The sequence below is a fragment of the Triturus cristatus genome, chromosome 3_1 (assembly GCF_964204655.1).
Source record: "Triturus cristatus chromosome 3_1, aTriCri1.1, whole genome shotgun sequence".
Taxonomy (NCBI): Eukaryota; Metazoa; Chordata; class Amphibia; order Caudata; family Salamandridae; genus Triturus; species Triturus cristatus.
The window spans coordinates 349165325-349453682 of record NC_140583.1 but is presented as its reverse complement, the minus strand read 5'-3'; the positions used below and the strand labels follow the sequence as shown (position 1 = coordinate 349453682).

Here is a 288358-nt window from a genome sequence, read left to right as displayed (position 1 = left end):
AGCAAGAGGAGTGCAAAAAGAAGCAACAGAAGTGTAGAAAGAAGCAAAAGAGGTACAGAAAGAGGGAAGAGGGTGCAGAAACAGGTAAGAGAAGTGCAGAGAGAGGCAAGATAGATACAGAAAGGGGCAAGAGAGGTGTAGAAAGAAGCAAGAAAAGTACAGAATGAAGCAAGAGTGGTGCAGAAAGAGGCAGGAGGATGCAGAAAGAGGCAAATGGGGTGCAGAAAGAGGCAAAATATGTGTAGAAAGAGGGAACAGGGGTGTAGAAAGAAGCAGAAAGGTACAGGAAAATGGAAGTAGAGTGCACAAAGAAGCAGGAGATGTGCAGAAAGAGGCAAGAGGGGTGCACAAAGAGGGAAGAAGGGTGCACAAAGAGGCAGGAGGGGTGCAGAAAGAAGCAAGCGAGGTACAGAAAGAAGCAAGAGAAGTGCAGAATGAAGCAACAGGGGTGCAGAAAGAGGCAGGAGGATGCAGAAAGAAGCAAGAGAAAATGAGAAAGAGGTGTAGAAAGAGGGAACAGGGGTGTAGAAAGAGGCAAGAAAGGTGCAGGAAAAGGGAAGAAGGGTGCAGAAAGAAGCAAGAGAGGTGCAGAAAGAGGCAAGAGGGGTGCAGAAAGAAGCAAGAGAGGTGCACAAAGAGGGAAGAAGGGTGCAGAAAGAGGCAGGAGGGGTGCAGAAAGAGGGAAGAGAGGTACGGAAAGAAGCAAGAAAAGTGCAGAATGAAGCAAGAGGGGTGCATAAAGAGGCAAGAGGGGTGAAGAAAGAGGCAAGAGGGGTTAAGAGGCAACAGAGGAGCAGAAGGAGGTAAGAGAATTACTGAACAAAGAGTATTGCAGAAACAGGCAAAAAAGGTGCAGAAAGAGGGAACAGGGTGGAGGGAGATGCAAGAGAAGTGCAGAAAGAGGGAAGAGGGTGCAGAAATGTGCAAGAGAGGTGCAGCAAGAAGCAAGAGCAGTGCAGAAAGAACCAATGGAGGTGTAGAAAGAGGCAAGAGAGGTGCCAAAAGAGTCAAGAGAAGTGCAGAAAGAAGCAAAAGAGGTGCAGAAAGAGGCAAGAGGGGTGCAGAAAGAGGCAAGAGCAGTGCAGAAAGAACCAAGAGATGTACAGAAAGGGGCAAGAGAGGTGTAGCAAGAGGCAAGAAATATACAGAAAAAGGGAAGAAGACTGGAGAAAGAAGCAAGAGAGGTACAGAAAGAAGCAAGAGAAGTGCAGAAAGAGGCAAGAAAGTTACAGAAACAGGTAAAAGGGGTTCAGAAAGAGGAATGGTGTGCAGACAGAGGCAAGAGAGGTACAGAAAAGGGATGAAGTGTACAGAAAGAGGCAAGAAGGATGCAGAAATTTACAACAAAGGTGCAGAAAGAAGCACGCACAGTGCATAAAGAACCAACAGAGGTGCAGAAAGAGGCAGAAGGGGTCCAGAAATAGGCAAGAAAAGTGCAGAAAGAAGCAAAAGAGGGGCAGAAAGAGGGAAAGGAGATGCAGAAAAAGGTAAGAGGGATACATAAATTTACAAGACAGGTGCAGAAAGAAGCAAGAGCAGTGCAGAAAGAAGCAACAGAGGTGCAGAAAGAGGCAAGAGAGGGTCAGAAACAGGCATGAAAGGAGCAGAAAGAGGGACCATGGGTGCAGAAAGAGGTAAGAGGGATACAGAAATTAGCAAGAGAGGAGCAGAAAGAAGCAAGAGCAGTCCAAAAAGAGGCAAGAGAGGTGCAGAAGAGAAATGTAGAGTGAAGCGACAGGGGTGTAGAAAGAGGCAAGAGAGGTGCAGATCGAGGCAAGAGGGGTGAAGAAAGAGGCTACAGAGGAGCAGAAGGAGGCAAGAGAACTGCAGAAACAGGCAAGAGTGTTTCAGAAACAGGCAAAAGAGGTGCAGAAAGAGGGAACGGGGTGGAGACAAATGCAAGAGAAGAGGGGCAGAAATGTGCAAGAGAGGTGCAGAAAGAAGCAAGAGCAGTGCAGAAAGAACCAACAGAGGTACAGAAAGAAGCAAGAGGGGTGCAGAAAGAGGCGAGAGGGGTACAGAAAGAAGCAAAAGCAGTGCAGAAAGAACCAAGAGATGTGCAGAAAGAGGTTAGAGAGGTGTAGAAAGAGGCAAGAGATGTACAGAAAAAGGGAAGAAGGCTGCAGAAAGAAGCAAGAGAAGTGCAGAAAGAGGCAGGAGGGGTGCAGAAGGAGACAGGAAAGGTACAGAAAGAGGGAGCAGTGGTGCAGAAAGAGGCAAGAGATGTACAGAAAAAGGGAAGAAGGCTGCAGAAAGAAGCAAGAGAAGTGCAGAAAGAGGCAAGGAGGTGCAGAAGGAGGCAGGAAAGGTACTGAAAGAAGGAAGATGGGTGCAGAAAGAGTCATGAAAGTTGCAGAAATGGGCAAAAGGGGTGCAGAAAGAGGGAACAGGTGTGAAGACAGGTGTGAAGACAGAGGAAAGAGAGGTACAGAAAGAGGGAAAAGGAGTGCAGAAAGAGGCAAGAGGGCATTAGTTAAATTGTCTTCTGAATGTCATTTACTAAAAAAAAGAGCACAATAGAATCCGAAGATTGGCTAAGAAGCACCCAGGTAACCACATCTAAGGAGAGAAATTGAAGAAGATAAATGCAGATGTAAGCAAACTGACTTGGAAAGAAACAATACAAGCAAAACAAGCACTGTGGGCAAAAGCATTGCATACTAGTAAAAAGAATAATGCAAGAGAATTCTGGATGTTAATTAACAACATGAATAGATCTAGTAAAACACCCACATTTCCTGTAGTTTCTGAGTCAGAATGGGTCACATTCGAATTATAACCAAGGTATGGATTTGAACCCCGATATAGACAATACAAGTAGAACAGAGGATAATAAGAATACTGACCTATCTATTACCGAAAGTCAAGTATGCAAACTCATTAAGAAGCAGAGATATGATGATGCCCCTGGCCAAATGGGATTGCAGCCATCTTTCACAAGGAGAATGCACTAATTTGGTCTAGTTACCCAACACTAGACCAAAGCACTGCCCTGCCCTGCAGCTCTTTATTAAGATCTTTTTGCACCTGGCCTGAGATCAGTGTTTTTGTGAAAAGGGACCATTTTTCAATAGTGTTAGAAGAATCACCTTTAAAACAAGTTTAAACCTTTGCTTGTGCCATTGCTATGATTGATTCTTTGGAGGTTTCTGACCAATGAAATTTCTTGTCGTTTACCGTAGTTATGTCTCCTGGAAGTGTCATATATTTTCCATACCTTACCAAGGTTAAGTTTAATTCTATCATTTGTTGATTATGATCACTCACATTTGCTCCTCCAATCCGATAAGATGAAACCTTTTGAAATAAGTTTAACGATGCAATTGTGTCGTCTATTCGAGATTTGTTAACCAGTACTTGATAAGTCCAGGCGGGTGGCATGTCTTGCAGAAAAGGACCGGTTAGCACCCTTAGACCTAAGGATTTAAAGGGGCATATTCTCAAGGACCTATCACCGAGTTAGCTGCACTTTATTGCCGGCAAAGTGGCGATAAATTCATCGCACTATTCACAAGCTGGTGCTAACAGCCGATATCACCACTTTTCCTGTGATAGCTGCAGCAAAAAACATTGCCACAGATGACACCGGCAACTAACGCTAATGAGATGCAGAGTAGGCATTCCCGTGCAAAAAGCCGCAACAGCAACACTCCGCAACATTCTCAACGACCAGCCAAATCAGCGATAAGTTCACAAAACATGTGATAAGGCGTGTTAGCAGCAGGCATTTAACACCTGCTCTTACCTGGTGTAAAGTCGGACAACAACCTGCACCATGAAGAGTAGCCTAGCCCTGAGCCACACCTGCAGAACGACAGATGCCATGGAGCCACTGATCATTTAGAGATATCACATCAACTGTTCAAAATCTGGAATAAAACAATTCACCTGATGTCGCACAATCACAACAATCAATAATCATGTGTGGTCAGAAAAGGCGAATCAGTCATTCATCTTTTATTTTCACAACAAAACAATTTATCCAAATTAAACCAAATACAACTATGTGGAAGAGTCATAGCGGATCTTCTCTAGACAATCTGTAAGTCACAGCCTTCAAGACAAAATTTAAAGATAAGAAGGTGTGTCATGCGCTCATCCAAGGACAGAGAGAGAGAAAGAGAGAGAGCATGAAAGGGAGAGAGAGAGAGAGAGAGAAAGATAAAGAGCGAAAAAGAGAGCGAGAAAGAGAGAGAAAGAGAAGGAAAGAGAGAGAGAGAAAGAGCGAGAAAGAGCGAGACAGTGAAAGGGGGAGAGGGAGAGAGTGTGCCGACACTGCAGTGCCAGGCCTCACTGCTCACCTGCTGCCACCGGTGTGTCTCCAACCACATGTCGGTACACACTGCAGTCCACCTGGTTTCTCATCTGAAACAGATTATCTAATCATGAATGGCGGAGTCTACATCATTGCACACGCCATCAGCGCTTGCCCACACCTGCGCACACAGTCTGCTGCACACCAGCCCCTCCCTCTGCCCATCGGTGATTGACCGCCCCTGTGCAACCAGGCCTCACTGCTCACCTTCTGCCAATGGCGTGTCTCCAAGAGGGCACACCACGTGCGGGTGCACGCTCCAAGCCCGGGTCCCGCGACCTTGCCAGCCTCCACATCATGCAGCCCTGCACCACGTGCCACAAGGTCAAACACCTGATTCTGGGTCTTGATTAAACAATGGCAGAGATCACATCAGTGCAGAGGGCATCATCGCAGGCTGCATACCCTGCCAGCACTTTTGGTGCCACCAAATCTGTGAACTGCGAGGCAACGCCACATGGCGGTAGGCCTGTTATGCCCCCTTGCTCACGCCTACACTGCGGTCCAGCAGGGCTCACACAAATCCCTACCAGTCCGGACCGCCAGGACGGCACATCATCACAGGCTGCTGAGCACCTATGGTGACCCTACCTCAGTGCACTGTCCTGTGGCGGTAGGGCTGTGCCGGCCGCAGTGCATCCGGTGCAAGTCATGGACCCTCTATGAATGAGTCCCGTGATATGCCAGGCGTACGCAGCCATGTCACATCTGGCAGTGGGGAAGAACTTGGACACGAAGCGAAATCGTCCCCCCGTTATACGTAAGCCGAGTAAGGCTGTGTCAGCGTACGCCAGGTCAGCATAGGGGTGTGAATAATTATCCCTGGGCTCTGGGTGTAGTTCAATTCTAGGCTGGACAGGAAACCAACTGACGCGTGTGTCTCTGTTGCCGTGTCGGCACCACATGGCCCACAATCGACAATGTTGCAACTTAGCATGCACCCGGAGGGCGGCCGCGCACGAAGGGATTGTACAAGGAGTGCGAGACCGCTTGGGCTTCTGGATCATACATGCCAACTGTTGTGTGTGTTTCACCAGTGGTGCACCATAAGCCTAAGGCCTAGCCTCCTTTCCAGTGCAAAAGCAACATCACATTTCCAGAATGCATGCAGTTGTCGGACTAACATTAGGGGTGAAAGCACCTTTGTCTCAATACATAATGAGGAAAGACATCTGCACCTCTGACCTTGGTCTTGCATGCTGCCAGCACCCCCTGAGAGAGATACCATAGCAGATGATGTTGACTCCCACACTACGCACAGCACAAATGAAAGAGCAACGTATCCACAGACACAGAAGTCCTGGCTCGAGGTACTCTTGCATGGAATGTCCTTGACCATTACGTACACAACTAACTACCCATGCATCCAAACGTTGCACATACATACAACTCATTGCTCCCAGCTGTGGCATGTCATCCACATAACTGCCTCATGTCAGAAGAGTGCCGGGACTACGAGAGCCACCAACGCAATGGCAGGAAATTCAGGGCACATGCACAACGGCTGTCACGTGTAACTGTACCATGACCGAATGCTGCCTGTTAATGTCTGATGCATTCGTCTGCATGTTGTAGACCTTGTCCTGCCCGACACCCACTCGCAAAATAAGTCTACACAACTTCACTGGTGTCCAATTGTGATGTGTGTTGATTAGAATGACAAATCATGTGCCTCAATGAGCATTGTCCGTACACAGTCAGGGACTCACTGACACATTTCACTGAGGGATGAGTCCCTATTGACAGCTCCGCCTCTGTGAGCCAGACATTGTGGTTGGGATAGTTGCTGATAGACCTGTGCTCTTACGTTTCTTCAGCAATGTGAGCATGGTGTCCAACTTCTTGCCATGTGTATCAATGTGACCCATCACTACAGGCTGTGTCAACCCATTTGAGTGTGAGTAGGTTTGCAAAGAGATGGTCTGTTGTCAAATGTGATGGGGGACACTACTTTAGGCCTGCCAACAGCCCTATTCCTAACATTGCGTGGGGCCAAGTCGTAAAAGTGTGTGAGTGTTGTTTCTGTGCATTGAGGCCACAGCTAGTGCACACATTCCCAGTCATCTCACTGCCTATGTGTGTCATGGTCACACATGCACATTGCTTTCATTTCCCAGGGTGTCCCTTTTTGTTCAATCAATGTCCTTACATTTATCCATACTTTCAGACTTGATCGATTATGGACATGATGCATTTGTGTAATTTTGAATGTTTTATTCACATTTGTTGGAGTAGTCAGAGCTGGAGCAGTACATGGCCATGCAAACACCACATTACATTGAAGACCAGGGTTTGGCCAGTCAGAGTCATTTAGAGATTGACAGGTACATCGGAAGAGGTAGAGGACAGTCCACTGTGTGATTGCTGTGTCATTGTTGAGCAAACAGGATATGGCAGTCCATGTCGAGGACCAAGGTGAGTGTCGTGGAGTGTTTGGGTGGACAGTGGGAGGTGTTGTTACAGGACATGATGCGGAGGGCAGCAGCAAGATGAGACAGGGCATATGGAGGAGAGGATTGCTACTGTCTCCTTCTTACCACTACACAGGTGGAATTACCCGCATATTCGTCCTCTATATCATCTGTCTGACATATGGGTGCTGATGTTTGGTGATGTGTGTGTGGAAGTACCAGCATCATTCATCAGAGACTGCCTTAGTGGCAGCTATGCAATGATGAGGATCTGCAGGGCATGGAAGATCCCAACAACTTTTCGCTGGTGTGAATCCATGGCAACCACTCTTTCCGCATGCATATGCTTCATGTTCTCCATTATCCTCATCATCTGTGCCAACTCTCGGCTGACATCACTGAGGCATGGGTCCAGCGGTGTCGGGCATGGATTGTTGACATCATGGTGCGAACTGTGGGTGTCCGTTAGTGAGTGTAAGTGGTTCCTGATGTGACTCAGCCACCCAAGTATGTCATCCAGTTTGGCTGCCATGTTGGCGAAGCCCACCTGCACATATTTAGCTACCTCCTTCTGGTAGTCTCACACCTGGTCTTGGTATGCCATGTGTTCTTGGGTGAGGTGCTGGGAGCCAGCCGTGTTGGTGGGTGCTTCCTGCTGTGTGGTCTGTGCAGGGGTGGGGTCACCTCAATGCAGCTAGGCTGCACTGCTCCTGGGGTGGGGTGCGGAGGCTGTCCATGAGCTGTTGGAGGGTGTCGGGGCATATGTCCAGGGGGTCCGCTTCATCATCACAGAGGAGATATCTGATCTGCTCTGCAGGAGGTGTTGATTGTCCCTCTGTAATGTAAACGGGAGATGCTGGTTGACAGTGTGTTCCATGTATGTTGACGCATTGTACATGTTTACATACAGACTGCATGACAATATGCATTGTGACTGTTTGGGAGTAGCTGTCTATTTCATGTTGGACAGTGGATATGTTAACTACATCAGGGATGTGAGGTTGTACACGTACATTATCATCTCACAGTTTCCTGCTTTGCCAGATGTGATTGACCAGTTTCTATGCACATGCGGAGCCAGTTGTGTCCTCTGTTCTGCAGTGGAAGTGTTGCACTTCGTACCACATTGTCGTCAATGTTGATGTGCTGTTATTGCTATGTGTGTGTGCTGCATTGTGGGTGAGTCACCCCTGCAGCTGCGAATCTGCTGACCCTTACACCTTTGACTTCTGTGCTCCTACAGTGCTGAGCTGTTGCAGACTTGGCTGATTTGGGCTCTTGGGCATGGTTTATCCGCAGATGTGTTGTTGCTGTCAGGGGTTATGTGTGCATGTGGATGTGTCAGGGTGTGACCTGCTCCTTTCTGGATGTATTCCACACTCTGATACCTCAGTGTCATGGCGTGCAGCATGTCATGATAATTGGACTGCAGCCATGCTATTCGTCTTGCAGTGTCACTTGCATTGTCAGTGTGGCTCACAGACATGCAGATTTGCTGGTTTTCACACGTTTGCATGGGTTGCTTGTGGGATTGGTGGTGTGGGGGGGACACCTTAATGCCCTTAGTGGACATGGGCCTACTTGCTGTTTGTATATGTGCTGCACTGTGCCAAGGGTATCAGGGACATGCTTTAGAGTCATTGTGGGTGTGCAGTGTGCTTTACTTAATTATGCATGTGTGCCATTGTGCCTCTCTCCCCCCATCCCCAGTCCCTGTTCAGTGCTCACTCTGGTGCTGTTGTGTCAAGTCATGTTGAGCAGTGTCCGGACCTTCAAGTCCTGCCACCGTCTTTCCCACTGATGACTGTGGATTCCATTTCCTCCATCTCATCCAGCTCCTGGTGTTCCGCTGGGCTGCTACCTCCAGTCTGCATTGCTGCCTGATGGTTGTCAGCGAGTTTCTTCTTGGTTTTCCGCTTTGTATCATTCCAGCGCCTCTTGACCTCTCCAATTGTCCTCCTTCTCACTCCAACTGCATTCACCTTGTCCAGGATGTCCTTCCATATTGCATTTTTGTTTGCCAATGGCACGTTGGGGGTGACGAACAGTTGTTGGTGGTGTTCTATCACCTCAGTGATGATGATCCTCTTTTCCTGCGGACTGAACCTCGTCTTCTTCGTCTTCTTCTCCTTGCCCTTCCGTGATCCCGAGGTCCCAGGTGGGTCCTACTGGGGGCTTGTGGGTTCTGGTATTCCTCTGTACTTGCTTCTGCTTCCTCCATGATGCTACACAGTTTGTATTATTTTGTTTGTGTTTTTCTGTGTTTTAATAGTGCATTTTCCCGCATGACGCGAGGGAATTGCAGGCCTGTTGCTCGTTATCTCTGAGTTTTTGTAACGCGATTGGCTACATCGCAACTTTTTGTGTTTCGCATGTTTTTTGGCCTCACGTTCGTTTTAACGCCATCATTTGGTGCGTTATCATGAGACTATCGCAGGGTGCCACCGGGTTGAGAATACAACATTAACACAGCGTTATTTTCCAGCGATGGACTGCGATGTGTAAAGTTGCATTAGGAAAATTTTGCGATAATTATCACACGTTCTTGAGAATATCCCCCCAAGTCTTTTAAAAATTCATACCAATTTTCCCTTTTTTTCACCCTTAATATCCAATGTAGATGGAAAGCTGGGGATTGCCCATAGATAGTTCTGTTGTTGAATTTCGTCGTCTCTGACATAAGACCACAACATATTCATATTAAAATCACCTGTGATGATAACCCCAGGTTGGGTATCCTTTTTCAATTGCAGCAGTATTACAGTTGTCAAGCTACTAACCATTGCTCCTCTTGAAATAGAATCAGGGTGAATATATACATTTATTAGTAAGAGGGATTTAATTGCCTGTTTTTCTTTGTAGCGTATTTTGACAATCAGACAGTCACTTGTATTCTGTATTACCACCTCACTTTCCATTTTTAGTTCTACTGAGATAAAAGTAGCCAAACCACCACAAGATCTGCCGTATTTACTTGTTTTCATAGCAGGCGTATTGTAGCCCTTAAAACCCTTTTAATTAAAAGGATCAATTGCCCAGGTCTCTTGTAGGCAGATCATTTGAAAATGTTCCGACATAGAAGGCAGTTAATCATTTTGTATCTTTGATTGAATACCTTTTATATTCCAGGAGCATATTCGAATCCTACCACTTGGACTGGATATCCCCCTCCTGGGGACCATAATTTAGGATTCTTCAATCCTCCTTTACTCCGTTTAGTGCTGCAATTAGCCAACCAAAGTGTAGTTCATCCATTGGTTCACTTGTGTTCTCAACTAAGGATTTAGAGGTTTGTCCCTTTGTCTTACCTATTGGATTTTTCAGTATTGAGTATATCTGACTATTGTACTCCCCATTCCGCTGTTTATTTGATTTTTTGGGGGAAAGAAACAGGCTTGGGTAGGAGGGTAGGAGTGGCCTTATAATTTGTATTCCCCAGGCCAAAAATAGATTGTGTTCTTATATGATAAGGTCTACTGAGGTGGATGAAGTCCAGGTTACAAGTGTCGATTCTTGATTGATGTTTTTATTTGTTAGGAATTCGATTGATTCAATATCTGTACTTCTGATTTTTTCTAGCAATGGTATTGTTTTACACATTTTAAGATGTTTCCGCGATTCAGGATATCTTTATTACCCCAGGATTTATATTCAGGTTTAAAAATTAATTGTGTTCCTCCCTCTTTTTGACCTTGATTTTTTTGTATAGTCTTTTTGCGGGGCATTAAAATAATTCGGTAGCACCTGCTCTTGTGGTTCACCTATACGTTTTCCTAACTCCTGGTCTTGGGGTTCATCTATGCATTTTCCTAACTCCTGAGTCCCTGTAAGTTGTTTTAATGGTTGCTTGGCATAAATGGGCCCGTTCGACGTATTGGGGTTTTTACTTCCCTCTTTTTCACGATCTAGTTGTGTCTTGCATTCCTTCAGATTTTTTTGCGTTCCTATATTGTCTTGGGTCAGTATAGATCGCTCAATTTTTGGTCTTATCTTTTCTGGTTAAAATAGTTAATTTTTCACTTTCTTATTGGTTCCTTCAACACCTGGCATATCTATTTGTTGTTTTTTTCCAAGTTTGCATAGTTTTATATGTTCTGTTGTGTCTTTGATGGTTTTATGTATTACTACTAGGGGTGGGCGGAATTTGCGAAATCCACTTTCGCAAATTATCGCGAAAATTTTAAAAATGATCGCAAACACGCGGAAATATCGCGAAGATGCAGAAGTTTTTTTCCCGCATGTTCGCGAGATTTTCTGCATGGTTGCGGCTCGCCAACTTACCCATGTGGTTGCTCGCGGGCACGGCCATCTTGTTTTCAGTTGTCTCGCGGTGCATGATTGCGAGAAGAAAGACGTGATCGCGCGACGCATGACGTCACTGCGGGCGCGAGACAGCGCAAATGGCTTAAAACAATACAACATCTCATGGAGAACACGTCTGGATCACCTTGTCGGCGAACGCAGGGATTCAGGTAAGGCGATCGCGCGCGCACGAGAATGTATTATTTTACAGCGCGACCAAGAAACAAATTATCGCCAAGCTGTGGAATGCGGAAATTTTGGCATTTTCGCGCTTTCTGTGGAACGCGAAAATGTCAAATGATCGCAATTTCCGCGAACGGAACGAAATTTTAGCCCAGGCCTAATTACTACTGTACTCACATATGGTAATCTCTTAATAAACAGATGATAGAGTGGTTTTGGTACCTCTATAACTTTATCTGCTTGTTTCTAGATTAGGTTTCTGGTTTCTTTTAAGTTCTCAAACCTATTTCCTGTTTTTAACAATTCGAGTTCTGAAAAAGGTACTGTTTTTGTAGCTTTTGTAACTTTGTTCCTTGCTTTCCGCTGTTTCTTTCTCTGTCTGTTTGATAATTGGTTCAGGTGATGTTACTAGTGGACTTGTTTGTGAAAAGAGTGGGAATTCCTCTATTTGATATTCCTTTTTTTCATCTGTTGCTTCCTTACTACATTCCTCATTTAAGTTATTACTTGTCGTCATTTTTTCAGTTACGCACTCACTCTGATACTCTTTATTTCTGAAGGTGAGTAAATTTCCTCTTAGGTCTTCAATTATTGTATTTAGTACACCAGTTTGTTAATCAATGGGGCACAGTTGCAATCTGTATATCAAGATATTGGTTGTGCTTGTGCCCTTATTACCAGGTTGTTTAATGTGGCTATCTTCTGATCAAATCCTGCTACTGAAGATGCCATGGTGCTAAGAAGGTCTATTTGCAACTCCATTTTGTTTGACTGAAAAGTTAGGGCTTCTAGTATTAATTGAGAAGTCCTAAAGAATGGGTCCCAGATTGACCCCGAGTCCCAGTTTCCATAGACTTGTGCTCCCGGAATTTGGCCAATTACAGAAGAGTGTTGTTTATTAGAGCGACATGCAGTGCTTTGTTGTTCTTCCTCCATGTTGCCTCACCCAGTAAATTGCAACCTGTTGTTACGATATTCCTTTTGATAGGGTGTACTCCAATGCTGCAGGTTGTCCGATTTCATGATATAGTCATCTATATTATTTTGGGATCCGTTGATTTGCTTAGGATTCTCATAACCCAACTTTTGTTCCCTATCCTTTGGAGTCAAATTTATGTCATTTTGAAGGAGTTTGGGTAAATTCATAATGTCCCTTGGAGTTTTGGGCCAGTCTTCCACTTTTTTTGAGTTATCTTGTTCATACTGATTTATTTGCGGCAGACTCATTGGATCCCCTACTATGTTTAATTTTTTACATTTACTTGCACTTCAATTGGTAGTGGCACCCCCGTTACGAATAGTTGTTGATTATCGCCAGCCAATAGTCCCACTCGACTTAGGTCCTTTTGTTGCAAATGTGTCGTTAGGGGAATGGTTAACATCTCTAAGTCAGTTATTTGACCCCATTTGTTGTCTGGTTCCTTGATAGGTGTTGATGCTTGCTCCGTTTCATAATGATCAGTCTCTCTTAGTCCCTGGTTTTGAAATATTGCACTTGACTCCCTCAATGGCTTGATTGGAGTTTGTAATCTGCATGAATCAGATTGCAACGTCAGCATTGCTCCCGTTGGGTCTTTCATGAAATCAAACTTTGTTGGTGACTTTATTGGTTTCCCAAATATGCTTACCATAGATGATTTGAAAGACTGATTTTCCACTGCTTGTTTTATTTTCATTTTGTTTAAAATTGCTGATGATTGTAGTTTTTTCTTCCTCTTAGCTGGAGGGAAAGGTGGTCGCTCCATTCTCGACCTCATAATTCCCACATCACACAGGTAAGTGTCTTACTTTATACAAGCCAAGCAAGTAGGGGCAGCTCAGTTCTAAGGCACTATTACAGCGAAGCGTGGTGTGGCGAGGCGCAGTGATACAACAGTTCATACAAGTCCAGAGTGCCAAACGCCAAGTATGATAAGCAACACTCCCTGTTACACCCAGGACTAGACCTAGCCGGCCCCGCAGGCCTCCCTGTAGTAGGCGCTCAATAGACCCTAACAGATGGAGACTACATTCGCTGAAGACAGAACCGGTAAGCAAAAAACAGAAACGAGGGTAAGGCAGAGGGAAAGGCAAAGGTAGCCACTGCTGGTGCTTAGGTCTCTTGCCTCTTACCTTCCTCACCTCTCTGCCCAGTGGTTCCTCAAGGGCTGCTCAAAGGCTGATCCTGCACCAGAGACAGCAAGGGCAGGAGGCAAAACACTGGCCGCTGGTCTCCCACTTGTCTGTTTTATAAAATAGCAATAGTTTTGTGGCATTGCCAACAGTAGCCAGGCCCTCGACTCACGGCTCTTCTTATAGGTAGCAGGCAAGCAGGGAAGATGATGCGAGGTAATACAAGGTGCCGCGATGTGGAGGCGGGGCGCGGGGAGAATACCTCGCAGATAACCAACTCCTCCGCCTCCCTCACCTTGCTTCCCTCACCTCACTCCGCAATGGCTCTAGTCTCCCCAATGAATTCTCAATCTGTCAATGCTCCTTGTTCCTTGGCTCCTCAATAACAAGAACAGAGGGCAAATCACTGGCCACCCGGCCGCTTGGTGCACCCCGTTGCTTGTAGTCCACAGCAATGCTAGGGTAATGCTGGGGCTAGTGGCGAGGCCCCCCACACGCCACTCACCAATCGCCGCTTCCTCGCTGTACACAACCGCAGCTCACAGCTCTCCTCGCAGCTCACGTCTCTCCTCCCTTGCAGTCGCTCATTGCTCGGAGGCACCGGTGATACGGAAATGCTGCGTAAATGCTGCAGTTGGTGGCAGGATGACCCCACACACCTCTCGCGGCATTTGCGGCACGCGGCTCGCGGCTCACAGCTCGCAATTTCCAGCGAGTTCCAGCACTCGCACTGCGGTTACAACGAAAACACGGCACAGAATAGGCAACTCAGTTAACCAGCGCTTGAACACCCAGAAAGAGGCAAATCAGGTGCAGAAAGAGGCAGGAGAGGTGCAGAAAATGGCAAGAGATCTGCAGAAAGAGGCAATAGGGATGCAAAAAGGAAAGAATGGAGCAGAAAGAAGCAAGAGAGGTGCAGAAAAGCAAGAGAAGTGCAGGAAAAAGCAAGAGATGTGCAGAAAGAGACAAGAGAGGTGCATAAAGAGGGAAGACAAGTGCAGAAAGATGCAACAGGGGTGCAGAAAGAAGCAAGCCAGATGCAGAAAAAAGCACGAGAAGTGCAGAATGAAGCAACAGGGGTACAGAAAGAGGCAAAAGAAGTGCCGAAAGAAGTAACAGTGGTGCAGAAGGAAGCAAGAGACCTAGAGAAAGAGGCAAGAGAGTTGCAGAAAGAGGCAAGAGAGGTATAGAAAAAGGCAAGAGAGTTGCACAAAGAAGGAACAAGGATGCAGAAAGAGGCAAGAGGGGTACAGAAAGAAGCAACGGAGGTGCAGAAAGAAGCAAGAGAAGTGCAGAAAGAAGCAACAGAGGTGTAGAAGAGATAAGAGGGGTGCAGAAAGAGGCACAAGAAGTGCAGAAAGAAGCAGCAGAGGTGCAGAAAGAGGCAAGAGAAGTACAGAAAGAGGCAACAGAGGTGAAGAAACAGACAGGAGAGGTGCAGATAGAGGGAACAGGGGTGCAGAATGAGGCAAGAAGTGTGCAGAAAGCAAGAGGGGTACAGATAGAAGCAAGTGAGGTGCAGAAAGAGGCAACAGAGGTCTAGAAAGAGGCAAGAGAGGTGCAGAAAGTGGAAGAGATGAGCAGAAAGAGGCAAAAGAAGTGCAGCAAAAGAAAGGTGCAGAAAGAAGTAACAGATTTAGATTTATGAGTTTTATAAAGCGCATGACTACCCGCAGGCTTCCTAGTGCTACCAAGAGGAGCAAATGAAATGTGAGGTCTCAGAGGAACAGCCAAATTTTGAGTTTCTTTCTGAAGCACTGTACATTCTTGGTTAGTCTTAGTTCCAGATCCATGCTATTCCACAGTTTTGGGGCTAGGAAAACAACAGAAATGCAGAAAGAGGCAATAGAGGTGCAGAAAAAAACAAGAGTGGTTTGCACACCATTAGTACCAATTTAATACCCACATTTAGCAATAAGTAACAGGTGACCATTCTAGGTTTGCAAAGGGCCTTCCACCACGCTGTAACACCTGCCGCTGCATTTTTGGTAACGTTTCAGCCGCTTGAGCTAGAAACAAGTTTTTTTGTTCAAATCTACAGATTATGCAGCAGATGATGGATTATGTGGCAAATGCGGAAAATGTATAACTGTGCAAAAGTCGGTGCAGCTAAATAGTCGCATAATTCCAGTGGCCCTGCTCATACCTCTGACTAAGTCCGGAAGTGCTCCCCAGTGGTACTTTCTTTTTTTTGTCTCATTGAGTTTATAGTTTAGCTGTTATGGAAACGGGGAAGACTAAAACTGAGGTTACCACTCCACAACGGATTTACACCATTTAAAAAAAAGGTTGCGTTTTGAACCAAGAGCTACCTTTTTACCAAATTTGGTGTAGTTCCGTTCAGCAGTTTGGGCTGTAGCCCATTTCAAAAACGTGTTTTGGGACCCCCTTTTTTTCGGCCACCGCTTGACGAATCACCCCAAAACTTTCAAGACAGGTTCTGGCCGGAGCGACCCATTAGTTTTGAAAATTTTGCAAAGATTTTCAAACGGCGCCAAAGATATTGATAAATCAAAAAACACTTTTCCTATGGAAACTAGGTTCTAACTATATCTAGCCTACTGGAAACCGCCAGTAGGCTAGATATATATATAGCCGAAACACGTCTCTCCTGTTGCGGGGTCGAGGTAGACCTGAGAAAATAAAAATCCATATTCCTGCAGCCTTGAGTGCGTGCCTTCTTCTTTGTTGAAGCAGGATTGTATCTTTGATATGTACATATATATATATATTCACTGAAAAAACCATAGGTTTCATGCACGTTATAGTTAGGAATTGGCATTTAAAAAACCTTAGAAATTTACAAAAAAAAAACATAGGTTTCAGGGGCGTTATAGTTAGCTGGACATTTCCCTCATACAAAACCCTAGAAATTCCCCCGTTATAGTTAGTTTAGCTAACTATAACTCGCGCCCCCGCAATGCACTGCTGATGATGTCACATATTACATCACTCATGACATGGTCAGTGACATCACTCATGACATTACTGATGACATCTCAAATGGCATCACTGATGACATCACTAATGACGTCATCCATGTGATAAATTAGTGCATCTTCTCACACCCTAATATAACCTTTGATACACCGACGCAAAATGTCAGATGGCCATTTTGAAAACCATAGATACTCCAATAACTACATACCCACTCATTGACTCTTAGGTCTACATACACCTCCACTCACTCACCTGTACAGTCACTCATACTTACAGTCACTCAGTACAGATATGTCTAAGAGTGCTCTCCCGTGGCGATCCAGCAAAGAAGTACTCATGTGGTACAGTGAGCATGAAAAAACATGTCAAAACCATGCATCCAATAAACCTGGCACGTGAAGAGTGCTGAAGAATGAGAGTTATTCCTGGACCTTCACAGACATCAGAGCTAAGTACTTCTCGCGTGCATCCATCGGATCAACACCTGGACATCCGTCCTCAGTTTGCCACACTGAAAGTCCTCTACTTGAAGTGTAATGCAGTTCTATGCTACGGAGAGCAATCTATTGACTTAATTTGCAGGATCCAAGAAAGCCATCATTGTTAGTTTACTTTTTATTTTTTTCCCTGAAGTTCATTGTTTTGTTCCTCCAGTTCTGTTTTTTCCTTTTTTTCCAGAACCCCCCCCCCCCAAAAAATTTAAAATTCAGAAAACCAATTAAAAATAATATAAAAGAAAAAAGAACTAACTTTTCTGGTTTAAAAAAAAGAGCTATATTTGTATTTTAGCGTGTGAAAGTTTAGATGAATGTATGTGTAGTGCATAATTTACTGAACGACTGCATTAGTAGTCTATGGTGAATGTAAAAGTGCAGAACTATGAGGAAGTGCTGCTGCATCATACAGTAACCTCTTTAACTGCAGTATGCTGTAGTACTTCCGAAGCACAGGGATGCAACATTTGTACATAAATATGTTGCAAATCTATGCTTCTCTCTGCACGGCTGCTTAAATTGCAGCCATGTAGTGACACAGGCACCCTTGCACCATAGTGGAAGAATATCTGTGTCATGTGCCGTTTGTTTTTGTGCAGAAAGACACACCTTCCTGCACAAAAACTATCAGTAAACGCATTTTTCTCCTTCAATGTATGCTGAACATTTCAGCATGCATTGAAGATTTAAAAATGAGGAGAAAAGATAACAATTCTCCTTGTTGTGCTTTCGTACACCAATTAGAGAATGGTGCAGCATTCACACACATATCGAGATTTATGATAAATCTGGAGATGTGTCTTGTTCTATGAGTATTCAGTGCAATCATGCACAACAACACTTATAGACCAACCTTTCAACGCAAAGTGGTGTGTATGATGAGGTTGTATTTACATGGAGTAGAAAAAGTACATAGAGCGCCTTTTCCTCTCTTTGTAAATATGAAAGAGTGTCTTGTGCAATAACTATGTTACAAAAAGTGACATATTTCTGTTTTAAAATTGCTTCCAAATGATAGAAGGTAAGCACAGAGTTTGGTCTGCAAAGATGCTCAAACAAGAATGATACAATGGGAAATATTATGAACCACTCAAATCTGATTTTTTGGAGGTCACATAATATCCGATAACAGAGAGATTTCAAAACTACAAAGGTATAAACAGAGTGTATTTAAAAACGTATTCAATCTTTGTAGGTTCTTGCAGATCTGCCCATTCTGCATATTTATACTTAGTTAAACTTACCTTCACAATATTAGAAATTAAAAATGGAATACATTTTTTTCAGATTTTTTTTGCAATGTAAATTGATGTAAACTGCTTATTTTAGAATTAGGATCTGTAAAGAAAAGAAAAAATAGTTATAACATGTAATAATAAATTTTTTACAACACAGCATAATTTCAACAAAGTAATTTGTTTGCCTTTTTTGCTGTTCTCAGAATATATTGAATTTCACTAGAAATAGTGATTTCAATCGTACTTATCACTTAACAGCGGGCAAAAGAAAAACAATAAAAAAAAAACCCAACATGCTATTCTCAGTAAAATACCACAAGATACAAATCACACATATATGAAATGCTTATGGCTAACAAAATTTTATAACTTTAACTTATAAAAACTGTAAATGTTGTCGCTTAAAAATATTAAATGAGCACAAAAAAAGTCCATAATTTAAACATATACCTTTCCTTGAGGCCAAATAGTATTTGTGCACTCCTTTTTATGTAAATTGTCCAATGGTAGTCCTATTAAATTATAATAATAAATTCCTCAGAGAATGAATTATCTTAAAAATATTAGGTAGGAATTTGGTAATTCCCTAGGCAAACGTTGTTTGAAAACCAACTGGGAATCATTACAAAGTGTCCAGCCTTTGTCACATTTTAGATAGGCAGTGTAATGTCCAGGTGTGGTGGAAGGACCATCATGGAAAATTATTGCAATTGCTACAAAAGTCCTTCTTGATATTGATAGTTGTGTTGCTACAAACTGCTTTATTAAAGTATTTAATTTTCTTCCATCAGCTGTACAACGTTGCATCATTAAAATAATGTATTGTCCATATTTTGTTAAAAATAATGTGGATAACATTTCTGATTTACATTGGCTACACTCCATGTTTTGATCTGCACCTTTAACTAATTTATTGAAAGACACTGATTTACAGTCTGGTTATGTTAAATACAGAAATCTTTCAGTGTCTACATTAGTGGTACATGTATACATGCAATTTTTACAATGATGTTCCCATTTGTAAGAAAGGCCAAAAATATTTTCTATTTCTACACCTTCATTTTCAAAAATGGTAAATTTTTCATAAACAGAATGCAACAGAGAACAAAATCTTTTTTGCTGATTCTGAATAATTTGTTCTTGCAAACCTTCAAGATAAAAAACAACATTGACCACTACATTAGCATAGCAGTTGACACATGAACTATTTTCAAACTGATAACTAACAATCTCTTCAACAGTATCCAATTTCTTTTTACTTGCAATTACAACATTATCTTGTTCTTTTCCCTTCTCGACACCTTCAGAACAGATATTCTCAAACCTTCTTTTTCGACCAACCATACGTTTTTCAAATACAGGATATTGACCTAAATTTGGAGCATACACCCTGCTTAACCTATTATACTCTTTTACACAGTTTGCATCTGCAGTAACCTTCGTCTCATCAAAATCAATCAAAAACAAACCAGAAAATGTTCTGACTCGCGACAAAGCAACATATGCCATACCCTCTTTAAATACAGTAGATCCAATGTTCACCAATACACTTAATCCTTGAGATTTATGAATAGTCACTGCATATGCCAGAGAAAATGGAAATTGTTTCATACGGACATATAAATCTTTAACAAGCAAAAAACGAACTGAACAATGACCAATTTCTTTAAGTTCTTCAATCTGATCAAATTTAATTTTTATAAAATTCAATTCCTTCTCATTTCTGATAATTAACAAAATCTACCACTTTACCCATTGCGCCATTAACTAACCCTTTTTCTACATCCAAATTACGCCTTAAAATTACCCGACAGTTTACACACGCATATAGTGTCTTTTCTAAACCAGCTGTTTTAGATATTTGTTTTTCTAAAGAATCCAGTTTTGTTTTCAACTTTCCCGTCAAAATAATAGTGATTCCTTCATGTTCTTTTTTTTATTGATGGCTTCCATTTTTATAATTTCTTCATTTTCCAGTTCTTCGTTGAATATGAAACACTCGCGCAGTGTTGGCATTAAACAGATCACTGATTTATTTTCAGCCATTTTCATGTACACTTTTGCAGGAACTACATTTTCCTTTGGAAACACATTGCAAAGTAATTGACTTTCCAAAGCTTGTTTGCCATGTTTTGTAAGAATTCCAATTTTTATGTCTTGAAGAATCCTTCCATATTCAGCATCATTTGCCTGTCGCATATTTGTTGTCAGTTCTTTGTATTCAAAATTAGTCCAAATGTTCACATTACCAACACTACCAAGAGACTTTCTGGTATCTTCATGTGCAAGTGTTTTAAATACCGGATGTCTTTTTACCGGAGTCAGTTGCCATAGAACTCCAAAAACTATGACGTGTTTTCCTCCAAATAACACGTCATACTCTGTTTTATTTCTAAATGCACAAAGGCAAGCATCAAGTTTGAGACCATGCTCACCTCATCAATAATGAGAAGTTTCATTTTCTTCAAGACTCTTGAAACATCACAACAAGCTTCTCCAGAGAGCTTGTGGTATTCCAATTTGTTCTCATGCTCTACTGGTAGCATTAGTAAATGATGTAAAGTAATTCCTTTAATGTTATGTGCTGCCAACCCAGTTGGAGCAGTGACAACACAAGACGAATGCGACTCAGTTGTTTTCTGCAGATAACTTGTAATTACTTTAATTTGAAACTTTTTCCTGTTCCAGCTTGACCACTCACATACCTTTGGATAGGTTTAAATGATGTACATGAGCACCCTTTCTTTTCATGAAGTATACCATGGTCAATCTGCTCTTTCACTTGTTGATATATTTGTTTCTGTTCAACATTTAGTTGTTCTTCCAAGTTTCCTAACTGTATTACATCTTCTTGAGCTGGATACATTGCTGTTTCCACCTCATTCATGGCAGTTGCTGCTTCATTTTCAATAATTGGTTGTCCAAGTGGATCTTGACTCAGTGCAGCAGAACTTTGACTGTCTTGAGAACTGTCTCTAGCAATCTCAGCTGCAATTGTAGCTTCTTGATCAATTTCATCATTCAACATTTTCACATAATTTGCAAAAACACTGCATTGTATGCTATCTTTACAAGCATTAAATGAATCTTCATAGTGCTGAAAATCTCCAAGTAATTCCAGTTCTGAACGCCATGGTTTGAACATTTGCAAAAGGGCTAAATAGTAAAATTCCCTTTTGTCAGCAGTGTCGCAACTCAGTTTCCTGTGATTAATTAAATTTCCTTTCCTTTGTTTCACCAGACATCCTTCGGAACCAATCACTGCATATTTTCCATCATTGATGTTCTCTGTAGTGTTTCGTTTAAAAGTGTAGTTTTGCAGCACTTCATAGAGACACATGTTCTCAAGATGATGACTTCTGTTTGGGTAACATGTGTCCAGCATATTCGTTTTCAAAATATCTGTACTTTCTGGTTCTTTTTCTGCTAAATATTCAATTTCTTGAACAGATTTCAGTACCCGATTTCGCAATCCTGCAAGACCTAGACTCGCCCAAATGATTCTTCTACTTTTGGAATATAGACTTGCAGATGATAACCAATCTGAACATTCATATGCTCCAATTTCACGATGTGATAACATCTTCAAACTGAAACTGTATAATTTCCTACTTAGAGTCTTTTCGTGAGAAATCTCTTCCCACATTTCTTTCAATTCAATCTTTTCTGATTTAGTAATGTAGGACGTTACATATTGAGCAACAGCAATGGAATTGTCCGCAACATACTGAATATCCATGTTAGCATTCCACATGGATAAAATAAATGGATTGTAGTCATTTATGTATTTTGATCCTTTGCTTCTTTTTAAGTTGTAGGTATTTTTCGGAGACTTTCTTGTGATGGTATGTCATATAGCTGACATAAAACTGTTCACTCTTCCTTTGGATAATACAGGACGTGGAAATCCAAAACGACATTTGGTATAGAACTTATCCTTTGACTTGTACTTTCGTCGACAGTATTTTCCACATCTATGGCTTTGGAATCGTAAGACTTGTTGTTTTAAGTTTTTATGTTCTCTGCTATTGGGTACAGCACATGTGGCATAATCTTCAATGAAAGACAAAACAGGTTCATCTGAATCTGTTCCAAATTTGGGGGCGTCCTTGATCCATAACAACATATGTATATGAGGAGCACCTCTTGCTTGATACTCCTTTCTCCAAAATAAATCCACAACTTCTCCAAGAGGAGGATTCTTTTTTATTGCAGATGAAAGACATCGTAGCATCAAATCTATGATTGAAATATCTGCATACATTAACAGGATCCAAAGAGCAAAATTCTCCAGGTGGCTTGTATTCAATATTTTTTATATTGAATTTGCCTCTCGAAGAAATTCAAGTAAATCATCCCAAGCATACTCAGCACAGCTTAGTGTAACAAACCATGTAGGAGTTCCCAAGTTCCGTAGCATACATTTGAATTCTCCATGACGACGGTACCAATATTCATTAGTACCACGCTGACATGCCATCAGATTAATCAACTGAGATTCTAAATTATCATCTCTCTGATGCACTTTAGCCATAAAATCCTTTGCAGTTACATTTTGAAGATGCATTCCAGTTTTTAAAATGTGATTTACTGCATATGAAAGTCCAGACAAGTCACTTTCAAACAGAAGATGAAACATATAATCGTGTTGTCCGATATTCAGATGCAGGAATCTGCACAGGACGTTCATCATATTGTCCACCTTTTCCTGTTGGAAACAACTGCGGGAAACAACGAGCTTCCAAGTTCTCTTCTCATACACTCATGGGACTTCCTGTTGCTTTTTTCATTTGGAACAACTCAGTCGTATTCCCCATCACCTCTTTGAAATGAAGTGGATGTACACTGTAATGTTCATAGATTTCTTCACATCTGGACATGTCCACGTTTTCTATTTGTCCACTTAATGTTTCAGTATCTTCTGCTAAATCTATTTCTTCTTCTCCTACAAACATATTTCTATAGTACTCATTATTTTTTAACAGATACAATGATGCCTTTTGCACTTTTCTAACATCCACTAACTCTTGCCAGATTTTCTTATTCTTAGAAGGAACACCATTAACTAGAATGACTAGTGGCACTTTTTTTACTATATGCTTGTAAAAAAACAACATAATTTATCAATAGATTCCTGTTGTACACTACAAGTACTACTGCAATCCCAAGTGTACACAGGTTGTTTAGGACGTCTCCCTAGAACTTCATAAGCTATCACTTCTTCTGCATTTCTTTCAACCATTTTCTCTTTCTCAATTGGACAACCATCTCTAACCTCATAACCTCTACCACTGGTGTCAACTGCATACAGTAATTTTTTGCTCTGTAAATAACTCTCTTCATTAAAGAATGGCTCTGAACTGGAACTGTGTTCCATTCTCCCAAAAACAAATCACAATTCTTTTTTCTATTAATTACTCTTTTCCTCCTACTTTTGGCCTTCATTAAATGGATTGGTTTATCTAGTGATCGAATTCTGTTTAATACTAAAATGAATAGTTTCATTTTTACTTCAAAAGCCTTTTCAACAATGTTTTCAACATGCTTCTTCTTTTTATAAAATAGAGCTCTCTTTTTATATTTCTTCACATCTTTCAGCAAATTATGTACTACTCTCTTGTAAAATATTTTTTTGCGTAATTCCTTATACTGATTTTGCCTTCTTTTACCATACTTTGTCTCCTTTGACTGAACATTTGCTTTTTGCTTTTCCTCTTATTTTGAATTTTTTTTCTAGTTGAAGCATTCTCAGTGGTTTCAGCATTCTGTACATTCTGTTTGCTCCTACAAACATTTTTAATAAATTGCTTTGTGATCTTACCAGAAGATTTTTTCTTTTTAGCCACATTATCTTGTACATTCCATACTTGTGGTTGATGTTTCTTCAAGTAATTCTCCTGTCTCTGTTCTTTTCTTTTGCTTTTTTTTCTGGCATGATTTCTCTATTTTAACGTTGAAAAACAGTATCTGTGAAAAAGAATCACAAATAAAAGTATATTAATAACTTTCAAATTTATACTATTCTATTACTGTAGAAACACATTTTATATAAAAGCTGACTAAGAAACTATGGCCCTGAAGCACAAGTGTAACGATGGTTAAAACACTACATGCATAGTGCATACTACTTTGAAGCAGTTCATGCCCTAAAGCCTACCTCACTAAAAGACTACATGCTAACTGACTGAATGATTACAGTACTATAAGGAGACACACTGGGTGAGTGACAGGGTGTTTGCTAGAAGTGTATGAATACTGACATGGATATTGATGGTGTGAAAGACAAGTGTGTAGGTGATTAGAGACCTACATGCATGTGGAAACGTGTTTGAATCCATCCATATGATAAGGCCTGTCTCAGTCCAATAGTACTTGCATACTGACTGAATGTTTTGAGTATTTCAAGGAGAGTGCCAGGATGAATTTATAAGTATTTGTATTTTGGTGCAGTAAATACATTAGTACATGGTTCTGAATACGTCACTGGAGAAGTATAGACGGAGTAACAGAGTGTTTGCGGGAACTGTATAAATACTGTCTAAATTATTGAAGGTGTGAAAGACAAGTGTGTAGGTGGTTAGAGGACGCATACATAGTGAATAGGTGTTTGAAGTAGTCCATGTGATAAGGCCTGGCTCACTGCATGAGTACTTGGGTACAGACTGAATGATTAGAGTACTGCAAGGAAAGTGCCTGGGTGAATTTATAAGTGTTTGGGTGTTGGCACAGTGAATGGATTAGTCCATGGTGCTGAATGGGTCACTAGAGGACTGCAAGGGGAGTGACAGGGTGTTTGCTAGAAGTGTATGAATACTGACTGGGGAATTGAAGGTGTGAAAGACAAGTGTGTAGGTGGTTAGAGGACTGCATGCATACTGGATAGGCATTTGAAGCAATTCATGTACTAAGGCCTGGCTCACTGCATGAGTACTTGTGTACTGACTGAATGATTAGAGTACTTCAAGGAGAGAGCCTGGGTGAATTTATAAGTGGTTGGCTTTTGGCGCAGTGAATGGATTAGTACATGGTGCTGAATGGGTCACTGGAAAAGTACAAGGAGAGTGACAGAGTGTTTGCGGGAACTGTATGAATACTGTCTGGGATATTGAAGGTGTGAAAGACAAGTTTGTAGGTGGCTAGAGACCTACATGGATAGTGGATAGACATTTGAAACAGTCCATAGAGTAACACTTGGATCACTGCAAAACTGCCTGAGTACTGACTGAATCATTAGAGTACTGCAAAAAGAGTGACTGGGTGAATCTTTTTAAGATTTTGGATTCTAGTGCAGTGAATAGATTAGTACTTACTGCCAAATGAGTCACTGGAGGTGTGCAATTAAAGTGACAGAGTGTTTATTGGAGTTTATAGATACTGACAGAGAAATTGAAGGTCTGAAAGGCAATTGTGTTGGTAGTTAGAGGCCTCCAAGCATAGTGGAAACACGTTTGAATCAATCCATGTGTTAAGGCCTACCTCACTCAATTAGTACTTAGGTACTGACTGAATGATTAGACTATTGCAAGAAGCGTACCTGGGTGAATTTATAAGTGTTTCAGTTTTGGCGCAGTGAATGCATTGCTACATGGTGCTGAATAAGTCACTAGAGCAGTGCAAGGGGAGTGACAGGATGTTTGCTGGAAGTACATGGCTACTGACTGGGGAATTGAAGCTATTAAAGACTAATGTATAGTATGTTAGAAGACTGCATGCATACTGCATAGACATTTGAAGCAGTCTATGTGGTAATGCATGGTTCACTACATGAGTACCTGGGAACTGACTGAATCATTAGACTACTGCTAAAAGAGTGCCTGGGTAAAACTTTTAAGTTTTTCAGTTTTGGCGCAGTGAAGAGATTAGTACATGGTACTGGATCAGTCACTGGATGAGTGCAAGATGAGTGACAGGATGTTTATTGAAGTATATAGATACTGACTGAGTAGAATTAAAGAAAGTGAAAGACAAGTGTGTAGGTGACTAGAGGCCTGTATGCATACTGGATAGGGGTTTGAAGCAGTCCATGTTGTAAAGCCTGGCTCACTGCATGAGTAGTTGGATACTGTCTGAATGATTAGAGTACTGAAAACAGAGTGCCTGGGTGAATTTATAAGTTTTTGGGTTTTGGCGCAGTGAATGGATTAGTACATGGTGCTGAATGGGTCACTAGAGGACTGAAAGGGGAGTGACAGGGTGTTTGCTAGAAGAATATGAATACTGACTGGGGAATTGAAGGTGTGAAAGACAAGTGTGTAGGTGGTTAGAGGACTGCATGCATACTGGATAGGCATTTGAAGCAATTCGTGTACTAAGGCCTGGCTCACTCCATGAGTACTTGGGTACTGATTGAATGATTAGAGTACTGCAAGGAGAGAGCCTGGGTGGATTTATAAGTGGTTGGCTTTTGGCGCATTTTAATGGATTAGTACATGGTGCTGAATGGGTCACTGGAAAAGTATAAGGAGAGTGACAGAGTATTTGCGGGAACTGTATGAATACTTTCTGGGATATTGAAGGTTTGAAAGACAAGTATGTAGGTGGCTAGAGACCTACATGCTTAGAGAATAGACGTTTGAAACAGTCCATAGAGTAACACTTGGATCACTGCAAAACTGCCTGAGTGCTGACTGAATAATTAGAGTACTACAAAAAGAGTGACTGGGTGAATCTTTTTAAGATTTTGGATTCTAGTGCAGTGAATAGATTAGTACTTACTGCCAAATGAGTCAGTGGAGGTGTGCAATTAAAGTGACAGAGTGTTTATTGGAGTTTATAGATACTGGCAGAGAAATTGAAGGTCTGAAAGGCAATTGTGTTGGTAGTTAGAGGCCTCCATGCATAGTGGAAACACTTTTGAATCAATCCATGTGCTAAGGCCTGCCTCACTCCATTAGTACTTAGGTACTGACTGAATGATTAGACTATTGCAAGAAGCGTACCTGGGTGAATTTATAAGTGTTTCAGTTTTGGTGCAGTGAATGCATTACTACATGGTGCTGAATAAGTCAATAGAGCAGTGCAAGGGGAGTGACAGGATGTTTGCTGGATGTACATGGATACTGACTGAGGAATTGAAGCTGTTAAAGACAAGTGTATAGTATGTTAGAAGACTGCATGCATACTGCATAGACATTTGAAGCAGTCTATGTGGTAATGCATGGTTCACTACATGAGTACCTGGGAACTGACTGAATCATTAGACTACTGCTAAAAGAGTGCCTGGGTATAACTTTTACGTTTTTCAGTTTTGACGCAGTGAAGAGATTAGTACATGGTATTGGATCAGTCACTGGATGAGTGCAAGATGAGTGACAGGATGTTTATTGAAGTATTTAGATACTGACTAGTTAATTAAAGAAGTGAAAGACAAGTGTGTAGGTGACTAGAGGCCTGTATGCATACTGGATAGGGGTTTGAAGCAGTCCATGTTGTAAAGCTTGGCTCGCTGCATGAGTACTTGGATACTGTCTGAATGATTAGAGTACTGCAAACAGAGTGCCTGGGTGAATTTATACGTTTTTGGGTTTTGGCGCAGTGAATGGATTAGTACATGGTGCTGAACGGGTCACTAGAGGAGTACATGGGGAGTGATAGGGTGTTTGCTAGAAGTGTATGAATACTGACTGTGGAATTAAAGGTGTGAAAGAGAATTGTGTAGATGGTTAGAGGACTGCATGCATAGTGGATACGCCTTTGAATCAATGCATGTGCTAAGGCCTGCCTCACTCCGTTACTACTTGAATATTAGCTGAATGTTTACAGTATTGCAAGGACAGTTCCTGGGTGAATACATAAGCAATGACTGCCTTCTAATCCTACCAAAACTTGAGAACAGGAATGTTTTTAAGCAGTTATGCGTATTCAAAGATATGAAGTACCCAAATGCTTCTCTCACAGTGGTTCCCAAACGCACATAGACTCACAGTGTGATTATAGGCAAGCAACACTATCCTAGGAGTTTACCAAAACTCATTCACTAGTCTGGAAGGGGAAAGGGTACTGCACACAATCTACATATTTAAGTACTGCACTTTAGTGTCAAAGCATGACTCATTTTATCAATGTATAAGCAAAGACTGGCTTCTAATGCTACCAAAACTTGACAACATGACAGGTTATAAAACAGTTATCTGTCAGCAAATACACAATGTTACCAAATGCTTCTCTCACAGTGGTTCCCAAATGCACACAAACTCACAGTGTGATTCCAGACAAGCAACACTATCCCTAGGAGTTTACCAAAACTCATTCACTACTGTGGAAGGGGTAAGGGGACTGCACACAATCTACATATTTCTGGACTGCACTTTAGTGTCAAAGCCTGACTCATTTAATCAAAGCATAAGCAAAGACTGGCTTCTAATGCTACTAAAACTTGACAACATGACAGGTTTTAAAACAGTTATCTGTCAGCAAATACATGATGTTACCAAATGCTTCTCTCACAGTGGTTCCCAAATGCACACAGACTCACAGTGTGATTCTAGACAAGCAACACTATCACTAGGAGTTTACCGAAACTCATTCACTACTGTGGAAGAGGTAAGAGGACTGCACACATTCTACATATTTCAGTACTGCACTATACTGTAAATGCCTGACTCATTTTATCAATGCATAAGCAAAGACTGGCTTCTAATGCTACTAAAACTTGACAACATGACAGGTTTTAAAACAGTTATCTGTCAGCAAATACATGATGTTACCAAATGCTTCTCTCACAGTGGTTCCCAAATGCACACAGACTCACAGGGTGATTCTAGACAAGCAACACTATCCCTAGGAGTTTACCAAAACTCACTCACTACTCAGGAAGGGGGAAGGGGACTGCACACAATCTACATATTTCAGGACTGCACTTTAGTGTCAAAGTCTGACTCATTTAATCAAAGCATAAGCAAAGACTGGCATCTAATGCTACCAAAACTTGACAACATGACAGGTTATAAAACAGTTATCTGTCAGCAAATCCACGATGTTACCAAATGCTTCTCTCACAATACTTACCCAAATGCAGACAGACTCACAGTGTGATTTTAGACAAGCAACACTATCCTAGGAGTTTACCAAAACTCATTCACTACTGTGGAAGGGGTAAGGAGACGGCACACAATCTACATATTTCAGGACTGCACTTTAGTGTCAAAGCCTGACTCATTTAATCATAGCACAAGCAAAGACTGGCTTCTAACGCTACTAAAACTTGACAACAAGCCAGGTTTTAAAACAGTTATCTATCAGCAAATACACGATGTTACCAAATGCTTCTCTCACAGTGGTTCCCAAATGCACACAAACTCACAGTGTGATTCTAGCCAAGCAACACTATCCCTAGGAGTTTACCAAAACTCATTCACTACTGTGGAAGGGGTAAGGGGACTGCACACAATCTTCATATTTCTGGACTGCACTTTAGTGTCAAAGCCTGACTCATTTAATCAAAGCATAAGCAAAGACTGGCTTCTAATGCTACTAAAACTTGACAACAAGACAAGTTTTAAAACATTTATCTGTCAGCAAATACACGATGTTACCAAATGCGTCTCTCACAATCCTTACCCAAATGCACAAAGACTCACACTGTGATTTTAGACAAGCAACACTATCCTAGGAGTTTACCAAAACTCATTCACTAGTCTGGAAGGGGTAAAGGTACTGCACACAATCTACATATTAAAGTACTGCACTTTAGTGTCAAAGCCTGACTCATTTTATCAATGCATAAGCAAAGACTGGCTTCTAATGCTACTAAAACTTGACAACATGACAGGTTTTAAAACAGTTATCTGTCAGCAAATACATGATGTTACCAAATGCTTCTCTCACAGTGGTTCCCAAATGCACACAGACTCACAGTGTGATTCTAGACAAGCAACACTATCACTAGGAGTTTACCAAAACTCATTCACTACTGTGGAAGAGGTAAGAGGACTGCACACATTCTACATATTTCAGTACTGCACTATACTGTAAATGCCTGACTCATTTTATCAATGCATAAGCAAAGACTGGATTCTAATGCTGCTAAAACGTAACAACATGACAGGTTTTAAAATAGTTATCTGTCAGCAAATACATGATGTTACCAAATGCTTCTCTCACAGTGGTTCCCAAATGCACACTAACTCACAATGTGATTCTAGACAAGCAACACTATCTCTAGGAGTTTACCAAAACACATTCACTACTGTGGAAAGGGTAAAGGGACTGCACACAATCTACATATGTAAGTACTGCACTTTAGTTTCAAAGCCTGACTCATTTTATCAATGCATAAGCAAAGACTGGCTTCTAATGCTACTAAAACTTGACAACATGACAGGTTTTAAAACAGTTGTCTGTCAGCAAATATACGGTGTTACCAAATGCTTCTCTCACAATCCTTACCTAAATGCACACAGACTCACAGTGTGATTTTAGGCAAGCAACACTATCCTAGGAGTTTACCAAAACTCATTCACTAGTCTTGAAGGGGTAAGGGTACTGCACACAATCTACATATTTAAGTACTGCACTTTAGTGTCAAAGCCTGACTCATTTTATCAATGCATATGCAAAGACTGGCTTCTAATGCTACTAAAACTCGACAACATGACAGGTTTTAAAACAGTTATCTGTCACCAAATACACAATGTTACCAAATGCTTCTCTCACAATCCTTACCCAAATGCACACAGACTCAAAGTGTGATTTTAGACAAGCAACACTATCCTAAGAGTTTACCAAAACTCATTCACTACTGTGGAAGGGGTAAGGAGACTGCACACGATCTACATATTTCAGGACTACACTTTAGTGTCAAAGCCTGACTCATTTAATCAAAGCATAAGAAAAGGCTGGCTTCTAATGCTACTAAAGCTTGACAACATGACAGGTTTTAAAACAGTTATCTGTCAGCAAATACATGATGTTACCAAATGCTTCTATCACAATCCTTACCCAAATGCACACAGACTCACATTGTGATTTTAGACAAGCAACACTATCCTAGGAGTTTACCAAAACTCATTCACTAGTCTGGAAGGTGTAAGGGTACTGCACACAATCTACATATTAAAGTACTGCACTTTAGTGTCAAAGACTGACTCATTTTATCAATGCATAAGCAAAGACTGGCTTCTAATGCTACTAAAACTTGACAAAATGACAGGTTTTAAAATGGTTATCTGTCAGCAAATACATGATGTTACCAAATGCTTCTCTCACAGTGGTTCCCAAATGCACACAGACTCACAGTGTGATTCTAGACAAGCAACACTATCACTAGGAGTTTACCAAAACTCATTCACTACTGTGGAAAGGGTAAGGGGACTGCACACAATCTACATATTTCAGTACTGCACTATACTGTAAATGCCTGACTCATTTTTATCAATGCATAAGCAAAGACTGGCTTCTAATGCTACTAAAACTTGACAACATGACATGTTTTAAAATAGTTATCTGTCAGCAAATACATGATGTTACAAAATGCTTCCCTCACAGTGGTTCCCAAATGCACACAGACTCACAGTGTGATTCTAGACAAGCAACACTATCCCTAGGAGTTTACCAAAACTCATTCACTAGTCTGGAAGGGGTAGGGGTACTGCACACAATCTACATATTTCAGGACTGCACTTTAGTGTCAAAGCATGACTCATTTAATCAAAGCATAAGCAAAGACTGGCTTCTAATGCTACCAAAACTTGACAACATGACAGGTTATAAAACAGTTATCTGTCAGCAAATACACGATGTTACCAAATGCTTCTCTCACAATCCTTACCCAAATGCACACAGACTCACAGTGTGATTTTAGACAAGCAACACTATCCTAGGAGTTTACCAAAACTCATTCACTACTGTGGAAGGGGTAAGGAGCCTGCACACAATCTACATATTTCAGGACTGCACTTTAGTGTCACAGCCTGACTCATTTAATCATAGCACAAGCAAAGACTGGCTTCTAACGCTACTAAAACTTGACAACAAGCCAGGTTTTAAAACAGTTATCTATCAGCAAATACACAATGTTACCAAATGCTTCTCTCACAGTGGTTCCCAAATGCACACAAACTCACAGTGTGATTCTAGCCAAGCAACACTATCCCTAGGAGTTTACCAAAACTCATTCACTACTGTGGAAGGGGTAAGGGGACTGCACACAATCTACATATTTCTGGACTGCACTTTAGTGTCAAAGCCTGACTCATTTAATCAAAGCATAAGCAAAGACTGGCTTCTAATGCTACTAAAACTTGACAACAAGACAGGTTTTAAAACATTTATCTGTCAGCAAATATACGATGTTACCAAATGCTTCTCTCACAATCCTTACCCAAATGCACACAGACTCACACTGTGATTTTAGACAAGCAACACTATCCTAGGAGTTTACCAAAACTCATTCACTAGTCTGGAAGGGGTAAAGGTACTGCGCACAATCTACATATTAAAGTACTGCACTTTAGTGTCAAAGCCTGACTCATTTTATCAATCCATAAGCAAAGACTGGCTTCTAATTCTACTAAAACTTGACAACATGACAGGTTTTAAAACAGTTATCTGTCAGCAAATACATGATGTTACCAAATGCTTCTCTCACAGTGGTTCCCAAATGCACACAGACTCACAGTGTGATTCTAGACAAGCAACACTATCACTAGGAGTTTACCAAAACTCATTCACTACTGTGGAAGAGGTAAGGGGACTGCACACAATCTACATATTTCAGTACTGCACTATACTGTAAATGTCTGACTCATTTTTTTATCAATGCATAAGCAAAGACTGGCTTCTAATGCTACTAAAACTTAACAACATGACAGGTTTTAAAATAGTTATCTGTCAGCAAATACATGATGTTACCAAATGCTTCTCTCACAGTGGTTCCCAAATGCACACAGACTCACAGTGTGATTCCAGACAAGCAACACTATCCCTAGGAGTTTACCAAAACTCATTCACTACTGTGGAAGGGGTAAGGGGACTGCACACAATCTACATATTTAAGTACTGCACTTTAGTGTCAAAGCCTAACTCATTTTATCAATGCATACGCAAAGACTGGCTTTTAATACTACTAAAACTTGACAACATGACAGGTTTTAAAACAGTTGTCTGTCAGCAAATACACGGTGTTACCAAATGCTTCTCTCACAATCCTTACCCAAATGCACACAGACTCACAGTTTGATTTTAGGCAAGCAACACTATCCTAGGAGTTTACCAAAACTCATTCACTAGTCTGGAAGGGGTAAGGGTACTGCACACAATCTACATATTTAAGTACTGCACTTTAGTGTCAAAGCCTGACTCATTTTATCAATGCAGAGGCAAAGACTGGCTTCTAATGCTACTAAAAGTTGACAACATGACAGGTTTTAAAACAGTTATCTGTCACCAAATACACGATGTTACCAAATGCTTCTCTCACAATCCTTACCCAAATGCACACAGACTCACAGTGTGATTTTAGACAAGCAACACTATCCTAAGAGTTTACCAAAACTCATTCACTACTCTGGAAGGGGTAAGGAGACTGCACACAATCTACATATTTCAGGACTGCACTTTAGTGTCAAAGCCTGACTTATTTAATGAAAGCATAAGAAAAGGCTGACTTCTAATTCCACCAAAGCTTGACAACATGACAGGTTTTAAAACAGTTATCTGTCAGCAAATACATGTTGTTACCAAATGCTTCTCTCACAGTGGTTTCCAAATGCACACAAACTCACAGTGTGATTCTAGACAAGCAACACTATCACTAGCAGTTTACCAAAACTCATTCACTACTGTGGAAGGGGTAAGGGAACTGAACACAATCTACATATTTCAGTACTGCACTTTACTGTCAATGCCTGACTCATTTTATCAATGCATACGGAAAGACTGGCTTCTAATGCTACTAAAACTTGACAACATGGCAGGTTTTAAAACAGTTATCTGCCAGCCAATACATGATGTTACCAAATGCTTCTCTCACAGTGGTTCCCAATTGCACACACACTCACAGTGTGATTCTAGACAAGCAACACTTTCACTATGAGTTTACCAAAACTCATTCACTACTATGGAAGGGGGAAGGGGACTGCACACAATCTATATATTTAAGAACTGCACTTTAGTGTCAAAGTCTGACTCATTTTATCAATGCACAAGCAAAGACTGACTTTTAATGCTACTAAAACTTGACAACATGACAGGTTTTAAAACAGTTGTCTGTCAGCAAATACACAATTTTACCAAATGCTTCTCTCACAATGCTTACTCAAATACACACAGACTCACAGTGTGATTGTAGACAGACAACTATCCCTTGTACAAAATACATTTACTAGTCTACAAGATTTAAGGTGACTGCACACCTTGCACAATTCTACTACTACAGATTAGTTCCAAAATGTTTCTCCCAAAATGATTCCTAAATGCATACAGACTCACAGTGTGATCCTAGACAAACAACACTATCCCTTGCACTATACCAAAACACAGTTCTTAATCTACAAATACTACATTTTAGAGTAGAAACATGACTCATTTTGCAAATTCATAAAGAATGACCGATTTCTAATTGTACCAAAATATAAAAACAGCACAGCTATCTGTCTGCAAACACATGAAAAACACAAATGCTTATCACAGAATTATTTCTACATGCACACACACTGTCAATAAGATTGTAGACAAAAAAAAGTACTCCCTGCACTTTAGCAGGAGAAATACATTAGTCTGATTAAAATCAAAATAGACCACATACATCCCCTCACAATTAAATAACTCACCTTTCAAGTTGTTTTGTAGATTAAGAAGTATATCAGTCACACACCGGATTTTCTTATACAGAATCTCTGCACTGTGCACCTGTCAGCAAAACCAAAGAATGGCACAGTTTCCCTCTTATTTTGCACACATATACGTATAAACATTAAATCACATTCCTTCCCACAAAAATTCAAAAGCAAACACACATTTCTATTGGTTAAACATTTCAACCCTTTCCAAATGACATAAATTTGAACCCTACCCCCAATCTGCCTTCTGCCTGTCACCATAGAAACAGGTCATGGAACACTGAACTGAGCACACAGGTTACAAGTTCAGCACACAATGTTGCTAATCTAAACAGCAAGTGTGCTTGACTTTTCAACATATCAGCTTATCATATATAATGTTCCTTTCAATCACTTTTTGTTAACCAATAAGAATCATGCGTTTAAAAAACATAAACATGCACCCTACCTTTCAGTGTAGAAGGTTGTCAAACAACCAAGGATTTCTTGTCTTTTTTCAAAACTGCATCTTAGCCACCATTTTAGACAAATCTTACTTTTCAAACTGCCATTTCATTTACAGAGACCATCTGAGTGCATCCAGACCTCCCTTCAAGATGCTTAGAGTGTGGATTATGGGACACAGCTATATTTTCTGGAGCCAAAGGTATGCAGAAAACAAAGGCCTTCACAAAGACCTAGGTTTGCCAAATGTAGACGTTAAATGGATTGGACAGCGAGGGTTAAAGTGGCACCAATTGATGCCATTGGTAAAATCCTTTATGCATATCCAACACCCTGACCTCATAATAGTGCACTGTGGTGGCAATGACCTAGGCACTTTGACTGGGGTAGGTCTGGAAATGCTTATGAAGGACAGCTTTGCAGAATTTATTTCACTTTTTCCCAAAACTGCCTTTGTGTATTCTAACATATGCCAAAGGCAGAAATGGAACTGGTCCAATCATTTTTGTACATAAATTGAGAAAGCTAGGAAACATGTGAATAAATCTGTTTCTGCTTTTCTCTGAGACTATAGAATGGGTTCCATGTACAATACCAATCTGCGCTTTCATATGCAAGAGATGTATAGGAGTGATGGAGTACACTTTACTGATGAAGGAAACAGAGTTAGACTCTGTATAGGTACTTACTTATAAGTACCAAAAACTCTCAATGAACACAACGGCTCTTTTTAGAGCCACTCAAGAACAAAACACTTAAGCTTGATGGTTATCTCCCAAAAATTTCATTTTTTTCCCCTTGGATCCGCACACCCAACGCGCTAGGAATCGCGCACCCAACGCGAGAGAAAACGTGCACCCAACTCGTTAGGATGCGCGACTAATTTTACCATAAAAAAAAATTCGCCCCTATCACTAATTTTTATTATCCCCAGGGACCCCATTTCCCGGGGCTTATAAAAAAACATTCGAGACCGTGGGAGGAGCCCCAACGCCCCCACGGTCCCAGCCGGCTCCCCGCGTCCTTCGGGATCCGGCATTGCTTTTCCACATGGGGAGCTGCTGACATGCAGCTCCCCGTGTGGAAAAGCAATATTGTTTGGATTTTAAAAGAGAGAGCAGGTTTCCCTGCTCTCTCTTTCAAAATCCTAAAGAAGTTTGTTCTGGGAGGGCGGGAGACTCCCACCCTCTCATAGCAAACAACAGTGTCCTGGGGGTGGGCACCCCAGGACACTGTAGGAGACAAAATAAAATAAAATAATAATATGAAATTTATAATGCGCTCAGCTTACCCGGGGGCATCCCGGCGCAACAGACCAGAAGCAGAGACTCAGCTAATCACTACTGTGGAAACAAGTGGGTCTTAAGAAGTTTCCTGAATGGTAGGATCTTGGGCTCTGAGCGAATCTTGAGGGGCAGAGAGTTCCAAAGAGAGGCCACTTGCACAGAGAAACGCCTGCCCCCAGAACGAGCTCTTCTTACTCTCGCTAACTGCAAAAGGTGTTTTTGGTCCGAGCGCAGCAGACGTGGGGGTTTGTAAGGACGGGCCATGTTAGCAAGGATGGGGGGGCCTTTGCCATGTAAAATTTTGTGGGCTGTACATAGCGCTTTAAATTTCACCCGCTCCTTCACGGGGAGCCAGTGAAGCGCTTTGAGGGCCGGAGCAGCAGACTGCCTTCTGGGAACATCCATAAGGACTCTCGCCGCTGCGTTTTGCACCTGTTGGAGGGTTTTGAAGGTCGCTTCAGGAGCACCGAGAAACAGCGCATTCCCATAATCGAGCCTCGATAGAATCAGGCCACGTATCAACAGCTTCCTTGCTGGATCAGGAAGCAGAGGTAGCACCTTTCGGGCTGATCTCAGTAAACCAAAGCAAACCTGTTAGACGGACCGGGAGGGTCGGCCGAGGACAAGGGGAGAGGTCTCCGGGGAGAGCCGTCTCCAGCGATCGTACAGATGAATAACTTCCCCCCCACAGATATACACCACACAAGGATAGGATTAACGTTCTTTATAGGTGATTTCTTAAGGTACGATGAAATGGTACAAGGAGGTCTGGACTCAGGGGTCCCCTCGATTCTAGTCTCTTGGTTTGGGAAAAGGGGGTAGCGGGACAGTCTGGTTACCAATCTGGTAGCTGAGATGGTATGGTGGATAGCTCACAATCCTCGAGCTCGGTGGTCTAGCTTGGACGGGCCGCGGCAGCGCCAGCAGGTCCCGGTGAAGGTGGTCGTTACACGGTCCGCGGCAGCGCCAGCAGGTCCCGATGAAGGTGGTCGTTACACGGTCCGCGGCAGCGCCAGCAGGTCCCGATGAAGGTGGTCGTTACACGGTCCGCGGCAGCGCCAGCAGGTCCCGATGAAGGTGGTCGTTACAACGGTCCGCAGCAGCGCCAGCAGGTCCCGACGAGGATGGATGATGCAGAAGGCCGCTGCAGCGCCAGCAGGCAGGACGATATTTCACAAGGCAGGGCTACGGCAGCGCCAGTAGTCCGTCAAGGCTGAGTTCTTCTCGGTGTCTCTCGACTCCAGGATACAACTGCCTTCCTGCTCTGGAGCTGCCCTAGTTATAGGTCTGGCGCCCTTTGATGTCCAGACCCTCGCACTTGGAGGTCGGGGGGTCCGGGATGAGGGAGTCCAGACACCCAGCAGGGGGTGGAGCCAGCGCCTGGGGGAGCTGGAGGGCGATCGGCACCTGGCGGGGGAGAGCCATCGACACTTCTTTCTCCCATTGACCTGCCAAGTGGTCCGTTCACCTCCTGGGTGGATGGTGGTGCCGGGATGTCGGGGCCGGCCAGGCCCAGGGTTAGGGTCGAGCTGAGGCCACGCGGCCTCGTGGCGCAGTGTCCAAGATGGCGGCTGATCCGGCCGGGGGAGCCGGTAGTGGTTCGGCCCCATGATACATGGCTGTCCGGGGGCAGGAGTTCCGTTGGGAGACGGGGTGCGGGTTGCCCTTGTGGGTAACACCTGGGAGTCCGGGGCTTGGGCCTTGTCATGCGGGGAGGGAGCAAGCCCTTCATGTGGCCTGTCCAACATGCGTCCCCCCCAGCTGAAGGCGGGGAGAGTCACCCATCCTCTTGGGGACTCTCCTCGTCGAGGCGGAAAAAGCGTGACAGGCCATCTGCGTTGGCGTGGTCTTGGCCCGGTCGATGTTCCACAGTGAAGTCCATCCCCTGCAGGGAGATGGACCAGCGCAATAGTTTTGGGTTTCCCCCCCGCATCTGCATTAGCCACTGCAGGGGTCGATGATCGGTTTGCACCCGGAAGTGGGTACCGAAGAGATAGGGCCGGAGCTTTTTGAGGGCCCACACTACTGCGAAGGCCTCCCTCTCGATTGTGCTCCAGTGCTGTTCTCGGGCCAGGAGGCGTCTGCTGATGAAGGCCACCGGCTGGTCAAGACCTTCGGGGTTCAGCTGGGAGAGAACCGCCCCGATGCCGTGGTCGGAGGCGTCCGTTTGCACAATGAATTCCCGACTGTAATCGGGGGCCTGGAGCACAGGGGCGGTGCACAGTGCGGCTTTCAGTTTCTCGAAGGCCGCTTGACAGTCGGGGGTCCAGTTAATCTTCTTCGGGTGGTTTTTGGACGTGAGACCTGTGAGGGGCCCCACAATGCTGCCATAGTCCCTCACGAACCGCCGGTAGTAGCCGGTGAGTCCCAAGAAGGCTCGGACCTCGGTCTGCGTGACTGGGGGTTGCCAGGACTGAATGGCAGCAATTTTGAGTTGCAGAGGGGCCACCAGACCGCTTCCCACCTGGTGTCCGAGGTAGGTCACGGACCCTTGACCAATTTGGCACTTGCCGGCCTTGATCGTGAGGCCGGCCCGCTGGAGGGCTTGCAGGACCTCTCGGAGGTGGTGGAGGTGGTCGGACCAGTGGCGGCTGTATACAGCGATGTCGTCCAGGTAGGCGGCGCTGAACTCTTCAAGCCCCGCCAAGACCTGGTTCACTAGACGCTGAAAAGTAGCTGGGGCATTCTTCATGCCGAAGGGCATGACCTTGAAGTGGTAGTGGCCATCGGGGGTAGAAAAGGCGGACCGTTCTTGGGCCCGGGGTGTGAGACCGATCTGCCAGTAGCCCGCTGTCAGGTCGAAGATGTTGAGGTAGTGGGCAGCCCCCATGCGGTCGATAAATTCATCCGCTCGGGGGATGGGATGAGCGTCGGTCCTGGTGACAGCGTTCAAGCCCCGATAGTCGACGCAGAATCGGAGTTCAGGAGTGGTGCCGGGGGCAGCGGCTTTGGGGACCAGCACGACCGGGCTGGCCCAGGGGCTGTCCGAGGGCTCGATGACCCCGAGCGTGAGCATCTTGGACACTTCTTCTTGGATGCAGGCCCGCACCCGATCTGGTACGCGGTAGGCCCGGTGTCGGATAGGGGGACTGTCCCCAGTGTCCACGTCGTGCAAGCACCAGGGGGTGATCCCTGGGGTGAGGGAAAACAGAGTAGCAAACTGCAGCAGGAGGTCCCGGCAGCCCTGGCGTTGCTCTGGGGTGAGGGCATCGGAGAGCCGGACCCCGTCCACGGAACCGTCTTTCTCCTGAGTCTTCAGGAGATCAGGGAGAGGCTCGGAGTCTTCTTCCGCCCCACTGTCTGTAGCCATCAGGAGGCTGAGTTCCGAGCGCACAAAGTGGGGTTTGAGTCTGTTGGTGTGGAGGACCCGGAGGGGGTTCCGGGGGGACTCCATATCGATGAGATAGGTGACGGGGCTCTTGCGTTCGACCACTTTGAAGGGCCCCGTCCACTTGTCTTGCAAGGCACATGGTTCGGTGGGGGACATCACCCACACTTGTTGACCAGGTTCGAATTCGACGGAGGAGGCATTCTGATCGTACCATTTTTTCATGTCCTCCTGACTGGCCTCAAGATTCGCTTTTGCCATTTCCCTGAATCGCCGGGTCTGATTGCGTAGTGCCAGGAGGTACTTGAAGACGTCTGGAGGGGTCTTTAGGGGGGCCATCTCCCAACCTTCTTTGACTAGGCTGAGGGGCCCTCGCACAGGGTGCCCGTACAGGAGTTCGAAAGGGCTAAAACCGAGGGACTTCTGGGGAACTTCTCGATAGGCGAAGAGGAGGCACGGAAGTAGTACATCCCACTGGCGACGGAGGGGCTCTTCCAATCCCCCAATCATTCCCTTGAGTGTGCGGTTGAATCGCTCAACTAGTCCGTTCCCTTGAGGATGATAGGGGGTCGTGAATCGGTAGGTGACCCCGCACTGTTGCCAGAGGGACTTCATATATTTCGAGATAAAGTTTGTGCCTCGGTCGCTGACGACTTCTCGGGGGAAGCCCACCCGGGAGAAGATCCCCATTAGGGCCCGGCCGACCACCGGAGCTGTTACTGTTCGCAGGGGCACAGCCTCGGGGTAGCGGGTGGCGTGGTCCACCAGTACCAGGATGAACCGATGTCCTTGTGCTGTGCGGGGGTCCAGGGGCCCCACAATGTCTATTCCTACCCTCTCGAACGGGGTGGTGACCACTGGGAAGGGTTGCAGAGGTGCTTTGAGCTTGCGGCCGCTCTTCCCGCTGGCCTGGCACGTGGGGCAGGACCGGCAGTGGTTGAGGACGTCGTTTCGCATCCTCGGCCAGAAAAAGTGGGTCACCAGGCGACTGTAGGTTTTGTCCTGGCCCAGGTGTCCAGCCAGGGGGACATCGTGGGCCAAATTTAGCAGGAAGTCTCTGAAACGGAGGGGCACCACCAGCACTCGACTGGCCCCTAACTCCGCGATTCTTTGTTCACTGTATAACAGGTCGTTATCCCAATAGACCCAATGGGCTCCGGTGGAGTCCCCTGCGCTCTGGGCGATGGCTTGCTGGCGGAGTCCCTCGAGGGAGGGACAGGTCTTCTGCTCCTGGCGGAACTGTTCCTGGGTGGGCCCCCCTTCTTGACGCCACTGAGCCAGGCCGGGAAGGTCCTGGGGCTGGGCGACCCCTTCGGGGGTTGGCTCTGGGGGGTCGGTATAGTCGGTGTCCTCTACTGGAGCGATCGGGGGAGGAGGTGCAGGCCATTCTGGTTCTTCTGGTCGGGGGATGGCCCGGGCGGCCATGGACCGGGTGGTTACGCACGCCCAGTCCGGGAGGCCCAGCATCCCCAGGTGCTCTCTTCTTTCGACGGCGGCCCACGGGGAACTCTCAAGATCATTCCCCAGGAGACAGTCCACGGGGGCATCATCCCGGACCGTCACCTTCAACATGCCGGAGACCCCTCCCCATTCGAAGGGGACGCAGGCCATCCGACATAGACTCTCGGAATTGTCGGCTGAGCGGACAGGGCAGAGAATGTTCGGCAGGATCTGCTCTGGTTTTACCAGGTGACAGCGGACGGCCGTCACACTGGCCCCTGTGTCACGTAGGGCTTCGGCCCGGCGCCCATTAATGTTCACCCACTGGCTATATTTTCTGGTGTTGGCGGGTAGGGGAGCCCGCGGGACCATGTCTTTTCCCCCTAGGCACGCTAGAACCATGGCGGCCGGTTCCCACTCTTGTTGTGCCTGCTCATATTCTTCTTGTTCCTCGGAGATTTGTTCTCCCCCCAGGGCGGCGGCAGCTACCTGGCGGGGTTTTGGCGTTTGGTTCTGCGGGCAGTTCGGGTCATTGGCGTAGTGGCCGACTCGCTGGCATCGGTGACACGTGACGTTGGCTCGGAACCCCGGGCGCATCGGGGGGTTGCCCCGGCCGGCCGGGGGCGGGGTGCTGGCCGCGGGAGTGGCCGGGACGGTGTCTCTCCCTCGCCCCTGGCCTCCTCCTCCTCCTCGGGGACGGTGCTGACCTTGGTTGTTCCGGTTTTGCTCGTGTGGCCCTTTCCGGCCCACTCGGGTGCTTTCCCACCGGTCAGCTTCGGCGGCGAGTTGCCGTGGGTCAGTCAATTTACTGTCGAGGAGGTGCTGCCTGAGCTCGACGAAGCAGTTGTTAGACAGGTGCTCCCACACCCTGAGATTAAAGAGTTGCTCGTAGGTCGTTACGTGGCTTCCCTTGATCCAACCCTCGAAGGCTCGGCTGAAATAGTTGACATATTCCACCCAAGTTGTACCCGGGATCCGGGTGCAGTCTCGGAACCTCTGGCGGTACATTTCGGGTGTGAGCCCATATCGGGTGAGGAGGGCAGCCTTCATGTGGTCATAGGATGACATCTGATGGTCTGGGAGCTGCAGTAGGGCATCGCGGCCTTCGTTGACGAACCTCCCCCATAGGCCGGCTCCCCAGTCACTCCGCTCGATCCGGTGGGAGGTCATGGCGATCTCGTTGGTTTTGAACCACTGTTGTATGTCCTCCTCTCGGACATACTCTCGGACAACATCCTTGGGGATGTGGACTTTCTTTTCGGTTGCTCCCGGGGTGCGCGGTCGCTCAGGCACCTCCGGTTCTTTATTCTGCTTCCGTAGTTCTATTTCTGCCAGTTTGCGCTCGTGTTCGAATGTTAGTCTTTTTTCTTCGAGCTCTCTCTGCCTCTGTTTTTCTTCCCGTTCTTCTCGGAGCCGCAGATGTTCTAGGTTCAGTTTTTGCTCGGCTAATTTTAGTTCACCGTCCATTTTGAGTCGTGCCATTTCCAACTCATGTAATCTGTTTTTTTCTCTTTCTTGGATCTCTTCCTGCGAGAGGCCCGTTCCTCGCTCCTCGGGAGCCGTGGCGTTCCTCTCCGATGCTGCACCGTTTTGGTCTGGGGATCCGGCGACCCCGGTTTCCGCCCACGACTCAATGGCGTGCTTCAAATCGTCTTTGGTACTCAGGCCAGTGGTAGCAATGCCTAGTTCCATGCAGAATTGTTTCAGTTCACGATGGCTATACTCTTCCAATTTATCCATCTGGAATTTCTCGGTGGATCCGCTCTCTTTGGTTGACATCGTGGTTTTGTCGTGGGGTGAGCTACTCTCTGTACGATTACGCGTTGATTCGGATCGCGCCGCTGGCCACCAATGTTAGACGGACCGGGAGGGTCGGCCGAGGACAAGGGGAGAGGTCTCCGGGGAGAGCCGTCTCCAGCGATCGTACAGATGAATAACTTCCCCCCCCACAGATATACACCACACAAGGATAGGATTAACGTTCTTTATAGGTGATTTCTTAAGGTACGATGAAATGGTACAAGGAGGTCTGGACTCAGGGGTCCCCTCGATTCTAGTCTCTTGGTTTGGGAAAAGGGGGTAGCGGGACAGTCTGGTTACCAATCTGGTAGCTGAGATGGTATGGTGGATAGCTCACAATCCTCGAGCTCGGTGGTCTATCTTGGACGGGCCGCGGCAGCGCCAGCAGGTCCCGGTGAAGGTGGTCGATACACGGTCCGCGGCAGCGCCAGCAGGTCCCGATGAAGGTGGTCTTTACACGGTCCGCGGCAGCGCCAGCAGGTCCCGATGAAGGTGGTCGTTACACGGTCCGCGGCAGCGCCAGCAGGTCCCGATGAAGGTGGTCGTTACAACGGTCCGCGCCAGCGCCAGCAGGTCCCGACGAGGATGGATGATGCAGAAGGCCGCGGCAGCGCCAGCAGGCAGGACGATATTTCACAAGGCAGGGCTACGGCAGCGCCAGTAGTCCGTCAAGGCTGAGTTCTTCTCGGTGTCTCTCGACTCCAGGATACAACTGCCTTCCTGCTCTGGAGCTGCCCTAGTTATAGGTCTGGCGCCCTTTGATGTCCGGACCCTCGCACTTGGAGGTCGGGGGGTCCGGGATGAGGGAGTCCAGACACCCAGCAGGGGGTGGAGCCAGTGCCTGGGGGAGCTGGAGGGCGATCGGCACCTGGCGGGGGAGAGCCATCGACACTTCTTTCTCCCATTGACCTGCCAAGTGGTCCGTTCACCTCCTGGGTGGATGGTGGTGCCGGGATATCGGGGCCGGCCAGGCACAGGGTTAGGGTCGAGCTGAGGCCATGCGGCCTCGTGGCGCAGTGCACAAGATGGCGGCTGATCCGGCCGGGGGAGCCGGTAGTGGTTCGGCCCCATGATACATGGCTGTCCGGGGGCAGGAGTTCCGTTGGGAGACGGGGTGCGGGTTGCCCTTGTGGGTAACACCTGGGAGTCCGGGGCTTGGGCCTTGTCATGCGGGGAGGGAGCAAGCCCTTCATGTGGCCTGTCCAACAAAACCCCTGCGGACTTCCTGGCATGAGTCCTGAAGGACAGGTCTTCTTCCAACCATACTCCCAAGGACTTGATCTCCTTCTTGGGGGATGGTGGGTCACCAAGAGACTGGGGCCAGCAGCTCGCAATAATGGAGGGGCTGGAATTGCCCAGGAGCATCAGCTCGGTTTTACCTCCATTAAGCTTTAGGGCGGAGATAGACATCCAACGATAAACATTGGCAAGGCAGTCGTGTAACACCTCAGGTTGTTCCGCCAGCTGAGTGAGGCCCACCACCAGCTGAGTATCATCAGCGTAACTGACGATCTTCACCCCTGAAGGGGCGACCACTCTTTCAAGTGGAGTCATATATATATTAAATAGGGTAGGGCTCAGCGATGAGCCCTGCGGGACACCACATTGAAGAGGGATTAGGGCAGATTGCTCTGACCCTTCCCAGACTTGGTAGAAACGGTCAGAAAGAAAAGATCCCAACCATTTCAGGGCCGTCCCTGAGACACCTACCTCTGACAGACGTTGGAGGAGCACCTGATGACTCACGGTGTCAAAGGCAGCACTCAAGTCCAGGAGGATCACTGCCACTGACCCTCCTGTATCTAGAGTGCTCCTTGCCTCCTCCACTACTGCCAGCAAGGCAGTGTCTGTTCCATGGCCGGGGCGGAAACCAGTCTGGGAATCTCCTAGCAGGTGGTTAGACTCAAGATGGTGAGAGAGCTGACGGTTGACCAACTTCTCTGCAATTTTAGAAAATCCAGGCAGAAGTGAAATTGGCCTGAAGTTGGTCAAATTGGATGAATCCAGTCCTGGTTTTTTCAATAGGGCTTTCACCACAGCCTTTTTCCATCTCTGGGGCACTGTGCCCTGAGCGAGTGAAAGGTTCAAGAGATCAGTCAGAGGAGTTGACAAGGTGTTAGCCACGAGCTTAAGATGTTTTATGGGAACTGGGTCACTCGGGGAGCCACTCTTCATCTCCAACAGGACTTTTATCACCTCCTCTTCCGAGAAAGGGCCTAAAGATGCTAGCTCAATCGAGCGACTTGTGAGGCTAGTAACCGGTTCATGGCTTTGAGGAATAGTGGGTAAGGAGGATAAGATTTTCTCTATTTTTGAATGGAAGAAGCTGGCCAGTTCCTCACATTTTTCTTTGGGATTATCATGCAACACTGGAGGGACCGGGGCTTTCAGAAGTTCCTTGAAGATTTTAAACGATTCTCCAGAAGAATTGCTTGCTCTCTCAATCCTGTCGCTAAAGAAAATCTTTTTAGCGTCCTTCAGTGCGCTTTTATATTTCCTCAACTCCCTGGGGACCACCACCCCCCAAGCCCTGGGGGGTGGTGGTCCCCAGGGATCTCAAGGACTCCAGGACGGGGGCCACGCAGCCCCCCTCCCCCTGTTAATTTATAACAATTTGCCCCCGGGATTTGGCCCACCCGGGGATAATTATTAACGAAGCGCGGAAGCCCGTGCTTCGGGGGTTTTTCTTTTCCGGACGGATCTGCTCACCCTGCGCACATTTCGCTGTTAAAAAAAAAAAAAGGGGGCCCCAGGGGGTCCTTCTGGGACCCCCTAAGCAACACTAGAGGGTCAGAGTATTTCTAACCTGCCCACTTTACATCTTTCACACACTTATTTCCCTTACTTAATCAGCCTCGATTCTACCGAGGCACACAATGGCTGCCAACAGTTCCTTGTTTCGAATGTACACAGACACTTGGCAGCCAATTAGCATTCAGCGCGTGATCGGGAGGGTGCGTGCTCAGTTGGGGGAGGGTGCGCTTAGGGTGCGCATAGGGTGTGCGGATCCTCCGAGGCCATAGATATATCTATCTTTTGTACTCTAATTTTCTCAGGAACTACTGAACGGATTTACACCATTTATGCAAAAGGCACGAGTCTGAACTGAGGAGTACCTCTTTGCCAAATTTGGTGTAATTCCGTTCAGCAGTTCGGGCTGTAGCTGCGTCAACAGGTTCTATGGGAAAATACATGGGGAAAACGCATTTTGGGATCCCCCTTTTTCCTCGGTCCCTGCTTGACGAAGGACCACGAAACTTTCAGGATAGGAGCAGACCGGAGCTAGCCAAAAGTTTGGAAAATTTCGCGAAGATTCGTAAACCAGCACCAGACTTTTTGGGAATAGAATGTTGCGGATTTCCTATGGAAAATAGGTCCTAACTATAACTAGGTAATATATATATATATATATATATATATATATATATATATATATATATATATATATATATTACCTACTGGCGGTCGCCAGTAGGTAGTTATAGTTAGGACCACGTTTCCATAGGAAAACCTCAACATTCTATTTTGAATAACTTTGGCGCCGGTCGACGAATCCTCGCGAATTTCTCAAAATAGGTGGGGCGCTACGCTCCGCTCCTACCCTGAAAGTCTCGGGGGGATCCGTCAAGCGGGGGCTGAGATAAAAGGGGGGTCCCAAAACGCGTTTTTCCCATGCATTTTTCCATAGGACCTTTAGAACGAGCTACAGCCCGAACGGCTGAACAGAATTACTCAAAATTTGGCAGAGAGGTAGTCCCTAGGTCAAGGAAGTGCCTTTTGTAGGTTTGGTGTAAATCTGTTCAGTAGATTCTGAGAAAATAGCCTTTAAATCAATATATATATCTGAGCCCGCTTACGGTACGCTTACCGTACGCTTACGGTAAGCGTACGGTGGCGTGCGCGAGCGCGATTCTGATTGGCTCTTAGATCTTAGTAAACATTCGAATCGGTCGAAACCAGGAAGCGGCGGCCGCCATTTTGTGTATTTCACTCTGAAAAAAAAGAGTGAAAACAAGGAAAGGGGGCAATGAGGAGAGTTACAGACCCCCTAACATTTGTAAGGGGGTCAAAGAAGGACAGAAAAGTACAAAGAAAACATTTATTGATTTAAAAAAAAATCACGGGGTACGCGTACGGTAAGCTTACGGTAAGCGTACGGTAGAAAAAAAAAAAAAAAAAAATGAAAATCAGATTTAAGTGTTTAGATATTAGGGGGCTCTAAAAAGAGCCGTTGTGTTTATGAAATGATTTTTTAGTGGTACCTACAAGTAAGTACCGATGCAGAGTCTAAGGTTCAAGAGGAAGACTCTGTTCCCTTCATCATTGAAGTGCACACCATCTCCTCTATAAATGTCTTGCATGTCATAACGCAAGTTGTTGTGGTAAATGGCACCCATACCATAGTCACGGAGGAAAGCAGAAACAGATTTGTTGACGTGCTTTCTTGCTTTGTCATCGCACCGCGTGTCCACCGTGCGTGCACGGCACTAACTGCGTAAAGTGGGCGCGCGGTGCGCGAAGCGCACCGCGTGCTCACTGTGCGCGCATGGTGCGCAAAGCGCACCGTGCGCGCACGGAACGAACTGCGTTAAGTGGGCGCGCACGCCACGAATGGCGTAAAGTAACTTAGCATTTAAAAAACCGTACAAATTCACTGAAAAAACCATAGGTTTCACACACGTTATAGTTAGGAATTAGCATTTAAAAAACCTTGCAAATTCACTGAAAAAACCATAGGTTTCACACATGTTATAGTTAGCGGAAATTTTACTGATAAAAAACCAATGAAATTCCCCCGTTATAGTTAGTGCAGGCAACTATAACTCACGCGACCGCAATCTTCTGCTGATGACATATGTGTCTTTATGAAAAAAAAATATTTGTAATATATGTATAGCTAAAAATGTATGGAAGAAGACATGGGCAAATAAGTGACTAAATACAGTATTAGCATCAGCAGAGGATTGCGGTCGCGTGAGTTATAGTTGCCTGCACTAACTATAACGGGGGAATTTCATTGGTTTTTTATCAGTAAAATTTCCGCTAACTATAACATGTGTGAAACCTATGGTTTTTTCAGTGAATATATATATATATATATATATATATATATATATATATATATATATATATATATATATATCAAAAACCATAGGTTTCAGGAACATTATACTTAGTTGGACATTTCACTCGTACAAGACCATAGAAATTCCGGCGTTATAGTTAGTTCACCTAACTATAACTCGCACCCCCGCAAGGAACTGCTGATGACGTCACATATTACATCATTCATGACATGGTCAGTGACATCACTGATGACATCACTAATGACATTCAAATGACATCACTGATGACATCATCCAGTTGAAAATCTGATGCACCTCATCACACCCTAATATAACCCTTGATACACCCACTCTAAAAAACAAGACTATCCTTTTTGAAACTATAAACGCACCAATACCAGTTAGTACACAACCACTCACTAATTCCTACATCTACACACACATCCACTTATTCACCCATACAGTCACTCATACATGCAGTCTGCCATTCATACGGCATTTTCATATGCACTCACATATCTATACAGACATTCACACACCGCCACTCATTCATAGAGTTACTCACATACCTAGTCAGTCATGCAAAGAATCAATCACACTCCCACTTACTCACCTGTACCGTTTTGTACGGGTTAAATGTCCAACTTACTATAACGTTCCTGAAACCTATGGTTTTTGCAGTGAATTTCTAAGGTTTTTTAAATGCTAGTTTCTAACTATAACGTGCCTGAAACCTATGTTTTTTTAGTGAATTTCAAAGTTTTTTTAAGTGAAAATTTGTAAGTCTAATGTACCTCAATGCTATGTTTTTTAAAATGTTCTATATATATATTAGTTCTCTTCTGCCCTGTGAGGAATAAACTGCTTTGCTGACTAAGTGGGCTCGTGTGGATTCTTTTCGTGACCAGGAATCGACTTTTCAAAATATATATATACATATATATTCTTTGAAAGAAAATTGTGAACAATTTTTAGTTAGGAAAACTATATTCCTTCTTTTAAAAATTATTATATAGAAGTTGCGCACCCTACATGAAGTCTCCGTGCATTCCGGTAGCCATTTTGAAAAGTCGCGCTGGTGTCGCGACTTCGGTGTAATTTAATTGTAGATAAAAGTTTTCCTTTAAGTGTTTGTCTAAATTTATTAATAAAAGTATTTTTAAAGTATTATTTTCAATATAATTTTGACAAAAGTAAAGTTAGGAAATCCACGGTGTAGCCGCTTAAAGTGTGCGACATCTCCCCACCCATATTTCCGGGTTCGCGCCGAAATATTTTGGTCCTTTTTTACTATACCGGAGGGAGAAAAAAAGGTTAATGTAACAAAAGTAACTTGCATTATCTGTGAGAGAGTGCTGACTAGAGGCTCCAACAAAAAGTACTTTTATGTACAAGTAGCATGATAAATGAATATGGAGACCATCCACCCTGTACACCTTGCAAGAGAGGAAAGAAAGAGACAGTTGAATGCTGCTTATGAAGAAGACCCCAGTACACCATCAACTTCTGCACAGATTCCCTCGGCACCAAGGCCTCACATTATGCCTGAATTTGTAAATGCATCTGTTAGTCGTATTAAGTGTGCCACTGAGCTCTGTTTTGGCGAACAGTGCATTGATGTCATCTCAGCTCGTCCTAAAGCGCACAAATGTTAATTTTTTTTTTATAATGCGCTTTTGTTTTTGTTGAAGCGATCATTTCCTGATCTTCATTTTTCTCTGTAAAAAATGTTAAAAATATACCAAAAAAAATTTAAATTGTTCCAAAAAAAGAAAATAAACAGCTCTTACGGAACCACATCTACTGGTTAAAAAAAGAAAAATTACCTGAGTGATTGCATGAGAGTATGGACACTATGTGGGTGATCGGAGAAATGCAAGTATAGTGCATGGTTACTTTATGAATGTTTGAGAAGTGGCAATGTGATTGAATGATTTCATGGATAATAGCAGGGTAATTGGAAAAGTGCATGAGTAGTGTGTAAGTGATTAGATGAGTGCATGTGTAGTGCACAACTGATTGTAGTAGTGGATGGTTACTGCCTGGGTCATTCAATGAGTACATGGCTACTGAATGGATGATTAGAGTACTGTAATGAGAGTGCATGGTGAATTTATAAGTGCTTGGGTTGTGACAGAGGGATTGGATAAGGACAAGGGACTGGCTGGGTGATTGGAGGAGTGCATACGTAATAATGGAGATTACTTAACTGTATAGGTAGCACTCAAAGGATTGCAGCAGCGCATGTGTTTGTGACTGGGTCATTGCATGACTACATGGGTAGTGACTGAATGTTTAGAGTATTGCAAGGAGAGTGCAAGGTGAATTATAAGTGTTTGTATTTTGGTGGAGTGATTGGAAAAGGACATGGGACTGCCTGGGTGATTGGAGGCGTGCACGGGTAGAGACAGTGCGATTGCTGGACTGCATGGGGAGTACCTGGGAAAATGAAGGTGTCAATGAGCAGTGTGTAGGTGGTTAGAGGACTGCAAGGATATTCCACATGTGATTGTAGCACTGCATGTGTTAGTATCTGGGTCATTGTATGAGTACATGGGTAGTGACTGGATGAATATAGTACTGCAAGGAGAGTGCATGGTGAATTTATAAGTGCTTGGATTTTGGCAGAGTGATTGGAAAAGGACATGGGACTGCCTGGGTGATTGGAGGAGTGCCTACGCAGTAACAGGGAGATTACTAAACTGTATAGGTAGCACTGAAAGGATTTCAGCAGTGCTTGGGTATTGGCAGAATGAATGGATTAGTATATGGTACTGGCTGGGAAACTAGAGGAGAGGATGGGGAGTGACAGTGTGATTGCTGGACTGCATAGATAGTACCTGGGAAAATAAAGGTGTGAATGAGCAGCGTGTAGGTGGTTACAGGACTGCATGGATAGAGCACATGTAACTGTAGCAGTGCATGTGTTAATGTCTGGGTCATTGCAAGAGTACATGGATAGTGACTGGATACTTAGAGTGCTGCAAGGAGAGTGCATGGTGAATTTATAAGCGCTTGGATTTTGGTAGAGTGATTGGAAAAGGACATGGGACTGCCTGCATACGCAGTAACAGGAAGATTACTAAACTGCAGCCGCGGTCGGTAGTAGGAGTTCCTGCAGGGCGGTGACGTGGGGAGGGGGAGGGGCAGGGTGGGGGGTAGTAAACTATGGATTACGGAGGTTTACAGGTAAGTAAACATATAAATTAATAAAACGAATTTCGTTGCGTGCACTGCATCCCCAAATGCGATGCAGTGCACGCAACGAAATTTGTTTTAATAATTTATATGTTTACTTACCTGTAAACCCCCGTAATCCATAGTTTACTACCCCCACCCTGCCCCTCCCTCTCCCCACGTCACCGCCCTGCAGGAACTCCTACTACCGACCGCAGCTGCTAAACTGTATAGGTAGCACTCAAAGGATTGCATGGATAGTGTTTCGGTTACTTAATCTTACCTTTACAATAGTAGATATCAAAGTTTTTGAAATAATTTTTGCAGTTGTTTTTTATAATTTAAATTTTAAAAACGTTCAAACTTTAGAAAAAATACAGTTATAACAGATAATATTATAATTTTAAGAACACAACATAATTTTACCATTATATAACATTCAGTTTGCCTTTTTTGCTATTCTCAGAATGTATTGAATTTCACCATAGATAGTGATTTCAATGTTGCTCATCATATAACAGTGGGCAAAAAATACAATCAATAATATTGTTAAAAAAACAAGTGTATGTCCAAAATATTTACAACAAAGTGAACTATCTGTTAACATTTCCTAAAGTAAACATCCTCAATATCATTGCATATAATACAAATATCAAATATATAAAATGCTTCTTTCTAAGACAAATTTCTAAATACAATATCAAAGAACAGAAATTATAATTAAATCAGTAATTCTTCATAACTTCCCTATAATCTAAATGATGTTCTTTAAAACATTTGCAGTGAAAATATCCAAAATAAACTTCTTAATTCATATCGATATCTTCCCACTAGGTCGAATGATATTCCTGAAATCCTTTATATTTAAATTATCCAAAAGATATTAATTAATTCATATTGACATATTCCCAATAGGCCGAATTATGTTCTCAGAACTTTGGCATTAAGAATATTAGTTATCAATTTGGTAATTTGTTAGGCAAACGATATTTGAAAACCAAATGGGCATCATTACAATATGTCCATCCTTTATTGCACTTTAAATAGACAATATAGCGTCCAGATGTTGTAGAAGGTACATCATGGAAAATAATTGCTACTGCTACAAAAGTTCTTCGTGATATTGATAGTTGACTTGCTACAACATTTTTAATTAAAGTTTCCAATTTTCTTCCATCTGCTCTATAACGTCGTATCATTAAAATTATATATTCTCCAAATCTTTGTATATATAATGTTGATTACATTTCTGATTTGCAGTGGCTACACTTCATTGATTAGCTGATTTAACTAATTTGTTAAAAAAGACCCTTTTACAATCTGGTATTGTCAAACATGTGAATCTTTCAGTGTCTATTTTAGTGGTAGAAGTAAATGTATAATTTTCAAAATCATGTTTCCATGTATAACGAAGTCCAAACAGATTTTCAATTTGTATTCCTTTGTCTTCCAATACTGTAAGCATATACATAAGAAATTCCGGAGCATCTTGTTGCACATTCTGTGTAAATTGCGAAGAACCAGAACATATATCCGTAAGATTCCGAGTACCAGAAACACTTTGGATTTGACTTTTATCAGTTCTCAATTTTTCAAAAATAGAATGCAACAAGGAACAAAACCTTTTTTCTCGATTCTCCATAATTTGCTGTTGGAGATTTTCTAGAAAAAATATAACGTTCACCACTACATTAGCATAGCAGTTGATACCTGAACTAATTTCTAACTGATATCCTACAATCTCTTCAACAGTGTCCTTTTTCTTTTGTTTGGAATCTCAACATTGTCTTGATTTTTTTTCTTCTTTTCAACTTCACTACAGACATTCTCAAATCTTCATTTTCGACCTACTACACACTTTTCATATACAGGATATTCACCTAAATTGGGAGCATACAGTCTTCTTAACTGATTATACTCTCTTACAAAATTTGCATCTGCACTAATCTTCCTCTCATCAAAATCAATCAAATACAATCCAGATAAAGTTCTGACTCAGGACAATGCAACATATGCCATACCCTCTTTAAACACGGTACTTCCAATGTTTACCAAAGCACTGTCTACACTTAAACCTTGAGATTTATGAATGGTCACCGCATATGCTAAAGAAAGAGGAAACTGTTTTCTACGAACATACAAATCTTTAACAAGCAAAAAATGAACAGAACAACGAGCAATCTGTTTTACTTCTTCAATCTGATCAAATTTGACTTTAAAAAATTCAATTCCATCTCTATTTTGATAATTAACAAAATCAACAACTTTTCCCATTGCTCCATTTAATAAACCTTTTTCCACATCCAAGTTATGCCGTAAAATTACCCAACAGTTTTCACATACATATAAATTATTTTCAAAACCAGCAGTTTTAGATATACATGTTTCCAAAGAATCCAATTTTTTTTTAATTTTTCCGACAAAATAATAGTAAGTCCTTCATGCTGTATTTTATCAATGGCTTCCATTTTTATTATTTATTGTTTTTCCAGCTTTAAAAGTTCTTCATTGAATGTAGAACACACTTGCACTGTTGGCATTAGGCAGATTATAGATTTATTTTCTGCAATTTTGTGGTATATTTTTTCTGGAGCTACATTTTCATTTGAAACAAGTTTGTAAGTAGCCGACTTTGCAAAGCTTCTTTGCCATGTTCTGTCAATACTCCAATTCTTATATCTTGAAGAATGGTTCCATAATCTTCATCACTTGCCTGTCGCATTAAGTTCGAGACCATGCTCACCTCATCAGTAATCAGAAGTTTCATTTTCTTTAGCACTCTTGAAACTTCATAACAAGCTTCTCCTGATAGCTTGGGGTATTTCAATTTGTTTTTATGCTCAACAGGTGGCATTAGTAAGCGATGTAATATAATTCCTTTAATGTTGTGTGCTGGTAACCCAGTTGGAGCGGTTACAACACAAGATAAATGTGAGTCAATGGTTTTCTGTAGATAACTGATCAAAACTTTAATTAAGAAACTTTTTCCTGTACCAACTTGACCACTGACATACATTCGGATAGGTTGAAATGATGTGCATTTGCATTATTTTTTTCCCATGAAGAAAACCATGGTCAATCTGTTGTCTCACTTGCTGATATATTTCTTTTTGTTCAATATTTAGTTGTTCTTCCAAGTTTCCTAAGTCCATAATATCATGTTGAGCTTGATGCATTGCTGTTCCCACTTTACTTATTGCTGCTTCATTTTCCACAATTGGTTGTCCTAGTGGATCTTGACTCAGTGGAGCAGAGCTTTGACTATCTTGAGAACTGTCTCTAGCAATCTCAGCTGCAATAGTAGCTACTTGATCAATTTCTTCATTCAACATTTTGAGATAATTTGGAAAAACTGCATTCAATGCTATCTTTACATGCATTAAAAGAATCTTCATAGCACTGAAAATCTCCACGTAATTCCAGTTCCGTAAGCCAAGGCTTGAAGAGCTGCAGAAGTGCTAAATAGTAAAATTCCCTTTTATCAGGAGTATCGCAATTCAGTTTCCTGTGATTAATCAGATTTCCTTTGCTATGTTTCACCAAACATCCTTCTGAACCAATCACTGCATATTTTTCTTTATTTATTTCTCTGTGATATTTCTCTTAAAAGTATAATATTGAAGCACTTCATAGAGACAGTTGTTCTCAAGATGAGGACTTCTATTTGGATAGTATGTATCCAACATGTTTGTTTTAACAATATCTGTGCTTTCCGGTTAATTTAATGCTTAATATTCAATTTCTTGTACCGATTTAAGTACTCGATTTCGTGTTGCAGCAAGACCTAGACTAACCCAAATTATTCCTCTTGACTTTGATTATAAACTTGCAGAGGACAAGCGATCTGAACATTCGTAGGATACAATCTCTCAATGGGATAGCATCTTCAAACTAAAGCTGTACAATTTCATACTAAGACTCTTCTCGTGGGAAATTTCTTCCCACGTTTCTTTCAACTCCGTCTTTTCTGATTTTTTATGTATGATGTTACATACCGAGCAACAGCAATGGAATTATCCGCAACATACTGCATATCCATATTAGCATTCCACATCGACAAAATAACCAGATTCTAATCATAAATATATTTTTATTCTTCATTTCTTTTGAAATTATAAGTATTTTTGGGAGATTTTCTAGTGATGGTATGTCTCACTGCTGACATGAAACTGTTCACTCTTCCTTTAGATATTACTGGACGTGGAATTCCAAAATGACATTTGGTATAAAACTTTTCCTTCAACTTGTATTTCTGACGACAGTATTTCCCACATCGATGATTTTGAAACCGTAACACTTGTTGCCTTAAGTTGTTTTCTTCTCTTGTTTTTGATATACCACATGTAACATAGTTTTGAATAAAAGATAAAACAGTCTCATCTGAATCAGTTCCAAATTTGGGTGCATCCTTGATCCATAAAAGAATATGTATATGAAGAGCACCTTTAGCTTGATACTCCTTTCTCCAAACAAAATCAATAACTTCTCTAAGAGGAGGATTGTTTTTATTGCAGATAAAAGACATCATAACTTGAAACCTATGATTAAAATATCTGCACACATTTACAGGATCCAAGGAACACAGTTCTCCAGGTGAATTCAATGTTTTTAATATTTGAATTTGCTTCTTGAAGAAATTGAAGTAAATCGTCCCATGCGTATACAGCACAGCTTAGTTTAACAAACCACATAGGAGTTCCTAATTTCCTTAGCATGCATTTCAGTTCTCCATGACGACGATACCAATAGTCATTAGTACCACGCTGACATGCCATCAAATTAATCAATTGAGATTCTAAATGATCATCCCTCTCATGTACTTTGTCCGTGAATTCCTTTGCAGAAACATTTTGAAGATAAACTCTTGTTTTTAAAATGTGATTGACTGCATATGAAAGTCCAGACAAGTCACTTTTAAACAAAAGATTAAATATATTTGGGATACATTGTCAAAATCTTGAATCTTCTGCATGCAATCTTGTTGTCTGATATTCTGATGCGGGAATCTGTACTGGTCGTTTGTCATATCGTCCACCTTTTCCAGTGGGAAAGAGTTGTGGAAAACAACGAGCTTCCAAACTTTTTTCCCAAACACTCATGGGAGTTCCCGTCGCTTTCTTCATTTGGAATAATTCAATAGTATTTTTCCCCATCGCTTCTTTGGTATGTAAAGGATGTACACTATAATGTTCATAAATTTCTTCACTTTTGCACCTGTCCACTTTTTCAATTTGACCACTTGACATTTCACTATCATCTCCTAAAACTATTTCTTCTTCTTCCACATACACATGTTTGTAGTAATCATTGTGTTTTTTCTAAGATACAATGTTGCCTTTTTCACTTTGATGACATCTGCTAATTCTTGCCAGATTTTCTTACTCTTTGTAGGAACTCCATTAACTATAATAACTACTGGTTCAGTTTCCTCTTTCTCTACACCAATAGTTTTAATATTTTTCTTTAAATCTAGAGGTAAATATACAACTCTTCCTTTTAATCGTCTGTGTAAATCTGTGGGAGGCAACTTACCTGTGTTAGGCTCCATACGAACAATAGCCTGAAACGGGTGCACAGATTGAATCAGAATAGACTCATACATGTTTAAATCTACCAATTCTGGAGGAATAGCTACCAACTCTAGATTATTATGGACAGCTCTAGCTGGCATTTTATTGTCCTCTAATTTGTTAAAACAATATTTACCAATACGTTGATCAGTACCCAAATCAAAGCAATCCTCTACCAACAAATAAGTTGCAAATTTCTTGCACTTATCTTTATTTTCTTCTTTCACTTTTTAAATACAGATCAACATTCCTAGTCTGATTTTTATAGGGAGTTTGTCAACAACAAATACAAGCATAATTTGGTCTTTCACATGAAATTACCTTAAACTTTGTAATTACTTCTTCAAACTTCTCAGTACTACTATGTTCCACGTCTTCTTCAACACTTACTTCTGTCAATGTCTCACTTTGTCTACATTCTTCTTCAGGACCAAAGTAACAAAACTCTATTTCATCACAAACTTTTTTACATTTGATTCTGACCCATGCAAAAGAGCACTGTTTAAGTCATTTAAAGATATTGCTCGAGTTTTTGCGTAATGCAATCTTCTGACTAACTTCCACATTTGAGAGTGATGTACTGCTAACATTCTAAAATGATGAAAAACACTTTGTCACACTTTTCTAGAAAGACAAGCCAGAGAATGACCTTGTAAACCAGTATTTTTCTCACTTTGCAAGGATCTAGTCCTTGCACCATCTTAATCTTTTGTTTAACACTTTTTTTTACTATACTCTCGTAAGAAATTGCATAAAATATCAATAGACTCCTGTCATATACTACAAATACTACTATAATCCCAAGTATACACTGGGGTTTTACTACGTCTCCCTAGAACTTCATCAGCTATCACTTCTTCTACTTTTCTAGGAACCATCTTTTCTTTTTCAATTGGACAACCGTTCTTCACTTCATAAGCACGACCACTGGTTTCAACTGCGTACACTAATCTATTGGTTTAAAAATAACTCTCTTAATTAAAAAAAGGCTCTGAACTTGAACTGTGCTTCTGTTCACCCCAAAAAATCACAAAAGTTAGTCCTGTTAATTACTCTCTTCTTTTTACTTTTGGACTTCATAAAATGTATTAGCTTATCTAATGATCGAATCCTGTTTAAAATTATAATGAATAATTGTCTTTTTTTAATTGAAAAGCCTTTTCAACAATAGTTTCAATCCGTTTCTTCTTTATATAAAATACTGATTTTTTTAAATATTTCTTGGCATCTTTTAATAAATTAACTACCACTCTATTGTGAATTTTCTTTTCTCCTTCATTCATGAAATTGATTGTTTCTCCTTTTACCATAGAATGTTTTTTGAAAACATGATTTCCCATTAATTTCACCTTTTTTCTTTTCATTCTTCTTTGTTGTTGAGGTCTGCTTTATACTTTATACATTGTGAAAACTGTTTCTTGTCTTTGAAAGTCTTTTAATCAATTCTTTTGTTCTCTTACCGCAAGACTTTTTCTTTTTTCCCACATGTTGTACTTCTTCTAATTCTTGCTGTTGTCTTTTCTTCAAGTAATAATCTTTCTTTTGTTGTTTCCTCTTTGCTGTTTTTTTAGACATGATAAGTCTTTTTTAATGATGCTGCAGAATATTTGTTTAAAAAAAATGTATTTTATTAATATTAATCTATAAAATATACCAATCTATTACTTAAGAAACAGGTTCTATATATTAACCATTTAAATGCTTTGTTTTGATATCACAATACATTTACTGCAGCACACAGGTACTAACTGGATAATTGTAGTAGTGAATGACAAGGGTTTAGCTAGTTACAGGAGTGCATGGGCAGTCCATAGAGAATTGTAATAGAGCATGTATTAATACCTGGGTCATTGCATATGTACATGGGTAGTGACTGGTTGATTTAAAAACAGTAAGGAGACTGCATGGTAAATTTATAACTGCTTGTGTTTTGGTGGAGTGATTGGATTAGTACACAATATTGGCTGGGTGATTGGAGGAGTGCATGGGTAGTGACAAGGTGATTGCTGGATTGCATGAGTACTACCTGGATAATTGGAGGAGTGAATCAGTAGTGTATAGGTGGTTAGAGAACTGCATGCATAGTGCACATGTGATTGTAGCACTGCATGTGTTACTCCGTGGGTCATTGCATGAGTACATGGATAACGACAACATACCTAGAGTCCTGCAAGGAGACTGCATGCTAAATTTATAAGTGCTTGAGTTGTGGCAGAGTGATTGGATAAGGACATGGGACTGCCTGGGTAAATCGAGGAGTGCATAGGTAGTAACATGGAGATTACTAAACTGTATAGGTAGCACTCAAAGGATTGTAGAAGTGTATGAGTTAGTGCCTCAGTAATTGCATGAGTACATGGGTACTGACTGGATGATTGGAATACTGCAAAGAGAGTGCATGGTTATATTCTAAGTGATTGGGTTTTGGCGGAGTGATTAGATTAGTACATGGTACTGGCTGGGTGATTGGAGGAGTGCACGGGCAGTGACAGTGTGATTGCTGGACTGCATGGGTACTACCTGGGTAATAGGAGGAGTGAATCAATAGTTGGTAACAGGACTGCATGGATAGTGCACGTGTGATTGTAGCACTGCATGTGTTAGTCTCTCGGTCATTGCATGAGTACATACATAACAACAGAATACCTAGAGTGCTCAAAGGAGAGTGCATGGTGAATTTATAAGTGCTTGGGTTGTGACAGAGTGATTGATAAGGACATGGGACTGGCTGGATAATCGGAGGAGTGCATAGGTAGTATCAGGAGGATTAGTAAACTGTATAAGTAGCACTCAAAATATTGTAGAAGTGCATGAGTTAGTGCCTGGATAATTGCATTAGTACATGAGTACTGACTGCATGTTTAGAGTATTGCAAGGAGAGTGCAAGGTGAATTATAAGTGCTTGTATTTTGGCGGAATGATTGGGTTAGTACATGGTATTGGCTGGGTGATTGGAGGAGTGCACGGGGAGGGACAGTGTGATTGCTAGACTGCATGGGTACTACTTGGGTATTTGGAGGAGTGAATTAGTAATGTGTAGGTGATTAGAGGAGTACATTGATAGTTGCACATGTGATTGTAGAACTGCATGTGTTAGTCCCTGTGTCATTTCATGAGTACATGGATAATGACAGAATACCTAGAGTGCTGCAAGGAGAGTGCATGGTGAATCTATACGTGCTTGGGTTGTAGCAGAGTGATTGGATAAGGACATGGGACTGGCTGGGTAATTGGAAAAGTGCATAAGTAGTAACATGCAGATTACTAAACTGTATAGATAGCACTGAAAGGATTGTAAATGGGTAGTGACTGTATGATTGGAATACTGCAAGGCGAGTGCATGGTGAAATTCTAAGTGATTGGGTTTTTGGGGAGTGATTGGATTAGTACACCATAGTGGCTGGGGGATTGGTTGAGTGCACAGGAGTGACAGTGTGATTGCTGGACTGCATGTGTACTCTCTGGGTAATAGGAGGAGTGAATCAATAGTTGGTTACAGGACTGCATGGATAGTGCACATGTGATTGTAGCACTGCTTGTGATAGTCCCTGGGTCATTGCATGAGTGCATGAATAATGACAAAATACCTAGAGTGCTGCAAGGAGAGTGCATGGTGAATTTGTAAGTGCTTGGGTTGTAGCAGAATGATTGGATAAGGACATGGGACTGGCTGGGTAATTGGAAGAGTGCATAGGTTGTAACATGCAGATTACTAAACTGTATAGATAGCACTGAAAGGATTGTAAATGGGTACTGACTGGATGATTGGAATACTGCAGGGAGAGTGCATGATGAAACTCTAAGTTATTGGGTTTTGGTGGAGTGATTGGATCAGTACATGGTAGTGGTTGGGGGAATGGAAGAGTGCACAGGAATGACAGTGTGATTGCTGGACCGCATGTGTAACGGTGGTTACAGGACTATATTGATAGTGCACATGTGATAACACTGCATGTGTTACTCTCTGGGTCATTGCATGAGTACATAGATAGCAACAGAATACCTAGAGTGCTGCACGGAGAGTGCATGGTGAATTTATAAGTGCTTGGGTTGTAGCAGAGTGATTGCATAAGGACACAGGACTGGCTGGGTAATTGGAAAAGTGCATAGGTAGTAACATGCATATTACTAAACTGTATATATAGCACTGAAAGGATTGTAAATGGGTACGGAATAGATGATTGGAATACTGCAAGGAGAGCGCATGGTGAAATTCTAAGTGATTGGGTTTTGGCAGAGTGATTGGATTAGTACATGGTAGTGGCTGGGGGATTGGAAGAGTGCACAGGAGTGACAGTGTGATTGCTGGACTGCATGTTTACTCTCTGAGTAATAGGAGGAGCGAATCAATAGTTGGTTACAGGATTGCATGGATAGTGCACATGTGATTGTAACACTGCATGTGTTAGTCCCTCGGTCATTGCATGAGTACATACATAACAACAGAATACCTAGAGTGCTGAAAGGAGAGTGCATGGTAAATTTATAAGTGCTTGGCTTGTGGCAGAGTGATTGGATAAGGACATGGGACTAGCTGGGTAATTGGAGGAGTCCATAGGTAGTAATATGGAGATTACTAAACTGTATAGATAGCACTGAAAGGATTTTAAATGGGTACTAACTGGATTATTGGAGAACTGCAAGGAGAGTGCATGGTGAATTTCTACGGGCTTGTGTTTTAGCAAAGTGATTGGAATAGTACATTGTACTGACTCAGTGATTGGAAGAGTACACGGGGAGTGACAGTGTGATTGCTGGACTGCATGGGTACTTACCGGATAATTAGAGGGGTGAATCAGTAGTGTATTGGTGGTTACAGGACTATATTGATAGTGCACATATGATTATACCACTGCATGTGTTACTCCCTGGGTCATTGCATGAGTACATATGAATACATGAAGAGCAACAAAATACCTAGAGTGCTGCAAGGAGAGTTCATGGTGAATTTATAAGTGCTTGGTTTTTAGCAAAGTGATTGGAATAGTACATGGTACTGACTCGGAGAATGGAAGAGTACATGGGGAGTGACAGTGTGATTGCTGGACTGCATGGGTACTACCTGGGTAATTGAAGGAGTGAATCAGGAGTGTGGAGGTGGTTAGGGGACTGCATAGATAGTGCACATTTGATTGTAGCACTGCATGTCTTAATGCCTCAGTCATTGTACAAGTACATGGATAGTGACTGGATACTTAGAGTGCTGCAACTTGTCAGCATGGCAAATTTATAAGTGCTTGAGTTTTGGCGCAGTGATTAGATAAGGACATGGTACAGACTGGTTGATTGGAGGAGTGGATGAAGAGTGAGAGTGTGATTGCTGGACTGCATGGGTACTACCTGGGTAATTGGAGGAGTGAATCAGTAGTATGGAGCTGGTTAGGGGACTGTATAGATAGTCCACATTTGATTGTAGCACTCCATGTCTTAATGCCTGAGTCATTGTACAAGTACATGGATAGTGACTGGATAGTTTGAGTGCTGCAAGTTGACAGTTTGGTGAATTTATAAGTTCTTAGGTTTTGACACAGTGATTACATGAGGACATGGCAGGGTGATTAAAGGAGTTCACAGGGAGTGACAGGGGGATTGCTGGACTGCATGTGTAGTGCTTTGGAGATTTTACCACTGCATAAATTAGTGCATGAGTCATTGCATATTGACCCGTTGTGCACCAACTCTCCTCTCAATCCCCCCTCCACCACTCATTGCCTGGAGCTCTTCCTTCCGCTCCCCATAGAAACTCTCCTGACTCTAATGTCAACTGTTAAAAGTGGATCACCTAGAGATCCAGCCCCTATGAGCATTTTATTAAAGGCAGCATCCACCATTGGCGCCACAATCACCCAGGTTATCAACACTTCACTTAGCACAGGAATAGTCCCTCCTAGCTGGAAAAGAGCGATTGTCAAAACTCTACTCAAGAAGCCCCAGCTAGACCTTGCAGACCTTGGCAATTATCGCCCTATTTCCCTTCTGCCTGGGATTGCAAAAATCACGGAAAAATACGTCAATCACATTCTTTCAAATTTTCTCGAAACTTTTAATCTATTACACCCGTCCCAAACCGGCTTCCGCCCTCGGCAGAGCACGGAGAACGGCTTTGCTTGCGGTGGTAGAGGAAAGCAGAAAATGTTTGGACGTTGGAGGCTCAGCAGCTATTATACTTTTAGACCTGTGCGCAGCATTCGACACGGTGAATCACCAAATCCTGATTCACCCTCTCATCAACCTGGGAGTAGCTGGCACTGCTCTAAGTTGGCTGCGTTCTTTCCTAAAAGGACGATCATTTCAGGTTTTTGGGGAAGACGCGTGTTCCAAACCGCGGCCTCTCAGGTGTGGTGTTCCTCAGGGCTCATCCTTGAGCCCCACATTATTCAACACATACAGGGCCCCCCTAGCCTCGATTGTAGCTCCTTTTGGGATCCATATGGTCACCTATGCCGACGACACCCAAGTGGTCGTAGCTTTAAATCAGCCCACACATTACTCTACGACTCTAAAAGCATGCCTTACGGAAGTTGTAAAATGGATGGGTCTCTTCCATCTGAAATTGAATGGGGAAAAAACCGAGATCATGACCCTGGGCAACTTTGATAACACATCACATCACTTCACATTACTTGGAACCCTCTGGCCAGCATGTATGGGCCCGGCTCCCACGCCCAAGCCAGAAATAAAGAGCTTGGGCATGTGGCTAGACCATAATTTGACTTTCGAATCGCAAGCTAGAAAGACAATAGCAACCTGTTTCGGCCTGATCAGAATGGCTAGGAAAGTGCTTCCTCTGCTTCCCCCATTGCTAAGAAAACCATGGTGCAATCCCTTCTATTGTCAAAGTTAGACTAAGGCAATGAGCCCCCAGCTCTGTGATCAATAAATTACAGATGGCTCAGAACTGTGCAGCCAGATTGCTGACGGGAACTCCCAAATTTCAGTCCGCAAAACCAGCCCTCCGCCTACTTCACTGGCTCCCAGTGAAAGAACGAGTTATGTTTAAAGCTTTCTGTATAGTCCACAGATCCTTGAAGAGGACTGGTCCACCTCTTCTCTCAGCGATAATTCAGCCTTACAAAGCTAGGAGAGGACTTCGCTCGAATGATCTCCACCTGGTCAACATCCTTAGAATCAAACAAGCAAGAAGTGGTGGTCGACTCTTTTCTCTTTAATGCCGGCAGGCTTTGGAACGCTCTGCCCCTCCACCTCAGGAAAGAGACAACTCAAAACCCTCCTTTTCCCTGAACCCTGATGCTCCATCGGATTATGAGTGCTCGCCTAGCGCAGGGAGGCCTTCTGGTAGCCATGCGCTTTACAAATGTCCTTTTCATTTCATTCATTCAGTTCATTCATTGCATGAGTGCTTGGATACTAGGTGGGTGATTACACAATATAGAATCAGTAAATCCTTTCTCATGAACTGATAAAATCATATATTCACTACTTTTGCACTCCTGTAATCAGTCAAGCACCTCTCAATAATTCAGTAAATATACATACCACTATATAAATACCATCTGAACACATACATGAGTCATTACATACTATCTAGTTAAGTAGTTAACTACAACATACCAGAAAGAGTAAAATGTGGTGGTTTAGTTTTGAGCTAAATCTTGACCATTTAATCTAGGAATATGCAACATCATCAAACTATACCTCTCAACAGACTTAAGGAAGAAGACTAATAAACAACACCTTTTATGAGCATTTCTAAAACCACACTTTTATTATACATCTTCAGCATTATATCTAAAGTTATGTGGTATCATTCAACTATACCTTAGCTCAAACTACAAAAAGAAGCATAATTAACACCTTATTTCACCATTCTCTCTCAAAATATATAGCATCATTTAACTTTACCTTCTGTACAAACTAATAACAGAAACTTAATTATTAAAACCTTACATGACCATCTTTCAAACAGCACAGTTGTGCTATATTTTACCAAACAATCTATTATTATTATGCAGTATCATTAAACTATACCTTTGTAGAAAGAAGAAAAACTGATGCCTAATAAACTACACATTATATGAACACCTTTGAAAATACACATTTGTAGTGCATGTTCAACCAACTAACTAAACATAAGAAGCATCATTCATGTATACCTTTGAACAGACTTAAAATTATATATATTGCTGTACAGACTGTTTTTTAAACAAACTTCAAGTACAATAAACATAATCCCAATATACATTTCCACATTTAATAATATATTTCAAACAGCACAGTTTTACAATAATGTCAAATCTATTTTAAATAAACCTCAAATATATATAACTCACCTTTCAAATAAATCTGTTGAATGAAAAATCTCACACACTCAGACTGGATTTTCTTTTACACAGTCAATATCACAAGACTCGGCAAGATGAAACCAGTAATGGCAAGATTTCCCTCTATTTTGCCATACAAATACACATAACTAACAAATCACATTGCTTCCCAGAGATATTCAAATTGCTTCCCAGAGATTTTCAAATTGAAAAACACATTTCCATTAGTCATAGATAATAACACTTTTCAACTTACTTTTTCACCCCTTTTGCTTAATGCCAGTTTCCATAGCAACAGCTCATGCAACATTCAACTTAACTGTCAGGTCAAGAGTTCACCACAGAATGTTGCAAATAAGAACAGCAAGTGAGGTTGCTTTTGCAAAACATGCCCTTATCCTTTCTGCTGTACCTTTCAAACATTTTTTCTAACCAATAAGAAACATGCTTATTAAACAAAGTAAAATGCACCCTATTTTTGATTGTATAATCTTCGTAAACAGCCAAGCAATTCTCTACTTTCTTAAAAACAGCCTCTTCTCCACCATTTTAGATACCTCCCATTCTACCAACTGACTACCTCAGCTACAGACATCTTGGGCCCGATTCACAGAACTAACTTAAGACAAAATCTGTAACTTACTACCATTTTGGTATTCACAGAAGGCACTTACTCATTTCGGTATTCACAGAAGTTAGGAGTCCTAACTTTAGGACTCCTAAAGGCCTTCTGTGAATACCGAAAGTCTTAAAATTAGGATTTTTCTCAGTTTAGTAGTAGTATAGTTAGGACTCCTAACTTGAGGACTCCTAAATGCCTTCTGTGAATACCGAAAGTCTTAAAATTAGGATTTTTCTCAATTTAGTAGTCCTAAATCTAAATTTAGGACTACTAAATGGAGAAAACTCCTAATTTTAAGACTTTCGGTATTCACAGAAGGCATTTAGGAGTCCTAAAGTTAGGAGTCCTAACTATACTACTACTAAACTGAGAAAAATCCTAATTTTAAGACTTTCGGTATTCACAGAAGGCCTTTAGGAGTCCTAAAGTTAGGACTCCTAACTTCTGTGAATACCGAAATGAGTAAGTGCCTTCTGTGAATACCAAAATGAGTAAGTGCCTTCTGTGAATACCAAAATGGTAGTAAGTTTAGGATTTTGTCTTAAGTTAGTTCTGTGAATCGAGCCCCTTTTGATTACCTACAGAGATTCCTTCAAGATGCTTTCAGTGTGGATTGTTGGGCACAGCTATGTATTCTGGTGCAAAAGGTATGCTGAACGCAGAGCTATTCACAAAGACCTAGCTTTGCAAAATGTAGACATTAAGAGGATTAAAGTGGCACCAATTGATGCCTTTGGTTAAAACCTTTTTGCATCTCCAACCCCCTGACCTCATGATTGTGCACTGGGGTGGCAATGACCTAGGCACATTGACTGGGGTAGGTCTGGAAATGCTAATGAAGGACACCTTTGCAGAATTGATGCTGCTTTTCCCCCAAACTGCCTTTGTATACGCTAGCATATGCCAAAGACAGAAATGGAAGTGGTCCAATCAATTTTGTCCACAGATTGAAAAAGCTAGAAAAAATGTTAATAAAGCTGTTTCTGCTTACCCCAGAGACCATAGAATGGGCTCCATATATAACAACAGTCTACATTTCCATATGGAGGGCATCTACAGGAGTGACGGAGTACACTTCACTGATGAAGGGAACAGAGGGTTTCTCAACAACCTAAAGCTCTGCATCGGCACTTTCTTGTAGCTACAAGAAACTCATAATAAACACAAGGGCTCTTTTCTAGAGCCACCCAATAACCCAACATATAACCTAGGTTTATATAAAAAAAATCTTAATTATTTTTGCGCACCCAACATGATCTGAAGCCGCGCACCCATCGTGTTCACACTAGGCAGCTGCGCTGAGCTCCACACACCCCATGTGTTCACACCAGATGCCACGCTGGGAGCCGCGCATCGATCGCATTCACACTAGGGGGCCGGGCTGAGCGCCGCGCACTCCTCATGTTCACAAAATGGGGTCGCGACTCCAAATTAAAAATAAAAATAAACCGTCCACTTTCATTAATTTACTTGCTCCCCGGGGACCCTATCCCACGGAGCATACACTGCAGGAGCCGGCCCTGGGGGGTGACGGTCCCCAGGGCCATCGAGGGCTCCAGGAGGAGGGCCGTGCAGCCCCTCTCCCAACTAGTGCACATCGCCGGGGAGGTGGTGGTCCCCGGGGCATGAGGAGGGGCTCAAGCCCCACCACAGGTTTATTTATTTTAAAAAAGCCCTGGGGTGGCAGTCCACGGGGAAGCAGGGGGGCTTTGTGCCCCCCACACATTTTTCAGAAAAGCCCTGGGGAATGGCGGTCCCCGGGGCTAGGGGGGCCTTGGAGGCCCCCCCACAAATTAAATAATCCCGGGGGGTGGCAGATCCCAGGGCTGCAGGAGGGCCGCATGCCCTATCACATATTAGTAACATAGCCCCGGGGAGGTGGCTTTCAAGACAGGAGCTGACCGGAGCGCCCCTCTGGTTTTGAAAATTTTGCTATGATTCATCAAACGACGTCAAAGTTATTGAGAAAACAAAAAATGCTTTTCCTATGGAAAAAGAGGTCCTAACTATAACTACCTACTGGCAACCGTAGGTAATATAAAAAAAAATATATATATATATATATATATATATATATATATTACCTACTGGCAGTCGCCAGTAGGTAGTTATAGTTAGGACCTATTTTCCATAGGAAATCCGCAACATTCTATTTGAAATAACGTTGGTGCCGAATGACGAATCTTCGCAAAATTTTCCAAACTTTTGGCCAGCTCCGGTCCGCTCCTATCCTGAAAATTTCACTGTGATTCGTTAAGCGTGGGCTGAGAAAAAAGGGGGTCCCAAAACGCATTTTCCCCATGCATTTTCCCATAGGACCTGTTGACGCAGCTACAGCCCGAACTGCTGAAAGGAATTACACCAAATTTGGCAAAGAGGTAGTCCTCAGTTCAGACTCGTGCCTTTTGCTTAAATGGTGTAAATCTGTTCAGTAGTTCCTGAGAAAATCAAAATCAAAATCACATATATATCTGGGCGGAGCCTAACCTCACATCTCATCGTGAGATCTGATTGGCTGTCAGCACTTCATCCAAGAAGTGTTGGCAGCCATCTTGGGTCTAATATACATGATAGCACCTCATTAAAAAGCATTGCAGTTAATAGAAGGTTTTAAGACTTTAGTTACATTATAAATCATTTGTTGATGGTACCATACTCATTTTAGGAATTGTGGTGTGTTCTAAGGTGATTTTACCATGTGAAAAAGCATTTTTCTGTGATATCATGAATCATGTTTGAGAGAAAACCATTTTCTCATGCTTTTCCACAGAGGTTTGGAAAGTGATCTATAAGCTAAACTGAGAGCATATTTTCTGTAAATTCACATTATCTTTCTCAGTCATGTGAGAATGAAGTCTGACATTCTCCGTAAAACATGTACATCCAACAAGGGCAGAGACTGTCAGTTGATTCCTTTGTGTTCTACTGCAGCTTCCCAGAGTGTTCTAAAGAACAACTAGAGCGCTAACTGTCCTACTTATGACAAACGTATTGCACACCTGAAGCCATCTTGAATGGAATAAAGTGGTAACTCTTAAAATATTTAATTTAAAAAGGAACACAATGAGGGGGTTCATTTTGCCATAGAAAGTATGATTAGTGCTGCAGAAAGCAAAATTAGGGCACATTTTGAGTGACTTCTCAAATCCTCTTCTATTTCATTAAAAAATTCTGACATGCAGACTGAAACATGCACTTTCAATACCAGCAGCAGACTTCCCTGGTGGCCAGTAGCTTTACTACAGTGATCTAATAAGCAACTAGAGTGCTAACATTCTGAATTTATGGCAAATGTGTGACACATCTGAATGCCTTCTTGACGGAATCAAAGTAAAAAACTGAAAGTATTTCCTACTGAGGAGACTGTAGTAAACGAGGAAATTAGGAAACTTCATAACAAATAAGTCTCCAAAAATGGCCACCAGAGACAAAAGAGCCCAAATGTAGCCCAAATATCACCCAGATGTAGCCCAAGTATAGCACAATGACAGAATGTCCCAGAGTGTTCTAACGAACAACTAGAGCGCTAACAGTCTTACTTATGAAAAAAGTATGGCACATCTGAAGCCATCTTGATTGGAATAAAGTGGTAACACTTAAAACATTTAATTTACAAAGGAACAAATTGAGGGGGTTCATTTGGCCATAGAAATTATGATTAGTGCTGCAGAAAGAAAAATTAGGGCACATTTTGACTTCTCAAATCCTCTTCCATTTCATAAAAAAATTCTGACATGCAGACTGAAACATGCACTTTGAATACCAGCAGCAGACTTCCCTGGTGAGCAGTAGCTTTACTACAGTGATCTAATGAGCAACTAGAGTGCTAACATTCTGAATTTATGGCAAATGTGTGACACATCTGAATGCCTTCTTGATGGAACCAAAATAAAAAACTGAAAGTATTTCCTACTGAGGAGACTGCAGTAAATGAGGAAATTAGGATACTTCATAACAAATAAATCTCCCAAGATGGCCACCAGAGACAAAAGAGCCCAAATGTCGCCCAGATGTCACCCAGATGTAGCCCAAGTATAGCCCAATGACAGAATGTCCCAGAGTGTTCTAACGAACAACTAGAGCGCTAACAGTCTTACTTATGACAAAAGTATGGCACACCTGAACCCATCTTGATTGGAATAAAGTGGTAACACTTAAAACATTTAATTTACAAAGGAACAAAATGAGGGGGTTCATTTTGCCATAGAAATTATGATTAGTTCTGCAGAAAGAAAAATCAGGGCACATTTTGACTTCTCAAATCCTCTTCTATTTCATAAAAAAAATTCTGACATGCAGACTGAAACATGCACTTTGAATACCAGCAGCAGACTTCCCTGGTGAGCAGTAGTTTTACTACAGTGATCTAATGAGCAACTAGAGTGCTAACATTCAGAATTTATGGCAAATGTGTGACACATCTGAATGCCTTCTTGATGGAACCAAAATAAAAAAACTGAAAGTATTCCCACTGAGGAGACTGCAGTAAATGAGGAAATTAGGAAACTTCATAACAAATAAATCTCCCAAGATGGCCACCAGAGACAAAAGAGCCCAAATGTAGCCCAAATATCACCAAGATGTAGCCCAAGTATAGCCCAATGACAGAATGTCCCAGAGTGTTCTTAAGAATAACTAGAGCGCTTACTGTCTTACTTATGACAAAAGTATGGCACACCTGAAGCCATCTTGATTGGAATAAACTGGTAACACTTAAAACATTTTTAAAAAAGGAACACGAGGGGGTTCCTTTTGCCATAGAAATTATGATTAGTGCTGAAGAAAGAAAAATTAGGGCACATTTTGAGTGACTTCTCAAATCCTCTTCTATTTCATTAAAAAATTCTGATATGCAGACTGAAACATGCACTTTTAATAACAGCAGCAGACTTCCGTGGTGAGCAGTAGCTTTCTTACAGTGATCTAATGAGCAACTAGAGTGCTAACATTCAGAATTTATGGCAAATGTGTGACATATCGGAATAACTTCTTGATGGAATCAAAGTAAAAAACTGAAAGCATTTCCTACTGAGGAGACTGCAGTAAATGAGGAAATTAGGAAACTTCATAACAAATAAATCTCCCAAGATGGCCACCAGAGACAAAAGAGCCCAAATGCAGCACAAATATCACCCAGATGTAGCCCACATGTAGCCCAATGACAGAAGTGTGCAAAACACTTATTTGTTGTGTATTTGCAGTTTTATATAGTGCAGACTTGTCAGGTATTGGAGTGCTTTACATGAGCATTGGTTACATCACACATGATCAAATTCATTTTGGTTGTAGACATGGGGAGAGTAAGTGATTTGACCAGAATCACAGAATGTTGAGCTGAAGCAGAAACTCCAACCTGGTTCCCCAGTTGCAAAGTCTGCAGCTCTGGATGTAACACCACATCCTCTCCCCTAGGTGCAACATTTAATCAAGTGGTCAACTGGATAAAAAAACATAAAGATTACAAATCATATAAAAGTTCTTTGTCGCTATTTGAAAACCTCAGAAAATATGTCCTCATTTTAGTTTTTTAGAGCACTAACCATAATTTTGATGCAAATAAGACCCTCTCATATATGTAATTTCTAAAGGAAATACTCTAGGTATTACAGTTTTGATTAAATCAAGATGATGTCAGGCGTTCTACACTTTTGTAATAAATATAGAATGTTAGCAATCTAGTTGTTCATTGGGATACTGTTGAGAGGCAGAGGCCAGGGGCACGGACTCTGAAAATTGAAGGCAGGTAGGAGAGTGCAGATGCAACAATTTTACCACACTGGGCAGGCAGGAAGGGCAGTGGCAGCACAACAGACTATGGAGGGCAGTGGAAATGGGGGCAGGGGCAATAAACCAACAATACAGGACTGGCAAGAGAGGCTGTGGCAATATAAAAGTCCATTGTGGGCAGAAGGAAGAGGCAGTGGTAGTACAACCATACATGCCAACAGACCCGTTTCAGTCAGGAAATGTCCAATGTTTTTAAGCTCAAATGGGCTTTATTTGATCTGTCTCCTGTCTACAATCTCCTCTTTTTCAATGTAACTCAAAGGGGAAAATCAATACCCCTTTTTTTTTTCAAAATCTCCCTCTTACCAAGTTCAAAATGTTCGCAAGTATGGTAAATTGGATCATGGTAGGCAGGAGGAATTGGGGTAGGGACATGGACTGGGATAATAGAGGACAGGAGGGACATGGAGAGGTGCACCAAACTGACCCTACAGGGCAGGCATCAGGGTTTGCAGCAGCACAGTACACCACACAGCACATGCGGGACGGGAGTGAAGCACAACATTCCATAGAAAGCAATAGGGAGGGGACTGGACCATGCACATGGACAACAGAGAACAGAGGGGAAAGAGGCAATGGTAGCTAGCTGACCATAATGGACAGACTGGAGAGAAAGCTGCAGCATAACAGACCATAAAGGGCAGGAGGGACGGATCAGGGGCATTACAATGGAACAGACAAGCCAGGAGGGAGGGAATAGGGGTCTGCACATGGAAACAGAGGGCTGGGAGCAAGGGGGCAGGGCAGGAGCAGCAAGATGACCATGGAAGTCAGGCAGGATGGGCACTAGAAACAAGACACACCATGGAGAGCAACAATGAGACTATGATGGCATACACACAGACCATGGAGGGAAGGTGGGAGGGGGTCAGGGGCAGCTAGCTGACCACACAGGGAAGGTGAGAGGGGCCATCTCAGCACAGAAGACCATGCATGGCAAGCAGGAGGGTTAGTGGCAGCACAATGGCTATGATGGGCAAGAAGGAGGGTGCAGGGGCATGCACAAAGGACCATGGAGGATAGAAGGGAGGGTCAGGACCTGGGCACAGACAAGAGAGTTCAGGGGAAGGGGCCTCACAACAGACCGCGCGGGGCAGGCAGGAGGAGCAGTTGCAGCACAACAGACCAGGGAGGGCAGAAGGGTATGGCAGTAAAATGGACCATGGAGGACAGGAGGAAGGGGATAGGGGCATGGCATGTGGACAGGCAGGGTGGAGGTGGCAGGGACAGGTTACAGTCATCTGACAATGCTAGTTAGGTGGGAGGGGAGTGGCAGCTCAACAGAACACTCAGAGTAGATAGGAGTGGCAGGTCCATGGAACATGGTGGGCAAAAAGGATGGAGCAGGGGCATGCACAAAGACATCGGAGGGCAGGGGGAAGGAGAATAGGGGCAGCAAGCTAAGCACAGAGGCTAAGCAGGAGGTCAATGATGGGCCATAGAATTGGGCAGTGGAGGGCAGGAGGAGTGGACTGGTACATCATGCTAAATGGAGGGCAGTGGCAGCACATCAGACCATGCATGGCAGGAGGGAGGAGGCTAGTCCATGTATTCAGACAACAGAGGATAGGGAGGAGGTGGATGGGGCAGCAAGCTAACTGTTCAGAGAAGGTGGGTATTAGGAACTTTATTGTTTTTAAAATGTGTGTCTGTGCGAACTACTTAAAATATGAACAAGTATGCAGCATAATCTCACTTTTATTCAGGAAGAAGAGGACGTTTGTGACTGTGACTCTGCGCTCACTTGGCAGAAACACCCCCTGACCCTCCACCCCCCCATCGCAAAATGTAATGCCTGTGAAAAGGGTAGGTGGGCGCAGTGTTATATAGAGCATAGTCCTGAGAGCACGATTGAAAATGAAACTAGATATAGTATATGGTATAAACTATGCACCAAGAAGTGTGATATAAGATGAACCGGGGCATGAAATATAATATGCAATACATTGTGCGCAATGACAGATTCATTGGAGAGCGCGAGATAGCACAGGCACTAGCGCGTGCTATGCGATATGTGCCTTGGAGTGTAATATGCACAGAGCAGTGTTGTGTAACCTAACTAGTCTCTAAAGTTGTAATATAAAATATGTGCTGGGGAGTTTAACGTTGCATATGCACTGTGACAAAGATATGGATTCCAGATTGTAATATGTATGGCATAGCGCTGTGCGTTATAACATAGGCATCGAGGAAGGCACGTTAGATGGGGCAATATAACCCGTGCGAAGGCAAATGTGGCATGACATATTCAGGGGTGGTGTTACAGTGCACATGGGCTAGAGAGTGTCATAGCATACGCACTAGCTGATGGAATACAACACAGAGGAGTGAGGCACTCGGCGGGCACTGGTGGGTGTAACACAGCATTGGGCTCAGCCAGGAGCATGCTGTGACTCTCAAGTGAGGTTTGTCTCCTTTCCAGAGAGTAAAATAAAAAGTATTACACATCCGGCAGTGGATGTGTGTTTTATTAACTGTGAGGGGGGTTTCTTGCATAGTTTGGTTGAATTTTTGTCGAATCCCCTTTGAATGGCTTGGTGTGTGCGTATATTAAATGTGCTCGCCAATAGCTACCCATGTTAGTATAAATAAACGACAAGGGTGTCTACTTGGAGAGTACTCACCGCCGGGGGTGCCGGGATTAGGCATGGTAGGGCGTCAGACTCGTCAGGGCGGTGTAAATACATTCCATGTGGATTGATTCTATGCATAGTCGCCTTTTAATGAATATCACGCAAATCGTCATGGTGATAGGTACATACGGTTTGTCCAGCATGTCCTAGGTGTTTCTATAAATATATTTTTTTTTTAAATAATAAAAAACAAAGGCCGGCCCCGGGGGATGGGGTCCCCGGGGCCATAAGTGGCCTGAGGAAGGGGGCAACGCAGCCCCCTCCTAAAGAGTTTTTTTTAAAAAGCCATGACCTGGGGGTAGGGGTCCCCGGGGCCGATTAAGGCCCTGGGGGATGCGGTCCCCAGGGCCAGTAAATTAGATATAGAAGGGGGGCCACACAGCCCTCCTTCTTAAAAAAATAAAATAAATAAAAGACTGGCATAGCGCCGGAGGCCACGCCCCCTCCTTGCAGCACTTTGCAAATGCGCCCCCTGGCCAGTTGTAAGTTGGGGAATTAATTCCCCTTCAATACTGAGGGTCCCTGAGGGCGAACTAGCCCAACAGGTATCTCCAGTATGCGCCAGGAAGCTGCGTTGCAGACAGGTGTTCTGAGGCCACGCCCCTTTTTACACCTCTATGCAACGCAGCTCTGTGGCGCTCACTGGAGGTACCTAGTGGGCTAGTTCGCCCCTAGGGATCCTCAGGATTCAAGGGGACTTAATCTCCCAACTTAAAAAACGGCCACAGGGCGTGTTTACACAGTGGGGAAGGGAGGTGACGGGGCCTGAGGTGACGTGTGCAAACACGCTCTGTGGAGCATTTTAAGAGGTAGTTTTAATCCCCTGCCCTATTATATACTAGGGGCTTACAGAGGAGGTCATGCTGATCACAGGGGGACCCCAACGCATAGTGTTCCCTAGTGTTTGTAGGTGTTTTCACTGTATTCTGAGTGTCTTTTAACATAGCACTGGCTCTAGGACTGGTTAGTCAGACTCAGTTACCACCAGTATCCGTCTGAAAAAGTTCAGGGTACAGGATGATTTTGCAACAAGGCTTCTTTCTGCTCTTCTGTTTGTTCTTTCTGCACGTTATCCTTCTTCCTGCACTTTTCTTCGTCTTTGAGGACTTCTGTTGCTTCTTTCTGCATTTCTTTTTTTTTCTTTCTGTGCATTGTTTCTTCCTTCTTCACATGTCCTATCTCTGTAGGCATAGTTAGAAATTAGCATTTAAAAAACCTTTGAAATTCACTGAAAAAACCATAGGTTTCAGGCACGTTATAGTTAGGAATTAGCATTTAAAAAACCTTAGAAATTCATAGAAAAAACCATAGGTTTCGGGGCGTTATAGTTAGCTGGACTTTTCACTCGTACAAAACCATTGAAATTTCCCCGTTATAGTTAGGTCAGCTAACTATAACTCGCGTGCCCGCAATGCACTGCTGATGACGTCACATATTACATCACTCATGACATGGTCAGTGACATCACTCATGACATCACTGATGACATCTCAAATGACAGCACTGATGACATCATCCTTGTGATAGAGTGGCAGATCTCCTCTCCCCCTAATATAACCTTTGATACACACATTCAAAAATAAAAACTAAAATTTTCAAAACAATGCACATACCAATATCAGTTACAACAACCTATTCAGTAATTCTAAGATCCATATACACATCCACTCATTCACCAACAGTCCTATACAGTCACTCATACCTGTACTCACTCATCATATGTACTCATACACCTATATATCCTGTTACACAACACCACTCATCCATAGTTACTCACACACATAGTCACTCATGCTAATAAAGAATCAAACATCCATTTACTTGCATATACAGTTATACACACACCACCACACTTACTTCCACAGAAACTTACACATACTTAGTCTTTTAAACAATCACTTATAGAAACACATACTTATTCATACAGGAACTCTTTCAATCTCTCACTCTCACATATACTTACTCATATACACCAATAGTCACTATACTAGTTTAAAACATATGTAGTTACTCATAAAGACACTATTGAGACAGTCATTCACTCACTTACACACCCATGCACACACTCATCCACCCATACAGTCCTGCACACATGCTGTCTTCAACACATACAAACAGTGAGTCACTCATTCATGCACCTATGCACTACGTAATACCCCCCACCGAGCCATACAGACACTCAGACACTCATACTGATACTCAAAAAACCAACTAATAACCTATATAGACCCTCATGTAGCTACTCACCAACCCATGCAGCCACTTATACACAAAGTGAGAGACTGATACAGATATTTACATATTTAAACATTACTCACTAAGCCATGTATTCACTAAGATATACTTAATCAGTCAGTTATACAATCAATTTTTCAAAAACAAATCATCCATTTATATACCCATTTATTCTTCCATCGACCTTGAGATATACATATATAAAACATATGTAATTTTCAGAAAAACACACATTCACTGGATGATGTCATCAGTGATGTCATCAGTGATGTCATTTGAGATGTCATCAGTGATGTCATGAGTGATGTCACTGACCATGTCATGAGTGATGTAATATGTGACATCATCAGCAGTGCATTGCCGGCGCGCGAGTTATAGTTCGCTGAACTAACTATAACGGGGGAATTACAATGATTTTGTACGAGTGAAAAGTCCAGCTAACTATAACGCCCCTGAAACCTATGGTTTTTTCAGTGAATCTATATATATATATCTATATACAATCTTGATCAACATGTTCTTCACTGGTGGAGATTCATAGATGATGTTTGTCTAATTTGGAAGGGTTCTTTAGAAACTGCTGAAAACTTTGTTAAAGACCTTAATGAAAACACACTTAATTTGAAATTCACATCGGATATCAGTAAAGAAAAAGTGCAGTTTTTGGATGTGGAAATCTATATAAAAGAAAACAAAATTCAGACTAGATTACACAGAAAATTAACGGCTGGAAATTCCATACTTCACGCTAATAGTGCACATCCTAGACAGCTTCTACGAAGTATTCCCTATGGTGAATTTTTAAGAATTAAACGTATTTGTAGACATGATGATTACCTAAATGATTGCCAGACAGAAGCCTTCAAGAGATTTTTAAACAGGGGATTCAATGCTGGAGAGTTGACCAAAGCACTCGATAAAGCGAATAAAACTATTGAAACTGGTCACTCTTCGAGAATTTCTAAGATCCCAACTACTTTTGTGCAAATTGAGGTTGATGATGATACGACCTCTATTGAGCCAGTTGATAATATAAGATTAATAACTAATTTCTGCAGACAAGAGAGAAAAGTCCACAAAATCTTATACAAGAATTGGCCAATTGTTCGGTCAGTCGTTACAATGTCACGGATCTTGCCAGAACTTCCAAATCTTACTTTTAGAAGAGCGCCCTCAATGAGGGATGCACTAGTAATAAACAGCCCTGAGGTTATAACCTCCAATACCTGGCTATCAGCAAGATCTGGATTTTTTAAATGTAGTTCATGCCGTGCATGCAAATTTGGCAAACATACTTCAGAATATATCACAGCTTTTAGTTCAGAACCGGTTAAAATTCAAGGACATTACACCTGCAGAACAGATTATGCTATATATGTTTTAGAATGTACATGTCATTTACTATATGTAGGAAGCACTAAACTGCAGGCGTATAACCGGATTTTAAAACATCTTAGAGCGGTGGTCAATTCGGATCCCAACTATCCAGTAGCCAGACATCTGAAACTTGTTCACAATAATGAACTGAATGCTCTGAAGTATTTTGTTATTAGTTCAGTGCCCAAAAATTTCAGAGGAGGAAATAGAGAAAAAAGATTAAGGCAAGTAGAATCTGAATTTATTATGCTACTTGACTCAAAAATGCCAAATGGACTTAATAACAGCGATGATTTGCACAATTTTTTATAGAATGACTACAACTACTAATATGAATCTCTATTAGGCTTCTTAAATAGGTCTTATCTACGTTCTATGGCCGGTATTTTAGTCTCGTTTTATCTGGATTTTATCTGGTCATGGTTGGGGATATTGCCGATTTTTAATCTGGTGATTTTAGCTTTATTAAACATGTGTATTGGCACTATAATAATAATTGTTTTTAAGATCAATAGCTGCTATATTTATTCTGCTATTTATATGTTACATAAAAGAGATGATGGATTTTTCGGTGATGTTCTCGTTTTACTTAATTTTATCTTTTTTTAGATTTTATTGAGTTTTATGGGATTTGTTACCAGCAGATTTTATCTATGTTTTAGATTTACATCATATAAGATCTAATATGCAACTCAATTATTGTGCCAGTATAGACATTGGATAAGGGTTATTTTACCTTATCTTATAAAGTTATGTATTATTATTTCTTTTTTTCTCATCAGATACACCCAATAACTAATTCTTGAAAAAGGAACGTGACGCTATATGATTGCTAAAAATATTATGAGACTTGATACAAAGGAAAAATTCTGAAGGACGTCTTTATTTATGCTGTTACCTAATGTATTTTTATTTATCTTTGTGGGAACATCTGATTTTTTGCACTTGCACAATTGCACTTTTCTTGTAACTTTTTTGCACTTAATGATGTACTGACTAAACTGAAATATGAAAATATATTTATAAGTACCAGTGTTTAGATATCATAGAGGCCAAATATTGCAATTTCAAGTATTCTGTTTACGAATAGGAGATTTTAGTGAATGGAAACTAAAATCATAATACTATCTTTGCCAAGCAGTACTATGCTATCATTTTCTGTTCTATTGTGGATTAAGAATAGATTGTTTATGTGTTATTCGTTTTACTATAATTGTATTGGAGTAGATGGCCCTTTAATTAGATTTGCACGGTGTTTGTATTAACCAATTGAAGCATCAGTACCAAGTGCCATTCTAAGTTTTCACTATATATTTGCACTGATAGGTCCAGCGCGCCATGTGATCAAGACTGCCTTGGGGCAGTCGAAACCCGTTAGGCTGGGCACTTGCTTGTTAAGACTTTTTGCACAGGCACGTTTTTAATCTGCAACAATAAAAGAAAACCCTTTTTTTTTATTCTTGTGGTCCGTACCTGTTTTTGCGCCCGTGACTGGGATTGCCTCAGGATTGTGGCTTCATATGTATATATATGTTCCTCCAAAATTCCGACGACTGCTGCAAGTCGAAAAGCGGGACACTGACACCAAGTAAGTGCACATTTTTTTCTCTTTATTAGCTGATGCTCAGCACGGCACATGAAGAGTTTCGCCCATCCAGTGGGCTTGATCACATGACGAAACCACAGTCCATCATCGCTTTTAAACACCTTCCCCATGCACAACATCACGTGAATAGTGACAATGGAAAAAATACTAATATATATTTCATCGATACTTGGGTCAACTTAATTCCATATAATTTCATCATATAAATATGATGCAGCAAGGACAATTAAAATATACTGTATTTCATGGTTTAATACATTTTGAACTATAAAGTGCACAGTGCAATTTCACCTAGAGGGATACTATTAATTTCACGTTTGAATACATTTCCAAGAGTTCAAATCTATTGACATTGAAAATCTATGCTTTTACCCAGTAGATTGTACAAAAATGTCAGATGTATTCAGTCTAAGTGTCATATATACCAATTTATGAATATGTTCCTGACTGACAGCTAAGATATCAATTATTAAAATATATACATATATCTATATACTGGGAACAAGACCACAACAATATTTTATTGTTGCCATCTAAAATCACTTTTCAATAGTCTAACTCTGTGGGGTTTCCTCCTCTATTTTATTTAACCATGAATATGTTAACAGTTTGATCCTCAGTTTTTTTTAAACGAGTAGTCCCGTATTGGAATATACTCCTAGCTGTTGCTCATACTGCGACGACACCCAATGCGAATATATAAAAGTACTTCAAGTGCATTTAAAGTGAACTATAAATGTTAGGAGAGAGTGGATCGGTTAATTGCCTGGCCATTTGTTATTGTCTTTTGGCTTGTAATGGATACAGTTTGACAATAGTATCACTAACCTAAATTGTATTAAAGATCTGGACGGACATATACCTAAATTAGCAGTCCTGTTGTGATGTTCCTGGTATGGCCTCTCATGAGTGACTGCAAGGTACTGGAATCAAAAACTGATAAAATACATTGGAGTTTTGACACTTTTTATCTATAGGGGGTAGTTAAAAGAACATAAGACAATGTTAAATATGATGTTAAAAAATTGGTGTGTAAAACCATACTGTATTAATTCCATAAATACTCATAAATAATCATAAATATTTATAAAAGTATATTAAAAAATCATCATAAAAAGTTACACAGTTCTTCCCCATTATTTAATCCATTAGGTGTACGGGTGTCTAATTCCAATATATATTTGGCCTCCAGCTGTCTTAGACTTCTCTCTCTGTTCCCCCCCCTTCTCATTGGTGGGACCACATCTATGAAAAAGTATTTTAAATCTTCAAGTTTATTTTGATGTACTGCCTTAAAATGTCTGGCCACTGGGTAGGACATGTCAGAGTTGACAATGGCTCTGAGATGCTGCAGAATGCTCACATGAACCTGCAGTTTTGTGCTGTCTACGTATTGAAGCCCGCACATGCAGCTCAATACGTAGACAGCAAATTCAGTGCGACAGTTGTATCTGGCTCTCAGTTTGCTGGATGTGGGGCCAAACACAGCTGTGTATTGGGATGTGTTGGCCCCAAACTTGCACGCCCTGCAAGTACTGCACTTGATAAAACCATTGCGGGGTGCTAGCCACATGGAGCTCGGTTGGATAGTATTGATGATCAACTCTGGGCTGGGCTTGACAAGGGGATTTACATTGATTTAGACTTTCTAAAGGTCAATGCTGGAGGGGTTGGGAACAGTTGATTCAAAATCATGTCAGTTTGCACAATAGGCCAATGTTTATTAATTATTGTCCTAATTTTCTTGTGTTCACTGCTATATGTAGTTATAAATCTCATTTTGGTATTTTCTTCATCGGAATATTCGTGGATAGCATTCCTTCTATTAAAAGGGGTCTTGTTAGTGGTCAACAGATCCTTTTGGGATTTAGTTCTAACCTTGGCCAAGGCTAAATCTATGATCTTGTTATTATAACACCTTGCAAGAAATCTGAGTTTGCTCTCATTTATGTATTTCTCAAATGCAATTTCCGTACTACAGATTCTTTGTAGCCTTAAGAATTCCCCATAGGGGATACTTCTTATTAAATGAGTAGGATGGAAACTCGATGCATGAAGCGTTGAGTTCCCAGCTGTATTTTTCCTGTGCAAAGTTATCTCTATTTGATTATTGTCTATATACACATGCATATCCAGAAAAGGAATAGATGTCTTATCGACTACGGCAGTGAATTGGAGATTAAGATCATTGATGTTCAAAGTTTTGAGAAAAGTCTCAGACATTTCTTCAGTTCCCTTCCATATAATAAATATACCGTCGATGAAACGCATCCAACCAATGATGCGTTCATCCCATATATCCCTGAATTTGACCTTAAGAACTTGCTCCTCCCACCAGCCCACGTGCAAACACGTGTAGCTGGGGGAGAAGCAGGCTCCCATTGTGACTCCTAAGATTTGATAATATATATCTTTATCAAACAGAAAGTAATTATTGTGGAAACTTGAAATTTGTGCCACCTTTTCATCCTTTAATCGCTAAGCAAAGCCTTTTTACCTCTTCGATGACTATATCTTGTTAGATATCTATTGCATCTCGTGGCATGACAAGAACAGAGGTTGATTTTGGTTTAAAAGGGGATTCAGCCTTACTGTGTTGATCCAAGCACATCCTCCTGGTTGGTGCTGGATAAGTCACCCAATGTTTGCAATGTAGGAATATCCAATATTAGTAGGTTGGAAACTGGGTCAGAACTGGCAGTGTCGATGTTCGCTGGAGTTTCTGTAGATATTTTAGAATTTTTTATGGCAAAATACTTTTTTAACTTCATTTTGCGGATGAACTTGTAGATGTCCACTCTAGTTTGCACATAGTTCATACAACTTTCCGGACAGAAAGATAAACCCAATGCCAAAGTTTCTGCTTGGCCCAGTTGGACTGATGTTAAGTTCACCACTGTATTTGCCTGTGACTTTATTTCCTGTTCCATTTTTTTTTTCGTTGCTGCCCATTTCTTGCATTGCCGGGCTTTCCTTCTGGCTTTCCGTCTTTTTATTGTGTCTTGCTCTGAATTTGGTGCGGGCTTCCGTGGTCTTAGCGTCTGGCGCCGCGCCCGCTGCACAAAATCCAGTTCCTCCCCTGAGGTGAGGGCACCCATGCCTTCTCTTGCTTGATGTCTAATCATTCCGCTACCACCCAAGTCAATCTCGCTAACGGTTAAATTGGATTCTGAAATGGATTCAGAGTCCTGCTCTTGATTTGTAGTTCATTGTGCCCCACTTGATATACCTGGTGGTATCGGTTTCTTTTGAAAAAGATCGTACTTCTTTGCAAATGTAAAGATATGCCCGGTTTCATAGTCTTGTTTGTCCCTTGCGTACTTGAATGCTTTTCTTTTTAAACGTCTCAATTTCACTTTTAGTTTTTGTGATCAAATCCTTGAACTCGAGTTTTGCCAGTTCAATGATAATCTGTATTTCCTTCAATATGGTTTCCCGGTTAATTCTGGCATATTTGATCAGTATTTGAACCATACGCATGGATGCTTCCAAATTACTACTGGCCCATTCCTTCAACATTTCAGGATGAGGATTGTCGAAACTTGGGGCCAGTAATATCCGCAATACTCGTGGTACCCTATTTGCCACCACATATTTCTCAAGTGATTTCTGCTCCCACCACTTGGTCATTTCCGACTTCATTTGTTTTTCCAATTTTTCAAGTAATGTCTGAACTTCTCCTTCCGGTTGGTTAATGGTGGCCGTTCTGTTTTGGCCGTTATATTGGACTACCAGAAAATTGGTAAATAGTTGTGCGGCTGCCGCTTCCCGCTCTCTGATTATCCAATCAGCCATGCTAGGAGATAGATATAGCTATTTGATAAATCATCAGTCCGTAATTGCCCTGAGTTGGGAAAGGGAAATCCGTTGTCAGTTATCCGGAACCCCGGTAACTGACCTTGCTTTCGGCCCCCTGGCTGGTCAGATAATGGACTGTTTGCACACCTCCCCACCTGCAAAGACCATGTTTTGCGATGGCAACGACTTACCAGCTGGTTACTACCAAGAATTGTTGATCCTCCGATGAACGTCTCCAAGTTCCTCCAACTGGGTCTGCTCGCCGTTGTACTTCCGGATGCAGGGGGTCACCAGTGCGAATTCCTTCCGGAATGAAACACAACGAGATAGGCTGGAATCTGGAAAACCCACGAAGGGGGTCCGTGATTTCGGGCACAGCCTGTTCCCGAAGTAATTATGTGTTCCACCAAAATTGCCACAACTGCTGCAAGTCAAAAAGCGGGACACAGACACCAGGTAAGTGCACATTCTTTTCTCTTTATTAGCACAGCAGTTGAGGCGTTTCGCCCATCCAGTGGGCTTGATCACATGATGAAACCACAGTCCATCATCGCTTTTAAACTCCTTCCCGATGCACAACATCACGAGAATAGTGAAAATGGAAAAAATACTAATATATATTTCATCGATACTTGGGTCAACTTAATTCCATATAATTTCATCATATAAATACGAAGGGGCAAGGACTATTAAAATATACTGTAATATAAATATATACGTGCCTTGCTTGTGTCACCGGATCCATGGTGGACTAGGATTTCATATATATATATATATGCTGATGGAGTTGTGTTTTACAAGAGCTGAATAAAATCTGAGCTGCACAAAATTGTGGTCCGTACTCCATTTGTGCACAGAGGAGAAGTCGCTGCGAGAAGAAGTGTTCTGTATATATATATGTATATATATATATATATATATATATATATATATATATATATATATATACACTGAAAAAACCATAGGTTTCAGGGGTGTTATAGTTAGCTGGACTTTTCACTTGTACAAAACCATTGAAATTCCCCCGTTATAGTTAGTTCAGCTAACTATAACTCGCGCGCCCGCAATGCACTGCTGATGATGTCACATATTACATCACTCATGACATGGTCAGTGACATCACTCATCACATCACTGATGACATCTCAAATGACATCACTGATGACATCACTGATGACATCATCCAGTGAATGTGTGTTTTTCTGAAAATTAAATATGTTTTATATATGTATATATCAAGGTCGATGGAAGAATAAATGGGTATATAAGTGTCTAAATGGATGATTTGTTTTTGAAAAATTGATTGTGTAACTGACTGATTAAGTGTATCATAGTGAATACATGGCTTAGTGAGTAATGTTTAAATATGTAAATATCTGTATCAGTCTCTCACTTTGTGTATAAGTGGCTGCATGGGTTGGTGAGTAGCTACATGGGTGTCTATATAGGTTATTAGTTGTTTTTTTGAGTATCAGTCTGAGTGTCTGCATGGTTCGGTGGGGGGGTATTACGTAGTGCATAGTTGCATGAATGAGTGACTCACTGTTTGTATGTGTTGAAGACAGCATGTGTGCAGGACTGTATGGGTGGATGAATGTGTGTATGGGTGTGTTAGTGAGTGAATGACTGTCTCAATAGTGTCTTTATGAGTAACTACATATGTTTTAAACTAGTATATGTGACTATTGGTGTATATAAGTGAGTATATGTGAGAGTGAGAGATTGAAAGAGTTCCTGTATGAATAAGTATGTGTTTCTATAAGTGATTGTTTAAAAGACTAAGTATGTGTAAGTTTCCGTAGAAGTAAGTGTGGTGGTGTGTGTATAACTGTATATGCAAGTAAATGTATGTTTGATTCTTTATTAGCATGAGTGACTGTGTGTGAGTAACTCTATGGATGAGTGGCATTGTGTAACAGGATGTATAGGTGTATGAGTACATATGATGAGTGAGTACATGTATGAGTGACTGTATGAGACTGTTGGTGAATGAGTGGATGTGTATGTGGATCTTAGAATTACTGAAGAGGTTGTTGTAACTGGTATTGGTATGTCCATTGTTTTGAAAATTGTAGTCTCTATTTTTGAATGTGTGTATCAAAGGTTATATTAGGGTGAGAGGAGGTCTGCCACTCTATCTCAAGGATGATGTCATCAGTGATGTCATCAGTGATGTCATTTGAGATGTAATCAGTGATGTCATGAGTGATGTCACTGACCATGTCATGAGTGATGTAATATGTGACGTCATCAGCAGTGCATTGCGGGCGCGCGAGTTATAGTTAGCTGAACTAACTATAACAGGGGAATTTCAATGGTTTTGTAGAAGTGAAAAGTCCAGCCAACTATAACAGCCCTGAAACCTATGGTTTTTTCAGTGAATTTCTGAGGTTTTTTAAATGCTAATTCCTAACTATAACGTGCCTGAAACCTATGGTTTTTTCTGTGAATTTCAAAGGTTTTTTAAATGCTAATTTCTAACTATGCCTACAGAGATAGGACATGTGAAGAAAGAAGAAAAAATGCACAGAAAGAAAAAAAAGAAGTGCAGAAAGAAGCAACAGAAGTCCTCAAAGACGAAGAAAAGTGCAGGAAGAAGGATAACGTGCAGAAAGAACAAAAAGAAGAGCAGAAAGAAGCCTTGTTGCAAAATCATCCTGTACCCTCAACTTTTTCAGACGGATACTGGTGGTAACTGAGTCTGACTAACCAGTCCAAGAGCCAGTGCTATGTTAAAAGACACTTAGAATACAGTGAAAACACCTACATACACTAGGGAACATTACGCGTTGGGGTCCCCCTGTGATTAGCATGACCTCCTCTGTAAGCCCCTAGTATATAATAGGGCAGGGGGATTAAAACTACCTCTTAAAACAGGCCACAGGGCGTTTTTGCACACGTTAACTCAGGCCCCGTCCCCTCCCTTCACCACTGTGTAAACACGCCCTGTGTCCGTTTTTAGTTGGGAGATTAAGTTCATTAGAATCCTGAGGGTCCCTAGGGTCCAACTAGCCCACTAGGTACCTCCAGTAAGTGCCACAGAGCTGCGTTGCAGAGAGGTGTAAAAAGTGGCACGGCCTGAACCACCTCTCTGCAATGCAGCTCAGTGGCGCTTACTGGAAGCACTTGGTGGGCTAGTTAGCCCCCAGGGGCCCTCAGTATTGAAGGGAAATTATATCCCCAATTTAAAATGTGCCAGAGTGCGTGTTTGCACACGTCACCTCAGGGTCCGTCCCCTCCCTTCACCACTGTGTAAACGCGCCCTGTGGCTGTTCTAAGTTGAGCGATTAAGTCCCCTTGAATCCTAAGGGTCCCTAGGGTCAAACTAGACCACTAGGTACCTCCAGTAAGCGCCACAGTGCTGCGTTGCAGAGAGGTGTAAAAAGGGGCTTGGCCTCAGAACACCTGTCTGCAGCGCAGCTCCCTGGCGCATACTGGAGATGCCTGTTGGGCTAGTTGGCCCTCAGGGACCCTCAGTATTGAAGAGGAATTAATTCCCCAACTTACAACTCGCCAGGGGGCGCGTTTGCAGAGTGCTGCAAGGAGGGGGCGTCGCCTCGGCACGATGCCAGTCTTTTAATTTATTTTAATTTTTAAGAAGGGGGGCTGTGTGGTTCCCCTTCCTATTCTAATTTATTGGCCCTGATGACCCCATCCCCCAGGGCCTGTCTCCTAATTATATTTTTTTGACCCCAATCCCCAGGGCCGGCCACTGTTATTTATTATTTTAAAAATATATATATTTATAGACACACCTAGGACATGCTGGACAAACCGTATGTACCTATCACCATGAGGATTTGCGTGATATTCATTAAGCTCTGACATGTCTGATGCCCTACCGTGCCTAATCCCGGCAGACACCCTTGTCGTTTATTTATACAAACATGGGTAGCTATTGACGGGCACATTTAATACACATGCACACCAAGCCATTCAAAGGGGATTCGACAAAAATTCGACCAAAACTATGCAAGAAACCCCCTCACGATTAATAAAACACACATCCACTGCCGGATGTGTAATACTTTTTATTTTACTCTCTGGAAAGGGGACGAACATCACTTGAGAGTCAAAGCGCGCTCCTGGCAGAGCCCAATGCTGTGTTACACCCACCATTGCCTGCTGAGTGCGACACACCTCTGTGTTGTATTCCACTAGCTAGTGCATATGCTATGACACTCTCTAGCCCAGGTGCACTGTAACACCACCCCGTGAATATGTCATGCCACACTTGTCTTCGCACGGGTTATATTGCCCCATCTAACGTGCCTTCCTCGATGCCTATGTTATAACGCACAGTGCTGTGCCATACATATTACAATCTGGGATCCATATCTTTGTCACAGTGCATATGCAACGTTACACTCCCCAGCACATATTTTATATTACAACTTTAGAGACTAGTTAGGTTACACAACACTGCCCTGTGCATATTACACTCCAAGGCGCATATCGCATAGCACGCGCTAGTGCCTGTGCTATCTCGAGCTCTCCAATGAATCTGTCATTGCGCACAATGTATTGCATATTATATTTCACGCCCGATTCATCTTATATCACACTTTTTGGTGCATAGTTTATACCATACACTATATCTAGTTTTCATTTTCAATCGTGCTCTCAGGACTATGTTCTATATAACACTGTGTTCACCTACCCTTTTCACGGGCATTACATTTTGCGATAGGGGTGGAGGGTCAGGGGGTGTTTCTGCCAAGTGAGCCCGGAGTCACAGTCACAAACGTCATCTTCTTCCTGAATAAAAGTGATATTATGCTGCATACTTGTTCATATTTTAAGTAGTTCGCACAGACACACATTTTAAAAACAATAAAGTTCCTAATACCCGCCTTCTCTGAACAGTTAGCTTGCTGCCCCATCCCCCTCCTCCCTATCCTCTGTTGTGTGAATCCATGGACTAGCCTTCTCTCTCCTGCCATGCATGGTCTGATGTGCTGCCACTGCCCTCAATTTAGTATGATGTACCAGTCCACTCCTCCTGCCCTCCATTGCCCAATTCTATGTCCCATCATTGACCTCCTGCTTAAACTCTGTGCTTAGCTTGCTGCCCCTATTCTCCTTCCCCCTGCCCTCCGATGTCTTTGTGCATGCCCCTGCTCCATCCTTTTTGCCCACCATGTTCCATGGACCTGTCACTCCTATCTACTCTGAGTGTTCTGTTGAGCTGCCACTCCCCTCCCACCTGCCTAGCATTGTCAGATGACTGTAACCTGTCCCTGCCACCTCCACCCTGCCTGTCCACATGCCATGCCCCTATCCTCTTCCTCCTGTCCACATGGTCCATTGTACTGCCACACCCTTCTGCCCTCCCTGGTCTGTTGTGCTGCAACTGCTCCTCCTGTCTGCCCCGTGCGGTCTGTTGTGAGGACCCTTCCCCTGAACTTTCTTGTCTGTGCACAGGTCCTGACCCTCCCTTCTATCCTCCATCGTCCTTTGTGCATGCCCCTGAACCCTCCTTCTTGCCATGCATGTTCTTCTGTGCTGCCATGGCCCCTCCCACCTTCCCTGTGTGGTCAGTTAGCTGCCCCTGACCCCCTCCCACCTTCCCTCCATGGTCTGTGTGTATGCCATCACAGTCTCACTGTTGCTCTTCATGGTGTGTTTTACTTCTAGTGCCCATCCTGCCTGACCTCCATGGCTATCTTGCTGCTCCTGCCCTGCCCCCTTGCCCCCAGCCCTCTGTTTACATATGCAGACCCCTACTCCCTCCCTCCTGGCTTGTCTGTTCCATTGTAATGCCCCTGATCCGTCCCTCCTGCCCTTTATGGTCTGTTATGCTGCAGCTTTCTCTCCTCTCTGTCCATTATGGTCAGCTAGCTACCATTGCCTCTTGCCCCTCTGTTCTCTGTTGTCCATGTGCATGGTCCTGTCCCCTGCCTCTTGCTTTCTATGGATTGTTGTGCTGCACTCCCGTCCCGCATGCCCTGTGTGGTGTATTGTGCTGCTGCAAACCCTGATGCCTGCCCTGCAGGGTCAGTTTGGTGCACCTCTCCATGTCCCTCCTGTCCTCTGTTATTCAAGTCCATGTCCCTACCCCATTTCCTTCCATGATCCAATGTACCATACTTGCGAACATTTTGAACTTGGTAAGAGGGAACTTTTGAAAAAAAGCTGGGGTATTGATTTTCCCCTTTGAGTTACATTGAAAAAGAGGAGATTGTAGACAGGGGACAGATCAAATAAAGCCCATTTGAGCTTAAAAACAATGGACGTTTCCTGGCTGAATCGGGTCTGTTGGCATGTATGGTTGTACTACCATTGCCTCTTCCTTCTGCCCACAATGGTCTATTACATTGCCACAGCCTCTCTTGCAAGTCCTGTATTGTTGGTTTGTTGCCCCTGCCCCCCTTTCCACTGCCCTCCATAGTCTGTTGTGCTGCCACGGCCCTTCCTGCCTGCTCAGTGTGGTTAAATTGTTGCCTTTGCACCCTCCTACCTGCCTTCAATTTTCAGAGTCCGTGCCCCTGGCCTCTGCCTCTCAACAGTATCCTAATGAACAACTAGATTGCTAACATTCTATATTTATTACAAAAGTGTGGAACGCCTGACGTCATCTTGATGTAATCAAAACTGTAATACCTAGAGCATTTCCTTTAGAAATTACATATATGAGAGGGTCTTATTGGCATCAAAATTATGGTTAGTGCTCTAAAAGACTAAAATAAGGACATATTTTCTGAGTTTTCAAATAGCGACAAAGCACTTTTAAATTATTTGTTATCTTTATGTTTTTTTATCCAGTTGACCACTTGATTAAATGTTGCACTTAGGGGAGAGGATGTGGTGTTACTTCCAGAACTGCAGACTTTGCAACTGGGGACCAGGTTGGAGTTTCTGCTTCAGCTCGACATTCTGTGATTCTGGTCAAATCACTTAGTCTCCCCATGTCTACAACCAAAATGAATTTGTTCTTGTGTGATGTAACCAATGCTCATGTAAAGCACTCCAATACCTGACAAGTCTGCACTATATAACACTGCAAAAACACAAAATAATACGTGTTTTGCACACTTCTGTCATTGGGCTATATTTGGGCTACATCTGGGTGATTTTGGGCTACATTTGGGCTCTTTTGTCTCCGGTGGCCATTTTGGGAGATTTATTTGTTATGAAGTTTCCTAATTTCCTCATGTACTGCAGTCTCCTCAGTAGGAAATGCTTTCAGTTTTTTACTTTGATTCCATCATGAAGGTATTAAGATATGTCACACATTTGCCATAAATTCTGAATGTTAGCACTCTAGTTGCTCATTAGATCACTGTAGTAAAACTACTGTTCACCATGGAAGTCTGCTCCTGGTATTAAAAGTGCATGTTTCAGTCTGCATGTCAGAATTTTTTAATGAAATAGAAGAGGATTTGAGAAGTCACTCAAAATGTGCCCTCATTTTCTTTCTTCAGCATTAATCATAATTTCTATGGCAAAATGAACCCCCTCATTGTGTTCCTTTTTAAATTAAATGTTTTAAGTGTTACCAGTTTATTCCAATCAAGATGGCTGCAGGTGTGCCATACTTTTGTCATAATGAAGACAGTAAGCGCTCTAGTTGTTTTTAAGAACACTCTGGGACATTCTGTCATTGGGCTATACTTGGGCTACATCTGGGTGATATTTGGGCTACATTTGGGCTCTTTTGTCTCTGGTGGCCATCTTGGGAGACTTATTTGTTATGAAGTTTCCTAATTTCCTCATGTACTGCAGTCTCCTCAGTAGGAAATACTTTCAGTTTTTTACTTTGATTCCATCAAGAAGGCATTCAGATGTGTCACACATTTGCCACAAATTCAGAATGTTAGCACTCTTTTTGCTCATTAGATCACTGTAGTAAAGCTACTACTCACCAGGGAAAACTGCTGCTGGTATTGAAAGTGCATGTTTCAGTCTGCATGTCAGAATTGTTTAATGAAATAGAAGAGGATTTGAGAAGTCACTCAAAATGTGCCCTAATTTTTCTTTCTGCAGCACTAATCATACTTTTTATGGAAAAATGAACCCCCTCATTTTGTTCCTTTTTAAATTAAATGTTTTAAGAGTTACCACTTTAATCCAAGCAAGATGGCTTCAGGTGTGCCATACGTTTATCATAAGTAGGACTGTTAGCACTCTAGTTGTTCTTTGGAACACTCTGGGAAGCTGCAGTAGAACACAAAGGAATCAACTGACAGTCTCTGCCCTTGTTGGATGTACATGTTTTACTGAGAATGTCAGACTTCACTCTCACATGACTGAGAAAGATAATGTGAATTTACAGAAAATATGCTCTCAGTTTAGCTTATAGATCACCTTCCAAACCTCTGTGGGAAAAGCATGAGAAAATATTTTTCTCTCAATCATGATATCCCAGCAGAAGGCTTTTTCACATGGTGAAATCACCTTAGAACATACCACAATTCCTAAAATGAGTATGGTACCATCAACAAATGATTTATAATGTAACTAAAGTCTTAAAAGCTTCTATTAACTGCAATGCATTTTAATGAGGTGCTATGATGTATATTGGTCCCAAGGTGGCTGCCAACACTTCTTGGATGAAGTGCTGACAGCCAATCAGATCTCAGGATGAGATGTGTGGTTAGGCTCCGCCGACATATATATATGATTTTACTTTTGATTTTCTCAGGAGCTACTGAACAGATTGACACCAGATCTGCAAAAGGCACTTCCCTGACCTGAGGACTACCTCTCTGCCAAATTTCAAGTAATTCTGTTCAGCCGTTCGGGCTGTACCTTGGACTAAAGGTCCCTATGGAGAAATGCATGGGGAAAACGTGTTTTGGCACCCCCCTTTTTTCTCGGCCCCCGATTGACGAATCACCCCAAGACTTTCAGGGTAGGAGTGGAGCGGAGCGCCCCACCTATTTTGAAACTTTTGCGAGGATTCGTCAACCGGCGCCAAAGTTATTCCAAATAGAATGTTGCGGATTTCCTATGGAAACACGGTCCTAACTATAACTATCTACTGGCGACCGCCAGTAGATAATATATATATATAGATATATATCAAAGCAAAAATGAAGAATACTTTCTGGAATAGTCAACTCTTATTTATTGACTTTGAACTTCTCTCCTCCTACGCGTTTCGAGCTGAACGCAGCTCTTGATCACAGTAGTCATACAAGTCAGTTTTTTATTTCACCATATTTATACCATGTAGCCACAAGTGCCCATAATGAGGCATTGTGGACTAGGTAGTTTTTTTTACATGTTGTAAATCATTTGTCTCTCAAACCGGCATAGACTTTGTGGGTGATTATTGTTCTACATTAACGGGTGTCAGAATGTTTGCCTAAGTGGCCATATCAAATACAAGTGAGCCTTTATGGTTTGGTTGTTCATAAAAATGGCAGCGTGTAGCATTACTGCTAACATACGCACGTCCTTGGGCTCAATAGTACTAAATAGTACTGAGAATACTGATAAGTCTGTTACAGTGCCATACTTACATCCGGTGTCAATCACAAAGTCCAGCCAATTGACAGAGATTATTAAACATATGCTTTTCCGAAATCCTTACAAAATCAAATCTGCTTATCTAAAAAAGGGGGAGGGGAGCGAGGGCATTACTGAGTTACTATAATTTTAGTCCATATTTTAAATTGAATGTACATATATGAATTATAAACCACTTCATCAGTGATGTAATATGTGACGTCATCAGCAGTGCATTGCGGGGGCTCGAGTTAAAGTTAGCTCTACTAACTATAACGTCCGAATTTCGATGGGTTTGTACGAGTGAAATGTGCAACTAACTATAACGTCCCTGAAACCTATGGATTTTTCTGTGAATTTCAAAGGTTTTAGAAATGCTAATTTGTATTGTAACTATAACGTCCCTGAAACCTATGGTTTTTTCATTGAATATATATATATGTATATATATATATATATATATATATATATATATACATATATATATATTACCTACTGACGGTCGCCAGTAGGTAGTTATAGTCAGGACCTATTATCCATAGGAAATCCGCAACATTCTATTTGGAATAACTTTGGCGCCGGTAGAGGAATTTTTGCGAAATTGTCAAAACTCGTGGCCCGCTCCGGTCCGCTCCTATACTGAAAGCCTCGGGGTGATTCATTAAGCGGGGGCCGAGAAAAAAGGTGGTCCCAAAACGTGTTTTCCCCATGCAATTTTCCATGGGGACCTTTAGTCGCAGCTACAGCCTGAAATGCTGAACGGAATGACACCAAATTTGGCAGAAAGGTAGACCTTGGTTCAGAGTTGTGCCTTTTGCTTAAATGGTGTAAATCCGTTCAGTAGTTCCTGAGAAAATCAAAATCAAAATCACATATATCTATGGCCGCGCTGGATCCGCGCACCCTGCCGAGCACGAGCTGTATGCTAATTGGCTGTCAACACTTCAAACCAGGAAGTGTTGGAAGCCATCTTGTGCCTCGGTAGAACCGAGGCACAAGTAAGCAGAAAATCAAACGAGCAGTACACAAAAAGGGGGAAGGGTAGAAACACCCTGACCCCCTAGGCCTGCTCAGGGGGTCCCACAAGGACCCCAAGGGCCCAAAAAATATTTTTTTGTTTAAAAAACGGTGAACACCGAGCGCGAATGTCGGCCCATATATTTTTAAAAATAAACCCCGGTGGCAATACTTATTATGTAAAGGGGGGCCCAGAGGGGTCCCCAGCCCCGGGGACCGCCACCCCCGGGCTTCTTGGAATTAGGTGGGGGGGCTTTCAGGCCCCCAAGACCCAGGGACCGCCACCCCCCAGGGCTTCAATATAAGTGGGTTGGGGCTCTCAGGCCCCCCCAGCCCTGGGGACCGCTACCCCCTGGGGCTTTCAGAAAATAATGGCAGGGGGGCTCATGACCACCACCCCCGGGGCTCGATCTAATTTAGATTGCGGGGGCACACTGCCCCCCGTAGCCCCGGGGACCGCTACCCCCGGGGCTTTTAAAAAAAAAATACCCTGTGTGGGGGTTCAAGCCCCCCCAGCTCCGGGGACCACCACCCCCCGGGGCTTTGAAAATGTGAGGAGGGGGGCTACGTGGTCCCCCTACTGGAGCCATTGATGGCCCTGGGGACTACCACCCCCCAGGGCTGGCTCCTGCAGTGTCCCGGGGTGCCTACCCTAAGACACTGTAGTTTGCAATGACAGGGAGGGAGCCTCGCGGCTCCCACCCTATCATTGCAAACTGCTTTGCTTCATTGAAGCGAGAGCAGGGAAGCAATGAAGCAAAGCAGATTGCTTTTCCACATGGGGAGCAGCATGTTAGCTGCTCCCCATGTGGAAAAGCAATGCTGCTCCCGCAGGAGGCGGGGAGCCAGCTGGGACCGTGGGGGGATTGGGGACCCCACACAGCCCCCAACGGAGAGGGCCAGCCCCGGCGGATGGGGTCCCTGGGGCTAAAAGTGGCCCTCCTCCCCAAAAGTAAAAAAAAACAAAATGTGAAATGCCGGCTCGGGGGATGGGGTCCCTGGGGCCATAAGTGGCCTGGGAGGGGGGCCATGCGTCCCCCCTCCCAAACAGTTTAAAAAAGAAAAAACAAAAAGGCCATGCCCCGGGGCTGATTAAGGCCTCGGGAAGGGAGCCACGTGGCCCCCTTCCACATTTTGAAAATGTTTAAAAAAAAATTAGGGGGCAGGCCCTGGGGGATGGGGTCCCCAGGGCAAAAAAAATAGAATAAGAAGGGGGGCTACACAGCCCTCCTTCTTAAAAAAAAAAAAGACCGGTATCGCGCCGAAGGCCATGCCCCCTCCTTTCATCACTCTGCAAACGCGCCCCCTGGTGCGTTTGCAGATGGGGAACATATTCCCCTTAAATACTAGGGGTCCCTGGGGGCCAACTAACCCACCAGGAACCTCCAGTAGGCGCCAGGGGGCTGCGTTGCACAGAGGTGTTCTCAGGCCATGCCCCTTTTTACACCTCTCTGCAACGCAGATCTGTGGTGCTTAGTGGAGGTACCTGGTGGGCTGGTTGCACCTCAAGGACCCTCAGGATTCAAGGGGAGTTAATTCCCCAACTTAAAACGCGCCAGGGGGTGCGTTTGCACAGTGGTGAAGGGAGGGGCGGGGCCTGAGTTCACATGTGTGCAAACACACCCTGTGGAGCAGTTTAAGTTGGGGAATTAATTCCTTGTCAATCCTGAGGATTCCCGGGGGCCAACTAGCCCACCAGGTACCTCCAGTATGCGCCACGGAGCTGTGTTGCAGAGTGTTGTAAAAAGGGGCGTGGCCTATGAACACCTCTCTGCAACGCTGCCCCCTGGCGCATACTGGAGGTACCTGCTGGGCTAGTTGGCCCCCAGGGACCCACAGGATTGAGGAGGAATTAATTTGCTAAATTAAAACGTGCCACAGGGCGTGTTTGTAGACAAGTCATCTCAGGCCACGCCTCCTTCCTTCACCACAGTGCAAACACGCTTCGTGGCGCGTTTTAAGTTGGGGAATTAATTCTCTTTGAATACTGAGGGTCCCTGAGGGCCAACTAGCCCAACAGGCATCTGCAGTAGGCGCCAGGGAGCTGCAGACAGGTGTTCTGAGGCCACGCCCCTTTTTACACCTCTCTGGAATGCAGCTCTGTGGCACTTACTGGAGGTACCAAGTGGGCTAGTTTGACCCTAGGGACCCTTAAGATTCAAGGGGACTTAATCTCTCAACTTAGAACGGCCACAGAGCGCATTTACACAATGGTGAAGGGAGGGGACGGGGCCTGAGGTGACGTGTGCAAACACGCCCTGGGGTGCGTTTTAGGTTGGGAAAATAATTCCCCTTCAATCCTGTGGGACCCTGGGGGCCAACTAGCCCACCAGGTGCTTCCAGTAAGCACCACTGCACTGCGTTGAAGAGAGGTGGTGCAGGCTGTGCCCCTTTTTACACCTCTCTGCAATGGTGCTTACTGGACGTACCTAGTGGGCTAATTTGCCTCGAGTGAACCTCAGAATTCAAGCAGAGTTAATCTCCCAATTTAAAATGACCATAGGGCTTGTTTACACAGTGGGGAAGGCAGCGGACGGGGCCTGAGGTGACGTGTGTAAACACGCCCTATGGCGCGTTTTAAGTTGGGGAAATAATTCCCATTCAATAATGAGGGCCCATGTGGGCCAACTAGTCCACCAGGTGCTTCCAGTAAGCGCTACTGCAGGCCGTGCCCATTTTTTCTGCAACACAGCTCTGTGGTGCTAACTAAAGTTACCTTATGGGCTAGTTGTACCCAAGGGACATTCAGGATTCAAGGGGACGGTATCCTCCAAAATAAAACGGCCACAGGGCGTGTTTGCACACGTCAGCTCAGCTCCCCCCTCCCTTCACCAGTATGCAAACGCGCCCTGTGGCATGTTTTAAGAGGTGGTTTTAATCCCCCTGCCTTGTCATTTGAGATGTCATCAGTGATTTCATGAGTGCTGTCATTGACCATGTCATGAGTGATGTAATATGTGACGTCATCAGCAGTGCATTGCGGGCACGCGAGTTACAGTTAGCTGAACTAACTATAATGGGGGAATTTCAATGGTTTTGTATGAGTGAAATGTCCAGCTAACTATAACGCCCCTGAAACTATAGTTTTTTCAGTAATTATATATATATATTTATTAAAACACACAAAAATGGACAGTGGACCAAAAGAGCAACCAATAATGCACCAATCCAATAAAATCATCAATTGAAATTATATGAGAAAAATTAGGTTCTTGTGTGCAAATCTCCGAACGTGCCCCCTGTCCAAGAGCACTCCTCTATTACCAGGGGCCACCAAATGTAACGCAAAATCAGAGATGCACCACTTAATAACAATATTCAAAGAGGTCTTTAAATAGTAATTCTCTATGAAGCCACCAAGTTGTTGCGCACTGGTCGAGTTTATTATCCTTTTTCCTTTATTAGTTCTTTGTTTACATATACATATATGGATGTGGCACTTCTGGCTGTCTTCTGCATGGAATGAGCTCACCCACATCAGTGGACAATAGTGGAAATGTAGCATTCAGCTATGTGTAATGCATCTCATCCAGGTTCATCATACAAGAAGTATTAATATATGATAGAATGCAGTGATACATAAGTGAAGTAGACTGCCATGTACTGCTCACATATGCATTAATGTTTGATAACAATACTTTTGACCGTATCTTGGTTCATGTTAGTATGAACACTGTGACCTGTATTCATATGTGTCTCTACTCAACACATTGGTTCCTTGCCAGACGGAGGAGATGACAGCTCCCAGTATCTCAGCCATTCCCAGATCTCCTAACTATGTAAGAAAGAGACGTAATCTGGACATTTTGTCTTAATAAGCAGACAACACAAGATTTATGCGACCAATTTGAACCTCGTTTACGTCCTCGAAGATACTATCCCATGGCTTTGACACCAATGATGAAAGTTTTGGCAGCATTATATTTCTTTGCTCCAGGTTCCTTTCAGTACACTGTTCCAATTTCTGGAGGAATGTTGGAACCTATGTTCAGTGGTGTACTGCGTGATGTACATGCAGCAATGGTAAGACACATGGACAGCTATATTCAGTTTCACAGGTGTGAAGATTTGGCCAATGTTAAGAGAGACTTCTATGGGTTTGGTCACATCACACATCTGACAGGATCGATAGATGGCACACATATTGCCTTGGTGGCACCAAAAACCAATGAACAAGTATATATGAGCAGGAAGCACTTCCATTCTATCAACATACAAGTGGTTTGTTTAGCATATTTATGCATTTCACACGTCTGTACCAGATTCCCCATTTCTGCCCATGACTCCTTCGCACTGAGGAACAGCACCATAACCCAGCTCATTTCACAAGTACTACCGGAGAGGGCCTGGCTTGTTGGTGAGGATGATCTGTTCAACTTGTGTGTGTGTGATGTCAGGTAGCATGATCAGAAAGTATGTGAAAATTTTTATCACTTCTGTCTGTCTCACATCACTGACGAATCCAACAATGCCAGGGGATGTCTGCTTCAATGAGGCCCATGGAAGATCACAGCATCCAGTGGAGCGGGTTTTGGGCTTCTGAAGACTAGATTCAGATGTCTGGACCGGACTGGTAGAGCCCTCCTCTACTCACCTGGTAAGGTGTGTCACATCACCGTCACCTGCTGTATGCTCCACAACCTCACACTGCAGCGTAACATCCCTCTCCTAGCAGAGGATGGAGAATAGCAGGAGCCACCAGGTGAGGATCCTGAAATGGCAATTGATGATGATGATAGTGGTGAGGAGTTGACATGCGTCAAGTGTTCATCAACAACTTCTTTTCATGAGTGTAAGTATGATGCTGTCATTACTTGGCCTGTTACAGGGACTGAAGGTGTGATGTGAGGAGTTTATAGCTGGTTACCTGTTTGGTATGTACAGCTGATGAAAAAACTGTGCACATTAAGGGGTCGATTCCGATCCTGTATTTTTTTTTTCCGTACGACTCGTATCCGTAATTTTTCCCGCACGAATCGGACAAGTCCCGTCCCACCCATGAAGAACGATTCGTACAGGAAAAATACATACGGATCGGCCCGATCCGTACGAATTGGATCGGGGAAAATTTGTACGAGACGGACCCGGACACTTTTCCGTACGAATCCTAAAAATACAGTCCGACCGTACAAGTACGATCCGGACCGGCTTTCCGACTTAGGATTCGTACGGAAACGTCCCGTACACGGGGAATGACTTTACCCGCTACAAAGCAAACTTTGTACGACTCGTATACCCGGAAAAGTAGTTCCCAGGGTGCGAGTCGTACAGGGGTACGAGTCGTACAGGCCCCACCCATGCACATGTACGCACCTTACAACATCGTGCATGTACGGTGCGTACTCCAACATCGCGTATGTATGCACCTTACAACAACATCGCGTAAGTACGCACTTTACAACAACATCGCGCATCTACGGTGCTACACCAACATTGCGTAAGTACTGACCTTACAACAACATCGCGCATGTACGGTGCGTCTGCCAACATCACGTATGTATGGTGCGTACCCCAACATCGCATATGTACGGTTCGTACCCCAACATCGCGCATGTACGGTGCGTACGCCAACATAGCGTATGTACGCACCTTACAACAACATCGCGTATGTACGGTGCGTACCCCAACATCGCGTATGTATGGTGCGTACATCAACATCGCGTATGTACACACCTTACAACAACATTATCGTGTATGTACGGTGCATACCCCAACATCGGGTATGTACGCACCTCACAACAACATCGCGCATGTACACACCTTACAACAACATCATCGCGTATGTACGGTGTGTACGCCAACATCGCGTATGTACACACCTTACAACCACATCATCGCATATGTATGGTACGTAACCCAACATCGCGTTTGTACGCACCTCACAACAACATTGCGTATGTACGCACCGTACATAGGCAATGTAAAACAGCACAAGGAGGGTCTATTCGACTCGCACAACACCACAAAACACGTCTACAGTGCACAAAACATGGAAATGACTGACCTGGCCACATCCAAACAGGCAAACAGCGGGCCAAACTCACAACCACCCCTTATAACACACCCACCAAAAATTCAAACTGAGGCCCACCCACAAATGGACCAATAAAAAGGGACCACACACACAAACCATGAGCCTTTGTAACAGACTCACTGCAGCTAGAGAGCACACACCAACAACTGCACCCATCCACCTTAACATATACACCTTCACACAACCTCCTTCACACATACCCCCTCTTCACATTCAGACCCACAACTTCACATTCAGACCCACACACCCACAACCATCCACACCCTCACCCCACACCATGCCCACAGACTAGAATCCAAAGTTCACAAGGGAGGAGCTGGAGATCCTTGTCAATGAAGTCATCAGATTCGAGCCACAGCTGTTTGGAACATTGGTCAGACAGACCAGCATAGCCGAAAAATCATGCCTGTGGCAGAGGATCGTCGAGAGGGTGAATGCTGTTGCACCCATCAGAAGGACCAGGACTGAATGCCAAGCCAGGTGGTACTATCTGCAGAGGGCAGTCAAGCGAAAAATGAATGATGACTACGCCCAGAGCAACATCACTGGAGGTGGTGGGCCCCGCAGACCAGTACAGTTCCATCCCTGGGAGGAGAAGGTGATGGCCCTGCTTCCGCCGGTGGGAGTACATGGACTTCGAGAAGTTCCAGAGCCTGGTGAGTACACAAACAACTTATGTAACATGGGGGTAATGGCATCCACACCCCAACTACACAAAATGCACGCAGCTACCTCCAAACACTCACTGGCCAGAACCATAGTCAAAAACAACGCTAATGCCACTAACATGTGCATGCCCCATTGAGAAAGCAAGGCCATGCTATGTCCCATGCTACACGAAGCTATAACCCAAGAATGGATGTCCGGTATCCTGGGAGGGTGGGTGTCACAAAACGCATTCTTGAACTCCAAATCAGACACAATTGCCCTCATCCCATATGGCCCAGGTACATACCCATGCATCATGCTCAATGCACAGGGACTGTGAAAGTACTGACAAGATAGCTGACACTGGGCCCTGATGTAGGCAGCACAAGGCCCTCCTGTGACCAGTGCAAACACAAACACCAAGACAACAAGGTCAGATATCTAGGACAGGAACTCACACTCACTGTCATGGCAGCATGCTCCATGGGGGGACAGCTACATCACCTGGGAACCCCAGTGCCAAATCACACTACACCCACCAGCAGGCCCTGTCACACACACCCCTTACACAAGCAGACACCCCCGGGACAAGCAATGGATTTACCCACTGTCACAATGGACATGTAACAAAACAAGACCAATACATAGACGAAGAAGCATCCAAGCCAAAAACCTACATGTCAAAGACTCAGGAGAACATATCAATCTGTCCCCCGCAACATACCCATCCACAAGTGAACATTGAGGAGAATGTTAGGCACATACAACTACCTGGAGGAACAGTGCCAACTAGAATGTGTATGAAACATGGATGTTGCATGAAACAGCATTAACATTGTCTGTCTCTCAGACACAGGGCAACGTGAGGAATCTCCTCCCAACAATGGGGGTGAAGAATCACAGTCCCAGGCTCGGGAGGAACCTGATCCCACTGGCAGCGATGCCTCTCAACACTCCGCGGATGACCCCGACCGACCTGGACCCTCTGGTGTCCAAGCCCCTGCAGCACCTGGTTCAGGAACATCTGTGCCAACCACCACCCCCATTCCTGCCACATCCCAGGAGACACCGAGTAGCCCTGCCCGCAGTGAACAACTGAGCCAGTCTGACCAGGAGGGACAAGGTTCGCCAGGCAACCAGGAGGAGGCAGACAACACCACCACTGCCATCCCTCAGGGGTCCCGTAGACCCGATGTGCCCACAACGGCAGGCCAGGCTCGTGTGGGCAGGGGTGGTGGAAGTGGAGGCAGACGGAGGCGAGAGCCTGACCAGCCAGCTGAAGAGACCAGTATGTCACACATACACAACATCATGGAGGCATACCGGCGTGACACCAAGGAGATCAGCCAGGTAGTTGGGACACTCACAGAGATAAAGGGGACCATCACAGAGATTGTATTGTATTGTATTGTCATTTATATAGCGCGGTTGCTGCCCAAGGGCGTCCAAGCGCTGAAGCATAAGACAGAACTGAGTATGACGGATGGGTTTAAGGTTCGGTGGACCTCGCAAACAGGTAGGTTTTCAATTGTTTGTGGAAGGAGAGTAGGTTTGAATTAGTCTGGAGCTGTAGGGGGAGTGAGTTCCACATCTTAGAGGTGTTTAAGGAGAACATCCTGCCTCCGGACCTAGCTCTCCTGACTCTGGGTACCACAGCCAGGAAGGCCTCCGTAGATCTAAGGTTTCTGTTGGGGTGGTATTGCGTGACTAATTTGTCGGTGATAGCTGGGCCCGACTTCCAGAAAGCCCGGTGGGCAATACATAGTGCCTTGAATGCCACTCTTTGTCTCACTGGAAGCCAGTGTAGGCTGTTCATTACGGGTTTTGCTGACTGAGTCCGTGGGATCTGTAACAGGGTGCGGGCCGCACAGTTCTGCACCACCTGTAACTTTCGCAGGGTCATCTCTGGAGCTCCAACATACAGGGCATTGTTAGAGTCTAGCCGGGACAGAATCAGGCCCTGTATTGCCACTTGTTTGGCTTCCATTGGTAAGAGGGGGAGAACTTTCCTTAGTGTTCTTAGTAGGCCGAAACATGTGGCAGATAGTTTGGTGGCCTGAGTAGAGAAGGAGAGGTTTTTGTCAAGCCAAACTCCTAGACTTTTTACGCTGTCCTTGGGAGTTGGGGGGGGGGTACCCAAGCAGGGAGGCCAGTGGGGGGTGAGAGACACTGGGGATGCTGAGCCCAGGAGCATGAGCTCAGTTTTGTCTCCGTTAAGCTTTAAGGAGGAGCGTGTCATCCACTCCTTAACATCCTCAAGGCATTTCATCAGACCTGCTGACATATGTTTGGTACCCTCTTGAGCCAATGAGACCACTAGCTGGGTATCGTCGGCATACGATACAATTTTTATACCGTATGGTTCGACGATCCCAGCCAGTGGCCTCATATATACATTAAACAGCGCAGGGCTCAGTGAGGAGCCCTGCGGTACTCCACAGTTCAGATATTTACTGGCTGATACTGTATCCCCGTCAAAGATCTGGAAAGATCTGTTGTTAAGGAAAGATTCAAACCATCTCAGAGCATCGCCTGTGACGCCGATGTTGCATAGGCGGTTCAGCAAGGTGGCGTAGCTGACCGTGTCGAAGGCCGCGCTTAGATCAAGGAGGATCACTGCCACTGATCCTCCCTGATCTAATATCTTTCGCGACTCTTCGGTGATTGCAAGCAGGGCAGTTTCAGTGCCGTGCTTGGGCCTAAAACCTGTCTGGGTTGGGTCCAGGAGCAGATTGTTTTCCAGGAATTGTACTAGTTGGGTATTTATGTACTTCTCCAACACCTTACTTACCCAGGGAAGTAAAGAGATTGGGCGGTAGCTGGAGTAATCTTCTGGGTTGAGAGTGTTTTTTTTTAGCAATGCCCGAACCATGGCTCTCTTCCATCCAGTGGGTACAGTACAGGAGGCGATGGAAGAGTTGAGTAGGTCTAGTACCACGGGAAGTATAGATTGGCTTGCCTGAAGTAGTGTCTCCGGAGGAGCCGGGTCGCGGGGGGAGCCAGATTTAACTAGCCGTGCCAGTTTATGAAGGGTGTCCAGGTCTAGTAGAGGGAAGCGTTCCAGAGTAGACTGGTCTGAGGGGGGGGAAGTGCTCAATGGAGTATGATTGGATATTCCTGAGTTATTGGCTACTATCGGGAAAGAGGAGTATATTTGAGAGACTTTGTTATGAAAAAAATCTGCTAACTCTGTTTTTGTCAAGGGGGGGGCAGTATTCGCTTTGATGCAATTTTTTACTATGTGGAAAATCTCCTTGGGTTTTGAGTTGGCTGCTATAATTTTATCAGCAAAGTAGGAGGCCTGTGCCGTCCTGATCCCATTTCTATAGGTTTTGATTGCCTCTTTATATTGGGATTTTTTGTCAGGGTGGAAATCAAGTCGCCAGGCTCTCTCTTTTTTCCTGCAGAGGCGCTTTTGGTCTCTCAAAGTGTCTGAGAACCAAGGTGCAGTTTTGTGTGTTCTCTTTGGAATGGATTTCCGTAGAGGAAGGATAGTGTCTAGTGAGTCCCTGACCCAACTCTCGTAATTTTTATTTGCTTGGTTGGGGTCTATGCAGGGTGGTGGGCAGGAGCGCTCTAGGTTAGTTACCCATGGCTCTATAGGGAGTTTTTTCCAGTTGCGCTTGGTTACGGGTTGAGGGGTAGATAAGAAGGACTTATCGGTGAGCCAGGACAAAGGGACCAAGAAGTGGTCCGACCAGGGAAGACGAGTAGGTTGCCCCACTATTAGCTCAGTGCAGTTGCTAAATATTGGGTCTAGGAGATTACCCTTTTCATGGGTGGGGGCTGTAACCAGCTGGATCAACTGAAGGGCTGCAAGATCGTCGATTAATTCCCTGGCGATAAGATCTGTGGGAGAGTTAAAATGAAGGTTAAGATCTCCTAGAACCGTGTAGTTGGCGGAGGTTAAAATTCGGTTGGCTAAGATATCTGGTAGGGATTTTTGAAACAGCTTAGCTGGTTCTGGGGGCCGGTAAATCAGAGTACCAGTAAAGGAGATGTTCGCAGTAAAGTCTATGCTGAATGCTAGGCTTTCGCACTCAGGAATAGCTTCGGTAGTGATGCGACAACAGTACTTGTCTTTTAAAATGATAGCCAGGCCTCCACCTCTCCCCTTAATCCGGTCTAGTCTGTGAATTTGGAACCCGGGGGGTAAGGCGGAGACTATATCTGGTTCTGAATGAGACGTGAGCCATGTCTCCGTCAGGAAGATGGCATCTGGGTTGAACTCCTCTAGTAGTAAGGCAATTTGGGTGCTGTGCCGGGGTAAGGATCGGCAATTAAGCACGTACATATGATGTTCCTGTGCCGTGGCTGGCAACACAGTATTATCGAAAGAGTGTTTACAGCCGGGGCATCGAACGGGGAGATCAGCTGGGAAATAGGAGTGTGGGCATAGTGCAGCTGTGGTGTACCTCATATTCTGGATGGCCACCGAGCTGTAGGTATTGGCCTGGGGGGCGTTAGGGGCAGGGGTTGTGGCCCCTGGTCCCGTCTGGTCGCGGACGGGCGCAGACGGGCTTGCCTTTGGCGCGCCTTCGGCGCACCGCCGGCGCGCCCGCTGCGCACGTCCGCTGCGCTTCCGGAAGCTGCACATTCTTTTGTACCAGTGGGATGGGGCATGGCCTATTCGGTGAGCGGAGCCCGGGAGTTCCCGGCGGTTACCCTGCAGCCCGCTACAGCGCCTGACTCAGCTGTGCGGCGAGGCAATCCTCAAGTGAGCAAGGGTAAAACGTTTTAAAAATACACAGTATTTCACACAATAACAATTTTAAAAACCAATCTTTCAAGCTGTTGTTTCCTGGCTCTCGGCTTTCCGCCTCAAGAGCTCTGTCTGTAAGCAACGCTGGACGCTGAGCGCGCCTAATTATAAACAAGGGGGCGTGGCCTATTCGGTGGGCGGAGCCCGGGAGTTCCCAGCGGTTACCCTACAGCCCGCTACAGCGCCTGACTCAGCTGTGCGGCGAGGCAATCCTCAAGTGAACAAGGGTAAAACGTTTTAAAAATACACAGTATTTCACACAATAACAATTTTAAAAAACCAATCTTTCAAGCTGTTGTTTCCTGGCTCTCGGCTTTCCGCCTCAAGAGCTCTGTCTGTAAGCAACGCTGGACCCTGAGCGCGCCTAATTATAAACAAGGGGGGCGTGGCCTATTCGGTGGGCGGAGCCCGGGAGTTCCCGGCGGTTACCCTACAGCCCGCTACAGCGCCTGACTCAGCTGTGCGGCGAGGCAATCCTCAAGTGAGCAAGGGTAAAACGTTTTAAAAATACACAGTGTTTCACACAATAACAATTTTAAAAAACCAATCTTTCTAGCTGTTGTTTCCTGGCTCTCGGCTTTCCGCCTCAAGAGCTCTGACTGTAAGCTCAGGATGAAGAACCAGCAGGCCGAGCAACATGCCAGCCAACAAGAACACCAAGGACGGATGGAGGCAAGACTGGCTGAGCTCCTGGCGGTGCAAAGGGACATAAGCCATTCACTCTGCCGGATCGCAGACAACATGGGCAACCCTCCCTGTGCCACCAGGCGAAGACCACCACCAGCCACAGGGAGGGAGGAGGAGGAGGATTTGTCCGACGGAGCGTCCCAAGCATCGTCAAGGCCTGCATCTGAGGGTCCCCTGAGGAAGGTGGGTCGTCCACGGAAAGGACCGTGAGAGGCAGCAGCCCATCCACATCTCCTAGGTCACCTGGCCTGGCACATGGCCTTCATGTGCAACAGCATCACCTCATTGACTGACATTCTCTGCCACATGGACTTGCTGGTCACAGTCTGACCAATGATGCCAAACACTGTGGTCTGGACTCTGCTGCTTTCAAATGCCAAGGATCCCACCTCCCCCTGGGAACTTTGGATTCTATGGTCCCTGTATTGCACCTTTTTCTTGCACAAATCACGCCCCAGACCTATAATAAAAAACAAAAATTTAAATTTGATGTTACAATCATTTCGCATGAGTCCACAACATAAGTGTGGGGATAGGTCAAAGTGTGGAACTAACTCCAGCCATCCATACACTGGGATCTGAGTCCGGTCGAGGACACACATGGGTCACAATGTATCACCAAATAAATACATGGAGCCCAATACTCACCCGTGATGGCCTCAAGCTGCTGAGGGGGGGCTTTCAATACTGCTCGGACAGACCAATTTGGAAGAGTATCATGAAGGCGTAGAGGTCATGGGTCATGTGGAGGTGCCCGAGGAGGGAGTCCCAGGTCTGTTTGGTGAGGTGGGAGAACTATCTCCTGCATGCAGTCGTTCTGTCAATGTGATGAATGGTGGCCAGGGCAAGGTTGGCTGCACTGAGTTGGGCCAACGGGGTGTTGGATGACAGATGTCCAAGTTTGGTTTTGGGTCTGGGGTTGTGGACTGCCTCCTGAGTGTGGGTGAGGAGTCTGAAGGTGATCCTGCAGCAGACAGTGAGCCATTGTAGCTATCTCAGGTGGACAGTGATGTGGCTGGGGCGGGGGATGTTGAAGATGAGGTGTGCGAATGCACCCTGGATGGGGCAAGTTTTCCTGCAGTTTTGCTGTTGTCCCTCCATTGAGGGTGTTGCTGTAGTTGACCCGGCTGGTGTCGTCGACCTGCGGGACGGTCTGTCTTGCCTTGGAGTGGATCTATCTGTGGATCATTTGCAACATGCGGAGGGTGTTGCAGCATGACGTACAGATGGTGTTGAGTTGCATGGTAATTGTGAGCGATGAGTCCATGATGAACACCAGCTTGCGTGCATGGCCACTGGGTGCTGGTGCGGTGCCCAGGCCGGAGGGACACAAGGAGTTGACTCAGCCGTAAGGGGACAATCCTCAGATGATGACCTCAGTCCTGTCCAAGTCCAGCCTCAGGTGACTGATGGTCAGCCATTCGTCAACAGATCTCATGCCTTCTTGAAGGTTGGATCTGGCAATGGCTGGGTCTTTGGTGAGGGTGAGGAGCAGCTGGGTGCAATGGCATACGAGATGATGATGAGGACGTGTGCGCATGTGATGGTGGAGAGGGGGGTTATGGAGACATTGAAGATCATCACGCTGAGAGATGAGCCCTGGGGCATGGGCCAGATGACCCCAGTGTACCACATGCGGAAGGGTGGAGGCCGACTCCCTGGGCCTTGCTGGTGAGCTACTTGTTGATTTAATCCTGGGCCCTCCTCTGGATACCAGTGTTTGAGATGTGTGAGCTGACAGTGTGGTAGCACACGGTGTAGAATGATGTTGAGAGGTCAAGGGTGGTGGCCTCACCATTGTTGAGCATGGCAAAGTTGTCGTTGGTGGTGGCAATGCTGACGGTTGCAGTGGTGTGATTACTGTGGAAGATGGTCTGGTGCCGGTTGCCTGGAGCTGTTTGCGTGGAGGAAGTTTGTCAGTTGCTCGTCGAGTGTCTTCCTGATGACATTTTCTGGGTAGGGTAGCAGGGTGATGTTCCAGGAGTTCCTGTGGTACTGCCGTCCGTTGTTTAAGAAGGGCCTGGGTCTCTGCATGCCTCCAGCTCCCATGGAATGTGGCAAACTCAAAGGAGACATTCATGACGTGCTGGACGTGGGCTTCAAGGATGGAGAATGATGTGGTTGAGATGTTGTGTGGGAAGGGGCCTGATGGAGAGCCAAAGTGGATGGTGCACATGAGCCAGGTGGTGTATTTGCTGCTGACGGGAGTCCAGAACCTGAGGGGGGTTTGTCCCGCCGATAATAGTGCTGTCTGCCTCTGTGTGCCAAGGCTGTCGTGTATGTCCATGAGCTTGCAGTGGTAGAAAATTGCAAGGGATTTGATCTGCCTTGCAAGGGTGGGGTGTCTTTTGGATGGAGAGCTGCTGTCAGTCCACTCACAATGCTGATGAGCTCCTTTATGTCGTGTGTTTTGGTGCCTCGGCCCTATCTGAAGGATCTCCACTTGTCCTTGCTGATGATATGGTGATGGTTGTGTGTGGCGTTTTCCAGGGCTGTAAGGTAACTGATGGTTCTTTGTGTTGCAAGGTTTGCACAAGAGTCCGGCTGGATCTGTATGAGTTCAGTAGGTCTGCCTTGTCCCAGGTGGCTTAACTGTTGTTGTGCTTCACAGGAAAGTCTGTCAATGTGGCAAGATTGTTGGATCAGTTGCTGATCCAGTGTGTGAGGTTGCAGGGTGTGGCGGGGGTGTTGGTTCGAGTGCCCCACACAGCCTGTCTGTGGTGACTTGCATCAAGCATCTTTGGGGGATCGGTAGTGGGGTGTGGGGCAGTGTGTTGCTTGTCGGAGACATGGATGCAAATGTTGATGGACCAATGATGGATGGTGGTGTGGTTCTCCTCCAGCAAGAAGTTACTGGCCCCCAGCCACATGTAGCCTGTGGAGGTGAGGGCGTGCGTGCAGATGTACGTGTTGATGGCTTTGCGGATTTGTGGATGTAGGCCTGGATATCTGTAGATGAGTGTTACTCTGAGGGTTGCCAGGGGGTTGGTGCGAAACCGGATTTGTGACTCTGAGGGTGTACTTGTGAATAAATTGCAAGTCATCAACCAGGATTGTTGGTGCCGTCCCTGCGTGTGATCTTGTATCCGTCAGAGATGGCAATGAAGAAGTTGTGTGCTGAGGATGCTTTTATCCAGGTTACTGTCATGAAGGTGATGTGTGGGGCTGTTGTGTTGAGGAGGTAACAGAGTCCAATGGCGTGCTGGTGGACAGAGCAGGTGTGGAGTAGGAGGCACATGACCTGGTTGTTCTGACAGAGTCTGGTAGGCGGGGCAGCGCTGTGTAGGCAGTTGGAGTTGCACATTCAGCATGCAAAGGTGTCATGTGTGCGCTTAGGGGTTGCCTGATAGCAGGCAATTGCTTGTCTGGTGGACATTGCTTGGAGGATGGCTGCAGCATGAGCCTGTTGTGTGACGTGGGTCATGCAAGGACCAGAGGGTTGTGCACTGTGCACGTTACAGGCACAGACGGTCCTGCCTTTGGCACGGCGTTGGCGCAACACTGGCACAGACAAGCTGCTGGCTGCATTAAGAATGGGTGGAGGGGGGAAGGGAGGAGCATTTGTGAGGCGTGTGGGTTGCAGAATCAGGGCACTCGGTGGGGCAGTGCCACAGGTGAGGCTACAGCAGGCGGAAGGGGTGAGAAACTAGGCAAAAAGTAGCACACAAAGGCAAGGAGGTCAGAAAGGCACATTGCAACAGGTGTATGTAAAGTAAGGAGTGACAGATTACTCATGGGTCACTCCGAGAAAATGTATGAAGAATCAACAAAAATGACGGCCACAGGATCAGGCAACACAATGCGGAGCTGCGCACAGGAGATACACCGCCAGCAGGCCTTGACGTCCCGTTGTGGGGAGCAACCTGCACAAATACATACACAACCAGGTACTTCATGCACAATAGAGATTATTAGCCATGAAGAACTGCATGCATGTTGCCGAAGTACACATACACTCATATGCTCAATCTTGGACAATTATGCCATAGATGACACATGCAAACTGGCAAGAGATCTGCAGTGACAGAGATGAGGCACTTTGGATTGTGCTGAACACCTTTATTGCACAAACACACACAAAGGGAAATGCATCCATACGAACAGACTCACAGGTCAGTTGACAGAACATGTGGTACATACGCTGGACCCCCCTTCACAACACGGATGTTGTAAATCCCAATGAACTGGCACACAAGTTAAGGGGATGAGCAAACGCATCCTGCGGCACACGGAGAGGCTGCAGTTCACCATAGAGCCTGTTGTTGTGATGTCCCACACTATGTCCACCCGTAGCATCCGTAATGTTTCAGAGGCAAGGTTTACGCACATTGATGCCTTCATCAGACTCCACACTCCACTACAGATGACTGTCAAGAAGGGTGACTATCATGTCATGGGAGTGATGCTACATGTTATATGCTCCATGGTGAGAAGACATGTATGCATGGTACCACAACATGCAGAGAAGCAGTCCCCACACATTCCCAACCCGTACCACCACCAAAAAGCCTTGCTGCAATCCGTAAACAAACTGACATTTCCACATGTCCCTTCATGGAACGCTGATTCACCACACGTTGCAATCCTCATGAGGAATAGCAGGAGGACAAAGGTGACACGAGCAGACAACAGGCGCAAAAACCTGGGAATGACAGACACACAAGGAGTCACCTAAAACAAATCTCACCGCACACATGGTCAGTTACGAGACATGAACAATGTTGGACACATGCAAATTTCAAAGAAAGTCTCTCCGCAAAACTGTGTGGCATGACATCATCACTCGAGTGTCACATCAGTACACACATCAAAGTCACTTTGCATTCAGTCAGCTGGACACACACATTGCAACACATGCCACTCAATGCTACAAGCTTGCACACTCATACCCAGTAACTCACCATTATGAGAAGAAGTTGCGTATGAGCTGACTCCAGATATCATCCTCCTTCTCCACTTGCCTCGTGACCAAGCCCTGGATCCTCCATGGGTGGATGTTGCTGCTCATCAGGATCAAGGATGAGTGGCACTGCCTTCTCAACGGCCATGTTGTGCAGCATGCAGCACACAATGAAGATTTTGCAGACCTTCTCGGGTGCATATGGGAGGGACCCGCCTGTCTTGTCAAGGCACCGGAATCGGCTCTTCAGGAGGCCAAACGTCCTCTCAATCACTCGCCTGGTCTGCCCGTGTGCATTGTTGTACCGGTGATCTGCAGCTGTTCGTGGGTTGCGGAGAGGTGTCATTAGCCATGGCATGTTGGGATATCCAGAGTCCCCTACATGGAAACATCATGTAAATAAGTGGGTCAGGAGATGCCGTAAGAGCCAAAGATACCGCAACACACAGGACAAACAGACTATACCCACCAACAAGACATGCTCGTTCGTTGTGCAGCCGCAGCATCATTTGTGGCACCCTGCTACGCCTCATGATGTAGACATGGGAAATCAGCATGTTAGCAAGACACACCACAAGGGCATTTATTGAGTGGTAATGTTTACGGTTGCGATAGGCTTGCTCCTGTGCCTGTGGTGGTACCAAAGCCACATGTGTCCCATCAATGGACCCAATGACATGGGGCATCCCTCCCAGGGCATAGAAATAACCCTTAACATCTGTCAACACCTCAGGAGTAGGAAATTTGATGAATTCATCAAGGTGCTCCAACATGGCTGCCAAAACATCACACAGGACACGGCTGAACATTGTCTCTGACATCCCACCAACATCAGCTATAGTTAATTGAAACGTACCTGTGGCAAAAAAATGTAGGGCTGCCATCACCTTCATCTTGGGGTTCAGCACAGTAGGATACCTGTGTTGCGGTTGGAGGTGTGGTGCCAGCTTGTCGGTCAAGTGAATCTGTAACGTCGGATGCAGGCACGTTCCCTCATGGCAGCCAAGTCTGGCATTGGTCTTGGGACAGGCGGTGCCATGCAAGACATTGTTAGGAATAATGAAGATTGAGAGTCTGCCAACATCAATGTCAATGAACATAGCACATGCAAAACTGCTACTAAACATCAGGTAACTATGGAGTCTGGTGTGTGCAATACATCCAGGACACATATGCCAGCTTGCTGGCACTCTTACGAAAAGCCAGATACACCTGTTGATAGCCAAGTCTACATGACATGCCCTGAAATGAGCTGGGGGCAAGTCTGAGTGAACAGCCAGAGATATCACTGGAGTGACACACATCCACATAGCTGCATTGGAAGGATGTCATCTCATCCAGACAGTTGACTGCAAGGCACACGCACAGGTCACATGGAATGTCAAATGTACATATGAAACACATTGCGATGAAGGGGTACACGTGACAACAAAAAAACACAGCAGACATGTATGCCTGTGAAAAAATGATGTCCAATGCACACAGACACTACAGCCGTGGGAATCCACATGTGGCATGTTGTGCGTAGATGTGTGCCATGCCCATCTCCACACAGACCCAAGTGGGATGCACCAACAGCAGATGCAGTTGACGGAACACTAACAGCAAGCTCATGGGAACACATGACACACACCTGACATAGGGCGATATGTAAGTAATTTCTATTTACCGATTCCTAAATACCGAATTTTACCTATTCGGTATTTAAGAATTGGTAAATAGAATGTAGGTAAAAAATCGGTAAATTTTACTGATTTGGTAATATTCGTTATTACCAATTCGGTATTTACCGAATCGGTAATAAGGCATTCCTTCCCATTCATTCCTATGGGCCTGGAGGCCCATAGGAATGAATGGGAAGCCATTCACTATTACCGATTCGGTAAATACCAAATCGGTAATAGGGGGAGCATATTCAAGGGTGGCAGGGTGTCACATTGACACCCTGTTGCACCCCTGAATCGTGCATGTGTGCACATGTGGCGCACATACATGCCCTAAGGGCATGTATGTCTGCCACATGGCACTTTTAAAAAAGCACAAAATTGCTTTTGAAAAGGTATTTGGTGTTTACCATCAACTTGTAGTTGGTGGTAAATAACGAATCCTTAAACCAAAAATGCACTCACTTGAGTGCTCCCTACATAGGATTTAAGGATTCGGTAATTTACCAATTCGGGATTTTACCAATTTCTTAAAATACCGAATCGGTAAATTACCGAATCCTTCAATCCAGCCTCCTACATCTCAAAGGGCTAAATACCGGTCGGTAACTGTAAATGTACCGATTTTCGGCCGTTACCGACCGGTATTAGCCCACCTACCTATGGCCCATAGGGGCACGCTGATCGTGACATGTCAGTTGATAGAGTGTCCCTGTCCCTGGCATCAGGAGACAGGTGCGGGTGGTGATGACTGTGCCATCCCACTGCTGCTGTGCATGACACAGTTGGACTACTGACACACATGTGGCAAGTGTCAAGGGGATGTGTGCCACATAGTGCCCAATCACACATGACATGTGTCCACAGGTCATCACACATCAATTGTGCAACTAGATGAGATGACCTGTGCAATGTCACTGGCTGACACACCTAGGGCCTGCACATGAAAGTATGCAATGACAAGTACTTGATGGACATCCTTGTGCGACTCGTAGCCCTCCATTCCTAGCGTGTGTGTGCCTCGTATCACTATTGTATTGGTGCCGTTGGGGTACGTGTGAAACGCACCATACCCCCGCATTCATTGCGTGTGTACGGTCCTGTTAGAACCGGCGGTCTCTAGTTGGCAGAGGTATACACTTCTGACAAATAGGGACCAACCAACTCTAGTCAGGGCAAGGGGATTACACACTTAGATAACCCCTGCTACCCCCTTGGTAGCTTGGCAGAGCAGGCAGGCTTATCTCAGAGGCAGTGTGTTAAGCATTTATGACCACATACAGTAATAGAGTGAATACACTACAGATGGACACGACACAGAAGTTATTATAAAAATAGTATTTTTATATAAGGCTTAGCACAAGACCAAATAACGACAAAAATATACCACAGTCTTAATAAATACTCTTTGGAAGGAAAAATAATAGTTCAAGTAAGGTTTCTTCTTGGCAAATAGTTCTTTAGCAAAGTATTCTTCTGAGCACAGTTCCTTGGCAACAATGTAACCCCCACAGGAGTCACACGACGTCGAGTCTACAAGATTCCCAAGGTTCGGCGTCGACCGCGAGGAGCGCTACGTCGAGCCTGGAGTCGCAACAGACCCCACAAGTACAGTACCTTGAGAAACGAAGAAAACGATGATCCACGGCGTCGAGATGTCGGCGTCGAGGTCGGCGTCGATCGTGCCTCGGAGTCGGGTCAATCCGCAGCGGTGTCGAGGGATGTCGGGCCGGAGCAGCGCTCACGGCGTCGAGAAGGGCGTCGAGTCGATGCGATCAGCAGCGGCGTCGGGACGGGGTCGCTTGGAGGTAGAGCCGATACTCACTCCTCACTGGCGTCGATACCGGCGTCGAGACGGGGTCACTTGGAGCCGGGACCGATACCCACTGCTCACTGGCGTTGCTGCTGGCGTCGAGACTGCAGATTTTCCCTTGTGTACTGGAAACAACACTTTCCAGCAATTCAGCAATTCAGTAGATGGTGAAGTCCTTTGGCCCTGTGACTTCAGCAGGAGACTGGCACTCTTCCAGTCCTTGGAGATTTCCTAGCAAGTGTTCAGAGAGTACACACCAAGTTCCTCTCTCCTTGTTCCTTGGCAAAAATAAAGAAGCAGCTTTCAGGTTCCTCCACAGCAAAACAGCACTCTGGCAGAAAGGGGAGGCAAGTCCTTAGATCAGCAGGCTTCTTGTCCTTGGTACAGGTTTCCTTGTCAGAAGTGATCTGAGTTCTTGGTTCAGGGGTCCTTCTCTTATACCCCTTTTTCCCTTTGTTCCCTTTGTCCAAGCAGGGCGATTCCCACCATCTCAGGTTTGTTGTGGGTGTTGCCAGGCAGAGGCACCTGGCCTATTCACTGAGCAGGGCAGAGTCCTCAGCCGCCCAGCAGGAGGCGGAGCCAGTATTGTCACTGGCAGGAGCAGGGCTATCAGTCGCCCAGCAGGAGGCGGAGCCAGTATTGTGTCAGGCAGGGCAGGCTACTCTTCCCTCACTCTATGTGTAAACGCCCCATTCACCCCACACTGACTCACTCAGACCTCTGGAGCCCCCCAGCCCCTGACACACACACCAAACCAGCAGAGACCGGTAGATAGTTGGACAAGAAAATAGCCACTTTCTAAAAGTGCTATTTTCAAACATAGAATTTAAAAACCATCCATCCTAAAGGGTGTGTTATTAAATTCTGAGTTCAGGGATACTAAACTCGACTTGCTACCATGCTCCCTGAGTCAGATAGATTATAATGGAGGTAATAATCAGTCTGCCCAGTCTGGCCTATTGGAGGCAGGTAGCCCTTCAATAGTGAAAAACGAAAATGGCTGTAATTCACTATTAGGTCATGCCACACACATCAGGGCATGACCTACCTTTTACCAACAATGCACCCTGCCCTAGGGCCTACCATAGAGGTGTCTGAAATGTGGCAAAGTGAAGGTTCAGAGACTGGTAAGTGGGTTTCCTTACCAAGTCGACATGGCAGTCAGGGACTGCACGCAGGCGCCGCGGTGGCAGGCCTGAGACACATTTTGTACGCTGCTTCTGTGGGTGGCACAACCAGTGCTGCAAGCCCACCAGCAGCAGTTAACTTACACGCCCTTGGCACACTCAGTGCACTAGACTAGGGACTGAACAGTAAGTCAACCAAGCCAATCATGGTAACACCAATCAATGTAACAATTTAACATAGGGAGCACTTGCACTGTGGCACTGATCAGCAGTGGCACAGTGCCCAAAGCAATAATCCAGCAAAAACATCGTAAACAGAGGAGGCAACAGTAAAAAATGGAGGAGAGACTCATGCCAATGATGCCAGGTCTAACACGTGTCCCCTCCAGCTGAAATGTGGGGAGAACTACCCTTCACCCAGGGAGTCCTCATCACTAAGGCGGAAAAATCTGGACAGACCATCAGCATTGGCGTGATCTGTACCAGGGCGGTGTTCCACCGTAAAGTCCATCCCCTGTAGGGAAATGGACCACCTCAACAGTTTTGGGTTCTCACCCCTCATCTGCATTAACCATCTGAGGGGCCTGTGGTCTGTCTGAACCCGGAAGTGAGACCCAAACAAGTAGGGTCTAAGCTTCTTCAGCGCCCAGACCACAGCAAATGCCTCACGCTCTATCGCACTCCACCTTTGTTCCCTGGGAAGTAACCTCCGGCTGATGAAGGCTACAGGTAAGTCTCGGCCCTCCTCATTCATCTGTGCTAGAACAGCCCCCACACCATGCTCTGAAGCGTCCGTCTGGACAATGAATTCTTTTGAAAAGTCGGGTGCCTGGAGGACCGGTGCTGTACACATTGCAGTTTTCAGGGTGTCAAAGGCTTTCTGACAGGCGTCAGTCCAGATCACATGTCTCGGCTGCTTCCGGGAAGTCAGCGAGGTCAAGGGGTGCACAATGTTGCCATACCCCTTGACAAACCTCCTGTAGTAACCCGTGAGACCCAAGAAGGCTCTCACCTGAGTCTGGGTTTTGGGCGGTTCCCAAGCCAGGATGGTATCTATCTTGGGTTGCAGGGGGGCCACCTTGCCGCTCCCTACTTGGTGCCCCAAGTACACCACTGAACCCTGCCCAATCTGGCACTTACTAGCCTTGATTGTGAGGCCTGCTCTGCGCAGGGCCAACAACACTTCCTGGAGGTGGCGCAAGTGTTCCTCCCAGCTGGCGCTGAACACTGCTATATCGTCCAGGTAGGCGGCGCTGAAATATTCCAGCCCGGCCAACACCTGGTTAACCAACCTCTGGAATGTGGCAGGGGCATTCTTCATCCCAAAGGGCATCACACGGAACTGGTAGTGCCCATCTGGTGTGGAGAATGCAGACCTCTCTTTTGCCCCATCAGTCAAGGCGATCTGCCAGTACCCAGACGTTAGATCAAACGTACTAAGGTACCGGGCAGCCCCCAACCGATCGATGAGCTCATCAGCTCTGGGGATGGGGTGCGCGTCAGTCTTGGTGACCGAATTGAGTCCTCGGTAATCCACACAGAACCGAAGTTCTGGTGAAGCACCAGGCGCTGCAGCCTTTGGGACCAAGACCACTGGGCTGGCCCAAGGACTGCTAGAGGACTCAACCACCCCTAAGGCAAACATCTTGGAGACCTCCTCCTTGATGTATGCTCTGACCTTGTCAGTCACCCTGTAGGCCTTGTGCCTCACAGGAGTGCTGTCCCCAGTGTCCACATCATGGACACACCACTGAGTGACACCAGGGATTAAGGAGAACAGATCAGGGAATTGTACCAACAGATGGCGACAATCTTGCTGCTGCTCAGGGGTCAGTGTGTCAGAGAGGACAACACCATCCACTGACCCATCTTTTTCTTTTGCACACAGGAGGTCAGGAAGAGGCTCACTCTCCTCCTCCATCCCAGCATCTGTGGCAAGGAGCATGCCCACTTCGGACCTTTCTAAGTGGGGCTTTAACCGGTTGACATGCAGGACCCTTAAGGGGTTCCTGGGAGATTTCAAGTCCACCAAGTAGGTGACATCGCTCTTTTTCTCCACAACCTCAAATGGTCCAGTCCACCTGTCCTTGAGCGCACAAGGTTCCACAGGGGCCATGACCCAAACTTTCTGACCAGGTTGAAGCTCAACCAGAGTGGCATTCTGATCGTACCACCGCTTCATCTCTTCCTGGCTGGCCTCCAGATTTGCCTGAGCAAGATCTCTGAAGCGCCGAGTCTGGTTCCTAAAGGCCAGCATGTAACTATATACATCCTGGGGAGGTTTCCTGGGAGATTGCTCCCAGCCTTCTTTGACCAGACTCAAAGGTCCTCTTACCGGGTGACCATACAAAAGCTCAAAGGGGCTGAACCCTAGAGACTTTTGTGGCACCTCACGGTAAGCAAACAGCAGGCATGGCAAGAGGACGTCCCATTTACGCCTCATTGGTTCTTCAAGACCCATGATCATGCCTTTTAGGGTCCGGTTGAATCTCTCAACCAGCCCATTACCTTGAGGGTGGTAAGGAGTGGTAAACTTGTAGGTTACCCCACACTCCTTCCACAGAGACTTCATATAATTCGAAATGAAGTTGGTGCCCCGGTCTGACACCACCTCTCTGGGGAACCCCATGCGGGAGAAAACACCCATCAGTGCCCGTCCCACCACGGGGGCCGTCACTGTTCGGAGAGGGATGGCTTCCGGGTACCGGGTGGCATGGTCCACCAAGACCAGGATAAACCTGTTGCCCATGGCTGTCTTGGGGTCCAGTGGCCCCACAATGTCAATTCCCACTCGCTCAAAGGGGGTACTGACGACGGGAAAAGGTTGGAGGGGAGCCTTCTGCTTCCGCCCACTTTTCCCGCTTGCCTGGCAAGTTTGACATGTCCTACAATGGATATCTGAATCCCTTCTCATCTGGGGCCAATAAAAATGGGTGACAAGCCTGTCATAGGTCTTGTCCTGCCCCAGATGTCCAGCTAACGGAACGTCATGAGCCAACCCCAGTAGGAAGGCTCTGAAGCGCTGGGGTACCACCAGCACACGGGCTGACCCAGGTTCAGCAGCCTTAGGCTCGCTATACAGGAGATCGTTCTCCCAGTAGACCCAATGTGATCCTGACTGATCACCTGTCGTTTGGGCTGAGGCCTGCTGCCTCATACCCACCAGAGAAGGGCATACTTTCTGTTCACCACAAAATTCCTCCCTGGAGGGACCACCATCCTGCTGCCAATGGGTCAGCTCGGGCAGGTCTCCCAGTTCGGCCACTTGTTCTCCTGTCGGTTCCAGGGCATCCCCCTCAGGGTCCGCTCCCTCCTGGACCGCGGGAACGATGGGGGACGGTTTCCCGCGCCCCCTGCCTCTTCTCCTCACGGTTGGGACCCGGGCCATACTTTCAGGCTCCAGGGCCCCATCAACACCCTTACTAACTGACATGGACCGGGTGGTCGCACACACCCACTCAGGCAGACCCAACATTTCCAGATGCGCTTTTCTCTCCACCTTAGCCCAAGGGGAGTCCTCCAAATCATTGCCCAAGAGACAATCAACAGGCATGGCGGGCCTCACAGCAACCTGAAGAGTACCTGAGACCCCCCCCCACTCAAAGGGAGCTTGAGCTACCTCACACTGACTCTGTGAGTTGTCAGCAGCTACAACGGGGTAGAATGCATGAGGGACCACCTGCTCTCTGGACACCAAGTGACACTTGACAGCTGTCACACTCGCTCCGGTGTCTCTGAGAGCTTCCACCCTATGGCCATTAATGGTCACCCACTGCCTATATTTCTTAGTGTTACTAGGCAGAGGGGTTGGAGGGACCATTTCCACGTCTCCTAAAGAGACCAGGGACATTTCTGCGGGACCCCACCCACCGGGGGCACCCATCCCCTCCCCTCCCAGGGCTACACTCGCTACCTGCCGAGGGGGTGCACGCGGCGGTGCATTAGAATCCTTCATGGGACACTGGGGATCATAATAACGGTGTCCCACCTGCTTACAGGCATAGCAGGTCATGGGGCCCCTGTGAACAGGTTTACCTGTCGGGGCCTCTGGCTTCTTTACAGGGGGAGGCTGGGAACCCTTCCCTTGGTTCCCTTGGGGACTACTTTGGGGCCCTTTCTGAAACTCCCTCTGTTTACCCCTGTCCCCCCCACTCTTCTGCTGGGGACCCTGCCCACCTTTGGCTGAGTCTCCCACTGGACCCTTGTGGACCCTGGTACTGACCCAGCGGTCCGCCTCCTCAGCAAGTTTTCTAGGGTTAGATAGCTTGCTATCAACAAGGTGCTGGCGTAGCTCTGGAAAACAGTTATTAGACAAGTGCTCCCAAGCAAACAAATCATAAAGAGCATCATAACTATCAACCTTGCTACCCTTTATCCAACCATCCATGGTTCTGCAGAAAAAAGACACATATTCAACCCACGTAGTACCAGGCAACTTCTTACATTCTCTAAAGGTTTGTCTGTACTTTTCTGGGGTTAAGCCATATCTCAGCATTAAAGCATCTTTCATATGAGTATAAGACATCCTATCCTCAGCAGGAAGGCTCAACAAGGTATCTCTCCCCTCGTTTGTAAAGCGGCTCCACAACCCCGTTCCCCAATCCTTCTCAGGGACCCGGTGGGCCAATAACGCTAACTCATATGCTTTAAACCATTGGCTAATATCTTCATTCTTACTGTAATCTTTGATCACATCTTTAGGAAAATAAAACCTACTTTCTGCAGGCACAGATGGAGTGCTGCCACCAGAGGGATTCAACTCTAAACTCTTAGTTTTAAGCTCCATCTCCCTCACCATCTTCTCACGTTCAAACGCTAATTTCTCTCTCTCAAAATCTAATCTTTTGCTCTCCATTTCAGCTTCTCTCTTGCTTCTTGCATTCTCTAATTCCAACTGCCCTCCTAATTTAAGTTTTGCCATTTCCAACTTGTACCCCCTCTCCTTCTCCCTGTCTTCTAATTCTTCGGGGGAAAGGCTCCTAGAGGACGCACTACTGCCTGGAGATGACACTGGCCCACCTGTGGGCTCTTCCTCTTCCTCTTCTTCTTCCTCTTCCGGTACCACCACCGGATCAGAGGGATTTCTGGCCTCTAACCAGGCCTTCAGCGCTTTGAGGAAGTCGTCTTTCCTTGTGAGACCTGTGTTAGGAACTTTAAACTGCTTGCAAAATCCTTTTAGATCCTTTAGCACGTAGGAATCTATCTTCTCCTTATCAAATTCCCCCACAACAATCTCCACAGGTGTAGCAGCTCTGGCATTCTCCATGGTCAAAACTGGCAGTGTTTAAAAAAATCAGCTCCAGGAAAGCAGAGAACAAAAATAGAATATCCTACCAAAAACAGATTGTGGCTGCGTTATGGTCTGCTTTCACTATGTAGCGTACACTAATCACTGCACATGAGTCATAAATGCAAAGTTCAAATCCTCACCGCTGCCACCAATGTTAGAACCGGCGGTCTCTAGTTGGCAGAGGTATACACTTCTGACAAATAGGGACCAACCAACTCTAGTCAGGGCAAGGGGATTACACACTTAGATAACCCCTGCTACCCCCTTGGTAGCTTGGCAGAGCAGGCAGGCTTATCTCAGAGGCAGTGTGTTAAGCATTTATGACCACATACAGTAATAGAGTGAATACACTACAGATGGACACGACACAGAAGTTATTATAAAAATAGTATTTTTATATAAGGCTTAGCACAAGACCAAATAACGACAAAAATATACCACAGTCTTAATAAATACTCTTTGGAAGGAAAAATAATAGTTCAAGTAAGGTTTCTTCTTGGCAAATAGTTCTTTAGCAAAGTATTCTTCTGAGCACAGTTCCTTGGCAACAATGTAACCCCCACAGGAGTCACACGACGTCGAGTCTACAAGATTCCCAAGGTTCGGCGTCAACCGCGAGGAGCGCTACGTCGAGCCTGGAGTCGCAACAGACCCCACAAGTACAGTACCTTGAGAAACGAAGAAAACGATGATCCACGGCGTCGAGATGTCGGCGTCGAGGTCGGCGTCGATCGTGCCTCGGAGTCGGGTCAATCCGCAGCGGTGTCGAGGGATGTCGGGCCGGAGCAGCGCTCACGGCGTCGAGAAGGGCGTCGAGTCGATGCGATCAGCAGCGGCGTCGGGACGGGGTCGCTTGGAGGTAGAGCCGATACTCACTCCTCACTGGCGTCGATACCGGCGTCGAGACGGGGTCACTTGGAGCCGGGGCCGATACCCACTGCTCACTGGCGTTGCTGCTGGCGTCGAGACTGCAGATTTTCCCTTGTGTACTGGAAACAACACTTTCCAGCAATTCAGCAATTCAGTAGATGGTGAAGTCCTTTGGCCCTGTGACTTCAGCAGGAGACTGGCACTCTTCCAGTCCTTGGAGATTTCCTAGCAAGTGTTCAGAGAGTACACACCAAGTTCCTCTCTCCTTGTTCCTTGGCAAAAATAAAGAAGCAGCTTTCAGGTTCCTCCACAGCAAAACAGCACTCTGGCAGAAAGGGGAGGCAAGTCCTTAGATCAGCAGGCTTCTTGTCCTTGGTACAGGTTTCCTTGTCAGAAGTGATCTGAGTTCTTGGTTCAGGGGTCCTTCTCTTATACCCCTTTTTCCCTTTGTTCCCTTTGTCCAAGCAGGGCGATTCCCACCATCTCAGGTTTGTTGTGGGTGTTGCCAGGCAGAGGCACCTGGCCTATTCACTGAGCAGGGCAGAGTCCTCAGCCGCCCAGCAGGAGGCGGAGCCAGTATTGTCACTGGCAGGAGCAGGGCTATCAGTCGCCCAGCAGGAGGCGGAGCCAGTATTGTGTCAGGCAGGGCAGGCTACTCTTCCCTCACTCTATGTGTAAACGCCCCATTCACCCCACACTGACTCACTCAGACCTCTGGAGCCCCCCAGCCCCTGACACACACACCAAACCAGCAGAGACCGGTAGATAGTTGGACAAGAAAATAGCCACTTTCTAAAAGTGCTATTTTCAAACATAGAATTTAAAAACCATCCATCCTAAAGGGTGTGTTATTAAATTCTGAGTTCAGGGATACTAAACTCGACTTGCTACCATGCTCCCTGAGTCAGATAGATTATAATGGAGGTAATAATCAGTCTGCCCAGTCTGGCCTATTGGAGGCAGGTAGCCCTTCAATAGTGAAAAACGAAAATGGCTGTAATTCACTATTAGGTCATGCCACACACATCAGGGCATGACCTACCTTTTACCAACAATGCACCCTGCCCTAGGGCCTACCATAGAGGTGGCAAAGTGAAGGTTCAGAGACTGGTAAGTGGGTTTCCTTACCAAGTCGACATGGCAGTCAGGGACTGCACGCAGGCGCCGCGGTGGCAGGCCTGAGACACATTTTGTACGCTGCTTCTGTGGGTGGCACAACCAGTGCTGCAAGCCCACCAGCAGCAGTTAACTTACACGCCCTTGGCACACTCAGTGCACTAGACTAGGGACTGAACAGTAAGTCAACCAAGCCAATCATGGTAACACCAATCAATGTAACAATTTAACATAGGGAGCACTTGCACTGTGGCACTGATCAGCAGTGGCACAGTGCCCAAAGCAATAATCCAGCAAAAACATCGTAAACAGAGGAGGCAACAGTAAAAAATGGAGGAGAGACTCATGCCAATGATGCCAGGTCTAACACGTCCGTATCACTATTCTACTGGTGCCGTACGGGTACGTGTCATACGCACCGTACCCCCACATTCATTGCATGTGTACGCATCGTATCACTATTGTACTGGTGTCCATAGGGGTACAGGTGAGACGCACCGTACCCACGCATTCATTGCATGTGTACGGTCCATATCACAATTCTACTGGTGCCGTACGGGTACGTGTGAAATGCACCGTACCCCCACATTCATTGCGTGTGTACGGTCCGTATCACTATTCCACTGGTGCCGTACGAGTACGTGTGAAACACACCGTACCCCCGCATTCATTGCGTATGTACGGTCCGTATAACTATTCTCATGGTGCCGTACGGGTACGTGTGAAACACACCGTACCCCCGCATTCATTGCGTGTGTACGGTCCGTATCACTATTCTACGGGTGCCCTACGGGTACGTGTGAAATGCACCGTACCCACGCATTCATTGCGTGTGTACGGTCTGTATCACTATTCTCCTGGTGCCGTAGGGGTACGTGTGAAACGCACCGTACATGTGTGTGGATTTCAAAATTACATAGGGGACACATAGGGGACAAGTATTAGGCCCAAAATGCATGCTGGTTGTCATGGATACAGAGCTTTCATTTGCACTGTGTCCATCAGGTGTCCTGGAACAGTCAGTTGGCCAAAAAATGCAATGTTGCAAAGTGGTTGTTGACTTGAGATGATGCTCAAAATTTGAACAATGCGAATGCGTGTCATTGGTTTATGTTTAAAGGGATTGGAGTAAACGTATGATGCGAATGAGTCTGACCAATCGCTATGTACTCCTCTAAATGAATGCCCCTCAGCAAGACAGATATAAGGCAGCCAGAAACCATGAGAGGGCACTTGCTTGCACAACTTTCCAGTCGACCACACTGCTGCTGTCTCTGCTTCCTCTGGGCCATGTTGCGTACTGTGGAGAGGGCCCAGCCATTCACCCTAGAAGAGAATGAGGCGTTGCTGTATTGCTTCCTCTCACTGTACCCCCAGCTGTATGGGAGACCAGGGGAGCAGGTGAGTGCTGACTCCACTACCTTTGCCTATGCACCTGTTGTGTGACTGTCACTTCTGGCATTGTGTCCATGTGTGACAGACATGCAATGTTGTTTAGAGTGGGTCCCAGGGGGGACATGCTTATGTCTCTCATGCAGAGCATGAGGTAGTTCCTGTGTGCATTCCTCACTTGCATTGTGCTTACTGTGACATTCACTGCATAGTGCATGACACATTCAGCCTGGCAAATCCTTGGTGGCTTTTTTCCCTATTGTCCTGAGGTGATTCAGTGTTCCCCCCGGTGTGACAGGTGACTGTACCCACAGATGTGTATGAGTTGAGTGGACCTGTGGTGAGAGTGTCCAAATGATGTGTACGACCTCATGGACATTGATGTGTGTGAATTTTCCTTGTCATGTGGGTGAAAGTCTATGTGAAGTGTTGCACCACAGCTGCATGGAGGAGGCAACAGCTCTACCCATCTGATGTGGCAAGTAAGCCGTGCTGTGTGTCCGACTTGCAGAGCTAGCACGACACCTGTGACATCCCACAGGCAAGTGGCACATGTGCAGGGTGAGGGTTGTATCCGCTGTTGTCACTGACAGGCGAGTGATCTGTGCCTGGGTGTGTTTGTCTAGTCTGCTGAGGGTGCATCAGTGGAGTGGGACATGTGACTGCTTGGCACATGCTGTCCATCAGCCTGCTGTTGCATGTGCTGCACAGTGTGTGCCATGATCAGTGAGTGTGTCGCACCCCTTAAGCCATCTGTTGACTTTCAATGCTATGTAGTGCATTTGGGCTTGCACACAGGCCAATTTCTCATTGAGAATGAGGCAATTCCTGTCAGCCTCCTATGCCCTGTTCAACATATCAAAGATGTTCAAATGTGTGTCTCTGGGACATGGAGCAGGTGTAGTGATGTCTCACTTTTTCATCCTGACAGGTAACTGCCTACGAGAAGATGGTGATCTGGAAGGACATCGTCAGGGCCGTGAGATCGGTGGGGGATCAGAGTCGGATCCTACCACAGGTCCGAAAACGGTGGCAGGACATCCGGTGCTGGACCCGGCGGATCGCCCGGGTCCAGCTGGGGCTCGACCCTCCTCGCCCCCATGGCGTGCGCCGACGCCTGACCTCCCACATGACCCGTATCCTGGCGATGGTATTCCCTGACCTCGATAGGCAGTTACAAGAGAGACTGCAGCAAGGAGGGGGTAGGTACATGGCTGTTTGTTGTGTTATGTGTCACCAGCTTTTGGAAGTGCTCTGTAGCCTGGATACACTCCCAGAGTTTATATGTGCAGTGCATCTTCTGTTCCCCAATGTCACCTGGTGCTCTTTTTCATCCCTTCCCCTCCTTGACATGTGTCCCCTGGTCTGTGTGTAATCAGATTTGCACATGGTCATCTAGAGTGCCAGGAAATCTAAGTGCACATTGCTTTCTGCATCATGTGGGAGGGTGGTCTGTGACATGTGTTGGTACCTTGCTTGTGCCATGACCTGTTCACTATGTTGGGGGTCCATATTTGTTGGCACTGATGATGAATCTCAACATAGGAGTGTGAGGTTTCAACTGAACACACTTGCACCATGCATGACCAATGTTGTGGACTCAGACATAATATGCATGAGTGGGAGATATGCATAGTGCCATGACGGTTGCTCATGGTACAGTCAGCTCATTCCAGGAACACGGAGCAGTGTGCCCACTAGAGTCCCTTGAGACACCCTGGCCTCCTACTCATGTGTGTCATCTAACACTGTGCACATTCTCTGTGGGTTCAGCATAGGTCTGCCTCTGTGGCATTGTTCCCTGGCCTAGTTTGTATTTTTCCAATGTGTGCAACATGTGTCCACTGGACAGGGATACACCATTTGGCTTGTGCATACTCACACTGGGCAGTGCCTGTGTGGCGATTCACAATAATCTGTTGATGGTTGTTTGTCACAAATATGTGTTGCCAGCCCCACAAGGTGATGTTGTGTCAATTTAGCAATTGTTGCTGCACAGTTTTTGAAACCCTGATTAAGAGGTGTCACTTCTTGATCTGTATCAATCACATTGACTCAGGTATGGGGGGGTTGTGCGGGAGAGGCCTACATGGGCACCCCTGATTTCTCCTTGCCAGGTCTGACCTGTGTGTGAGAATTGGCTGTATAATCACCGTGCAGTGCCCCTGTGATGGTGGCCAGTGCTTAATGTTCGCGCTTTGCAGCTTGTGTCATTTTTTTTAAAACATGATTACTGCTCATACATTTTTGGCACATGTGTGTGGTTCAGATGTAACGCAGTTTGGTCTTTGTGTGCTGACATCTGTGTGGACATTCTGGCTTGCCCTGAGGGCGTCTCCACAGTACAGCTATGTTTTTTTACAACACAATTGCAGTCCCATTAGCGTATGCATTGTCCTGGGTTTGAACATGTGTACCACTCTACTTGACAAGCAGTGGGTCATATGTGTAGCCAACTGTGTCATCAGGTAACGGATGGCCATGTGACAACTGACATAATTCAAGTTGTTAGTTAAAAATGTTTGTACCTTGGCACTCACAGCACTTGTAGACAGTTCTTCATGTTTTACATGTGGTAATTTGATGATTTGTGTTAAGAACACTAATGTGCCTGCAAGAAAGATGTCTCCCAAGGAAGTGCACACCAAAAGACATTTCCACTTTCATGGAACACGCTGGCACCTTTTCAGAGAAGCTACTGTTAGAATTAAATGGTGTTGCAGAATCTCTGTATACATGTTCCCACAGTAGTCTTGATTTTGTGAAACTCCTTTGTTGTTGGTGATACAAACTAACGTGTGTCAAGACATCAAGACCTCCGTGGGCCCATGTATATGTACTTTCTGCAACACCATTTATTTCTAACAGTGGCTTCTTTGAAAAAGGTGCCAGCTTCTTCAATGACAGTGTAAATGTAGTTTTATGTGCACTTCCTTGGGAGTCATCTTTCATGCAGGCCCATGAGTGTTCTTTTCACGAAATGGTGAATTGCCACATTCAATACATGTTGATTGTGTAAAGTATTGTGAGTCCCAAGGTACAAACATTTTTTCGTTTTGTGTTCCAAAGTACTTACAGGTCTCTGAGTGTGGTGACACCTTGAGTAGTGAGGTGTGTTAGTTTACCTTGGGTGCACCACTACTGTTTCATGTCTGGCATGACCTACCTTTTACCAACAATGCACCCTGCCCTAGGGCCTACCATAGAGGTGTCTGAAATGTGGCAAAGTGAAGGTTCAGAGACTGGTAAGTGGGTTTCCTTACCAAGTCGACATGGCAGTCAGGGACTGCACGCAGGCGCCGCGGTGGCAGGCCTGAGACACATTTTGTACGCTGCTTCTGTGGGTGGCACAACCAGTGCTGCAAGCCCACCAGCAGCAGTTAACTTACACGCCCTTGGCACACTCAGTGCACTAGACTAGGGACTGAACAGTAAGTCAACCAAGCCAATCATGGTAACACCAATCAATGTAACAATTTAACATAGGGAGCACTTGCACTGTGGCACTGATCAGCAGTGGCACAGTGCCCAAAGCAATAATCCAGCAAAAACATCGTAAACAGAGGAGGCAACAGTAAAAAATGGAGGAGAGACTCATGCCAATGATGCCAGGTCTAACACGTCCGTATCACTATTCTACTGGTGCCGTACGGGTACGTGTCATACGCACCGTACCCCCACATTCATTGCATGTGTACGCATCGTATCACTATTGTACTGGTGTCCATAGGGGTACAGGTGAGACGCACCGTACCCACGCATTCATTGCATGTGTACGGTCCATATCACAATTCTACTGGTGCCGTACGGGTACGTGTGAAATGCACCGTACCCCCACATTCATTGCGTGTGTACGGTCCGTATCACTATTCCACTGGTGCCGTACGAGTACGTGTGAAACACACCGTACCCCCGCATTCATTGCGTATGTACGGTCCGTATAACTATTCTCATGGTGCCGTACGGGTACGTGTGAAACACACCGTACCCCCGCATTCATTGCGTGTGTACGGTCCGTATCACTATTCTACGGGTGCCCTACGGGTACGTGTGAAATGCACCGTACCCACGCATTCATTGCGTGTGTACGGTCTGTATCACTATTCTCCTGGTGCCGTAGGGGTACGTGTGAAATGCACCGTACATGTGTGTGGATTTCAAAATTACATAGGGGACACATAGGGGACAAGTATTAGGCCCAAAATGCATGCTGGTTGTCATGGATACAGAGCTTTCATTTGCACTGTGTCCATCAGGTGTCCTGGAACAGTCAGTTGGCCAAAAAATGCAATGTTGCAAAGTGGTTGTTGACTTGAGATGATGCTCAAAATTTGAACAATGCGAATGCGTGTCATTGGTTTATGTTTAAAGGGATTGGAGTAAACGTATGATGCGAATGAGTCTGACCAATCGCTATGTACTCCTCTAAATGAATGCCCCTCAGCAAGACAGATATAAGGCAGCCAGAAACCATGAGAGGGCACTTGCTTGCACAACTTTCCAGTCGACCACACTGCTGCTGTCTCTGCTTCCTCTGGGCCATGTTGCGTACTGTGGAGAGGGCCCAGCCATTCACCCTAGAAGAGAATGAGGCGTTGCTGTATTGCTTCCTCTCACTGTACCCCCAGCTGTATGGGAGACCAGGGGAGCAGGTGAGTGCTGACTCCACTACCTTTGCCTATGTACCTGTTGTGTGACTGTCACTTCTGGCATTGTGTCCATGTGTGACAGACATGCAATGTTGTTTAGAGTGGGTCCCAGGGGGGACATGCTTATGTCTCTCATGCAGAGCATGAGGTAGTTCCTGTGTGCATTCCTCACTTGCATTGTGCTTACTGTGACATTCACTGCATAGTGCATGACACATTCAGCCTGGCAAATCCTTGGTGGCTTTTTTCCCTATTGTCCTGAGGTGATTCAGTGTTCCCCCCGGTGTGACAGGTGACTGTACCCACAGATGTGTATGAGTTGAGTGGACCTGTGGTGAGAGTGTCCAAATGATGTGTACGACCTCATGGACATTGATGTGTGTGAATTTTCCTTGTCATGTGGGTGAAAGTCTATGTGAAGTGTTGCACCACAGCTGCATGGAGGAGGCAACAGCTCTACCCATCTGATGTGGCAAGTAAGCCGTGCTGTGTGTCCGACTTGCAGAGCTAGCACGACACCTGTGACATCCCACAGGCAAGTGGCACATGTGCAGGGTGAGGGTTGTATCCGCTGTTGTCACTGACAGGCGAGTGATCTGTGCCTGGGTGTGTTTGTCTAGTCTGCTGAGGGTGCATCAGTGGAGTGGGACATGTGACTGCTTGGCACATGCTGTCCATCAGCCTGCTGTTGCATGTGCTGCACAGTGTGTGCCATGATCAGTGAGTGTGTCGCACCCCTTAAGCCATCTGTTGACTTTCAATGCTATGTAGTGCATTTGGGCTTGCACACAGGCCAATTTCTCATTGAGAATGAGGCAATTCCTGTCAGCCTCCTATGCCCTGTTCAACATATCAAAGATGTTCAAATGTGTGTCTCTGGGACATGGAGCAGGTGTAGTGATGTCTCACTTTTTCATCCTGACAGGTAACTGCCTACGAGAAGATGGTGATCTGGAAGGACATCGTCAGGGCCGTGAGATCGGTGGGGGATCAGAGTCGGATCCTACCACAGGTCCGAAAATGGTGGCAGGACATCCGGTGCTGGACCCGGCGGATCGCCCGGGTCCAGCTGGGGCTCGACCCTCCTCGCCCCCATGGCGTGCGCCGACGCCTGACCTCCCACATGACCCGTATCCTGGCGATGGTATTCCCTGACCTCGATAGGCAGTTACAAGAGAGACTGCAGCAAGGAGGGGGTAGGTACATGGCTGTTTGTTGTGTTATGTGTCACCAGCTTTTGGAAGTGCTCTGTAGCCTGGATACACTCCCAGAGTTTATATGTGCAGTGCATCTTCTGTTCCCCAATGTCACCTGGTGCTCTTTTTCATCCCTTCCCCTCCTTGACATGTGTCCCCTGGTCTGTGTGTAATCAGATTTGCACATGGTCATCTAGAGTGCCAGGAAATCTAAGTGCACATTGCTTTCTGCATCATGTGGGAGGGTGGTCTGTGACATGTGTTGGTACCTTGCTTGTGCCATGACCTGTTCACTATGTTGGGGGTCCATATTTGTTGGCACTGATGATGAATCTCAACATAGGAGTGTGAGGTTTCAACTGAACACACTTGCACCATGCATGACCAATGTTGTGGACTCAGACATAATATGCATGAGTGGGAGATATGCATAGTGCCATGACGGTTGCTCATGGTACAGTCAGCTCATTCCAGGAACACGGAGCAGTGTGCCCACTAGAGTCCCTTGAGACACCCTGGCCTCCTACTCATGTGTGTCATCTAACACTGTGCACATTCTCTGTGGGTTCAGCATAGGTCTGCCTCTGTGGCATTGTTCCCTGGCCTAGTTTGTATTTTTCCAATGTGTGCAACATGTGTCCACTGGACAGGGATACACCATTTGGCTTGTGCATACTCACACTGGGCAGTGCCTGTGTGGCGATTCACAATAATCTGTTGATGGTTGTTTGTCACAAATATGTGTTGCCAGCCCCACAAGGTGATGTTGTGTCAATTTAGCAATTGTTGCTGCACAGTTTTTGAAACCCTGATTAAGAGGTGTCACTTCTTGATCTGTATCAATCACATTGACTCAGGTATGGGGGGGTTGTGCGGGAGAGGCCTACATGGGCACCCCTGATTTCTCCTTGCCAGGTCTGACCTGTGTGTGAGAATTGGCTGTATAATCACCGTGCAGTGCCCCTGTGATGGTGGCCAGTGCTTAATGTTCGCGCTTTGCAGCTTGTGTCATTTTTTTTAAAACATGATTACTGCTCATACATTTTTGGCACATGTGTGTGGTTCAGATGTAACGCAGTTTGGTCTTTGTGTGCTGACATCTGTGTGGACATTCTGGCTTGCCCTGAGGGCGTCTCCACAGTACAGCTATGTTTTTTTACAACACAATTGCAGTCCCATTAGCGTATGCATTGTCCTGGGTTTGAACATGTGTACCACTCTACTTGACAAGCAGTGGGTCATATGTGTAGCCAACTGTGTCATCAGGTAACGGATGGCCATGTGACAACTGACATAATTCAAGTTGTTAGTTAAAAATGTTTGTACCTTGGCACTCACAGCACTTGTAGACAGTTCTTCATGTTTTACATGTGGTAATTTGATGATTTGTGTTAAGAACACTAATGTGCCTGCAAGAAAGATGTCTCCCAAGGAAGTGCACACCAAAAGACATTTCCACTTTCATGGAACACGCTGGCACCTTTTCAGAGAAGCTACTGTTAGAATTAAATGGTGTTGCAGAATCTCTGTATACATGTTCCCACAGTAGTCTTGATTTTGTGAAACTCCTTTGTTGTTGGTGATACAAACTAACGTGTGTCAAGACATCAAGACCTCTGTGGGCCCATGTATATGTACTTTCTGCAACACCATTTATTTCTAACAGTGGCTTCTTTGAAAAAGGTGCCAGCTTCTTCAATGACAGTGTAAATGTAGTTTTATGTGCACTTCCTTGGGAGTCATCTTTCATGCAGGCCCATGAGTGTTCTTTTCACGAAATGGTGAATTGCCACATTCAATACATGTTGATTGTGTAAAGTATTGTGAGTCCCAAGGTACAAACATTTTTTCGTTTTGTGTTCCAAAGTACTTACAGGTCTCTGAGTGTGGTGACACCTTGAGTAGTGAGGTGTGTTAGTTTACCTTGGGTGCACCACTACTGTTTCTTTCAGGGTAAACAAGAGGTGGCATGACTTCATTGTATTGCTGTGCTCACCTGTTCACAGACACTAGCTTCTCAGTGTATTTCTCATTCAAGTTGTGGCCTGGTGCGTTCTTTTTTTCCTTGTGTCCAAGTGGCATAGTGGGTCTATCAACTGGGCGTTACAGGGCTTACATATGTGCGGAGTAATCTAGCTGTTACTCATGATGCATTGCCTGATATGCACTGTGACCTATTGTTTTTGTGCTCATGTGTCAGATGTATACAGGTGACTGATACATTTCTGTTTCTTCTCCTTGCCCACAGCATCATCATCCGCAACAGAAGGAGACACCTGCACGGACCTGGAGTAGGGACCCAGCGACAGTGCCACCATTGCTGGCGAGTCCGAGGGAGCCAGTGGCACGAAGGGCGAGGGGAGTCAGTCCGAGGACCTGTCTGGAGGCGATACCACCTACGACGACGACGGGTCCGATGCTGACTTCCTGGAGGAGCCGGAGGCTGCTACACCACCTGGCAGCATCCCCACATCTGTCCCCGCCTCCTCTGTTACCATCTCGACCCTCCCAGTTGCTCCCGTCCCTTATGTCTGTGCAAAGGCCCACCATGTCTCCTTCGGCCCAGGCACCGCACCCCCTGCCACCCCTGCTGCCCTCAGTGAAGAGTCTGTGGACATACTGCCGCAGTTGCAGGTTGGGCAGGCATCGGTGCTGAATGTCCTCCATGGCCACACTAAACTGCTCACACAGATGGTGTCGTTCATGGAGGGCATGTCAGCAACGATGTGTGACCAATGCAAGATTTTGCGGTCCATGGACTCTTCCCTGACGGCAGCAGTTAGTCTCCTGCAGCGCTCCGTCCCCCCCTACCCCGGACCCATCCACACTTCCCTCTCCCATACCTGTCCAATGCACACCCAGACAGTCACGATCATGCACCCCACCAGACACAGGAAGCACACCCCCAAGTAAGGCAAAGCGCACACCTCCTGGCACGCACACTCAGGGGGATGTAGGCACACCCACAGGGTCTGGGGACAGATGACATACACGCAGCCACAATCACAGTCCGCAGTCCTCACAACCCTGTTCCTCCAAAACCACTCCCCTTGGCTCCCCTGCCAAACGCTCACCCAAGCAGCTCTTTCTGGATGTGCTGGACCTCGCCCCCGCTGAGCCACCACCCCACAAGCAGGCGAGAAAGTCCCCGGGCACGGGAGTTGAGTCCCCCACCACATCAACCCACTCCCCCAGGAGCACTGCTCCCCATCCCTCGCCCACCACACCCTCCCTTGACCCTGGGGAATCCTCAGGTGCAGGGGTTCGGATGGAGGTACTGGCAGCGGTGTGCCGCGCCAAGCTCACCTCCACCTTTGGCGCTGCCCCACCCCCTGTGGTGGAGACGTCCACCCCTGCACCTACCACACCTACCCTTCCCCCTCCTGTCCCTGCGGTGTCTGGTACTACCACAGGGTGATGCCCCACCCCCGTCCGACGAACCTGGAGGTTCATTTGTGCAGGCAAGTTAGGGTAGACGCGGTCCCCTATGTACCCCCTTGGACTTTACGTATGGTCTGGCCATTGGCCTCTGTAAATAGTCTATTTTTTGATAATTTGTTTTTTGCTGAATAAAGCCTTTATTTTTACTTTCAACACTATTGCATTTCAGGTACTTGATGTTGGTGATGAGGCTCCTGGAGTTCGTCTTCTGGTAATGTGTTAGGGTTCTGAGAAATGTTTTTGTATGATGGTCATGAGGTGGACCATGGTATCTGTGTGCCATCACAATGTCTCTGCAAAGAATCATTGGTAGTGTGTTTTCATTTTGTTTTGAGACATTGTCCCAAGGAGTGTTCCTTCCTCTGTTGCACCTGACATCCTCCCTGCAAACAGTTGCACAATTGTTGTGCTAACCTGTGTCAACATTTCCTTTGTTGGTGATGGATCCCTTCAACAATGGCCATCCCTGCTCACCGATGTCTCCTGCTGAATCATCTGTGCCATCCTTGCTAGTCACTGTACTTTTGTTTTGAGTATGTCGAAATGCCTTCAGGGACAAATTCACCATTTTCAGCACTATGCATGTGTATAATCACAGCCTACCACACAAATGGTACTTGTTATGCAGGGTATTTGGGCACCTGACTGACAATTGTGGGCATTGTATCTAGGGGAATTCCACCCTATTCCTTCCATGAGAGACAACTTCTTGGTGGCTGGACCAGCACCTGGACATTCCTATAAGTCCTGAGATGTGCGTGACAGTGTGTTACCTTTGGCTATCTTAGTTTTGTAGGCAGTTACATGACTATACAGTCTTGTGGCATGATATCAGGGTGTGTATTGTGCTGCATCCGCCATGGGTGGGTATGCATGTGTTATTTGTCCTCACACCCACATGTGGTGTGTCATGCAGTGGGTGAAAGACATCCATCCTCCTGGGAGTGGGACACTGCTGTCAGTGATGTGTTGTTATAGCACTGTAATCACAGTCCAAAGTTAGGGATGCGTCCATACCACCATGTAGTTGTGATCATCTGATAATGATGTACACCCGCCCCATATCTCTCTCCACTGCTGGGAGTCCTCTGCACCCACCCCCATGTCTCTGTCCACTGCTGGAAGTCCTCTGCACCCACCCCCATGTCTCTGTCCACTGCTGGGAGTCCTCTGCACCCACCCCCATTTCTCTGTCCACTGTTGGGAGTCCTCTGCACCCACCCCTCATATTGCAGGCCACTGCTGGTAGTCCTCTGCACCCACCCCATGTCTCTGTCCACTGCTGGGAGTCCTCTGCACCCACCCCCATGTCTCTGTCCACTGCCGGGAGTCCTCTACACCCACCCCCATGTCTCTGTCCACTGCTGGGAGTCCTTTGCACCCACCCCTCATATTGCATCCCACTGCTGGTAGTCATATGCACCCACACCCATGTCTCTGTCCACTGCTGGTAGTCCTCTGCACCCACCCCCATGTCTCTGTCCACTGCTGGGAGTCCTCTGCACCCACCCCCATGTCTCTGTCCACTGCTGGTAGTCCTCTGCACCCACCCCCATGTCTCTGTCCACTGCTGGGAGTCCTCTGCACCCACCCCCTTGTCTCTGCCCACTGCTGGGAGTCCTCTGCACCCTCCCCCATGTCTCTATCCACTGCTGGGAGTCCTCTGCACCCACACCCATGTCTCTGTCCATTGCTGGGAGTCCTCTGCACCCATCCCTATGTCTCTGTCCACTGCTGGGAGTCCTCTGCACCCACCCCCATGTCTCTGTCCACTGCTGGGAGTCCTCTGCACCCACCCCTCATATTGCAGGCCACTGCTGGTAGTCATATGCACTCACCCCCATGTCTCTGTACACTGCTGGGAGTACTCTGCACCCACCCCCATGTCTCTGTCCACTGCTGGGAGTAGGGGTGGGCGGAATTTGCGGAATTGCGTTACGCAAATCTCCGCGAAACGGTAAAAAATCTCCGCGAACACGCAGAAATTCCGCGAACACGCGGAATTGCTTGTTCGCGATACTTTTTTCCTGTTCGCGATCGCTTTTTGCGTGCTCGGGGTGAAATATCTCGCGAACACGCATATTGAGAACGCGAACAAGCAAAACATTTCGCGAAGCCGCGGAACGCAGATTTTTGGGCAATTTCGCGTTCTCTGCGGAACGCGAAATTACCCAAATTCCGCAAATTCTGCGAGCGGAACGGAATTTACCGCCCAGGCCTAGCTGGGAGTCCTCTGCATCCACCCCCATATGTCTGGACACTGCTGGTATTCATCTGCACCCACCCCTATATGTTTGTCCACTGCTGGTATTCATCTGCAGCCACCCCCATATGGCTGGACATTGCAGGTATTCATCTACAGCCACCCCTATATGGCTGACCACGGCTGGAAGTCCTCTACAGCCACCCCTACATGTCTGGACACTGCTGGTATTGATCTGCAGCCACCCCCATATGGCTGGCCACTTCTGGGAATCCTCTGCAGCCACCCACCTACCCCCTTGGAGCAGTACACTGCTGGCCTGGACCTACACACACACCAATATGAAGGTAACATGCAGGGCCAGACCGTAACCCCACATTCGTGGCGTGTGTACGCCTCATATCCCAAATGTACTGGTGCCGTAGGGGTACGGGTGAAATGCACCGTACCCATGCATTCATTGCGTGTGTACGCATCGTATCACTATTGTACTGGTGTCCGTAGGAGTACGTGTGAAATGCACCGTACCCATGCATTCATTGCGTGTGTACGCATCGTATCACTATTCTACTGGTGCCGTAGTGGTACGTGTGAAACGCACCGTACACATGCATTCATTGCGTGTGTACGGTCCATATCACTGTTCTCCTGGTGCTGTAGGGGTACATGTGAAACGCATCGTACCCACGCATTCATTGTGTGTGTACGGTCCGTATTACTGTTCTCCTGGTGCCGTAGGGCTACGTGTGAAACGCACCGTACCCATGCATTCATTGCGTGTATACGGTCCGTATCACTATTCTACTGGTGCCGTAGGGGTACGTGTGAAACGCACCGTACCCACGCATTCATTGTGTGTGTACGGTCCGTATCACTATTGTACTGGTGCCGTACGGGTACGTGTGAAACGCACCGTACACGTCCACTTCCATTGTTGCGGTACACAGGGGTTGCTGACCATGCCCCCCCAAGTGACCAGACCCTGGTGGTAATGTATGGGCTCCATATTATAGGTTTGGATTTGGGTATGGGGTATGTTTCCTGCCCCTCACCCCCACCCTGGCCCCTGGGTGTTGTTCTCACCTTCTGCGGCGTGTGCGTCGGGTCCGGTGCACCAGGTCGTAGGCTAGGAGGACCGAGATGACACGTACGATGGGGTTCATGGTGTGTACGTCACGTACCGGGGCTCCGTTGCGCAGCGGTTCGCGTAGGACTTTGCTTTTCCGGCTGTGTTTGGCTCCCATAAAATAAGAGCCGTACGGAGTGACGTAGGGACGAATCGTACTTGCTGGGCCAGAAACCGCTGCTTGAATACGTCCGGACGTCACGTACAAGCTGTTCTGGATCAGAATCGTTGGTTTTTTTGACCTGTACGGTTTTTTGTACGAAACGTACGGAAATAGGCTTTCTGTACGAATCGTACTTCCTAGGTTGTATGGAAAGTTTACCGGGTACGAGTCGTACGGAGAAAACACTCTGTACAACGATTCGTACAGCCTTTTTCCAGGATTGGAATCGACCCCTAAGTTTGTAAAGGGACCTCTTGACACATGTTCATATAATAGTTGCAGATTTGCATAAATGAAAAGTACTGTGCTTTCCTGAATTGGACTATGTTTGGTGTCATATATATGGATTCCTTACTAAACTCATTCTATTGGTATGCTTTAGGTACCTTCACCATGTCATCCTCAAGTGGGTATTTCAGATTTGTGACATCTGCATAAATGTGTTGCTGTACGAAGTGGACATGGCGTGTTCCTGGAGATGTCTGGCTCGGACTTTGGATGCACAACTGTAGTACCAAGCCTCCTTGCATTGTGATAGGATGGAAGTTGCTGATACTCCATTGGACCTGTTCCCTATTGTATGGTGGTCCTATTGTCATATGTGTGCCAATATGTGCTCCAACACAATGTTGTTGTTGTGCCAAATCATGCTAGTGTCCTTTCACACTGGCTAAGTCCTCAATGTGTATGAAGTGGATGCAGCTGTTGATGTGTCTCATCATTGTGGGCTACAGTGCTTGTGGCATACCACTGACATTCCACCAAAAGCAGCTACACAGGATTAGAAATGACCTGTGCAGAGACACTGTTGCTCTGCTATATATTGGATTTCCTTTCTCACTGATGTGGGATTCCTATTGTATCAATATGGACTCAGCTTATGACATGACCAAATTGGCATGTACCCAATCATTTTGGCATTGTGAGATTAATCCCATCTTACCATTTTGTCCCAGTCTGGACATGATCTTTGTGATGACTGAGACTCATTTTTTCATTGTTGTATCATTTTGGCTCTGTTTCTGACAGTATGCCAGCCTGAAGTTGGAACTGGAATAACCTTGGGATGAGACTATACACTTGTCTGTGCTGGTGTGAAATGTTTGTGCACATTATAATCAATCCACATGTTGATGCTTGCACAAGCTGGTCATAGTAATATATCGGCTTTTCACATGGGAATTACTTGCTACCTTGCTAAATGTCAATGATGCTACAGGAACCTGAGAACTTGTGAGCATTGCATTTATTGCAGTGCATATAGTGACACAACAAATAAGGATTTAACAAAATATTAGTGAAGGTAAAAGAGTGTAGTAGTCAGTGTTGGTGGATAAAAACATTATAGAAGTAGCCAAATTGTCTCTAGTCCAAAGTCCATCAGACTCTTTCCAACATCAATGGGAGTGTGTACTTGGAGAGTCAACAAAGTGAAATTGTGGCATGCAAACTGGGACATCAGTGGTTGGTGTCAGCCACTCGAACCTCCTGAAGTTTTCTTTGGACGTCTTGGCCTGCAATGGGGGATCCACTGCTGCAGGGTCAGGGGTGTTTGAGGAATCTTTTTCTTTCGGGGCCTCCCTTCCTGTGGCTGCAGCAGTTGTTGAAGGGCGAGAGGCTGTTGTATCACAGGAAAGGGTAGTTGTTGGGAAAAAGCCCTGTAGAGTGTGGTTTTCCCTCAGCACCCCAAACAGCTTGACCATGCTGTCATTGTATGTACCGAGGTACTGATCTATGGACTTCTGTAACTTCTTAATCTCCGTGAGGTCTCCATAGGCACCCAGAAGTCTGTCAAGGTAAGCCTGAGCATCATTAGCACCAGTGGCCTCACTTAGGTGGCCCACTGTTACCCTCCCAGCAGGGATCTGTGTCCTTGACATAGCCTGAACTCTTCCACTGCCACCTACATCCTCAGAGAGGATTGTTAATCCTCAACTCTTGAAGTGGAATTGGGAGGCAGGAGATTTTGCTGGCTGTGTTAGGAGCACAGGTTGTTGGGGCAGATGTCAGCACAGATGTTACAACTGGGGTGGGAGATGTGGTTGTGCGCAAGGTGAGACTCACTGTTGACGTCTGCCCAGGCCCACCAAATGGACCAGGTTGGTCCTCCATAGTTACTTCTCCATGATATTATGCATCGCTGAAGGCTTGATCATGGGGTGGAGATAGAGTCTCGGCAGTGTTTTGACTCTGGGCAATTGTTGTGCCAGATCCACCTGTTCAGAGGAAGAGTGCATTGTTATTGTTGTACGTGTGTTTTGTATATCCATATTATCATTAACATAGTGAGTTTAGACCTGTGAAGAACATTAGGGGTCTGGGATAACATTGAGACCTCTCCCCTTTGTGTTTGACTAGTTTAGAGACATTGGGATGCATCCTTTACATGAGGTTGTACTGGCCAGATGTTTTACTGTGCAGATGTGCTTCTGGGAGTAATGAGGGATGGACATGCCATCTCCAAATGACTTTCACAGAGTGTAGGAGCAAAATGTGTATATGTCAAATCCAATTACTAGTTGGTTACAATGAAGGCATATAAACAAGTTGGTTGGCATTGGTACTCACGTGTACTGTGCATTATCATTGGGTCACCACACAAATCATAACAGTTGTGTCACTATGTTGGGTTTATGATATGTGATGCTCACACTTAATATGCTGTCACTCAAGGCTTCATTATTTTCATGTATGGAGACCAGGGAAGATTCAGGCTGAGTAGGCATACGTGTATCTGAACTGAGCATTGTGTGTTGAGTGCTCAGCCCATATAACCTGGGTAGCAATTGAGCCATAGCTGACAAGTGGGTGTGGGCAAACAGCAGTAGTACATTTTGTTTAGTGGTCAAACAACAGAGCCTCATGGGAGATGTAGTCACTCCAGTCTCCCATCCCCCAGACATGTGCAGTGGCTACCTGCATGTTATCTGAGCTTCAACTGGAATATGGCTGACAAGTGAGTATTGGCAAGCAGCAGTAGTGCATCTTGTTTGGTGGTCAAACAACAGGGCCTCATGGGAGCGGTAGTGACTCCAGTCTCCCATCCCACAGACTTGTGCAGTGGCTACCTGCATGTGAACTGAGATTCAGCTGAAAGATGGATGACAAATGAGTGTGAAGGAAGGACTCTAGGGCATCTTGTTTAGTGGATTAACAACAGGGCCTCATGGTACATGTAGTGACTCCAGTCTTCCATCCCCCAGACTTTATCAGTGGCTACTTGCATTTGAGCTGAGCTTCAGCTTGAAGATGGCTTACAAGTGAATATGGAGAAAGGGCACTTGGGAATCTTGTTTAGTGGTCAAACAACAGAGCCTCATGGTAGATGTAATGACTCAAGTCTTCCATCTCTCATGCTAGAGCAGTGGCTACCTGTATGTGAGCTGAGCTTCAGCGGAAAAATGGCTGACAAGTGGGTATGGAGGAAGGGCACTGAGGCATCTTGTTTAGTGTACAGACAACAGGGCCTAATGCATGTTTGTACAGCAGATGGACATTACTATGGCAAGAGCTGTGATGTGTGCATTTAAACATAGATATGTTGTGACAGTTGTTGAGGTGTTACTTACCAGACTCCAATTCCCCAAGTATTTGGTCAAGCCCTCTGAATGCAGAGTGGCACGCACCTTCTCCTCCCAGGGTATGAGTTGTAATGGTGGTGTGGATGGACCGCCGCCAGTCTTCAGTGCTGGAAGGTGGTACCTGGAGACCCTCATCTTTAGGTCATGCCACCTCTCCATGATGTCCTCCTTTGTGTGAACAGTGGTACCAACAACATTCCTCTTGCTGACCCCACATTTCATTTCTTCTATTGAGAGAAGTTTGTTGAAATTGGGATCCAAACATTTGTGGCTCTACTCTTATTTCATTCACCATCACTGCTAACTCGGTCTCTGAAAAACTTGGATTTTTGACAGGTGACATTGCGCAAAAAATACAAACAGTGTGTGACAGAGAAGGAAACAATCAATGTAATCAGACCAAGGAATGACACAAAGTAATAAGCGCATAAAACATGTGTGAAGTGTGTGATGGAATTGTGCTATCAGAGGTGCCTTCTCTACAAATGATATGATGTATCTAGTTATGCTGAAGTGCAGTGACAAAGGATCATGGTCTGGGATGGGATTTGATTTGTACTTTGAATTGTAGCTTTGTCCAATTTGGCAATGGACTTCAGCTGTGGGTTTTTTCAAATCATCCAATGAAGACACTTTGCGACCGCTGTGGTCCATGGGCTAAGCTTAGTAGAGAAAAGGTTGGCCCCAGTAAACAATACTATGAACAAAAGACGTTACACAGGTATTCACAATACATAAAAAGAAATCCATACAATAAGTGACTGAGAGATGTTATTTAATCACACCCTCATCTTTGCAAACATATGAAAAAAACCTTTAGGCTAGTATTGACATTGTGCCCAGAAGTAAGGAAAGGGAGTAAGGGTAAAGTGCGTGAATTTTTGTGAAGGATGAAGTGATATAGACAGAAAAAGTAATTAGTGCAATCCAACGATTCACATTTGGCGTCCAATATATGTGTTATTTCGCCACATGAAGTATTACAATAGTTACTAGCCAAGCCCATGTAATAAAACACAGTAAAAATAGTCTGTTGTTTATAGGCTGGTTAACATAGGAATGTCGATGTTTCGACCTCAGAAAATATGTAGGTTACTGTCAACCTTACAGCAGGGTCATCCTCGGGACTGTGATGAGGGAATAGGGGCACCTAAGATAGAGTAAAAAAGTATTTTTAAAAAAACGAAAGATAGTCATAGTAAAAATTATTGGAAACATTTACTATAGGCCGAAGCTCACAATAGTTACCAAGGAAAGCCTTACACGGAGGGCTGAGACACAAAGGGATCGGGCGAGTGGGCTTAGATAGGAAGCTAGCGTGATAACTCCACCTGCAAAAGTAAGGTGTAGTTTAAACGGCCACCCATCCAAAAATGAAAGATAGGCTGGGTGCCAGCATCTACTGTTCACCCAAATCACAAACGAAAATGAGTGCAGGGGCACTTACATATGACGGAGAAAATCCGGTATATTTCATGGATGCCAGCCATGTTCATCAGCTTGTGTCCACTAGTTAGGAAACCTAGACAAACGAAGGAGTGATTGTCATTTATTAACCAAAGAAAGGGAAGAGTCTAAAAATAGTTAAAGGGTATTAGGGGTATTTTGCACCGGTACATAACATTACCCAAGTTACCTGCTCGGCTCCCAGAAGTGCAACACACGAGGGCACTCGATCTGGGGAGAGAGGGAGATGGTATAAGGACATAACTTATTGGTCCTTAAAGTAAAACAGACGATTGTACGGGTGCGGCAAATTTATAAAACAAAGGAACTCACCGCTCCTCGGTGGTCACGTATCATTCAACTGGTGACGTCGTGCATGAATCTGCAGTATGTTAAAAAGGGCAGGATTAGGTCGTGGCCGCCACCTCCGAACGGAGAATAAAGTCGAATGAGCGTCTCAAATGAAAAAGGAGCGGGATGCTCAAATGTGCTTCCGCAAGTCAGCTGCCAGCTATCACTAAGAAGATTGAGGGAAACGAACCGAACTACCTATGCCGTTTATAAAACGTGTGTGCGTCCCACATCATGGGCAGCACGTAGCTCTCGCAGACGCTGGATGCTGCTGATGCAGTATCACCGCGTTACCGTCCCATGCATGGAAAGGGACAACAGACTCATTTACCTAGTTCAGGGTGCAAAAATACGAGTATGTAGCTAACATTATTGAGTTTATGAACTCAATCAAAATAACCTTGTATATAGGAATGAAACCCGCTATGCAAGTGTAGAATCAGACTTAGAACTAACCCTGGGCGTGACACTACGCTTCGCCCACGTAGTGTACGTAGCGCTGCCTGCTTCGCAGTTTTCGAAGTAGGCGAAGCAGGCGAAGCAGGCTAGCGCTACGCACACCCAGGGCGAAGCGTAGCTGCCTGCCGCCACCACCCGCCTCCCGCCCGCCCTCCGCGGGTGGCACGTAGTGGGGCAACGCGTAGCGTGCGAGTATGCGTATATTTGGGCACACTACGCGCTGCTTCACGTAGCCCCACTACGCCCACTACGCCCAACCTTACTTAGAACATTATACATTTCATAAAAAGGAAAACTTAGAGTATGAAATAAAATACACACATATAGTCATTAATAGGCATTGTAAATACAGTTGGTCTACATAATGAAAGTCACACGTTTGAGCATAGATCAATAAAGCTCATTGCCCATGGAAATCATAACATATGCTCATATATAGGTAAAAACACCACAGACAAATGTCAATATTCAGAGACACATTGCATTTTGCTGTGCAGGCCCCTTATTAGTCAAATGGGGAAGGAATCACATTACTTCACAGCAAGTTGGAAATACATAGTCACACAGGCCAAAACCATTCTCATCATAGATTGTAGTATAAAGGAACCCAACCATTATTGTAATGAGAGGCAAGCTAGTTGAGCATAACTAATAACTAGCGTCTTGTTCATTTAATCCATCATTGATAGAGTCAAAGCGTGTCATCCATTTACCCTCCCTGAGATTTAGGATAGTCCCAATGTTCCCTCCTCTTGGGCCAAGAGTCACTTTCTCCAGCACAATCTATTGAAGTTCCTCAGGTGCGTGTCTTGCAATTTTGAAATGTTCGACAAGCGGTGCCCCCTGGACGTCACACCTTATTCTGCTGCAGTGTTGCAGAATTCTTGCTTTAATTTTTTGCTGGGTTTGTCCCACATAGATGAGCCCACAGGGGCATGTGATATAATAGATCACGTTATTGGTGTTGCAGTTTGTCAATGACTTCAAATCAATGATATGTTGTTTGCATGTGAAACGCTTGGTCTGTATAGTCATCTTGCAAGCTTTGCACTGTCCACATCTAAAGTGTCCTAGTGTTACAGGTAAATTCCAAAGGGTTTGTATGGATGGTATTTCAGGACTTTCAAGGAAAGAGCATGCCACATGGTCCCTGATGCTCTTTGCTTTCTTAAACAAATGCATAGGTGGGGTTGGTTGCTCAATATCCTCCGATATCAGACCCCAATGTTTGTTTATTATCTTCCTGATGGCATTACTCTGGGTACAATATGTTGTCACACAGATCATCCTCTGTGCGCTGTTGTCGCTCCTATCCCGTGACCGCCGTTCTCCATGCCAGGTGATCTGCGACCACTGTGCACCATGCCAGGAAATTTGCGAGCGCTGCAATCCATGACCAGTTCTTTCTGACTGCTGCATTCCATGCCCAGTTATTTCTGACTGCTGCTCTCCATGCCGATGGCTTTCTGACCATCGCAGTGGAGACTAAGCCTGCATGCATCGTAACGCAGCGCAGATCAGTTTGCCGCCTTGGTGGTCAGAATCGGACAGCGGCCACAGTGGTCAGATGGACGGTCCAACCAACATCGTAATCAGCCCCATAGAGTCAAACTAATGCACTTTTTTCTACCCAACGGGAGAGAAACCACCTGTTCCACAATGCAACACCACCAAATGGAAAACCTGCAAATAAAGTGGGCAACCTCCAACAAGAACATCCATGTAAGTATAAAACAGTAGCATCAGTTTGTATGTCAATAACAAACTTAATAAACATTTTTAAAATGTAATTCTTCATATTATTACACTATTTTAAGTCATAATCACAGAAAGGAAAACACTATTTGGCTACACTTACAAGGCAAGAAAGTACAAGTGTGGAAACTATTTGCTGGAAATGTGGTAAATATTACTCTAATGCCTGCTATGGGAGTGACCCTACAAAAGATGATGTTATAGCTAATGTAAGAGACCACACCCACCCAAAATATGACAGAAATAGAAGTAAGGCACATATTGCAAGATATAAGAGAGTCCAGCCCACTAAAAAAATACAAAAGATATACTCCCTAAAGTCCCCAAACACATCATAAGTCTGCTACCAGATATACCCACCTTAAACGCTTAATTGTATGAACTAAAAACCCACCAGTGCCACCCTTCCTGCCCCTAGAAGATGCCAAGATACCCAAATACCTCAACACTTAACAACTACAAATAATGAGGAACCTTCTTCTTACCTGATAATCTAAACAAAATAAAAAGTATCCTTATATTTTCTACAGCAGATAACTTACTAAAACTAAACCAATGTTAAACATGGATGATGGATGGACCTTCAAAATGTGCCCCAAACCACTCACCCGGATACATACCATAGCTGGTAAGTATCAAAACGCAAATATAATATTCATATATGTCCTACTACCTAATGAACAAAGTAGCACTTGCTACAAACTAATTAACTAGATTAAAATTAAAACAAATAACTACTGCCCACATAGAATAATAATAGATTTTAAGCAAGCCAGTTTGAAACGTTGCCCAAACACAGCCATACAAGGCTGTTACTATAATTTTACTCAAAGCATATAGAGACACCTCCAACAATGTGCACTATGTACCGAATATGGATTAAACAGTAAATTTGACTTTGAAATGAAAAATATGATTGCACTAGCCTATGTTCCTGTCACAGAGGTAGCTTTATACTACAATTTACTTATAGTAAGTCACTTTTACAAACATAATGAACACAAACTTAGCACCCTAATGGATTATTTTGAAAACATTTGGCTTGGCAGACTGCACCACTCTGGATAGGGATGCAAACCAAAATTCCACATACCATGGTGGAATGACTGTGACTGCAACATGGCTCCAGATGCCTAAACCAACAGCGCAGTAGAAGCATGGCTCAATGCCGTCTTCCACACTATGCAGAAACCAACTTAAACTCCATCAATTTATAGAGGCCCATCAAAAAGAACAAAGCTACCAAAATCTAACAATGAAACAATCAGTAACCCAAATTAAACCTAAAGTTAGCAAACAAACCAATGAAATGTATGACATGCTACAATGTAAAGTAAAACTGTTTATGAACAACAAAGAAGTATACTACTTAAAGTAAATAGCCAAAACCCTATTATAAATTAAATAATAACCTACAAAAAAACCAACAAATCAAATGCATAATCCAAAGCAGCATGAGAAAAATATTTTATTTCTATACATCAGCCAAAAAATATATAAAACTAACATTTCTAATAAGACTGATGAATAGAAATCTAATGTACATTAATTACATAACACAAAGCTAATCTCACCAGCCTCAAACCTGGAATAACAACTAAAATAAAATTAAAAAATAAATTGCAGCACATAAAATATAACTTATTAAATTGCAATCACATAAAATTCACATAATTCACATTCTTCATAAAATAGAATATTCCCCCCAAATGAAAGAGTTTCAATATTACTTACTGCAGATCCTTCTCTATTCCATCAAAAAGTATAATCAATTAAAAAGGGAAAAATAAATTCCAAAAAGCCACCAAAAATGCAAAAATAAAAGATGTCCGGTAGAGATCTATCAAAACAATCCAAAGTCTTCAAGAACCATAAAAGACTAGAAAAGGTGTTTAAAATAAAAAACCCTTCTGAAAACCCCAAAAGAGAAAAGAAATATCCAAATGACACCTTGGTAAATGAAAACATTTAATACCCGCCCACAAAAAACAGCAACTTCAAACTTAGCATATAAATCACACTTAGGCCTAATTAAGAGTCTGGCAGTCTGAAGACTGCCAGACTCACTGGGGCGCGGCATTGGCGGTCCAGCTACTGCTGACCACCATTGCACCACCGCAGCTGCCAGTGAACCACTGTTCCCTGGTGGTTGTGCAGCGGTCAGGGCGTCAGTAATATGCTGGTGGTGCCTCTGCAGCACAGCCATGCATATTACGAATTTTAGGACCACCAACGGTTTCATGGATGCCTTTACTCCATGAAAAGGCTGGAGGTCCTGAAACACAGGGGGCTTATAGGGCAACCTGTAGCCCATTTGCATTGGGGCATAACATGTGCCTCCCTGTATGCATGAACCCCAGTTCATGCACGGCATGGACTTTACAGTCCATGCCATGCAGGAACCTTTTCGATTCTCCCATTGCGGTGCCCATTTTCAGAACCAGTGCCCAAAAAAGCCCACCAGACAAAAAAAAAAACGTGTAATCTGGCGGGCAGTTGACACATGTGTTTGGCAGTATCGGATGAGAAAACTGGCGTGGCGGTCCGCTCCCGCACCGCCAAACTCATATTCAGGTCCTTAATCAACACAAAGCACATAACGTAACATCATATATCACATAATACAACGATACGTTACTAACAAACTCTATGTAAACTAAGCCCAAAACACTAATGAATAAAACTACAGTAAGTATGACTAAATCTACCAAAAGCCCCAAAACAATTCCATACTTATAATGAGCAAGTACCCTCTGCATCCCTCTACCCTCAAAACCTTAAAAAAATTTTTTTTAAAAAGGTCTTACCTGTTCTGACGAGCAGCAGCACCTTCCCGTGACTTAGTTCCAGGAAAATTGACTAAAAATGAGACAATATGAGACAAAAAGACTACAAAATGAAAATGAACAGTTACAAAACAAGTCCGCTAAGTGAAACCCATAGAAAACAATGTGAATTTAATGTATTTTTTAAAAAAATGTATAAATAATATAATGCATTTAAAAAAGGTCTCCTAAAAAATTTCAATTGTAAATAAAATTATACTATAAAAATATATTTTTTAATATATATTAAAAAGGTATTGTAAAATCTATTTACAGGAAAATATTTGAAACAACTGTATTAATGTTTACAATTAAATATAACAGAAAGGATAACATTGGAGACAAATGTACAACACACAAAATGGTTGAAATATAATTTACATGTTTTATATAATAATATAATTCTATTAAAATATTGTTTATATGTTGCTACGAAAATGTTTTTGTATAAGTACAAGTTTATATGTAATATATGTAAATATATATGTTAAAAATATGAAGAGATATAAATAAAAATTAAATACTGTATATAAAAAATACAAACAACTCCTATGTGAACCATGTTTCAGAAGATCTTGGATACTAATTAAATTATATTAACAACTCCTACTTCATACAAAACCATTTTAACAAAGGTATTAGACCTAAAAGGGTTAGATTTATTATTCTGTTTACTAATACTATTTCTACTTCAATCTAAACCATTTGGGGGATGGTGCTAAATAATAAAGGTGTTGAATTTACTATTCACACTCAAATATAAACCATTTTGGGGAAGGTGTTGGATACTATAGGGGTTACATTTTTTATTCCCACTCCAAATTAAACCTTTGGGGAAGGTGTTAGACAGTAAAGGAATTTTATTTACTGCTCCCACTCAATCAAAACCATATCATATATGGTCCTGGACAGTAAAAGGGTTACATCCACTATACATTCTCCATAGTCAAACATAATCCTTTTTTTTCTTAAAATAAATAAAAACATTAATTATACCATGCTGTTACCAAATAAAAAGCTCTATATATTTAACATTAAACATTAACCCATTAAACAATTGTTTATGTTTTTAAACATAGTGAAATACACATACTATTGATTAATATGACATACTAATCAATAAAATAAAATTATACATAAAAGAAGTGGTAAAATCATAAAATATTTTAACATTATATATAAAATATGTTTAAAATTTGAAATAATTAAAAAATATTTTCAGTAAAAAAAATATATAAATGATAATCCCATTTTCTCATTTTATAGCAAATAAATACATATTGAGGGCTAATTACGATGTCGGTCATAAAGCCTCTGACCTCTGGTCGGAGGCTTTCCGACCGACATTGTAGGTTTAAACTCTGGCCGCTGTATTACAATGACGGCGGTCAGAGCTTAAACCGGTTGGAGAATCTGACTTGGTTCTGACGGATTCAAGGACCCCATCAGCTAGTTGGAAAGGTCTCATAATCCCTTAAAGACGGCATTTCCGCAGTCAGGATTATGATGGCAGTTTTGGACGGCAGTTCCATGTTGGCCTTGCCGACATGGAACTACTATCGGAAAGTATCTTTGGGGGCCCTTAGCAGGACCCTCTTCCACCCAGGCCCTCCACATGTGATCCGGGGGTATCTATGGTCTCGCCCTTCACATCCTTGCATCGTGTGGCAGACAGGCACCATGCAGTGTCTGCTACATATAAAATATAAATTTGAATATCAATTTTCATAACTGTGTTAACTTTCATACATATTGATTACAATTTCATAACACAAATGTATCATTTGAAATGTTATTTAGAAATGTATTATAATATTAACATTTGAAATAGAACGTTTTTATAGACAACCTTTTGATAATAATAATAATAATACTTTTTTAAATTTTGTTGTTGTTAAAATAACAACATTTAAGAATGTATTTAACCCCTTCTGTGCCCATGACGAGATGGTCTCGTCATGGAGCACAGTCGCGCTGTGCCCATGACGAGACCATCTCGTCATGACACCCACCCACGGGGGAAGCGCTGGCGCTTCCCCCGTGAGTGGTCGATCTTTTTTTTTTAACTGGGAAGGCAGGGGAAGACTTTCCCCTGCCTCCCCCTGCCCCCCTCCCCCCTCCCCCACGTCATCAATGACGTCAGCGCACGAGGCGCGCTGACGTCATTGGAGGTGTCCCCTTTGCTCTCCGAGGCGCAGGAAGCCATTTGCTTCCTGCGCTTCAGAGAGTAAATGTGAGTTTTGGGGCTGGAGAGGGGGGATTTTAGCGATCGGTGGGTGCTGCTAGCGTGGGAGGGTGGGGGGCAAAATACAGTAAGACAGAGGGGTTGCAAAGTGCCCAGATTGATTTTATTTGCATCCAAATACACCAGCATCACAGAGTTTGCCAGTGAAGTGGTACTTTCGTTTTCTCGTCTAACTTTGAACAGCATTGTTGTTCCCAGGGGGGGCGAAATAAAGTAAGACAGAGGGGTTGCAAAGTGGCCAGATTGATTTTATTTGCATCCAAGCACACCAGCATCACAGAGTTTGCCAGTGAAGTGCTACTTTCGTTTTCTCGTCTTCCTTTGAACAGTATTGTTGTTCCCAGGGGGGGCGAAATAAAGTAAGACAGAGGGGTTGCAAAGTGGCCAGATTGTTTTTTTTTATTTTACATCCAAATACACCAGCATCACAGAGTTTGCCAGTGAAGTGCTACTTTCGTTTTCTCGTCTTCCTTTGAACAGCATTGTTGTTCCCAGGGGGGGCGAAATAAAGTAAGACATAGGGGTTGCAAAGTGGCCAGATTGATTTTATTTACATCCAAATACACCAGCATTACAGAGTTTGCTAGTGAAGCGCTACTTTTGTTTTTCTCTTCTTTCTTTGAACAGCATTGTTGTTCCCAGGGGGTGTGAAATAAAGTAAGACTGAGGGGTTGCAAAGTGGCCAGATTGTTTTTTTTTATTTTACATCCAAATACACCAGCATCACAGAGTTTGCCAGTGAAGTGCTACTTTCGTTTTCTCGTCTTCCTTTGAACAGCATTGTTGTTCCCAGGGGGGGGCAAAATAAAGTAAGACATAGGGGTTGCAAAGTGGCCAGATTGCTTTTATTTACATCCAAATACACCAGCATCACAGAGTTTGCCAGTGAAGCGCTACTTTCGTTTTCTCTTCTTTCTTTGAACAGCATTGTTGTTTCCAGGGGGGGGCAAAATAAAGTAAGACAGAGGGGTTGCAAAGTGGCTAGATTGTTTTTTTACATCCAAATACACCAGCATCACAGAGTTTGCCAGTGAAGTGCTACTTTCGTTTTCTCGTCTTCCTTTGAACAGCATTGTTGTTTCCAGGGTGGGAGAGTGTACCATTCCTGGAGGTACTGCAATACCTGGTTGATGGGTGAATTGGAAAACACAATGTGCACCATGGCTCTGTGTTTATGGATGTGGTCTACCATACTGCTTATGTTTTGTAAGGATGTAAGCAATGGACAGTGAAACGGTTCCCTTCAGGGCCCTCTAGTCATGTCCATAACTTTTCAGGTGAAACCACTCGCTGATTTCTGAATAGTTAGTGAGAGATCGTTTAGGTAACCATGTTGTTTCTGCTTACATTTCACATGCTTTGCATTCCCAATGAGTGGTTGCTTTTTTTAGGCAGCATATTACTCTTATCAAGTGCATAATTTGAATTGAGCCACATCCAAGTGTTTATAGCGGGCACAATTAGGTTACAGCTGAAGGCAGTGCGAGTTTCAGTGGGCAAGTATGGTGTTCAGTGGGGATGTGGCACTATGGCCAGAGCTGTGGAATTTGGAACTGGGGAACCGGGTTCCGCATTCATGACCAGTACACCACACCACTGTACTGAGGGAGCACATTCCCATGCTAGACCGTAGAAGGCCCCACTAGACCTTAGAAGGCTTGATGTCTTAGCACAAGCAGGTGTACCCTAGTGGTGTCAATTGTGGGTTAACCTTGAAGGCCTGTGCACCACAATCCATACTGAAGTCCATCTCAAATTTCCCACCTCCCAGCGTTCCCCTGGGTCTCCCGGTAAAAATGGTGCCTCACTTGTGTGGGAGGCCCAAGTACCCGCGACAGACAAGGGCCCAAAACGTAGTGAGGTGACATCAAAATTGCCTATCTCAAAACCACCTGGTTTTGCAAGGGGGGACCACTGGGTTTTTGGCTCGGTGCTCGGCGGCCATCTAGGGAAACCTACCAAACCCATACATTTCTGAAAACTAGACACCCGGGGGCTTCCAGGGAGGTATGGCTTAGCTGGATCCCCCAACGTTTCCTTACCCAGAATCCCCTGCAAACCTCAATTTTAGCTGAACAAATCACTTTTTTCATACATTTTTGTGTGGGAAAGTTGTGGCATCACCGGGCTCCCTCAAATTTCCCACCTCCCAGCATTCCCCTGGGTCTCCCGGTAAAAATGGTGCCTCACTTGTGTGGGAGGCCCAAGTACCCGCAACAGGCAAGGGCCCAAAACATAGTGAGGTGACATCAAAATTGCCCATCTCAAAACCACCTGGTTTTGCAAGGGAGGTCACCTGGGATTTTGGCCCGGTGCTCGGCGGCCATCTAGGGAAACCTACCAAACCCATACATTTCTGAAAACTAGACACCCGGGGGCTTCCAGGGAGGTATAGCTTGCGTGGATCCCCCAACGTTTTCTTACCCAGAATCCCCTGCAAACCTCCATTTTAGCTGAAAAAATCACCTTTTTCACACATTTTTGTGTGGGAAAGTTGTGGCATCACTGGGCTCACTCAAATTTCCCACCTCCCAGCGTTCCCCTGGGTCTCCCGGTAAAAATGGGGCCTCACTTGTGTGGGAGGCCCAAGTACCCGCGACAGGCAAGGACCCAAAACGTAGTGAGGTGACATCAAAATTGCCTATCTCAAAACCACCTGGTTTTGCAAGGGGGGTCACCTGGGTTTTTGGCCCGGTGCTCGGCGGCCATTTAGGGAAACCTACCAAACCCATAGATTTCTGAAAACTAGACACCCGGGGGCTTCCAGGGAGGTATGGCTTGCATGGATCCCCCAACGTTTCCTTACCCAGAATCCCCTGCAAACCTCAATTTTAGCTGAAAAAATCCCTTTTTTCACACATTTTTGTGTGGGAAAGTTGTGGCATCACCGGGCTCACTCAAATTTTCCACCTCCCAGCATTCCCCTGGGTCTCCCGGTAAAAATGGTGCCTCACTTGTATGGGAGGCCCAAGTACCCGCAACATCTGGCAACCGACAGGGTAATACCCAATTGACCCTTTTAGTACCTGGGTAAGGAACAATAAAGAGCAAGCAACAAAAATGGTACAAAAGGAAAAGATAAGAGAATAACTTGGGACAAGAGCACACTAATTGACTCTATATCTAGTTTATTAATCTAGACAGATTTTATCAAAATATTTGGACTTTCCTGCAACAAAAATGACCACGGACCTTAATGGAAGCAACAAAGCAAAAATACAGCAACACAAATATACATAAATTGAACATGTGCAGAACGTCACCAACAAAAACACACGAAAAAGTTAACCCCTAAACCAACATATAATTTTTGTTAGTGTCCTCCTAATAATTTCAGGACGAACCACTGGAAGGAAGTCCACAGAGCGCGCTGCGACTCAACAAATTATTGTCGGACTTTCTCAAAACCGGGTCTACACAATTGCGTTTCGGCCATATGTATTCCTCGGCCTCCTCAGGACAGGGTTAATACACAGAATGTACACACAAGTGGTAGGGTAGTCCAAAGGACGCTCCTACGTGTGGGTCATCCGGGTCCACAGGTACCCGAACGGGTGCCGACCCTTCCTTCAGCAGGAAGTCCTCCCCGCTATCGCTGACTGGAAACGACTAATATAATCCAATATGCAGGTCAATTACTACTTGAAAAAACGTCCGACTGAAAGTCCGGAACAAACAGCCACTCTACTCGGCAATCCTCACAGTGCAGACCAGCGGAGGCCGAGGAATACATATGGCCGAAACGCAATTGCGTAGACCCGGTTTTGAAGGAGGAGTCCTTGAAAATAAGTACAGTGTGGATATTCACTGTTGAGTGTGCTGAGAAAGTCCGACAATAATTTGTTGAGTCGCAGCGCGCTCTGTGGACTTCCTTCCAGTGGTTCGTCCTGAAATTATTAGGAGGACACTAACAAAAATTATATGTTGGTTTAGGGGTTAACTTTTTCGTGTGTTTTTGTTGGTGACGTTCTGCACATGTTCAATTTATGTATATTTGTGTTGCTGTATTTTTGCTTTGTTGCTTCCATTAAGGTCCGTGGTCATTTTTGTTGCAGGAAAGTCCAAATATTTTGATAAAATCTGTCTAGATTAATAAACTAGATATAGAGTCAATTAGTGTGCTCTTGTCCCAAGTTATTCTCTTATCTTTTCCTTTTGTACCATTTTTGTTGCTTGCAAGTACCCGCAACAGGCAAGGACCCAAAACGTGGTGAGGCGACATGAAAATTGCCTATCTCAAAACGACCTGGTTTTGCAAGGGGGGTCACTTGGGTTTTTGGCCCGGTGCTCGGCGGCCACCTAGGGAAACCTACCAAACCCACACATTTCTGAAAACTAGACATCCGGGGGCTTCCAGGGAGGTATGGCTTGCGTGGATCCCCTAACGTTTCCTCACCCAGAATCCCCTGCAAACCTCAATTTTAGCTGAAAAAATCACTTTTTTCACACATTTTTGTGTGAGATAGACAATTTTCATGTCGCCTCACTACGTTTTGGGCCCTTGCCTGTCGTGGGTACTTGGGCCTCCCACACGAGTGAGGCACCGTTTTTATCGGGAGACCCGGAGGAATGCTGGGTGGTAGGAAATTTGTGTCAGCCCGGTGATGCCACAACTTTCCCACACAAAAATGTGTGAAAAAGGTGATTTTTTCAGCTAAATTTGAGGTTTGCAGGGCATTCTGGGTAAGGAAACGTTGGGGGATCCACGCAAGCCATACCTCCCTGGAATCCCCCGGGTGTCTAGTTTTCAGAAATGTGTGGGTTTGGTAGGTTTACCTAGATAGCCGCCAAGCCCGGGGCCAAAAACTCATGGGACCCCCTTTGCAAAACCAGGTTGTTTTGTGATAGGTAATTTTGATGTCTCCTTAATTGGTTTTGGGCCCTTGCCTGATGCGGACACTAGGCCTACCCACGCAAGTGAGGTACCATTTTTCTCGTAAGACTTTGGGGAATGCGGGGTGGGTGGAAATTTGTGGATCCACGCAGATTCCGGAACTTTCCACCACAGAAATATGGGGAAAATGTGTTTTTTTTGACAATTTTTTAGGTTTGCAAGGGATTATGGGTAACAGACCCTGGTGGGAGGCAGTCAAGTCACCCCATCCTGGATTTCCCTTGGTGTCTAGTTTTCAAAAATGTATAGTTTGCTAGGTTTCCCAAGGTGCCCGCAGAGCTAGCGTTCAAAAACTACAGCTAGACATTTTGCCAAAAAAGGGTCATTTTTCACTGCGAAATTGAGGTGTGACCACGTTGCGTTTTGCGCCGTTTCCTGTCGCGGGCACTAGGCCGACCCACACAAGTGAGGTACCGTTTTTCTCATAAGACTTTGGGGAACGAGGGGTGGGTGGAAGTTTGTGGATCCACGCAGATTCCGGAACTTTCCACCACAGAAATGTGAGGAAAATGTGGTTTTTTTTGACAATTTTTTGGGTTTGCAAGGGATTCTGGGTAACAGACCCTGGTGGGAGGCAGTCAAGTCACACCATCCTGGATTCCCCTGGGTGTCTAGTTTTCAAAAATGTATAGGTTTTCTAGGTTTCCCAAGGTGCCCGCAGAGCTAGGGTTCAAAAACTACAGCTAGACATTTTGCCAAAAAAGGGTCATTTTTCACTGTGAAATTGAGGTGTGACCACGTTCCGTTTTGCTCCGTTTCCTGTCGCGGGCACTAGGCCGACCCACACAAGTGAGGTACCGTTTTTCTCGTAAGACTTTGGGGGACGCGGGGTGAGTGGAAATTTGTGGATCCACACAGATTCCGGAACTTTCCACCACAGAAATGTGGTGAAAATGTGTTTTTTATGACAATTTTTTAGGTTTGCAAGGGATTCTGGGTAACAGACCCTGGTGGGAGGCAGTCAAGTCACCCCATCCTGGATTCCCCTGCATGTCTAGTTTTCAAAAATGTATAGGTTTGCAAGGTTTCCCAAGGTGCCCGCAGAGCTAGCGTTCAAAAACTAGAGCTAGGCACTTTGCCAAAAAAGGGTCATTTTTCACTGCGAAATTGAGGTGTGACCACGTTGCGTTTTGTGCCGTTTCCTGTCGCGGGCACTAGGCCGACCCACACAAGTGAGGTACCGTTTTTCTCGTAAGACTTTGGGGAACGTGGGGTGGGTGGAAATTTGTGGAACCACACAGATTCCAGAACTTTCCACCACAGAAATGTGGGGAAAATGTGTTTTTTTTGACAATTTTTTAGGTTTGCAAGGGATTCTGGGTAACAGACCCTGGTGGGAGGCAGTCAAGTCACCCCATCCTGGATTCTCCTGGGTGTCTAGTTTTCAAAAATGTATAGGTTTGCTAGGTTTCCCAAGGTGCCCGCAGAGCTAGGGTTCAAAAACTAGAGCTAGGCACTTTGCCAAAAAAGGGTACATTTGCACTGCGATATTGAGTTGTGACCACGTTGCGTTTTGCGCCGTTTCCTGTCGCGGGCACTCTGCCTACCCACACAAGTGAGGTACCATTTTTATCAGGAGACTTAGGGTAATTCAGATTTGTAAAGGAACTGTTATTATCTATTGACTTTGGATGCATTTCTGCCTTCCAAATGAAAGATATTGTGTAAAAAAGAAGTCATTCTAAAAAATGACTGATAATTCTCATGCTAGTATGAGTATTCCCAATTTCAGAAATGTGCAAATATCTATTGTTTCTAAACTCTATATTTTGTTCCCATTTCAGAAATACATAGGTGTCTTTCATACCGATTTTTCCATGTACACATTTTTACAGAATAATTACTATATACCCGGTACATAATAAAAAACCATTGCAAGTTGCTGCTCAGTTTTTGGCTCTGGGTTCGTCGGGTTCTTGGTGAACCTACAAGTCCTATATATCCCCACAACCAGTAATGTCCAGCGGGTGTAATGGTATATTGCTTTCAAAGATCTGTCATAATTAGACGAAGTTACAGGTGAAAACGTTGACACAAAATGCTGTTTTTTTCAACTAATTTTCAATTTATCCTATATTTAACTGTTAGTTTCTATAAGAAAACCTTGATGGATCTACACAAATGACCCCTTGCTGAATTCAGGATTTTGTCTTCTTTTTGAAAATGTATAGCTTTCCAGGATCCATTATTGCTTTTGTACCCATTTCTGCCATTAACTGGAAGGAGGTCAAAAGCACAAAAAATAGCAATAATAGGCTATGTCCCAGAAAAATGCCAAAACTGTGTAAAAAATGTTGGGTTTCTGACAAAAGTCTGGTATCCCCGAAAAGCTGGGAAAATGGTGATTTCAACCCCACAAACCCTTTTTTGATAACTGTTAGAAATGGGATTTCTGGTTGAGTAGGGCTTGCGCCAAAGCCAGGCAGAAACCACCACTCTAGTCAGGGCAAGGAAGGTACACGCCAAAGATAACCCCTGCTCACCCCCTTGGTAGCTTGGCATGAGCAGTCAGGCTTATCTCTGAGGCAATGTGTAAAGCGTTTGCGCGCGCACCCAGCAACAACACCCAAGGCCCACCACAAAGGAAACTCCACACAAGGTATTATATAAAAATAGCCTTTGTATTATACCAAAACACATTAGATAAAAAACACACACTTTACAATGTGCCAACAGGCACGGGCAGAATTTACAAGGGATTATATATACAGGGGACAGGGCCACATGGACCACTGTCAGGAATTAGCACTTGGTAGAAATTAGCACTTAGAACATAAGAATAATACTTTAGAACATAGCACATACAATCACTGTAGCACTAAAAATAGAACATGTAGCACACAACCAGTAACTACTGGTAACAGGTAAGTACCACCTACGCAACCCTAACCACCTTAGGAAAATATCGCGCAGGGAACCAGGACCTCACTAGCACCACCTGTACTAGGAGAAAACAACCACCTAAGTATCACAATACCTGTAGGGGTAAAGGCACATTACACATGACGCATAAAAACATTCAGAGGTGTAAACACAAGGCACATGACGCATAAGAATACATTCATGGGTGCAGGAAAGGAACAATAGCGCAAAACTCACATTCGCCACCACCTGTGGCAGTCCCTAGGCCAACTGACCTCTCAGGGGCTAGGACGCCTGGCGTCCAACAAAGTCAGGGGCAAGACTGCGCAACCCAGGGCACACAAGCACAACCTAAACGTGGCAGCTGCCCACTAAGTGCTGGGCAGCTGGAGAATATGAGCGTGGGCACTACTGTGCCTTTGGAGCCCTCTCTGGGCCCTGACAATGGGGCCGCCTCCTGGGCTCAAGGCAACCAATGAGCCGTCGTTGGAGTCCTGCTCAGGGACTCAAAATCATAAACAAATGCCCCCGTCGTTGGAGCCTGTGCTCTCTAGAACAACCTCTGCCCCCGTGGAGCCTCGTGGGCTCTAGATCCTGAATATGGCCCAAAGTAGCGTTGGAGCGGCCCGCTGCCTTCCGGGACCGCTCTGATCACGAACCAAATGCCCCCGTTACGTTGGAGCCTTCACGGGGCTCTGAATAATGAGCACTGCCTTCCGGGGCCGCCCGATACTTGTGATGCCCCGGTGCCTTGTGCAGGCACAACAGAAATGCCTCCGCAGCAGGAGCCTCTCGGGGCTCCAATCTACACTGTCCCCGGGTATGCGGAAGCGGTCCCTGCACGGCGGGACCGCTCAGTCTCTCTTCACACCAGCCCCAGTCCCGTCGAGCTCCGGTATTTCACCCTGGCCCCCTCCTCACTCACCGGAACTTCTGCAGGCACTCGGGGAGGCGGGTGGGCTCCCGTCCTCTTCCGTCTTCCTCTTGGTCCTGGCGCGGACTCCTTGCGGCCAGTGCAGGAGCGCGGGGTAGGCTCCCGTCGCTTGCCGCTTCTAAGTCCCGCCCACGTCTTCTCCACAGCTGCCTGGCTTCCTGTTCCACCCGGCCGCGGCGGTGACTTCAATCCGGCGGCAATGAGGGGTAGGCTCCCTCGTAACCAGGAATACACGGCGGGGTGGGCACCCGCCGTGGAACAACCACAGATAAGCGGGGTGGGCACCCGCGCCAACCCAGCAAAATAGCAGGGAATCCCTACGTCGGGGTTACCTCGCTGGTAATTGCACCTCCGCGCTGTTGGCCACAAACGAAGCGCTACTAGCGCTATAAGTGAAACAAAAGCGCTTCCAGGCACTTAGAGGAGCAAACAAAGCGTTCCCAGCGCCCAGGGGAGAATACAAAAGTCCAACAAAGTTCAGGAAGGTAGGGAGGGAGCAAGGCTGGGCCAGGGGCCAGCTCACTGGGACCTCCAGGCAGGAAGGCAGTCCAAAGTGGCGGTTCCTCCTGGCCTCCAGCAGCAGCAGCCCCCCTCAGGATCCTGGAAGAGAACAAATTGTAAGGGGACACAGCCCCTTTTTATACAGTAAAAATCTTTGTCTGAAGGTGCAGGGAAGGGGCGAACCAGTTACAACAGGTTCCTGAGCACTTTGTTTTGCTCAGCCCCTCTCCCTATTCACTGGGCAGGCCAGGGTCATCAGACGCACCACAGGGGCCGGTGCCAGCATTGTGTGGGGAAAGCCCTGTCCTATTCAGGACCCAGGTGTACTCCTCCCCAGCCATCAGTATGCTAAACTCCCCATTCACCACTGGGTGACTCCTCCTGACCCTGGGGATTTCCCTAGTCCGTCACATGACCTCCACCAGCCAATCGCCCGACAAGCCACACATTTTACACTGCACACCGAAGTGCCCACTTCTAGAAGTGGCACTTCCACACTAGGTACATGCACGCCGCACACATCATCGCGCAGCATTCAATCACACGAGTCCGCACATACCAAACTCGGGCCTGCACACCCCACGCATCAGGAACTACCAGGGACACATATATTCCCCATGCTTTCCTACGGGAGGGCAGGCCTATCTCACCACATGCACTCAAAGTGCGCACGCACTTTACCCTGGGACACAGGGAAAGTGCGCAGAAACCAAAAAGTACTATCACCAAGTCACCAATAAAAGAAAAAAAAGTTCAGGGGTGAACCTGCCAGAAGGGCCAAGTCCAACACAACCCCCTTCCAGCCAAAACGCAGGGCAGACCAATCACCACCGTGATGGACTTCCCTGCTTGGGGCGATAGAACACGGACGCGGGCCCGCAACTGCAGGGACACCCTCCGGTTCTACGCCACGGTGAACCCATGGAATTCCTTTTAAAACCACTGTCCGGACCAACTGGGCTACCCCACTGGTACTCCCAAGCTGTCCGCAGCCAAGACCAGGCCCTAGGCCACCCAGGTGCCACCGGTCCTTGCCTAATCACAGAGTGGGGGGTAGTAACCCCTGGCACATAGCGGCCATTCTCCACTCTTCCTCTCTGCAAGACAGGACTAGACTGCCACTGGTTCTCCAGCCTAGGGTCTACACCCTCAGGCGGACCAGGAGTCTCAGGGAAGGGTCTCCTCCCCCTACCTCCTCTCCTAGGGTTCCTCCTCCTCCGGCGAGGGGTACACCTAGAACGCCATTCCAACCCAGGGTTTAACCCCTCAGGTTGTACCGGGGCCAGAGGTGGGCTCTCCCACCCTCTGCACCCCCTTCCAGAGCCCTGCTCCCTACCAACTGGGGCGGTACCTCTGGAAGAAGAACCGGTCGGGACGCTGGTTACAGACGTCCCACCCTTCAGGTCAGGCTGATCCTGAACCTGGCCTCCCAACCTCCGGCCTAGAACCTTTGGTGGAATAATTGCCTGGCACTCCAGGACTTCTGGGGATTTCCACTCCATCCCCCTGAGGTTATCAAATGACACATATGTCGAGCGACTGTCTGTCTGGCGCTGATCTCCCGTCCCCTGTCCACCTGACAATGCGCGGAGATCCCCCAGAACAGAAGTGGTGTCACCCTGGTCACTACACGGGATCCTAGCCCAACTGGGTAGTCCCTGACCCACCGGCTCTTCCACTGGGGAACTCATCCCCCAATCACTCCTCACGCTGGACTCCTGTACCCTCCCTACCGGAGCGGTACTGCCAGACTCCAGAACCACAGCGCTCCAGGTCCTCTACTCACTAAGAGATCTTCCTCAAGTGGACTAACAGGACAGCCTAGGTCCCCAACTTGGTGTTCCCTCATGAAACCAGCCAAGTCCTGAGGCAGGGTTTCGGGCATCTGGGGACCCTCGGTCACCCCCTCACTCCTGCTCCACTGAGCCAGGCAGTGAGCCCCTACACCCTCCTCGCTATCCTGGGACCTAGCTGGGCTACACTAAGCCTCCTCCACCACGCTGGGCTGGAGGATCTCTGACCCACTATTGTTGGAATCACTCACTAATGACTCTAGAGAACCTCTGGCCCTTTCCCAGCGGTCTGCTTCGTCCGCAAGCTCAAATGGACAAAAAGAGTTATACCTCAACAGGTGTTAGCGCAACCCTGGAGAACAACTACTGAGCATCTGCTCTTTGATAATCATATTGAGTACTCCATCCAAATCCTGCTCCGGGTTAAACATCAGCCAGTCCACCAGTGCATCATGACATTCCTCCACAGCCTCCTCCCAAGACTGGTGAGACAGCTTCTTACTGCCCCTGAACTTCAACCTACATTCCTCCTCTCGGGAACAAGGTACCACACTCGGGGAACTGGGACTGGGACTCTCTGTACTGCACTTTATATCGCTCCCACCACTGGACTCGACCCTCACTGGGGAATCCAGAAAACTACCACTATGCTCAGGGGACAGGGAAAGGGATGAGGCGCTATCTCCTACGCTGGACCCAGCAAGGGACTCCCTACCTACGGGGTCCTCACTCTCTACTGGCGTCCAGGTACTGTCATCTTCTTCTGAATCTTCAGGGCTCCCCACAGACCCACCACCCTCCAGGTGTGAGGCCCGGGCCCTTTCTTCCTCACTGCGCTCACGTTCCCATTCACCTGCTTGCCATCCAATCATGTGGTTCCTCAGTTCGTACACAGTGTCTGACTCTCTCACCCCTATGTTTCTCTCTCTACAGAACCTTTCCAACTCCTGCATACTGTAATAAACTAGATCACTGGGATCAAAAGCAGGCTCCATTCTGGCAGACGTTCTAGAGAAAAGATCACACAGGGAACCTAAGGGTCTGCGTTTAACACAGGAGTACACAATTCACAAAAAGGATTCAGCAAGCTCTCTATCCCAGAGAACTCACACTCACTTGCCTAGTGCCACACACCATTCATCCACAAACAACCCTCCCCTCGGACTGGTAAGGCAGTTTCTACCACCCCTGATTCCTCAACCTGACCACCACGTGACACAGGTACCAACTCTGGGCGCAGGGCAGGGGACAAATGTACTGGACACTATTACGCTGCCACTTCTGGATCCCACCCTTACTGGTGAATCCAGAAAACACAATGCACTAAGGGGGATGATCCACCCTCCCGAGCTAGGGACACCTAACTCACAGTGCACAAAAACACATTTCCAAAGAAATGACAATTAAAAACAAACTTAGAACAATAATCCCTATACCATGTGACTATCTAAATGCAGAGTTTTGTAGTGCGGCCAGTTGCTGCTGCGGTACTGCGCAAACGTTCACCACTGGGTGACTCCTCCTGACCCTGGGGATTTCCCTAGTCCGTCACATGACCTCCACCAGCCAATCGCCCGACAAGCCACACATTTTACACTGCTCACCGAAGGGCCCACTTCTAGAAGTGGCACTTCCACACTAGGTACATGCACGCCGCACACATCATCGCACAGCATTCAATCACACGAGTCCGCACATACCAAACTCGGGCCTGCACACCCCACGCATCAGGAACTACCAGGGACACATACATTCCCCATGCATTCCTATGGGAGGGCAGGCCTATCTCACCACATGCACTCAGAGTGCGCAAGCACTTTACCCTGGGACATAGGGAAAGTGCGCAGAAACCAAAAAGTACTATCACCAAGTCACCAATAAAAGCAAAAAAAGTTCAGGGGTGAACCTGCCAGAAGGGCCAAGTCCAACAAAAACATTTGCAGGGAAAAACCCAGATGCTTTCATTTGCAGCCCGTTTTTCCAATTTTTCCGAAAAAAAACTAAATTTTGCTGTATTTTGGCTCATTTCTGTTACCCCTCTAGGAGAATCCACAAACCCTGAGTACCTTTAGAATCCCCATGATGTTGGAAGAAAAGGACGCAAATTTGGCGTGGATACCTAATGTGGTCAAAAAGTTACAGGGGCCTAAGCGCACACTACCCCAAATAGCCAAAAAAAGGCTTGGCACAGGAGGGGGAAAAGGCCTGGCAGCGAAAGGGTTAAATATTTTTGTTAAACAATTAAAACACTTTAATATTTTATTTTCAAAAGTAATTATTTCCAAATGCTTTTTAAATTAACTATCGTCTTTTTTAAATTTGCATTAAAAACACATTTTGCAGTCTTAAATAAAATGCTCTTGTACCCTGTGGTCTACGCTGAATAAGCAGAACATAAAGGGGCCGATTACGGGCCTCTTTTAAAAGTGGCCGTGCCTTTTAAAAAGGCATTGCAATAGGACCACACTACAAGGTTCCTGCAGGGTATGGACTCAAACGTCCATGCTCAAAAGTCTAAAAGGAACCTAGAGGTCAAAAGGGGACATGTCACACCCCCCTGTATGCATCCACATGAGGCGGAGGAACGGGGGGCCCTCTAGGGCCCCCTTTTTTCCCTCTCTTCCAGAGTTTTCATGACCGTGGCTGCCCCGCCATGCATATTGCGGCCTCTGACCGCTGCTCCAACACCAGGGAACGGCCGTAGCCTCGTAGAGACGGCACCCCTAAGGTGGTCCAACTGCCAATGTCGTAACCGGTCCTCAAATCACCGGACTCGTAATAGGGCCCAAAGTGTAATCATTTCCATGCAATATGCGGTAAGCACCAGTCAATACATTTTCTTATTTCCTCCGTGTCTATAAACTAACAAGTCTTATTTACGCTTTGCCAGAAATTATGCATATAATGTTTGTCATTATGAACAAGAACTCTAGTACAGAATGAGTAAATGTTAGTAATGTTTTAAAGGAGATCAAAACTGTTGCCTTAATTTAACTGTAGTGTTTTATAGAAAATGTTGATGCATGTCTGGCAAATTTGTACCTCGTACAGTGAGTTTATGTAAAAAATATGAGAATGCTGTATAAATATGAGATGTCTTAATGACTAGATTTATAAATTAGTTTTTTTTTTATGTATTGGTCTGGCGAATTGCATGACGAAGTTCCAGCTGGAGGAATAAAACTCATTGGCTGGGTATTGGATGCTTTTGAAGACTTGAATAAAGAATTGTTTTGACAAAAACCAATTGCTATTGAAAAATTCAGCTAATTCAGAAGGAATGACCAAGATGTTTCTTATGAAACACTTTATGGTGTAATATTCAGCAACTTGTGACAAACCATTGTGTCTGAGTGTGCCTCTCCAATTTCTTGTATAATGTCTATGGGTCTCTGTGATGGTTGGCACAGAGTGGGCATCAGATATGTATAACAATTTGGCACATCTCACACATATGGTGTAATTGCCACAGTTTAATTGTACAAAATATACCTCAGTGGCTCATTTCCAGCAACCGTAAGCCGTGGAAAGCCTACACTTCTGGCATTAATGTGGTGGGTGGGACACGCACTGCTATGCATAAATGTTACCTGCTAAACATAATGGCTTTGCTAAGTGCTTGTTGCAGTTCACCAGTTGTGAAAATGAGTTAAAAAAAAGGATCTGTCACCTTTGGTATCAAATATGGACCTGACATGTTGTGACCTGATAGTCACAAACAAACAAAATGATGAAAGCGATACAGATTTAACGGCTGTTCCCAAACTATGTTTTCTTCCTAGCCTTTGCTGAAGAGTAAAAGACTTGCTAACGCTGGAATTTGTGTAAATGCGCCATTAGCGCTTAGTTCGCCATTGTTCTAGAATGTATCTCTCACCACTCCTGAGCGTTTTCTGTTATGTACGGCAGAATGACGTTAGTTCTCTAGAAACCTTGTATATCAACGCAATTAATGTGCATAGAATAGAAATAATGTATAATCATATTACAGTAGTTAGAATGCTAATGTTCATTGTCATTTTATTTTTAGAAATTCTGAAGCAAATCCGCTATTCCTCACAGGGATTCTAATTATATGACTGAACCGTTTGCCAAAAGTAAATATCAGCACATTTAAAATATGCATAATCTAAACAAGTTTAGGAGTTTTACAAGCTCTTAAAACTTAATAGGTCTCTCGAACAAGGTGCTGACACAAAAGGCCAAATTATACTTCTTGGGGCAATTTATAACATTGAATGCTGAATTGCCTTTGTAGAACTCATTAGTTAATTCTTAAATGAACACTAATTAAGTAAAGATCAAAAACCACCAGTGCATTTTTGTTCTTTCACTTCTTGTGAGATAACAGCGATAGAGTCCTCACAGACTGTGTCCATGGTAGAGAACTATATCCTTCTTTTATTTTTTGAAGGTTTATGTGGCACAGACCTGGCCAAAAGGAGTAGGAGCATTTTACAACAGATCCACAATATGTTGCTCGTTTGTTTTGTTTTTTAAGTCATGAGAAATTAAGTGATTTGCCAAGAATCACTGGGGGTGAGCAGAAACTGGGGTGCAACATCACCTTCTCCTTTTCACTGAGCATTCTATAATACAATTCTCATTACACCTGCTTGTATTTTTCTTATTAGAAAGATATCAAGATCAGCATCACAAATCAAATTGTGTACATTTAATATGAGAAATCTAGTCTGATGGTAATTGCGGGCATGTGGCAGGACAAATCGTTCTAAATATCCATGAGCTTTAATGTAATGTACTGAGCTCAGCGTGGTTAACTGACAGGGTCATTTAACTTTACTCAATTTTCATAAAATAATTTTGCTGTTTCTGTGTCAGAAATGACCATCCGGTTGATTGCATATTTTGGTAGAAAGCTTGAAATTCTTATCTGAAGGACTGTTTTATTTGTCAAATATATTAGAAACTTAGGGTCTGATTATGAGTTTGGCTGTCATGCTACAGCTGTCGAAATGGCGTTGGATTCACTGCCGCCCAGTTGGCGGTCTGCCCGCCTTAATACGATGCATGCAGTTTCATAGACGACTGACCGATGCAGCACTATCGCCGCTGGCAGGAAAACTCAATCGTGCGGGATAAGTCAAAGTGCCTGTCGGAGGACAGCCCACCAGTGTTACAGCTGGCCCAATCACTATGTGCCTTCCCTCCGACGTGACTGTGGTGGTGAAACTGCCTTGGATGAGCTGGCAAAAAGGGACAACCATAAGGCTGAAACTCACCTGTACCTAGCTACCTAGCTACACACCTTTACCTAGCTACACACTCATACAACATCGACTCCTATAACATCGAAATACACAAATAGCGAGTCAACAATACAGAAATAACACAAACATCGATAAAAAAATATTGTTTAAAAAAATATCGCTGACAAACATATCGACACCAAAAATAAAGAACACAAAATTATCAATAAGATTAAAATAAAATGAAACACAACAAACATTGATATAAATGATATCGACAACACAAACATCGATAAAAAAAATTAAACTATTCAGAAAATAACATTTAAACATAAAGAACTATTTTCAAAAATATAATTAAAAAACATATTCCAAACATTTTAAACAGACACTAAAAAATACCAAATGAATAACATTAAATAAAACAAATACACTAAAAATACAAAAAATAACAATAAACAAACAATACAACATAAAAAAATCAGAAGTACCAAAAATAAACAAATCATATGTAAAAGAAAATATTAAGGTGCCGATTCCGATCGGGTAAAAAAATTTCCCGTACCACTCGTATCCGTATATTTTTACGTACAAATCGTACAAGTCCCATCCCACCAGTGAAGTACGATTCGTACGTGAAAAATACATACGATTCGTATCGGGAAAAGGTCTACGAGACGTACCCGGACAGTTTTACGTACAAATCGTAAAACTGAAGTCCGAGCGCGCAAGTACGATCCGTACCGCCCTTCCGAATACACAAGCGTATGTAAAACGTCCCGTACGGAGCGAACTCTGTATCACTCGTATCCCGGGTAAACTTGTGCCCGGGATACGAGTCATACAGTCCCCCTCTCCCCCCTGCGTATGTCCGCACGTACCCCCGTATGTCAGCACCGTACCCCCTGTATGTCAGCACCGTACCCCCCCATGTCCGCACCATACCCCAGCCCCGTACTTGGACGCACCGTACCCCAGCCCCGTACTTGGATGCACCGTACCCCAGCACCGTACCCAAGCCCCGTACTTGGACGCACCGTACCCCAGCACCATACCCCAGCCCCATACTTGTACGTACCGTACCCCAGCACCGTACCCCAGCCCCGTACTTGGACGCACAGTACCCCAGCCCCGTACTGGTATGCACCATACCCCAGCCCCGTACTGGTATGCACCGTACCCCAGCCCCGTACTTGGATGCACCGTACCCCAGCCCCGTACTTGTACGCACCGTACCCCAGCACCGTACTTGTACGCACCGTACCCCAGCACCGTACCCCAGCCCCGTACTTGTATGATCGTACCCCAGGCCCGTACTTGTACGCACCGTACCCCAGCACCGTACCCCAGTTCACAAGGGAGGAGCTGGACATCCTTGTCAATGAAGTCATCAGAGTCGAGCCACAGCTCTTTGGAACATTGGTCAGACAGACCAGCATAGCCAAAAAATCACGCCTGTGGCAGAGGATCGTCGATAGGGTGAATGCTGTTGCACCCATCAGAAGGACCAGGAATGAATGCCAAGCAGGTGGTACGATCTGCGGAGGGCAGTCAAGTGGAAAATGAACGAGGACTACGTCCAGAGCAACATCACTGGAGGTGGGCTGCCCCGCAGACCGGTACATTACCATCCCTGGGAGGAGAATGTGATGGCCCTGCTTCCGCCGGTGGGAGTACACGGACTTCAAGGACTTCCAGAGCCTGGTGAGTACACAAACAACTCATGGAACATGGGAGAAATGGCATCCACACCCCAACTACACAAAATGCACGCAACTACCCCCAAGCCCTCACCGGACACAACCACACTCAAAAACAAAGCTCATGCCACTAACATGTGTATGCCCCATTCACAAAGCACGGCCATGGCATGTCCCAGGCTACACAAAGCACTAACCCAAGACTGGATGTCCGGGATGCTGGGAGGGTGGGGCTCACAAAACACATTGTTCAACTCTGAATCAGACACCATTGCCCTCAGCCCATATGGCCCAGGTACATACCCATGCACCATGCTCAATGCACAGGGACTGGCAAAGTACTGACAAGGTAGCTGACACTTGGCCCTGCTGTAGGCAGCACAAGGCCCTCCTGTGACTACTGCAAACTCAAACACCAACACAACAAGCTCAGATATCTAGGACAGGAACTGACACTCACTGTCATGGCAGCATGCTCCATGGGGGGACAGATACATCACATGGGAGACCCACTGCCAAATCACACTACACGCACCAGCAGGCCCTGTCACACACACCCCTTACACAAGCACACCCCCCCCCCGGGCAGGCAATGGTTTTACCCACTCTCACAATGGACATGTGACACAACAAGATTAATCCATAGCCAAAGAAGCGTCCAAGCCAAAATTCTACATGTCAAACACTCAGGAGAACATATCAATCTGTCCCCCGCAACATACCCATCCACAAGTGAACATTGAGGAGAATGCTAGGCACATACAACTACCTGGAGGAACTGTGCCAACTTGAATATGTATCAAACATGGATGTCGCATGAAACAGCATTAACATTGTCTCTCTCTCACACACAGGGCAACCTGATGGATTTCCCCCCAACAGTGGGGGTGAAGAATCACAGTCCCAGGCTCGGGAGGAACCTGAGCCCACCGGCAGCGATGCCTCTCAACACTCTCCGGATTACCCCAACCCACCTGGACCCTCTGGTGTCCAAGCCCCTGCAGCACCTGCATCAGGAACATCTGTGCCAACCACCACCCCCATTCCTGCCACATCCCAGGAGACACCCAGGAGCCCTGCCCTCACTGAACAACTGAGCCAGTCTGACCTGGAGGGACAAGGTTCGCCGGGCACCCGGGAGGAGGCAGACAACCCCGTAACTGCAATCCCTCAGGGGTCCCGTAGACCCGATGTGCCCACAACGGCAGGCCAGGCTCGTGTGGGCAGGGGTGGTGGGAGTGGAGGTAGGCGGAGGCGAGAACCTGACCAGCCAGCTGAAGGGACCAGTATGTCACACATACGCAACATCATGGACGCATACCGGCGTGACACCAGTGCCATCAGCCAGGTAGTGGAGACCCTCACAGAGATTAAGAACCAGCAGGCCGAGCAACATGCCAGTCACCAAGAACACCAAGGACGGATGGAGGCAAGACTGGCTGACCTCCTGGCGGTGCAAACGGACATAAGCCGCTCACTCCGTCGGAATGCCGACAACATGGGCAACCCTCCCTGTGCCACCAGGTGAAGACCACCACCAGCCACAGGGAGGGAGGAGGAGGAGGATTTGTCCGACGGAGCATCCCAAGCATCATCAAGGCCTGCATCTGAGGGTCCCGCGAGGAAGGTGGGTCGTCCACGGAAAAGATCGTGAGAGGCAGCGGACCATCCACATCTCCCAGGTCACCTGGCCTGGCACCTCGCCTTCATGCACAACAGCATCACCTCATTCACTGACATTCTCTGCCACATGGACTTGCTGGTCACAGTCTGACTAATGATGACAAACACTGTGTTTTGGACTCTGATGACTTCAAATGCCAAGGATCCCATCTCCCCCTGTGAACTTTGGATTCTAGGCACACTGTATAGCACCTATTTTTTCCCACAAAACACGCCCCCCACCGAGAATAAAACTAAATTTCTTTAATTAGATGTTGCAGTCATTTTGCATGAGTCCACAACATACGTGTGGGGAAATGTCAAACTATGCCTGAGTGTTGAACTAACTCCAGCCATCCATACCCTGGGATCTGAGTCCGGTACAGGACACACATGGGTCACAATGTAGCATCCAATACAGACATGGAGCACAATACTCACCCGTGATGGCCTCAAGCTGCTGAGGGGGGGCTTGCAATACTGTGCGGACAGACCTATTTGGAAGAGTATCATTAAGGCGTAGAGGTCATGGCTCACGTGGAGGTTCCCGGGGAGGGAGTCCCAGGTATGTTTGGCCAGGTGGGAGAACTATCTCCTGCATGCTGGAGTTCGGTGGATGTCAAGAATGGTGGCCAGGGCAAGGTTGGATGCACAGAGTTGGCCCAACGGGGTCTTGGATGACAGACGTCCTAGGTTGGTTTGGGGTCTGGGGTTGTGGACTGCCTCCTGAGTGTGGGTGAGGAGTCTGAAGGTCATCCTGCAGCCGACAGTGATCCATTGCAGCTATCTCAGGTGGACGGTGATGTGACTGGGGCGCAGGATGTTGAAGCTGAGGTATGCAGATGCACCCTGGATGTGGACAAGTTCTCCGGGAGTTTGGCTGTTCTTGCTCCGTAGAGGATGGGGCTGTAGTTGACACGGCTGGTGTCGTGGACCTGGGGGACGGTCTGTCTTGCCTTGGAGTGTCTCTATCTGTGGATCATGTGCATCATGCGGAGGGTGTTGCAGCATGAGGTATAAATGCTGGTGAGTTGCATGGCAATTGTGAGCGACGAGTCCATGATGCACACCATCTTGCGTCCGTGGCCACTGGGTGCTGGTGCAGTGCCCTGGCGGGTGGGACACAAGGAGTTGACCCAGCTGTAAGGGGACAATCCTCAGATGATTACCTCAGTCCTGGCCAAGTCCAGCCTCAGGTGGCTGATGTTCAGCCATTCATCAACGGACCTCATGCCTTCTTGAAGGTTGGAGCTGGCAATGGCTGTGTCTTTGGTGAGGGTGAGGAGCAGCTGGCTGTCAATGGCATACGAGATGATGATGAGGTTGTGTGCGCATGTGATGGTGGAGAGGGGGGTCATGGACACATTGAAGATTGACACGCTGAGAGATGAGTCCTGGGCCATGTGCCAGATGACGCCACTGTACTACATGCTTAAGGCTTGAGTCCCACTCCCATGGCCTTGCTGGTGAGCTACTTGGTGATTTCATCCTGGTCCATCCTCTGGATACCAGTGTTGGAGATGTGTGAGCTGACAGTGTGTGAGCACATCGTGTATAATGCTGTGGAGAGGTCAAGGGGGGTGGCCTCACCATTGTTGAGCAGGGCAAAGTTGTCGGTGTTGGTGGCAATGATGACGGTTGCAGTGGGGTGATTACTGTGGAAGATGGTCTTGTGCAGGTTGCCTGGAGCTCTTTGCATGGAGGAAGTTTGTCAGTTGCTCGTTGACTGTCTTCCTGTTGACATTTGCTGGCTAGGGAAGCACAGTGATGTTCCTTGAGAGCCTGCGTTCCTGCCGTCTGTTGTCTAAGAAGGGCCTGGGTCACTGCATGCCTCTATCTACCATGGAATGTGGCTAACTCCAATGATACATACATGACGTGCTGGACGGGGGCTAAAAGGATGGGGAATGATGTAGTTGAGATGTTGTGTGGGAAGGGGCCTGATGGAGATCCCCAGGGGATGTTGCACATGAGCCGGGTGTTGTATATCCTGATGATGGAAGTCCAAAACCTGAGGGGGGTTGGTCCCGCGTATAATAGTGCGTTCTGCCTCTGTGTGCCAAGGGTGGCGTGTATGTCCATGAGCTTGCAGTGGTAGAAAGTTGCAAGGGATTGGCTCAGCCTTGCAAGGGTAGGGTGTCTTTTGGATGGAGAGCTGATGTCAGTGCACTCACAATGCTGATGAGCTCCTTGATGTCGTGCGTTTTTTTGCCTCGGCCCCTTCTGAAGGATCTCCAATTGTCCTTGCTGATGATATGATGATGGCTGTGTGTGCCGTTTTCCAGGGTTGTAAGGCCACTGATGGGTATTTGTGTTGCAAGCTGTGCACAAGAGTCCTGCTAGACGTGTATGAGTCCAGTAGGTCTGCCTTGTCCCAGGTGGCTTAATTGTTGTTGTGCATCACAGGAAAGTCCGTCAATGTGGCTAGATTGTTGGATCAGTTACTGATCCAGTGTGTGAGGTTGCAGGGTGTGGCGGTGGTATTGGTTACAGTGTCCCACACAGCATGTCTGTGTTGACTTACATCAAGCATCTTTGGGGGATTGGTAGCGGGGTGTGTGGCAGTGTGTTGCTTGTCGGAGATGTGGATGCTAATGTGGATGGACCAATGATGGATGCTGGTGTGGTTCTCATCCAGCCAGAAGTTCCTGGCCCACAGCCACATGTATCCTGTGGATGTGAGGGCGTGCATGAAGATGGACGTGTTGATGGCTAAGCGGAATTGTGGATGTAGGCCTGGAGATCTGTAGATGAGTGTTACTCTGAGGGTTTGCAGGGGGTTTGTGCCAAATCGGATTTGTGACCCTGAGTGCGTACTTGTGAATAGATATCAATTCATCCTCCGGGATTGTTAGTGCCGTCCCTGCGGGTGCTCTTGTATCCGTCTGAGATGGCAATGAAGAAGTTGTGTGCTGAGGATGCTTTTATCCAGGTCACTGTCATGAAGGTGATGTGTGAGCCTGTTGTGTTGAGGAGGTAACAGAGTCCAATGGCGTGCTGTTGGACGGAGCCGGTGTGGAGTAGGAGGGACATGACCTGGTTGGTGTGACAGGGCCTGGAAGGCGGGGCAGCGCTGTGTAGGTGGTAGGAGTTGCACACTCCTACTTGTGGAGAGGTGTGGCTCACTGGTTAGAGGCGGCAGATCCGTAAGCAGAGAATCGGCTAGGGACCAGGGTTCAATTCCCGACGCGGCAGGGTCGTGGAACACACTCGGCAACTCTGGGCATTAAGCTTGCCTCATCTCTACAACGGCCCCCCACAGACGCCGGGGATGCCTGGTTTCACCTTGGAGATACCCAGAAAGGGACCATCTCACAGGGATAGCCAGGACGGGTTCCCCAGCGGTCTATAGCGCCGGGACACTTCCGAGTAGCTGTGCGCTGAATAAATTAAAATAACATAACATAACATAACATAACACACTCAGCATGCGAAGGTGTCGTGTGTGTGCTTAGGGTATGCCTGAGAGCAGGCGGTTGATTTTCGGTTGGACATTGCTTGGAGGGTGGCTGCAACATGAGACTGTTGTGTGATGTGGGTCATGCAAGGACATGAGGGTCGTGCAATGTGCACGTTGCATGCGCTGACGGTCCTGCCTTTGGCACGGCGTGGCCGCAACAGTGGCACAAACAAGCTGATAACAGCCTAATGAATGGGTGGAGGGAGGAAGGGAGGAGCATCTTGGAGGCGTGTGGGTTGCAGAATCCGGGAACTTGATGGGCCCTTGCCGCAGGGGCCGCAGCAGCAGGCGGCATGTACTGGAAACTAGGCCGAAAGTAGCACACAAAGACAAGGATGTCAGAAAGGACAACAGCAACAGGCGTACGTAAAGGAAGGAGTGTCAGGTTACTCATGGCTCACCCAGAGAAAATGGATGAACAATCACCAAAGATGACTGACACAGGATCAGGAAACAGAAGGCCGAGCTGCGCACAGGAGACACACCCTCAGCAGGCGTTGACGGCCCGTTGGGGGGGAGCAACCTGCCCAAATACATACACAACCATGGACTTCATGCACAATAGAGATTATTAGCCATGAAGAACTGCATGCATGTTGCCGAACTACAGATACACTCATATGCACAATCTTTGACAGCTATGCCAGCGGTGACGCATGCAAAGTGGCAAGAGACCTGCATTGACAGAGATGAGGCACTTTGGAGGGTGAGGAACACCTTTATTACTCAAACTCACACTAAGGGAAATGCATCAATATGAACAGACTCACAGGTCATTTGACTGAACATGTGGGACCTACGCTGGACACCCCCTTCACAACACGGATGTTGTAAATCCAAATGAATTGGCACGCAAGTTGAGGGGATGAGCCAAACACCTCCTGCTGCACATGGAGAGGCTGCAATTCCCCATTGAGCCTGTTATAGGGATGTCCCACCCTATGTCCACCCGTAGCATCCCGTATGTTTCAGAGGGAAGTTTTACACACATTGATGCCTTCATCATAATCCAAAATCCATTATAGATGACTGTCACGAAGGGTGACTATCAATTCATGGGAGTCATGCTACATTTTATGTGCCCCATGGTGAGTAGACATGTATGCATGGTAACACAACATGCACAGAAGCAGTCCCCACACATTCCAAACATGTACCACCTCCAAAATGCCTTGCTGCAATCCTTACCCAAAATGACATTTCCCCATGTCCGTGCATGGAACGCTGATTCAGCACACGTTGCAATACTCATGAGGAATAGCAGGAGGACAACGATCACACGAGCAGACAACATGCGCAAGAACCTGGGAATGAGAGACACACAAGAAGTTAGCTAAAAGATTTTTCTCCGCATACATGGTCATTTACTAAACATTAAAAAAAATGTTGTCCCCATGAAAATTTAAAAGAAAGTGTCTCTGCTAAAATGTGTGGAATGACATCATCACTCGAGTGACACATCAGAACACACATCTAAGTCACTTAGCATACAGTTAGCTGGACACACACATTGCAACACATGCCACCCAAGGCTACAAGCGTGCACACTCAGACCCAGTGACTCACCATTATGAGAAGAAGTTGCTTATGAGCTAACTCCGGATATCCTCCTCCTCCTCCTCACTTGCCTCGTGACCAAGCCCTTCATCCTCCACGGGCGGATGTTCCTGCTCATCCTGCTCCAGGATGAGTGGCACTGCCTTCTCTACTGCCATGTTGTGCAGCATGCAGCACACGAGGAAGATTTTGCAGACCTTCTCCGAAGCATATGGGAGGGACCCGCCTGTCTTGTGAAGGCACCGGAATCGGCTCTTCAGGAGGCCAAACGTCCTCTCAATCACTCGCCTGGTCTGCCCATGTGCATTGTTGTACCGGTGAACTGCAGCTGATCTTGGGTTGCGGAGAGGTGTCATCAGCCATGGCATGTTGGGATGGCCAGAGTCCCCTACATGGAAACATCATGTAAATAAGTGGGTCAGGAGATGCCGTAAGAGCCAAATATACCGCAACACACAGGACAAACAGAGTATACCCACCAACAAGATATGCTCGTTCGTTGTGCAGCCGCAGCATCATTTGTGGCACCCTGCTACGCCTCATGATGTAGGCATCGTGTGCTGACCCTGGAAAACGTGCACAGACATGGGAAATCAGCATGTTAGCAAGACACACCACAAGGGCATTTATAGAGTAGTAATGTTTACGGTAACAATAGGCTACCTCCTGTGCCTGGGGTGGTACCAAAGCCACATGTGTCCCATCAATGGACCCAATGACATGGGGCATCCCTCCCAGGGCATAGAAATCACCCTTGACACCTGTCAACTCCTCAGGAGTAGGAAAATGGATGAATTCATCAAGGTGCTCCAACATGGCAGCCAAAACATCACGCAGGACACGGCTGAACATTGTCTGTGACATGCCACCAACATCAGCTATGGTGAATTGAAAGGTACATATGGCAAAAAAATGTAGGGCTGACATCACCTTCATCTTGGGGGTCAGCGCAGTAGGATACCTGTGTCGCGGTTGGAGGTGTGGTGCCAGCTTGTCGGTCAAGTCCTCAATCAATTGTTGAGTGAATCTGTAACTTCGGATGCAGGCACATTCCCTCATTGCAGCCAAGTCTGGCATTGGTTGGGGGACAGGTGGTGCCCTGCAGAAAATTGTATTAAATAACGAAGATTGAGAGCATAATAACATCAATGTCAATGAACAGAGCACATGCTAAACTGCTACTACACATCAGCTAAATACAGTATGCATGGTACGGACCATACGCACGCTCTCACAGCGTGTGTACGGTCCATACCACGCATACCCCTACGGCACCACTACAGCAGTGATACGCACCGTACCCACGCTATGGATGTGTGAGTATGGTGCGTATCACTATTGTAGTGGTGCCGTATGTGTACGGGTACGTGTGAAACGCACCGTACATGTTTTTGGGATTCAAAAATTACATAGGGGACACGTATTAGGCCCAAAATGCATGCTGGTTGTCATGGATACAGAGATTTCAGTTGCAATGTGGCCATCATGTGGGCTTGAAAAGTCAGTTGGCCCAAAAATTACAATGTTGCAAAGTGGTGTTTGCCTTGCTATGATGCTCAAAATATGAACCATGCAAATTTGTGTCATTGGTGTATGTTTAAAGGGATTGGAGGAAATGTAGGATGCAAATGAGTCTGACCAATCACTCTGTACTCCTGTAAATGAAAGCCCCCAGCAAGACAGATATAAGTCAGCCAGAACCCATGAGAGGGCACTTGCCTGCACAACTTTCCTGTCGACCACACTGCTGCTGTCTGTGCTTCCTCTGGCACCATGTCGCATACTGTGGAGAGGACCCAGCCATTCACACTTGAGGACAATGAGGCATTGCTGGATGTCTTCCTCCCACAGTACCCCAAGCTGTATGGGAGACCAGGGGAGCAGGTGAGTGCTGACTCCACTACCTTTGACTGTGCACCTTTTTTGTGACTGTCACTTCTGGCATTGTGTCCAGGTGTGACAGACATGCAATGTTGTTTAGAGTGGGTCCCGGGAGGGAAAGGCTTATGTCTCTCATGCAGAGCATGATGTAGTTCCTGTGTGCACTCCTCACTTGCATTGTGCTTACTGTGACATTCACTGCATAGTGCATGACACATTCAGCCTGGCAAATCCTTGGTGGCATTTTTTGGCTATTGTCCTGAGGTGATTCAGTGGTCCCCCCGGTGTGACAGGTGACTGTACCCACAGATGTGTATGAGTTGAGTGGACCTGTGGTGAGAGTGTCCAAGTGATGTGTAGGCCCTCCTGGACATTGATGTGTGTGAATATTCCTTGTCATGTGGGTGAGTGTCTATGTGAAGTGTTGCACCACAGCTGCATGGAGGAGGTAACCGCTCTACCCATCTGATGTGAGAAGTAAGCCGTGCTGTGTGTCTGACTTGCTGAGCTAGCCCGACACCTGTGACACCCCACAGGCAAGTGGCACATGTGCAGAGTGAGGTTTCTATCCGCTGTTGCCAATGGCAGGTGCCTGTGTGTGTGAGTGTACTCTGCTGAGGTTGCGTCAGTGGCCTGGGGCATGTAACTGCTTTGAGGTGCTGTCCATCTGGGATCGCAGTCGGCGCCTAGCCAAAGTCCGAAAACAGTGGCAGGACATCCGGTGCTGGACCTGGCGGATTGCCCGGGTCCAGCTGGGGCTCTCACCCCCACGCCCCCACGGCGGGTGCCGACGCCTGACCACCCACATGACGCGTGTCCTGGCGGTGGTCTTCCCTGACCTGGATGGGCAGTTACAGGAGAGACAGCAGCAAGGAGGGGGCCGGTACATGTCTGTTTGTTGTGTTGTGTGTCACCAGCTTTTGGAAGTGCTCTGTAGCCTGGATACACTGCCAGGGTTTATATGGGCAGTGCATATTCTGTTCCCAAAGTCAACCGGTGTTCTTATTCATCCCATCCCCTCCTTGACATGTGTCCCCTGGTCTGTGTGTAATCACAATTCCACATGGTCATCTAGGCTGCCAGTTAATCCAAGTGCACATTGCTTTCTGCATCATGTGGGAGGGTGGTCTGTGACATGTGTTGGCATCTTGCCTGTGCCCTGTTCTGTTCACTCTGTTGGGGGTCCATATTTGTTGGCACTGATGATAAGTCTCAACATTGGAGTGTGAGGTTTCAAATGAACACACTTGCAGCATGCATGACCAATGTTGTGGCCTCAGACATGATGTGCATGAGTTGGAGATATGCATAGTGCCAGGATGGTTGCTCATGTTACAGTCAGATCATTCCAGGAACAAGGAGCAGTGTGCCCACTACAGTACCCTGAGACACCCTTGCCTCGTAATCATGTGTGTCATCCAACACTGTGCCCATTCTCTGTGTGTTCAGCATAGGTTTGCCTCTGTGGCATTGTTCCCTGGCCTCATTTGTATTTATCCAAAGTGTGCTACATGTGTCCACTGGACAGGGAGACCCCATTTGGCTTGTGCATACTGACACTGGGCAGTGCCTGTGTGTCTATTCACAACTATCTGTTGATGGTTGTTTGTCACAAATATGTGTTGCCAGCCTCACAAGGTGATGTGGAGTACATTTGGGAATTCTTGCAGCACATTTTTGTAAACCCTGATTAAGAGGTGTCACTTCTTGATCTGTCTCAATCACATTGTCTCAGGTATGGGGGATTTGTGCGGGCGAGGCCTACATGGCCAAACCTTATGTCTCCTTGCCAGGTCTGACCTGTGTATGATAATTGGCTGGACAGAGACTCAACGTGCAGTGACCCAGTGATGTTGTGCAGGGTTTAATGTTTGTGCTTTGCAGCATGTGTCAATTGTTTAAATACATGATTCCTGCTCATACATTTTTTGCACCAATGTGTGGTTCAGATGCTACGTAGTTTGGTCTTTGTGTGCTGACATCTGTTTGGACATTCTGGCTTGCCATGAGGGTGTCTCCTCAGTGCAGGTATGCCTTTTTACAACACAATTGCAGGCCCATTAGCTTATGCATTGTCCTGGGTTTGTACATGTGTGCCACTCCACATGACAGGCAGTGGGTCAGATGTGTTGCCAACTGTGTCATCAGGTAACGGATGGCCATGTGACAACTGCCATAATTCAAGTTGTTAGTCAAAAAGTATTGTACCTTGGCACTCACAACACTTGTCAACAGGTCTTCATGTTTTAAATGCTTTAGTTTGATGTGTTGGGGTCGATTCCGATCCTGGAGTAATATTCCCCGTACGAATCGTATCCGGATTTTTTAACGTACGAATCGTACAAGTCCCGTACAAACTGGCAAGTACGATTCGTATGTAAAAAACACCATACGAATCGCATTGGGAATATACCCCGACACGTCCTCGGGTCGGAAAAAGTGTCCGACACATCCCCGGACGTTTTTACGTACGACTCGGCAAACCGACGTCCGAATGCGCAAGTACGATCCGTCCCGTCCGTCCGAATCCACAACGTATGGTAAAAACACCGTACGGAGCGGACCTCCACAGCAACCATGGAGATGTCCAAACATGTGCCCGCATACGTGCCGAACAGCCCCCCCCATGTCTGCGATGTCCCCCCAGCCCCCCCCCGTATGTCCGCGGCATCCCCCCAGTCCCCCCGTATGTCTGCGATGTCCCCCCAGCCCCCCGTATGTCCGCGACATCCCCCCAGCCCCCCCGTATGTCCGCGACATCCCCCCACCCCACCCCCGTATGTACGGTGCAGACCCCCACCCCCGTATGTACGGTGCGGACCCCCACCCCACCCCCGTATGTATGGTGCGGACCCCCACCCCCGTATGTACGGTGCGGACCCCCACCCCACCCCCGTATGTACGGTGCAGACCCCCACCCCCCGTATGTACGGTGCGGACCCCCACCCCCGTATGTACAGTGCGGACCCCCACCCTACCCCCATATGTACGGTGCGGACCCCCACCCCACCACCGTATGTACGGTGCGGACCCCCACCCCACCCCCCGTATGTACGGTGCAGACCCCCACCCCCGCATGTACGGTGCGGACCCCCACCCCACCACCGTATGTACAGTGCGGACCCCCAGCGCATGGGGTGGGGGTCCGCACTGTACATACAGGGGTGGGGTGGGGGTCCGCACCGTACATACGGGGGGTGGGGTGGGGGTCTGCACCGTACATACGGGGGGTGGGGTGGGGGTCCGCACTGTACATACGGGGGGTGGAGTGGGGGTACGGCGCGTACTTGGGGGGCTGGGGGATGTAGCGTACATACGTGGGGGGCTGGGGTGGGGGTACACTGCGTACCGGGTCCCCTTTTCCTCACGCTTGGCGGCGTACTTAGCTTTACCGGCACTTTTTGTGTGCCGTTAAAATATAGCCGTTACAACAAACAATTGATGGACGGAATGCTGACAATGCAGACATTCTCCCCCAGTCAAGAGATCTGGGTTAAATCCATCGTTCTTTTGCCCACTACACCACCCCAGTTTAGACATGGCCATATGCAAATCAGTCTTGACCCTGTGCCTCATGGGAACAGTCCAGCCCGAACTGCCAAGCCATGTCTTCACTGGACCGGAATCAAGCATCCTAGGACCGGTTTCTGGCTATCAGCCGTCATCAGCCAGGATAGCTGACGAGGGCTGAAAGCCCGAAACCGGTCCTAGGATGCTTGTTTCCAGTCCAGGGAGGACCTGGCTTGGCAGTTCGGGCTGGACTGTTCCCATGGGGCACAGGGTCAAGACTGATTTGCATATGGCTGGGTTCAAACTGGAATGGCATGGTGAGCAAAAAAACGATGGATTTAGGCCCAGATCTCTGTACTGGGGTGAATGTATGACATTGTTCTGCATTCTGTCCATCAATTGTTGTTTTAGCATTTGTCACCCCGAGTGGGAAGGGTATGCTCAGACGTGAGTCCCTTGCTCTCCATGCCACTGGAATCAAGCTATCCTGGCTGACGAGGGCTGAAAGCCCGAAACCGGTCCTAGGATGCTTGTTTCCAGTCCAGGGAGGACCTGGCTTGGCAGTTCGGGCTGGACTGTTCCCATGGGGCACAGGGTCAAGACTGATTTGCATATGGCTGGGTTCAAACTGGAATGGCATGGTGAGCAAAAAAACGATGGATTTAGGCCCAGATCTCTGTACTGGGGTGAATGTATGACATTGTTCTGCATTCTGTCCTTCAATTGTTGTTTTTGCATTTGTCACCCCGAGTGGGAAGGGTATGCTCAGACGTGAGTCCCTTGCTGTCCATGCCACTGGAATCAAGCTATCCTGGCTGACGAGGGCTGAAAGCCCGAAACCGGTCCTAGGATGCTTGTTTCCAGTCCAGGGAGGACCTGGCTTGGCAGTTCGGGCTGGACTGTTCCCATGGGGCACAGGGTCAAGACTGATTTGCATATGGCTGGGTTCAAACTGGAATGGCATGGTGAGCAAAAAAACGATGGATTTAGGCCCAGATCTCTGTACTGGGGTGAATGTATGACATTGTTCTGCATTCTGTCCATCAATTGTTGTTTTTGCATTTGTCACCCCGAGTGGGAAGGGTATGCTCATACGTGAGTCCCTTGCTCTCCATGCCACTGGAATCAAGCTATCCTGGCTGACGAGGGCTGGAAGCCCGAAACCGGTCCTAGGATGCTTGTTTCCAGTCCAGGGAGGACCTGGCTTGGCAGTTCGGGCTGGACTGTTCCCATGGGGCACAGGGTCAAGACTGATTTGCATATGGCTGGGTTCAAACTGGAATGGCATGGTGAGCAAAAAAACGATGGATTTAGGCCCAGATCTCTGTACTGGGGTGAATGTATGACATTGTTCTGCATTCTGTCCATCAATTGTTGTTTTTGCATTTGTCACCCCGAGTGGGAAGGGTATGCTCAGATGTGAGTCCCTTGCTCTCCATGCCACTGGAATCAAGCTATCCTGGCTGACGAGGGCTGAAAGCCCGAAACCGGTCCTAGGATGCTTGTTTCCAGTCCAGGGAGGACCTGGCTTGGCAGTTCGGGCTGGACTGTTCCCATGGGGCACAGGGTCAAGACTGATTTGCATATGGCTGGGTTCAAACTGGAATGGCATGGTGAGCAAAAAAACGATGGATTTAGGCCCAGATCTCTGTACTGGGGTGAATGTATGACATTGTTCTGCATTCTGTCCATCAATTGTTGTTTTTGCATTTGTCACCCCGAGTGGGAAGGGTATGCTCAGACGTGAGTCCCTTGCTCTCCATGCCACTGGAATCAAGCTATCCTGGCTGACGAGGGCTGAAAGCCCGAAACCGGTCCTAGGATGCTTGTTTCCAGTCCAGGGAGGACCTGGCTTGGCAGTTCGGGCTGGACTGTTCCCATGGGGCACAGGGTCAAGACTGATTTGCATATGGCTGGGTTCAAACTGGAATGGCATGGTGAGCAAAAAAACGATGGATTTAGGCCCAGATCTCTGTACTGGGGTGAATGTATGACATTGTTCTGCATTCTGTCCATCAATTTTTGTTTTTGCATTTGTCACCCGAGTGGGAAGGGTATGCTCAGACGTGAGTCCCTTGCTCTCCATGCCACTGGAATCAAGCTATCCTGGCTGACGAGGGCTGAAAGCCCGAAACCGGTCCTAGGATGCTTGTTTCCAGTCCAGGGAGGACCTGGCTTGGCAGTTCGGGCTGGACTGTTCCCATGGGGCACAGGGTCAAGACTGATTTGCATATGGCTGGGTTCAAACTGGAATGGCATGGTGAGCAAAAAAACGATGGATTTAGGCCCAGATCTCTGTACTGGGGTGAATGTATGACATTGTTCTGCATTCTGTCCATCAATTGTTGTTTTTGCGTTAAAATATAGCCGTCCGGAGTGCTGTCGGTACGAATCGTACTTGCTGGTACGTAAAAAGCTGCCTAACTCCGTCCGCATGTCACGTACGCGCCGTCCCGGATCACATTTGTATGTGTTTTTGTGTCGGTCGGTGTTTTGTACGATTCGTACGGAAATGGTGTTTCCGTACGAATCGTACTTGCATGTTTGTATGGTGTTTTTACCGGGTACGAGTCGAACGGAGAAAACGCTCCAACCGACGGTTCGTACCCGGTTTCTCCAGGATCGGAATCGACCCCTTTGTTGTTAAGAACAATAATGTGCCTGCATGACAGATGTCTCCCAAGGAAGTGTACAACAAACCACATTTACACTTTCAGGGAACACGCTGGCACATTTTAAAAGAAGGCACTGTTCTAATAAGACTGTTTTTCAGATTATACATATACATGTTTCCACAGTGTTGTGGAATTTGGGTAAGTCCTTGGTTGTTGGTGATACCAACTTACGAGTGTCAAGTTATCAAGACCTCAGTGTGCCCATGTATATGTACTTTCTGCAACACCATTTCTTTCTAACAGTGGCTTCTTTAAATAAGGCTGCCAGCTTCTTCAATGACTGGGTAAATGTAGTTTTGTGTGCACCTTCTTGGGAGCCATCTTTTATGAAGGCACATCTGTGTTCTGTTCACAAAATGGCACATTCCCACATTCTAAACATGTCGATTGTCTAAAGTATTGTGATTCCCAAGGGACCAACATTTTTTCGTTTTGTGTTCCAAAGTACTTACAGGTCTCGGAGTGTGGGGACACCTTTAGTATTGAGGTGTGTTAGTTTGCCTTGGGTGCACCACTACTGTTTCTTTCAGGGTAAACAAGAGGTGGCATGCCTTCATTGTATTGCTGTGCTTACCTGTTCCCAGACAATAGCTTCTCAGTGTATTTCTCATTCAAGTTTTGGGCTGGTGTGTCCTATTTTTCCTTGTGTCCAAGTGGCATGGTGGGTCTACCAACTGGGGAGTACAGGGCTTACATATGTGCGGAGTAATCTAGCTGTTACTCATGATGAATTGCCTGATATGCACTGTGACCTATTGGTTTTGTACTCATGTGTCAGATGTATACAGGTGACTGATGTTTTTCTCTATCTTCACCTTGCCCACAGCATCATCATTGGAAACCGAGGGAGACACCTGCACGGACCTGGAGGAGGGACCCAGCACCAGTGCCATCAGTGCTGGCGAGTCTGCGGGAGCCAGTGGCACGGAGGGCGAGGGGAGTCAGTCGGAGGACCTGTCTGGTGGCGAGCCCAACTACGACAACCAGACGGGTCCGAGGCTGACCTCATCGAGGGGGCGGAGGCTGCTACAACACCTGGCAGCAGCCCAACATCTGTCCCCGCCTCCTCCATTCCCATCACCACCCTCCCAGTTGCTCCGGTCCCTTCTGTCCGTGCAGAGCCCCACCATGTCTCCTTCGGGACAGGCACCGCACCCCCTACCCCTGTCACCCCTGCTGCCCTCAGTGCAGAGTCTGTGGACATACAGCGGCAGTTGCAGGTTGGGCAGGCATCGGTGCTGAATGTCCTCCATAGCCACACCACACTGCTGACACAGATGGTGTCGTTCATGGAGGGCATGTCAGCAACAATGTCTGAACAACGCAGGTTTCTGCAGTCCATGGACTCTTCCCTGACGGCAGCAGTGACTCTCCTGCAGTGCTCCGTCCCCCCTACCCCAGCCCCACCCACACTTCCCTCTCCCATACCTGTCCCATGCACACCCAGTAATTCCGAAGCACGCACCCCACCAGACACAGGCAGCACACCACCAAGTAAGGGCAAGCGCACACCTCCTGGCACGCACACTCAGGGGGATGTAGGCACACCCACTGGGTCTGGGGCAAAAAGACATACATGCAGCCACAGTCTGAGTCCGCAGGCCTCACAACTCAGTCCCTCCAAAAGCACTCCCGTTGGCTCCCCTGCCAAACTGTCACCCAAAGAGGTCGACATGGGTGAGCTGGCCCTCACCCCCACTGTGACACCACCCCGCAAGCGGGCGAGGAAGTCCCCGGGCAGGGGAGTTCAGTCCCCCCCCATGGCCACCCACTCCCCCAAGAGCACTGGACCCCATCCCTCGGCCATCCCCCCCCTCCGTTGGCCCTGGGGTTTCTTCCAGTGCAGGGGTTTCTCTGGACTTCCTGGCAGCAGTGTGCAGCGCCGAGCTCACCTCCACCTTTGGCGCTGCCCCACCCCCTGTGGTGGAGACACCCACCCCTGCACCCACCACACCAACCCTTCCCCCTCCTGTCCCTGCGGTGCCTGGTCCTTCCCCACATGATGCCCCCCCCAGTCGACAAACCTGAGGGTTCCACTGTGCAGGCAAGCTAGGGGAGACGCGTGCCTATGTGTCCCCCCAAGGACTTCTATTATGGACTGGCCATTGGCCTTTGTATATAGTGTGATTTCATAATTTGTTTTTTATGCTGAATAAAGCATTTTATATTTACTTTGAACACTATTGCATTTCAGGTATTGATGTTGGTGCTGAGGCTCCAGGAGTTGGTGTTGTGGTAATGTGTTATGGTTCTGAGAAATGTTCTAGTCTGATGGTCATGAGGTAGACCATGGTATCTGAGTGCCATCACAAGGTCTCTGCAAAGAATCATTGGTAGTGTGTGTTATTTTGGTTTTGAGACATTGTCCCAAGGAGTGTTCCTTCCTCTGTGGCACCTGACATCTTTCCTGCAAAGAGTTGCACAATTGTTGTGCTGACCTGTGTCTACATTTCCTTTGTTGGTGATGGATCCCTTCAACTATGACGATGCCTGCTCAGCAATGTCTCCGGCTGCATCATCTGTGCCATCATTGCTAGTCACTGTACTTGTGTATTGAGTATGTTGAAATGCCTTCATGGAGAAATTCTCCCTTTTCAGCACTATGCATGTGTGTACTCCCGGCCTAGCACACATATGGTACTTGTTCTGCAGGTATTTGGGCACCTGACTCTCAATTGTGGGCATTGTATCTGTGGGAACTCCACCCTATTCCTTCCATGAGAGACAACATCTTGGTGGCTGGCCAAGCACCTGTACATTTCTCTCAGTCCTGGGATGTGCATGACAGTGTGTGTTCCCTTTGGCTCTCTTAGTTTAGTAGGCAGTGACATGACTATACAGTCTTGTGGCATGATCTCAGTGTGTGTATTGTGCTGCATCCGCCAGGGGTGGGTATGCATGTGTTATTTGTCCTCACACCCACATGTGGTGTGTCATGCAGTGGGGGAAAGACATCCATCCTCCTGGGAGTGGGACACTGCTGTCAGTGATGTGTTGTTGTCATGGCACTATCATCATAGTCCAAAGTTAGGGATGCGTACATACACCCATGGAGTTGTGGTCATCTGATAATGATGTACACCCCCATGTCTCTGTCCACTGCTGGGAGTCCTCTGCACCCACCCATATATGTCTGTCCACTGCAGGGAGTCCTCTGCACCCACCCCTCACATGTCTGTCCACTGCTGGCAGTCCTCTGCACCCACCCCTCTTATTGCAGGACACTACTGGTAGTCATTGACACCCACCCCTCACATGTATGTCCACTGCTGGTAGTGATATGCACCCACCCCCATGTCTCTGTTCACTGCTGGGAGTCCTCTGCACCCACCCCTCACATGTCTGTCCACTGCTGGGAGTCCTCTGCACCCACCCCTCTTATTGCAGGCCACTGCTGGTAGTCATTTACACCCACCCCTCACGTGTCTGTCCACTGCTGGTAGTGATATGCACCCACCCCCATGTCTCTGTCCACTGATGGGAGTCCTCTGCACCCACCCCTCACATGTCTGTCCACTGCTGGGAGTCCTCTGCAGCCACCCCTCACATGTCTGTCCACTGCTGGTAGTGATATGCACCCACACCCATGTCTCTGGCCACTGCTGGTAGTCATATACACCCACCCCTCACATGTCTGTCCACTGCTGGGAGTCCTCTGCACCCACCCACATATGTCTGTCCATTGCTGGGAGTCCTCTGCACCTACCCCTCACATGTCTGTCCACTGCTGGGAATCCTATGCAGCCACACACCCACCCACCCACCCCCTTGGTGCAGTACACTGCTGTCCTGAGCCTACACACACACCAATATAAAGGTAATATGCTGCACCAGGCCGTAAGCCAACATTTGTGGCGTGTGTACGCCTTGTATCCCAAATGTACTGGTGCCGTAGGGGTACGTGTGATACGGACCGTACCCCCGCATTCATAGGGTGTGTACGGTCCGTACCACGTGTACCCCTATGGTCCCAATCCAATAGTGATACGGCCCGTACCCACGCTATGTATGTGTGGGTACGGTCCGTATCACTATAGTAGTGGTGCCGTAGGAGTACGCGTGGTACAGCCCGTACACACGCTCTGAGAGCGTGTGTACGGTCCGTACCATGCGTACTCCTATGGCACCACTACAATAGTGATACGGACCGTATACACGCTCTCAGAGCGTGTGTACGGGTGTATCACGCGTACCCCTACGGCACCACTACTATAGTGATACAGGCCGCACACACGCTCTGAGAGCATGTGTATGGTCCGTACCACGCGTACCCCTACGGCACCACTACAATAGTTATACGGACTGTACACACGCTCTGAGAGCATGTGTACGGGCCGTACCACGCGTACCCCTACGGCACCACTACTATAGTGATACGGGCCGTACACACGCTCTGAGAGCGTGTGTACGGTCCGTACCACGCGTACTCCTACGGACCCATTACTATAGTGGTATGGACCCTACCCACGCTATGGATGTGCGAGTACGGTGCGTATCACTATTGTAGTGTTGCCGTAGGGGTACGCGTACACGTCCACTTCCGTTGTTGCGGGACGCAGGGATTGGTGGACACGCCCCCCGAAGTGACCAGACCTTGGAGGTAATGTATGTCCTCAATATTGTAGGTTTTAATTTGGGTAGGGGCAATGTTTCCTGCCCCTCACCCCCCCTTGGCCCCTGGGTGTTGTTCTCACCTTCTGCAGCATGTGCGTCGGGTTCGGTGCACCAGGTCATAGGCTAAGAGGGCCAGGATGACACGTAGGATGGGGTCCATGGCTGTCCGTCGCGTACCGGGGCTCCGTTTTCGCGTCAGACTCAGTTTACCTGGATTTTTTGGCTGCCGTAAAAAATTAGCTGTGCGGAGTGACGTAGGGACGATTCGTACTTGCTGGTCCATAAAACGCTGCCTGACTCCGTACCAAGAAATAAAGTACAAATGTAAAATTAATAAATTTAATAAAAAAGCAAAACATATCTAACAAATACATTTTTTAACAGCTTCCACATAAGTCAACAAAACCACATCAATGAAAGAAACTTCATCATCTAAAAAACGTAAGTATATTTGTCTTATAACAAAATAAAAATAGAGTCTAAATAATAGAAATAATAACTTTTACTAAAACTATAACATTTTCCTTTATATTTCACAGATTACACTTCACTAAAACTCCACCTAAAAAACTCAAAACAAGGATTAACTTTGAAAACAAGGACAACATCAACATTAAACGAAAATCTAAAACTAAGTGAGTATATTAATGAATCATCAAATAGAGCGAAATAATAAAAAAAGTAAATAAATAAGCAAAATATAACTAACAAATACTTTTCTCTTTACAGATTCTACAAACTTCAAAATTCAACAACATCAACTAAATAAACTTCATAATCTAAAAATAGTAAGTATTTGTTTCTCTCAACTAAATAAAAATAGAAAATAAATAAACAAAATAATAAAATAAAATGTAACACTTTAATAAAAATAACATTTTCCTTTTAAACCAACAGAAAAAAGAAACCAGTGAATGAACAACGACCATGAACAAAATATCCAACAAGAAAATTAAACAAAGACAAATGTAAGTTTATTTTCAAATAAAAGTACTATAAAACACATGTTTACTATTAAAGACCTTATAATTAATATCTATCTATCTATCTATCTATCTATCTATCTATCTATCTATCTATCTATCTATCTATCTATCTATTACCCACTGGCGGTCACCAGTAGGTAGTTATAGTTACAACCTAGTTTCCATAGTAAAAGCATTTTTTGATTTGCTAATAACTTTGGCGTCGTTTGCCGAATCTTTGCAAAATTCTCTCCCAAAAAAGTCTATTCAGTTCAGCTCCTATCCTGAAAGTTGATTTGTCAAGGGGGGCTGAGAAAAAAGGGGGGTCCCAAAACACGTTTTCCCATGTTAATTTCCATATAAAATTTTGCTACGAGCTACAGCCCGAACTGATGAACGGAATTACCCCAAATTTGGCAGAAAGGTAGATCTTGGTTCCGAAAGCGACTTTTTTTTTTTTTCTAAATGGTGTAAATCTGTTCAGTAGTTTTTGAGAAAGTCAAAAAACAAGAGTCAAAAAATCAATTTCCCATAGGAAACTTTGTGCAAGGCTACAGCTGAAACTACTGAATGGAATTACCCCAAATTTGGCACAAAGGTAGTGCGTGGGCCAGAAAGCGACTTTTTTTTAAATAGTGTAAATCCGTTCAGTTGTTGCTGAGAAACTAGAAAAATTAAAGTTTTGATATCTGGGCGGAGCCTATGTCCTGTGCATGAGCTTCACTGTGATTGGCTGTCACACTCCAAACCAGGAATTATTGGCAGCCATCTTGTGGCTCAGTAGAAGCGAGTTGCTAGAAAACAGAGAAACAAAGGTAGAAAACAAGAGAATGGGGCAGGGTAGTAACACCCTGACCCCCTAGGCCTGCTCAGGGAGTCCCAGAAGTAACTCCATGGTGAAAAAAAAAAAGTTAAAAAATAAATAAATTGGTGTACTTCGCGCTGGGATCGCGGGTTCCCTTATTTCATTTTAATGAGACCCCGGGCTGGGCTAGGACCCGGGGGCATTTCTTAAAAAATAATAGCGGGGGCTCGCTGGGGCTGTGGGGGCCCGCTCGGGTCCCCGCAGTCTTGGGGCTTCACTCATGTTTGGAGGGGGGTTGCGCGTCCACCCTCCTGGAGCCCTCCATCTGCTTATAACTTTGGCGTCGTTTGACGATTCTTTACGAAATTTACCAAAACGTTTCTCTTTTTTGGTCAGCTCCTATCTTGAAAGTTATGGGGTGATTGGTCAAAGGGGGGCTGAGAAAAAAAGGGGGTGTTAAAACATGTTTTCTCAATGCATTTTCCATAGGGAACTTCAGACAAGGCTACAGGTCAAATTACGCCAAATGTGGCAGGGGGAAAGGTCTTGGTCCAGATAGCGCGGTTGTGTAGAAATGGTGTAAATTCGTTCAGTAGTTTTTCAGATATTAAAGGAAAAATATATATATATCTGGTCGGTGCCTAACTCCAGAGCACGAGCTTGCCTCTGATTGGCTGCTAACACTTCAAAGCAGGAAGTGTCCTCTGATTGGCTGCTAACACTTCAAACCAGGAACTGCTAGCAGCCATCTTGTGCCTCGCATCGAGTGAAAATATAAAAGAAAGGTTCCGGGGGCAATTTAATATAGCGGAGCTATGTGTAATGATGATTTGGATGCAGTGAAGGTATAAGATTTATTAACAATAAAGGAGAAACAGGTGAGCACCAGCAAGCACGACTTCTACTCCAGAACACCAGTAGGAAGATAACCCTTTCACGATCCCTGTGCCCAACATCCCCACTTCGCAGCTTTGCCTTTAGACGCCAGTCCGTCGGCTCACAGCTGTCTACCTTTGTGAGCTAGTATGCTGCTGTGCCTCTACCTCTGTGAGCTACTATGCTGCTGTTCCTTTGGGAGCGTATGGCTCGTAGTTCTGCCTCTGTGAGTCGAACGGATGGGCCACAGTTGTCCCTCTGTGAGCCTGGGTACGAACTGTTCATAAGTGACACTACATGAGCATTGAAAAGCCATTTTGTGATTCAGTCCGTCAGCTGGCATCTGTCAGAGACATTTCTGAAACATATCGGAGCTCTTTCTGTGAGACATACCCCTTTCACGCTACATCTCCCCACATTAGCAGGTAATGCACCCTCTTCCCACATCACCAGCATACCCCCAACAACCTTCTTGGGCCCGGAAGTGTCCCTCTATGAACTATTAATAAAAAGATGCTTGTGAGGTTGGAGAAATAAGAATCTTAGTCATGTATAGATTTACATATAAAACATTTTATTAAAACAAAACAACAACAAATAAAACTTTGTACAGCCGTGGTGTGTCATCGCTGGTCCATTTATGATTCACAGTCTGAAAGACAAAAAGAAAGATGGTGTGCCATGCGTCCAGCAAAGGAGATAGAGAGAGAGAGAGAAAGAGTGAGAGAGGGGAAGAGAGAGAGAGGAAGAGAGAAAGAGTGAGAGAGAGAGGAAGACAGAGAAAGAGTGAGCGAGAGAGGAAGACAGAGAAAGAGATAGAATAAGAGAGAGAAAGAGTGAGATACAAGGAAGAGAGAAAGAGAAACCTTGTGAGAGAGAGGAAGACAGAGAGAGAACGAGTGAGAGAGAAGAAGAGAGAAAGAGTGAGCTACAAGGAAGAGAGAAACAGTGTGAGAGAGAGGAAGACAGAGAAAGAGAGAGAAAGAGAGAAATAGTGAGATCCGAGGATGAGAGAAAGAGAGAATCAGTGTGTGAGAGAGGAAGAGAGAGAGAAAGAGTGAGAGAGAAAGAGAGAAAGAGTGAGAGAGAGGAAGCCAGACAAAGAGAGAAAGAGTGAGACAGAGAGGAAGATAACGAGAGAAACAGTGTGAGAGAGAAGAAGAGAGAGAGATAAAGAAAGAGAGAGGAAGAGAGAGAGAAAGTGAGAGAGGGAGAGAGAGAAAGAGTGAGAGAGAAGAAGAGAGAAAGAAAGAATGAGAGAGAGAGGAAGAGGCAGAGAAAGAGAGAAAGTGTGAGAGAGAGAAAGGAAGAGATGGAGAGGGAGTGTTGACACTGGAGAAAATCTTTGCAGCTCACCCTTGTGTCACCGGTGTGTCTCCAACCATGTGCCGGGACATAGTGCACCCTCATGTTTAGTGATCTGAAAGATAGTATAGATTTAGTTATTGCAGAGTACATAGAACTGCACACATGTAATTCTCTGTTTCAAGGAAGAGAAACAGTGTGAGAGAGAGGAAGAGAGAGAGAGAAAGAGTGAGAGTGAGGAAGAGAGAGAGAGAAAGTGAAGAGGAAGAGTGAAAGAGTGAGAGAGAGGAAGACCGACAAAAAGAGAAAGATTGAGAGAGAGAGGAGGAGAAAGAGTGGGAGAAAAAGAGAGAAAGAGTAAGATACAAGGAATATAGAAAGAGAGAAACAGTGTGACATAGAGGAAGAGAGAGAGATAAAGAGTGAGAGAGAGGGAGAGAGAGAGAAAGAGTGAGAGAGAGGAAGAGAGAAAGAAAGAATGAGAGAGACAGTAAGAGACAGAGAAAGAGAGAAAGTGTGAGAGAGAGAAAGGAAGAGATGGAGAGGGAGTGTTGACACCCGAGAAAATCTTCACAGCTCACCTATGTGTCTCCAACCACGTGCCGGGAGATAGTGCAGCCCTCAAGTTTAGTGATCTGAAAGATAGTATAGAATTAGTAATTGCAGAGTACATACAATTGCACACACGTAATCCTCTGTTTCGCTAATGCACAATGAGGCGGGTGTACCCCATCCACTCCCACTGCTCGGAGGTGTCTGTGCACTCTTGTGCACCCAGACAGCTGCACACTATCCACTCCCACCGCCCAGAGGTGACTGCCCGCTGCTGCGAAAAGAAGTCTCTCTGCTCACCTTCTGCCACTGGCATGTGTGTAAGAGGGTCCACCACGTGCCGAAGCAATTTTGTCATGTGTTCAGGATGGCCACGCATCAGCGTATATTTTTTGCGCTTTCAGCGTTGGTGGTGTGGGGGGGTGAACGTTGATTCTTGATTCACAGCCAAAAGCAAGATAAGATTGTGCATCATGCGTCCATCAAAGGAGAGAGGAAGAGAGAGAGAAAGAAAGAAAGAGTGAGCAGAAGACAGAGAGAAAGAGAGAAACAGTGAGAGTGAGAGAAAGAGAGAGAAAGAGAAAAAGAAAGAAAGTGAGAAGAAGACAGAGAGAAAGAGTGAGGAAGACACAGAGAGAGAGATTAACAGTGAGAGGGAGGAAGAGCGAGAGAAAGAGTGTGAGAAAGAGGAACAGAGAAACAGAGGAAGAGTGAGAGAGAGAGAAACAGAGAGAGAGGAAGAGAGAGAGAGAAAGAGACAAACAGTGTAAGAGGAAGAGGGAGATAGAAAGTGTGTGAGGGAGAGAAAGGAAGAGATGAGGAGGGATACTGAGTGACCACACTGTGTACAAAACCGCACACAGCTTACCTTTATGCCACCGCTCTGTCTCCAACCACGTGCTGCGACCTAGTGGAACTCTCAAGCTCCCACATCTGAAAGACAGTGCAGAATTAGTAATGGCAGAGCAGCATTGGATTAGGATTCAAAATCGGCCCGGGCACGCTAAAAAAAAAAGTGGCCCACACTTGCATATTGCCTTTCCTCAAAACACTGCTTCAGCGAAATTTTATTTAAAAAAGGGGGGGTGGGGGAGATACAAAAAATTGCACGGATTCATTTACACTGGTGACTTAAAAACAAGTGAGGCCACTTCTGCTCAGGCCCCGTGCCCTGCTAGGTATGCATACATTAATGGGTGGCCCTGCGAGAGAAAGAAAGTGACACCTCTGCCTGTTGCTAAACATGAGGTAATGACGCGCATCTGCCTCCAGAAAGGCCATTCAGACACCCACTGGGCCGCTGGCTGTATCCAAACAACAGCGACACCGCCCAAATCTGCCCCCCAGACTGCTCCAAAAAGCAGTCCACAGCTGGAACTCGGCACCGGCTCCTCGGGCATTGCACCAGTGCCCGTGTTACCAATCCGAAGCTGTGGCAAAGTATATACGAGTGTGTACGCCTAAATCTCTCTGTCGTCTTTCTGCATTCAGGCTGCTGTACCCAATCCACTCCCGCCGCCCAGGGGTATCTGCCCGACGCTGCGCACCAAGGCCTCACTGCTCACCTTTTCATGGTCACGGCACCCTCCACATCATGCAGATCCGTTCTGCAAGCTAATAGGTCTCACATTTGAAATTGAGTCTTGATATTGCCATGGCAGAGGACATACTAGTGCACCTATCATCATCGAAGGTTTTTCACCCGCTCAGTGCTTGCAGTGCTATTAACTCAGTGAGAAGTGAGGCCACACACATGGCGGTAGGCCCTCACTGTTGGGCTCAGGCCTACACTGTGGTGCAGCAGAGCACACAAAACATCAAGTGTCCGGACCACCGGGACGTGCCATCACCGTGGCGGTGTGACTGTGTTGGCCGCAGTGCATGCGTTGCGAGCAAATCTAAAATGACGTAGAGCACGTGCGCCTGGTCTTTTTTATTAGTAGGGTCATGTGTCATGTGATGCCTGTGCAGGATGGGTGTGGTGTGGGTGTATACCAGCCGTGAGAGAGTGGCTGTGGCATCAGTGTTGCCAGATTGGGCTAGATCACGCACAATTGGGCTATATTTTGCCGGTTGTGTCGAAAAGTTTTGGTTTGTGCTAGTTGCGAGATTATAAATATATATACAGTGCTCCAGCAAAGTTGTATATTAAAGCGCTTTATTAGACAAATATTTACTTGGCATCCTGCTGCAACATCAATTCCAATGCATTCACCGCCTGCTTGAAGCTGTCCCTGCCCCTCTTTTCCTAAAGTAGCAATATTGGGCTACTTTTTGGTTGGCTTTGGGCTATAAAAAGCTTTAAAAATCTTACAACCCTGGATGCGGGTGTCCGTGTTGGAAAGCTACCATCACCCGGGTTGCAAAGGCCAAAGTGTCACTCTGTGAGCCAAGTCCAACAATATGGCCAACATGGAAGGTACGGGGAATTACTGACCCTATATTCATCCATAGTTCCACACAAGAAAGATGGTGGGCATGAGACATCTGTGTGGATATGAATGTTTACTGCACATTTAGTGGAGTGTTACAGCTGTAGGAATACAGGGCCATTGAAAGTTGAAGCTTCCGATTTTGGCACAGGGAGTGCAGCCAATTAGAGACAAGCTCGTTGTCGGAGTTAGGCTGCGCCAACATATATACTTATAAAATCACTACGATGATCCTCATGCAATTATAAATTCACTATGCACTCTGCTTGAAGTACTCTAATGATGCAGTCTCTATGTACGTACTTGTACAATGACCGAAACAGTTACATAACTAAAGTTTTCCCGCACTGCCAAAGCTAAGATGGTTGCATACGCTGTCCAGAGCACTATGTAATGTGGTAGGGCCAATGGGCAGCATGTTGCATACATAATGCACACACAGACACAGATAGATAATGGAACTGGGTATGGGCATGTGCGCTCCATTCCTTTTTATTACCAGGGTCACATGTCCAGTGACATCTGTGGTGGATGCGTGTGGGGTAATTGTAAGCCATCCTTCCGGGAATGGTTAGTGCTGGCAACAAGTACAACAGTAATCATTGGATCAGACACAGAGAATCAATCATAAAGGGTCAATGATTTGTGCTGCACTAAGGTACGGGTACCAGATATGAAATAATACAGAAAATATTCTATTGTAAAGGGATCATGACTTGTGATACACTGAGGTAGGACAGCAGATGTGAAAATATACACAAAATATTGTATCAGAAAGGGTGCATGAGTTGTGCTGCAGTGAGATAGGGGCATCAGAAGCATTTAGCGTCTGCTCAGCCAGCGATGATGTGTGGTGCGGGCGAGCCACAGAATCGCAACTCGATGTGAATTGTGAGCCCTGCTAGTGTACATCGAAGGCAGTAGTCAGCACAGACATAGAGGAATGTTTTTAGTCACTTCCAATTGACAAAGTTTGAGGACATAGAGTATAATTCTCTCTAATAAATAAATCATGTTTCAATTTAGATTGTGAGCTCTGTTGACCGCAGTGTAGGTGTATGGAACAAAAGATGAAACATTTCTGGAATACACTGAGGAAATCTTGGTTGTTCTGAGTACAGTTGTAAAGTACGGTATTCTGAAGCTAGAATCTGAATTGGTTGTTCATCATATCGTCTACCTTTTTCAGTAGGGAAGAGCTGTGGAAAACAACGAGCTTCCAAACTTGTTTCCCACACACTCATGGGAGTTCGTTTAGCTTTTATCATCTGGAACAATTCAATAGTATGTCCTATCAGTTCTTTTGAATGTAGAGAATGTATAGTATAATGTTCATAAATTTCTTCTTTTCTTGAATTGTCCACTTGAAATATGTGTTTCATCTTCTAAAGTCATTTCTTCTCCTTCTACATTTACAATTTTATAGTAAATATTGTTTTGCACCAGATATAATGTAGCCTTTTTGACTTTCGTGACATGTTTTAACTCTTGTCATATTTTCTGACTCTTTGTGGGTACACCATTAACAAGAATGACTACAGGTTCAGTATTGTCTCTTTCTACACTAACAGTTTCAAAAGTTTTCTTCAAATCTTAAGGTAAATACACAAGTCTTCCTTTTAAACCTCTATAGATCTGTTGAAGGCAGCTTACCTGTTTTAGGCTGCATACGAATTATAGCCTGAAAAGGGTGCACAGATTGTATAGGGATGGCCCTATATGTATTTAAATCTGTAAGTTTAGGAGGTATAGAAACTAATTCTAAGTCATTATGGACAGCTCTAGCTGGCATTTTGTTTTGTTCTAATTTATTGTAACAATATTTACAAATACATTGTACAGTACGTAACTTAAAACAAGCTTCCACGAACAGATAAGCAGGAAATTCTTTCTATTTATCATTGTTAGCCTTTTCACTTTTTAAAAACACATCTACATTCCTAGATGGAATTTTATAATGAGTACGTGGAGAACAAATACAAACATAGTTGGGATTTTCAGCAGAAACTACTTTAAACTTTGTTATTTCTTTTTCAAACTTCACATCAGTATTATCTTCTATCTCTTCTTCAATACGTACACTTATCAAACTGTTATTTTCTGTACACTTCTCTTGACTAGCAAAGAAACTAACTCTATATCATCACAAACTTGTTTTATATCATTTATATTAAAACTCGATTTTGTGCCACAGAAAGACCTAGACTTATCCAAATGATTCCTCTTGACTTTGAATATAAACTTGCAGATGTCTATCGATCCGAACATTCGTAGGATCCAATTTCTCGATGTGAAGGCATCTTCAAGCTGAAGCTGTACAATTTTTTGCTAAGTGTCTTCTCCTGTGAAATTTCTTCCCACATTTCTTTCAATTCTGTCTTCTCACACTTGGTAATATATGACATGACATAGCGAGAAACAGCAATTGAGTTATCTGCAACATATTGTATGTCCATATTTGCATTCCACATCTTCAAAATCACCAGATTGTAATCATTAATGTACTTCGATTCTTCTGTTCCTTTTAATATTATAAGTATTTTGGGGTGATTTTCGAGTGATAGTATGCCTCACTGCTGACATAAAACTGTTCACTCTTACTTGCGATGACTTATGGTGCACTGAGTTAGAAGTACCTTTGGCGCTCAGCGTGTACGTACCCTACGATGATGCGTGGTCCGGGAGGACTGCACTCGGACCAATGTTTTTTGCCTATTGAATTCAGCCTTAATAAGGCCACATGGCGATGACTTATGGTACACTGAGTTAGTAGTAACTTTGGAGCTCAGCGTGTACGTGGCCTGCGATGATGCGTGGTCCGGGGGGGCCGCACTCAGAGCAATGTCTTTTGTTTATTGAATTCTGCCTCAATAAGGCCACGTGGCGATGACTTATGGTGCACTGAGTTAGTAGTACCTTTGGCGCTCAGTGTGTACGTATCCTGTGATGATGCGTAGTCCGGGGGGCCGTACTCGGGCCAATGTCTTTTGAATTCTGCCTTAATAAGGCCACGTGGCGATGACTTGTGGTGCATTGAGTAAGTAGCACCTGAAGCACTCAGTGTGTGCGCACCCTGCGCTGATGAGTGGTCCGTGAGGGCCGCACTGGGAGCAATGTATCTTGCGTACTGGACTGCATCATCTGCAATCGCTACTGAATTGTGATACCTTTGAAAACTCCTGAGGCGGAAGCCGGGAGACCGCCGAATATTTTAAAAACTGTCACTGTTGTGTATTTCTGTGTCACCACGCTAAAAATTGCATTTTTAAAAAGCGCACTCACCCGGCAAGCAGTCAGAGCGGGCTAGAGTCACGCTTAAACAGCGACTCCTTCGCTGCAACGATCAAACCCAGGAAAGCACTTTCCCGCCGCCATTCACGGCGAGGAAGCAAGGCCACGCCTACCTGAGGCCACGCCCACTCCCCTCAGTATAAATACGCGACTGGCAGCGTTAATCAAACAGAACCTTTGAAAACTCCTGAGGCGGAAGCCGGGAGACCGCCGAATATTTTAAAAACTGTCACTGTTGTGTATTTCTGTGTCACCACGCTAAAAATTGCATTTTTAAAAAGCGCACTCACCCGGCAAGCAGTCAGAGCGGGCTAGAGTCACGCTTAAACAGCGACTCCTTCGCTGCAACGATCAAACCCAGGAAAGCACTTTCCCGCTGCCATTCACGGCGAGGAAGCAAGGCCACGCCTACCTGAGGCCACGCCCACTCCCCTCAGTATAAATACGCGACTGGCAACGTTAATCAAACAGAACCTTTGAAAACTCCTGAGGCGGAAGCCGGGAGACCGCCGAATATTTTAAAAACTGTCACTGTTGTGTATTTTTGTGTCACCACGCTAAAAATTGCATTTTTAAAAAGCGCACTCACCCGGCAAGCAGTCAGAGCGGGCTAGAGTCACGCTTAAACAGCGACTCCTTCGCTGCAACGATCAAACCCAGGAAAGCACTTTCCCGCCGCCATTCACGGCGAGGAAGCAAGGCCACGCCTACCTGAGGCCACGCCCACCCGCCCCTCCTCAGCCCCATAAAAATGTGTAATCACCGGACGCGCAGCGGACGGGCGCAGCGGGCGCGCCGTCAGCGCGCCGAAGGCGCGCCAAAGGCAAGCCCGTCTGGGCCCGTCCGGACCCGGACGGCCCTTGGCCCTGTTACTCTGCCAGGTGACCCTCAGGATCGAGTGATGTATACAGCAGATACATTATGCGCCCTACGTCCTAAAACCATCCTGGCCTGCTACCACACGTTCAGTGCAGAGAAGGCCTTCTCGACTTGCCCACACTGCAATCCGATTCTCCCCCCTAAATCTACCATACCTGCTCTGAAATCAGGACTCCTCAACTGCCGCTCCCTCCCTAAACACGCCACCGAAGTAAATCTCTTAATTCAGAATCAGGATCTTGACCTGTTGTTATTAACGGAAACATGGCTATCTGACTACACCGACCCGGACGTCGTCACAGCCCTCCCTACAGGTTATCTCTGTCAAGCTTTAAATAGACCTAAAGGGAGAGGAGGCGGGGTAGCCATAATTCACAGGGAACAATTCATCTGTAGGATGACTAACGCTGATATCGAGGACTGTGAGTGCGGCCAGTTCTCCATCCAAATCTCTCCAGCCCTCACCCTGGCAGGGCTTCTGACCTATCGTCCCCCTGGGGCGCCAGGCAATTTTATCAATTCCATATTCGAATCTATTTCCCAACTAGCTTCTTCCACCTCCAACTTCCTTATATTAGGTGATCTGAATCTCCACTTCCTAGACCCGATGGATCGAGTAGCCTCGGACATTAGACACGACCTTACATCTCTAAAGGTACGTCTGGTGAACAACGAGCCCACCCATGAGAAGGGCCACCTATTGGATCCTATCTTCACCAATATAGCAACGGTGACCACCAACCCACCTGTGACCCTTCCATGGACAGACCATTTCCTGGTCCCTTTTTCCTGGGAAACTCCCATACCTATTCACCTAACCCCTAAAACCCAGGTTACCGACCGCCAATGGCACAAACTGTCACCTGAGAAATGGGCCCTTTCTCTTGCAGATTCCATTCCCGAGCTCTCCTCTGACTCTAATACGGCCGACAAACAATTCAGTGATTGGATCACGTCGTCTCTTGACACTATACTTCCAAAAATCACCACCTTTAAACAGCCTAAAAGGATATCCCCCGCTTCATGGTACACTCCAGAGCTTAAAGCCCTACGCCAAGAGTGTAAAAAAACCGAACGCTCATGGAGACGCGATAAATCAGGAACCAATAAAAACATCTACTCTATTTCTCTTCTAACTTATAAAACCGCTATTCGCAAAACCAAAAGCGTGTTTTTTCAGGAGAGAATAGAGAAAGCGGGATGCTCCGGGAAGGAAGCATACGCTATCCTTAAAGAGCTCTCAAAACCTCCAGAACAAGGACGGGGACCTCCTTCCGACCCCAAAGCCGACCAGGAGAAATGCCAACAATTGGCTAACTTCTTCCAGGACAAAATCCGACTAATCCTGGACTCAATTCCTCCCTCGAGCCCGAGGGGAGAAATTGCTCTCCCATGTTCGACATCTTCTACTGGTCTGTCCACGTGGGGCCAGGTCACAATAGACGAAGTACGGACGACGTTCAACTCCATGAAGAGCGGTTCCCCCAGAGATCCTGCTCCTCTTCGGATCCTTAAGGAGGTAGCCCCTTCTATCATTCCCTCCCTCACTCATCTGATTAATACCTCACTCCAACAGGGAGTTGTACCCCCGAGCTGGAAGAAGGCTGTGGTAAAAGCCTTACTGAAGAAACCTGCTCTTGACCCTGAGAACCTGGCGAACTACAGGCCCATTTCCTTACTCCCAGGAGTTAGTAAGATCGCGGAAAAACTTGTCAACAGGAAACTCTCGCAGTTCCTAGAGGCCAATAACAAACTGAAAAACTCCCAGACGGGCTTCCGACCAGGACAGGGCACGGACATCGCCCTCCTGGCGGCGGTAGAGGAAGCCAGAACGCTATTGGACGGGGGAGGATCAGTGGCAGTGATCCCCCTCGACCTTAGCGCAGCGTTCGATACCGTTGACCACCAACTCCTCATCGAAAGACTGGCAAGTGTTGGAGTGGAAGGTACAGCCTTATCCTGGCTTTCATCCTTCTTGACACAACGATCTTATCAGATCTGGGAGAAGAACGCCCGCTCCTCCGAAATGCCCCTCCAATGTGGTGTGCCTCAGGGCTCCTCCCTGAGCCCCACATTATTTAATATCTATATGTCCACATTGGAGGAGGTTATCACCCCTTTCGGAGTGAGTGTCGTCAGCTATGCTGACGAAACACAATTAGTGGTGTCTCTGTCCCATCCCAAACAACAGAAAGCTGATCTCTTCAACTGCCTCACGCAGGTCCATCACTGGATGAATAGATCAGCCCTAAAGCTAAACGGGACAAAAACTGAGGTCCTTTTACTTGGCCCAAAAGGAACCTTACTCCCCCTGGACATGTGGCCAACCTGTCTAGGTCCTCCCCCAGACCCAAAGATTGAGGTGAAAAGTCTGGGTGTATGGATAGATTCTGAACTCTCATTCGCCCCGCAAGCAAAGAAGGTCGTAGGGACCTGCTTTGGTCTTCTAAAGTCCTTGAGGAAAGTCCTGCCCCTTCTTCCTCCTAAATCGCAAAAATTACTAGTCCAAGGTCTTATAATATCAAGACTAGACTATAGTAACGCGATTTATTTGGGCGCACCGGAAGCGACTCTGAATAAACTGCAGAGAATTCAGAACACGGCTGCCCGGATTATCACCAACACCCCGGCCAGATCATCGGCCAAACCCGCTCTCAAACTCCTTCATTGGCTCCCCATAAGGGAGAGAATCAAATTTAAAGCCTTGTGTCTTGTGCACAAAACTTTGCACAACCAAGGCCCCCCAGTCCTCTGCAATTTTATCACCCCTTACATAGCCACTAGATCCCTCCGTTCCAACGCAGAAAATCTCATCAACACCCCAAGATTTAGGAAAGTCCGTTCAGGAGGAAGACGTTTCTCGGTACAAGCGGCCCGTCTCTGGAACTCTCTTCCTCGTGACCTACGTCTTGAACCTCAATATCTGCGTTTCAGGAAGTTGTTAAAGACACATCTGTTTCCCTAGTTCCTATGCCCTCCCCGTGAACTCAGCCTCGGTCCTCAGATTTTACTGTTTTAGGGTTCTCTAGCGCTGGGATACCTCCGGGTGACTATGCGCTTTATAAAAATAAATAATAATAATAATAATAATAATAATAATAATAATAATACCTGCTGTCCGCAGTGTAGATTGAAGGCAGTAGTGTGTACAGACATAAGTATGCGGTGCTGTGCCGCTGGGTTCGCAGGGGGCCTATGTCGAGGAGAACCATAGTCATGGTAGCAGCCACGTGGCATGGTGAGGCCCGCCGCTCTGGCAGACTCGTTGGTCTTCACAGTTCACAAGTGAACCACGCCCAGACCCCCTGCTTATTTATTCATACTCCTACGCTGGAGTGGCATACATTGGACCAGCCCACTGCATTTCCGCTTCCAGGGGAGGACAACACAGCTACATGTCCAAGATCTTCCCCTCTGCCTGAGGTAACATGGTTCTGTCTATTGTGCACAACACTACAAGCACCAGCAGTATATGTACAGATGGAGAGGTTTATGATCTGTATAATGAGGTCTGTCCAGCACATCACCGCTGCACTTGGTATTGTGTGCATTATTATTATCGATGGATGAGTTGCGTCCTTTACACATATTTGCTTGTCAGATCTGCCAACATTAAAGTATTGTGTGGCTGAGGGACTCTGCCATTTTTGGAAGGTCCGCTGTCCTGTACTGCTCTGCCTCGGTGGTAGTAGGGAGGGGGCTGGTCCGGGGGGACGTCATGAGGCTGGTGGCAGTGAGTGTTGTGGCCTTCATGGGTGTTTGAGCTGTGTGATCAGTAACTCTATGACATATGTTGCGCTTCAGATGTGGATATGGGCTGCAATCCCTTTCACATTGTAGGCCGTCCTGTTTTACAACAGTAAAATACAGATGTTAGATACCTACTGCAAACGTGGCTTAGTCCCTGTTTTTGGATCGCACCGCAGATTTGGCTGCTCATTGAAAATATCAGGAACTGGTGCTTTTATGTTAATTTTTACACAGGGACGTCTACTCTGTATATTATTACCGTTAGTTGTTGTTCTCATTTGTGACGATTTTTTTGTGTGGAAGCTATTGCTGGAAAACTGGGGATATTGGCTGTTTTCTCTAGGTTGACAATGAAGTGATAATTTAAAATCACTGAAAACCTTTGAAATTCACTGAAAAAAAACATAGGTTTCAGGGGCGTTATAGTTAGTTGGACATTCCACTCATACAAAACTATAGAAATTCCGCCGTTATAGTCAGTTGAGCTAACTATAACTTGCGCCCCCGCAATGCACTGCTGATGACGTCACATATTACATCATTCATGACATGGTCAGTGACATCACTGATGACATCACTGATGACATCTCAAATGACATCACTGATGACATCATCCATGTGACAATCTGATGCACCTCTTCACACCCTAATATAACATTTGATACACCCCCTGTAAAATACAGACTACCATTTTCAAAACCATCAACACCAATACCAGTTACTACAAACACACTCACTAATTTCTAGGTCTACAGACACATGCACTCATTCATCCAATACAACCATTCATACATATAGTCATTTATACAATCCAACTCTCACATACACTGCCTTTTACTTTTGTACTTACTTGGACATCTACCACTCACCAACACATCCATACATACACTCACTCACCCATAGAACTGTTTCCACATGCACTCTTAAAGTCATACACCCAGTCAATCAACCACTCACACATCTATGCACAGAGTCACACCCCCCCACCCAACCACACACACACTCAGTCTCCCATACGATTACTCAGGCAACTAATCCATAACCCATATAGACACCCATGGAGCTACTGACCAACAGAAGCAGCAGGTTATACAACAATAGACAGACTGATCCAGATATTCACACAGCTTTGTCACTAACCCATGTATTCAGTAAGACATATTTAATCACTCACTTTAACAGTGAGTCACACACCTACTAAACCCTGCATCCAGACACGTATACATCCACTCATTCTTCAATACAGCTTGGTATTTATATAATACATATTTAAATTTTAAAGAAAAACTCATTCACTGGATGATGTCATCAGTGATGTTATCAGTGATGTCACTGACCATGTCATGAATGATGTAATATGTGACGTCATCAGCAGTGCATTGCGGGGACGCGAGTTATAGTTAGCTCAACTAACTATAACGGCGGAATTTCTATGGTTTTGTATGAGTCAAATGTCCAACTAACTATAACGTCCCTGAAACCTATGGTTTTTCAGTGAATATATATATATATAGATATATATATTAGATATATATTCACTGAAAAAACCATAGGTTTCACACACGTTATAGTTAGGAATTAGCATTTAAAAAACCTTAGAAATTCAGTGAAAAAACCATAGGTTTCACACATGTTATAGTTAGCTGGACATTTTACTCGTAAAAAACCAATGAAATTGCCCCGTTATAGTTAGTTCAGCTAACTATAACTCGCGCGCCCGCAATGCACTGCTGATGACGTCACATATTACATCACTCATGACATGGTCAGTGACATCACTCATGACATCACTGATGACATCTCAAATGACATCACTGATGACCTCACTGATGACATCATCCAGTGAATGTGTGTTTTTCTGAAAATTAAATATGTTTTATATATGTATATCTCAAGGTCAAAGGAAGAATAAATGGGTATATAAGTGTCTAAATGGATGATTTGTTTTTGAAAAATTGATTGTGTAACTGACTGATTAAGTGTATCTCTCACTTTGTGTATAAGTGGCTGCATGGGTTGGTGAGTAGCTACATGGGTGTCTATATAGGTTATTAGTTGTTTTTTTGAGTATCAGTCTGAGTGTCTGTATGGTACGGTGGGGGGTATTACGTAGTGCATAGATGCATGAATGAGTGACTCACTGTTTGTATGTGTTGAAGACAGCATGTGTGCAGGACTGTATGGGTGGATGAGTGTGTGTATGGGTGTGTTAGTGAGTGAATGACTGTCTCAATAGTGTCTTTATGAGTAACTACATATGTTTTAAACTAGTATATGTGACTATTGGTGTATATATGTGAGTATATGTGAGAGGGAGAGATTGAAAGAGTTCCTGTATGAATAAGTATGTGTTTCTATAAGTGATTGTTTAAAAGACTAAGTATGTGTAAGTTTCCGTAGAAGTAAGTATGGTGGTGTGTGTATTACTGTATATGCAAGTAAATGTATGTTTTATTCTTTATTAGCATGAGTGACTATGTGTGTGAGTAACTCTATGGATGAGTGGCATTGTGTAACAGGATGTATAGATGTATGAGTACATATGATGAGTGAGTACATGTATGAGTGACTGTATAGGACTGTTGGTGAATGAGTGGATGTGTATGTGGATCTTAGAATTACTGAAGAGGTTGTTGTAACTGGTATTGGTATGTCCATTGTTTTGAAATTTTTAGTCTCTATTTTTGAATGTGTGTATCAAAGCTTATATTAAGGTGAGAGGAGGTCTGCCACTCTATCACAAGGATGATGTCATCAGTGAGGTCATCAGTGATGTCATTTGAGATGTCATCAGTGATGTCATGAGTGATGTCACTGACCATGTCATGAGTGATGTAATATGTGACGTCATCAGCAGTGCATTGCGGGCGCGCGAGTTATAGTTAGCTGAACTAACTATAACGGGGCAATTTCATTGGTTTTTTACGAGTAAAATGTCCAGCTAACTATAACATGTGTGAAACCTATGGTTTTTTCACTGAATTTCTAAGGTTTTTTAAATGCTAATTCCTAACTATAACGTGTGTGAAACCTATGGTTTTTTCAGTGAATTTCTAAGGTTTTTTAAATGCTAATTCCTAACTATAACGTGTGTGAAACCCATGGTTTTTTCAGTGAATTTCTAAGGTTTTTTAAATGCTAATTCCTAACTATAACGTGTGTGAAACCCATGGTTTTTTCAGTGAATTTGCAAGGTTTTTTAAATGCTAATTCCTAACTATAACGTGTGTGAAACCCATGGTTTTTTCAGTGAATTTGCAAGGTTTTTTAAATGCTATTTTTTTTTTATATTCTTCATTTTTTTCAAACATATTTTTATTTTAATTTTCTTATCTTTTATAAAGACTATGCTTTAATTTTTAAAATCCTTAAATATTTTTTTTATATATATTTTTTAAAATAAACATGTAAAATTTATTTCCAGATTTTTTTTTTTTTTTTTTTTTTTTATAGTACGCGTACCGTAAGCTCACGGTAAGCGTACGGTTTACGCAACGTCCGTAATCTATCTACGCTGCTTGCGCATAGTTACGTACTTTGCGTAGCCGCGCGTACTGCGCGTGGGACGCGTGCGCGCTTACGCAACACGCGCACGTTACGCGGAAGTGCCGGGAAATGACTGTTATGCGCATGCGCGCAAGCGCGTGTCTTTTTTACGCGCACGCGTACTTTTTGCCGTAAGCGCTCCGTAAGCGTACCGTAAGCGTACGGTAGGTCATGTGATCATGAAACACAACTTTTGATTGGTGGAAACTACTTTCAGTTCTAGAACTCTCCTACACCACACCCATTCCCCTCATTTCTGCTTGTGATCCCTTGGAAGAAGGAGCTGGTTTGTCTTTGGGATACGATGGCAGAACAGCAGAGCCCTTCTGAGAGTGAGGCTAGCACCAGCAGCACTGTCTTGAGGCAGAGAGCGAGGAAAGTAAAGCCTTCTTATGTTTGGGATTATTTTACTTTTCCAGAAGGCCAGCAAAAGGTGAATGCACCCTTAGTTACTTGCAAGCTGTGTAAGCGTGTACTTTCTAGAGGTAATCCTAACAGGAAGTATTCCTTTGGGAATCACACCATGATGAGGCACCTCCAGGATGTACACAGAAGGACACATGGTCATCTTTTTGGAGGTAACTCTTCAGAAAGACGAGCCAGTACATCCACAGCAGCTCAGCCTGGACCATCATCTGCAGGGCTGACTCCTTCTTCTGCAGGTCAGGTGAGCCCTTCATCTGTGGGGGGAGAATCTCCTTTTGCTGGCCCTCTGGAAATTAATCCTCGGTTTGCGAGGGTTGAAGTACGGTGCGCCACTTGTCACGATCTAATTACTTATAGGGAGACCAGTGTTTCCCTGGTGAACAGTAAAATAGATCAGCACACTTGTCGTACTGTCTAATATTCCCAATCTTTCTTTCCTCTGTCCCTGCATGAACACAACGGTTCTTTTAAGAGCCAACCTTATCTTTCATCTTTTTTTTACATGTTTTTAAAAACTTTTTTAATTTTTTTTTTACCGTACACGTACGGTACGCGTAATTTTTATTTTTTTTTAAAAAAAAACACTAAAAATAATTTATCACATTACAAGGTCTTTGAGAGACTACAATTATTACTATTGACTTACCATACTCACTCAAAGAAATATTTATTCATTTGTTTTTTTAAAAAATAGTTTTTAAAATGGTTGTAGTTTTCGAAAATTTTCTATATCGATCTGGAAAAAAAGAAAAAAGTATTAATATTTTTATAACAATTTATAATACAGTACACATATTTACATTTTTTACCAAAAAATAATTTTTGCCTTATTTTTGCTGTTTTCAGAATATATTGCATTTCACTATAAATTGTGAAAGCAATTGCATTCATCATTTTACAGCGGGCAAAAAAAATTAACAATCTCAAAGATTGTATTAAAAAAGCCCAGAATCTCTTCTCATTTAAACTTATCATTACAGAAATGCATATTAGTCTAAAAAAATGTCATCAAAAAACAATACTTTTTTCTTTAAAATACCGTCTGATATTTTTGTTTCAGAAGTACATTCACAATATTATATCTCAAATAACTCCAAAATACATCTGATTTTATTTCCTTTAGGCCAAATAGTATTTTTTATTCTTTCCCTGGAATAAATTTCCAAGGGAAAACCATTAAAATTCTAAAGTTTAATCTGTCCAGATCTCACCGATTCTCTGTAACATTTTGGTTCACGAAAATTTTTTGAATAATTTATTTAGTCCACAATAGAATTGCTTACTTTTCCACATGGCCAAATAGTAATTTTTTAAATCATTTTTGAAAAAATTTCCAATGGCAGTCCAATAACATTCCAAAATTTAAAATGTGCAGAAGTTACCGATAAGCTCTAAATTATTGGTTTTTCAAAATTGCATTAAAAATTTAAAAAGTCCACATTACAATTGGTTATCTTTCCTTTAGGCCAAATGATAATTTAAAAAATCTTTTTTCTACAAAATTGCAATGGTAATCCTGTAAAATGGTAAAATTATTTTGTCCAGATCTTGCCAAGTCTGTCTAAAATTTAGGTTTCAGGAAGATTAGATAGGAATTTGCTAAATCAAAAGGCAAACGTTGTTTGAAAATCAATTGGGAATCATTACACAGTGTCCAGCCTTTTTCACATTTAAGATAAACTGTGTAATGTCCAGAAGTAACAGTAGGTCCATCATGGAAAATTATTGCAACAGTTACAAAAGTTTTTCCTGAAATTGATAATTGCTGTCCTGTAAACTTCTTTATTAAAGTATCCAATTTTGATCCATCAGCTCTACATCGTTGCATCATTAAAATTACATACTGTCCGTATTCCCTTAAAATTAATGTTGATAACATGTCAGAATTACACTCACCACATTTCATGCTATGATTAGCATCTTTAACTAAGTTTGCAAAAGTGACTGTTTTACTCTCTGGCAATGTCAAATAAATAAACCTTTCATTATCAACAATAGAACCACTTATATTATAACAATTATCACAACTATGTTCCCATTTATAAGAGAGACCAAAAAAAATGTCAATGGGAACTCCTTCTTCTTCCACTACCTGAAGAAAATACATCAAAAATTCGTGAGCATCTTGCTGTTCATTTTGAGAAAACTGTGTTCGTCCTGAACATACATCTAAAAGTTTTCTAATATCAGTAGCACTTTCTATTTGAGTTTTATCTTTACTCAGCTTTTGAAAAAGGAGACTGAGCTCTGAACAGAATCTTTTTCCCTGATTTATTATTATCTGCTCTTGCAAACTTTCCAGATAAAATGCAATATTCAGCACTACATTTGCGTAGCAGTTGACACCAGAGCTATTTTCAAAATGACATCCTACAACCTGTTCTTCATTTTCCTTATTCTTTCTGCTTGCAATTACATCACTCCTCTTTTTTTTCCTCCTCTCTACATCTTCATTACAGATATTCTCATTTCTCCTTTTACGAGAAACTACACGTTTCTCCAACACAGGATACTGACCTAAATGAGGAGCATAGCTTCTTCTTAATCTATTATACTCCTTTACACAGTTTGTATCAGCACTAACTTTTGAGTCATCGAAGTCTATCATGAATAAACCTGATAATGTTTTGACTCGTGACAAAGCAACATATGCCATACCTTCTTTGAACACACTAGATCCAATGTTCACAAATGCACAATCTACAGTCAATCCTTGAGACTTGTGAATAGTTACAGCATATGCTAGTGAAAACGGAAACTGCTTCCTACGTACATATAAGTCTTTCACAAGCATGAAACGAACTGAACAACGACAAATGTCTTTAACTTCCTCTATCTGATCAAATTTTATTTTTAACCATTCAATTCCATCTTTTTTCTGATAATTAATAAAACCCACAACTCTTCCCATCGCTCCATTTACTAAGCCTTTTTCAACATCCAAATTTCTCCTTAAAAACACTCTACAGTTCATGCAAACATATAGATTTTTTTCTAATCCTGCTGTTTTGGAGATGTTCTTCTCTAGTGAGTCCAATTTATTTTTCAGTTTGCCTGTTACTGTGACAGTAATTCTTCCATCCTCAATTTTGTCCACTGCTTCCAATTTCCTGATCTCTTCCTTTTCCAATTTCAAAAGCTCCTCATTAAATATTGAGCATTCACGTAGAGTTGGCATTAAGCAGATGACACTTTTGTTTTCTGCAATATTCTTGTATATTTTCTCTGCAACTATTTCTTCATTTGGAAATAAGTTATGTAACAGCCGACTCTGTAATGCTTTTTTCCCAACTTCTGTGAGTAGTCCAATCCTGATATCTTTCAGAATACTTCCATATTCTTCATCGTTTGCTTGCCTCATATTAGTTGTAAGTTCCTTGTACTCAAAGAAGGACCAAATATTTGTATTTCCAATGCTTCCCAATGACTTCTTCGTGTCTTCATGTGTCACAGTATTAAACACTGGTTGTCCTTTAACCGGAGTAAGTTGCAAAAGATCCCCAAAAACTATGACGTGTTTTCCACCAAATAACACGTCATAGTCTGTCTTCAAAATTTGCTGCATTCTTAAATGCACAAAGGCAAGCATTAAGTTTGATACCATGCTCACCTCATCAATAATGAGAACTTGCATCTTCTTCAATACTCTTGAAACTTCCAAGCATGCTTCTCCAGTTAGCTTGTTGAATTGTATTTTGTTCTCATGCTCCACTGGTAACATTAGCAAACGATGTAAGGTGATTCCTTTTATGTTATATGCTGCTAACCCAGTTGGAGCAGTAACCACACAAGACAAAGTAGAATCCGTTTTTTGCTTTAGGTAGCTTCTGATGACTTTAATTAGGAAACTTTTTCCAGTGCCAGCTTGTCCGCTTACATACATCCTGATTGGATGAAATGATGTGCATGAGCACTCTTTTTTTTCATGTAGAAATCCGTGATCAATTTTGTTTTTGATCTCTTCATAAATTTGTTGCTGCTCTTGATTCAGTTGTCTTTCCAAATTTTCTAAGTCTATAAATTCTTCTTGAGCTTGATTCATAGCCGTTTCCACTTCATTCATGGCTATTGATGCTTCATTTTCAACGATTGGTTGTCCTAGGGGATCTTGACTGTATGTTCCTGAACTTTGGCTGTCCTGAGAACTGTCTCTAGCTATTTCTGCTGCAATTGTAGTTTCCTGTTCAATTTCTTCATTTAACATTTGCAGATAAGTTGAGAATGTACTGCATTGTATGCTGTCTTTGCAAGCATTAAAAGAATCTTCATAGCTCTGGAATTCTCCCAGTAGTTCATCCTCTGAACGCCATGGTTTAAACAACTGTAAAAGAGCCAAGTAGTAAAATTCTTTCTTGTCGGTAGTGTCGCAACTCAGCTTCCGGTGATTTATCAAACTTCCTTTGGTTTGCTTCACCAAACATCCTTCTTCACCAACGACTTTATATTTTCCATTATTGATGTCTTCTGCAGCTTTCCGTGAATAAATGTAGTTCTGCAGCACTTCATAGAGACACATGTTCTCCAGATGATGACTTCTCTTGGGATAATATGTGTCCAACATGTTTGTTTTCAATATATCTGTACTTTCAGGTTCGAACTGTGCCAAATATTCAATTTCTCCAACAGATTTCAGTACCCGATTTCTCATTGCTGCAAGGCCTAAACTTGCCCAAATTATTCTTCTTGACTTCGAGTAGAGACTTGCAGAAGATAATCTATCTGAACATTCGTAGGATCCAATTTCTCGATGCGATAACATCTTCAAACTGAAACTGTACAGCTTCTTACTGACAGTCTTCTCGTGAGAAATCTCTTCCCACATTTCCTTCAATTCTGTTTTTTCTGATTTCGTAATGTAAGACGTTACATATCGAGCAACAGCAATGGAATTGTCAGCAACATACTGTATATCCATGTTAGCGTTCCACATGGATAAAATGACTGGGTTGTAGTCATTTATATTTTTAGATTCTTCTTTTCTTTTAAGGTTGTAGGTATTCTTAGGTGATTTTCTTGTGATAGTATGTCTCACAGCTGACATAAAACTGTTGACTCTTCCATTTGTAAGAACAGGTCTAGGAAATCCAAATCGACATTTAGTGTAGTATTTTTCTTTGCTCTTGTATTTCCGTCGACAGTATTTTCCACACCGATGACTTTGGAAACGTAGAACTTGCTCCTTTAACTTTTTTTCTTCTGTGCTTTTAGGTATAGCACATGTTGCATATTCTTCAATGTAAGATAACACTGCTTCATCAGTATCTGTTCCAAACTTTGGGGCATCCTTGATCCACAGCAGCATATGAATATGAGGAGCACCTCTTGCCTGGTACTCTTTTCTCCAAAAGAAATCCACTACTTCTCCAAGGGGTGGATTTTTTTTATTGCAGATGAAGGACATCATAGCCTCAAATCTATGATTGAAATATCTGCAAACATTAACCGGATCCAATGAGCACAGTTCTCCTGCTGTCTTGTATTCGATGTTTTCAATGTTTGAATTGGCCTCTCGTAGAAAATCCAGTAAATCATCCCAAGCGTACTCGGCGCAGCTTAGGGTAAGGAACCATGTTGGTGTTCCTAAATTGCGTAACATGCATTTTAGTTCACCATGGCGTCGGTACCAATATTCATTTGTCCCACGCTGACAAGCCATCAGATTGATCAGTTGTGTTTCCAAATGATCATCTCGGTGCTGCACTTTCTCCATAAAATCCTTAGCAGACACATTTTGTAAATGTACTCCACTTTTTAAAATGTGATTTACTGCATAAGACAGTGCAGACAAGTCGCTTTCAAATAAAAGATGGAACAAATAAGGGATACTTTGTCGAAATCTGGGATCTTCAGCATATAGTCTTGTAGTCCGATACTCTGAAGCTGGAATCTGTTCTGGACGTTCATCGTATCGTCCTCCTTTTCCTTTAGGAAACAGCTGGGGAAAACATCGAGCTTCCAAGCTCTCCTCCCATACACTCACGGGATTTCCTTTTGCTTTCTTCATCTGAAAGAGATCAATATTGTCTCCCATAACTTCTTTCGAATGGAGAGGATGTATGCTAAAATGTTCATAAATTTCTTCTTCCTTTGACTTGTCCACTTTTTCAATTTGTCCACTTGGTGTTTCTGTATCTCCTTGTAAATCTTCTTCCTCTTCTTCTTCTACTATATAAATTGATTCATACCATTTGTTATTTTTTTTCAAATACAAATTTGCTCTTTGTACTTTCCGCACATCTACCAGCTCCTGCCAAATCTTCTTATTCTTTGTAGGTACACCATTAACCAGAATAATTAATGGTTCAGTTTCCAAAGTATCCGCATCAATAGTTTCCATATTTTTTTTCAAATCCAAGGGCAAATACACCACTCTACCTTTTAAACCTCTCAGTAAATCTGAAGGAGGTAATTTACCAGTTTTGGGCTCCATACGTACTATGGTCTGGAACGGATGAACACATTGAATGAGTATAGACTCATATGTATTTAATTCAGAAAGTTCAGCAGGAATAGCATCCAATTCTAAATTATTATGTACAGCTCTGGTCGGCATTCTATTTTCCTCTAACTTGTTGTAGCAGTATTTACAAATACGCTGATCTTCACCCAATTCAAAACAATTTTCAAGAAATATATATGTTGCAAAATCCATCCACTTATAATTATCTTCATTTTCACTCTTTCTGTAGAGATCAACATTCCTAGTTTGTTTTCTATAATGAGTTCTGCGGCAACAAATACAAGTAACATTTGGTCTTTCATTAGAGACTATTGCAAATTTTGTTATGTGATCATTAAATGTCTTACTTACACAAGGTTCTACATTCTCTTCCACTTCTGCCTCATTTACTGTGTCCTTCTCTGCACTGTTTTGTTCAGGACCAAAGTAACAAAACTGAATTTCATCAACAACCTTCTCTACATCTGATACCGTTCCTCGGAACAGAGCCCTATTCAATTCATTTAACTTTATTGCTGGACTTTTGGCAAAATACAACCGTCTCACAAACTTTCTCATTTCAGTATGATGAACAGCCAGCATCCTAAAATGATGGAAAACACTATTGCACACTTTTCTAGATAGACAAGCAAGAGAATGACCCTGCAAACCAGTATTCTCTCTCACTCTGCATGGATCCAGACTTTGAAGCACCTTAATCTTTTGTTTTACACTTTTTTTACTATATTCTCTTAGAAACTCTCGAAATCTGTCAATAGATTCCTGACGCACAGTGCAAATACTACTACAATTCCAAGTGTACACTGGGGCTTTAGGACGTCTCCCCATTGCCTCATCTGCCATCACTTGTACCTCATCTCTTGGAACCATTATCTCCTTCTCCATTATGCAACCATTTTTTACTTCGTATGAACGACCTCTGGTGTCAACTGCATGCAGCAAACTATTACTTTGAAAATAGCTCTCTTCATTAAAAAAAGGTTCACTACTTGAGCTATGCATCCACTTTCCTAAAAACACTTTACAAAAGTTTGTTCTGTTCACTACTCTTTTGCTTTTGCTTTGTGATTTCAGTACATTAACCATTTTATCTAATGTACGCATCCTATTCAAAATTAAAATGAATAGTTTCCTTTTTAATTCTAATGCTTTTGCTGCAATGGCTTCAATTTCTTTTTTTCTCTTGTAATATTTAGCCTTTTGCTTATATTTCTTTATATCCTTTATCAAATTGGACATAACTCTTCTCTGAAACATTTTTCTACGTATCTCTTTAAATGCTGTTTTTCTGTTTATGTTAAACTTTTCAATTGCAGAAGGTATATTTGCATTAACTAAATCCTCAATTTTTTGCTGTTCTGTAGGTTTTTTTACATTTTTCCGACAACAGACATTTTGTACATTTTTCTTTGTTTTGAATAATTTGTTTATAAATTGTTTTTTTTGCTTACCAGAAGATTTTTTCTTTTTCCCTACATCAGCATCTTCTACTAACTTTGGTCCTCCAGTTGTCTTCAAATATAGTTTTTTTTTTAGCGTTTTTTGAACTCGAGATTTTGTAGGCATCTTAAATTTTGTTCACTGTTCTTCAGCAATACCTGCAAAAAAACTAAAAAAAAATCCTTTATTGTATTTAAATATATTACTACATTTCTTTTCACAATAGTCACAAAACGAAATTTCTTTGCCAATTTGAATGCACACAAACTCCTCTTTTTTTTTGGGCAAGTGAAAATCTGTATAACAAACTGTCACATTATGAAACCAAGCTGTTTTTTTTTCAGACCACCACCGTGTGTATTCTCTGTGACTGCCTACACTCCAGCAGGGGCAACCAGCCTTAGTGATGCTGAATGTATTTGCATTACAGACTTAAACCTGAAAACCCCACTCGCTTCTAATTACTGTGCATGACTATACATGGCAAGCACATGGGTGTGTGCTAAACCTCTGCTTCTTCCCCCAAAAATTCGCTCCTCTTTTCCATCTACTGCAACTGTGAAATCACCAGAGCAAGACGCAATACATTTCTGCCTATAATTCTTCTATGCACACAGAGTCATGTTTTCACATTAGTGCCAAAACGAAATTTCTTTGCCAATTTGAAAGCACACTTACTGCTCTTTTTTTTTCGGGCCAAGTGAAAATCTCTTTTTACACTTTGAAATCACTTTTACAGACTGACACATTCTGAAACCTTTTTTTTTAAATTTATTTAAATGCACATGTCCAAGCTGTTTTTTTTTCAGACCACCACCGTGTGTATTCTCTGTGACTGCCTACACTCCAGCAGGGGCAACCAGCCTTAGTGATGCTGAATGTATTTGCATTACAGACTTAAACCTGAAAACCCCACTCGCTTCTAATTACTGTGCATGACTATACATGGCAAGCACATGGGTGTGTGCTAAACCTCTGCTTCTTCCCCCAAAAATTCGCTCCTCTTTTCCATCTACTGCAACTGTGAAATCACCAGAGCAAGACGCAATACATTTCTGCCTATAATTCTTCTATGCACACAGAGTCATGTTTTCACATTAGTGCCAAAACGAAATTTCTTTGCCAATTTGAAAGCACACTTACTGCTCTTTTTTTTTCGGGCCAAGTGAAAATCTCTTTTTACACTTTGAAATCACTTTTACAGACTGACACATTCTGAAACCTTTTTTTTTAAATTTATTTAAATGCACATGTCCAAGCTGTTTTTTTTTCAGACCACCACCGTGTGTATTCTCTGTGACTGCCTACACTCCAGCAGGGGCAACCAGCCTTAGTGATGCTGAATGTATTTGCATTACAGACTTAAACCTGAAAACCCCACTCGCTTCTAATTACTGTGCATGACTATACATGGCAAGCACATGGGTGTGTGCTAAACCTCTGCTTCTTCCCCCAAAAATTCGCTCCTCTTTTCCATCTACTGCAACTGTGAAATCACCAGAGCAAGACGCAATACATTTCTGCCTATAATTCCTCTATGCACACAGAGTCATGTTTTCACATTAGTGCCAAAACGAAATTTCTTTGCCAATTTGAAAGCACACTTACTGCTCTTTTTTTTTCGGGCCAAGTGAAAATCTCTTTTTACACTTTGAAATCACTTTTACAGACTGACACATTCTGAAACCTTTTTTTTAAAATTTATTTAAATGCACATGTCCAAGCTGTTTTTTTTTCAGACCACCACCGTGTGTATTCTCTGTGACTGCCTACACTCCAGCAGGGGCAACCAGCCTTAGTGATGCTGAATGTATTTGCATTACAGACTTAAACCTGAAAACCCCACTCGCTTCTAATTACTGTGCATGACTATACATGGCAAGCACATGGGTGTGTGCTAAACCTCTGCTTCTTCCCCCAAAAATTCGCTCCTCTTTTCCATCTACTGCAACTGTGAAATCACCAGAGCAAGACGCAATACATTTCTGCCTATAATTCTTCTATGCACACAGAGTCATGTTTTCACATTAGTGCCAAAACGAAATTTCTTTGCCAATTTGAAAGCACACTTACTGCTCTTTTTTTTTCGGGCCAAGTGAAAATCTCTTTTTACACTTTGAAATCACTTTTACAGACTGACACATTCTGAAACCTTTTTTTTAAAATTTATTTAAATGCACATGTCCAAGCTGTTTTTTTTTCAGACCACCACCGTGTGTATTCTCTGTGACTGCCTACACTCCAGCAGGGGCAACCAGCCTTAGTGATGCTGAATGTATTTGCATTACAGACTTAAACCTGAAAACCCCACTCGCTTCTAATTACTGTGCATGACTATACATGGCAAGCACATGGGTGTGTGCTAAACCTCTGCTTCTTCCCCCAAAAATTCGCTCCTCTTTTCCATCTACTGCAACTGTGAAATCACCAGAGCAAGACGCAATACATTTCTGCCTATAATTCCTCTATGCACACAGAGTCATGTTTTCACATTAGTGCCAAAACGAAATTTCTTTGCCAATTTGAAAGCACACTTACTGCTCTTTTTTTTTCGGGCCAAGTGAAAATCTCTTTTTACACTTTGAAATCACTTTTACAGACTGACACATTCTGAAACCTTTTTTTTAAAATTTATTTAAATGCACATGTCCAAGTTGTTTTTTTTTCAGACCACCACCGTGTGTATTCTCTGTGACTGCCTACACTCCAGCAGGGGCAACCAGCCTTAGTGATGCTGAATGTATTTGCATTACAGACTTAAACCTGAAAACCCCACTCGCTTCTAATTACTGTGCATGACTATACATGGCAAGCACATGGGTGTGTGCTAAACCTCTGCTTCTTCCCCCAAAAATTCGCTCCTCTTTTCCATCTACTGCAACTGTGAAATCACCAGAGCAAGACGCAATACATTTCTGCCTATAATTCTTCTATGCACACAGAGTCATGTTTTCACATTAGTGCCAAAACGAAATTTCTTTGCCAATTTGAAAGCACACTTACTGCTCTTTTTTTTTCGGGCCAAGTGAAAATCTCTTTTTACACTTTGAAATCACTTTTACAGACTGACACATTCTGAAACCTTTTTTTTAAAATTTATTTAAATGCACATGTCCAAGCTGTTTTTTTTTCAGACCACCACCGTGTGTATTCTCTGTGACTGCCTACACTCCAGCAGGGGCAACCAGCCTTAGTGATGCTGAATGTATTTGCATTACAGACTTAAACCTGAAAACCCCACTCGCTTCTAATTACTGTGCATGACTATACATGGCAAGCACATGGGTGTGTGCTAAACCTCTGCTTCTTCCCCCAAAAATTCGCTCCTCTTTTCCATCTACTGCAACTGTGAAATCACCAGAGCAAGACGCAATACATTTCTGCCTATAATTCTTCTATGCACACAGAGTCATGTTTTCACATTAGTGCCAAAACGAAATTTCTTTGCCAATTTGAAAGCACACTTACTGCTCTTTTTTTTCGGGGGCAAGTGTATATCTCTTTTTTCAATTTGAAATCACTTTTACAGACTGACACATTATGTAACTACAACAAAAACAATTCCCATTTCTATTATTCATTTCTTAAGTTACCACATACATCCCCTCTCAAACTGTAAACTCACCTTTTAAATTAGTTAGTTGTGAAAGAAATGTGGCACTCAAACAGCAGATTATCAGAGCCAGGATCTCTGTTGTGTTCACCTCTCTCCTCTCAGCAGAACCAGATAATGGCAAACTTTCCCTCTATTTTTCCACACATATACATGTAAGTTTCAAATCTCAGTGCTTCCCCCTTTTTTTCACATGTAATCACACATTTCTATTGGTTGAAAACCAACCCTTTTCCAACAGTACCCTTCCCCCAACTTGACTTCTGCCTAGTACCCTTCCCCCAACTTGACTTCTGCCTGCTACCATAGCAACAGCTCATGGAACACTGCTGTGTGCAGTTAGGTCAGAAGTTCGACACACAATGTTTCAATTCCACAGAGCAAGAGTGCTTGACTTTTCAAACCTAACAGCAAATCCAAAGTACTGTTCTTTGGTTACACATTTTTTTGTACCAATTAAAAACATGTTTCTATTAATTTTCACATACAGCCTAGTTTTTATTCTGGAATGGTATGAAACAGCCAATCAGTTCTTTTTGTTTTAAAAAAATATGTATGCCTCCATTTCCAAACTGTCTTTCTTTTCATATTGCCATTCTACTGAAAGACACCTCCTGAGTGCATCCAGTTCTCCTTTGAAGATGTTCACAGTGTGGATTGTAGGGCACAGCTATGTCTTCTGGAGTGAAAAGTTTGCAGAGAAAACAGATATGGTGAGAGACCTTGCTTTGCCAAATGTAGACATTAAATGGATTGGTCAGAGAGGGTTAAAGTGGCACCAATTGATGCCATTGGTGAAATCCTTCATTCAAATCCAACACCCTGACCTCATAATAGTGCACTGTGGTGGCAATGACCTAGGCACTTTGACTGGGGTAGGTCTGGAAATGCTTATGAAGGACACCTTTGCACAACTGTTTACACTTTTCCCTAAAACTGCCTTTGTGTTTTCCAACATATGCCAAAGGCAAAAATGGAACTGGTCCAATCATTTCTGTCCACAGATTGACAAAGCAAGAAAGCACGTCAACAAATCTGTTTCTGCTTTCCTCCGTGACTATGGTATGGGTGCCATTTACCACAACAACTTGCGTTACAACATGCAAGACATTTATAGAGGAGATGGTGTGCACTTCAATGATGAAGGGAACAGAGTCTTCCTCTTGAACCTTAGACTCTGCATCGGTACTTACTTGTAGGTACCACTAAAAAAATGACTCCATAAACACAACAGCTCTTTTTAGAGCTCCCTAATTTCTAAACTCTTAAATCTGATTTTCATTTATTTATTATTTTTTTTTTTTACCGTACGCTTACCGTAAGCGTACCCCGTGATTTTTTTTAAAATCAATTAATGTTTTTTTTGTACTTTTCTGTCCTTCTTTGACCCCCTTACAAATGTTAGGGGGTCTGTAACTCTCCTCATTGCCCCCTTTTCTTCTTTTCACTCTTTTTTTTTTCAGAGTGAAACAGAAAATGGCGGCCGCCGCTTCCTGGTTTCGGCCGATTCGAATGTTTACTAAGATCTAAGAGCCAATCAGAATCGCGCTCGCGCACGCCACCGTACGCTTACCGTAAGCGTACCCCGTGTTTTTTTAAAAAATCAATTAATGTTTTTTTTGTACTTTTCTGTCCTTCTTTGACCCCCTTACAAATGTTAGGGGGTCTGTAACTCTCCTCATTGCCCCCTTTTCTTCTTTTCACTCTTTTTTTTTTCAGAGTGAAACAGAAAATGGCGGCCGCCGCTTCCTGGTTTCGGCTGATTCGAATGTTTACTAAGATCTAAGAGCCAATCAGAATCGCGCTCGCGCACGCCACTGTACGCTTACCGTAAGCGTACGGTAAGCGTACCGTAAGCTGGCTCAGATATATATATTGATTTAAAGGCTATTTTCTCAGAATCTACTGAACAGATTTACACCAAACCTACAAAAGGCACTTCCTTGACCTAGGGACTACCTCTCTGCCAAATTTTGAGTAATTCTGTTCAGCCGTTCGGGCTGTAGCTCGTTCTAAAGGTCCTATGGAAAAATGCATGGGAAAAACGCGTTTTGGGACCCCCCTTTTATCTCTGCCCCCGCTTGACGGATCCCCCCGAGACTTTCAGGGTAGGAGCGGAGCGTAGCGCCCCACCTATTTTGAGAAATTCGCGAGGATTCATCGACCGGCGCCAAAGTTATTCAAAATAGAATGTTGAGGTTTTCCTATGGAAACGTGGTCCTAACTATAACTACCTACTGGCGACCGCCAGTAGGTAATATATCTATATATATATCTATATATATATATATTCACTGGAAAAAACATAGGTTTCACACACGTTATAGTTAGGAATTAGCATTAAAAAAACCTTGCAAATTCACTGTAAAAACCATAGGTTTCACACACGTCATAGTTAGCTGGACTTTTCACTCGTACAAAACCATTGAAATTCCACCGTTATAGTTAGTTCAGATAACTATAACTCGCGCGCCCGCAATCCACTGCTGATGACGTCACATATTACATCACTCATGACATGGTCAGTGACATCACTCATGACATCACTGTATGATTGAGTAGTAGAGAGGAGTGGAGTAGTAGAGAGTGAGTAGTAGGGAGTAGTAGAGAGTGAGTAGTAGAGTGAGTAGTAGAGAGCAAGTAGTAGAGAGTGTGTAGTAGAGAGTGAGTAGTAGAGAGTTGTAGAGAGAGAGTAGTAGAGAGTGAGTAGTAGAGAGAGTAGTAGAGAGTAGTAGAGTAGTAGAGAGTGAGTAGTAGAGAGTAGTAGAGAGTGAGTAGTAGAGAGAGTAGTAGAGCATGAGTAATAGAGAGAGTAGTAGAGAGTAGTAGAGTAGTAGAGAGTGAGTAGTAGAGAGTGAGTAGTAGAGAGAGAGTAGTAGAGAGTAGTAGAGAGTGAGTAGTAGGTGTATAAATGCATATGATAGTCTTGTACGGAGTGACTGTAAGTATGAGTGACTGTACAGGTGAATAAGTGGAGGTGTATGTAGACCTAGGAGTTATTAATTGGGTATGTAGTTATTGGTATTGCAGTATGTATGGTTTTAAGAATGGAACTCTTAAATTTTGAGTCGGTGTTTCAAAAGTTATATTATTGTGTGAGAAGATGCAGTAATTTATCACATGGATGACGTCATCAGTGATGTCATCAGTGATGTCATTTGAGATGTCATCAGTGATGTCATGAGTGATGTCACTGACCATGTCATGAGTGATGTAATATGTGACGTCATCAGCAGTGGATTGCGGGCGCGCGAGTTATAGTTAGCTGAACTAACTATAACGGGGGAATTTCAATGGTTTTGTACGAGTGAAAAGTCCAGCTAACTATAACGTGTGTGAAACCTATGGTTTTTACAGTGAATTTGCAAGGTTTTTTTAATGCTAATTCCTAACTATAACGTGTGCGAAACCTATGGTTTTTTCAGTGAATTTGCAAGGTTTTTTAAAAGCTATTTTGTAAATATAATGTGTGTGAAACCTATGTTTTTTCTGTGTTTTTGCATGGTTTTTTGAATTCTAATTCCTAACTATAATGTGTATGAAACCCATGGTTTTTTCATTGAATTTGTTTGTTTTTTTACATAATTTTTTTTCTTTTTCTTTTTTCCTTTAAACACTATTCTACCTATGTATATATTCATAGTTTTAATGCATTCTTCAATTTATAAAGATTCACCTTTTTTACGTAAATGGTTAGATATAGTTGTATAACATAGTTAATATCTTGAACAAACCTTTATCTTTTTTCTTTATTTATTTTTTTTATATTTTTTACCGTGCGCGTACGGTAAGCTTACCGTAAGCGCACGCTTCGCTTTATGTACGGTGAGCGTACGTAATATTTATACTCCGTGTGCGCATGCTTACGCAATTTGCGTACGCGTTCGTACTTCCTACGCGACGCGGAAGCGCATGCTTCACACGCGCACACGCGCGCGCACGTTACGCGGAAGTGTACGAGCGTGCCTGTAATGCGCATGCGCGTGTCTTTTGTACGCGCATGCGTACTTTTACCGTACGCGCTCGGTAAGCTTAACGTGCGCGTACGGTTGGTCATGTGATCAAGAAACAACACTTTTGATTGGTTTAAACTACTTTCAGTTCCAGAATCTTCCTACACCACACCCATTCCCCTCATTACTGCTTGTGATTATCTAGGAGAAGGAACTGAATTGTCTTTGGGATACAATGGCAGAGCAGCAGACCTCTTCTGAGAGTAAGCAGGGCAGCAGCATCATCAGACAGAGAAGGAGGAAACAAAAGAATTCTTTTGTTTGGGAGTATTTCACTTTTCCAGAGGGGCAGAAAAAGGTAAATGCTCCATTAGTCACCTGCTTACTTTGTGAGCGTGTCTTATCTAGAGGTAACCCAAGGAAGAAGTATTCCTTTGGTAATCACACTATGGTGAGACACATTAGGGATGTACATCCCAGGACTTTTGATCGACATACTGAAGCAAACCCTTCAGTAAGTCACCCGAGCACACCCGCAGAAGCTCAGCCGAGTACATCTTCGGCAGCTCAGCTGAGCCCTTCCTCTGCGGTGGAGCATCACCCTCTTCTGCTCCTCTGGAAACGAACCCTCGATTTCAGAAGGTACAAATGAGGTGCACCAGATGTTATGGTCTAATTGTTCATGGGGAGACCAGTATTTCCCTAATAAACAATAAGATAGACCAGCACATCTGTGGTCCTTGTTAATATTCCCATTCTTTCTTTCCTCAGTCCCTGTATTAACACTACGGCTCTTTTAAGAGCCAACCTTACCTCACAACCTTTTTTAAATGTATTTAATTATTATTTTTTTTTTTTTTTTTTTAACCGTGCGCGTACGTACACGCATTTTTATTTTATTTAAAAAAAAAAGTTTTTTTACAGAACCGGACCAACACTATTAAAATCTCTGACAACAATTCCTGTGTGCACACAGACTCATGCTCTGATTCTAGGCACAAAACAGTATTCCTCAGTGATACCAGTACACCTTAACTTATGGTGAAAACATACTCCATAATATTTTACAAGTTCAAGACAGTTAAATATCTCCCAAACCACAAAATGTAAAACATAACTTTTAAAGAAGAATCACAATTCTAATATTTATATCAAAAATCACCACATACATTCCCTCTCAAACTCATATCTTACCTTTAAAATTAGTTAGTTGAGAAAGAAATGTGGCACTCAAACAGCATATTATCAGAGTCAGAATCTCAGAGCTCTACACCTCTCTCCTCTCACCAGAACCAGTAAATGGCAATGTTTCCCTCTCTTTTTTCACACATATACAAGTTAATTACAATGTCAGTGCTTCCCACATTTTTTCAAATGAAATCACACATTTCTATTGGTTGAAAACTTCAACCCTTTTCCAAATGAACCCTTCCCCCAACTTGACTTCTGCCTGCTACCATAGCAACAGCTCATGGAACACTGGTGTGAGCAGAGAGGTCAGAAGTTCAGCACACATTGTTTCTATTCCAAAGAGCAAGAGTGCTTCACCTGTCAAACCTAACTGCAAATCCAAATTAATCTTCTGTGGGAACACAATTTTCTGAACCAATACAAAACATGCTTCTAAAAATGTACACATACACCCTAGTTTTAACTGTAAAATGGTTTGAATCAGCCAATGAGTTCTTTTTATACAAAAAAATATGTATGCCTCCATTTTACAACTGTCTTTCTTTTCATATTGCCATTCTACTGAAAGACACCTCCTGAGTGCATCCAGATCTCCTTGAAAGATGTTCACAGTGTGGATTGTAGGTCACAGCTATGTCTTCTGGAGTGAAAAGTATGCAGAAAAAAGAGGTATGGTGAGAGACCTTGCTTTGCCAAATGTAGACATTAAATGGATTGGTCAGAGAGGGTTAAAGTGGCACCAATTAATGCCTTTGGTGAAATCTTTTCTACACCTCCAACAGCCTAACCTTATTATTGTGCACTGTGGTGGAAATGACCTAGGCACTTTAACTGGGGTAGGTCTGGAAATGCTTGTTAAGGACACCTTTGTACAATTAATGTCACTTTTTCCTCAATCTGCCTTTGTATATTCTAACATATGCCAAAGGCAAAAGTGGAACTGGTCCAACCAATTTTGTCCACAGATTGACAAAGCAAGAAAGCACGTCAACAAATCTATTTCTGCTTTCCTCAGAGACTATGGTATGGGTTCTATATACCACAACAACTTGCGTTACAACATGCAAGGCATTTATAGAGGAGACGGTGTACATTTCACTGATGAAGGCAACAGAGTCTTCCTCTTGAACTTTAGACTCTGCATCGGTACTTACTTGTAGGTACCACAAAAAAAACACTTCATAAACACAACGGCTCTTTTTCGAGCCCCCTAATATCTAAACACTTAAACTTGATTTTTACTTCTATTTTTTTAATGTTTTGTTTCTGCCGTGCACGTACGGTAAGCTTACCGTTCGCGCACCCCGCGATTTAAAAAAAAAAATTTTTAATGTATTTTTCATACTTTTGGGACCTTCTTGGACCCCCTGACAAACGCTAGGGGGTCTGCAACTCTCTTAGTTGCTCCCTTTTCACGTTCTCCACCTTTGTTTATCAGTGTGAGACACACAAAATGGCGGCCGACACTTCCTGATTTCGACCGATTCGAATGTTTACAGTCATGTAACCACCAATCAGAATTAAGCTCGCGCACGGCCGTGTGCGTACGGTAAGCTTACCGTACGCGCTCGGAGCGTGCATATAGATATTAGATTTAAATGCTATTTTCTCAGCAAATACTGAACAGATTTACACCAGACCTGCAAACGGCACATCCCTGACCTGAGGACTACCTCTCTGCCAAATTTCAAGTAATTCTGTTCAGCCGTTCGGGCTGTAGCTTGGACTAAAGGTCCTATGGAAAAATGCATGGGGAAAACACGTTTTGGGACCCCCCTTTTTCTCAGCCCCCGCTTCTCGAATCCCCTCGAGACTTTCAGGGTAGGAGCGAAGCGGAGCGCCCCACCTATTTTGAAAAATTCGCGAGGATTCGTCAACCGGCGCCAAAGTTATTCAAAATAGAATTTTCAGATTTCCTATGGAAACACGGTCCTAACTATAGCTATCTTCTGGCGACCGCCAGTAGATAATATATATATATATATATATATATATATATATATATATATATTTCCAAAAACATGTATCGCCAAACACTGCATGCCTGCCAATTTGAGCCAGTGCCTGCCGTGGTAGCGAAGAGCCACAAATCCAAGAAAAAGGGTTAATCCACTAAGGAATGAAGCGGCACACCATCCGATTGAAATGAGAGCTTTAATTGCTTACAAACAATGCATTTCAGCCGTAAAGGCCTTTGTCAAGTTACCCGGATGTAGGGGGAATGACATTTTGAATACACACACAGACAAACGTCATCATAGACATGGAAGAGTTACTATGGTCGTGCTTGTGGTATATTCATGGATTAAAATTATATAAAATAACAAGTTGATAAAAGGCTCAACCTGAATTATAAAAGCATGAATTGCCAACAATCTATAATGTATAATCAGTGCCTTTGAAAATTACTGATACAATGGTTCATCCAAATGAAGCTAATCATCAGACATGTGTGTCGTGCATCATTGTAATACGCGTTAGGTAATATCAGATATACTGAATGCAAAATTTGCACAACTCAAATAATGAAAGAAGCTTATTAGTAAGCAAAGCGAAAGATCGTCCTGATGTACAGACCAGTATTCAGCACTAGGTGGATGTAGCGCGGTAATTCATCACATTGAGCGGATGCAGCAAAACAATTCATATGAGTGCGTGTGCACTTATTTCATCTATATAATCGACTGTTGCTGAAATAAACACATACAACATATTCATTATTGGTACGTCAGCCAAATGACAGTTCGTATCAAACGCATAAATACCCATGTTATTTTATAATCCAAAATGTTAGTTATGCTCCATACTATTTTGTCCTATTTGAATTGCAGGGATGTATTAGCCTCTTGTTTCATCACAAGATATGCATGGGTACCTCAATCAAATATGCGATGATACCTCAAACGGTACTCTCTTAACAAATCTTATGTGTGTGTTTGTTCCAATGCCTGCACTCGGGTTAAACAACTGTTTACAAACTTTCTCCAAAGATCGCAAACACTGTAGATTAGTGAATCGGTGATAGAAATGTAATGGTAATGATGAGACTCCATATTACACAACCCATCCATGTCTATGATGACGTTTTTCTGTGTGTGTATTCAAAATGTTGTTCCCCCTACATCCGGGTAACTTGGCAAAGGCCTTTATTGCTGAAACGTTATGTTTGTAAGCAATTAAAGCTCTCACTTCAATGGGATGGTGTGCCGCTTCATTCCTTCGTGGATTGATCCTTTTTCTTATATATATATAGGGGTTCGACACTAAAACAATGCACCAGGAGGGGCGAGCACAAGTCAGGAGTCCAGCGATCCTCCAATACCCCAGCAGAGAGTTACCAGAAGTAAAAAAACATGATCACTGAGGATTTGGTTATCAAAATCTCTGCTTACATCGCTGAGCAACATCGAAAAAGAGGTTCTAAGGCAGAGTTCTTCAAACTGTGGGGCGCGCCCCCCTGAGGGGGCACGGCACCATCCTAGGGGGGGCGCGCACTCCACTCTAATTTACCTTTGTTCCCTGTCAGGTCTTCTTAGATAACTCCGGTATGGTTGGAGGGAGGAGGGAGGGGAAATCGACGGGGCACGAAGTGCCCATGCTTTTATTATGTTCACCGTCCCAGGAGGGGGTTAACTCATTCAGCTTCAGCTGCAGTGAGGAGACAGGAAGTCTCCTCTGCTAAAACCGAAGGTAAACGAACAGACAGCCTTCACATTTGATGTTATAGTAGAGGAGACTCCTAGCCTCGCACTGCAGCTGAAATGCCTGTCTGTTTGTTTGCTTTCAGTTTAAGCAGTGGAGACATCCTACCTCTCACTGCAACTGAAGCATTTGAGCTCTATGAATTAACCCCCTCCTGGGAGGGTTAGAGCTTCCCAGAAAGGAGACAAAGTTTCTTTTAAAAATACACAGGCAGGCGCGCAAAATGCCAGCCAGCCATGTGTTCTTTTAAACAGACTTCAAATTGCTTGTCAATAAATAAAGAAGCATGTTCCCTTTTATCAGCCATAGATTATTCAAGCAGCCCTAGAACACAAGTAAAAGTTATTTTTATCTACTATTCAAAGTATGCATTGTCAAGTACTGACAAAACAGCTTTAGGTGACTGCTTCATTTTGTACCACCTGGGACATCAAAATAATGAGCTGGCAACCCTAATCATAAGACTGGGAGTTTGTTGCACGATCACCACATTATTTATTTCCTCCACCCTGATCCCTGGTTACTGCCATATTAGCAATAGTTTAACACATTTGAAACTCTATGCTGCCGTCAATAACATTCTGAGTTACTTCAAGTGTCTCGCTTCTCATTATCGCCCTTCACTTTCACGCTCACTCTGCACTCACACTGATCCCCATGCACTCACAGCATTTACCCACTTACCCTGCACTCACAGTGATCACTGCACTCACAATGCACTTGCACTGTTCACCCTATACCGCAACCTGCAGTCACAGGAGCACACTACTCAACCTGCGCTCAAGTGACAATTCACTCACCTGTCCCCCTCACTGCTCAATCTGCTCAATCTGCAATCTCACTCAAATAAGCCCACCACTTACCATACATTCATTTGTCCCACTCTGCACTTATATCTGCAACCAAATTCATATGGTCACCTCGCTCACCCTGCAGTCACTCCTCTTACCCTACTCGCAAACTGTTGCATGGCTCACCGTGCACTCACATGAGCACTCCTGCCACCCACACAGCGCAGAGGGTTAATGTGCCTGCTCCATAGAATGTGTACCATGCAGATCACAGAACTGAGTGTGAGTAAACAATGAGTAGTGCTATAACAAAATAAAGAGAGATGAGGTGCATCGTTGGTGAGTGGTAGTGAGGGAATTCATGGAAAAGGAGGAAATGTGGGAGGGGGCACCAAAAAAGACTGTTGCACTGTGTGCAACAAGTGCTTGGGCCAGCCCTGGCTGGGAGTGTTAGCCCCCGCCCGAAGTTCGGGTCTAGTTGCGCCCCTGTACAAGAGTATGGCCATGTCGTCCTAAATTACAAAAGGACTTATTTATATGCACTGCAATCCAGCCTTCCAGGGGTCCCCTTGATAGAGACAGCTCTGTTTTTGCCCTGATGGCCTGGAATAATTCCTAAACAGATTCTTGTAAATACTGTTTGGTTTCATTTCTTTTTAATGTGATTGATGTAAGGAGTCTATTACTATGTGCAGAGAAATATGTTTGTTTCAAGCAACAACCATAAAAAAGTTTATTTTAGATCCAAGAGGGGTCCTCACATATGAGAAATTGGAGGATATCACAGATATTATCCGCTGTAAAATTAGTGGGCTGCTGCTTTGTTACAACAGTGAAAACACACATCACTATCTATGAACATTAGATGTAAACACTTTTAAAATTTCAACCAAAGTGCCTGTGCACCGGTAGTAGCGTGGCTAAAGAGGGTATGGAAGAGCTGAAAGTAAATCATTTAGACTCAAAGCTGTACGGAACAGGGGCCCCCAAAATAGTTTTGGCCCACGGCACCCAAAATCCTTAACATGTCCCTGCCACCACAAAGTCTGTCAGACAACATTGCTCTGAAGTAAAATAGACATCATCATTCATTTATTATTAGTTCTATTTTTTTTTAAACATAAGCCCGACGTGTTCTTAACCCCAACTGCTTCAGGCAAGCAACTTATCCTACTACTAATGAATTCTCAATTAGGTGTTCGTTCAATGCCCTCTCTGTGGACTTTCAACTTTGTCTTCGGGTCCATAACAGGTTGGTGGGCAATTATCCCATTATAATGCTGCCTAAAACGGTTGTTAATGATTTCTAGAGAAGATTTGTTTCTCGTGTACCAGCTCTGAGCTAGGGAGTGCTCAAAAAATCTGACAACACTGTCTCCTTTACAGTCCCTGTTTTGGCTGAAAATGTCTGCAGAATATTCAGCTTTGAGAGAAACTGCTATCAAAACTCTCTTGCCTTTCAGCTTGTCCTATTTATGTGAGATTGGGTTCTCAGCACTTACTGTATTAAAGACTAGGGGGCAGATTTACAAGCGCCCTGCACCACCAGTACGTCACTTTTTGTGACGTACTGGTGGTGCAGGGGGCGCCTCCATATATACAAGGACGGGAAAAGCCACCCTGCGTTACTTTTCCCATCCTTGTAAATACGGCCCCTTCAAACGCGGCACTTTGTGTTGAAGAGTTGTTCCATGAGTATTGCTGTGGGTGTTCCCACGCAACACCCATGGAACAAGACACATCTCCAGATTTATGAGGAATCGTAAATCTGGAAATGCGTCTGAATGCTACGCCACCCTATAGGTGGCTTAGCGAGGTGCAACGAGGAGAAATGTTTTCATTTCTCCTCGTTTTTCCCTCTTTCAATGCGTGCTGCATTCTACAGCATACATTGAAAGAGGGAAATGCCTGTAGTGATTGTTTATGTGCAGGAAGGTGCCCCTTCCTGCACAAAAACAATCATCCCACGACGCAGGCATCCTTGCACCATGGTGCAAGGATGCCTACACCAGAGCATGGCTGCAGTTTGTGCGCCAGCGCAGGGAGAAGCACAGAGATGCGTCATATTCTTGTAAATATGTAGCATCCCTGTGCTTCAGAAGTGCCGCAGCGTGGCGCAGCCAAAGGGCTTGCGGTGCCACGCTGCCTCACTTCCTTGTAAATCTGCCCCTGGATGTAGAGCACTACCTGAGGATGGCAGTACAAAAAATCCATCCACAGATTGACCGTCTGTGGCAAAAAACAGGCACACCCGTCACATTTATGTTGGTGGTGTTATCAATCAATGTCATGTGTAAAACAAAGCATCCTAGTAAAAACCATTTGCGCACATTTTATCTAGGAAAATGGTGGTTTGAGCTATGTAATAATCTGTCATTTCAGCACACCCACTCACAAACCTGCACTTTACTAAACACTCTTTATTATGTTGAACATTATTTGCTGGATATGGCCCAGGATATGCGTGCGGCGGTCAATTATGTAGTGTACCAGATTCCAGCAATTTCTGTCACGTGTTGGGGGGGCCCAACAGCTAAAAAAATTGAGCGGGGGGGGGGCTCAACCTACAAAAGTTTGAAGACCTCTGTTCTAAGGAAAGGCACTTCATTTGTTCCAACATACCAGACAAACCCTTTAGAACTGGAGGTGAGCCTATTTAGGTTTATGCGCACATTACGCCTGAATTTTTTTTCATGAACATAGCTAATCAACATCCTAGTGAGGCTCCAGTCAGCCACAAAATACTGGACTCCTTTGAGGCCATCGTCAAATTTTATTAGCCTAACCTACACAGAAATAAGTCAAAACATTGAAATTTAACCATGAAAGAAAGGCATTTTAACCAAAATAGCTAACATCTCCACCATCAAATGCACCATGGGCGACAAAGGAGGTGCGCTAGTAATAATGGATGCAGCTTTCTATCACCAAAGTGCTCAAGAACATGTATATGATGTCACCACCTACATGAATTTACAGGTAAATCCTACAAATAAGTTTACTTCAATTCTAAAAATGGGGTAATTTCACAAGATTGTGAAGATTCCCCTGATGAAGGTCCCTTATAGCCCGAAATGCATTGGGAGTGACCAATTAGTACCACAAGTCACACGTTAACCCATGGTACAATACCTTGGTTGACAAATTAAAAACTACAGTTCTATGTATCCACAATTGGATAATGAAAAAGAATTTATGAAGAATTAAATAAGTTCAACAGTTGCACCCACGGTGTAAAGTGTTTTTGAATTGGGATCACTCCACTAATTTGGAGCAGAAGCTATGCACTCAGGGGACGACTTGCCTGGGGGGGACGCTATACAAGTTACAAAAGAACACTCAAGGACCAGAGAGCGATACCCGAATTGCATGCAAACCGAATAATCAGTTGAATCTTACCCTTATCTTTTGAACAGAGGTGTGCATGTCCCACCTTTGACTTGTTTGTTTGATTGGGGCATTGCACCTACTTTTTTTGTACTTTTCATTGTTTGCATTTTTTTTTTATTGTGGTGGGTGGCCTGTAATTTCAGTAGGGGCCTAGTTGTTTCTTTGTAAGTAATGTTTCTTCTTTTATAAAGAAAACATGTTGCACAGTTCACTACATTTTCTCCAACTTTTGAAATCAATTTGCATTATTTATTTTAATTCACTAGCCCAGTAGTCTGCCAATAGGCCTTTGAGCCAGTAGGCCCAGAGCTACTCATGGGTGCATGAAGCAACTGTTTCTGTGGTGTCTGTTGAATGTAAACATCATTTAGGGCATGGATGGCATTGGATTAAATTGCAAAATGTGTTTTTAGGGTGAATTTCACATTTTTTCTTGTGTGGTTGTTGTGTAGCTTGCAAACCTTTTTTAGCCCTGTGGATTTTAATTTTGGCATTGTTGTTTAGGATGCCTCCTTTGTCTGGCCAGGGTGTGAGTGTGTTTGTAATAGTGGGCCAGCATTAGCCTTTGGTGAGCCTCCGCGTGTGGCCAAAGGCCATTTTTTAAAGTCTGTGTCCAAATAGGCCTGCTTGAGTTCATTGTTTTCCAGGCCTCTTGATTGTTGTGACTGTGAGTGACCATGTGGCTGGTGGCCATTTTGTGGTGGTAGTTAGTGTGCTTTTGCCATAGGCCTGCATGTCTGTCCTTTGTTCCTCTTGGCTTACTGCTTCTTGTTGTGGTAGACTGGCCATGTGGCTGTTAGGCATTTTGTGAAGGCAGCCAGTTTGCTTTTGTCATAGGCCTGCATTGTCTGTCTTCCCTTTCTTGTCATTGTGGCCTGGCCATGTGTCTGGCGGCCATTTTGTGAAGGCAGCCAGCCAGCGTGCTTTTGCCATAGGCCTGCATTGTCTGTCTTCCCTTTCTTGTTGTTGTGGTGTGGCCTGGCCATGTGGCTGGCGGCCATTTTGTGAAGGCAGCCAGTGTGCTTTTGCCATAGGCCTGCATTGTCTGTCCTTCCCTTCTAGTTGTTGTGGCCTGGACATGTGGCTGGTGGCCATTTTGTGAAGGTAGCCAGTGTGCTTCTGCATTAGGCCTGCAAATCTTCTTTGTGGTGGCCATGTCTTGTTGTTTTGCATGCAATTCTTTCTTCTTTTATCCAGCAAAAAATGCAGCACAGTCACTACATTTTCTGCAAAATTTGCAATATTATTGATTTGAATTGATTCACTATGTGGCCTAGTCGGTCAATGGGTTTTCCAACCAATAGGTCCAGAGCTATTGATGGGTGCATGAAGCACCCGTTTCTGTAGTGTCTGTTGAATTTAAACATCAATTAGGGCATGGATGGCATTGGATTGAATTGCAATTTTTTTTTCTTTTAGTATTTCACTTTTTTTCATGTGTGGTTGTTGTGTAACTTGCAAACCTTTTTTAGCCTTGTGGATTTTTGTTTTGGCATTGTTGGATTAAAGCAGTGTTGTTTTGCCTTCTTTGTCTGGCCAGTGTGTGTGTGTGTTTGTAATAGCGGGCCAGCATTTGCCTTGGCTGAGCCTCCCCGTATGGCATGGGGCCATTTTGTAAAGTCTGTGTCTATATAGGCCAGCTTGTGTTCATTGTTTTCCAAGCCTCCTGCTTGTTGTGAGTGACCATGTGGCTGGTGACCATTTTGTGGTGGTAGTTAGTGTGCTTTTGCCATAGGCCTGCAGGTTTTTCCTTTGTTCCTCTTGGCTTACTGCTTCCATCCAATGTCAGCTACAGCTCCCTGAATGCTGCAACCCACGTGATGCACAATGCCAAACCGGTTCCGCTACATTTGTATTTTTGTTATTCTTCTTCTTCTTTCCTATCCTTCCTGAGTGTATACTACACCATGAAAGCCCTTGTTGTCAAAGTCTCACAAATGGCTACACTGTATTGTTATGTTTTTTTAATAACTGAGGTAATAAATTAAATAATATTAATAAAACAAACTAGTGTGACCACACTCTAAGTTATATATTATATTTGTTTGTTTGTACTAGTAGTAATTAAACCACAATAATGAATGCCACGTTTCACTGATGTTCTTGCTTCTTTGCTTGTAGGTGCACAAAAGAGGAGGAGACAACATCCCCCATTGTACTGCCAGACAGAAGTCCTGCTGCGCACAACGTCATGTGACGTGTGAACACAGACATCTATTCAACTTGTGCCACTGAGTGCTGCTGAAATCTTGAAGATGGTGCCAAAGAAAGGTACCAGGTCCAGTACCAAGAAAGTTGCCAGTGAGAAGAAGGCACTGCCACTTACCAAGACCGGTATGTCCCCCAATACCTTTTTTAAGAAACCAAAAATTGTGCCTGCAGCTGCGGAGTCCGGGGAGCAAGCTAGTAGCAGCACCCCCGCATCAGTGGACCAACCCCATCAACCTAGGCCCAAACCCATGTATGTCGCTGAGGCAGCCAGTCTAATCACGAGTCCAACGTCAACGAGCAGTGATGTTGAAATTGACTTAGTAGTACCCAATCAGATAATTGGGCAACAACAGTTGCAAACATTGCCCCCAATAGTAGTTGTTTCTCCCAAAGTAGGGCCAGTTCAGGAGATCGAGCTTCCTGCAGAGGAAGAAGAAGAGCAAGCCACTCTTTCAGAAGATCCATTATCTTCCAGATCACCAGCAACGAAAATGAGTGATAGTCCATCAACTTCTACTGCAACCCCCTTCTGATGATATAGATGCCACATGGAAGCCACCTCAGTCTGAGAGTGAGACACGCCACGAGACAAGGTAAGGGAAAAGAAAGGTACCAGAAAGCCTTAGAGTTATGGAGGTAGATGTAGAAGAGGAGGATGATGACGAGCCAGTCATCATGAACATTAGTCCTGCCCCAGTGGAGACCGACATTTCCCCATCCGAAATTGTTGTGTGGGAACTACGGTACCGGAGGCCAAACCCATCTGAGAAAACACCATTTGATCCAGTGGGAGACACCCCTTAGGAGCCAAAAAACTGCACCCATTGTTGTTGGAGGGGATGAAGAAGTAGAAGATCCTATTATGGTGGAAGGTGAAGAAGAGTGAGACATTTTCTCTGGTTCACAAAGCAGCCCTGTCCCCACCAGTGCAGTGGTACCGCCCACATCCTCATCAGCAACATCGAAATGGCACAAGAGTCAGGCTGATACATTAAGGGGTCCAAGGCAAGAGAGTACTGCAACAAAAAAAACAAGCATTGGCATAGCCAATAGGTCTCGCCTTTGGGACCTTATAAGTATTTAAATATGCAGCACAATATCCTTAGTGCAACATCAACTGTTGAAAGCTAAACACTTATAAGGTCCCAAAGGCGAGACCTTTTGGCTATGCCAATGCTTGTTCTGATGTTGGATGCACTGGGCATAAAGCCTGTCATCCGCACATGCCTTTGCGGCATAAAGAAGGTAAATAAAGCAATGTGACTGACGCTCTTTATTTCTGTCAGCCTACTTTGTTGTGCCACTGTGCATATTTCGTGATCACAAATCCTGCCCGTGCCTGTCAACGGGCGGCTGGGACATATGGAGTGCACGTAATGCCTTAATGAAATATTTCCCAAACCTACCTTCAGGTCGTGTTTGCGCTATATAAAATTAGTAAGAGCAATTTCCATGTGCATTAAGTTGGTGTAACAGGTAATTTCCTGCCAAAACATTTATTTGTGGTATTCATTCAAAAAATGTAGTCTGCATTTGTTGGGAACATTATGACACCGGTACAAACAAAGCCCCGGAATATCTGTGTGATCGCTGGCAGTTGCTTCTGGACTCACTCGGGACACTACAGAGTTTGACACCATGATGACCATACCATACTCGCAGTCAGTCAGTAGGATCGGAGATGATTGATGGAATAAATAACTCAGGGCATTTCATGAAGTGTCCTAAAAGGTAAACAACAACTACAACACCAGGCCTACACATCTGTGTAGTGGCACCTATGAGGCTGAGCGAGTGTGCAGCCTGCGATGATTCCGGGTGCACTGGTATGTCCTCTGCCATGGCGATATCAAGACCCAGAATCAAATGTGAGATCTGGTGGCCTGCGGAGCGGGGCTGCATGATGTGTAGGGTGCCATGTTCGTGGGCCCGGGCATGTGGCTTGCAGCGGCATGTGGTGGGCCCTCATCGCTACATGCCAAAGGCAGAAGGTGAGCAGTGAGGCCTGGGTGCGCAGGGACTTGCATGCACCGCTGGGTGGCCGGAGGGGCTGGGGTGCATCTGCCTGGGTGCACAGCGGCGGGCATGCACCGATGGGTGGTGGGAGGGGATGGGGTGCATCTGTCTGCGTGCCCAGGGGTGGGCATGCACTGCTGGACGGCGGGAGGGGCTGGGGTGCATCTGCCTGGGTGCGTAGGGGCAAACAGGCGATGATGTCTTGTGCAATTATATGTACTTTGCCATTCATATATCTGGACTCTGTTTCAGATGATGGATCTGTTTCAGAGGTGTGAACTGGTGAACTGCACTACATACCGGCACTTGGTTGGAGGCACACCAGTGGCAGCAGGTGAGCAGTGTGGCCTGGGTGCGCATTGTCGTCACTCTGTCTCCCTGTCCATCTCTTCTGTTATCTGTTTCTCTCCCCACTCTCTGTCCGTCTTCCTCTCTCCACCCCTCTCTGTCCGTCTATCTCTCTCCACCCCTCTCTGTCTGTCTATCTCTCTCTCCCTCTCTTTCTCTCTCTCTCTCTGTCCTTTGAAGTGCACGAGACGCACCTTCACATCATGATTTTTGTCTTACAGGCTGTGACCAATGGATTGTCCCGAGGGGAGTCGCCAGGTGTCTTCATTTATGTTCTGCATTTCGTTGAATACATTTTCATTTGTTACATCAAAGGTGAATGTGTGATGCTCATTTTTGTGATGACACATGTATGTCACCAAATGTGATTGTGCGACATCAGGCGGATCATTTGGCACAAGATCCTGTGTAGTTGATGTGGCATGTCTTTGGCCGGGGGGTGCCCGGGGAGGGGGGGCCCTGGGGGTGGTGGTGGGGGGTGTTGTGTCCCTGTTGGGGGTCCGAGCTGCATGATCAGTGGCTCCATGGCATCTGTTGCCTTTCATGTTTGGCTCTGGGCTGGGCTCCCATGGCTGCTGCCGGTTGTTGTCCGACTTTACACCAGGTCAGAGCAGGTGTTAATTTCCTGCTGCTAACACACCTTATCGCCTGTTTTGTGATCTTATCACCGATCTGTCTTGTCATTGAGAATGTTGCGGAGTGGTGTTGTCGCGGCTTTTTGCTCGGGAACGCCTACTCCGCATCTCATTAGCGATAGTTGTTTGGGTCATCTGTGGCGATGTTTTTTAAGGATGCTATCACAGGTAAACTGGTGCTATGGGCTGTTAGCACCAGCTTGTGATTGGTGTGATACATTTATTGTGTCTTTGGCTGCGATAATGTGCCGTTAACTCGATGATAGCTCCTTGAGAATATGCCCCTGTGTGTGTTGTTGTTTATTATGTTTTCTTATATTTGACTCCTACAGATATTTTTTAATTTTCTTTGTTAGCTCTAAAAGGAAGCCTGGTACAACAGAACATAAAAAGTACGTAACGTGGGTCTCTGGGGGCAGACATGCAAAGAAATTGAATAATAATAATAATTAATAATATACTGCTGCCCTGTACTTCTAGTCTAGTACTACTCATCAATTCAAGTCATCATCATCATCATCATAATGCATGCATTTCCTAATTCTTCCTTTAGAGATTTATGATGGTCAGCTGCCAAGATTGTGTGTTGTCCATGTGTAGTGTTTGTCTTTGTCAAACCTTTCCCTCAAACCCCCCTTCTCAACCATTCATCAAACCCTAACCCTCTTCCCCCAAGTTGTGTGATTTATATTGAGGTGTGACTAAATTAATTTACACCAATATTGATCACACACTTGCTGGGGCGGATGTTGTGAAAGCAACACTAACACAAGGCAGGGCAAAGATCTTCTTCTGCTCTAAATATAAATACTCCACTTTAGCCCACACTGGCAATATTAGATTTCCCACCCATGCACATTATTCAATTTTCTTTTTTTTTTTCACAGGAACATCAATAATCCATCATAATAATATAATTGGTTGCCAGCATCGAGTCATCATCAATCATTATCCTAGTTCCAGGCAGCACTAAAGGTTACAAAGGCGCTTGTTCGCTTCATCTTCATAGCTAGAGTTGACTTCAGTTTGTAACTATTACAATGGCTAGCCCTCCAGGTATTATGGTTTATTTTACTTTAGCATTGCTTAACATTGTCATGGTTTCTTGTTTGGCATTCTTCTTGTGTACTGTACTTCTACTACTCGTTCCCGAGTCTCCCTCAGGTGACTGACTGTCTCATTTTCTTTTTTTGAAAATGCTACTGTCAGTGCCTACTACCACTACCACCACCACCATCTGCTGGAGAGGTGTGGTGCAGCGGCCAGGGCAGCTGACTTTGGAGCACAGGGCTCAGGGTTTGATCCCCGGCTCCGGCAGCAGATCAGCTCAGCACCATGTGACTCTGGGCAATAGCTCACTTACTTTCCACAACGGCCCCCAACACCTTGAGACCCGCAAGGGTGAGTAGTTTGTGCTTTACAAATACCAGATTTTACCACCATGGCAACTTGGGAAACCAAGCCATTGCTTCGCCTAAGTATAAATAAACATCAATCACAGGTAAGAGAAGATGTTTAGGGGAGTCCATAGGGGATTTAGTTGCAGACTGCATAGACAAGGAGGAGAGACTGTCCGAACTAGTAGGACAAGTCACAAGTGAGGGTACCGCATCTATCTGTTGGTGTGTTACACTATTGGCAGATTATTTCAATCAAAACCTGGCTGCAGCCCTGTTGCAGCAAAGGAAACCATGTGAAGTAAAAGAGTAAAACCCCACAAAACATTTACATCATATGTAAACTATAAAAAATGTATTCCCCTGACAAATAAACTAATGGAAAAAACCCACAACACCTGACTCACCCCTCTCCCTAACTCCAGCCAATGTCCATAAGAGTCCAATGTCCATTATCCATAAACCTCAACGCCTAATTCCCAGCCACCAAAAAAAGGATTAAAAAAGGGGCAAGGTGACGGAGTTTTAGCGGCGGGCTCGCCGGATCTTGTTACTCTCCAAGGCTCTTATCCCCTCTTCTAGGCGCGCCATCTGGAGGAGCATGCGGTGCTTAATAAATGCCTTACAGTTGCATACACAAGGGTGGGCAGCAGTGTTCATAGAAGTGCGGCGGGCAGCTGCCAGACCACGGTGCCGTACCAATGGACTGGGGGGGCCTGGCTGGGGCTTGGGGCATTGGGCAAGGCTGCAGGTGCTGCCCCCTCCTACTCGGCCAGAACCACCAGGCATTGATATTTGATACAGATGGCCTCCAGCTTCAGTTGCCGGGCCATGGCTGCTAACTCTTTCCTGGTTGGTGGTTTCGGTTGGGAAGGAGTAACTATATCAAGAAAGAAAAAAGACAATTGTAACCAATACTGTAAGCAAAACAGTAACACAAAATTAATTAATCACATAATTAAAGTGGCACATTAGCACTAGCAAGCACAGTACATAACATTTGTGGTATCCTCCCACTTACTTGGCCTCTAACATTTGTGGGAGTTTCAGGCATTACTACTAGGCACTATGAAGTAGACCAGTCTTCTTCTTCTCTTACTCTTGTTTAGCTAAATTAACCTTTTAGGCATGCCAGCTCAGTCAGCTTGTGCCCTAAACAGACATACTCATGTTGCAGACTCACGTTATTTTTATTTACTACTGTCTGCAGGTGGGGCAGCTGTATTCTACAACTACACAATTATCTTATTTTTCTATTATGGCCATACTCTGTTACATCAATGGCAACTGCTCAATTTCACTTTCGCCATGACTACTACAACAAGGCAGATGATATCTGATCAGAATGATTATATATGGGACGACTTGAGGTTCTATTCATTGATTGTGTAACCATGAAGCCGATAGGCCACCCATGGCAGGCTGACACGGTAAAAAATGACATAAGTAGGGAGTGAGCCTCGGAGTCGGAGAGAGGTGATTGATAATGTGTGGGTATGGGTACATACATACACAATATATATGCTGTGCTCGCAAACTACTGTGAGTCTAGGGAGTATTCTGAAATACAACCTTGAATCAAAAACCTTGAAAAAAACAGTCCTGTTTTTCTTCCCAGCGGTTTTTCCATTCATCATTGCATTGCTCTTCTAGCATTATATTATTTTTATTCTATTCTTCACCCTTGGCTTTGCTACTCCGGCAGGGTTTATTTTTCTTTTACATTGTCTTCATCCAGTAAAAGTCTCCACCTATGCTATGAATAAATACCATCCAGCCATTCATCCATTCAAAGTAAACATGCCATCATTCTTCTTAATCTCTCAACAAACCTTTCACAAACAACTTACATTTGTAATGTTTTTTAAACCACCATTCATTTGTCCTTCCTTGCTTGTCTTTGACCAATCAAACCCCCTAGAGGATTCCTATCACCCATACAGTTCCACCCACCCAGGCAGGCATCCATTCTTTCACCTTTCACCCGTCCTTCAACCACCCACGCATCCTTCTTTGCCAGTCATATATTACATGTTACCCACCCTTCCTCCTTCCATCCTTCTTTCCCTTTCATTCAACTCAAGGTCGTCTGACTCTTAGTCTTCTTCATAAAACTGAGCTGAGTTGAAGTCAGATAGAAGAGGCCATTGTTACTCAACTCCCGCTGCTAATGCTATTGCTAATGCTAAGTAAAGGGTGTCTTCTTCAACCATTGTTCACAACAACTCAGTCTCTCTCAACAGTACAGTGTACACCCTTGCTGCGAGTGTGTATTGTCAATAAGTAAGGAATATAACTTGCCACTGCCCGCCACTGCTGCTGGCTCACCCACTTCTGCAGCTGCCGCATCTGCTCCCTCCTTGCTGGCATCGCCTGCCCCGCCACTGGCCCCGGCACTAGGGGTCGGTACGCCTAGAAAAATATTACACTTTTTTTTAGATGCTATATACGCCTCCCTCTATTTATTTATTTTCAATACATACATACACCGCACACATCACTAGTACAAATCAGGTACTAGAGTGGAGTAGACAGCAGTAGTATGCCTTTTTCCTATCAAAAATAGTAAAATATCTGGTCGGGCATTTTGTTGGTGAAAATTTTCGAAAAGCCTCTCAAGTAGAGGACAACCCAAAGGACTGTTCTCAGTGGCTAGAGCTATTGGTGATTCAGAGTTTTAAAAACATTTTAAAAGAAAAAGAGTGGCCAACTGGGCAAGCTACAGACAGACTAATAGTAGTACAGGGGCAGTTAGATTTATGTAAAACATAAGAAGAATTTAGAAACAGATAGATCGAAGAAGCTTTGGTAAAAAATAGAATTAGGAAACTGAAATAATAGTAAAAAAATAATAAGGTGCAATAAAAGTTAGGGAGGCCAGCAGCAGAGCCCTCTGTAGAGGAGCGATCCTGGCCCTGGGAAGCATCTGCAGCTCCCTCCTCAGACCCCGTCATCTTCTTCTTGCCCCTGGATGAATCATCATGTAAGACATAATAAAGAAACAAAAATTGATTTGTGTGAAACAAATAATAAATATTTTACAAAACGCTCTAAAAAGATTTTCTGACAGGAAACGACAATTGCAATAAAATTGACCTATCTAATCTGATCGACTATTATCTATCGCAGTCGCAGACCGTCTAATTATTTTATTTATTAACCAGTGTTCCATTCCGATTCCAGAATCCAAACCTAAGTACCACCTAGCCCGTCTATTCCAAAGACATTGCAATTAATTTTCTAAAAAATATATTTGCTTCTTCTAAGTTCCGATCTCATTCACACTCATCGATGAATCAACCCCAATTGATGGGCCAATTGTTCACTAAGTCTGCATTTTCATTTATTTGAGTCCAAAAAAATGCATAGATGGACCCATGCATATTGCATTCACCAAATTGTTGGTTGGTTGCTGCTGATGTGCTGATGGGCTGCTATATTATTCACTTACTAAAAAACTACAAAAGGTTCTACTAAGTACTGGAGTCAGCAGCACGTGACGAAGGACAGAAAATTACCAACTAAAGCTAAGTAACTTACTATAATAACTACCTACTTACCACCACTATCTTAGCGACAGGACAAAGGAAAGGAGTGTCTCTAGCATTACCTAAGTTCTCTAACCTCTCTTACATAAAATCAGCCCAAGCAAGTGCAAAGTTGCAAGCAAGTAAGATTAGTAGTGCCGAGCACCTGTCTAGAAGAATAGCAATCACATAATATAAGATTTTTAACTTACCTGCATGTAAGTAGCAGCAGAATTCTTGCTATTTGGGAAAAAAATAATATTCGCAATAACATAGAACAGAACACACAATAGTAATATAATTAGCCCAATGACCTCAACACCTAGCAGATCCAGCAGGTCCTGCTTCCGGTCCAGGATGTCGGACCACCGGTGAGTCAGCTGATTGTGGGTGCGCCAGACCTCAGAGCAGCAAAACACTGCCCGGCGCACCCTCGCCCTCCGGCGGTGACACTCCTGGATCCCATAGCCAGAGCCAGGCCTGCCGCCAAGGTTAAGGGGAGGTGGCGCTGTATGGAAAAAACAAGGACGGCCACCTCCACCTCAGAGAACAAGGCCCGGGCCTGCACCCCTTTCTGGCGCCGTCATCCGCAAGGAAGGCGGCTTCTGGTTACACTACCCTTAGCCATGGTTCTGGAGGAGGCGGGCGGAAAAGAAAATATACAAGTAAAAAATAAAGTCAGGAGAAGAAGTAGGGAAGTAAAAAAAAAAGCAAGTAATAGAAAAACAGTACTGAAAATGCAGTAAAAGTTTAAATAAACACAAAATATGCATTTAGGAAGAGAGAGGCATAGATAATAAATAAAAAAAGATCAGAAAACAAGTTTTAGAAACAAAGGATTAAAAGGTTTGACAGGATTAAAAATCAGGCCCGTTGGGGACCGCGTCGTGAAGTTTGCGTGATATTTCTCCCTGAACACGCAATCTGCGTTGCCGAACATCAGAAATGTCTCGCAAGCATGCGGAACAAGCAAATTTGCATGTTCTCGGAACTCCGCGTAGCGTTGCAGAGTTTTTTTACCATTTCGCAGAGTTTCGCCTAGCACGGCTACGCAAACTCTGCCCGGGCTTAACTAACTCCCCTGGTAGCTGCTGTTGGGTCCTCAACTGCCCATCAAGCTCCGGGTAGGCCACCGCCAGTACGCAGGTCATTAGGGGAGGTCAGTGAATACACACTTTGTAGTCATCTGCTGACTATCCTCATCCCTGGTCATGTCCTACACTGACTAAGACAGCCCACTAACATCATGTAGCCCAGGGTCATCCCACATGTACTGTGATGTGAGCTACTATGAAACATGACACACCATTATGACCTTCTGAAGGGTAAACTAGTTGTTCATGATTGTACAGATTCCTTTATAGTCAGGCCTACTGACTTGATGCATGCGGTTCATATAGCCTGGCACCATAGTATAGACTTCATCCTAAGATGTAGGTCACTATGAAAGGCTGCCATGTGTGTCACTGAGAGTTTCCTCTCTTTGATGTGTGGACATGTAGACTACTTAATGAGATATCAGACTACGTCCGTTTGAGTTTGTGTGGTACGTACTGCCATCACAGGACACATGTTTTGCCATATGTGGCACTGTACAGGGATGACATCAACATACATTGCATTTCTTGTTTGATTGGTTAAATGTAACAAAGCTGGTGATTCACATATCAAAATCTCTTCTGAAGTAACCAACGTTATGCACTTTTAATGTGTTGCATGTGCAATAGGCCTGTACAGTGCAAGCATGAGTTATGGAAATGTGACAACAGACCTGTGAGAGTAAGGAGTCTGCCATATGTAAATGACACACATTGACAATGTGGGTCAATGGAAAGAAGTATCAGGTCAGGGGGCTACCTCAGTCACCATTTCAAATGTAGTCCATGTAAAAGCAATCAGGGCTACTATTGGGTCTGAAAACTCTTTTGGGTACATCCAAGGATCTTCAGGTCTGCAGAGAGATTACTCTGTGCATCAGTTATATTGCCACAGTAATGGCCTCAGCCTTGGTCATAGCCCAGACTGGGCACAACTGATTGTCAGGCCTTGCTCTCTGTAGGGTCAGCATACTGATCCCAGATGAACATCACATTTCCATCACTTAATACATAAAAGTACATCTTATGTGCGTCCATTGCACGACTTCAAGGATGTGTGGCACTCTGAAAGGGTCTGTGAGGTATAGCTTGCTGCCAGACAACAGTTTGGTGAACCCCTATCTGGGCTGAGTGATATGTCGGACTGTACACATAGCTACCATCATTCTCAACTGCTTCTTACAGTATACATAAACAGTGCTCATGCTGTGAAGGCTGTACATTTGTTTTCACATTTACCATTATATGATTAGTAAATATATCATAGGTGCCATTAAATGTATACATGCATAAATATGTGCATGCACAACAAGCAGATTCTAGGACTTACTACACATCACAGTGGTGATGTTAAGTACACAATGTACAGTGCTCAACAGTCCATTACATGATTGTCCTATGTAGGGACCACAAAATGTTACAACACTAATCAGACTTCGCTCAGGAACTCAGAGGCACATTGGAGTCTGTGGGAATGGAAATGATGGAGTTAAACAGAGGGATATATGTATGTAAGATAGTTATCTGTTTCTCTGGTGAGCCAAGGAGCTGGCCATACAGGGGAAGGACCTCTTCAGACATTTGCATCAGCTTCTCTAGAGATAAGACAGGAGCCCTCTCTCCTTCTGGCATAATTGTTCCAGAGGTGGCACACAGCAGCTAAAGTTGAGCAGCAGTGTCAGGAGGCAAGTGAGTTATTTTTCAAACCACGAAGTACATTTACTCCACGTATGCGATCATTAGCATAGATGGATACAGCCATTGGCCCTCTACCATCACAATCACCAACGTTAGTTTATGGCTGTGTCCCTTGTGGATGAAAACACCACTTACAGATCTCCAGGAATGTTGTCATAACTGAGGGCTTAATCCTGGGGTGGAGTGGGAGTCTCTTTGGTAGGCAAGTTCTTGGCAGGTGTTCTGCCAGATAGACCTGTTGTGAAATAGAGAACATTTTTATTGGTTGAAGTGTGATATCTACATCCAAATATTTTGAGACACAGTAAGTAAAAACCTAGGAAACACAAAACAAATATTGATTGCTATTGTACAAATAGGTAGAGATTACTATTGTGGTATATTTCAGTGGTGTTAGACTTGTTAACAAGACATTTGGAGACATTAAATACATGTACTTGAATTAGGCAGCTCATTAGATGTCCTTAGATGTTGCATTTTGGATTAAGGTATAAACATGACATCTCTCAAACAGTTAAGGCAACACAGTGGAGAGGAAATGTGTATTTTACCATTCCAAGGCCTAGGTGTGTACAAAACAGACGATCATACAACTTGGTTGTATATTTAGCATTACTGATCAAGTGAGCAGTGCTGATTCATTGGGTCACCTGCACTTCTAATCAGCTGAGTTTCCTTAGTGCTTTACAAATATTTGAGCTACACACTTGGTATGGTGTACCTCATGACAGCAATAGTTTCAGTAGAGGACATGTCTCTGGGTACAGTATTGTATGTAGATTGCTCAGTCCATGAGAATTGGACATCTGTTGTAATATATCAGACAGGTGAAAATTGGCAAAATCATAATTTCATCTTGTTTTAGTCACAGAGACAGGGCTGAATGGTAGTTGTAGTAATTTCAATCTCTACTTGCCAACACTATCAAAATGGTTAACTCAATGAGCAATGGATATCAGTTGTAATATGTCAGACAAGTGAAACGGGACAAAATCACAATTTTGTCTTGTTTTGAGTTACAGAAAGAGGGCCTCATGGTAGTTGTCATTTCAATCTCTACTTGCCAACACATGCAAAATGGTTGGTGTTACATCCCATTTGCCATAATGCAGTTGGGATGTACCATATATTTGCATATAAACACATATCATGGGTCCTGGAATTATACTTTGATAGTAATATATACTGATACTTGGAGGCGTGCATGTTAGGAATCAAGGTACATAACACAATGGCAAAAGCTGAGCTGAAATCAAGCAGGACATTGAGGTATTATTGTAACCATTAGTGAGGTATAATTTACCAGACTCCACTCCCCCAGGTATTGCTATCAAGCCCTCAAAATGTAGGATGGCCAAGACCTCCTCCTCCTAGGGAAACAGATGTATTGAGACCCTGGGAGGACCACTGCCAGTCTTCTGGGCCTACAGGTGTTGCTTGGAGGCCAGAGAATGCCCTTTCCCCTCAGGCCATTCTACCTCTTGCTAATTTCTTCCAGTGTATGCAGGGTGGTACCAACAGTATTCACTCTGTCGACTATTCTGGACCACATTTCCCTTTTCTTACTGAGAGCAGTATGTTGGACTTGGGCTCCAAACAATTGTTGCTCTACTCCTATGATTCCATCCACCATAACTGACAACTTAGCCTCTGAAAAACGTGGATTTTTTTTGCCATGGCATAACTCAAAATCAAAGTAAGTGACAATGAAAAAATCAAAATCACCAAGAGATTTAAAAAAAAGTGTGCAACAAAAGTGTGTGTAGAGCTGTAAAAGTGATGGGGTAAATAAGGGAAGCCTTCTCTCACCAGGAACTGGGGCATGACTTGCTGTGCTGCAGTGGATGGGCAAAGGATCATGGTCTGTAATGGAGTATGTTTTATAGTGTAATTTGCAGGTGTATTCACTTGTCCAATGGACATCAGGTGTGTAGAAATCATATCCATTCAATGGTAACTTTTGTGATGCATGCTGAGAGTGTACCACAGCGGACTACTGCCGTCAAGGATCCGCCGCAAGGGGACTGCCAGTACAACTGCAATTATACACAAATAATGAAATGTTGCTTGAAAGTGTAACTAAAAAACCCTATAGGGAGGATCAGTTTCGAACAAGGTTTAAGTCACCTGATAGACAACTACAGCGTAGATTTAATAGAAATAGAAAGTAATAGAAAGAAATTACAATCACCCAAATAAACTGACAACCACAGATCATTATTTTTGATAATTAATAGGTTGCAAATACAAAGATTACAGAGCATTAAATTGGATCTTATTCACAAAAGAATCCCCCCAAAGTTTGAGAAGGAAAATGCCTCCTAACAAAAGCATCATAAATATTATAAAGTGCATAGCAGCAAAAAATACCCATGGATGGCAAAATGTGCTTAGTGCATGAATAGACCAAAGAATCAAAATATAAATACTGAAAAGGCAAACATCGTAAAAGGAATGTAGGAGGTGCAAGGAACTGGCAACCAATGCATAGTATATTTGAATATTATTTCCATGATATCACAGATGCAGATAACTTCTTAAAAGTACATGTGAAGGAGATGATACTACAACTACCTTGTTGTTAAAAAACACGTTCCTTCAAAGTGGTCAGAATCTAAAGCGGTTGGCGAAGCCAAAACATCTAATAGGCGTTCTTATAAGTGCTCTTGACCAGGTCTCCCCATCCATTCATCTCTTCTTGTGTGTTTAACATTTTTCTTCTGCACATTACAGTATATAGCATGAACCAGTGGGTCAGCCTTTGGTTAACTTCACTGTGAGCGAAAGCATTCTACTCTTTCCCAAGAGCACATCCACACAGCATAGTTCCCTTCAGTACTGTAAGGACCTTAATGGCAATGTGTTCTTTTAGAAAGAAAATATTTATGCTTTAAGCCAATATTTTTTTTATATTGGCAAGGGCCCAACAGGTCCACAAAAAATAAAGTGTTACAAAAACCATGACAAAACAAAACAGACATTGAAAAAGGCAAATGTCTGGCAGCCAATGCTAGTTAAAGAAGTAGGCATTATCACATTTGCATGCCCTTCAAAAGCTGCTAATGGCACTTTTCAAATGCAGGCTAGATCTGGAAAGTGTACCAGAATCCGTCACTTAATGTCCTTCAAGTTAGAGGCAAGTGCTTAATATTGTGATCCTATATGTAGAATGGTAAGTAAACAAGTATCAGGAAAAATATAGTCAATAATTCAATCATCAATTTGTAGAGCACTGTAAATCACCCATGAGGGTCTTATGTCACTGGAGTTGCCAGCTACTTTGTGATGATTTGTTCATTTGATCTGCCAGGTCTTGAGTTTTTTCCTGAATTGCTGGACCGATGAGGCAGTCCTGAGGTGTAGGGGATGGTCGTTCCAAGCTTTGGCCGCCATGTGTGAGAAGGAGTGTCCTCTGCGGTTACCTCAGTGGATCCAGGTGTCTGCGAGGAAGAGGGAGGCGAAACATAGGTGTCTTATTGGTTAGTGAAAGGTCATGCATTTGTTGTTGTATGCTGGTCCCTCACTGTGCAGACCTGCCTGACGATCCTTCTGGTGTTGACTGGGAGCCACCTGATGATCTTTCAGAGCATGCGTAGGGTTTGTACGACGGCAGATGAGACTGCGTTTACCTGTTTATTCATGGATAGCTTGCCGTTCAAGATAATGTTGAGGTTGCAGGCGTGGTCTGTAAGGGTGGGGGATGGGTCGAGTTCAGCAGACCTCCATGCATTGTTCTATGGCAAGGTGTTGTTCACAAAGATGAGGATTTCCGTCTTGTCTGTGCTGAGCTTGAGACAGTCAGCGATGTTCATCATACATCTGTGGAAGTTAGCTCTGGTGTTGGAGAAGTCTTCTGACAGCGAGAGGATGAGCTGGGTGTCTTCAGCGTAGGAGATGATGTTACGTCTGTGCGATCTGACGGTTGGCCGGGGAGGTCATGTACATGTTGAAGAGAGTGGGGCTGAGGGATGATCCTTGGAGGAATACTGCAGATGATCTTCTTGAGTTGCGAGGTGAACGATGGGAGACGGATTTGCTGTGTTCTTCTGGTAAGATATGAGGTGATCAATTTGAGGGCGTCTCACTGTATTCTGATTTGTGGAGTTTGTTGATCAGGATGTGATGGGAAATGGTGTTGAAGATAGTTGACAGGTCTAGGAGGATTAGGGCTGTTGTCTCGTCATGGTCCAGGAGAGGTCTGACACTATGGATGGCTGCTATCAGGCTAGTCTCGGTGCGGTAGTTGGTTCAGAATCCAGATTGAGAGGGGTCTTGGAGGTTGTTGCGTTGCAGGTGTTCGGTGTGTTGCTGGTTGATTTCCTTCTCAAGTACCTTCACAGGAAAGGGGAGCAGGGAGATCAGTCGGTAGTTCTTCGGTTCTGCTGGGTGGGCGGATGGTTTCTTCAGGAGGGGCCTCTTTTAAGTGTGCTTCTAGTCTTCTGGGAGGGAGGGCAAAGTAATGGAGATGTTCGGGGCTTTCTTGAGCTCGTCGTCAATCATCTTGCTCCCGAGGTTGAAAAGTGGTGGGCACAGGGGTCCGTGGGTTCATAATGGAGATTGTGGCTTGAGTCAATAGAGGGTCCCAAAGGGTGAGAAGGTGTTTGGGATTTGTGTTCGTGGATGTGAGCAGGCTGATGCTGTTGGCTGCGGAGGGTTGGGGTTCAAAGTTTTCATAAATAGCTGAGATCTTGTTGTGGAAAAAGTCCGCTAAGGTGTCACACAGCTCTTGGGAGGTGGTGATTTTCTTTCCAGTGGCTGCTGGGTAAGAGAACTTCACAATGGCCAAGAGCTCCTTGGTGCGGTTTATGCTAGCTTCTGTGAGGTCTGCTAGGGCGATCTTTGTTTCTTTAAAAAGTATTGTTGACACTAATATTGTCAAAAAGTGACACATATTATTTTTAAAGAATTAGAGTTTAAAGCAGTAAATATTAAATATGTTATTACATAATGTGTATTAAATATATATCCCACTAATATTTAATATTATATATATGTGGTATATATATATATATATATATATATATATATATATATATATATATATATGTATATATATATACGCACATATATATAATATTATATTATATATATATAGTGTAACAATTCAACTATTTATTTCACATATTACATTTTTTAATTTTACATTCATTTGAAAATATCTATCAATATATGTATAGATGTATCTATCTATATTTAGTAATACATTTAAAATTACATTTTATAAAATCATAAAATAAATATTTGTATTAATTATGTTAGACTCACACACACATATATATATGAGCAAGGCTGCATGTGGCAGATGAAACACGAAACACCAATGAAATGTCAAATTGATTAAAAATATTACGAGCAGTATTCAAGCGTCTGCATCAATCCTTCCTTGTAGAGTGTGTTTGAGGTTTGTCATATATTGTTGTGTACATTAACCATGAAAGTGGGGAAAGAATGTTGCGTAATGGCCAGAGCTGCCGACATTGAAGCTGGGGAACCAAGTTCGAGTCTCGGTGTCTGCTTAATATCTTGTGATTCTGGGCAAATCACTTATTCTCTCCATGCCTACCATATACAAATGTGTCCTTAACTGGTGCTCATGAAAACAGCCGGTGTTGCCCCACCAGCATCAGTCACTTATGAGTTTCTCAACATGGTCAGTCTGGGCAGTGCACATGGATGAAACACAACTTGCCTCCAGTGGGGTTCTGTCAGTCCTGTTACGTGCCAGTCTTGCCAGAGGAAAAGCAGCAATCAGAGAAAAGATACTGGACCCTGTGCACTAATGACAGTCATACGTGCAAGAGCACGTGAGATAGTTAAGAACCTGAACATCCCAGCAACGACTGGCACAGTGAGCCAGGGGGTGGTACAGCCTCATCAGCACCAGAGACACCCGTTTCTGCCTCAGATATCCTTAAATACGTTGTCAGCTAAACACAATTTATTTGCGCAATGTAAACCCTCGATATGTGGCACTTGGTAGGGTTGCATCACAAAACACAAAAATAAAGGCTTAAGAGGCCACTTTCTTTGTCTTGGGAAAGATTAAAAAAAAACTCTTAAGGGTTTTTTTTTAACGGTTTGCAGGCTTCAAACTAGAAACCTCCTACATGTACAGCTCATCGTTATTTCACCATCTTATATCATAGCTTCACTGTTTGACTGTCAATAAAACAGATATCATGTGACATATGATAAAGCAGTTTTCTGGGCCCACTTGCTTACCATTGGTCCTCCGACAAACTTTTCTATCTGACTGAGAGGTGATGGGAGTTATTCTTAATCATCAATCCAAATGAATTAACAGTGCAACCATTCGGTTACACAATGATGACCAGGAATTGGTAGCTATAGGTTTAAACGTTTTATTACAGATACAAAATTCCGTTCAAATACACGACTCTCAAAAACAATCTATAGAAATATAGAATAGCCACAGGCAGTCCAAGCCTGCAAAAGAAATTAAGGCGGACTGGTATAAGGCAGACAAGCAATTCAGTCACAGCAATACAAAAGATTAATAATAACACTTGATGCTTGGAAAAGAGTCGCAAGTTCTGTTATCCATGCAGGAGTAAATCCAAATTTCCTAAATCCAGTCCAAACTAAGGTGATGGTTGGATAACTTGAAGAATTCCCATGAAGGGAATCAGAACAAGACAAAGAAGGATTGGGGAGGGAAGTGTCATCATCTCAGAAGCTCAGTTAAGACTCTTCTATGGATCAGGGAATAAGTATTAGCCTAAGCCGTCCTTAGGAAAGAATCAAAGGTAAGCACAGAAGTCTAAACCTTTATAACTCCATTGGCAAGACAGAATCAAGTAGGAAGTCTGTAAAGCTCCAAGTGTGAATCTGCATGGAATCGTAAAGTATCTGAGTCTCTGGTGAGGTGAACACTAAATTATAACACCCAATTTTCACTAGGTAACACCCCCTAGGTATGCATCAACATGGAGTCCATTGTGCTTGTCCATTAATCGAGCTGCTAACTGCAACATCGGCAGGTTATCCCACACTGGAGATAGGAACGGCATCTCCTTCTCACACACACATACAGGTTTACTCAATAGGCTTTTCAAGTGATAATCTGGTTCACCATGTTCCTGCGTCAAGGTCTTCTTCTCAGGCTCTCTCCTCTATTTCTAGTACAGTAATGTATCTAATATACAACTAAAAATGCATGCGAATACTGGCAAGAAATATCACGTTAGCGGAAAATGAAAAACAATCTTTATGCAGCATGGGGAAATACAGGCCTACTTAGGACAAGTGAAAGCATTAACTCACTGGGGCACTTTAAATACGTGTGTGCACATTTAAACACAAATGAATATACATTCTAGAGCATTAGATTCTCATTACATGTAAGTCTTCAAAATAATCACAGTCTACCTATAAGAGGATGGTTTCTATCCAGTTATCTAAGCAGTTAGTGTTGTTTAAAATATTAAAGCACACATTATAAAATTTGAATTTTATTGAGTAAATCATATACAATAACGATGGTTTCATTATCACAATCAGTTATGATAAAACACATGATATGAATACATTCTCTAATCCTACAGTGAATGCACTCTTTAATAATGATGCCAAGTGCAAACCTTACATTGGTTTGTTAAACCATGCTAAGTGCACTTTCATGACGTGAAAAGGGGGGGGAACTTTTGCGCTGCACCACACACAATGTCACCCGGTGAGATAGATAGGTGGTCTGCAGTGTTTTCTTGACCCCTTTTGACATCTCTGTAATTTTAAGTCCCATAAAAACAACCTCGTGCTGGGCTGTTGTCTCGTGCCACAGTGTAAGTCGTTGCGTTTGCTGATGTAGTTGTTCCTCTTCTGTCTGTAGTATGACAGCTGTACTTGCTGTAATCGAACAGCATCAACAGTGCGAGGCCTATTCAGCGAGGGATTTCTCCCATTCTGACGCCTTTGTCCCGCGCCCTTTGTGACGGAGGCCGTGCGGGGTCTGTTTCTGCTGACGGGAGCCACGGTACATTCAAAGCTGGCACCACACGAGTTGGTGGCCACAAGTTTGCAAATTCGATAAATAACATGCAGCGATGATCTGTTTCTTTGCAAACGTACAGCAAAAGAACTGACTGAACGATCGGTTTTAGTGTCCGCATCACGGAGCAGGTGTCTGATGGCGAATATGCAGACAAACAGTATAGAAACCTCATTACAAATAGGGAACATTCAGAAGGAACATATATTACATTTTTTTAGTAGTTCCTAGAAAGTCAATTTTTCATTGTAAATCTTCAATGCACATTTTTTCTTTGTAATAAAATGGGTTTGCTATCAATGTAAACTTGTCAAAATAATTTTAAATTACTGTAGGATCAGAAGGGCCATTTTATATTCCATACTGTAAATCCTGAGCTTTCAGCATTAATTTACATACGTCACGTCACAAGCGTTTTGTTGTAGAAAAGAATAATTAAATTCATATGTGGAACAGTCAAGCATTAGAGTACTAAACATCCTAAACTCAATCAAGGAAAAGCATTGAAACTTTGGGGCTTATTTACAAGCCTGTTGCGCTGCCAGTGCGTCTCTTTTTTTGACGCACTGGCGGCTCAATGGGCTTGCCCATTTAGAAGGCCTCATAAAGTCACCCTGTGTGACTTTTCATGCATTGTAAATATATGCCCCTTTCACGCATTACTTAGCGTGAAAGGGGGCTTTCCAAGGGTATTGCTGTGGGTGTTCCCACACAACATGCATGGAACTTGATGCATTTCCGGATTTACAACATTTTGAAAAACTGCGAATGCGTCAGAATCCTTCGCCTCCCACAGGAGGTGTAGGAATGGTGCAACGAGGAGAAAGACGTTGTTTTTGCCTCTTTCTTTCTCTAGAAAGAGGAAAATGCCATTAATGATTGTTTTTATGGAGGAAGGTACCCCTTCCTGGATAAAAACAACCTTCCCCGCAGCGCAAGGTTGCCTGCGCTGGTGCATGGCAGACAATTGTGAGCCAGTACAGGGGAAAGTTCAGGGATGCATTGTATTGTTGTTAATACCACGCATCCCTGTGCTTTGAAAAGGACGCAAGATGGCGCAGCTAAATGGCTTGAAGCACCGCATTGCGTCATTTTCTTGTAGATGAGACCCTTTGTAGGTACTAGGCACTGTCGCAGCAACAAGGAGGTTGATGTCATGTTACACATTGAAATAGCACCGCTGTAAACCAGATATCTTTGGTAGTAAAGACGGCCTTGTGGTATTCTGGAAATATTGGACAGTTGCTGTATAACAACAGGCAGACACACAACATGGTGCAAACTAAGGGCCTCATCTACAAGAAAATGATGCATTGCGGTGCCGCAACCCATTTAGCTGTGCAACGTCATTTTTAAAGTAAGGGATGCGTGGTATTTAAAAAACAATACGACACATCCTTGTGCTTTCCCCTGTACTGGTGCACAATTGGCTGCTATGCGCCTGTGCAGACATTTTTATGTCATTTTGCAAGGGTGCCTCAGCTGCAGGGATGATTGTTTTTGTGTAGGAAGTGACACTTTCTTGCACAAAAACATTAATTAATGGCATTTCCTCTTTCTATGCAGGCTGCAGAATGCAGCACACATAGAAAGGGGATAAAACGAGGAGGCGAGGGGAGGCGTAGGATTTTCACGAATTCCAAATTTTACAAAATATTGTAAATCTGGGAATGCATCAAGTTCCATGGATGCTGCGTGGGAACTCCCACAGCAGCTCCCATGGAATGACCCTTTCACGCCGAGTAATGCGTGAAAGGGGTCCATTGCGCCACCGGTGTATCAAAAGAAGTGATGCACTGGCACAATGCATTTGTAAATAAGGCCCCAAGTAGCTAGAGAGGGAGGTCATGTTCAGGATTATGCATTAAACACAGTAGGATTCCCATGTGAAATTCTTCTCCCCAAATTTAGCACCCGGATGTTCTAGCTGCAGGGAAACCGGACTCTACTTTACCTGTAAAGTAGCTTTAGGGACCCGCTTCACCTCAGTCGTCCTATCCACATCCAAGGCAGTGTTACACACGCTTCCCCTGGCAGGTGACATCTCTGATTCACAACAGACATTAGGGCTAATTTTACCTCTCGTAATCAAGGGGCATACCAACAAGACACCGATAATTTTTTATCGCCGCTTATCAACAAGGCGACGCTAACCCCTGTTAGCGTTACTTTTTTGGCGATAGCGACCCGATTTTTATCGCCGTTCAAACCAGCAAAAATTATCGCTTATGACATGCAAGGTAGGCGTTCCTGACTGAAATCTCATGAAAAAAGTCACTAACACAGCTGCTCCATATTAACAAGGTTATCTCCAAAACACTTAGCTACAAAAAAACGAACGCTAACTCCTGCTAACTCCAGTTTTTAACACCTGATAAAAACCTGACTTAAACTGGAGATAAGTGGGTGTATATAAGGGAGAGTTGGCCCGGGCCTTCCCAGAACAGCCACAGAAGCCATGGAGATAGTCATCATGCAGCTTGGAGTCCCACCAATGCAGCAGCAACAACAACAACCACCGCCAATGCCACCACCACCAGGACCACCACCACCCATCCAGCGACGAAGAAGACAGCGGTCACTGCGCAGACGTGTCTACCTCACAGACTTAAGGCCAGAGGAAGTCATAGCCCACTACAGGCTCAAAAGGACATCCATCCAGCACATCCTGACCCTCATTGCCCACAGCCTGACGCCACCAACACAGCGGACAACCAATATCCCTCCGCAGACAAAACTGCTCGCTGTGCTGCACTTCTTGGCCTCTGGGACATTCCAACCAACAACAGCCAGAGTCGGTGGCGTATCACAGGCATCCTTCTCAACCTTCCTCCCCACTGTCTTGGATGCCATACTCAGCCTAATTCCTCACCACCTATACTTCCCCAACACTGTGCAGGAGCAGATTGCCATCAAGCAAGGATTCCATGCCATTGCTGGCATACCACAGGTGATCGGCGCAATTTACTGCACACATGTAGCATTTGTGCCCCCTGCGGACAGCGAACACATCTACCGCAACAGGAAGCACACCCATTCAATGAATGTGCAGGCAATAGTGGACCACCGCGGACTGTTCACAAATGTCGTTGCCAAATTTCCAGGGAGTGTGCATGATGCATTCATCTTCCGACAATGCATCATAAACCAGCGCTTCCAGGATGGCACATATGGGAATGCATTGCTTGTCGGTAAGTACCAACTGAACATACCACATGCACAAACAACACAATCATGTTGACCCATCTAGAGGGAGGGTGTAAATACATTGCCTAGGTACTGATTGGGGGGGGGCACGAAATGCATGGGCACATGTTGATGTATTGTGTACTAGGATGAGGTATACAGGCTCCACTGTGTAGAGCACGGCTACTCATAGTATGGCCCACGTGCTGCCAGCGGCCTGGCAAAACTTTCTTGTTGTGCCGTGGACCTTGCAGACATTGTACCTGTGTGCCATGTCTGCAGATTTCATAAGAGTGTCACCAAACACTGCTGCAACAGCGCGGACTCAGAGAGACTCTGCACCATGGGGGATGTGCGAATCCAGCAATAGTCAGAGTGGAGATGCATGTGCACCAAGAGGTGAAACATAACAAAAACTAGTTAACAAGTAAATCCTGTGAAGTACTGGGGTGTGGCTGTGTGTGTGTACCCAGGAAGCTGTCCCAGTCCAGGCTGCCAGGTGGGGAGGTGATAGAGGGTGACAGAAGGAGAGAGAGGCAAAGAGACACAGGGAGGGAGACAGAGGGATGGAGACAGAGGGATGAGGGCGACCGAGGGAGGGAGACCGAGGGCGACCGAGGGAGGGAGAGATAGAGCAAGGGAGGGAGAGACAGAGCGGGGGAGGGAGACAGAGAGAGGGAGGCAGAGAGAGAGAGAGAGAAAAAGAGAGAGAGAGATGTGTGTATGCCAGGTCTGGTGGCTCAGTGACCGAGGGTGTCCGCACCAGGGGCCTTACTCACTTGCCCTGCCCCCTTCCCCACTGACCCCACCCCTACCCGTGTGGCACAGTGACACAAACCACACAGCAAATTTGGGACCAGAGAGAAAATATGTGAGTACCCATGGTGTAGAGTAACCCCCAGTACCTGGCTATCCATTTACCTTATTAAAGTCATCCAGACTGGTATCCCAGTCCGGTGTGTGGTCGCATGGTTGATGAAGATGATCATGTTGCAGTTATTGTTGCCGGGGACCTATTAGGGTGACCTAACGTTTCACAAGTACTCACACATGTACAATCAGTGTGTCAAGTCTGCGGTCTGTCGTGACCAAGATTGTAACAATGCACTTTGATTGTAGGAAGTGCAGAGTGTGGCAAATGTGCATGCATAGGCCGGAAAATGTGCCATGAAACCACCATACAGTGTCATTGGTGTTGACTGCAGTGTTGTTGGTGGTGCTGTTGATGGTGTCTAGTAGTATCTCCTCTCTTACTCTGCCACACATATTTCTCAGTCTCAACCCTGTCATATGGTGTGTCATGTGGTTGCCCGATGAGGAAGTGGATGTGTATTCGGTCACTACTTGTGTGTTGTAATTGAACTTTCAAATGCTAATCCATTACAAATGCTAAGAAGTGTGCAAAGGTGAACCATGCCATGTGTATCAGCGTGGGGAAGTGTGTGGACAGTCTGATCTTGTCGAATAAACCACATAGTGAAAATGATTGTGAGAAGTTGTGTCATGTGAGTCTAATGCTCTGCTAGTGACAGATGATGCAGGCCAGTAAGCTTATGTTGTGTCACAAGTAATTGTTGATGGTGTGTGCCAACCTTCACTGTCCCCAGTGGGAACTGCAGGTGAGGTGGCTGTGGTCTGTTCCTCCGTTTTAGCTCTGGACATACAATTGCATGGCTTGTGTGGTGTCACAGGTCTGCCATCAGCATGAGATGCATGTCTGAATGTCAGCTGTGCCATGTGTGGCCGAAGTCATTTGAACATTCACATGGTGGTGACTGCAACGAGTGTGGATCAGTGCCATGGCAAGATGTTAGGAGAGCCAGACTGCCTGTCGGTGTCTGTGGTTTTTGTGCAGGTATCATTCCCATTTTGGACACTTGTAGTGACACTTATGCAACCGTGCAGAAAACACCAACAAAAAGGATGGTTGGAGGATCAACACTGAGCCAATGTACTCAGCATTGATGCCGCGAAATACCCAGAAGCAACACGTCTAACCTGAGTAAAAAAATAGCAAAAAGACCAATCGCAAACTATGTCAACACTGTCAACATAGTATGCCTAATTAATTATGTACACATCTCCCTATTACATCCCATAGGTGATCAAGGATATGCTCTCTGCCCGTGGATGATGACACCAATACGAAACCCCACCACCCAGGCACAGAGGCAGTACAATGCTGCACATCGACGCACACGTGGGATCGTGGAGCGTACATTTGGCGTGCTCAAGTCACGTTTCCGTTGCCTGGACATTACAGGTGGCAAACTGCTGTACAGCCCAGAAATGGTCAACAAAATAATAATAGCATGTTGTGTATTGCACAACATTTGTGTCCGCACAAAAGCTCCCTGGATCGAAGTACCTGCAGCACCGGCCGATGACCAAGATGATGACGAAGATCAACGAGGTGGCCCACACACCACTGCCAATGCTGCTGGAATTGCCCGAAGGGACAGGATAATAAACAGTTATTTCACTTGAGCACATCACATTGTGACTGACAAAAACAAAGACATGTATATGGAAAATTACATCAAGAACTGTTTGTGAAAATAAACAAACTCAACACACATCCCCTGTCTGCAAGTTACTTTCCTGCCTCAGTATATCACTATGAAATGTTACCATAGTACAATAATTGCAAGTAAGAGTCCAAAAAGAAAATCCTGGTGTGTATGTTTCAGCATCACAGAGAGTTAATAGGGTGTCAATCGTGCACAACTTGACTTTACAAGGAGTAAAATCTGGCACACAATTCATCAATGGTTGTGTCAAATAGCATGCAAATCCTGATTCACAGGGTGTACTTATCATTAAAAATTGAAATGTATGGGTTTGTAAGTGCCAAATAATGAATTTCATGGTTAATTTGGTGTTACATTTTCAGGACAAATCTGAAAATTGGGCGTGGAATGTTGCTCAAATATGAGAAGTGGGTGTAGAATGGGATCAGTTCGGAAATATGGGTCCTAAATTGTGTGCAAATGTGAAATGTGGGTGTGAAATGGTACCAATCCTGAAAATATATCTCTGCATGCATCCAAGACATTGAATGAGCCACCAGCAGAGCTCACATTCACACCATCTCTGGACACCTTCAGGAAGACCGTCAAGACCGGTCTCTACTTTGAACAAATCAGCTCATTGGCAGTATGACCCAACAGACAAGACAAACTATCTGACCATCTCCCTGCACCCCGTGGTGGACAAAGTCACTGAGAGACACAAACACCCAGCTGACTGGCTACATTGAAGAGAACTCCATCATGGACCACTCCTAGTCTTGTTTGGGTATCAAGCACAGCACCAAGAATGTACACCATGCTGACAATGCTTAAATATGCATGCCATTTGACCTGTGTCACATTGTGGACAACACATCCTACTACACCTCTAAGCAGCCACAAACACCCTCTCACACACCACACACCACATGCCAGACACCACCACAAGGGGATACGAGGAAAAGCCCTCTCCTGGAGTACAACATGGAGCATCACTAAGACACACGTTTTGCTATATGCAAATGTCCCCACTCACTGCCATTGCTAGACAGCACGGGGTAAGCATATCATCACACACAGACAACACACAGCTCATCCTCCCCCTCACGAACAACGCAGAAGACACAAAAGCCAGCTCCAGGAATGAACGTCGGAACTAGCAGATTGGATGACACACCTCGGCATAAAGATCAACTGTGAGAAGACTGACCTCCTCATCTCCGCTCCATCCACATCCGCATGGGACAACCTCTGGTGGTTGTCTGCCCTTGTGAGCCCGCCCTCACTGACAGAGCATGCACGCAAGTTTGGCATCATCTCAAGTACACCATCATCCTGCCCAAACAGATCTACTCCATTGCATGCTACAGCTTGCCAACAGACCGAACCTAATCCATCCCAACGGATAACACCAGGATGCATTAAAATTGGCACAAACGCAATCATCCCCAGCAGACTGGACTACTGCAACAAAATCTACGCAGGGAGATGCAAAACGCCACTACACAAGTTATAACACAGCCTGAAAGCTGCAGACACACCTGTCTTCAGAAACCCACATCCCATACACAAGAGGCAACACATACAGAACATCCAATGTAGCACCAACAAGGAGAAAGTAAGCCGCTAACTAATCACACACACATCCAATTCACTACACATCATCAGCCACAAAGACATCCACGAGAGAGTCAATCTCAACATCCCCAAGAGGAACTGCTGCTCTGACAACCTTGCCCTTGCAGACTCGACCGGGATCGGAAAATCACAAGGCAGAGGGAGAGCTGCCACCTACGCCGCAAGCAAAGCCATGGACGAGATGAAAATCAACTTCCAACAATCTCACACCCAGCATGCTTCCATGCGGAACAACAAGACATGTCTATTTGGCTGAGGTGGAGCTGCACTCCCACTCCCCCACAGCGCTTTGGGAGCCGCACGTGTGAGTAGGGTACATCATGCCCACCCTTATTGTCGGATTGATATGCACACATACTCATCACCTACAGACCACCCTTACAATTCACATCTCTTTTTTGAATAAATGTCTGTGAAATTACACAAAGATGTGGGGATGAGTAATGTCACATGCCATTTTGGTTGTCGACTGTCTTGGAACATAAAAGGTAGTCTGTGTATACCCATGAGGAAGTGTTGGCTATGGAACAACAATTCCCATTCTGTTGGGTGCAGGGGGCTACACTGTACCTGGGCCTACAACGTGATCCAACTCTTGCCTGTACAGCGAAGCTTAATTATCCAACACTGTTGGATGAGACGGATAAGGCGCTGGACGCCTGCTCAAAACTGAGCCTTACATGGTTTCGAGGCATAGCGGGAGTGAAAATGTAGAGTCTTCCACGCATTTCCGAAGTATGTCAATTTGGACACATGGTGTCCCACCCCGTGCATTCACACAATTGCAAGCCATGATAACTAAGTCTGTCAGGGAGGGAAAGCGGACTTGCCTCCCACATGTGCAGCTTACACAGCCGAGAATTCAAGAATGCCTGCGATTGCCCCTCATTGGTGGCTACTAACAAGCCACATGCCTCTGATATATAATTGAATGGAATAGGCTGCTATGGGAGAAGCAATGGAACTTCATGGACCAGTCTGTGGCGGGCAAAAACATCTGGATCTAACTGTGGCTAGCCCATAAGCACTGGCCCTGGGGCTTGTACTCTTTGCCGGTTAGGGCGCCCACCCACAAGGTCTTGGACAGGGTGGCAGTATGGAAGGGGTGGGCCTTTATCCCCTCACCAACAAACTACAGCGTGGATAACCCGGACTTGCACCCGGATCAGGAATCTGCGAAATTCCACCGCTGTCAAAAACAGGGCTGCAAAAGCATAGGGTCTATCTTTGATCTAGAAGGGCATGTGCCATATCTGTGGCCCATACAGGATTATGAATTTCCCGCTGCTGTTGTGTATTCATAATGCCAACTAACACACTGGGTCACTGGACTCTACGTTGGTTACGTCATATGCAAAGTGGTTAGGGCATAAGGGCATAAGGAGGAGAAACAGTCCCTCATATCTGAGCTGTACGAAATGCTCCTCACCAGTCTGAGTGGTCAGTGCACAAAAGTGCCGGTTTTGTTGGAAATGTAGCTGTGGAGGCCAATTAAAGCCAAGGAATGGGAACGTATCCTGTATTGCGCACACCACACTGCGCACAGTGTAGCGGGGGCTGGAACCCCCTACAATGTTTGCTCTCATTGTTGTTACACACCTGTGCAACTACATGTCTGGTATAAAAGCCAGCCAGATCGCTGCTGTTTGGGATGCTGGATGACTGGTACCCTCGTGCACTTACTCTGTCATTGTCCAAAATTGTAGAGATATTGGTGTGAGTCCTTAGATAACATAGATACAGTGTGCGACATTGCAATGCCCGGCGCACCGGAGTATACTCTCCTTGGCCTCTCACATCCGAAGGCCTTCTCACTAATATCCCTCAGGGGTAGGCAAATAGTCCCAGCGTTGCTGGTGGACTGGCCAGTTATCCTAGCACAGTGGGGTACAGTGGCAGTTCCAGGGCTCCTGTCCTGGTTACAACGTCTAAGGAACCTATTAGCTCGGGAGCGCCTGTCTCGGGCTGCAGAGGGAAGGATGAGAGATTTTGCCACTCCATGTTGCCCCTTTGTGATTTCCTTGTCGAGAGATATGAGGGAAGTCACATGCCCAAAGTACTTGCAGGTATGACGCATTCCACCAATGGGGCAATCATCCTCCGCTGTTCACCCAGTGGAGTGACGAGGGGGCTTCCTTCCACACATATTGTGTATGCTTACTATCATCTAGGTAGGTGGCAACTAGTGCGGAAGGTGGGGTTGTGGGAGGGTTATTGATGGAGGGGTGTCTTTTCGCCCTTGTTCATGATTGTTTCACTTCTCTGTTTTACATGCTTATTCTTTTGAAAATGGTATACGCTCTTAGTGGCTTGTTTGCTCTTCTGGTATGCGTCCGGCCTCCGGGTGGCGGCTTAAACGCTGTGTAAATGCCCACAATGCTTGCACGTCCGACATCCGTATGTAGCCAGCAAGCTGGGTTGGCCACATCAGCCTGCCTTCCTATAAAAATAGGTAACCCTCAAATGGAGTCGGCCTTCATTGTGCAAACCTATCTTCGCATTGTATTATTGTGCTGTGACCAGAGTTTTGACCTGAATGTCCATCATTGCTATATCAATTCCGGGCTGTGAGATTCTCATCGCAAACACGATAATATATCCCCCGCGCATTTAAAAGGACATGGCTGGATACACTCCCCAATACGGTAGCAGCATCAGGCCAGTAGCAGCCTCTTAGCGTGAAGAAACCCATTGAAAACTATAAAACATGCCGCATACACATGACAGTAAGCATATGGACATTAGCAGGCCCTTAGCGTGCAGATTCTGGTCGCATGTATGCTGCATGATTACATTAGCTGCCCCTTAGCGTGCAGATTCTGATCGCATTTCATTGAACTGTATGCATACACATTACAGTAAGCATATGGACATTAGCGGGCCCTTAGCGTGCAGATTCTGGTCGCATGTATGCTGCATGATTACATTAGCTGCCCCTTAGCGTGCAGATTCTGGTCGCATGTATGCTGCATGATTACATTAGCTGCCCCTTAGCGTGCAGATTCTGATCGCATTTCATTAAACTGTATGCATACACATTACAGTAAGCATATTGACATTAGCGAGCCCTTAACGTGCAGATTCTGATCGCATGTATTCAGCCTCATGACATCAGTGGCCCCTTAGCGTTCAGATTATGATTGCTTTTCATGAAAACGGGCCGTATACCCATTACAGCATCAGCCAGAGTACAGTAGCGGCCCCTTAGCGTGCAGTTTCTTGTCGCTTTGTACAAAAAATGCCTCTAACACACAGGAAGTGATGTATGCCTGCTTCCTGTCTCCATGTGTGTGGCATTCACTTTCACTTTCTCTTTTGAGCACATTGTGTTGGATTTGGCTGAGTGAGGAGCTGTTTTTGGGATTGTGCTGGTGGAGAGTGTGGTTTGGAGTGTTGCTGTGTTGCTGTGTCCTGTCTAACGTGTTTTTATTAATTATTTCACATTTTAATTACTTTCTACTGTCTACTGTCCTCAGTCGTGTTGTGTTTGTTGTGGGGTTTTTTCCTATTGTCATCCTTGGGTTTTCTTTTTGTAGTCTGGGGTTGAGAACTGGGGTATGTGGAGATGCCAGCGGTGGGCAGGTCAGGGCGGATGTCAGAGGGGGCATTAGTAGGCTTCCTGTGGCTGGTGCGGTGCTACCTGCCTCTGATGCTGGAGAGGGGAGGACGTATCCTCCAGGGGTATGGTTTAGCGGTGCACAAGTTGCGGTGGGAGCGTGTGCGGGCGCAGATGCGCCGCTGCTGTAAGGTGAACCGGACCGTGCGCCAGTGGAAGAACCGATGGCAGGACATGCTGGCGCGGGAGGCGGACCTGCTAGATGACACCAGAGTCATGCCTGGCATCCAGGTTGGTAAGTACCAATTCCCTTGTTATCCACAACTAATGTTATGTACATATAAGAGTGACGTGTGTGAGAAGAAGATAAGATGTCTTAATGCTGTCCCAAGACCGTGACACTGTAACAACATGGTTAATGCAATACGACTTGCGAAAAATATTTGCGCATGATGGCCTTGACCTTGGATTTGCATGACACACTCTTCCCACTACAGTGTGTGCAACAGTACGGAAGGTGTTGGGATAGTCAATCCAAAAACACATTATTGATGTGCGCCATGCACTGCAAGGTGGATTGATGATTGGCGTTGCAATGACTGCGTAGATTAAGTTTGCCACTGGAAATACCACATAGGAATGGAGATCCCCGGTGTCAAAAATCCCAAAATACACATGCTTAATGTGAGCGAATACTCAGCAGGAAGGGTTGCAGGGGCATGGCGGTGTTTGCATGTTGAAGTATAGCAAGGGGTGTGTCTGTCGAAGAGCAATGTTCAGAGTCAATGCTTTGAGATGGTGAGCAACGTTGCCTGTCAGAGGTGTAGCGGAAGTGTGCCACCGGCCATATCTGCAAGGTAGGAAAAGGAGAAGACTCACAATCAGGTCCCTCTGGGGCGGGGGAACACGGCATAGGCCAGCTGGTTGGATCGTCGGGTCCTTTGATGTGGCATGGACATAGAGTTGGATGTTAAGGTATGTTTGGCCAGTGTTGTGGATGGCTGTGTGAGCCTGGGTGCACATCTTGAATGTGACTCTAGCTTTGATGTGGAGACAGTGGAATGTGCACAGGTGGTGGGAGGTGTGACAGGGTCCTGGCAGTGTGAGGATCAGTCCTGTGGTTGCATTTGAGATGTCCTGCAGCTTTCGGATGTGGTTCACGTAAAATCTGTCATGGACTGTGGTGCCGTAGTAGGGTGAGCTATTGCACAGGGCATGAGTGAGGGTCTATGTGTGTCTGAGTAGGAGTCATTTGTGTGTGGAAGCACGATGATGAGACCGGATAGATCTTGCAATTGTCATGGACATCGAAGTCCATGATGGATTATATGTCGCGTGCTTTGGCCGTGTTGGGGTGTGGGTCCCCCATGTCGTGTGAGGAGCCTGTGTAATTACATGCGTGGATGTTTTGGCGCATGATGGGTACTTTTCGTTTGTTTCTGCTCACTTGTATGCAGCTCTTTGACATTCATCTAGCAAGCTCTGCCATGGATTCGCAATACTTGTGTTTGCTGGAGAGGTGTGGGCTGGATGTGTCGAGGAGGAGTTGCCAGTCGTATGCCTATGATACAATGTTGAGTCAAAAGCTAATCACGATTGTGGCGTGCGGAGACATGTAGATGTGAAAGATTGTAGGTCTGAATGAGGATCTCTGGGGAACTCCACGGCTGGTTGTTTGAGGCTCCAAGACAACAGAGGGGTGTCTGACCCACACGTATGTATGTTGAGGAAGGAGCAGATCCAGTTGAGGGCCATGTCTTGGGTCCCTTTGTTGTGGAGTCTGCATATCGGTGGGCTTTGTGAGACAGTGCTGAATGCCGCTGCGATTGGTCAAGGATGATGAGTAAAAAGGTTTTTTTTGCGCTCCGTGTGGATGAGGTGCCTTGATATTGCATGAAACAACTCAGATGTGCAGCTCGGCCAGCAGTGATGTTTTGGCTGTGCAGCCTCTGTGTTGGAAAGGCGTTCGCCGGAGGGGGGTTCGATGCCCGTCTTGTCCACCCCTTTGACCCACCTCTCCCACGTAGGCCGAACTAGGCGCGCACACCCTGATATACACTACGAACAGAGTGACACCACACGTATTCTTTGTAGGACGATAGGTTCTTTTATCGATGATTTACAAGGGATCTTTAGGATCCAAGATGCAAGTAGTACAGCAGTGGCACAAAGTACCACAAATCGGTCGTGGGGAATGGGGGTAGCGGGACAGTCTTTCAAGATAGTGTCTCTGCGAAATATCCTGCGGATAGCTCACAATCCTCGAGCTGGAGGGTGTCGATTCTCTGGGCGATCTCTTACCGAGTCGTCCTCAAGGGGAGCGCCGCGAGTCTCTCAGCAGGCACAGGTGGTCGGAGTTCGGGAACCGCGATTCCGTCAGCAAGGCTCAGATGGTTCAATAGCTGGGGGCCGCGAGTCACTCAGCAGGCCCAGGTGGTTCAGTGCTCGGGAGCCGCGACCTCGTCAGCAGGGCTCAGATGGTTCAATAGCAAGGGGCCGCGAGTCACTCAGCAGGCCCAGGTGGTTCAGTGCTCGGGAGCCGCGACCTCGTCAGCAGGGCTCAGATGGTTCAATAGCAAGAGGCCGCGAGTCACTCAGCAGGCCCAGGTGACTTCAGCGTTCAGGAGCCGCGACAGCGTCAGCAGGCTCGGATGGTTCCAGGTCTTCTCTACCTTCGTTTCTCCGGCACCCCTTGTTATACTCCGCTTGCTCTTTGAAGTCCGGGGTCCTCGCAGAGGGGGGCTGGGTTGACGGAGGGGGTTCGGCGGGATTTCCTGCCGCTCACTTCTTTGGTCTTGTCAGGTGGGTCTGGGAGGGACCCCAGACGCTCGGCAGGGGAGGCGCCTGCTCCCCAGGGGCCTGGTGGCCGATCGAGTCTTCCCGGGCGACCCGAGGTGTGACTGGGCTGGCGCCTTTGGGTCTGGCTCGAGGGTTCCCGCTCCCTTGGTCGGACATGCGTGGTAGGGTGTCGAGTCTGTCAGGGCTCTGGCCGGCCCTCGGATCTGGGTGGCTGGGGCGGCCGGAGTCGGAGATGTCGTGTCTTGAGGGTGGTTGCAGGTTGGCTGGATGATTGGGAGGGCAACGCCGTGAGGCCGGTCTCACACTCTGCTTCCACATGTTCGTGTCTGGATGCCATTCAAAGTAGGCCCAGTCATGTGGCCAACATAAAGTCAACACCACAGGGATGTGGCATTGTTTGTCACTGTAACAATTCACATTGTGAATATGCCACGTTTGCTGGGGTATCCTACCAACACCTATTTGTGTTTGTTCTCTCACAGATGGACGCCAACCAATCACCCAGGGGGACATTGACCGTTTCCGGGACCCACACGCCACTGGTGAGTAGTGACAAGAAATATTGGCATGTTGCGTGGTCATGAGTGTCTGTACCAAATGCAGCACGTTGTTGATTAGCAGTATGGGTGTGTATCGCATGTCAATTGCCTATGATGTGCAGAGGTATTCAGCCTTTCCGTACTGTGTCTAATATGGTAGTGTAAAGGAGTACAACGCATCTCATTCAGAGTTGTGAGTTTGTCCATCAACAGTCATTGATACATGTGTCAATGTATGTTCCTATTTCCGAGCTAATAATGCTGCCAACTATGCATTTACACTGCAGTTGTGATGGCAATAGGTCACTAGCATTTACTCCCATGTTCATTTGCGCAGACTAGTCAAGATGTCACACTTACATGCGGTAGACATCGTCCAAGGGGCGTACAGTGGGTGTAGCATTGTGCACAATGAGGCAGTGCTATTATGTCCGTACAAGGTCAGACATCTTGGCACAGTGATACCTAAGGTATGGTGCATAGCACAGAAGCAGAAGTGGCAGGGTGTAGCCCAGATCCAATATTGTCAATGGTGTGTTACACAAAGACATTCCATAGATGTGTACGTCAATTGAGAATTGATATTTGTGCACTGCAATGGTGTTGACAGGCTATGTCCTTGTGGACATACCAGGCTGGAATCAGGATCATGTGTACCAACTCATCTGACACAATTGGTGACATCACTTAACAGTTCCTAAAGGGACTGCAGCGCCACCCCCACGAGGAGCACCGCCCTATGATGATGCTTTACACTCGTATGAGTGTGTGAGGGCACATAACAAAAAAGGAGGCACACCCCCACCTCTAGCACACTCAACGACCCATTGGAGACAATCTCTTATGCCTCACAACCATAACCCTATTGTTGAGCATATATCTTTTCCCCCCCTTTAGGAACTGTGACCTTCTTGTGTTCATACTGATTATCTTAGGAGCATTGGTACAGGACCTACTTTATTTTCTTTAACTAGCTCCTCGTTCCTCCCCCTATGTTAGTGGTTTATTGACATCACATAACACACATTTCATGGCCATGCATTAGCTCTGCATCATTTGATGTCACATAGATTAGCTAATCAGGACTGCGGTAACAAGATCTGTGTGTATGCATTAGCCATAACAATTACACAATCCTCATGACCCCAGGGTGCCATTACAATGTGTAATCCATTGTAACAGTTTGCGTAGTTGATGTATGCGTGTTCATCTCTACTATGGAGTGAGATTGGGGGCTACAACACATGCATGACTGGCAGTTGTGGGTCAATGATGTATCCCCCTCGCAGTGGATGACTATCACCAATTGCATAGTAATGGTGGAGTGAGTAAGTGCCTAAGTCCGCATTCATACCCTAAACATGTTTCCATGTGTGCCTCATGATGCAGTCTGATTACAAGAGTGAGTAGAGCAGTCCCAGGCCTGTTATTGTGCATGTAGTGTGAGACTACAATAGGTAGTTATTCACACCTGCACACATACACCCTTGCCTGTCTTGGCACTGTCTTGATGTACTGCACACCGTTCCTGGGGACACACATGGCTGCACATGTGCATTGTAATTCTGATGCAGCTGTCTGTCACAGGATGGGAGAGGGTTGTGCTGTGCATGTAGGAGTTATGCCTCCAGAATGAAGTCAATTGTACAGGTCACCCACAGCCCGGTTGTCCAATGGTGCCATGTTTGTAGCATATCCTTAGCTTTCAGTTGTGTTAGTGCATGTACCTTGCCATGCACTGTCATGTCAGTCTCAACAGCATGTAGTTATTTAATCCTGTATAGACATTGTGTTTAACAGGTCAGTCCTTGACTTAACATGTTGTTTTTCACTTGTGATACAGATCTCATGTTGTACGGTTAGACAGTGTAGGGGACAGAAAACTGACATTGATTTATTTTTTTTCTCAGACAACATGACACCTGAGGAACAGCACCGGTTCCAAGTCGCCAAGGACCGGTACCTCCATGTGTGGAAGGTATACAAGGGCTATAGATTGATGGCAAGGAGGTACCGGGCCGAGAGGAGGGCAGGGACCTGGCCGTCACTGGCAGAATGCATCACCACTGGCAGCGGCTCTACACCATCCACCTCAGGTGTCATTGTGAGATCCCAAGCTGTCAATCCCCCTGCTGCCACACCCGCACCGGTGCCAGGCCAGCATGCGCCACCACCTGCACCAGCCCCGGCACCAGCACCAGCCCCCGCACCAGCTCCGGCACCAACACCAGCACCAGCACCAACACCGGCACCAGCACCAACACCGGCCGCCATGGATCCTGGACTTGCACAAATCATGCAGATTGTCTAGGGCCACACTACCCTCCTCCAGGACATCCGCCGGGAGTTCCTGTGTATGAACCGGCCGATCCACAAGATCAGGGCCCACCTCGGACTGCCCTAAACACTGCCCCTGTTCTCACCCCCCACCTCTTCTCCCTTCCCACACTGTCCCCCTTTTATTATTATGTTGTGTGATGTCCTAGTTGTGTGTGTTGTTTAGCATAGTTTTAATGTAGGCTTAGTTAGGGTTAGTTTTAGACTGTTTTTACTTATTGAATGTTATAGGATTTGGGGATAGGTTTCATTTATCTTTGGGTGGGATGTTGATGTATTTATTCATTTTCTGTGATTGTAAATAGTTAGTTAAGATAGTTTTAGGTAGAATTAATAATTGTAGTTAGTTTAGGGCTAGAGTTAGGGACATAGATTAGTGTAGGTTTTTTATATATATATATATATTATTGTATAATAAATCTTGTCAATTATAGATTTCTGCTTGCACTTATATCATGGCTGCTGCGGGGGAGTGGGGATTGCCCCATCGTGTGCAACTCATACCATCATTGGACTAATCATTGTATGTGTAACTATGGTCGTGACCTGTCGCTCTGCAGGAAGGATTGAGGCCAGATACCTTAGATGTGAGCACAATGACCTTGCATGTCTGATAGATTAGCAATTATGGTTTACGGCCTACTCTGGTGACAGTTCATTGTGACCTCCAACATCTCACATGTTCCTGGGCATGGCCAATCGATCTCCATTCCATGCATGCTGTTGGTCATTTGTGGGTCCATTGTTAACGTCACATGGCACAACAGTGTTAGTGAGTCACCTGAGTTATATGAGACTGAGTAATGAGTTTGGAATAGAGGTCACTCACAGGTGTCTTGGACTATTAGCACTGTCCGGAAAAAAGACTTAACTTCGAGTTTCTTGCTTTTGTGACACACGTAATCATTACAGTTATGCCTTGGGACCTGATGATGTTGGTTTGCAGATACTCAGTTGTGCTGCACACAAGTGGTGACATGTTGCATTGCTCCCTGTACCAACAGTGCCATAGCCACTCATCCCAGCTGGTATTTTCGCATTGTCTCGTAGTGATGACACCCTTGTAATCTTGCCACTGATCCAGACAATATGCTAAGTGCAGTTCAACTGACATCTGTGGGCACATTGGCCAATATGTGTGCACTTCATGGCAGTGCTCAGAAGTTGCCTTTGCATTGTTTGTGCACAGGTAGGGACTGACTGACGCAATGCACTTTTGCTTCAGTAAGTATTGTGGACTCAACTTCAGTGTGGCTTACTTTGTAGTTCCATGTATGTATGTTAGACCTGTGCCCTTGGGTCTCCTCAGCAATATGAATCTGTTGTGAACACATAGAGATGTGACATGCAATGTGCTACATCACAACAATCTTTGACCAACACGTCCTGTGTTTGGCGATATGCCCGGAGATCATGCTTTGCTATCATTCTTGGCGACACTACTTGTGTCCTGCAACAGACTTGTACATCTTGTCACACATGCATATTGGTAGAAAGTGGCTAGGTATACACTGTTCCCAAATAGGTACGGTGTGCACAGAGTCCACAGTCACCACAGTTTGGGCAGAGGTTGAAGTTAGATATAACCTTACTCTATGAAGTGTTAGCTTGGTCAAGCAGTAAGGCAGTATCAGAGGACAGTGTAAAGCATTTGTTGTACACACTCAGTCAGCAGATGGTCTCACACACTCAATAACTGAACTCTAGGCCTATGGTTTTGATATAAAAATATATGTTTGTTTTATTTTATAACCAACAATAGGTATCAACATATACTTCCTCAGATTCGAAGGCTTTAGTTACATACTTTGGCAATATGCAATTGACTTTGGTAGGTAATAGTTACAAGTTGTTGCAATAGGCAACACAATTTCAAACACAATAATACATTAAGCTCAATGTGAGTTTGAAGTGATTTGCAATAGCTTACTTCCAGGATAACTTTTCTAAGTCATGGCCTGGATCCTATATTCAGTCCTGTGCAATGTCTTGGAAACATGTGAGTATATCCGTTGTAGATGCTGTTGTGATTTCCAGGCAATATTTTGCTATTTCTAAACTTGACACTAAGAAGAAATTTTACAGAGAAACTGGCAATGATTTCCTATGGAAGAAAATTGTGTTATTGGTAAGTACGGTTGTGAGTGCTTTTCAGGGTCAGTGCTGGGCACCAAGATCCAGCATTGGGATCTCTCCTAATAGCAGTTTAGTTTTCCCATTTTTGTTAGTTTGTTGATTTTAAGCAAATAACTTTTAGAATCTCCACGCTTAGAAGAAATTTCATAGGAAACCAATCAATGGTACCCTATGGAATACAATTGGCTTATCGGCTTTTTGGTAAGTACTCGACTGGCAGAGTTAAGGTTCTGGCCACAGACTCAGGGTTGCCCCAGGCTCAGGTTTGTACAGTTGTTACACCCTCTGTGGGACTGTGGCGGACGGGGGCAGAGTGAGTTTGGCACGATATTATCCTATGGGAGGCAGGGGGGCCTTGGTTGCTGGCTGCTGACCAGCAGGCCACACGGCTGTGGGAGCTGGGCTCCTGGTCACTCGCTCAGGGCAAATGGGGAAGTAGGTAGTAGTAGAAGTTACACTGCCAGGGCCACTCGGGCAGGTGGGTGCAGGGTGCCTTTGACCCTTTGTGCGCTCAATAGATTGCAATGGGAAAGCTTCTGGGCAAACAAAGGGGCCGAATCACAGAACTAATTTAAGACAAAAGCCTAAACTTACTACCATTTTGGTATTCACAGAAGGCACTTACTCATTTTGGTATTCACAGAAGGCACTTACTCATTTCAGTATTCACAGAAGTTAGGAGTCCGAACTTTAGGACTCCTAAATGCCTTCTGTGAATACCGAAAGTCTTAAAGTTAGGATTTTTCTCAGTTTAGGAGATGCCATGCCCTGGGGTGGATACACATACTATCCTGCCACTCACCTGTGGGAGTGGGCCAGTAGCCTAGTTCTGATTGTGTAGGGCTTCACATCTTCAAGATGGAGAGCGCCCGGAGATGGGCTTCACCTTGCCTCCCCCACCTGAGGGTTGGTGTGGGCTGGCTGGAACATACCCTGTCCTTATTTTGTGTTTCCGGACAGTCTTCCTGCCAGAGTGGCTGTCAGAACGGGGTGTTGGGGGCAGTTTCCTGGGTACAGCAAGTGGCCTGGAGCAGCATGCCTTTGAAGCTTCCCCCTGGCCATCCTCGGGGAGGAGACCTAGCACCTCGCCCAGCATTTGCATTGTTGCAGGCCCAGGAGAATGGGGGCTCTATACCCTGGGGTCCAGCAACATGTCTGATGTGTGTCAGCCCAGGCAGCCTCCCAACCAGACATGGATTGTAGGTTAGCTGTCCAGGGTTAGCTAATTTTGAATGTTAGTGTTTCGGGAAGGAACATAGGCCCTGGGCACCTGATTGGCAGGAGTCCAGGGCACACTCACTCAAAGTCCATTCAGCAGTTTCTCAAAAAGTGGGGGAATACCATGATTGAAAGATGGTACTTTCTCACACATAAGTCAGACATGTCATGGGCTCAGGGTTGGGATATTGCTAGATTGTGCTATCTAATCAGTGGAGTTTGGCCCGTGTAATCTCGTGGGGCCCCCTGTGCCCCTTCTTCACTATCTGACTCCGGTTGTCTTATCTATGCCGTCATTGCAAGTGTTATTTAGTTTGCAACACTGTGCCCCCTTCTGATGGGTTTAGTTGTATTGCTCATTTATATTTCTTACCCTGTATTCAGACATGCGTTTTTCAAACCGCCTCCGCTCTCCCTTCCCGCCATAGTATCCCCTGGCGAGCCGCACAGCAACACGCACATTCATACCACCCACATGCCAGGCTGATCCGCCCACCTCCCCTTCCACTTGCGTACATCCACGATGGGTCCGCGCAAATTGCTGGAACATCCTGGGTCCGCGAACGCAACTACACATGTTGCCACTACGATGCTAGCACACTCACCGCCCACAACATTTGACGATCACACACCTGCTTCCTGCCCGGAACAGAATGCACACAAGGACACCTCTCCAGCCGGAACTGCATTGTCACCAGCATCCAATCTGCAAATCCACCCACTGTGTTGGAAGACCAACTACCTTAGATGCATTGTCCGCAACTCCTGCCACAGATGCCAATACACAAGTGAACTCTGGGATCTACTCAACTCAACCTTCACAGACATGGTCTCCATGACAGTGACTTCATTGTACCCCTCCTCAGAACACTACCTCGCCATAGCCATCCTGTGCAGCTACAAGATCAACCACAGGGACCGCACCAACGGAGTAGGACTAGGAATTGCCATCGTCAACAGGAACACTCACAGAGTCTTAAACAAGAACAACACCATCCTCATCAAGTCCAAACACATGCACATACAGATCCACAACAATCCCAAAACCACCCTCAGACTAACACGCGTCTACATAGCCTCCAGACCCCTAACACAGTTCTGCAACTCCATCACCAACTTTGTCAGTACACACGCCCTCACATCCACAGACTACATCCTTCACGTAGAGCTGGACTTCCACCTCGTGTACATTAACGGCACCGTATCCACCACCCTGACCGGCAGCCTGGCCAACCTCGGCCTCATACAACTTGTCACAACAGCCACCTACCACAACAGCCACACGCTTGACCACATATTACCCGCAAGCTCCCACGTCTACTCCAACCACCCACCCCACCTCCACTGGAACAACCATCAACGCATCAACTTCGCATTCCATGAAGACACCACATACCACCACACCCAACAGATCCACTGGCACTGCTGGAGCAATGTCACAGAAGCACAGCTAACCAGCAACCTTGCCTGGAGCACAACCAAAGACACTGACTCCACCGCCCAGAACCTCAGACAAGGGATCGGTAACTGCGCAAACACACTCGCCCAGATTAAGAAACACTCTAACAGACACACCAGCAAGTAAGCAAGCTGGTTCAATGCAGAACACCATGCCTCAATGCCGACCTGCCATGAGCTAGTGAAGAAATTGCTGCGTGAACCGACACTGGACCGCTACGCAACCCACAAAGACGCCACACGCAGACACCATCACCTCATCAGATTCGCAATTGGGCCTCCTTCAAAGACCGCATTGCCAACAACGCACACACCAGCTAAGTGCTCTTCAACCTAGTGAAATAACTCTCCAACACCAGCTCCAACACCAACACCATCCCATCTTTGCAAGACCTGTGCAACTCCTTTGTTACTTTTGGCCATCGCAAGGGTGCAGCCATCCACGACAGCTACAACGCCACGACTGCCACGAATAGCACTGAGACCTCCATCCCCACGGATCCCATATGCACCAACCCCCTGCTCTCCTGGACCAACGTAAACAACACAAACACAATGCACATCTGGTACAACATCCACTCCGGATCAACGTCAGGCACATGCCCACACCACATCTGCTCCAAAGCCAGCCCCACCATTGCACCCCATTTCCAGTGGAGCATCAACATCTCCCTCGTAAATTCAACATTAACGTAGAGCTGGAAGCACGCCGATATCAACCCCTTACACCACAAACAAAAGACTGACCCCAAGGACCGCCTGAACTTACGTCCCATCTCCCTGCTACCATTCCTGTGAGGTGTCATTGCGAAGACCATCAACAGACAACTGACCCACTAACTCTATGGGAACAGCATCCAGGATCTGTTCCATTTGCGCTTCAGCGGCAACTCCTGCAGCAAACTGGACACATCTCCGCCACCAATGACATAATGCCACGGATGGACAACAGTGAAAGAGCAGCACTCATTGACCAGCACCTGTGATTTGCCTTCAACACTGTCTTGCACTGCACACTATGCACATGCATTCACGACACGACAACGAGATCCGAGACAAGGCTTGTGACTGGACAAACTCCTTCCTCTACAGCAAAACCCAGTCCACCCTCCTCCACCCTTCCTGCTCAGAGTCTACAGTAATCATCTGAGGATTACCCCAGGGCTCACCCCTCACACAACATTGTTCTACATGTACATGTCACCACTCGCACGCGTTACCCGACTGCACAACCTCAACATCATCTCCTACGAGAACGACAGCCAGCTGATCTTCTCCCTCACCATGGCTACCCTCACTTACACAACCATACACCATGTAGGACTGTAAGACGTTGCTGAGTGGACGAATAACTGCCAACAGGAGATGAACATCAGACAAGACAGAAATGCTCATCCTCAAATCCACCCCCTACGCATGAGACACCTCATGGTGTGCAGCCGCCCTGGGAACAGATCCAGCACCAACCAACCACGCATGTAACATGGGGTTCAACATCAACTCTACTCTCTCCATGCCAAAGCAGGTAAACGCCGTCTCGTCCTCCTGATTCATCACCCTCCAGATGCTTGTCAAGTTCAACAGGTGGCTTACCACCAAAACATGGGGAACAGTCACACAGGTACTCAGCAGTTGGAATACGGTAACATCCTCTATGCAGGAGCCTCGGCCAAACTCTAATAACAACTTAAACGCATTAAAAACGCCTCTGCACTCCTGGTCCTCAACATCCCTCGCCGACAGCGCATCACACACCACCTGTAATACCTGCACTGGCTCACCGCCAACAATTGTATCACCTCCACGCGCAATAACCACGCACACAAGCCACTCCACAACACCAGACATGCATACCTCAACAGACTACTCAGCTTCTGCACCCCAATCCAGCAGGTCCACTACGCTGACATTGTAATCGCCACAGTCCCCCGCATCTGGACAGCTAACTCCTGCAGAAGATCAATATGCCACCTCACGCAAAGAACTGGAACACTCTCCCCACCCTCCTGCGGCAGGCACAGCACATGCTGACATTAATGTGACTCCTCAAGAACGGGATTTCCAAGCAGTGGCAGACTCCCCCCCCGCTCCTTGAGACACTCATGGGTTAGTGGTGCACTTTAAAGATGTTGTCATAGGAAAATTGTCTAGATTGCTTTTGCACATACACGGCCATCTCACTGCCTATCCGTGTCAGGTGACACATGTACATTGATTGAATTAGCCTTGCAGGACCTTCTTGTGAATTCACAGCCCCTTACTTATTGCCTAAGTTAAATACTTGAGTCTTCACGGAAACACGCACCTGTGTCATTTAAGTGAATTTATTTACAAAAAACAGGTTGTGCATTGACCAGAACTGGACCATAGGACATGGGATTGGCCGTCCATTGCGAGCGACAGAGCCAGGGGAGGAGGCGGATTTAGCAGTGCCATTGTCAATGAACAAGAGGAGATTTGCTGTGGGTCAATGTGTGGGTCCACGCTGGGTGTTGATGGGCGTCGGCAGACAGTGGGAGAGGAAGGGCAGTGAAATGATGTTATGTACACACCGACAGGCCTTTGTATATCACTGCTAGCTGAACTTGCGCATCACCATGGTGGCAGTTTCATCCTCAGATTTGTCCGATGATGTGTCATGTGTCTCACATGTGGGTGGTGGTATGGTGGAAGCAGCACTGTGAGGCACAGACACATCAGGGTGTGGAGCGGAGGATGGGGATGTGCAAGCAGCAGATGTTGCAAGACCGTGGGGTGGTAAAGATGTCATGTGGAGAAGCATGGCCTGCCATGTCTGTTCCAGGTTATGCTGGTGTTGAGCTGTGGCAGCCAGCTGTTGGAGCTCCCTCCGCTCCCTGGACTCCATTACCCCTGCCAGTCGGGATAATGCAGCAAAGACACTGCTGGAGCTATCCTGCCGGGACAGTGTCCTCTCTCCGGATCAGGACCCCAGCAATGTCATTCAGGGAGCATTGGATGTTATTGAGGGATGTGTGGATGTCTGGAATCCTCGCCATGTTGTTCTTGAGGTGATTCAGACAACCACTGAGCTCCTCAAACTTGGCTGCCAGGCTCTCCAAGCCCACCCGCACAAAGTCCTGTGTCTCCCATTGGACCTCCAGCACCATGGTGTGAAAGGCCGCATACGTGTTGGCTGGGTCCTGGGAGGCAGCTGTGGTGGGGGGTACTTGCTGCTGGGTGGTTTGTGCAGGGGGTGGGCTGGGCGCAATGCTGGTAGGTAGCCCTGCTACTGGAGTTGGTGTGGCGAAGGATTCGAGGAGACGCTGAAACTCGTCCACATTGATGGTTGGTGTTTGGGACGAGTCATCATGGTGGAGTGGGTCGTCCAGCTGTCCAGGAGGTGCTGTCGCTCCCTCTGAAATGTTCATGGGAGATACAGTTTAACAGTGGTATCCATGTATGGGCATGCAGTATTTGACTTAACAATCAGACTGAGGGAGACTACATAATAGATATTTTGTACAATATGCATGCTAGTTCATGGATGGTGATTATTTCAGAGACATCACGGATGTGTGGGTGTACTTGTACGTTGTAATATCACAAGTTGCCTAGGTGGGAAATGTGTCTTGACAGTGTCTACACACAAATGCTACCTGTTGTGTCCTGGTTTGTGTTATGTGACTGATGCAGTCCGTAACACCTATTAGGCAATGTTGATGTACTCCAATTAGTATGTGTGTACACTGCATTGTGTGATGGTGGCACCTGCTGCCTTTGTTTAGCTGCCCCTTGTCCCTTTCATGAAGTGGGCCTTTGACTTCTGTGTATGGACAATGCAGACATGTGGAAATATGTGTGGAATGTGTATCCTTGTCAGAGTTGTGACACTTGTGCATAGTAGGTCATCAAGTGTCTTGTTCACATCAGGGGTTGTGTGTACATAAGTTTGTGCCAGGGTGTGACATGCTCTCTTGAGGATGAGTTCCACACTCAGTAACATCAGTGAGGTGTCCTGCACCATGTGAATCTCTTTGTCCTGCAGGCGTGCTATCCATCATGCCCTATCACATGCATTATCAGTGTGGCTCAAGGAGTTGCAACTTTGCAGGGGCTTGCACATGTGCATGTGTTTCGTGTGCTATTAGTGATGTGTGATGAGTGCCCACTTTTGGCACATTGGCAATGGGAGCCTACTTGGGGGCATGTTATCATGGACGTCTATGGTGTTGTCGGCGCTTTAGCAGCAGAAGACTTCCGCTACAAGCGGCAAAGATGTTCTTAGAAATGTGCCACCTAGATTTCCAGGAGAAGCACATGTTCTGGTGTGAACATGGGCTTTGATTTTAATTCTCTGCTGCATGTTATCAGGCACATTATCACCGCTTTGGTGGCAGTTTCATGCCGCTGAAGTGGCGATAATTTTAAGAACGTCCTTGATTATATACGCCGTGTTTTTTCTACAAAGCTGCACTGTGTTGGACACGTGTGCTTCTAAGTCGCTTTGGCTCCTTGCGATTTGTGTTGTGTGCATTGTGTCTGTCATGTTTAATCTTGCTTCCTGCACTTCTTTTGGATTACCCTTTCAGAGTATGGTGCAGCATGTATGACAAATGTTGTTGCTGTATGAGCAGACAATGTCCACACCCATTACCCACAGATTTGGTCCCACGTGAGGAGTGTGTGTGGCAGTGGTGGGCTGTTTTGTGCATCATACCTGGCACTAACCTTCTAGACTCTGCATGAGCGCTTTGATTTTAGAAGGGGGGGACTACATACTCCATGCAGCGATCACAGCGGATATTTGTGAGCATTGTAAAGGGGACCAAGCAGGACCTGAGCTTTCTTTAGGGTGCCAATACATATTGACAGCAGCTGTAAAGTTTAAGGCAGTCACATGCCTGTGCATGCGCATGGATCTCGTGGAGCTGCCCCCTTTGGACATACTTAATTGAAATGGGAGGTAGATGTAGGGAGAGAGATACCGGAAAGGGCTCGTGCTGAGATTGTAGAGTAAGCATGGAGGTGCACAAGGCACCCCCGCTTCCAAAGGCTTCTTTTTAATGTTTTACATCGCCTTACCTCCGGCAAAAAGTCAATGCATGTTTCTACACTGACTCACAGGAATGCACAAGGGTTCAGGGAGAGGGGGCAAACTTCCCTCACATGATTTGGGGGTGACCACTTTGGGCTACTTATTGGACCGTAGTGATGACACTATTGAAGGTGTTGACGGACAGGGAGGTAGATCTGGCGTTGGGGGCTTGTATCCTACATTGCTTCCCACACACGGCTCAAAGTGAGCTTGCCGCAAGTTTATGGCTAGGGGATTATTAGTGGCCATGAGGGGATATTACGATGCACTGGAAGGCAAGTGGGGACACGAGTTTAGATCAATGGGAGTGCAAGTTCACCAAATGGGCAGAGTGTGATGGGATAGTTAGGCTACTACTGGTCAAGGGTACAGTGAGCAAGGGATCACTTGAGGCGGCTAGGGCATGGGACCACTTCTTTGGACCATTGGTGGACAAAGACAGCGAGAGCGATGTCAAAACTGAGCCAGGTGAGCTGGTACCAGACTGGGGCCTTTATAGCCCGTAGATGTGACCACTCGACACCATTGTAGACATGCATGATGGGTAAATCTAAAGCGGCAGCCTGTATATTGTGTTTTTAGTATTTACCTTCTGGATACCACAGTTTATGCACTGCTAAGGCTATCAAGGAGTACAGGGCAACATGGGTAGTGACATGCCTTGAGGGATTGTGAAATGGACTTTTGTATGGATTTGTGCTGGTGATGTTTGTTTATATGGCCTGTGTTGTAAATTGGTTGTTATACCCCTTTTTACATGGTTCTTAATATTAAAGGTAGTAGAGGAGATTTGTCATAGTAACAAGCCAAGGATCCTATGCTCAGAACATTGAACACCATAGTGAGGGGAGAGGGACTAGGGGCCATATTATCAGGGTCAGCATTAAAATGATCGTGGCTTTAGCGGCAGGTAACTGCCGCTAAATCCGCGATAATGTTGGGCTTGATGATAGGCCCTGGTGAATTCCCATCGGCAAAAGCCTTAGATAAACAGTAGCCACAGTCGTGGAGCCTCTTTCGCTATCCATCCCAATGAATTCTGTGCGGGGATTCGGAACATTGTGATAGCATGGATTCAAAGGAGGATATATGTACAATGAAGTGGCGGAGCGTGTCGTTAGCCTACTGGGCTTAACGACACGCTCCACCACTTCGGAAACGCGAGGCTGCACCATATTTACAAGGATGTGGTGCAGCCTTGCGTTTCCCCCTGCCATGGCGCTAAGTTTAACAACTTAGCACCAACGCAGGCACCCTTGCACCAGAGTGAAAGGGTGTCTGCGTGCAGGGGAGGATTGGTTATGTTTAGGAAGGTGTCCCTTCCTGCACATAAACAATCCCAAATGCCATTTTGTAACTTTCATGTGTGCTGCTTCATGCAGCACACATGAAAGTTAGAAAATGGCCTTTTTTTAAAAAGGTTTTTTATGTGCAGGAAGGGACACCTTCCTGTACATAAACAAACCATGGCATTTTGCTTTTTCCATGTGTGCTGCACAAGGCAACACACATGGGAAAAGCAAAAACGAGGAGAAATAATGCATTTCTCCTCGTTTCGCTAACTTAAGACCAGGATTTTCCTGGTCTTAATTTTGGTGCTGCCTCCTATGTACGCCACCCTTGTACATAGGGGGCAGCATCAAATAAAATGGGTGTTGCCTGTGGACCACCCACCACAACACACTGTACGCCCCTTTCACACTAAACATTGCGTGAAAGGGTGCTTTATGTACAAGGCAGTGTAAAGACATGTTAAGTAATGTAATGGAGAAAGAAAACTACTCTGAATTGAGCTCAGTCTGTCTGGTTAGAGGTCAGAGGGAACAGGGTCACAACTTTTTGTGATGAGGGCAATATTTATATATATTTAATAATATATTTTATTGATTTTTAGACATGTATTCAAACAGCAAACAAGAGAAACAAGCAGTGATCCCCTGCTCCTTCCCCCCAGGACCTCGAAGTACAAAGTCTTGCTAAAAAACAGCAGGTAGATGCAGTTTGTTCCAATATGTGAGACTCAGATCCCTTTATTTCCCCTGTCTATTGCCCCTTTGAGGTCCACCATTAAATTCCATGGCTCCCACTCCCTATTCTCCTGTGGACCATCCCACCCAGACTCTCTGGAATTTCCTGGGGCAGCCCTGGCCTTCGTAGATAATATATTTCCCCCTGTAACAAACATCCTTCTCCTGGTTCTAAGCCTGCAATCGTGGGCTCTCAGCGCTCCCCATCTCAGTGCAATCTCCCTTTTTTATAAGAGAAACCCCAGGTTCCCCAAGATCTTCTGATGGGAAGTGAGATCAGAGGCTCCCCAATCCCCAACAACATTGATGGAGCCTGGTGCTCAATTGGCACCCCAATCACTGTCTCCAGCCGAGTTTTCACCCCCTCTCAAAATGTGCAGATCCTGGGGCATTCCCACAGTGCGTGCAAAAAAGACCCTATATGGTCACAAGCTCGCAAGCATTAATCTTTTTCTGTTCTGCCAATCCTTTGCAAGAATGTCCTAGTGTAATGCATTCTATGGAGAATTTTAAATTGAATCAGACGAATCTTGCTTGCGTAATGCGTAGCCACCTCCCTCGGAAACTGTAATGCTTCCTGCCACTCATCATCTTCCTATTCTCCCACATTTGCCTGCCATTTCCCCCTTAGATTTGTAACTGCCCCTGTATGTGATTCATGAGTGGCTTATAAGAAAGGGAGATTGCTTTAGCCAACATCTGGCCATCGAGGTGTCGTCGCTTGGGGGAACTCTTCCATGGTGTCCTATTCTGTTGTAATCCTCTCCCTACATGTCTCAGTTGGTAATATTTAAAAAGTTGTGAGGGTGCCATGTCATATTCCTCTCCAAGATGAGTAAATGGTACCATATAATTTGCATCCCATACATTCTGTAATGTGGAGAGGCCGAAAAGAACCCATTTTCTAAATCCCTGAAGAGCGGATACCACCCCTAACCTCGTGCCAAGCCACAGTGGGTTTTTGGGAATCAATTTCTGTCCCCATCCCATTTCTTTCAGGAGAGTATTCCATACTGTGCACATCCTTTTGGTCACCTCTGGGGCATTGGGGCTGAATTTGCCACCATAATGGAACATATTGATAGGCCGGGTCCTCTATTACTGCATATTCCCACTCATTCACAGTACTGACATGGGCAGCCTCATAATACTTGCAGACATCGGGTAGGGCAATTCTGCCATCATATGTAGATCTATGGGGGGTGCGGTGGGCCACTCGTGGCGGTCCATTTAGCCACAACAGTTCCTCACACAGCTATTAATATTACGGAAGATCACGCCTGTTATCTAATGGGAGCTGCTCTGGTCCCCAACCTACAGGGAACTCCTGGGAAAGGATTCCATTCACATTAACTCGTCCTGTGGTGTCCCGTAGAGGAGTCCAACCCAATGCAAAAATGTAGGCCCAAAGCCCATTTTTAACCAGTTTTGCAAAAAGGAAGGGTTATTCCACTGAGTCAAATGCTTTGTTCATATCTATGCCACAACCACCAGTAGGAGCACTGCACCCTTGGCCACGGCAATGTTGTTGTGATGGCGGCGGAGATTGAGCCTAGTTGATCTATGAGGCATAAAGCCATTCTGGTATGGATGGACCAGGTCCTGGGTTACTCCCTGCAAATGTTTCGCAAGAGTATTCAGACAAAATATCGAAATTAAAATATCTTCAGACATAAATATCGAGTTTGAACTATCGTCATACAGAAATATTGTTGCAAAAATATAAATTTTAAGGTAAGTAATATTGATTTTAACAATGTTGAAATCATTAATATCGTTACAAAATATAGTTGTTAATAATATCGTTTTTTAAATGATTTTTATGCATTTTAGTATATATTTTAATTGCATATGTTATACATTTTTATATAATTATTGTCAGTGTTTTTAATATAGTTTTAAATTTTTTAGTAGTTTTGAAATGTAATTTAATAATGTTTTGTAATTTTTAGTACCCTAGTGGGTTGTGGGGCTTACAGGAATAAAGAGTGGGAAGTACATTAATTATAATTAATGAATAATTAATGTTTAATAAATATGAATTATTTAATTGATAATTATTTATGTTAATTATATAATTAACTTTTTTGTAAAGAAAGGGTTCAGGTGCGGGTTGTGGGTTTTGTAGAGTTATAGGGTGGGAAGTAAATTGATTATAATTAATTTATAATTAATATTAATTATTTCATTGATAATTATTTATGTTATTTGTATAAATATTATTTTAAATTAAAGTTTCAGGTAAGGGTTGTGGGTTTTGTAAGGGTGTAGGAGGAAAGTACAATAATTATTATTAAATAATAATCATTTTTCAATGAATATAAATTATTTAATTCATAATTATTTATGTTAATTGTATAATGCCTTTTTTTGTTAAGTTTTAGGTGCAGATTGTGAGTTTTGTAGCGGTATAGGGTGGGAAGTAAATTAATTATAATGAATAATTAATGTTTAATTAACAATAATAATCTAATTGATAATTATGTAAATTATTCAATACATTTTTTGGGGTGTATGTTGTTTTTGTGAGGGTAAAGGGTGTAAAGGAATGTAATTACAATAATTATTAAATAATGCACATTTATAATAATTATTTTAATGATTATTATTATGTAAAATGTGTAAATAAGATAGTGTTTTTCAAGTTGTATATTAGGTGTGAGTTGTTGCATTTGTAGGTGTAAAGGGTGGGAAGATAATAAAATGCAATTAATTTATTGTTAGTTAATTATTAATATTAAATGTTTAATTGAAAATTCTGTCATGTTTGCTATTAAGATGTGGGATGTTCGTATTTTATGGTCCCTCAAACAGGCCGCCATTGTCTTTGCAATAGCCTTGGATCACACTACTAGACCTCCATCTGGACCCTGGATCTCTTTTATGCGGTGTCTACCCTGCTCCTGCTTGCTGAGCCATGCCAACATCTTTCCTACCTTGTTCCCTACTTCATAAAGGAGCTTCGGCTGTGCTATATAGTCTAGTTTAACCACATCTTTTACCAATGAGCGGTATTCCTCCAACTTACAAAGTAGACACGCCTTCACAGCAGCCGAGGGGCATCTTGCAGGCTCATCTTTCAGGTTCTTCAGGTCCCTCTCTATTTCTTCTCAGTGCTCCTCCTCCTAGGCTTGTCTCCCACTTACCCCGCAAAACTCACCCCCAGATGGTGGCCCTATATGCTTCCCATACCTCTGGTACCGACTCTGCATTTTTGTTAAAATAGTGGGCTATGGCTAGTTGCAATCAGGCCACTTCTTTCTCATTTGTAAGTCTCAATGTCACCATTCTCCACTCATCCTGATCCCGCTTATGGGGTGAGTCCAGCATCACAGTAAGAGGAGAGTGATCCGAGATCCCTATCGCCTTGTCACCAGTCTCCACAAACCTGTTTAAGATTCCTATCGGGGTGAAGAAGAAGTTAATGCAGAGTATGTGTCATGTGCCCTGGAGTAGAAGGAGTAACACCTACCATGGAGTGTCTTCAGCTATCTCCCATACCCATAGCCTGTAGGAAGTTCTCTAATTTCCCAGGACCAGCCCGATGAGTTTCTCTACGTTGGGCTCTGTCTAGGTGAGCATCGAGCACCATTTTAAAATCGTCCTCCACTACCGTGGTTGCCCGGGGTAGCTTGGTGAGCAGTTTGCCTAAATATGTCAGTGTATCCACCTGGAGTCCCAGTGGGACATAAACGTTAACTAGAGCAAGCTGTTTCCCCTCCCATTCACCCAATACTGCCGTACAACAACCCAACTCATCCACCCAAGAGTTGCACCAGTGAAATACCACAGATGTTTTAAGAAAGACTGCCACTCCCCCCGCACTAGAGAAATTACCTGCTCGACTAAGAATTGTGCTTGTTCCCTGCTCCAGGATTATTCCCTTGGATCCTCTCATGTGTGTCTCCTGTAAAAATACAACATCAGCAGCGAATCTGGCCAGGGCCTTCACCACTAGTCCTCTTTTTCTCATGTTTCTTAGGCCATTTACATTCCCACTCAGCAGATTATGGGTATGATGTTTCCTCTCTTTTGCGATAGCACACCTTCCCCTGTCCTGGTGTCCTGCCATGGTCAGGAAGGGCCTCTCAGAAGGTGACTAACCCACATCACTGCAAACCATTGAACATTATCCCAACTGACCCCAGTCCCTACCTTACCATGTTGCGGCACCTAAACCGACCGCCACCCCAATTTCCTGTATGTCTGTCGTCACAACACATCTGGAGTCTCTAGACACAGGTTCCTTATTCTGGGCCAGGCATGGCACATAGCAGATCTACATCTCACAGTCAGTTTTGCAGTGGGCCATTGTGCTCCTCGATCCGACCCAGCTATGGCCAAGACTCCGCATTTCAGATGATCATATCCGATGTCATAGGTGTGACCCGGGGTTTAGCCATCCTACTGGGCCCTCTCGAGGGACTCATCCTAGTCTGTGGACTCAGGGACCACTTCAGTCAAAAAGACCCATCTGTTCTTGGACTCCGGTGATGGCACCCATTGCAGGCCAGCAACCATTCTTTCCCCTCAAACTCTGACTTCGCTTTAGTTGGCGCTGCCTGCAGAAGAGTCCTCTGACATCAGGGCCTTTATTGCTCCTCCCAGGGCTGGGTTTGAATGATTCCTCCCCTCTCAGTCAGCAGCTGGCTTCTCCTCTGAGCCATTTCCAGACCTATGCTGCAGAGGTGAAGTTTGTGCTGTCCTTTTCAATCATCCTCAATTTCGCTAGGAACAACAAGGTGAATTAGATGTTTAGGGTTCTCAGGTGTTGCTTGACCAGTAAAAAGTTCTCTCTTTGAACCAGTACTGTGTAATCAGGATAAATGTTAACAGGTTGCCCTTCCACAGTCCATGGACCATGCGTACGTGCTGTCTAAAGTATTGCATCTCAGTCCCGAAAATGAAACAGTTGCACTTCAATTGCTCTTGGTGGACCTCTTAGTGATGGTGGCCAACCCGGTACCCTATGGGTACGTTACACGCGAAACTACTTAGAGTTTTTTCCATCAGCACCACCAATGCCCGCCATTCTTCCAGGGTAAGGTCCAAGCTTGGGCCCTCTGCTTGTTCTGGGATTCCAACCAGTCAAATATTGTTAAGGCGGAAACGGCGCTCAGCATCCTTTATCCTCTCCTGCAACAGGACCCCTTCCTGCTCCAGTCTTTGCAGCCGTAGTGAGGGATCGGACACTGTAGGCTGAGTAAGAGCTAGAATAACTTCTGTCTCAACCACCTGATCTTCCAACTTGCTATGGTCAGTCCGGAGGAGGTTCACCTTCTGAGTCACTGCATCAATTTTGAATTCCTAGGCTGCCTTTGTATCTTTTATGGCTGAAAGAATGGTGGCTGTGTGGGACTCTACGTTTTGGACCTGTGAGCTCACTACTGGCCCTCTTTTGTCCCCCATGCCACATGGTGGGTCCTGCTACAGGGCCCTGCCCTCCTTTGGCCTCACTATGCTCCCCTTTTGGCAATGTTCTACTGCAGGCTCTGATGTTTCTTCACCTCTCCTCGCCACTATCTCTATCCAGGGCCGCCACCAACAGGCTGTGCCTCATGAAATTTCAAGGTGGAGTGCCACTGGGCATCCAGTTCTGCACAATCAGCCCCATTGCAGTCCGCGCAGGTGGAAGCCGGGTCACAAGTACTCCCACTCAATAGTCCATACTGCAATCATCATTTGACTAGTCAGCACAAGCCACCACCGTAAATGATTAGTCCTGGCCTGGTGTTGTGCAGAGCGTCACACCCCTGAATCATCTGAAGGTCCAGTCCCTGCCAGCCATGGACTGGGCACAGAGATGATGGGCAGTACACAAGAGAAACCCAGACATCAACAATCCTCCTCTAAGAATTGACTCAACGAAGAAGAAGGATGGGGGGCTGCCACCCCTGTGCCGACGGTGTTATGTACATCCCTTTGCCAGTGGGGGAGGGAGCACTGTCACCTCCTTTGACTTCCTCCTGCTCATCCCCAATCATGGCATGCCCCCCCGGGCATGAGCACCCCCGCCAGTCACCTCCTTATTTGTCCCATCTGGATTCTCAATCTCCACCGCCCAGTCCCATTTTTAAAGCCCCATTGGGTCAATAGGTAATCCTTCAGTGCTGCGGTTCCATGGTAGCTAGATCAATCACATATGCCCTTCACCATTGAGGCCTTGGTCAACTCAGATGTCTCAAATTGCCACTCAGGTCTGCCCACAGCACTCACCAACTGCCTCCATGCTCCCGTCTGCAGGCCTATGGCTTCCCCCTCATTCCTGTTGGAGCAGGTATATTGTAAGCTGGTGTGCGGAGGCAATCCAAAGCTGCCTTCTGTACCCTGCTTCCTGGTTCACTAGTTGCCCCTGTGCCTTTCCAGCTCCCATGGGGCCCTGGCTTCACCGAAGTCTACCTTAATGTCTCTTGGTCTGTTTCTGCCTTGCGGCACCTCTGCTACCCTCAGCTGGTGCTACAACTTCCAGCACCTGGAGTGCACCAAGTCAGAGGCTACACTCGCTCCCCTGCAGCTCTATTGTCCCAGGGAGTGGGTCCGGCTGCAAACCTTCACTGACAAGTGCTAAAGTTCCCCGGGCTGGTCCATCTTTTCTGCAACCATTCTGATTGTTTTGAGTATGCCAACATCTTGGGTGCAGTCGGCTCTTGCAGACCTCCCATTCAGGGCTTCCCTTACTGCCACAACTTTGGCTTCACGGAAGCAGGTCCGTCCTCAATCTCTCATTTGGCAAGTGTTAAAGTCCCAGGGGCTGGCCCATCTTCTCTTCAGCCGCACTGATTGTTACGACCGCTCCTCCATCTTGGGCCCGATTGCTTGTTGCAGGCAAAACAGTCGCTCGGTGAGCTGCTTTTTTGTTCCGGAGTCACCACCAACACAAATGTTCCTTGGGCCCCTCCTGCTTTGTGGACTTGCACCCAACTGATTCCACATCCGCGGATCACTGCAAACACAGGCCAATGGTGCTTGAGTCGAGCTATCGAACATTCGACTCCATGCAAGCCCTGGCCACGTTCCGAGGGCAGTATTTTGGAGTTAAAGCCTCTGCTTAGTAATCTGTATGAGGGCCGAGTTCATCGAGAAGCCAAGGTTTTAAAACAAGCTGATGAACATGTTGACAAGGAGTGTCTTTCAAAGAAGACTCATTCTTCAGTAGAAACTCTTCCAGATAGATACATAACTTGGCAGACACAACTGGTATAAGCCTCATCCCCTTGGTTACAGCACAGAAGGCTGGGGCACATGCCAAAGCTGAGCCTGCCTCACCACTCATAATTCAAGTATTAGCCATTACCTACACCGATTGGAATGTAGAAATGAATATGGAGTCCTTCAGGTCTAACCAGACCACCTGATCACCTGGTATCAGACCATTCATGATAAGCTTGCAGGTCATGGGCATCAGACCCATCTTTTGGTGCCTGATAATAAAGAGGAAATTCATATACTCTCCTTTGAAGGGGAGTGATTGCGCATTGTTGGCCTTCTCAGGATTTTTATTGTTATTCTGGGGTTTGAAAGATCCTCTGAAGGGTTATGAATAGCCAGTGTTTTGGAAGATGGTGGTGGTGGTAGAATGGAAGCTAGAGTGTATGTCACAGTAATGGTGAAGGAAAGGCCAGCACAGAAACTAGACTCACTGTAAGGGGATACCCCCAGCAAAGCACAAAATATGATGTTTACAAAAAATGCATTTGAAGAAAGTTGAGCTTTGTTCAAAGAGGTAAAGCTGGACATGTAGTTGGAGAATAATCTGATGAACATGTCTTCTAAAAGAGGATCTGAATAACATATTGAGGTTTGAGGATACTGAGGTCAGCATTATACCCTCCACTGTTTACAAATCAATACTTTGAGTCTGATATTTCAGCCTGTACAAGTAGGCATGAGTGAAGTCTCAGATTAATGCAGACAAACCAGTAATTATGTTCTGGGAAAATCATGTTTCTGGAAAAGAATGGGGTAATTATTCAAAGGGCTGTAGTGTGTTATGTTTGGCAAATGTTTTTATCAGGCAAACTAAATGTACTGTATCATAGAAATGATTTGATTGAACGCTACTTGAGCCTGATATGCAGTAAAAACAAACGTGTGCAGTCTTTGCGGTTTCTTGTGTGCTTGTTGCGCAATTGTGAACATGAAGAGGCAGTGTACCACCCCCTCCAGAATTCCAAAGCATGAGCTAATTAGCATCTATGGGCTAGTACCATCAATATGGTAATGGTAATTTCATCATCTCATTTCCCACTATGAAATGTGCACTAGAGGTATCTGTCTTCCCTGGGTGAATGTAGAACGTATCCCCCCACGGGGGATGATCTACAATTTACACCTCTACCATTTTGAAAGGGTCCTAAAAGGACTATTTAGGTCACCCAAACCCAATTGAGGCATGTCTATGTCCACTGTCAAAGAAAAACTGGTAGTTTGGATTTGACACCAGCCTCACGAGGGTTTGCAGACACCTCTTAAATGCTCTGAGGTTCAACAGATTGCTATGAGTGAGGAATAAATCAGATCACCCCTCCTGTGGGCTGAGGTCTGAAGACCACATGGGGCACATTCAGTGTGTCCCTTCATTCTAGGGATTGGCACTCTTCAAATGTAATGAAACATGAAGTGCTCTGCAAACTCGAGAAAATATTCTTCCAACTTTCCCTGAAATCATACATGTGCCTATTTTAAAAGAGTGCCATCAATTGACAAGATACAACATATGTGCACTTTCGTAACAGATTTCCTTTTATTTTATTTTATTACAACATCTCTACACTGCGTAGAAAACCAGTAGCTTCATCACCTCAACAAAATATACATTTTGAAACAATTCATCAATATGTCTTTATTCAAACACACATAACGTTCTTTTGTAAACCTTTTAACAAAACACAAATTGATTGGAAT

The 288358-nt window shown here is 45.0% G+C and overlaps 1 protein-coding gene across 1 annotated transcript; it reads right to left on the bottom strand.

Moving 5' to 3' along the window:
- Positions 1-83425: 83425 nt before the first annotated feature.
- On the bottom strand, positions 83426-217152 carry LOC146860243 (uncharacterized). The gene is made up of 5 exons (XM_085646141.1): positions 217043-217152; positions 211618-213586; positions 147175-147226; positions 103966-104750; positions 83426-83527 (listed from the first exon to the last, which is right to left on the bottom strand). Exons 2-5 carry the CDS (start codon positions 213541-213543, stop codon positions 83426-83428), a joined length of 2865 nt encoding a protein of 954 aa, XP_085502267.1. The 5' UTR covers positions 213544-213586; positions 217043-217152.
- Between the last annotated feature and the right edge of the window lie 71206 nt (positions 217153-288358).

Excerpts from the sequence above, each read along its gene's own strand:
- LOC146860243 (XM_085646141.1), bottom strand. The coding sequence starts at position 213,543 with ATGCCTACAAAATCTCGAGTTCAAAAAACGCTAAAAAAAAAACTATAT. Across the intron at positions 147,227-211,617 it reads CAAGTGGACAAATTGAAAAA|TCAATTTTCCTGGAACTAAG; the intron begins GTGGACAAGTCA and ends TCTCATTTTTAG. Across the intron at positions 83,528-103,965 it reads AACTCCCTATAGAGCCATGG|GAATTCGCACTGGTGACCCC; the intron begins GTAACTAACCTA and ends TCATTCCGGAAG.